The sequence below is a fragment of the Schistocerca cancellata genome, chromosome 1 (assembly GCF_023864275.1).
Source record: "Schistocerca cancellata isolate TAMUIC-IGC-003103 chromosome 1, iqSchCanc2.1, whole genome shotgun sequence".
NCBI classification, from domain to species: domain Eukaryota; kingdom Metazoa; phylum Arthropoda; class Insecta; order Orthoptera; family Acrididae; genus Schistocerca; species Schistocerca cancellata.
This window is the reverse complement of record NC_064626.1, coordinates 1,239,250,670-1,239,539,027: the sequence shown is the minus strand read 5'-3', so window position 1 is coordinate 1,239,539,027 and position 288,358 is coordinate 1,239,250,670. Positions and strand designations below refer to the sequence as shown.

Genomic DNA, 288,358 nt, shown 5'->3' with positions numbered 1-288,358 from the left:
AAAATATGGTGACAGTAAAGGTGAAACTGCAAAGAATGGCTCAGTATTGCAGCTAGCAAAGGAGAGACCTGACTCTTTTGCTGGAAAGAGAACATCTGATGCTAGTTGTAATATTGAGAGAGACTGCAGCTTTACAGAAGAAAAGCACAAGAAGAACAGTTATCAGGATAAAGCCAGATTTCCTGTCCACTCAGTAAATAACATACACACTTCCAAGGCTACTGTGCAGACGACAGAATATCCAAGCAGCAAGAACTGTCATGGTGTTGGACGTACAATGCTGAAACCAGATGTGTCTAAAGTTTTAAAGGAAACCAGTGTAAATGAACAAACCGTTGCAACTGCAGCATCCACACCAGAAATTATTAAAGGAATACTCTCAAGAGATGTAAGCATGGCACAGCAGTGTCATGAGAGTGAATTGTGTGATCTGACTAGTACATCAAGTATTGTGGCCAAAAAATCTGTGAATATGTGCAGTAGTGCAGAATTTTTAACAAGCACTAAAAAAAATAAATCCTCAGAACAAATGCTCTCTCTGCCTTTGGGAACTTTTCGTCCAGAGATTAGGACATCTCCAAACTTACATGAAGATTGGGACAGTTCATCTTCCCATGATAATATTAATGCAAGGAGATCAAATGACACAAAAATGGAGCAACCTGTTGCGCTTCCTGTATCTATTGATTTGAAAGTTATGGCAAATAAGGTTGAGTCTCTTACAGCTGTAACAGAGCAAAAAAATAGTGCCGTTGTAACTTCCACTATTGAATCAATGAAAGGAAATTCTTGCACACTTTCTAATAAACTGAGTACTGACTGTGATGATACAGATATATGCAAGTCTTCTTCAAAAACTTCCGTTAATGAACAAATATCATGTAGAGCTGTGCAAGAATTGAGTGAGAAAGAAGTGGAGGACCAAGAGAGAATTGAACGAAGTTTGAAACTAGAATCAGGGGTTGAGTGTGACAGAGATAATCCGCAAAATGTAGTATGTGTTCCCTTTATGTTTGAAAATAACAACTCTATTCAAACACAAGGTTCTCAGTTATGTGAACATCCAAACAACATTCATGGCAGTGCCAAGTTCAATCACAGTACTACTGAGGATCACAGTAAAATGTTAACCAAGGTAGAGTTGGCATCCTCGTCAACACTTGCTAAATGTGACACCTCAGCCAAAGACAATCTCTCTTTCCACCCAGCACCCCGCACCCAGCTTGTGAAACCATCATCAGCAAATGATAAAGATGTTGCTGTCTACAGGAATAACAAATGCAGGCTGTCACTTGAGAACAAAGTTAATGATTCTGCCACCAGTGAATTGAAAGACAATATTAAGAGTAGTGCGGAATCTGAAATAACATCTCCTGCATCCTCTACCACAAAAACTTTTGTTGGAAAACAGGATAAAATGTCTCAATCACTGTTCAGTGGAAGTACCAACAACCAGTCTGGACATGCTACAACAAAGAGAAACAATAATTCACCAGATGGTTTTGTGAATCCACAAATTAGTGATACTGTGCATGATATAAAAGTGCAGAATAAGGCTAGCTGTTTAACTGTTCAGAGAAATATAGCTAGAAGCCCAGAAACAAAAGAACAGTTGAGGTTGACACCTGTCTGCAGACAAATACCTCATGACAGTGGCAACTCTACGGGTAAGCAAGGTAGCAATGCTGAAAACGGCAACAAGAAAGAATGTACTATGCCGTTAGAACCATCTATTTCTATAGAGGCAGTAGATCAACACAGGAATAATGGAGAGAGTCGTGAGTGTGAATTCGTGTTAACTAAAGACCACAGTGTGAAGCACACATCAAGCAAAACAAAAACGGCTGGAAAAACTGAGGCAGAAACCTTGCTAAAACGTCCATATATACATGAAGAGTGTGAAACAGATAGCCAAGGAAAATGCTTCAAAGAACAATCAAGGGCTCCTGAGTCATTTAAAAGGAAATTGAAGTTGAGCCAGAAGTTTGAAGAGCTTTTTGGTGCTGATGAATGTGAGGCTGACAGTATCACTGGTGAACAGAAAAATGGCCAAAAAATGTGTAAAACAAAAAATATTTCAGAAGTTGGTAAAGAAATCCCTCAGATCGGAAACAAGTCGACTGCTTTACATACCACAAAGCAATTGCCTGGAGAAGCACAAAGAAAATTACTGCCTTCCAACAGAAGAATCATAGTTGCTAAAAAATCTCCATTGTTTCTTTGTAATAAAACTAGAACTATTTCTAAAGGTCAGCCTATAGGTTTTGTGTCAAAAGTTAAATTGAACCAGAGAAAGGAACAATCTTTGGTAAATGGAATTGCAAAAAGAGGCAGCAGTGAAGAAACTGTTGCTGAAAAGAGTCAAGATTCAGAGAGAAGTCAGTCTGCTAAAGAGAAAGTTATGCGGAACTGGTTTTCCAATGCCACCAATCCACCTGCATGTTCCAAGAGCAGACTTATGACAAAAGATACAGCACTTAATCCTCATAATATACCTTGGCTGTTGAAGGAAGTTGATTTATCTAATGTATCTATTAAATCAAGAAAACACTATTTCAGACAGAGCAGTGTAGAACCCCACAAGCCAGTAGTGGCTAAAGTGGGATTACATAAGAGAAATTCCTTTCCTCCCATGCCAAATAATAAGCATGCTGGTACGGATGAACAGACTTTTGTCAGGGAAGATATTTTTTCTTCACCAGTACAAGTACACCATCATTCAGACACTGAACTTACTGGAATGAATGTGAATGATAAGCCAGAAAGACGAATTGAATCTTGTGAGTCATTGTTGAGTTTAGAAACCAGTAACATGTGTGAGAAAATTGGAGCACTTAAAAATGCTGAAGGAGAAAGAGATATTTCTACATTCAGTGAAAAAGATGTGTTACCAGATTCACATAAAATTTCACCTAGCAATGAGAAAGTAGAAATTGAAAATGGGGAGGTGTTCCTTACTTCCATGTTTGTTAAGGATGAAGAAAAAGTTCTTGATCAAAATGAAGAACTTGTAGCTGAACCACTCTGTGCAGATATTTCAGACATAGATGAAAAAACATTCCAGTGCAATAATCTGGACACATCAGATGCACAATGTTGCATTAAAGCAGAGTTCAGTTCTGTAGAGTCTTTCCCTGAGTTGAACTCTGTGAGCCTTAAATTACCAAATTGTGGGCATTCAGATGCTGAAATACAGAATGGAAGTAGCCCAAATTTCTCTCTTCCAGAATTGGATCCTGTGAACACAAGCTTTGGAAGCAGAAATGACATGAAAAATATAGAATCTACTCCATTAGAAGGCTCTTGTGCTCTTGTAGTGGGGTGCAGTAACAACTTGGAGTCTCCTGAGAAAGGTAGTGCAGAGAGAGAGATTATGGAAACTAGGGAAGAAAGGGCTACAACTGAAAGGTTGTGCTCAGAAATTGTGCACACCAATGAAAGCGGAATGAGTGTCGGCACAAAGGAAATGGAACAGACATCACTTGCAGGAGCAGAAGTTAATTCAGTCATTCGCACTGGGAACAAAGAACAGGGACCAAAAGAATCAAGTGCTATAATTACAGAGGAAGAGTGGAGGGACATTGGTACTTCAAAAGGCAAAGTAAATAATTTTTCAAATGAAGCTAGTAGCAAAGCCAGAAAAGAAAACCTTAGAGTGATACATAATGCAACAGGAAATGAATCGGGCATAAATAAGAATAAACAAGAAAATCTTAGAAGCGAGTTGCAGCTAGGAGAAAACAGGCTGCAACATGATGATGCAGGAGCTATACCTAATATTACTGTGGCAGACTGTTCTCCCTCGCTTAAGATAAAAATTGGGTCAATCAGAGTGAAAGATCCACTGAGCTTAGGGATTGGTTGTAAACTTTCTGAATCTGATGCTGCTACACATCTAATAGAAAATTCTGTGAAATCGTTCCCTACACAAATTGAGAATGAATTCACTGATTTAGCTAGTCTGTTTGTTACTGGTTTTATGGATATTGACAGGTACAAGGCTCGGATGAACGATGCTGAAAAGCTGCCTGAAACATCAAGAGATATTGAGCTCACATGTGCCAGAACAGATTTTGTACATTCTGTGAGATCAAAATGCAGGGTTGTGGTAAATAAGGTAAAATTTTTGAAGTTTTTTTTTCCTGATAAATTTGAAGAAGTTTTGCATGCTTTTGTCAATAAAAGATGGCAGTGTACGATTCAAGAATTAGCTGAGTTGTACCAAAGATTCCTTAAAGAGCAATCAAAGAACCTCAGTGTGGGCACTGAAAAAAGTTCTTATACACAGAGTGAGAAAACAAAAGTTATTGTGAACATTGAAGGCGGAAGTGATGCACCTTTTGAATCACAGTCATTTGTGTGTGAAGTTCAGAATTCTCAGAAGCATTACAGCAAAACTGCCACAGCCGAAAATGTAGGTAGAGATGAAAAAACTACGGAAGTTTGTATTCAGTCTGGTAAAAACTCTTGGGAGAGAACTTCCTTCACAATTCCTAGTCTGAATAGGCATGGATACCGACATAGTGTTACAGAAATGTCACCAAATGTGACTGTTCTATCCCAGCAAAGCAATGTTGTTGGAGGTAGTTCAGACTACAATTTAACCATACACCAGAAAGTGTTAGAAACTGATAACTTGACTACAGATACTTCACAGGTTGGTTCACAGTCTATAAATAAACCAAGTGAAGAACTGAATGATGCAGTAAACGCTTACCACAGCTGTAACAGTGGACAGGGAAGCTCGAACAGTGTTAACAAAGGGATTAATTCAAGTTCCCAGCCAGCTATGATGACCAGTGATATAAGTGTGCATGCAAAAAATACAAATGCAAGTGACATTGTGTCTTCACAGACTGAAAGACAGTTTACCATGCTGACCACAAGATCAAAGCATAATTACTCTGTCAAAGAGACTTCGTCATGTACCTCAAGTTTAAATGACAAGGGGTTAATGAGAGCTCACAGATACCATACAACTCAACACCAGCCAGCATCTATACAGTCACTTCAGTCGCTAATTGAGCAGATGCCTGCAAGTCGAAGACAGATCAGACACAATGTTTCAGAACGTGCACAAGTTGGGATCCTTTCTCAAGATCAGAATCGGCTAAGTTTCCCACCTTTGAGCCAGCCGCAGCACGGGTGCGCCCCTCCGGGCCAGGCGCAGCACGGGTGCGCCCCTCCGGGCCAGGCGCAGCACGGGTGCGCCCCTCCGGGCCAGCCGCAGCACGGGTGCGCCCCTCCGGGCCAGGCGCAGCACGGGTGCGCCCCTCCGGGCCAGGCGCAGCACGGGTGCGCCCCTCCGGGCCAGGCGCAGCACGGGTGCGCCCCTCCGGGCCAGGCGCAGCACGGGTGCGCCCCTCCGGGCCAGGCGCAGCACGGGTGCGCCCCTCCGGGCCAGGCGCAGCACGGGTGCGCCCCTCCGGGCCAGGCGCAGCACGGGTGCGCCCCTCCGGGCCAGGCGCAGCACGGGTGCGCCCCTCCGGGCCAGGCGCAGCACGGGTGCGCCCCTCCGGGCCAGGCGCAGCACGGGTGCGCCCCTCCGGGCCAGGCGCAGCACGGGTGCGCCCCTCCGGGCCAGGCGCAGCACGGGTGCGCCCCTCCGGGCCAGGCGCAGCACGGGTGCGCCCCTCCGGGCCAGGCGCAGCACGGGTGCGCCCCTCCGGGCCAGGCGCAGCACGGGTGCGCCCCTCCGGGCCAGGCGCAGCACGGGGGCGCCCCTCCGGGCCAGGCGCAGCACGGGTGCCTACCTCAGCGCAGGGCCCCGCTGCCAGGCTACCTGCAGCATGGGTGCACCCCTACAAGCCAGCAGCAACACAGTAACGTGACTTCTGGACAACTTCAACGTGGACAAATTTCTTCAAAATCAAAATCAGTTCTGATCAGGTACCTGAGCCGCCCGAAAGGTGATGCCCTGCCTTTAAATCCAAGCCAGTTGCAAGAGGGGCGCATGCTTACATACACGAGCCAGCCGCAGGTGGGTTGCAGGCCTTCATACCCGAGCCAGGCGCAAGCAGGACTGCTCCCTTCATACCAGAACAGAGGGCAGATGGAACAGCTGCTTTTGAAACAGATCCCGCAGCAAGACAGCTACTTGCGTTCGAACCATTGTCAACTGCCTTCCTATCAAACACAACAGCAATATGGAAGTCTGCTTTCAAGTCAAAGTCATACAGTGGCTAACCACATCACTCGGGGCCAGGCTGTAAATGGACACCAATCTTCAAATCAGAGCTTGCGTTCAAGTCAGAATCTTTCCAAAACTGGAAACGTACCTGCAAATCAGAGTCAGACGCATTGGGCGCATGTGTCTTCGAATTCAAACTCGGCCCAAGCTGGATATATGCCTTTGAAACAGCCTCAGGTTGGGAGTATACCTTCAAATGTAAATCAGCCTCACTTTGAGTCTTCACATGTGAGGGATTTACAGGTCAAGCGAGCCTATCAAATACCTGCATATGTGAGTCAGTTGCAGACTGGACACCAAACTGCAGGTCAAGAAAATTTGAACCAACAACAACTAAACCGAACATTCCAGCAAGCTACACAAGCTAGTCAAGTGTCTCCTGTTCATACACAAGCCACTCAGATGATACACCAACGAAAGCTTCGCCAAATAGCTCCTAATTCCGAGCAAACTCGGAATATGGTAGCGACTGTGCCACAGGGTGTACAGTTACCACCCTACACAGTTCATGTGAGCCAAGTTCCTGCTAATCCCACAAATACAGCAGTTATGGGACACATGACTGCAAATTGTGGAATGACAGGTCTTGTTCTCTCACAACAGATTGCAGCTGTTCCCCCTTCTTCGAAAGTACTGGCTGGTTTATGTTTTTCTGGTGCACAGTCTGTCACTGTTCAGAGTGGAACAACCAGCACGACTCTTATTAGTACTCACCAGAATACATTTCAGAGTGCACCAAATGTTAATTCTATAAGGAGACAATGCAGTAGTAACTCGGAAGGAAGAATTGGGTATCAAGGAACAGAGACGTCATTACCTTCATATATGTCTTCAAGTGTTGAAGATCAAGGTAACCGTTTGTCATGCCTAGCTGTAGGACAGGATTGTGGAGTGAAAGAAACACAGTCAGCAGATGAAAATAGGAGCTTTGCAAATTTACCAGCACTTGATAGACAACCAGAAAACCAGCAAGATGTTAGACTACAGTGTATTGAGCAGCAGAGTAACAAAACCTCTTCTGTTTTCCAGAGCAATAGAGCCTCAAATAGCAGATCACAACAGAAAATTGCATCTACTTCTCATGTTCATGTAATAGGTGGAAGTCAACAGACAATACCTTCAGGAACCCAGGGAACTGGAAGCCGTGGAAGCACTGTATCATCTGCAAAAATCATGACTGCTGAACCTCAGAGTGCTGAAGTTATTTTTCCAAGAACTGCAGATAGTAATAGTGTGAATTCACAGGTACAGAAGTCATATAGAACAGCTGCTGTGTGTGAAATACCAAACAGCTCACGGCCAGTCATTTGTAACACGATGTCACAGAACAGTGTGGCAGGGTCTTCTGGAGAATGTTCACACCAACAGGTCCATATCTCGAGACAACACTCTAATGTTTTAAGTACGCAATCTACAAATCCAAAGGATCTGTCATCCCATGTTAGTACTTCTGCAAAACAAAGTGGTATGCTTTATGTAACAAGTTCTGAAAATAATGAAGTTCCTACTAATAGTTCTGTTCCTAGTCTACAGAAAGCTGCTACATCACAGTCACAGTTGGTATTTAGAACTCTGGGAATTTTGAGACATGTAAGTTCTGCTCCTGCAGTGTCAGTGTCAAGTACAGATTCATTGGAGAGAGACACTCAGGTTACTAGTGCAGATAAGGACCAGCATGCATCCCGTGTAAAGCTACCACAGACTGTTGTTGCTAATAATTCTAAGGATAGCTCTCCATCTGCGAGAGCAGAAGCAGATAAATTATCACAGCAGATTTATACTGACACGGTAGCTACATCTGCATCAACTCGAACAGATATAATTAAGAGTGGAAGTACTTCATGTCCGGCTGTTAGCCCTCGTGCTCCGGTTCCACATGATCGTGCACCTCATTCACATTCAGTACGTGTTAGTAGTAATGCAGATTCAGTAAATGAAGGCAACCTGTTACATTCTTTAGAACACCCTGATGTGCTTAATGTTTCACGTGCAACATGTGTAAAACCAAGTATACCTCCATTGACTCAGTGTGATAGACATACAGGACAGAGTCCTGTTACTGTGAAGGACACAAACACCTCTTCCACAAGTAATAACAGCAGTTGTTTACTGCAACCTGCAAGTGAGGAAAATACTGAAATATGCCACAATTTTCAGGCAAGTGCTGTGCAAATGAAAATTCCAGTATCATCTAGTGACATTTCATATTCTCCACAGCTATTTGGTGGCTGTAAAACACAATCTGATCATGAGAAGGCATCTGGCCCCAACAGTGTAACATACAGCGATGTCAGTCTCAGTTCTGGAGCTTCGTCCTCTGTTGGTCCACCAATAATGAACTGTAAGAACAATACATACTTGGAAAAATTGAGTGGTGCACATGCAATGACGAGCTGTACTGCCTCTGTAAATATTGTTTCAATTTCTGCTGATAAGAACGTGTCTTCTGGGAATGGTATGGACACAAACAATTCTTCTATAACTGAAAAACAAGGGAATGCATCTTCAGCTGTTATTAGTTCAAAAGAGGTGGAGAGCTGTAAGAATTTGTCACATCAGCCAGAGAGGACACAGAAGATACAGGGAAACGCCCCCTGTGAGTCAAAAACAGTCGATGGTGCCAGTGGAAACATGCCCACTGTGAGGGTAGAGACTATTTCTAACACTGGTGCCAATAAAAGTGTTGCTCCTAAGACAGATGAGGTAGTTCAGGAAAGCAATAAACAGATGAGTGAGATTTTTGAGAGTGACTATTTTCCAGCAGCAAATGCTGTGCAGCTTAAGCATATCTTAACCTCTGAAAGTATGTCTAATGTGACAGATGATATGGAAGAGATGGATGTCAAAGAATTTATAGAAAGTGATCTTTCAGTTAATTCAGAAATGTCCTTAAAACTAATGTCTCGAGTTTGTTTTGACAACAAGAAAAAGCTCACCTCAGATTCAGCATATTTAGAAATTATAGACGGGAGGAACCAGTGTGCTCAAACTGTTTCAGCTGATGTGAATATTGTCAACAAAAAAAATAATGTGCCTTTAGAGAAAAGAAGTGGAGTGAACATTGATACACCTGCAGTGAAAGGGTCTACTGTTTCTGAAGATACTGCTTTATATTGTGCCACCAAGGCAATGCCTCCTGGATATGATACAGATGGAGAGAATTCATTCTTAACTGAAAAAAGAGAGAACACGATGTCAAAATTAAGAAGTCCTTGTATTGTTAGCTCTAGACAGTCACAGAGTTCTGATTTGGATAATTCGGAGTCCGAAATAACTGTTGTAAACTGTTTGTCTGAAGATGATGATATTGAGATCATTGAAGATTGTAGTCCTGTACAGTTCCTAGGCTACAAATTTGCAAAAGTTGGAGTAGCCACAAAAACAACTTCACGGAGCCAACATATCAGTGGTGTAGCTCCTGCAGACTCATTTACCAAACATATCTCTTCAAAATCTGAAGACATCAGTTGTGTCAATGAGACACAAGAAGCAGTAAGTATCAACCAAGTACAGTAACCAATTTAAGATTGTAGCATATGTGTATAAATGTGTATAAAAATGTGAAAGTCAGCAATGAAACTAAAATGAATGACACCTACTAACGTGAAATGTATTGGTTGGTAAAACACAATGAAAAAACAGCAGAAAATGGTTTGTCATAGTTTCAAATGCAAAGGTATATATAATAGGACAGGAAAGTACATATTGACAGATCATGATTCATATATGTAGTGAATAGATTTCAAGCACCTCATCAATTGTTATAGTGGGAATCTTTTGTTGTAATTTCTTGTGGCTCTGGACGTTACCCTTAGACTTCCTTTTGACATGCTGCATGGCCTACTTCACTTTTGATGTGCTTCTTGGCAGGTGTCACTTGTGTATACCACATTCTAATTTGCTGTCCTGTTTCATACTGATGTTAAAGGTATCCGTTTGTTACACCTGATACTCAATGGTTCTCTCTCATTTAAGCCTTGTGCTCACAGCTCTTTTCTGCGAAATGAACAGTTCTAAATTGTGATTTTCAGCAGCTTTTATTCATATGAGGTTGGAATTTTAAGCTGTGACATTAATATCCCAGTGACTTGGGGGTTTACATTGATTCTGCATTTATTTATGTGAAAGATAGTGTTTCTGTGAATTATTCAGGAGTAATGTGCTTACACCCCTGTTTGGTGTGTGGTGGCTTCTGTAAATCATAACAATGTGATCTATGGTGTTTGTATGGGGTGGAGTGTGCAATGAAGAGGAAGGCATGCAATGTGTGCATTTAACTCTTAATGTCCATCTATTGTGTTCATGTATTTTGTATAGGGAACCAGACTTGCATGTTTGTAATCGGTGTAGAAAATTGCCTAAAATTTCACGCCTTCTGTAACCTTATTTCTCTCTCTCCCGTTATTTTTTATTCTTTTCTGTTTCAAAGTTACTCCTCCACATTGTCGTCAAATACATCTTTATATTATACTAAGTATTTGTAATGATATAGCATAAGTTTTACCATTTTCTCAAAAAACTTACTGATGGGTATTCTTGTACCTATTTCAGTATTAGATGTACTACTATCCATTTATTATTTTTATGCGTTTTCAAGTGTTCGTTTCTCATTGTGGTTAATTCACTGATATCCTGAGGTTTACGATGCTTAGGATACCCAACTTTCCACAACATACAAGTCGGGCAAAGTGAGACATTTTGCATAGGAGAGTATATTATAAAGTAATGATTTTCCTTTTGCTTCCTGAGATACATGCATCCTAGAAAGAAAATTGCAGCTACATACTATGTTTTGTGCTAGCAACTAATTCCTTTGTGTTCTCAAGACACACTTCCTGTTTACTGGAAGTTGGATTACATTTTCTAAGCTTAATGCACTACAATGTAAATGGGAATTCATACAATCATGTTGTATTGCTGTCATATAATCAACAGTATTATTAATCACAGTTATTGATTAAAATATTAATTTTTATCAAACAGCTCTTCATTTGACCTCATAGGTGCACAATGACTAACTCCTTAATTTTTTTTGTGTCACTTTCTGTACGTAACTTTTCATTTTTGTAGGAGTTGTTCCCATATTATGCAGTGAATTGTTTTCTGGCTCTTCTTTAAAGGTGCCTATAGCAATGTACAAAGAATCATGAGCAAAATAACTCATCACATCCATGTTTGCATGTAAAGAAACATTGCACATAAATAAACATTCTTTGTTGTTGTTTGTGCCATATTCGTATTTATGGCTTGCTAGTAAGTAGTTTGGCACTTCAGTGAAAAAATTAAAAATGCTCTCTTGGTGCAATAAAAAATAACACTTACGAAGTTAACATTATAGCTGGATAAATTATTAATGAAAACTACAGGTATTATGAGTTCCATCGATATGGCATGCTGTTGGTAGTGTTGTTAACCAGCATTCACATCCATTTTTTTCGGAGCGGAGGCTGTAAGTGTCATGGGTTTCATATGAGATAGCATCTTGTATGAACATCAGGGGAGCAAAACCTACTATCCTTGCAAGTCCTGCCATGGGAAGTAATGGGTGCATTGTGCATGTGACTTGACTAATAGTATCTATACAGCTTGTCTTAAAATTCTGATGTATTTGTAGAAATTTATTTTAAAGCTGCTTGTTTTAAATTTGATGCAGGTTGGTGACAATACTTCAGCAAAGACTGGAAGCAAAGATACGAATAATGAAACTTCAGAGTCACAATGTCTCAAAATAGTATCTGTTGTATCGCTGACATCAGAAGCTATGGAGGAAAGTGAAATCCAGGTATTTAAGACTTGTGACCTTCAAATAACATGTTGAGAGAGAGAGAGAGAGAGAGAGAGAGAGAGAGAGAGAGAGAGAGAGAGAGAGAGAGAGAAAGAAAGAAAACGGTTTCCCTGTATGTTACAGTTAGTGCTTGCCTGCTAGTAATTACTTGAAAAAATGTGTGTGTACCATCAGAAAAAAGGATCACACAGGGAAAGGAAAAAAGGCAGAGATCATGCAATTGTAGGTTCACGGACAAAACGTTGGTATCTTAAAGAAATCATTACAAGCATCATTTCTTCTTTTAGTGTTCAACCCTGAGGTTGGTTTGCAGCAGAGCGCCATTCCTCTCTTCTGTCTGCCTTCCTCTTCATTTCCATGTATGTGTTACATCCAGCATCATTCATGATCTGTTGCATGTGTTGATATCCTTGGTCGCCCCTGCCGATTCCTTCCCTCAATAGCTCCTTCTGCTATTGTTCCAATGGTGGTGTTGTGTCATAGGATGTGCCCTACAAGTTTGTCTCTTCTTGTTTGGATGTGCCTCTACAGAGATCTGGTTTCCTCTACTCTTCTAAGCACCTCTTCATTTGTTGGAATGGACCTCCATTTGCTGCCTCCAGCTGATCTTCATCCTTCTATAGAACCACATGCCCAGGGCATCATTTAATACTGTATAATTCTGCATCTGGACAAGATAAATGCCTCAATTCGGCTAGAAAGTGAGGTTAACCGCATGTTGAGGATTTGATCACGAAATTACATCGAATTTAGGATGCTGATATTTGTGTTTCACCTGCTGTTCCAATATGTCTCACAGATTTTCTGTGGGGATTCCAGTCAGGTGATTTTGCAGGCCCTGTGAGATGTAATAGGTTGGTGGAGAAAACCAGTCACACATTCTTCAGCCCGATGAAGTAGTTGCTTTTATGCTTGTGTGAGAAATGGACACTAGTGAAATAATCCAACTCCAAATGTTTATTGCATGCAGTTCCTATGACAGTGTTCTCTAGCTGAAAGGTTGGATTGGACCTCCATTTGCTGCCTCCAGCAATCGTGTCAGGTTTGGAAGCAAATTAGATTTACAGGTTGCCAAAAGCGTCTCTGGTTTCTCTGCTTGGTCTTTTTTGGCCACAGTTCTGATGTGTTCTGTACCCACATCTTCTACACTACTGCTTTTACATGCGTTTAACAGTGGACTGCAAAACACCAACTAATATAGCATCTACACAAGCTATTTGGCCAAGCACAACTGGCCCTTTTTTTGCCCTTCTATCATGCTCATACATTTACCCATGTGAACATACAGTGTCCCCTTAAAACAAAAATGTTGTCGTAATTACCATCTGCTTCACATCTGCTGTGCAGCAAGGTACGTAAATTTAAGTATTAACTGTGTTTTTCTTACTTGTCACTTCTTTTTACGTGTGTTTTTGCTTTTAGGAAGCTTTAATTTTAGAGTTCTAGTAATAGTGTTCCATAGATTTCGTGTTTGTTTTGAATACAGGCCAGAGACAGTTAGTGCTTACTTTCATCGTTTCTAATAAGAAGTGTCTAGTAACGACAGTTTAGTCAGCTGTCATTCGTCTTTAGTGAATTAGCAGTCTAGTTAAAAGTTGATTACTTAACACTCTACAGTAAATTGTTGATTTCTTAGGATGGATAGGATGTGTGACTGCTGTGTACGCACGCAGGAGGAGCTGGCCACTGTTCGCGAACAGCTGAACATGCTGATGGCCGCGGTCAGCCTTCTTCAGGCTGCTGCCTCGGAGTGTAGCGGCAGTGGGGAGTCTGGTGCGTCGCATGGTACACCCCAGGTGTTACATGCTTCACCCACAGTCCCTGCTGTCGAGACATCTTCGTGAGTACTGGGCGTGGTTGGGCCACCATCTCCCCAAGGGGAGTGGCGGGTTCAACAGTGTTCACGCTGCGTGAGGCGGAGGGTCAATGTGTAGGCTGGTCGTGTGGCATCATCCGCTCTGCCTGTGAGTGGACGTGTGGCCGCTCCTTCCGCAAGGTTGGAGCAGGCACACGGGGGAGGGGTTTACCAGTGATTGGGAGCACCAATGTTATGCGGGTGATGGAGCCCGTTAGGGAAATAGTGAAAAGGTCGGGGAAGAAGGCCAGTGTTCACTCTGTCTGCTTGCCGGGGGGTCTCATCCGAGATGTGGAGGAGGCCCTGCTGGCGGCGATAGAGAGCACTGGGTGCACTTGACTGCAAATTTTTGCTCATGTTGGCACCAATGACTCTTGCCGTCTGGGTTCAAAGGTCTTCCTCAGTTCATGCAGGCGGTTGGCGGAGTTGGTAAAGGAAGAAAGCCTCACTCGCGGGGTGGAATCTGAGCTAACTATTTGTAGTATCCTTCCCAGAACCGATCGCGGTCCTCTGGTTTGGAGCCAAGTGGAAGGCTTAAACCAGAGGCTCAGACGATTCTGCAGAGATCTTGGGTGCAAATTTCTCGACCTCCGCGATCGGGTGGAGAAATGTAGGGTCCCCTGAATAGGTCAGGCATGCACTACATGCAGGAAGTGGCTACAAGGGTATCGGAGTATGTGTGCAGTGCACATGTGGGTTTTTTAGGTTAGAGAATTCCCTCCCTAGGCCCAACAAGATGCCTCCTGAGACGTGACAAGGTAGCAGTAGGCAATACACAATAGGGAATGACATTATTAATGTGGTAGTAAACTGCAGGAGCGTCTATAGAAAGGTCCCAGAACTGCTCTCATTAATAAACGGTCACAATGCGCACATAGTACTAGGGACGGAAAGTTGGCTGAAACCAGATGTAAACCGTAATGAAATTCTAAACTCAGATTGGAATGTATATCCCAGAGACAGGCTGCACAGTCAAGGGGGAGGCGTTTTTATAGCAATAAAAAGTGCAATAGTATCAAAGGAAATTGACAGAGATACAAAATGTGAAATAATTTGGGTGAAGGTCATGGTTAAAGCAGGCTCAAACATGGTAATTGGATGTGTCTATAGGCCCCCTGGCTCGGCAGCTATTGTGGCAGAACACCGGAAGGAAAATTTGGAAAATATTTTGAGTAGATTTCCCAACCATGTTATAGTTCTGGGTGGAGATTTTAATTTACCAGATGTAGACTGGGAGACTTAACATTTATAACGGGTGGCAAGGACAAAGAATCCCGTGAAATATTTTTAAGTACATTATCTGAAAACTACCTTGAGCAGTTAAACAGAGAACCGACTTGAGGCGATAACATATTAGACCTTCTGGTGACAAACAGATCTGAACTATTTGAAACAGTTAACACAGAACAGGGAATCAGCGATTATAAAGCAGTTACAGCATCGATGATTTCAGCCATAAATAGAAATATTTAAAAAGGTAGGAAGATTTTTCTGTTTAGCAAAAGTGACAAAAAACAGATTTCAGAGTACTTCACGGCTCGAACACAAAAGGTTTATCGCAAGTACAGATAGTGTTGAGGATCAGTGGCCGAAGTTGAAAACCATCGCACTGTATGCATTAGATGAGTATGTGCCAACCGAGATCGTAAGAGATGGTGGTACAACAACCAAGTTAGAAAACTGCTATGGAAGCAAAGGGAACTTCACAGCAAACATAAACATAGCCAAAGCCTTGCAGACAAACAAAAATTAAATGAAGCGAAATGCAGTGTGAGGAGTGCTATGCGACAGGTGTTCAATGAATTCGAAAGTAAAGTTCTATGTACTGACTTGGCAGAAAATCCTAAGAAATTTTGGTCTTGTGTCAAAGCAGTCGGTGGATAAAAACAAAATGTCCAGACACTCTGTGACCAAAATGGTACTGAAACAGAGGATGACAGACTAAAAGCCAAAATACTAAATGTCTTTTTCCAAAGCTGTTTCACAGAGGAAGACTGCACTGTAGTTCCTTCTCTAGATTGCTGGATAGATGACAAAATGGTAAATATCGAAATAGATGACAGAGGGATAGAAAAACAATCAAAATAGCTCAAACGAGGAGAGGCTGCTGGACCTGATGGGATACCAGTTAGATTTTACACAGAGTACACAAAGGAACTTGCCCCCTTTCTTGCAGCAATGTACCGTAGGTCTCTAGAAGAGCGTAGTGTTCCAAAAGATCAGGAAAGGGCGCAGGTCATCCCCGTTAGAAGGGACGTCGAATAGATGTGCAGAACTATAGACCTATATCTCTAACGATCAGTTGTAGAATTTTGGAACATGTATTATGTTTGAGTATAATGACTTTCCTCTGGAGACTAGAAATGTACTCTGTAGGAATCAGCAGGGTTCCGAAAAAGACGATTATGTGAAACCCAGCTTGCGCTATTCATCCACGAGACTCGGAGGGCCATAGACATGGGTTGCCGGGTAGATGCCGTGTTTCTTGACTTCCGCAAGGTGTTTGATACAGTTCCCCACAGTCGTTTACTGAACGAAGTAAGAGCATATGGACTATCAGACCTATTGTGTGATTGGATTGAAGAGTTCCTACATAACAGAATGCAGCATGTCATTCTCAATGGAGAGAAGTCTTCCGAAACAAGAGTGATTTCACGTGTGCTGCAGGGGAGTGTCATAGGACCGTTGCTATTCACAATATATATAAATGACCTTGCGGAGAACATCGGAAGTTCACTGAGGCTTTTTGCGGATGATGCTGTAGTATATTGAGAGGTTGTAACAATGGAAAATTGTACTTAAATGCAGGAGGATCTGCAACGAATTGACACATGGTGCAGGGAATGGCAATTGAATCTCAATGTAGACAAGTGTAATGTGCTGCGAATACATAGAAAGAAAGAAATATCCTTTATCATTTAGCTACAATATAGCAGGTCAGTAGCTGGAAGCAGTTAATTCCGTAAATTATCTGGGAGTGGGCATTAGGAGTGATCTAAAACGGAATGACCATATAAAATTAATTGTTGGTAAAGCAGATGCCAGACTGAGATTCATTGGAGGATCCTAAGGAAATGCAGTCTGAAAACAAAGGAAGTAGGTTACAGTACACTTGTTCACCCACTGCTTGAATGCTGCTCACCAGTGTGGGATCTGTACCAGATAGGGTTTATAGAAGTGATAGAGAAGATCCAACGGAGAGCAGCGCGCTTCGTTACAGGATCATTTAGTAATTGTGAAAGCGTTACGGAGATGTTAGACTCCAGTGGAAGACTCTGCAAGAGAAACACTCAGTAACTCGGTACGGGCCTTTGTTGAAGTTTCGAGAACATACCTTCACCAAGGAGTCAAGCAGTATATTGCTCCCTCCTACGTATATCTCGTGAAGAGGCCATGAGGATAAAATCAGAGAGATTAGAGCCCACACAGGGGCATACGGACAATCTTCCTTTCCACGAACAATACGAAACTGGAATAGAAGGGAGAACCGATAGTCGTACTCAAGGTACCCTCTGCCACATGCCGTCAGTTGGCTTACGGAGTACCGGTATAGATGTAGATGTAGAAATGTCTCTGTTCTATAAAATTTTGGGCTTGTGGCCACATAAATTTCACTTCTTCTTCTAATATTTTTGCTGTATACCATCCAGCCACCTTCAGAGTAAGCCGAGGTGACTGACACTGCAGCACTTGCTCTATCCTTTCAAACCCATGGGCCGCACCAGTGTGCATGTGGCCAAACATACACAAGGCACCACAGATGTTGATAGGTGTCAAAGAGGTATAACGTATGCATGGAATTAGATCTGTGGCTACGCGTTCAATTCACACTGTTATATAGATGTATCACTGCGAATTGCACCATCCTATGTTTTTGTGAGTTTATTACAGAAGTGCTGGATTCCATGATTTGTCCAAGCTTAAGCCACTATCTCTATTAATTAAATTCATTGCCAATTGAATTTCAATTGCTTATTTCAGTGCTGAGTCCCAGAAAGATGAATTTGAAGCAAAAATTTCGATGTTGTCATACACTGTACGGTGCCCAGTATCAATACAGTACTCTGCCACTGCAGATTTATTTGCTTGTAATAACTGAGTGTACCTGTGGTGCTGTGTGCATCTCCCATAGACTGTATGTGTCATCTGTCTGGTGTAAGAATGGCCACACTCACAGGGGATCTTGTGAAACCCAGGCTTCTGAAGCACTAAATCATCTTTAATGGAACCCAGGAACACTGCTGTCTGTGGTGGAGGGCAAACAATCACGTTCACTTTATGTTTACCCATGATCTGTTGTATTTTTGACGATATACTTCCTATTTGTTGCAGAAAAGCCATGGATTTAAAATGTTCTGTTTTTTCTTCCGCATTCCCTATACCGACTGTTAGTTCCATTTGTAGTGCCATACGCGTCTGGAGAGTACCTGTTGGCTTCATAGACTCTTCTCAAATGTTGAAGCTCATCCTCCAGATTGCTCTTGTCAGCAGTGACCTGTGCTCTGTGTAACAGAGTTATAACTACATTCACCATCTGCAATGGATGGTGGCAGCTATTTGTATGTAAATGTAAATCCGTATGGTTCAGTTTTCGATGTACTGCATGTCCCAAAGTGCCATCTGTGCTTCATACCAAAACATTCAAAAATGGAAGGCACCCATCATTTTTTATTTCCACTGTGAACTGAATTTGTCTGTGGATGGGAGTCAGATGTTTTAAAAATTCTTTTAATTTGTCTTCACTAGGGGGCCACACTACAAATGTGCCAACAACATACCTCCAAAAAACTGAGGGCTTCAATTTAGAAGATTCCAGCGTCTTATCCAGAAAGTCCTCCATAAAAACGTTGGCCCTCAAGGGCGACAAAGGACTAACCATGGCGACACCTTCAGTCTGTTCGAAAATTTGTTATTGAAAAATAAAAATACGTTGAGGTCGAAACATGTTTAAGCAATGCTGAAATCCCTTTGTCGTTTTGAACGATGACACTACAGGGAAGCTGACCAACATATCAAAATTGTTCAGTTTGAGTGATTTTACTTTGCCAATGAAGTCCCCAGAGTTACTTATGTGATGAATGCATTTTCCCACCAGAGGCCTAAATGACGACACTAAGTGTTCGGCACAATCATAGGTTGGAGAGCCAATGTACTCACTATTGGATGCAGATGGATCTCTGGAAGCCTTGGAGGAACTACACCATTTGATTTCAATCTTCACACAACTTCAGGTGGAAAGGGGGAGGCATTCAGATGCGAAGCACTCTTCCTTACCTTCTGGTTGGTGGGGTCTTTACTGATCTTCCGGTATGTGCTGTCACTCTGTAAACTGTTCATTTTGTCATGATAGTTATGACAAAACAGTGGCGTTACCTTTATCAGGTGGAAGAACCATCATCTCGGTATCCTGGCGAGGCTTACATAGTGCAGCCCTCTCTGTCACAGATATGTTACTCCTTTGTGGATGAGTCTTCATAACTGCTAGAGAAGTTTTGTGTCTTATTTCTTCTGCTGATTCCGTAGAAAGAGGACGAACAGCTTCTTCAATATCACTGATGAATGCTGGTATCGGAAAAACCTTTGGCGTGGGTGCAAAGTTCAGTCCTCTACTTAAAACCATCATTGTAGCATCTTCCAGATGTACATCTGTCACATTAATGACTGAGCATCGAATAACAGTTTATTGCTGCGAAGAAGTCTCAAGCCAGCAAAACTTTGCCGTCTGTCTTGATGTGACTACCTAACGAACAAAGTCTGACTTGACTCTCGTTTCACCATCAATCCAGTTCCATGAATTGTAGGGTAATTCCGCAGATGTCTTCAGATGTAGGTGATAAAGTTGTTCAGAAACCAGGTCCAATTTTCGACAGGTAAAATGGAACGCCTCCTGAATAATAGCAACGCTAGCTTTTCTTAAAATGTAGTATATCAAAAACTGATCCATACGGATTTATATTTACGTGCAAATAGCTGCCACCATCCTTTGCAGACAATGAGTGTACCCAGAACTCTGGTAGACAGAGCATACATCATTGCTGACGAGATCTGTCTGGAGGACAAGCTTTAAGGCACTACAGATGAAACGAACAGTAGATATAAAGAATGCAGAAAAGGACACAAAATGTTTTAAATCCATGGCTTTTCTGCCTCGTGGGGAGCCTATTGTCCAAATAAGAACGGATCTTCAGTAAACATAAAGTGAAAGGGACTTTTCGCACTCCACCAAAGACAGCAGCATTCCTGGGTTCGATTAAAGATTATTGAGTGATTTGGAAGCCTGGAGTTTACTAGATCCCCTGTGATTGTGTCCATCAGATGGATGACATGTACAGTCCGTGAGAGATGCGCAGAGCACCACAGGTACAACCGGCTATTACAAACCAATAAATCTGCAGTTGCAGAGTACTGTATTGATACTGGGCACTCTACGGCGTATGATAACGTCAAAATTTTAGCCTCAACTTCATCTTCCTGGGACTCAGTAGTGAAAGAAGCAATTTAAATTCAGTAGTCGATGAATTTAATTAATAGAGATAAAGTCTTCAGCTTGGACAAATCATGGAATACAGCACTTTCTGTAATAAACCACAAAGACGTTGTGATGTGGAACTCGTAGTGATACATAGATACCACTGTGTGGATTGACTGTGCAGCCATAAATCTAATTCCATGCATATGTTATACCTCTTTACATCGATACCACTGTGTGGATTGACTGTGCAGCCATAAATCTAATTCCATGCATATGTTATACCTCTTTGCCACTGACCAACGTCTCTGGTGCCGTGTGTATCTATGGCCGCATGCCGCATGCGCAGTGATGCAGCCCTCAGGTGTAAAAGGATGAAGCAAGTGCTGCAGTGTTGGTAGCCTCGGCTCACTCTGAAGATGGCTTTATGGTATACAGCCGAAATTTTAGAAGAAGTAGTGAAATTTATGTGGCTGCATGCTTGAAATTTTATGCGCTGTGGTAATATGAATATGCACAAAAATGTCTGTGTCAGTCCTACTACCTTACGCTCAAGTAGAAGCAGTGAGTGTGTGGTTGAGCATGTGAGTTGTTTCCTGCAGCACATGTAAAGGCTTAATGAATCATCTGTGCGAGTGCACTACACTGACAACTTTTTGTCCGGTAAGCTTATTGAAGGTGAAGATAGTGTAGCTTAAACTATGTGTGTATGTATCTAGCTAGTACATACTCGGAACAGTTGTTAACACAGAGGTATAAAAATGTAGGCATATAAACTGTAGCTGTTAATAAATCAACCCTGACAATCTATTCTCACACATAACTAATAAAATCAGAAAGTGGTTGCTGGCAGTGTCTTCCACACAGTTCGTGAAGTATTCACTGACTGCCTCAAACCATTCGCTTCCAAAATTCAGTTATGTTCTCTCCATGCCCACACTCCTCCCTCCCCCTGGGCTCTGCCTTCTCCCCTCCCCTCTGGGACTCCTCCTCTTATTCCTCTGCTCCACGCTCCCAACTCCTCCCCCCCTCCCCCCCCCCCCCCCCGCTCCTTCTGCCTGCTGCCCGCCTCAACCCCCACCCACCTCTGCACCCTCCTCCCTGCCCCTACCCCACACCCATCCCACTCTGCTTCTCATCTGTGCCCTCTTCCGTCACAGCCCTCACTGACCCACTGCTCCCATTTCTGTCTCCCATCCCAGTCCGTGCTCCCATTGGTTTGCCCTTGGCCCTTTTTTTCCATTTTCCCTCATTCACTTCCTTCCTAGTCTCCCTTGTCTTTTTGCTATTTCCGTACATGCTGCTTGCTTGAGTTTTTTTATTGTGTGTACTTAATTACACCCTCAGTTCATTGTGTCAGATGTTGAAATATGTAACTGTGTACTTACACTATCCTGTTGTTGTTTTCTATATTTTTTTGCCTGAGTTATCCTGATACTTGCTTTACTAATAACAAGACTAATAAGTATTCAAGAATCTTTCAGTTTGTTTTCTATTTATGTTCATCTGTATTGCAGTGGCCATCATCCCCAGAGCCAAGAACAGTCTCTAGAGACAGTGGATATACGACACCATCAGAAGGAGCAGTTCATGATGCTCAGGTTAGACTTCAAAATAGTATTTTTATAGTTGATTAATGCTCTTTTCAAGGCTGTTATGTTTGATTAACCAATCAAAATACCTAGTTCGTTTCATTGGTGTCATAGTACAAATTTCCATTTTTTAAAAATAACTGACCATCCGCATCCTGACTCTGAATGCAATATTGAGCTGCACTAATGAAGTAATCGAAAACGCATCACTTGACAGTATGAAATTTCTTAGAAATATCATGGTTTGAACATTTTCAACAGTGATTAGCTGTGGGTCTTTATGTGGACAATGTTATAAAGGTATAAGAATGAAAATTCGTGGCTAGAATAATATGTACACACAAGTAAAGGCAACCACTCAGCTGATATATGGCACATAGAAACACCTAGGAAAAAACAGTATTTAGACTGGAGTTTGGTTTCTTGCTTTCTCTCCAGTAAAAGTACACACATTCTCCCACACAGACACACAGACACACACCTGCAGCGATAGCTCCTAGTGATCATTGATAGCAGTTACCTGAGCATATAGAGGCAGGAAGGGAGTAGGAAAGTTTGTATAAGGCAAGGAGGGGGTAGAAGGTTAGTGTCAGGTCTCTTGAGAGATGACTTTCTGGCTACACAACAAGACAAGAAGAGTTAAGAGTGTAGAGCATATAAGAGGAAGAGGGGGGTGACATTGAGGGGAAGAGAAGAGAGGAGAGGACAGGAAAATGGTGGTAAGGAGGGAGACTGACAGGGAAGACAGAAAGGGAGAGTGCATCTGCATTGATACACGTCTAAATGACAGTAAGGCACTTGTAGAAACAATGATTACCAAAGTGCAGGCATCCACTAATCCAAGTAGAAAGAGTTCTGTGTTCAGTACATTAGATAGAGAAGCAGTAGTGTCAGATCTCAGTGAAGAGCCTGAAACATTTATTTCAGGACAGGATGTAGGTTAAAGTTGGAAACAATAGCTGATCACGGACTTCATAGATATGTACCTAGTATAGAACAGCTCATTAAAGGAAGGGACTCTCCATGGTATAGTGTCGTTGTAAACAAACTTCTAAAGGATCAGGGACTGCAAATAACAAAAAAAACATAGGACTACAGATTTAGAGATGTTGAATGAATTGGCTGTGAAGAATGAAGTTCATGATGCCTCTTTTGACTAATGTAGTGGAATATTAGCGAAAGGTCTTTCACAAAGTGTAAAGAAATTCTGGTTGTGTGTGTCTAAAAGCTGGTACCTGTGATGAAGCCATCATACAACTGCCTTACAAATCAGTACTGAAATGTCGTGTACCAGTTGTCGAACGTGTCATATATTTACAATAAAACAAGAAATATCCACAGAAAAACATTCATGCTGTATTGTGAAATCACAACAAAGTGGTTGAAATTGAATTTAGGATGGATGACAAACTGTAGAAGAAGCTGGAAGCATAAAATCAGCTGAGGTGAGAAGTGGTGAGGAAAGTGGGCATGTATGAAGTAAAGTGTCTGGATTGTGAAATGAAGTATACAGGGCAAATCGGAAGAAATATCAAAATAAGGATTAAAGACCACAATAATAAAGAGTGTTACTCATCGGCAGTGGCTAAGCAGCTCAAGAATGAAAAGTAACAGGAATGTAATAAGATTTCAAGAAAAAGGGTTGTTGCTGTCAAACCGAGACAAAGTAGAGTTTTTTTGCACATACAGAGAGGAATGCATCTGCTTGTAAAAAGAGAAGACAGAAATGTCTGAAGGGGCATTTCTGGACCCGATGCCCATTTTGGAAGCAGCCACCAACTTATTCTACTTAGCAGCATTAAGTTCTGTGTTCCCTGTTGGTCATTCTATATGAATGCATGCATTGCATGTTTGTTTTCTGTAGATTCATCTTGATAAATATTCGCGAAGCAATGAATAACATGATCAGTGCTGTGGCCTTATTTACTTATTTATTTATTTATTTCCCAACAGTTTCTGTGGTCTACTCCACTACCATCTGGCACCAAGATGCAGCAAATATAACATTAGCGTCAGCTGTCCCAAAATACATCATCGTAATGTCAGTAATAACTGTTGTACATTGTATTATGTTTCCTAATATTATAATGAACTACACATTACATGTGTCATGTTATCAGCAAAATCGTAAAATCATGAAGGAAACATAATTGCAAATACCATTATATAGTAGATTTTAGATTTACTGTTGAAAATCACAATGGCTAAAGCAATAGGTGTATTGTTCAGTATGAGAGCCAATAATGTGTATCGAGTAAGGTGAAAATGTGTAATAAAACACGTACAGTTTGTTAATAAAATTGAAATGTGTACTAGAAAAATCCAGTTAGAGTATGAGTAATATGTTAACATAATGTTACATCTGAATGATGATATGCCCACTTTGTCCAGTGCAAATCTGTGACCCACCCCTTCAAAAAAAAGGGGGGGGGGTAACAGGGTCCCGTAAAATAACTTAAACCACTGCCCATGGCTCCCGACGACAACATAAGTAATTTCAGTGTGTACTGTGGTCATGCATAAGGCAAAATAATACGATTAAATAAGGTACCAGATGAGGTGGTGAATAAGATACGACAAAGGAACGTGCACTCAACATAAAATAGCCACACATGGTGCAAAACACCTAACCATATAAGATGTGTCTTTTGTCACAAGTGACCAATGCAAACCCCACGTTATGTCTAGCTGAGAAGAAAATTGCACTCAGAACCAGACCTGAATCAGTATGTTGCCATGCAAAAGTAGGACACAACTAGCACTCAGACAACATGCAGCTGTCTATATATGTGTCTATGGCCATCTATGTAACATGCAGTTCATTTAGTATAATAATATACCACATACAATAGCTTCCAACTTGGTTGGAAGAGGGGTACATACTGAAAACAGTGTAGGTAGCCAAGCACACATTCATGAGCAGATCAGTCCAACAATGCTGGGCACCACAGCGTGACAGTGACCTCAGTTTGTGGCAGAAACGAAACACTCCCATAGCATACTATGGCCAAACACAGAATAGTAGAAACCAGTAAGGCATTACATGGATTAGAAAGTGCAAGAAAGATAACATCTAATCTGTTTATCTGGCCCTCATAAATTCTGTTTCCAGTTTATCCGTTCGTAGTGTTTTTTTTTTTTCTCCCCCCTCACAGTTAGTTCAGATTTCTCATATGCCCCATTTCTACCTAGCGTTACTATGGTCAGAATTTGTACCAGTATTGTTCTTTTGATCTTGTGGCTTGAGTGTGCACGAGTGAAATGGCTTTGAAGCAACAGAAAGTGGTTACTTTTATGGACAAAAAGTTGGAAGCACTAAACAAAATAGGCAAAGGTGAGCTCCATAGAAGCCTTTATTCTCTTGTATTCGTGGGCCTTATGTGAAATGTATATTGACAACAGGAGAATTGTTCTGCTGCCAACTTTAAATGCCATCTATCTATTTTTTTTTTACCATAGTGTCCTACAAAAAGAACATTGTCTTCCCTCCAGGGGTTTCCAGTTGAGTTCATGAAGCATTTCCCTAACACTCATGTGTTGATGGATCCTAGCAGTGACAAATCTAGCAGGCAGCTTCTGAATTGCTTCGGTGTCTTCCTTTAAAATGACTTGGTGGGGATTCCAAACAATTGAGCAATACTCAAGAGTGGATTGCACTAATGTTCTACACATGACATGCTTTACAGATGGAAAAACACTTTCACAGCATCCTCCCAATAAACTGAAATCAACCGTTCGCCTCCCCTTCTCTCATCATTATTTGCTTGCAGCATTTCATATTGCTTTGAAATGTTATGCCCAGATATTCAGTCAACATGAGTGTGTCCAGCAGCATACTACTACTGTTGTATTAGAACATTATGGGATTGTTTTCCCCTAATCATCTGCAGTAATTTATATGTTTCTACGTTTAGAGCAAGCAATATTACATTACAATTCTGTCTTTTGGGAATGCATCTGGAAGACATAAATTTCCTCTGCTGTTGAAAGAAATACCTGAAAATTCAGGTGCATTGAAACATGTCGTTATTTCTGTTTGACAGTTGTCTTAAAATAGCAAAATAATGCTTGGATGAACAGTGGCAATTTAAAAAAAAATTGGTTTCATGATGTTGTTCCAATCGTCAGAAGACATTGGGAGTCAGAGGACCTTCAGCTGAAGGCCTATTGTGTATTGACAATGAACTGCCACACATCCTTGGTTGGGACAGCTTGTCACTGGTGATCTCAGAGTGATGTCCTTCCCTCCTAATGTAACAGCTTTTCTTCAACCACTACATCAAGGTATCCTGGTGAATATCAAATGTGTATGCAGAAGGCAGTTACTGGGTAAATTGATCGATGAACAGGAGATGTTTGTGTGGTTGAAATTGATAAATATCAAATATGTGGTTTTTATGGTTGCATCTTCCTTGGTATCAAGTTATTTAACAGTTTGTTCTGAAACCATGGAAAACAGTATGGCCTGCTATTTGTGATTCCACCACTGCAGCTTGTGAAGTTGTCAACACTTCTGAATTCCTTGGAATGTTAGCAAACATTCATGGTTGTCCAGATATAGATGATAATGATGTAAATGCGTGGTTGCAGAATGACAGTGATTCTGGTTATGGCGTGACGACCAGTGATGAAATTTATACTGCCACCTGTTATTGTACAGAGAATGACAATAATGGTGAAGTGGACAATGAAACTGGCATATCAGGAAAGAAATAATGCATTATGCGGAGGCAGTGACCCAGGTGGAAATCTTAAGTGTTCACCTGTTACATCAGTCAGAATCAACAACAACTGAGCTGACGTTAGGGAAACATTGATGTGATTGTACTGCTTTGTAACTCCACGCGGGTTTGAAACAGAAGAAACTTTCACTATTTCAGGATGTACACTATGTGATAAAAAGTATCAAGATACCTGGCTGAAAATGACTTAAAAGTTCACGGTGCCCTCCATTGGTAATGCTGGAATTCAATATGGTGTTGACCCACCCTTAGCCATGATAACAGCTTTGAATCTCACAGGCATATGTTCAGTCAGGTGCTGGAAGGTTTCTTGGGGAATGGTAGCCCATTCTTCACAGAGTGCTGCACTGAGGAGAAGTATCGATGTCGGCTGGTGAGGCTGGGCACCAAGTCGGCATTCCAAAACATCCCAAAGGTGTTCTATAGGTTTCAGGTCACGACTCTGCAGACCAGTCCATTGGTATTGTTGCGTAACCATTCCGCCACAAGCCATGCGTTACAAACAGGTACTTGATCGTGTCGAAAAATGCAGTTGCCATCCCTAAATTGTTCTTCAACAATGGTAAGCAAGGTGCTTAAAACATCATGTAGGCCTGTGCTATGATAGTGTCACGCAAAAGAACAAGGGAGGCAAGCCCCCTCCATGAAAAACATGACCACACCATAACACCACCACCTCCGAATTTTACTGTGGGCACTACACACGCTGGCAGATGACGTTCACCAGGCGTTCGCTATAGCCACACCCTTCCATCAGATCGCCACGTTGTGTACCGTGATTTGTCATGCCACACAATGTTTTTCCATTGTTCAGTAGCACAATGTTTACTCTCCTTATACCGAGCGAGGTGTCATTTGGCATTTACGGGCGTGATGATGTGTGGCTTATGAGCAGCTGCTCGACCATGAAATCCAAGTTTTCTCACGTCCCGCCTAACTGTCATAGTACTTGTGTTGGATGCTGAGGCAGTTTGGAATTCCTGTGTGGTGGTCTGGATAGATGTCTGCCTATTACACATTACGACCCTCTTCAACTGTCGGTGGTCTCGTCAGTCAACAGACGAGGTCGGCGTGTATGCTTTTGTGCTGTACTTGTCCCTTCACGTTTCCACTTCACTATCACATTGGAATGTTCAGGACTATACAGACACTTGACCCAAGTGACACCCAATCACCTGACCACATTTGAAGTCTGCGAGTTCTGCAGAGCACCCCATTCTGCTCTCTCGTGGTTCCTAAAGACTACGAAGGTTGCTGATACGGAGTACCTGGCAGTAGGTGGCAGCACAATGCCCCTAATATGAAAAATGTGTGTTTTTGGGGGTGTCCAGATACTTTTGATCACATTGTGTATATGTGAGTAAGCTGCAGTATCTACGGGATTTAACTGGCAAAAAGTGTTTCTTGTTACTCCCAAAATTAAAGGTTTGTGTTTTGTAGTATATCGTAGAGTTTTTGTGTTTCGTAGAATATTTCTGGAATTTCAGTATTCAGAATTACATCTATTCCCACCTATTGTGGCTACAGATCAATAAATGAAACCCACACATTGCACTAAAAAAGCAGAAAGATGTAGCACAAAGGCAATGCAATGTCAGTCGTGCATCTGTCTTGGGCTACACCTATTTCGGCTTGGTTAACGGGCTGCACCAAACACTCTGCACTGGAGCAGGTATGGGATAGTGATATGTATTGGCCATGATGAGTTGGCCTTCTTCCAGTTTTTGATTTACGTAACCGGCTATATCGAATGGAGAAGTGCAGGTGCAATTTTTTTCACTCCATTTTTGGTGTTGAGTACCATTAGTTTTTAGGAGAATCATCTGTCGCAGAGGTGAGATGATTTTTTTATACACACACACAGTGTGAGACACATGTACATTATAGTGATAGTAGTAAACTGTTGGTACTATTGTTTTGGTAGTGTGTCATTGGTATTATCATACCTTATGGTTGTAACAAGCATGGCGTGTTGTTGATATTGGACAGGTGTGTGGTTCCTGTAGACATGTTTTCAGGGCTTGTCCTTAGTTAGGTGCAGTTATGTTGTGCATCATAGTTCAATACTTTATAGTTTCAGGCTCTGTTTTTTACTCTGTGCAGGATGAGTTTTGGCAATTACTACTGCTGTTTGTGTTTAAACTTTCTATCAGTACATTTGGAAGCCATCTAATGTGTAGCAACAGACATTGTATGGCTACTTGTGTTGTATATTCTTCAGGTTTGTGTACAGTTCACTGCATTGTCTTGATACTCCAGTGTCCTATTTTTCTGATGTAACTTGCAGGTTTCATTCTTTGGTTGGGAATGTGGTTGTATTTCGATGCAAGCGTGGGTGGTTGGTGTTTGTCATATCGGACATATATGGCATTATAAATTTCCCATATGAATAGGCTTTCACCATTTATATATGTACTATACTTAAATGTTATCTTATTATACATTTGCACTTTGTTAATGCATTATTGTTTGACAGTGGTACACTATGGGGTGTTTTGTTTCTATTGTGAACCAAGGACAGATGTACTGTCATGCTGTGATTACCTGCTACTGTTAGCATGATGTGCTAATGATCACATTCTTGATTACCTGTGCTGTTTATGGATGTACCTTCTAATGATACAGTTGGAATCTGTTAGGGTAAACGGAGATATTTTCGTGGTATAAGTAATTTCGTGATAATTTTTTGCTTGTGTGCAGCGGACATCCAATTTGCAAGGAGAAGGTTGGCCCATGTTGTGGTAGTTCTGTGCTTCCCACCAGATGCCTGTTTCTATTCCACGACGCTTAAAGTCAACAATACAAAACTTTTTCTCATTCTTCGTGCCGTTTCGTGAAATACTGTGGTGGTTATTGCATCATCTGTGTATTTTTGATACTGCGTGGAAACTATTGAAGGTACGTGATTTATTTTACGGTATGTTATAGTCAGTGATACAGTGAACGTAAAAATGTATTGCAATTACTTGTGCGGCTTAAATTGCACGTGATAATGCTTAAGGGGAACAGTGAATTTCTTAGCAAATTCCACTCAACAGGATGATGTCTTTTGCATGCTCTGTTATTTTTCGCTATTGTATGAATTGTAAGCGAGATATCAGCTTAGTGTCCTATAGCAATGTTATTGCTAATAGTATGTTCTACACGTCTGTACTTCCAAATTTATGTTTTGACATATCACGAAATTACCTACCTACATTTATTGCAGGTCATGTACAGGATGCCAAGGGAGCATTCAAAATATACTATTCAGCAACTTCTAGCCACTGCTGAATTAGTGAAAGTTAATAATGGGTGTATATACCAAGCTTCAAAGCAAATGGATGTTCCATGGATCATATTAAGACTGTCTCAACAGAAATGTGAAAGACGTTCGAGATCTCCTAAATGAGGAAGACCATTTACTCTAACGCCAGATCTTGAGATACAACTATGCAACCACATTATAAAGAGTCAAGAACTGAGTTTTGGGTTGAAGGTTATGATGGTGAGAAAAATGGCATACGAATTAGGGAAACGAGCTGGTCGTGGAAATTTCTTAAACTCCAAAAAAGGAAGTGCCAGCAAATGATGGTGGTTGAGCTACAAGACAAGGTACAATCTTACCTTATGCACTCCTGAGAACCTTGCCGCTTACAAGGCTTCTATGGCAAATGAAGAGATGAATCGTGATTTCTTTTCCAAATTAAAGAAATTGGTGGAAGATTTAAAAATTCAGAACTTGCCTGATCGATTATGGAATTGCAACGAAATTGGTTTGTCATATGTCGTGAAGGCAAATAGTCATTACGTCAGTAGGAAAGCGATACATTTACAAGAGAACTTATGCAGGCCGTGGAGAGTTGCATACACTTCTAGGTTGTATCTGTGCAAATGGAACATGGATTCCACCTATAATTATATTTAAAAGGAGTTCGGTGGATTGATGTGCTAAAGCATGACAGTCTTCCAGATTCATTAGTAAAACTTTCTCCGAAAGGCTAATAACAGTGGTTTGTTTTTAGAATGGTTCAATTTTTTTGTGGATGCCATCCCTCCTTATCATCCTGTCAACCTCCTGATGGATTCCCACGCGTGACGTATTAACCATGCTGTCATAGCAGTGCCTAATGCCAGTCAAATTTTCTTGTTGACATTTCCTGCCCACACATCGCATCTGCTGCAGCCACTTGATGTAGGTGTGTATAAATCACTGAAGGTTCACTGGGCCAAAAGACTGGACCAATACATGAAAAAGAATCCGACTGATAAGCCAAACAGAGGCAACTTTCATACAATTTTAAATCCAGCATTTATTCAGAGTTTTTGGGTGAAGAATATACAAAATGCCTTCAGGAAAACTTGAATTTATCCCTTCAACAGAAATGCTATTTCTAGATAGGCTGTTGCTTCTTCACAGATAACAAATAAGCCTGTTCAATCCACTCAAAATAGGCTTATGGCATAAGACGTTGAAAACGATTTGTTGATACTGCCAACAGCAATGATAAAATCCAATAGGCCTTCTGTGAATCAGAAAAGAATAAAAAAAAAATTCAGGAGCGAAGTGTCTCAATGAAGATCTGCAACTAAAAGCCTCTGCATTGAAATCAGAGATCGCAAAAACTGCATGCAAAAAAGACAAGACAGAAGATCATTGGCTTTGTGGTACATGCCATAAATCGTACTCAAGTGAGCTTCGCAAAAAGAATGGAGCTAAAGGGATCCAATGCTCATTTTGCTTAACACCATACCTGGTGCTCTGCCAGCATTCTGGCACAGAGGAGGAAGTTTAAATGTGCGACAACTGTTCGAGAATTCAGACATCTTTAGCAACAATGCCTAGCAGTATGTTATAATAATGAAGACTATTTTCACCTGCATGACCATTTGTATTGTTAGTTTGTAAAAAAAAAGAAGTAATCCAATAAATTTGTTGTGAAATTATCGTAATTATGATTTATCACGAAGTTAGATTACTGTTCTCACAAAATTACCTACCTAGGTCACAAAATTACATACTTTTTATTGTTTGGAAGATTCCACTATATTTATTCAGTAGCACTATTTAAATAAGAAATACAGTCTAAAACCATCGTATTAAATCCGATCTCTAATGGGAAAGTATTCATAAAAGATTAATTTCATAATTTATCACGAATATGTCTCCCTTTACCCTACATGTTGTAAACTGTTATGTTAGATGTTATGCGCATGTCGCATGATTGGCTGCTTATTGCCTGGGTGCTATAGCTCGCATCATGTAGGACAGCGCTTCCATGCATAGAGATGGCGCAGTAAGGAGGCGCGGAGGGATGAGAACTGTGCATGCATAGCAGTAGAGAGTGGGCAAAAAAAGTCCACGTTGCTGAACTACGATGCTGCGGTGAACAGCCAGGCTCATTTGCCCACGTTCGATCAGTCGTCATGAGAGAAATATTAATTTACGTCTTGATGACATTGCATACAATGCTTCACAGGTTTACTCTGCATGACATCGGGAGGCGAGAACAGCTGTCTCAGCTTTGTGAAGATGTGAAGTACACATTTTCTCAAAATGACAATTGTCTAACGACAAGCTCAGTGAAACTGCTTGCAATAATTATTATTTATTGCAATTTGAACTATAATATAAGTAAAAATGTAATACACAACAAAATTAACTTCAGGTACAAAATGAAATCATTGTAATTGCTGACAACTGCTTCTACTCAATAGAATTTTTAAAAACATGTGTGAGGTGTGTCTGTGGATGTGTTTGATGGTAGTTACGTGTAATCACTGTGTGTAAAAAAGAATTAGTGATGGGAAAGATTAATATAGAAGACTATCGTATAAATAGTCTGTAAGTAGCCACATTTTTTGCTGTTAATGGGAATTATGAGTGTAAACTAACTCGTTGCACAATAACAGTGAGAGACTGCAATTATAATCCATTGAACAAGCAAACAGTTAACCATCATCTGCGAATAACTCTAAGGAGTGCTGACCGATAACATCGAAAACCACTGATATCTCGGCAAGTAGCAATTATTGTCATTTTAGGGCCTTATCCAGTTCGTGCATTGAAGGTGATGGGGGTTTACTTGTGGAAATATCAGACAGTTGATGAATGTATCCAGCTGCATTGTCGCATCTTTTTAGAGCATACAACATGGTGGGAGAAGCTTAACTTCTCCTTGGGCAGTATGTTGAACATCGTAGTCTGCATAATTGAAAGGATGCAAAGTCCTAATCAAACAGGCTATGAAGTTCTCATTATTACCTATGCAATTGATATGTTGACACACACATATTTTAAAACATGAGTCTTTAAAACTAAGAAATATTATTACTTTGTTCCAAAGCCTACAACGTAATACCATCATCACTTCTATGAGGGTTGTACTAAAAATTAGGTTCCCATATTATTTACAAGTAGAAAACATTGTTTACTGTTATTTATTTATACATCATTGAAAAGCTTACACTTTTGTCTATTTTTTCAACATAATCTCCATTTTTTTATATGCTTTCAAAGATGCAGTTACCATACTGCCAACTAAAGAAATATTTAATTGTGCATTTGGGTATGTCCTGCATATTGTTGACAATATGACTTACACTTTTTCAAGAAAAATTTTTCTTGCTTAACACTTTGCTGTCCACAAGTCTCGTACAAATTTATTCGCTTGACGCTGGCAGCGCTAATTTGGATTACTTGGCTTGTCGCCGGCCACTTGTTAGCTTTCCATTGATGACCAGCTTCAAACGCATTGACTTTTGCATGCTTTAATTTTTCCGGAAATCCTTTATTTTGTCGTATCACTCCACAAACTCAAATTTTCTTTTCAAGTAACTTCTCTGCAAATTCTACACTGTTATAATAATTATCCATGTAGAGGGGGTGCCACTTTCCATAGGAAGGTGTCAATAGTTCCATCACTGCTTTTGCTAAAGGTTGTTCAGTGCCGAAATATATCTTGAATGAGGAAGTGTGTACCATACTTGAATCACACGGCATCTGAATGAATATGCCATAATTTGTAATTTTCAACAGATTGTAAACTTAAAATTTAACTGTCCACGCCACGGTATCATTCCTTCATAAGTTGAGATGTTTTGACTTGGATTAAATGTTTCTTTAAACTTTTTGGAATAATAATCAATTAAGAATTGCACTTTAAAAAGCCGGTCGGCATTATCTGGTTTATTGTTGTTGTCGGAAAAATGTAAAAATGATAATATTTGTCTGAACCAGTTGCGGGATATCGTTTTGCGAAATATCGGTGTCTTCTCAACGGACTCATTGACCAGTAATCATTGATCCTTGCTTTTTTTACAGTTTGCGTAAGGATAGCAAGCCCAAACTATTTTCTAAGTTTGGGTCCCATAACATTGACTAATTTGGCTTCTTTTCTTTTATGCAGTTTCCTTGTATTGCAATTTTGACTGTAATACTTGTTGGTTTCATTGCTAATATATTCAAATAGATCGCTTCCAATACATAATTCTAAGATATCCACGGCGCTCTATGTATCTTTGGGAAATATGTGTGGACGGAGATCCTTTAAATTTGTTATTGGTCCTCAGTAAATCATAGTCTGTCTTCTTTGTCTGATTCATCCGAATCAGTTGGCAACTGTAGCATTCGCCAAATTCTTCTTGGACGCATTTCACTATCTTCCGATGATTCTGCTTCACTTTCATATTTTTGATATCCAATGTCTTCTTCCCAATCGGCCAAGTTGTCGGGAATGTCAGACAAGACCTTCACGCATTGATCGTAAATAATTGTATCATTTCTTTTGTCTGCCATGATGAAAATGCACAAGTACTTATAAAAACAAAAAACTTGTTGACGTGTGTAACTTATTGTTATCTAAACAAAACACCAACAGAATGAAAAAGATACTGAAGTGCTGTCACCGGCCACTGTGCAATACTGTGCTCACGACACCGCTGTGGTATCGCCGGCCCCTGAGCAATGCTATGCACACGACACCACTGTGGTGTCGCTGGCCGTTGACCGCTATTTCGTGCACATCATCACTGTGGTGTCACCAGATGGCAAAGTGTTAATTTTGCAGACCAAATACTATTTGTATGAAGGCCTCCTGATAGCAAATTATGGATATAAAATTTTTAAAAAAAATGTGGTTTCCCAGTAAATGAAACACGTGAGGCCTTTCGGAATCCTCTTTGACACGTTGGACCTCAGGCAATGGGAAAAGACCCTAATAGGTGATACAGTGGGACATACCCTTGCCATGCACTTCAGAGACTCGCAGAGTACAGATGTATATGTAGCGAGATTCTTTCTTGAAGTTTATCTGCCACTAGAAGCCAGCACTACAGTGTTGTCAGCAAAATATAGATGGTTCAGATATGTCCATCAACACATGTCCCTACTTAATTTTCGAAACATACTCTATGGCTGCTGAGATTAGAGTTTATTAAATGAAATTTTGCTGTGTGACTCATTCAGTTCTGAATTCCAGACTTCCCTGATGAATGCTGATGAAAGGTGTAAGGTTGATGTGTATATTTATCAATATACTGTAGTTTCATGAAATAAGAACACAGCTGTTTGATGCAATCTGCACAGCAAGAGGTGGTGAATACTTCACTGTGGTGCAGTATGCTTTCTGTCTCTGCTCCACATCACATGCTCCAGCTAGGATCTACCCTGGCATCTAGCAGTGCTAGGATAAGTGGACATTGGGCCACTGTTTTTTTTTCTGATTCTCGGTAGAACAATTTATAGGCTCGGAAAACTATCATTCACTTATGCACCCTGAAGTTTATGCAGCAGAATGACTCTACTGACTGGTGCGTCACGTAGTGCACTATACCTTGCCACTCTGCCTTGCTCCACCACTCTACTTCTTATGTGACATAACTAGAACATAGGTTAAATCAATGCCTTGTTTAAGGCTTGCTAGTACGAGGTGCATCCCTAAAGTTCAAGATTAAATGAAAGATGTACTGGAACAGATACAGGAAGTGTGGAGCTATTTATCAATGTATTCACTACTGGAATCCAGACACTTGTCATACTATGGGATCAGCTTCTATATCCCTGTGTCATAGATGTCTGGTGCTTGATATTGTAACCACTGTGTTACAACCATCTCTGTCTCTATGTTAGTCTGATAATGCTAACCCTGACCAGACTGGAATTTCTTGAGGTTCCGAACAGACGTAAATTACTGGGAGTGAGGTCCGGACTGTAGAGTGGATGATCAAACCACTTCTGAGCCAAATGTTTGCAGGAACTTAGTTGTCCATATATCCATGTGTGGCAGAGCATTATTGTGCAGCCGAACAACAACATTGCACATAACTTGTTCTGAACGGCCCATCACAATTTCCGCAGTGTTTCACAGTAATGCTTAATGCTCAATGTCTGGACTCTGGTCAGGTCAAGAATTTGGTAGGGAGAACTCGTCCTGTGTCCCAGAGCACTGGACACAGCTTTTCTGCTCTGAGACAGTCTGCTTGGGTTTTGTGCTGCAGGCAAAGTCACAGAGTTGCCAATTCATTGACTGCTGCTTGGTTTTTGGTGTTGTATGCAAACCACGTCTCATCCCGTGTGATGGTCTGATTCAGAATCTCATTGCAATTATTATGATACTGCTGCAGAAAAGTCAAAGGTGACCCCATGTGCTTTGTGTTCTGAAGTCAGTTGCTTTGGCACCTGCCTGGCCCACAAGTTTTAGGACAGGTGCTCTGTATCAGTTTTATGCAACAAGGAATAGCATATCTGTGGGAACCAGCTGCTAAGTTTGATGATTGTAAAGTGATGATTCTCCATGCTGCATTACCACACCAGCTCCACTGTAATCGTGGATGGCCTCCCAATTTGCCCATCATCATGAATAATTTGGTGACCTCCTGCGAAGTCTCTGCACCAGCAATACACCATCTGCTTGCTTATGATGTTTGGTCCATAGGGCTGGCACAACTGACAGTGAATTTCAATTTGAGCTCTCTGTTCAAAAACTTTACACACATGATGGGAGCTGGAATAGGAGCTTCTGTTTTCAGTCGCTTCTGTGAAGCTACTGTGAGACCTTGGGAAGTGTCGTAATCTTATGCATTGTGCCATGTCAGATTAGATTAATACTTGTTCCATAGCTCATAAATATGACACTTTGTAATGACGTGGTATGTGTCAGTTTAACAAAAGGTTTCTTTACATGCAATACTTCATTGTTGTTGTTTTTTTTTTAAGTTATAAGATTACTAATTTATATCTAAAAATTTATCTCTTTAGTAGGAGGAGTTGTCATTCGGAAATTCTTTGTTTGTTTCTAAATGTTGGTTATCTACCTGTCGGACTTTTGATGCTACTTGGTAAATGGCCAAAGATTTTGTAGCAGTGTAATTCACCCCTTTCTGTGCCCAAGTTAGATGTAACCCAAAGTAGTGAAGATCAGCCTTTCTCTCCTAGTGTTGAAGCTATGCACATTGCTATTGCTTTTGGATTATATTATGAAGCTACTGGAATATCCCTAGTTCATTAAATAAATGTCTGTGAGATGATCTTGGCTAGGCTCTAGCTATTATTCTGATTCTACACTTTTGCGCTATGAATAATTTTTTTCCTTAATGATGAATTACTCTCCATAATACATGCATGCAATTGCTTTGTGCAATATATGATTTGCTAGCTGTGGGACAAGTGGGAAACTTCCTTTATGAATGTGCCGTGTACAAATTTTGTTGAAGTAGTCAAAAGCTTTATGAAAAACCATGAATCCCAGACAAAGTGGTAATTTGTTCAAATGGCTCTGAGCACTATGGGACTCAACTGCTGTGGTCATAAGTCCCCTAGAACTTAGAACTACTTAAACCTAACTAACCTAAGGACAGCACACAACACCCAGCCATCACGAGGCAGAGAAAATCCCTGACCCCGCCGGGAATCGAACTCGGGAACCCGGGCGTGGGAAGCGAGAACGCTACCGCACGACCACGAGATGCGGGCTGGTATTTGTACTCGACACTCTCTTATTGCAAATGGCTTAGTGTGTTGTATCTGCTTCTATAGTTGGCTTGTGACTGTTGAAATAATACTGAATGTTCCTCACTGCAGTTGGTTTTAGTGAATAGATTATGGAGATGAAGCAGGTAGGTATAGATTTCTTTATATCTTGTATGACTCTTCTTGTGAAGTAGAATATTTGCAGAAATTGTTCAAATTTGGTGATTTATTTTTCTCTGCATTCATTTTGTGAGTAAGTTTGCAAGTTCCTTTTGTATTACTTTTGTCCCTAACTTTCAGCATTTTTAATTACACGCACCATCTCCAGGTACCTTCCACGTCTACATACCTTGAATGTGTTTATATACCTCATCTGGCATTACTTTCAAAATGTTATTATTTTCATTTGTGTTTCTGATTCATCTCTTGAAGTACAGAAGCGATGTGATGTATACCTGATGTAAGTATTTAAACAATGGAAAATCCAGGATGGAATGGAACAATATTATGAAAACGATAGTTCCTACTCACCATGTATCAGAGATGTTAAGTTGCAAATAGGCACAACAAAAAGGGTGTTGGAAAGTGAGCTTTCGGCCAACAAGGCCTTTGTCGGAAATAGAGAACATACGCACACTGGTCTGGCTTCAGCTGCCAGAGACTTTGTTCGTGTGTGTGTGTGTGTGTTTTTTTTTTGTCTATTTTCGGCAAATGCCTTGTTGTCCAAAAGCTCACTTCTCGATAGCACCGATCGAGGTGGCGCAGTGGTTAGCACACTGGACTCGCGTTTGGGAGGAGGACGGTTCAGTCCCATCTCCAGCCACCCTGATTTAGGTTTTCCGTGATTTCCCTAAATTGTTTCAGGCAAATGCCGGGATGGTTCCTTTGAAAGGGCACGGCCAGTTTCCTTCCCCATCCTTCCCTAACCCGAGCTTGTGCTCCGTCTCTAATGACCTCGTTGTCGACGGGACGTTAGAAAACACTAACCTAACCTCACCTCGATAGCAATAGTCTTCCCCCCCCCCCCCGGCCTCCATCCTGCCTGTGACTCAGCATCTCCACTACATGGTGAGTAGCAGCTATCCTTTTCATAATGTTGGGACAATTGTATTTGTCTTATTTTCCATATGCTTTAATTTTTTCCCCCTCCCCAGTTGTTTCCTTTCCCAAATTTTGCTTGTGCTTTCTCATATTTTCAGAAAGACAGTTCTGAATAGTTTTGTTTCGTTGAGTTTATGATGTCACATCTTCTACTATTAAATTTTTACCTTTGTTGTTTAGTTTCCCCCGTCATCTATAAGATTTGTTTTCAGATATGTACAACAAATCAGTTTATTTAATCTGGAATACTGCCCTATTCATAAATAATCATAATCTTCATTTTCAATGTACCTGCTGAATCTGTTGCTATCTGTTTTGTAATCTTTTTTACTCTTTTTCCCTTTTATTTTCTGGTGTCAAATCTGAAATCTCTCACTGAAAAATTATTCATTATCTTTAGTCCCACTTTTGTATTAAAATACTCTGTTACAATTTTTTATTGGGATTGACTGTTGTTTTATCAGTCTTTATATTCTGCTTTTTTTTTTTTTAAATATTTTTTTTTAACAGTAAATGGTACTCTAGATTTTAATTGCTGCTCTGTTCCATTGTTATAAAACACATGCCCTGATTTTAATTCTGTTTGTTTTTCAGTTTTTATTTGCACTGCTGCTAACTCACAAAATCCTGTTGTTCTTACTGTCTATTTGGGCAAGCTTTGCAGAAGTAGCTTCTTGTGTCTAGTGACCTGAATCTATTAACCTACTTTGCTCAGTTCACTACTCCCACATTCCCCACATTCTTATACTCAGGCCAAAATACAGACATATCAGGAACTAGCACATTTCCATAGGGCTCCTGACAACATTACCCTCTGTACTCTAGTTTTTGACAACCCAAATATGGCGAGACATGTGATCATTGCCAAACATCAGCAGGGTTATGGTCAATTTAGTCTGAGCCCAGATTTGTCGGTCCTGATTTCAGAGCTTGGGATCTACTTGACCAATTGACATGCTGATCATGTGCCAGCTGGACCCTAAAGTTTCCACTTAGTGTTGTCATTAGTCAGTCTCTTGGTTGAAATTTTTTTTAATCACTTACTTGTCAGCATTTGTAAGCCTTTAGCATTGTGTTCAATTCAGTCTGCTTTTTTTGCAGTAAAAATTTCTCCTAGTCCCATAGCAGGCAAACACTTGCGTAGGTAAATTCATTCACACCCACTTCCTGTCTCAGGGTTGCCAGCATTTATTATTTATATAGTGTGCTAATTTTCTTCAGTTCGAGAAGTTCAATGCATATATTAATTGAACTAAAAGTATCACATGCTAAAAGTGATCTCTTGAACAAATTATTATTATTTTTTTTTGATATCTTGATAGTTAATTTTTTTTCTTTGTTACAGGAGATTCACATTGATGGTGATGTTCATTGTGCCTTCTGTGACAACACAGCACAAATTTTATGTACTGGGTGTTACATTACGTGTTACTGCAGTGCTGATTGCCAGGTAATTTCTTGAAACTAATGATTAATTTGTTGATCTGTGTAGCTCGTTTTCCAGTTTACTCTTATGATGTACAATAATTACATTGGCAAGTTCTCCATTATCTTGGATTGTTCTGCTCTTCTATAACTTGACTAGATGATTTACAAGTAATAAAACATGGTTTTTAGCACCTAAAAAGTGAAACCAGTTGAGTCATCACTTGGGTTTGCTGTGATTGCACGAGAGAATTCTGAGCATCATATGACTAGACAGCACAATGGCAGAATGTGGAGAGGGCATTATAGACTCATAATGCAGCAATACCAACTCTTTAATGAAGTGAAAATTATAACTTCTCACAACAGGCAGTTACACTGGGTAGGCATGTGGCACATCAAATGTACTGTCACAGTGGCCCTCTGGAGTGTCCATTGGATATTAATGGGCTCCCATACCAGTTTTGACGCACCAGATTTGAGCAGGAAGAGGACTGCTTTCTTCTGCACTATCTGCCTTGCAAATATCCCCCACCTCCCAAACGCCTTTCTTCCATCTGTTTGTAACAGTTATACACTGAATGCTTTAAATCATCTCTGTCATCAGGCACATTTAACTGTGAATATGTCATGACACCAAGACCATGACATTCAAAGGCAGGTGATCCCAACTTAATGTCCAGTATCTTGACTTATGGAAGTCCTTTAGTGCAGTTCCACTTCATCTGTTAGTACACAAAATATTTAATGACAAAATATTGGGATGGGTATGGGATAAATAGATTACTTACTGACACAGAAAATTCTATATGTATTTGTTAGTGAAGATTGTCAGATATAGAAGTAATGTACAACATGTATTTCACGGGAGTGTAACAGCTGTGTTACTGTTCAAGATATGTACAAATGATTGGGCAGGTGACATTTTTAGCTCTGAGGTTGCTTTCAGATAACACAGGTGCTTATTGGGAGGTTGTTGTTGTTGTTGTTGTTGTTGTTGTTGTTGTGGCCTTCAGTCCAGAGACTGGTTTGATGCAGCTCTCCATGCTACTTATACCATACAGTAAAGCTGCATGCCCTCGGGAAAAATTACGGCTGTAGTTTCCCCTTGCTTTCAGCCATTTATTGGGAGGTATAAAACTAATGTTTTTTTGGCTACATTGGTCATTGGTATTGGTTGTCAGTCTTAGGGCTTATAAGGGAAACCTGCTTGGAGCAGTTAAAAGTGGAATGGTTTCTTTGGGTGTGAAAGGTAGATGGCAAACTAACATTTATCAGAAGAATCTTGATGAAGTTTTAACTTGTCCCCAAAGGAACCCATGTACTAAACCATTCTTTGACTAATACTGTGTATTGTTATTCTGTCTGGGCCCTAACAAGGAAGTAAAGAATATTGAAAGGAGGGCTGTTTGATTTGTCACAGGTTTGGGTAATTAACATCTGCCACAAAATATAGTGAAACATTAAGCAGGCAACCATTTTTGATGTATGTAAGAGATCTGTACAAACAACAGAAATCTTACATGAAGAATCATCAACAGAAATAGAAGTACCTTTGGGTGTGCCCAAAGAAGAGTATTTGGACCCTCGCTGTCGAATCATCGATGATCCAAGAGCCAGAGGCTGTGTGTGTGTGTGTGTGTGTGTGTGTGTGTGTGTGTGTGTGTGTGTGTGTGTGTGTGTGTGTGTGTCCGTCCATTGTGAAGGCTTTTATGGCTGAGAGCTTACTTGTTTGACAGTTGTGTTGTTGTGCCTATGAGCGACTCAGAATCTCCACTGTATTGTGAGTAGCAATCTATCTTTTTCATAATATTGTTAACAATAAACTTTCATCCCCACTAACATTACTTCCCAGATCTAAACCTAAGCTGTAATTGTTTTGTAAATATTCAATAACATGGATGTGTACCTTGATTGAAATTAGAATTAACCGAAAGGTGTCAGTATTTCACAATCAATCTGAATCTGTCTCTCAGTATGAAATCTTTGGGGGATAATCAGAACATCCATAGTTCCATCTGCAGACCAGTACCATTCTTGTTCAGGTGATAGTTGGAAATAAAAAGACACCTATGAAAACTGTTGTTTCATTTTCACTAACATCCCCCCTCTTCTTTGACTTGCAGTTTGTGTTTTTGGACAATTTGGAGTTTCTGGTATGCATGCGTACTGGTTTGTTACCAGAGTACAAATCATAATATCAGAAAACATTTAAAAATTCTCAGAATGATGCAGCATATGAATCTAAATTGGTTTTTATTTTTACTCCTTGGGTTGAAGTAAAAGAAAAGCTGGAGGAGGAGGAGGAGGAGGAGGAGAAAAATTACTTAGACCAATTTCATTCCAAACGTGACAACTTAAAAGTCCATTTTCGTCATCCAATTGTTCATAGCTCTTGCTGAAGGCTTCCTCAGGACTGCTCTTGTCACTTTCCAAACTCATGAAATCATCGCTTGTATTGCTGTATTCAGTGTTATCAGTCTCAGCACAAGAATATGATCATTTCAACACATTGAGAATTTAGGCTCATTCTCTACACTGCTCAGGCACAATTGAATTAAACTGTTACAATATTTTCCATTGTTGATATTGTGCAATTTTTGAATAATAATTGAAGAAATAATTTAGATACAACTATTATTTAATTGTCATTAGCAGTTCCAGGCGGTCATGTCCATTTTCAACTCACCTCTAGTTGATCACAAAATGAGATTAGTTGTACAGCAGCAATTGCAGTAGTACAATATATTATGATGTGATTTACAGTGTAAATATGCTTTTTCTAATGAGATGACTTATGGTACTAAAGTGAAAAATTATGTATATAGACTTCTATTGTTGCTTGGACATAAATTTCATAATATTAATACAAATTGTTAGCAACAGTTTGTTGCTTACGACTGTGTGGTACCTCGTGTATATTCTACAGTTCAATCGGACAGATCATAACATATGTTTCCTTCAGCTGTGGGACTTGAGAATGCATAAAATGTGACTCCCAGTGTTCCAGAGCAACAGAAAGATACTACTGGAAAATAGTGTCTTCCAATGTACGTATGGATCAGGAATTACGTCCGTCATGTTACGAGCTTGGCTCACAGAATTGTATGGAAAGAATGAGACGTGCACGTGTGCACCACCCACAGCTAGAGGGTTATTGACCATGTGGGCAATATTAACAACAACCTCATCTGGACAAAATGTATGCAGTGACTGGCTATTAACTCTAAAAATGGGTGAATGTAAAGCTGTGCACTTCACAAGGCGTAAAAGTGTAGTAGCTTCTGATAACAAGATAAATGGATTGCAACTGGATTCAGTCTTGTCATACCAATACTTGGGGGTAACAACATGTAAAGACAAAGTGGAACAATCGCTGTGGAGCAATTGTGGGAAAGGCAAATAGAAGACTCACATTCTTTGGTAGGTTACTCATATTAGGTTGGACGGACAGGGGACATCCAGCTTGTATAAGGGGCATTCAAAAAGAAATGAGCCAGAGCCATAATTACAGAAACCAATACCTGTATGTTAGAAGTATTGACCGTGGTTGTTGAGACACCTGGTCCACTGTGAATCAAGGCGGTGAATGACTGTCTCATAAAATTCCCAGGGCTGCTACCTTAACCAGTTCGCACATACAGCTGGACGTTGTCCCAGGTGAATCGTTTGCCCCTCGAGCCTTTTTAAGGGGACCAAAACATGGCATAATCACTTGGAGAGAGGTCCGGGCTTTATGCAGGGTGGCAGAGAACCTCCCATTTGAATTTATCCAGGAGTGCCATGACTGTGTTGGCCGTATGAGGCTTTATATAGTCGTGGAGCATAATGACCCCATGGGTGAGATTGCCTGGTCGTTTTGATTTGATCGCTTGGCGAAGGGTGGTCAAGGTTTGCAAGTAATGCTGGCCATTCACTGTTGTCCCCTGCTGCAGGAAGTGAATCAGAAGGGAGCCATCTTGGTCAAAGAAGAATGTCAGCATAGCCTTTCCTGCACTTGTGTGGACAGCGACATCCAACTGTATGCGCGAAATTGGTTAACACCACAGCCCCGGGAATTTTATGAGACAGCCATTCACCACCTTGTCACAGTGGGACACGTGTCTCAACAGCAAGGGTCAATACTTCTAACATACAGGTACTGGTTTCTGTAATTATGCATCTGGCTCGTTTCTTTTTGAATGCCCCTTATAAAAAGAAGGGCAGCATAAACGGTCACAGGTTTGTTTGACTGGGGACAGACTGTAATAGATATGCTGAGAAACTTGAACTGGCAACAAGAGAAGAAAGTTGGCACATATCCAGCCACTTACGTATCAATCCTGTGAATATCGCAGAGATAAAATTAGGAAAATAAGAGATCTTATAGTGACGTGTAAGCAGTTGTTCTTCCAACACTGCATTCATGAATGAAATAGGAGAAAACTGTAGTGTAAGATAAAATAAAAATACCTTCTGCCTCACACCTTATGTTGATTTGCAGAGTTTAGATGTAAAAGTACATGTAGAATTTGAGAAATGAACAAGTAAATTTGCTGTTGTACTTCATGAACATGTTGACACCCAAATTCAGGTAAACGTGTACCTTCTGTATTAATACTGTGCTGCTGTCAAAATCCCAGATAATTCATTTTTTGCTGTTGGTTATCATCAAAACAGGCAACTGGTGATACACAGTGTTTGATTTCTCTTCAGTCCTGTCTCACCTAATTCTGATCACAGCTTGTCAGTAGAACTCGTAAGGTTTTTTTCTGCTTGCAAGTAATGCCAACGTATGGTATGGAACAATAAGTGGATTGGTTTACAAGGAACCTGAGGATAAAAATGAGAAGTGGCTTCATTACTGCTTCCTTCAAGTTTACTTGAAATATAAATAAATAAGTGATGCATTTTGTGGGGTAATGTACATCATGTCAGAACATCCAAAAATCTCACTGTCAAAGTGCATCCAGAATGGACTTCAGTTGTAAGGAAGTACTAGATGTGGAATAAAAGAATTTTTAGAGTTAGAAATGAACAGCTGAACAAACAGTAAGAGCACTGAATATTGTCACATAGAAGAAGGTATAATTAGATGAATGATGAACACTAACTTCATTTACCGAAGGTTTATTCAGCACTTGCACATACAAGAGTGCGGAGCGAACTGCCTCTTGCCAAAACACATACCATATATATACAGCTACAGAACATTCCAGTAAAATGATTCTTGACATCATAACCACTACACCACAGAGCTACTCTGCTTCTTCTGTGGCATTGCTCCCTCCTTAAGAGAAGTGTTATGTCGTCCTAGTCCGGGAATGAGTCATCGGTCGTGCATACTCAGACTCCTGATGACTGATTCTTGCCCTGGCGGTGATCTTTGAACTTCTTTTGCCGCTACACTCTTAGTCACCTTTCTGCTTGTTGCCTGTCGCTGGAGCTTCTAATTTACCCTGGCTTGCAGGATCCTTATAGGGCTTCATTTAAAGGACATGGACCGTATCTCTGATCTTTCATCATCTTCTGTCAGGGTCGAAATTTTCAACTTCATAAGTAACAACCTTACAAGGTCCAAAGTAGCGCCTGAGGAGCTTCTCAGAGAGACCAACCTTCTGAACAGGAGTGAAGATCCAGATGAGGTCACCAGGCTGGTAGACAAGAGGGCGCTGGCTCGTGTCATACCTCCGGTGATTGTTTTCTTGAGCCTGCAGCATCCAGAGTCGAGCTAACTGCCGAGCTTCCTCAGCTCTGGTTAACACCTGGCCGATGTAGTCGTCGTCCACGTCATCAGGCTGTAACGGAAACACAGTGTCCATTGTCGTAGTCGCCTCACGCCCATGCATCAGGAAAAATGGCGCACGTCCTGTGGTGTATTGTTGGCGGTCAGCCAAGGTCTTATTAAGGCATTCAGTAAGCCTGTTAGTTTGCGGATGGTAAGCAGTCGTCATGTGATGATTAATGTTGCACCGATTGTTTATCTCTGTCACAAGATTTCATTGAAAAACTTTCCCTCGATCTGTAATTAACGACCTTGGGGCACTGTGTTTTAATACAATGTCTTCCACGATGAATTTCGCTACCTCAGATGTTGTGACTGTTTTCATGCTTTAGTAATGGCTTGCATGTCAGATAATCAGTGCAAACAATAATCCATCTATTGCCACTAGCAGATGTTGGAAATCGTCCGAGGAGGTCAATCCCAACGTGCTGGAAAGGCGTTTCAGCTAGTGGAGTAGGTATGAGTCGGCCACGTGGTTTCTGAGGAACTGCCTTTCTCCTCTGGCACACTAGACATTGCGACCCAGTGACAAACACTCCTAAATAAACCTGGCCAGAAAAATCTCTTTTGGATTCTATCGTATGTCATACTAAATCCTAAATGTCTGGCCTCAGGCATGTCATGGAATTTCTGTAGGACGTCTAAACGCATGTCTTTAGGAATCACTGGTAGCCACCTCTTTCCAAACGGATCAGAGTTTTTCTTGCAAAGTAATTCATTAACTACCTTAAATTGTCCTTTCACATCCTCAGACCGCAAGCATAATTTGAGATATCTTGGTGTCCTTTTTCTGCTCAGCAGAGAGATCCTGGAGTGCAGCAAGACAGTCACTATCTTTATCAAAGTCTTGGTGGTCTTGAACATGGTTCCTTAAGAGACAGTCGGAATCTTGGTGCATTCTTCCACTTTTGTACACTATGTTAATGTCATACTCTTGAAGACGTAGTGCCCAGCTGGCGAGTCATCCTGTTGGATCCTTAAGACCTGCAACCAACGAAGTGAATTATGGTCTGTAACAACTGTGAATGCCAACTAGCTCTGCAGATGAAGAAGAAATTGAAGAAATGTATGATGAAATAAAAGAAATTATTCAGGTAGTGAAGGGAGACGAAAATTTAATAGTCACGGGTGACTGGAATTAGAGTGTAGGAAAAGGGAGAGAAGGAAACATAGTAGGTGAATATGGATTGGGGCTAAGAAATGAAAGAGGAAGCCGCCTGGTAGAATTTTGCACAGAGCACAACTTAATCATACCTAACACTTGGTTTAAGAATCATGATAGAAGGTTGTATACATGGAAGAACTCTGGAGATACTAAAAGGTATCAGATAGATTATATAATGGTAAGACAGAGATTTAGGAACCAGGTATTAAATTGTAAGACATTTCCAGGGGCAGATGTGGACTCTGACCACAATCTATTGGTTATGACCTGTAGATTAAAACTGAAGAAACTGCAAAAAGGTGGGAATTTAAGGAGATGGGACCTGGATAAACTGAAAGAACCAGAGGTTGTACAGAGTTTCAGGGAGAGCATAAGGGAACAATTGACAGGAATGGGGGAAAGAAATACAGTAGAAGAAAAATGGGTAGCTTTGAGGGATGAAGTAGTGAAGGCAGCAGAGGACCAAGTAGGTAAAAAGATGAGGGCTAGTAGAAATTCTTGGGTAACAGAAGAAATATTGAATTTAATTGATGAAAGGAAAAAATATAAAAATGCAGTAAATGAAGCAGGCAAAAAGGAATACAAACGTCTCAAAAATGAGATCGACAGGAAGTGCAAAATGGCTAAGCACGGATGGCTAGAGGACAAATGTAAGGATGTAGAGGCTTATCTCACTAGGGGGAAGATAGATACTGCCTACAGGAAAATTAAAGAGACTTTTGGAGATAAGAGAACCACTTGTATAAACATCAAGAGCTCAGATGGAAACCCAGTTCTAAGCAAAGAAGGGAAAGCAGAAAGGTGGAAGGAGTATATAGAGGGTCTATACAAGGGCGATGTACTTGAGGACAATATTATGGAAATGGAAGAGGATGTAGATGAAAATGAAATGGGAGATACGATACTGCGTGAAGAGTTTGACAGAGCACTGAAAGACCTAAGTCGAAACAAGGCCCCGGAGTAGACAACATTCCATTGGAACTACTGACAGCCTTGGGAGAACCAGTCCTGACAAAACTCTACCATCTGGTGAGCAAGATGTATGAAACAGGCGAAATACCCTCAGACTTCAAGAAGAATATAATAATTCCAATATCAAAGGAAGCAGGTGTTGACAGATGTGAAAATTACCGAACAATCAGTTTAAAATACTAACACGAATTCTTTACAGGCGAATGGAAAAACTAGTAGAAGTCGATCTCGGGGGAAGATCAGTTCGGATTCCGTAGAAATACTGGAACATGTGAGGCAATACTGACCTTACGACTTATCTTAGAAGAAAGATTAAGGAAAGACAAACCTACGTTTCTAACATTTGTAGACTTAGAGAAAGCTTTTGACAACGTTGACTGGAATACTCTCTTTCAAATTCTAAAGGTGGCAGGGGTAAAATACAGGGAGCGAAAGGCTATTTACAATTTGTACAGAAACCAGATGGCAGTTACAAGAGTTGAGGGACATGAAAGGGAAGCAGTGGTTGGGAAGGGAGTGAGACAGGGTTGTAGCCTCTCCCCAATGTTATTCAATCTGTATATTGAGCAAGCAGTAAAGGAAACAAAAGAAAATTTCGGAGTAGGTATTAAAATCCATGGAGAAGAAATAAAAACTTTGAGGTTCGCCGATGACATTGTAATTGTGTCAGAGACAGCAAAGGACTTGGAAGAACAGTTGAATGGAATGGACAGTGTCTTGAAAGGAGGATATAAGATGAACATCAACAAAAGCAAAACGAGTATAATGGAATGTAGTCGAATTAAATCGGGTGATGCTGAGGGAATTAGATTAGGAAATGAGACACTTAAAGTAGTAAAGGAGTGTTGCTATTTGGGGAGCAAAATAACTGATGATGGTCGAAGTAGAGAGGATATAAAATGTAGACTGGCAATGGCAAGGAAAGTGTTTCTGAAGAAGAGAAATTTGTTAACATCGAGTATAGATTTAAGTGTCAGGAAGTCATTTCTGAAAGTATTTGTATGGAGTGTAGCCATGCATGGAAGTTAAACATGGACGGTAAATAGTTTGGACAAGAAGAGAATAGAAGCTTTTAAAATGTGTTGCTACAGAAGAATGCTGAAGATTAGATGGATAGATCACATAACTAATGAGGAAGTATTGAATAGGATTGGGGAGAAGAGAAGTTTGTGGCACAACTTGACCAGAAGAAGGGATCGGTTGGTAGGACATGTTCTGAGGCATCAAGGGATCACCAATTTAGTATTGGAGGGCAGAGTGGAGGGTAAAAATCGTAGGGGGAGACCAAGAGATGAATACACTAAGGAGATTCAGAAGGATGTAGGTTGCAGTAGGTACTGGGAGATGAAGAAGCTTGCACAGGATAGAGTAGCATGGAGAGCTGCATCAAACCTGTCTCAGGACTGAAGACCACAACAACAACAACAACAACAACAACAACAACAACTGTGAATGGCCTTCCATAGATATACTGTCGGAATTTGCACATGGCCGAGATCACAGCAAGACATTCTCTTTCTGTAGTTGAGTAGTTTCTCTCGGCTTTTGTAAGTGTCTCAGAAGCATAGGCTATAACCTTCTCTTTTCCATCCGAAATTTGCACCAGAACAGCACCGATCCTATATCCACTGACATCTGTGTGTAGTTCTGTAGGTGGTGTCTCATGGTACAGACCAAGTACAGGGTCAGTCGTCAGAGCTTTTTGCAGCACATCGAAAGAATCTTGTTGAACACCACCCTGGATAAATTTAGCATCAGCTTTTAACAACTCTTGGAGTGGCCTGGCTTTGATACAAAAGTCTTTGATAAAACAACGGTAATAAGAACATAATCCGAGGAAGCTTCTCACATCTCTAATACTTTTAGGAATAGGAAATTCCATTGTAGATCTCGCCTTTTTTGGGTCTGACCACACACTTTCGTTTGCGTGTTGCTGGAGACAGTTAAGAACAGCCCTCAGTCTTTTTATATGTTCATCAAATGTCTCTGAGAGCACTATAATGTCATCTAAATAACAAAGACACATTGTCCACTTCAGGTGCCTTAGAAGATTAACCATTATCCGTTCAAAAGTTGCTGGTGCATTACACAAACCAAACTGCATTGCCTTAAACTCATATAGGTCCTCAGGGATGATGAATTCAGTTTTATCATGATCAGCCTCATCTACTTCGATTTGCCAGTATCCCGAGTACGTGTCCACGGTTGAGAAAAACTTTGCTCCCCTCAGACAATCTAGTGGGGGTAAGGCGGGGTAAATCCGACCAGGTGGGTAAACCCGACTGCCCTCTATTTGTGAGAAACGGCAAAGCCCAGCAATTTCGCATTAGTGGTACCATATAGAGCATTCGAAATAACGAAAATGTGACCTTCACAGCTTTGCCGCAATACCTTTAACAATTTCACCTCACCACAAGAGTAACAAAGTGGCAAGAATCATTTGTGACCTCACAACTGGCTTTGACTCGATAAAATACACTTAAGCAAACCATAAACTAGGTACATCATGGATTAGGGCCAGTGCGCTACAGTGACTTACTTAATATCCATGTAACAGAAGACAAACACAGCAGTCCAGTCTTCGAAATGGAGAGTAGTAACACAAGGAGCCACCTAAGGCTTTATTTTTGGTCGTACTCTCTTTCTGTTGTGAGTTAATGATTTGCCTGTCAGTGTCAACTCTCCATCAGGTTTGTTTGAAGATAATACATGTTTTAATTGACCTTTTCGAACAGAGGAAAAAATCCATCGTTAATACACTTGACAGCTGAGAAACAGGGTTTCAGTTAAGAGTTCACTCTGACCATCTAATAAATGCATGATATTATTGCGAACTAGTAGCCAAAATGATAGTAAATGAAAATAAGATGCAGTGCAAATAAAATATGTCCAAATTTCTAGGACTAAATGGGGATAAAGATTTAAACTGCAATACACCTATTGAATTCACCTCAAGTTATTTGTAATGCAAATATTATCCAATGACACACAATAAAGCCCTGCAGGCGTTTCACTCATCAGAGTGATCCAAACGTGGCTGTGGTGTGGGAGAGTGTACACAAATACACTTAACATACTTTGGCAACAGTTGGTGGGAGTAACCATTGCTGCCTCATTTAATGGCATAACCCAGTGAGTGTGCATGGCCGAGTGAACTCTTGTCCACAGCCACATGGATGTAATGCACTCATATTCACTAGACCGCAGGCTGCACATTTGCAGTATGCTCATGTGCCATGCACTTTCCTCACGACGAAGTTGGACAAAATTTATTCAATTGACAGGTAATAAATATTGATAAAATTTGTTATTCTTTGTTTTTGAATAATAAATAAAAATGTTTATTCAGAACATTATTCACTTACAGGAATAAAAACACGAATCTGCCGTGTTACAAATGATATGAAATCCAATGAGACTTACTGCTCCAGTTCTTTGTAATTTATTAAACAAACGTACTTATTGTTGCTCTTGAGTAACCATTCTTTCTCTTTTTTTTTTAACATCTCATCAGAAAACTTTATTTTTGATTTACCATTGTGATGTGATGCACTTAAGAAAATACAGTCTGTACATGCAGAGAGAATAGTATCTCATTAAATTGTATTTATTTCAGGATAACATTATAAGACTTTCAAATGGCCGTCTTCTTTAGCAAAAATTAAGAAATCAACTCTGCTGTAATTTTTGACAAATACATTCATTGTGATTCCACATTAGCTTCACCTTCAAAATCACATTCAGGATAAATTTGCATTTTACCTTATAACATAATTTGAATCTCATGACCCTATTTCATTGATATTTCTTTGGCTATTATGTGTCCGTAGTTTGTTGTAAACCTCCCTTGGTAAAGGATAGCAAACCTCTACCATCTGGTGAGCAAGATGTATGAGACAGGTGAAATACCCTCAGCCTTCAAGAAGAATATAATTATTCCAATCCCAAAGAAAGCAGGTGTTGACAGATGTGAAAATTACCGAACTATCGGTTTAATAAGTCACAGCTGCAAAATACTAACGTGAATTCTTTATAGACGAATGGAAAAACTGGTAGAAGCTGACCTCGGGGAAAATCAGTTTGGATTCCGTAGAAATGTTGGAACACGCGAGGCAGTACTGACCCTACGACTTATCTTAGGAGAAAGATTAAGGAAAGGCAAACCTACGTTTCTAGCATTTGTAGACTTAGAGAAAGCTGTGGACAATGTTGACTGGAATACTCTCTTTCAAATTCTGAAGGTGGCAGGGGTAAAATACAGGGAGCAAAAGGCTATTTACAATTTATAGAGAAACCAGATGGCAGTTAAAAGAGTCGAGGGGCATGAAAGGGAAGCAGTGGTTGGGAAGGGAGTGAGACAGGGTTGTAGCTTCTCCCCGATGCTATTCAATCTGTATATTGAGCAAGCAGTTAAGGAAACTAAAGGAAAGTTCGGAGTAGGTATTAAAATCCATGGAGAAGAAATAAAAACTTTGAGGTTCTCCGATGACATTTTAATTCTGTCAGAGACAACAAAGGACTTGGAAGAGCAGTTGAACGGAATGGACAGTGTCTTGAAAGGAGGGTATAAGATGAACATCAACAAAAGCAAAACGAGGATAATGGAATGTAGTCGAATTAAGTCGGGTGATGTTGAGGGTATTAGATTAGGAAATGAGACACTTAAAGTAGTAAAGGAGTTTTGCTATTTGGGGAGCAAAATAACTGATGATGGTCGAAGTAGAGAGGATATAAAATGTGGACTGGCAATGGCAAGGAAAGAGTTTCTGAAGAAGAGAAATTTGTTAACATAGAGTATAGATTTAAGTGTCAGGAAGTCGTTTCTGAATGTATTTGTATGGAGTGTAGCCATGTATGGAAGTGAAACATGGACGATAAATAGTTTAGACAAGAAGAGAATAGAAGCTTTTGAAATGTGGTGCTACAGAAGAATGCTGAAGAGTAGATGGGTTGATCACATAACTAATGAGGAGGTATTGAATAGAATTGGGGAGGAGTTTGTGGCACAACTTGACTAGAAGAAGGGATCGGTTGGTAGGACATGTTCTGAGGCATCAAGGGATCACCAATTTAGTATTGTATGGCAGCGTGGAGGGTAAAAATCGTAGAGGGAGACCAAGAGATGAATACACTAAGGAGATTCAGAAGGATGTAGGCTGCATTAGGTACTGGGAGATGAAGAAGCTTGCACAGGATAGAGTAGCATGGAGAGCTGCATCAAACCAGTCTCAAGACTGAAGACCACAACAACAACAGCAATTCATGTGGGTAAGGCATTCCTGCAACAATTTCTTAGAAAGGCAAAAAAGTCTTCCAATCATCTGAACACATTCCCGATAAAAAGTTGCCAGTGTGCTGTGCATTATTATTAACCCCTTTGTGTACCCAGGCCTAGTGCGTCTTCTGCAATTTTTGAATCTCAAAGTTCTATGTAACTTCTTAGACGCATGTTGGATTGAAAAGAGATTTCACCTTTTAAAGGAAACCTGATTCAGACTTAGTCCTAAAACACTTTCAGATCACTTTGGACATCCAGCAACATTCCATAAATGTTTCAGGAGACTGTAAAGTCCCTTGATGTTAGTCACTAGCAACAAGAATAAATTGGTTAATCAACAAGGCACACACATCTGATGTTGTTACCCATCTTGTTACTGTGGCAGAAGGTGTTGTAGATTGTTTCTGTTGGCTGCGTTCTCCGCATTATTACATCCGCATGTTAGCAGGGGGAAGTGGCGAAGTACTGCAAAGTTCATGGACCGTGTCAGTAATGTTAACTGCTAAAACCATCCACCTAAGAAGCACTTCCATATTGCAATTGTTATGCTGTGAGAATCAAGTAAAGCTGTGTTGAATCAAAAATGTGGTTTGCACATAAGTGTTTCACTAGGCTTGAGGTGTGCTGTTGCCTTCCTACTATTTCTGAATTGAGTTACACAGCCTGTTAGAGGAGGACCTACATTTCAACATGTTTTCTGAAACATTGTGCAACTTTCCTTGGCATTTTTCTCATTGTTGCAAGTGAAACAAGCAATAAGCGACGGAAAATTGAAGGACTAATGGGGGATTGAATTTGAGATCTTCAGCTTTGTAATCTCGAACTAACCTGCTAAACTGTTGAGGCACATTTGAGGACAAACTATTAATAAATTTCTGGGCAAAAAGAAACAAACCTGAACCATGGGAACACATACTAGTTATAGAAGTCTGTACGCGAAATAAACAAATAAAATGTGGTGGCACTCTACATTACTCATTACTTAAGTTACAAATAATAAATATCAAATTATTACTCATATTCGCATAGAGTAATGATCCCTTTATCTGCGGATAATTTGTTTCAATGATATAATTACTGGAATATTTATCTAAATAGAAGTTTACTTGAATATTGCTGATATCTGCTTATTGCTCCACCTTGCACTTTCTTTCTCTTCTGGTTAGTGCAGTTAGTGTTACTAACTTGAGTTAGTCCTAGTAATTCAGTTGCTCGATTTACTCACGAGAGCATACAGTGTACATGCATTGAAGCTGTTTTTGTTAATTTTAAATGAAGTTGACAATTACAATTAGCTGTCATGCTCCTAAAAGTAAATGTTTTTCATTTGTTCTTTCAAAAGTATGTGTCAAGGTCCGCATGATTTTAGCTGCAGACTGAATGTAGGCTTTACCTTGTGGCAGTGATATTTTTCATGTCTGCAAAGTGAGATCAAAAGTTCGCGAGAGTTTTTTTTTTTTTTTTTTGGTCATGTGTTGTTTTTTATCTTTGCCGTAAGACTATAGGATCTCCTAGTTTTTGTTACTTCTCTGTTGTTTTTAGTTTCTTCTCATTGTGAGTTTTCACGAATAAATATTTTTTCGTTAATTCATTATACCGGACAGTTATGCAATTATTTGTTGTAGGCAAGTCGCCTACATAATTGGTGACCTCCGATTAAGAAACTTTAAATCTTTCGTTAGCTACGTCGAACATTAACTGCAAAAGCAATGAACGACGACGGCAAATGATACGGTTCGATAACGGAAGAAATTCATAGGCTTCAGAATGAGATAGAAACTTTACAGTTGCATATTTCGAAAGATATGAACTTAAAGCATATACCGGGCCAAAGGAATGACGTTGGTTCAACAACCATGGCAGCACAACCACAGCAAGTAACAGCAACGGAAGTACCCGCTGATTTCAACGCTTCACCAACTCAACGGTTGCAATTACGGGCGCCCCCATTCATGCCTTCTCAGCCACACACATGGTTGGCGGTAATGGAAAATATATTTCTACAACAAAGAATAGTCAGTGATCACGAGAAGTAATTTGGACCATCAGACCTCTGTTTTGATATCTGACATTATAGTGAACCCGCCTACTGAAGGAGCATACTGTAGACTGAAAGAAGAATTAATTTCTCGGTGTGTGAAGTCAGTCGACATCAGAGTCAAACAAGTACTGTACCAAGAGAAACGGGGAGATAGGACCTTGTCAGAATACTGGCGTCATTTACGCAGCCTGGTAGATAGATCGACAGTCTCTGATAGACTGTTACTCCACGTATGGCAACAACAGCTACCAATGCAAGTAAGAACTATACTAGCTATATACGACGAAAGATCAGTTGACAAATCGCTGCTCGCTGCAGACAGAATCTACGAGACGCACGAGCCTACTGCAACAGTCGCAATGACGTCGACAGATGCCACGTACGGTAACTACCATTACCAGCAAGACCAAACTGACGATATAACAGTAAACTGTGCCGCGGTCGCAACGCGACAAACAACAAAAAGTTCAAACGAAATTAGAGATTTTAAAACTGCAATAGAGGATTTGCGAGCGCAACTATGCACGCTACAACGACCACAAGTTATCTTTAAGCACAAGAGAGACCGGGCTGGGCGCGAAACACAAAGTCAACAAGAGGACGAGCGTAAGATGTGTTGGTACCATAAACGTTTTGGGAGAGATGCTACAAGATGTACATCACCATGCGCCTACTCAGACAACCAAGGTATGTACAGAAACAGTGTAGTGTTTTCATGTCAGCGACAACAGTCGTCAATACATATGCCTCCTGCTTCGAAAAGATTGTATGTATCAGACGTAGTTACGGGTACAAAGTTTTTGGTGGATACCGGGTCAGACATTAGTTCGCTTCCTGTCAGCCATGCGCCACACAACGAAAAAGACATACAGCCACGTTTGAAGGCAGTGAATAACTCGGTGATTAACACGTACGGATGTAAAGTGTGCAAGACTGACGTGGGTTTTTCCAAACAGTTTACCTGGTCTTTTTTGATAGCTGGTATATCAGAACCTATTTTGGGTGCTGATTTTCTGGCACATTTCAAGTTGGCGGTCGACTTACAAGGAAAACGTTTGTTAAATCTGACGGACAACAGTGCAATATCAAGCACTAAAGGGCATACAACTTGTGAGAAGCTACAGGCGATTGGCAACTCTGTAGCCGAAGAGCTACATGACGAAGAGAAGATTCGGAGATGTTCTGACGGACAGACAAAAGAAGTTAAACATAGTATGGTTCACTATATTCGTACCACGACAGGACAACCAGTTTCACAACGAGCACGTAGAATCGCACCAGAGAGATTGACAGAAACAAAGGCGATATTTGAGGAAATGTTACAGGCGGGAGTAATTCGCCGGTCAGACAGTCTGTGGTCTTCACCCCTACACTTAGTACGTAAGAAAGATGGATCATGGAGACCATGTGGGGATTACCGAGCATTAAACTCAAGAACCATTCCAGATAGATACCCAGTACCTAATATACAGGACTTCACATGTGCTTTGGCTGGCGCAAAAATTTTTAGCGTCCTCGATTGCAAGAAGGCATACAACCAGATACCGGTGGCTCCAAGAGATGTTCAGAAGACAGCAGTGATTACACCATTTGGATTATTCGAGTTTTTATTTATGCCTTTTGGCCTTAAGAACGCAGCACAGACTTGGCAGCGATTTATCGACGAGGTGATAAAGGGATTAACATTTTGCTTTGCTTATCGTGATGACATTTTGGTTTTCTCTCTGGATAGTCAAACACATGAACAGCATCTGTGTCAACTTCACAAGCGTCTATCTGACTACGGAGTCGTTTTAAATGAAAATAAATGTGTCATGCACAAGAACCAAGTCACTTTCTTCGGCCATACTGTGTCATCAGAAGGTATATTGCCTCTGCCAGAGAAGATCGCGGCGATACAGGCCCTTCCGAAACCGACAAACTACCAAGAGCTACGACGGTACATGGGATTAATAAATTTTTATAGACGTCACCTACCGGCAACGGCTGCGGTGCAAGCGCCACTCACTGATGCACTCAAGGGACACGACGCCAAAGGTCGACGAATAGTTAAGTGGACACAAGAAATGGACAAAGCATTTAATGATCTTCAAGCAAGCCTCAGCAAAGCAGTGTTGCTCGCTCACCCAGTTCACTACGCAGAGCTAGCTATTGTTGTAGACGTGAGCCAGTCAGCAATAGGGGCGGCGCTGCACCAGCGTGTAGAAGGGCAATGGCAACCACCACAGTTTTTCTCTAAAAAGTTACAGACTGCACAACAGAAGTGGAGCGCATATGACAGAGAATTGTTCGCGATCTACGAAGCAATTCGATACTTCCGCCCACAAATAGAGGCTAGACCAGTGACTGTGTTTACAGACCACAAACCCATAACATCGGCTTTTAAAAACACCAGTGATAAATGCTCACCAAGACAGTTCCGTTATATTGAGTTCATAAGTCAGTTCACGACAGATATACGCCATTTAAGAGGCGCAGTCAGAAATTATAGACTATGATAAACTTGCAGTGGAACAGACCAAGGATGCATAGCTACGACAGCTGTTAAACGACCCGTCTACAGGTCTGAAGTTCGAGCAAATTCTGGTGCCTAACTCCAAGCGGAAGCTGTGGTGCGACTTTTCTCAAGGCAGACCAAGACCATTCATTTCAGAAATATTGCGCAAGACGGCATTCGACAGTGTCCACACACTATCGCACCCAGGAGCCAACGCTACAATAAAGCTGCTGACAGACCGCTGTGTGTGGCCTTCTATGAAAAGAGGCGCGCGCCTTTGGGTACGTTCCTGCATTCCTTGTCAACAGAGTAAAGTAGGACGACATGTGCATGCTGATATTGGAGATTTTCAAGGTACCTCTGCTAGATTCGCACACGTTCACGCGGACCTGGTTGGACCTCTCCCACAGTCAGAGGGTTACAGATATTTGTTTACGGCCATAGATAGGTGCACAAGATGGGCAGAAGCAACTCCAATAGTCGATATTTCAGCCGAAACTACTGCTAAGACGTTTCTGTGTACGTGGGTTGCCCGTTTTGGATGCCCCCTTCATGTCACAACTGACCAAGGACGTCAGTTCGAATCTACGTTGTTCCTCGAGCTATCCAAAATGTGCGGTTTCCAACGCCACCACACGACTGCCTATCACCATGCCAGTAATGGTATGGTCGAACGATGCCACAGAAAACTCAAAGCAGCATTGATGTGTCATCAAGAGAGATGGACGGAAGCATTACCATTAGTGTTGTTAGGCCTGCGGACAGCTCACAAACCCGATATTGGTGCATCAGTTGCCGAGATGGTTCACGGCGAGCCGCTACGGATTCCTGCAGATTATTTAGTACCAACCTTACTACCTGGATCAGAGGGCCTCACAGACTGCGTGCAGCAGCTAAAACGTCACTGCACAAATATACTTTGCCCACCACCTTCTCGCCATGGTAACCGTAAGGTGTTAGTACACAAAGACTTGTACAATTGCTCTCACGTAATGTTACGAACAGACTCAGTCAAATCGCCTTTACAACCACCATATACGGGCCCATTTCAGGTGCTGAGTAGAAATAAGCATACCGTGGACATAATGTACAATGGTGTTCCGACAAAGGTATCGATTGAACGTGTCAAGCCAGCATGGGTTTTACCCTCTCCGACCTCTGACACCACGCCTGTGCATCAACACATGATGGACGCAGAGCATACCGAAACACCGCTCAGTACATTGTCCGAGACAGGTGAATCACCACCACAAACGACGACGTCACCACCCCCGAGACACCCGACGCACACCAGAGCTGGACGTCGAATAAAATTCAAGTATCAAGACATCCCTGGGGCTTCGCACTTTAAGGGGGGGGGGGGGGGCTGTGTGGCTCTGTGGCTGTGATACTTTTCATGTCCGGTGCAAAGTGAGATCAAAAGTTCACGAGAGTTTTTTTTGGTCATGTGTTGTTTTTTATCTTTGCCGTAAGACTATAGGATTAACTCATTATACCGGACAGCTATGCAATTATTTGTTGTAGGCAAGTCGCCTACAACCTCGTTAGCTATTCATTCACACAAATTTTCACTTCCGCAGGTAAGTTGGTGACCTTCAGTAACACACAATGTTAGAGTATCACTTTAATTTGTGTTGTACGTAACTGTACTTGGTCACTGTTGTTACATTTGGTGAATCTTAGCTATACAGCATACATGTTCTGCATAGAAAACATGAAAAATTGGCAGCTAAAAAGAAACACTAATTATAAATGCACTCTGTCATTTGTCTGGCCCATTAGTCCTGCTGCTCCTGCTGCTGCTGCTGCTGCTGCTGCTGCTGCTGCTAACATTTCGTATTGTTGAATAATATAATTCACTTTTGGTGTCTCCTGTGTTCTTCTCAGATGGTTAAGCAATGTGTTATGAGACCAGTAAGTCGCTACTCACTATAAAACATTTGACCTATTTTGCACAATAATTTGATCCCAGGTGCATGTTCAGATACACGTTACTCATCAGAAATGGACACTTGCTTAAAATTTCATTTTACTTTGTGGAATATGATCCATTCTGAATTTTCTCATACTTCCCTTGGTAAATATAGTGAGAGCCAAAATTTGCAGTCTGTGGTATTGACAGGATTAATGGTCTTAACATTTTAAATGTTGAATTACATAGATTCTCGGTGCTTTTCATGTTTATCTGTGAGGAGGGTTGACTATTACTCTTTGGTTGACAAAGTACATCTTGACACACACTTCTGTGGTTGCTTAGTATACTGCCCACCATTCTGTATATTTTAGAAACTCTGTGATAGTTATATGTATTTTAATTTGAGAATTCAGTTGAGTTTTAGCTGAATAATGTTTGTAGCACCCAGTTGCTCTTCACATAAACTCCGAAATGCTCTTTTTTTTTCACTTCCCTGCACCCCCAAAGACAATTTACACATCAACTGCTGTTTGGGTTACTTACAGTTGCATGCTTCTGCATCTATGTCTAGGTCTTCATTCATATGCTGCAAACCACTATGAAGAGGATACTTTCCACTGTATCACTTGTTACATTTTGTACCTTTTTCATTTACATATGGAGTACAGCAAAAGTGAGTACTTAAATGCATCTGTGTACACTGTAATTAGTCCAGACTTACCCACAGCCTCCCCCCCCCCCCTCCCTCCCAATCTCCTATGTTATCTATATGTAGGGGCCTGTACCTGTAGTATGAGAATATGTTTCTAATTTATAACAATAGTAGTACAAAATTCACAATGACACCTTTCACAACATAGTCACCTTTCACAACATAGTCACTCTACTTTTCAATCTACTTTGCCCGTAGTTGTTTAATGTTCTCAGTATCGTCCAGAGAAAAGTTCATTGTTTCAGCAGCAAGCCATGAACACACCGCTTATTTCACTCTTCATAAGTTGATGTGCTATTAAACCATCTTTAAGTGAACCAGATAAATGTAAATTGGATGAAGTGTGATCAGGGCTGTAGCCAGGATGCTCTGGAACCTTGATCCCTATTCTGAAGAGTCTGAATGATGTGGGCAGCAATAAGTGAATACTTGTTGCAAAAAAAAAAAAAAACCACTCTGTTTGACAACAAACATTGCAGGCTTTGGCTTGATCCAAGGCATATCATTGTGTTCAGAGTGATGACCAGGTTTCATCTACATCACTACTCTGCAATTCACAATTAATTACCTGCCAGAGCATTCATCTAACCAGCTTCAAGGTATTATTCTACCGTTCCACTCTTGATCAGCCTGTAGGAAAAACGAATGCAAATCTTTCCGTATGAGCTCAGATTACTCTTATTTTGTTAAGGTGATCATTTTGGCCTATGTAGGTGGGCACCAACAAAATATTTTCACATTAGGAGGAGAGAGCTGGTGATGGAAATTTCGTAGAAAGATCCTGCTGCAATGTGAAACGTCTTGTGTTTCAATGAGTACCATCCCATCTTGTTTATCATATTTGTAGCACTCCCTACCACTTCACGCCCTGACTGTCGAACTTTTTTGATGTCCTCCATCAATCCTATAGCAGACCATGTAGCAATGCTCCAGAAGTGGAGAGACAAGTGCAGTGTAAGCAGTCTCTTTGGTATACCTGTTGTACCGTCTTAAGTGTTCTGCTTTCCCTGTGGCACTGTCTATAACATTATCTGTGTGATCATTAGCATGATGGTTCAAAAGCAGCTGACAATTTTTCATGATTCCACTCGTGCTCTCTATCAAGTTGTTTTGGGACCCGTCTTGCACAGACTTAATAAAAGTTGAACCTGTTGTGGATGAAATGCAGAACTATGACCAATGTTCATGTTGTTTGCCACTTCATCAAGAGTAATTTGTTGGTTATTCAAATCGGGTCTCAGGCTTGCTCAGTGTTAGGATCGGTGGTGAGTGGGATGAGATGTACTCATCTTTCTTCATCCTTCACCCTTGTTCGAGCGGTAAATTGTCCAATTCACTGGTAACCTCTCAGCCATGGTAAAACACTGCTCCCGTGTTGTGCTGAATGTCTTGTATGGATTTGTGCTCCCAGTACATATTCAGACCACAAAAATGGATTGCAGGAAACTGTTCTTAACTGCTGCAGTTGGAAGGTGCACAGTCATGTTTACTCTTTTGCAATGGATCCCATACACGTGATCAGTATTGTAGGGTCTCTCTCAGAAATGTTTTATAGACATACTGCATTGTCTAAGTGTCACATAAAATACAGTGTATTGTTTGAAAATGCCTTATTTGTCATTGGTTGATTATCATAAAGCAACAATCTCTTATTTCTTAATATAAATAAACTTTGATGATTTTTTTGCTTTTTATTTGAACAGGCAAGGCACTGGCGAGAAGTCCATTATGAAGAATGCAAACAACAAAATTCTGTTGGAAACAATCAAGCTCATTGATGCAGAGTGAGGAAAATATTTTTGTGTACTAAATTATACTATGACAGCAGTGATCTCTCATTGCACTTCATAACTTACACTGCCATAATTTTTTTTTTAAGTCTGAGAAATGAAAACATTTTTTATTGTACTGATTTAGGATTATTTCATACAGATGTTGGAACTGATTGACTGTGTTGGCAGTTAAGGCTTGTAGCATAAAAAAAGGATTCTTTTAAAGGCCATTAATATGTGTTATGGTATTGTATCTGGGAAAATACCTATGACTCCCATAAAATGATTTTCTAGAGAACTAATATGTGAAAGTGTGTCCTGTTTCATATGCAAGAGAGAGAAAATGACACATCGTATTCAGGTGTTGAAGATATTTAATGTACAAAATTTTTATTTTACTAACATTATACTGTGTTTTTGTAAGTATTGTAAAAAATTGTTAGTAATTGCCAAAGATTAAAGTACATAAGTCTTTCAGTATTTGTTTTTATGGTACCACTAGTGCTTAACATGTTTGTGGTTATGTGTCTGATGGAGGAGGGGGTATGGGAACTGGAGAAAGGGAAAAGGGGGGAGGGGGTGTCACGTGTGGAGTCTTTGTTTTTCAGTTATCACTTAGTTTTTAGTGATCCGGATGAATAAAAATTGTGAGTGGTACAGAACAAATCTTACATTTTGGAACAGTTCAGATACTATATAGCAGTTTTGTAATTACAACCTGTGCCAAACACTGGCACACAGTTTTTAATCAGTAAGTAAGTTTGAGTAGTATTAGTCAAAATAATACTTGATTTGTTAATCAGGGCAGAAACAGAATGAAATGTCATATTTCTCTCTACTTTTGTAATATTGAATAATGGTGATCGAACAAGACAAGTCAAGGCTTAACTTAACTCATCACCTTTGATGTTCTGCTGTTTGCAATTGTTTGTAGCTAACTCCATGTGGTGTGTAAAATTTGGGTTTGGAGTGTGAACATCCCTCCCTTCCCCCTTCTCCAGTACTGAAAATTAGTTTTCTACTGTTTACCTTTGAAGCAATAATGACAGCCCAAAGAATATCAGTTTCTGACTTCCTTAATTGAAATTTTCTGCTGCTTCTGTGTTTAAAATTTATATACTCATGTTTTGCTCATATTATAGTGTTTATTTGTTCTATCTTTTGCACATTTATTACAAGACTGAATTATTTTAAATGTTTGCTGCATATGTGTGTGTGTGTGTGTGTGTGTGTGTGTGTGTGTGTGTGTGTGTGTGTTTCGTATCTGTTGCTCAATATTGAGAGTAGTTGGATAAGATTTACACTTAAATGTAAAGATGAAACTTGTGTAAATATAGTTAAATGATTTTGTGGACATTGGTGCAAACACTCTGATTTACTTTTGAATACAATTTTCTGAATCTTAGACAATGAAAAGGTATTAAAATGTTATGTACATGTACCAGAAATGTAAAGTTGCTTTAATATCCCTCTCCCATTTTCTTAGAACTAATTTAGAGTTTGTTTATATATTTAGTAGAGATTATTGATACTGTCAGTACAGAGCAAAAACAGATTGTGTTATTTGACAAAGTTTTAGTCCTCACCTTTCTTAAAGTTAAAAAAAATGAAGCTGATGTATGTTATTAAATACAGAGGGTGTGGGAAGTAATCTCTTTGTTACCCTTCCATTTGTTTCTGCTAATTTTTAATATGTTATTAAGCTTACAGTTTTCAAATTGCTTTAACTACTTGTACAAAATTGTTCACAGTATTTTACTTTTTTATTTAAAGCAACTGTTTTCATTCTGTGTTGAGCAAAAACAGTTTTCCTTGCCCAAGTAGTTGCTTGGATAAAATGCAGACGAATACATTTATTTTTGTGCAGTTTCATATATCTGCATTGTTATATCTGCAAATTGCATAGATTATTTGTTGTCATTTCAAAATGCTTTAATAACACACTGTTATTAGTGATACTTGAAATTGATAGCTCTGTATTTTTAATTTTTTAGGAAGTAACTATCCCAATTTTGTACTTAATATTTTCCACATGTAGATATAAAAGGCCTTCAGTGATGTAATTTCTGTTCCCTTTGTTGTTGGGATGTTAGGTTGTAATAAAGGTGGGAGCTGATGTATGATAGACATCTTCATCACATTTGCTGGTTTCAGAAATAAGTATTTGTGTTTCACGTACATTTAATATGACAACTTATTAATTTACCTTTCATTGTTACCTTTGTCAGACAAATGCCTGGAGTCTTCTCATTCTGTGCTATGCAGAATTCAGTTATTGGCAGAAATTACTTCTCTTAACTTCATAAAACTAATGCACCTTCTAGGCTTGTGTTGTTTAGCAGTTACTGCTTTCTATGCCTAAGGCACAGATCTACTGTCACTTTCCTGTTACATAACTCATTAACATTAAATTGTAACAGAAGGTTAAAGGAAGCATGAGTGAGTCACTCACTGGTGATACAGAGTGAATGTTGTGAAGTGGTCAGGCATATGTAAGTCCAATGATAAAAGTTCAGCTGTTGAAATTGCATTGGACATGGCTTATGGATGGACACACACACACACACACACACACACACACACACACACACACACACACACACACACACACACACACACACCTACCTTTTCCACTGTTTAATTGTATTTACCATAAAATTGGTTTTCATTACATCATTAGTGTCTGTGGGTGTCATACTGCCTCAAGCTTCTCTTCTTCACATCTATCGACACGAGGTTTTGACTGTAGTTAACTCTGAAATCACTCTTTTCTGTATGTTAATCTTTATTCCCCTAACTTAATGACTTCTTGAAGTGTCTGCACCATTTACTTCATAGACAGCATTTGTTGTGCCATTGGCCTGTATTTAGAAAGAGCAGTTTGGTGTTTCCCTGTTCCCAGTATTCATTACTATAGCAAAGTTGATGAGTGTAATGCTTCAATATTTCCCCAAGACCACCTTTTTGTTTGTGTATTGTTCTTCGTTAGTTGCCTGGGTGATTTTCAAATGAATATTTATTTTAGCTCTACTCTTAAAATTCTTCTTTTATGTATTTGTATGTAATGTATATCATTTTAGTTACCTTTAGAGAATGGATTGATACTGCATAGTACAAAAATGAAGAAAAGTCAGTTAAATTAGTGCCTTCTATGTATAATGTCCATTTGTCATCCACTGAGAACTCACTTTGTGACATTACAGTATTATTAATTCAGTGGTGAGTTGTTATTCCTAATTGTAGCAAGAAGGGACATTATGATAAATTTATTTTTTATTGTTCACAAGGTCTCACAGGTCCTGTATGTGAGATAAGTAGACAATATTTCAGTGGTGCCAAATGTTGAAACTAGATTTATCATTGATCCTTCCAGAAATAAATGGGAGACAGCATGTGAGAGACCAGATGTAAATAAGTATTGCATTGCTATGTGCTTGTGCAGGTGAAAGGACGCTTTCCAGTGTTTGTACAAAAATGTATCTGTGTGTACATATGATGATCGTGCTGCACTAGACTTTATATTTTGTGTTCCTATATAAATGGAAAGTATAGACCTGTTATTTATTTGAAATTATTATTTTTATATAAATATGAAATAAATTTTTTTACTTTATACATTTTCTTATTTCTGTGAAACATATTAACCACTCTACTCCTTAATATGGAACTAGTGAGTTAGACACTGGAGGAAGGGAGTGTGGTACTACTTCATTGTCTGAAAATAATTTCATTGGTCAGATTAAAATGATGTATCAGTAATGTAATTTTCTGTCACATCCGTATAGATATCAATATACATAGCAATGTGTTATAGAATGTAATAAAAAAAAGTTCGTATTACACTTAGGACCATAAATGATGTTTACCATATTTCCTAGAGTCTGAGGGGAGAGTACATTTAGCGTAAGTGTTTTTGAAGTGCAGATATGGTACCTTACAGTGTGTGATTGAGGGTAACATTTTTCCTCTTTCCTCTTCCTTCTTCCCTGTTCCCTGTTTCATTTTGTGAATTTAAATGATGAAAGAAGAAAATGTAAAAATGCAGCAATTGAATTGTTGAAAAGGTATTACAGGCATCAAAAAAATTGATTGACAGCAAGTGTGAAATCACAAATCAGAGAAATCGAGTTGGAGTAGGGCAGAGATAGGTAGTTAAAGGATAGAGACCACTGAAGGCTGAGACAAGAAAGGGTACAGAAACATTGGATATGTTGCTGGGAGAGTTTGCACCTGAACCTTTGCTAGTCCCTCTCCTTCACCTGTCTATCTCCTTCCATGCTCCTGCTCCAGCACTAAACATCATTTTGTTCCACCAGTGCACCCACTAATCTTTCCCCCCTCATCTACTTCTCTCCTTGTCCCTCCCCCTCCCACCATTCCCGACTGCAGCTAGCAGCCCTGCCATGTCCCCACAATGTCCCTGCATGCTGCCAAAAGCACAACAACCACCGCCTCCACCACCCCTCCCTGCTATCCCTCTTTCTCCCCATCTCACACAACTCCACTATTCTCCTTACCTCCACCACCCACTGATTGCGTTCCCATCAGATGCAGCTTCTGTACACAGCTTTAATGACCAGAGACAGTGTTTCTGCATGTGTGTGGGTGCGGGTGTAGATTTGACAGTGGTTATAAGAGAAAGTCTCAGTTTAATTTTGTGGGTTTATCAGGTGCGAGTGGTGGCTGGTGGTTTGCCAGAGGCCCAGTGCGGGGGAGTTCCCATTGTTACAAGTCAGGGTGTGGGTGCACGTGCGCGGTGCCACTGAGCAACCCAGGGACATTCTGTGACTATCCAGAGCAGCCCAATATGATCACATTATGAGGATCAAAACTTTCAAAATCAGCATAAGTTGAAGCTGTACTGCCTATTCTTAAAATAACAGTTGTCAATCAGCCGTTACCAGTACTAAAAGTATTATTATTACTAACACTAAAATTAAATACATGTCCTACAAAAGCACAAGGACCATCAACGATGTAGGTAGAGGCAATGCCTTTCAGTTTACTTTTTGTGGCACCAATCCCAGTGCCACTCTTGACTTCAGTGCTCTTGCCATCTGGTTTGGTTTGAGCTGCTGCACAGGGAGGTACATTGAACGGAGCTGAGGCGTGGCATGTATTGTCAAAGCACTAAGCACACTGTCTCGATAAAAGAAATATACGAGGTCTGTTAGACAAGTATACGACCTGTGAAAAGGGAAAAAACTAGCCTACCTGGAGTGTTGGTCATGTAATCACCCTCAAAGTATTAACCTCGAGACTCCACAAACTTCTCCAAGCATTGCAGCCATTGTTGGAAGCATGCCAAAAAAAAAAAAAAACTCTTTCGGAATGGAGTTTAGCTCAGCCATCAATGCTGCCAAAATGTCCCCTCTTGTTTGAAATTGCTCTTCCCCCCTTTTTTCCTTAAAAAAAAAAAAAAAAAAAAAAAACAATGGCCTCTTGAGTTTGGGTAACAATCAGAAATCACGGAGGCTATATCGGGAGAGTAAGAATGCTGTTGAAGACCAGGAATCTGGTTCTTCACCAAAAAAAATCCGTTGAGTAATATGCTGGAGCATTGTTATGATGGAGGCATCAATTTCCTGTTGACCACATATCCATTCTCTTGTGCTGCACAGCATCACACAGGTGATTGAGGACATTCCTCTAGTAGCCTTTGGTGATTGACTCTGTGGTGCGTATTTGTGGCGTACCACACTGCAGGAGTCAAAGAAAGCCATCGGCGGACATTGCTGCGCACTTGGCAGACCTTCTTCAGTATGGGTGACAAGGAATGTTTCCACTGTGATGATGACTGGGATTTGGTTCCTGGTTTGTACCTGTGCACCCAGGACTTATCACCAGTGATTATGGCATTCACAAAGTCAAGGTCAGTATTTGTGGAGTCCAGCAAGTCCTGTGAGACTTCATCAAGAAGTTGCTTATGCTCTGTTGTCATCAGCTTTGGCACAAATTTCTCCGACACTTTCTTTGTGGCCAAATGTTTGGTTACAATGGAATGTGCCAAAAAAGTACTGATGCCTGCCTCTTTTGCAATTTCTTGGATGGTTGATGGTAGTCCCATGACGATCCCCTATCACAATACGTTCCCATTGCCAATGACCTGGTCATTTTGGCATGTTGATTGCCGAACTGAGGATGGCTCACTCATCACCGATGTGCAGCTGTCTAAACTGATTGTACCAATCCTTAATCTGTGTGACACCCATAGCATCATCTCTAAAAAAACCATCTGAATCTTTCAAATGGTTTTCACCTGGCTGGCACCCAGTTTCTGGCAATATTTGATGAAGTAGCACTGCTCCAGTCATTCCGTCGTGTCATTTGCAATGAAAAACCAACGTGAGCATTACACACTACCTCACTCAACTGCAGCTTGCCAGAAACTGATGTTATCAACTGGCAGGAAAAAAACTGTGCATGCCTATGAAGGTTCAAGGTCAACTTGTGCAAGTGTGCTAGATTCAAATCCATCTGGCATTCACAAAAAAGAAAAAAGGGAGGGTTGGATATTTGTCTAACAAACATCGTACGATTTTATGCATTGAATCATTTAAGTTAGCTAGTTAAAAATGCACTTTGGTAAAGTAGTAAATATGATAAGTCAAACAGTGAAAACAGCTTGTAAATCAGGCTACTGATATAAGAGAAATTCATTCTCTCTCTCTCTCTCTCTCTCTCTCTCTCTCTGTGTGTGTGTGTGTGTGTGTGTGTGTGTGTGTGTGTGTGTGTGTGTGTGTGTGTCAGAATTATGGCAGCAATATCAGGTGCAAGGGGCAGCCGGTGGCAGGTGGTGACTGCAGGGCCCGTAGCTGGAAAACGGGCACACAGTGATACCTAAGGAGGCCTAAAGAAGCAAGTTACAATTTAGTTTCAGAGGGAGGACAACCCTTAACTTGGCTATGGACAGACGAGTCAATGAGGTGTCGCATTTTAAGGGAAAAGTACTCCCTTAAAAGGTTTGTTGTGTCAGACAGTGGGTGATAGGCCACCTTTATTAAAATTCAGTTTTATGTTCTGTTCTGTGTACTTTTATAATGGAGAATGTTGGAGCTGCAAGTATACTTCATATCCAGTAAATGACGGTGGCTGATGGAACTCTCAGTGCGCAGAGGTGGGGAGAGGGACACGTGGCCACATGGTGGAATGTTCGATTTTGACAGATGAGTGAAAGTGACTTTCTGTCAAAATAACTGAATTAGCTTTGTTAGTGTTCATCCCAAGTGAGTAATGTTGTGTGTTACATTCACATAGGAAGTGACGGAATGTGTGCAGTAAGAGTATTTTGTGGATGGTTAACTGAAGAGGATGGACGCAGTCAGTCAGTAAGCCAAATGAATGTTTGTTATGTCATACCTTGTCTGAGGATACAAGATAGATGGTTTGCGGTGTGTTTGGAGGCTGTGCATTACTGAAGTGTTGTGAAACATGTTTGAGTAGAATAGATTTTGCCTTTCCAGAGTTTGTGACAGTTACCAGATTATTCCATGGCCAATAAAACTGCCTTCGACATCTTTTTTCAATACAATGAGGCACTGTGATATACGCAGAATGTGTTATTAAACCTCCTAGTCATGGAATACAAGATGGTACAGCTGTGTTTCTCAGGGGGAAACATTTCCTATCTGTTTTGTAATACCATAGTACAATGGCATGCGAATTGATGTGTCACTGCCAAGCAATATAGCTTGATGAAGCTTGGTCCATACTCGAGAAACAACTGCTACAATATATTACACAAGGTAAGTGAAAGAAATATGCAATATGAAGAAAACAGTGGCTGAGTCTCATTGAATGCTCTCAAGTACGTATGGTAAGGATGCTATTAGTGAAAGAACGTGTCGTGAGTGGTTTCAATGTTTCAAGAATGGTGATTTTAATGTCATAGATTGGCATAGTGGTGGAAGAGAGAGTTTTCGAAGATGCAGAATTGGAGACATTGCTGAGCGAAGACCTGCGTCAAACTCCAGAGGAATTGGCACGATTAGTGGGAGTGACACAGCAAGCTACTTCAAAACGTCTCAAGGCTAAGGACATGATCCAGAAAGAACGAACTTGGGTCCCGTGTGAGCTGAAACCAAGATACGTTGAATGGCGTTTGTGTGTTTGTGAACAGTTGCTTCACAGGCAAAAACAAAAGGGATTTCTGCATTGCATTGTGACTGGGAATGAAAAATGGGTTCATTATGATGACCATAAATGCTAAAAATCATGGGGATATCCTGGGCATGCTTCTATGTCGACGGCCAAACCGAATATTCACTGCTCCAAGATTGTGCTCTGCATTTGGTGGGACCAACTCGGCATCGTGTACTATGAGGTGTTGAAAACCAAGTGAAACAATCACAGGTGCTCGTTATCGAACACAATTAATGTGTTTGAACAGAGCATTAAAAGACAAATTTCTGCAATACAGCGAGAGGCACAATAAAGTGATTTTGCAGCATGACAACACTCGATCCCAAGTTGCAAAAGATGTCAAAACGCACTTGGAAATGTTAAAATGGGAAGTCCTACCCCACCCGCCATATTCTCCAGACCTTGCTCCCTGTGACTTCACCTGTTTAGATCAATGGTGTGTGGCCTGGCTGACCAATACTTCCGAAGTCACAAATTGGATTGATTTGTGGATTGCTTTAAAAGATGAACAATTTTTTCGATGCGGGATTCATACACTGCCCAAAAGATGGGAGAAAGTAGTGGCCAGCGATGGAAAATACTTTGAATGATACATGTGTAACCAATTTGTATCGTTAAAGCCTCAAATGTTGGGGAAAAAATGCCGGAGGCAAAGTTATATACCTTGTAGCTACAAGGAAGTGCTGTACAGAGATCCTTCATTATGTGAAAAGTACTGTCAAGTTGAGCTGCAATGTGTTAAAGAGTGCACATTAAACTTGATGGGGACAAACTATAGATACCTGACTCTGGAGTGAGTATGTTCACAGTATGTAGTATATTTTGGCAATTCAACATCCAAAAATGACAGTGTTGTGGTATGCTGTTTCTTGCTAAAAATAGAAATTAAAATGAGTTACATATTAACAGAAATATTTGCTTTCCACACATTGTATCAGTGACAATGAGCCAGTTACAGCAACAAATGTTCAAAAATGTAAAATTGTGCACCTCACAAAATGAAAAAAAACCTAGTATCCTATGACAATAATATCAATGAGTCACTGCTGGAATCGGCTAACTCATACAAATACCTGGATGTAACACTTTGTGGGGATATGAAATGGAATGATCACATAGGCTCAGTTGTGGATAAAGCAAGTAGCAGACTTCGGTTTACTTGTAGAATACTAGGGAAATGCAGTCTGTCTAAAAAGGAGATTGCTTAGAAACTACTCATGCAGCCCATCCTAGAATGTTGCGTACATGTGGGGCACCCACATCAAAACGTATACAGAGGAGAACAGCACGAGTGGTCAAACGTTTATTTGACCTGTGGAAGTGTGTCAACAGAGATGTTGAATGAACTGAACTGGCAGACTTTCGAAAATAAACAGAAAGTATTCTGAGAAAGTCTACTAACAAAGTTTCAAGAACCATCTTAAATGTTGTCCCTAGGAACATACTAAAATGCTATGTCATTCCATTGGAATTGTGAGGACCAGTGGTCGACTAAGCCTGTCGTAGGCCCAGAGTGGCGAGACTAAATGAGGCCCGCAGTCTGCTTGGAAGTTGATGTGTTTGTAGCGCACATAATGTAAAAAATGAATAATATAGATGTAGTGGCTGACGAAAAAAAGTATTTGTAGTGTGTGCACCGTCCTCTATGCTCTAGTAATTCAAATACACACTCTTAGATACAGGTGAGAAACTTGGAATACAGAACAGTAATTAGCCCAGCAACCATCAGCCAGAATGCAAAGAAATAATAAAGATTAGAACAAGAAAATTACCACTGACCTACTATCGAAATAACTGTCCAAGCAACAGCAGCATCACCTCACGGAGAATGTCTGCTGGTCAGACAAATACATGACGCTTGTAGAATTAGTGAGCGTGCTGTTCATGTGTAGAATCTGGGTTTGATTGAGGGCAGATCGTGATAGCTCGGAGGCTGGGCATGAGCATTTCAGAAACTGCACAGCTTGTCGGAGTTCAAGGAGTGCTATGGCGAGTGTCTTCAGCAGGTGGTGAAACCACATCCAGATGTAATGGGGTTGGGCAGCCACCACTCATTACAGATGTTGGATGTTGTAGGCTGGGCAGACTGGTAAAACAGGGCAAAAGCTGAACTGTGGCGGAACTAACATCAGACTTTCAGGCTGGGAAGAGTGCAAGTGTGCCTAAAGACACAGTGCACTGTACACTTCTAATGATGGGCGTCTGCAACCGACGACCCCTGCATGTGCAAATGTTAACATCACATCAGCAGCTGTAACAGAAATGGGCAAGTGACCATTGACACTAAACGTTAGCACAGTGGCAGAACATTGCATTGCATAGTTTGATTAATCCTGATCCCCTTCTTCACCATGCCAGTGGGAGGGTGTGAATCCATTGTCGTCTAGGAACAGCTTCTTGACACCTGTACTGTGGGATGGAGACAAGCTGGTGGCAGCTCCATTATGCTCTGGGGAACATTCACATGAGGCATGGGCCCGTCGGAGGTTGTGCAAGGCACCATGATGGCCAAGGAGTGTCATACGCTGGTTGCAGGCCACATAAACCCCTTCATCACAATTAAGTTTCCCGATGGCAGTGGCATTTTTTAACACTTTCAACACTGCCCTCTTTACACTCGGCACTTGGCTGTGAACTGGCATATTTAATGGATGTTTGAAATTAGATTGCAAAGAACAGAAAAATGATAGGAATATGGTTCTTGCAGCATTTAAAAGTAAAAAGTAAGATCTTTACATGAATTCGAGTTTATTTTACAATATAAAATACAAACGGGTGTTATAATTAAAAAAGAAAACACAAAAATGTAGTGGGTAAAAAAGTTTTACATGATCTCTCTCTTGAGTAATGCCATTATTACTGTATCTAAATTTAAAACAAAATATCGCTGGACTGTCTAACTGCAGGTACCTTTAAACTAGAGTATTTTAATAGTTGAGGTGTAGTTAGCCTTTGTGTGAAAATTCTGGAAACACTGTGGGACGCAAAGGCCAACGCCGCAGTCCTTGCACCACCATCTACATTCCTTCCTGATGCGCTTACCTGTTTCTTTCTTCCCCCTGTCTGAACATACTTTGCCATACCTAGTAGTATTCACCTTGTTTGCAGTGGGTGGGGCCTTCTCTGGAAAGTGCCTTGCAAATGTCCTCTCCATTTGTGAGGATGAAGCGGCTTGTAGCTGAAAAATATTTCCGCCCTTCTCAGCCAATTTCTTCCCCACTTTGTGAACAAAGTCTACTAGGGATACATTCTTCGTAGTCTTCTCTTCATATAAAATAAAACTGTTGACAGTTGACACGATAAACAAATGAAAAAAAACAGCTTTTTCCACTACTTCAAAGTTTTTCGGGCAAACAGATAATAGCTGGAGAACTGATCTGCTCTGTCAACCCCAACTTTATTCTTATTGTAATCAGTAATAACGTCTGGCTTTACAATTTCTGCCATTTCACGTTTGGCCCTCACTTGAATACTAGTGCTGGTAGACTTATGCCTTGTGGAAAGCCAAAAAAAAAAACACGTTTTGACTTCCACTTCACTGCCAAGAGATGGTGTTTCCTTTCAAAAACTATCCTCTTTTTTTTTAGTTTTAATGTTTTGAATATTCGTCACAAACCTTTCCTTTTTTTCATGACAGTTACGAGGTGCATTCAAGTTCTAAGGCCTCCGATTTTTTTTCTCCGGACTGGAAAGAGATAGAAACATGCGCATTGTTTTAAAATGAGGCCGCATTCATTGTCAATATGTCCCAGAGATGGCAGCACCGTACGGCAGATGGAATTTTACCGCTAGCAGCGAGAATGAGAACTGTTTTAAATACTTAAAATGGCAACGTTTTCCTTACTTGAACAGCGTGCAATCATTTGTTTTCTGAATTTGCGTGGTGTGAAACCGATTGAAATTCATCGACAGTTGAAGGAGACATGTGGTGATGGAGTTATGGATGTGTCGAAAGTGCGTTTGTGGGTGTGACAGTTTAATGAAGGCAGAACATCGTGTGACAACAAACCGAAACAACCTCGGGCTCGCACAAGCGGTCTGACGACATGATCGAGAGAGAATTGTTTTGGGGGATCACCGAATGACTGTTGAACAAATCGCCTCCAGAGTTGGCATTTCTGTGGGTTCTGTGCACACAATCCTGCATGACGACCTGAAAATGCGAAAAGTGTCATCCAGGTGGGTGCCATGAATGCTGACGGACGACCACACGGCTGCTCGTGTGGCATGTTGCCAAGCAATGTTGACGCGCAACGACAGCATGAATGGGAATTTCTTTTCGTCGGTTGTGACAATGGATGAGACGTGGATGCCATTTTTCAATCCAGAAACAAAGCACCTGTCAGCTCAATGGAAGCACACAGATTCACCGCCACCAAAAAAATTTCGGGTAACTGCCAGTGCTGAAAAAATGATGGTGTCCATGCTCTGGGACAGCGAGGGCGTAATCCTTATCCATTGCATTCCAAAGGGCACTATGGTAACAGGTGCATCCTACGAAAATGTTTTGAAGAACAAATTCCTTCCTGCACTGCAACAAAAACGTTCGGGAAGGGCTGCACGTGTGCTGTTTCACCAAGACAACGCACCCACACATCGAGATAACGTTACGCAACAGTTTCTTCGTGATAACAACTTTGAAGTGATTCCTCATGCTCCCTACTCACCTGACCTGGCTCCTAGTGACATTTTGGCTTTTTCCAACAATGAAAGACACTCTACGTGGCCGCACATTCACCAGCCGTGCTGCTATTGCCCCAGCGATTTTCCAGTGGTCAAAACAGACTCCTAAAGAAGCCTTCGCCGCTGCCATGGAATCATGACGTCAGTGTTGTGAAAAATGTGTACGTCTGCAGGGCAATTACGTCGAGAAGTAACGCCAGTTTCATCGATTTCGGGTGAGTAGTTAATTAGAAAAAAAATCGGAGGCCTTAGAACTTGAATGCACCTTGTACCACACCAAGAACTTCATTTTCCCACAACATGTCCAAAAGAGATGGACTAGTGTAGTACCTATCTATATAAATGCAATGTCCTTTGCCAAAGTACTGTGAACACAACCTTTTTACAAGGCCCTGGATACTATTGTCAACACTGCCTGCAAACCTGTATATACATCACAGTTTAGCATATAACCAGTTGATGAATCGCAGAGAGCTTACAATTTTATTTAATATGTATGGAGTTTGTTTTTCGTATATACTCTGAAGCTTGTTCTACCACGAAAGGGACACATTGCCTCATCTAATGTCAGGTTCATGCCTGGACGAAAACTGATTTTGCTTTTATTCACAAAGAAATCAAACAAAGGCCTCTCTTTGTGAAGTGGGTCGTGCTTTTCTTCGCCTCCGCTAATGAACGTAGCATTGTAATTCAAGTGTAACATCGACAATGTAGCGCAAAATCGGTCGCGACTCAACAATTTACTCGCAAATCCTGTCTGCGAAAACGGGTCTGTTGACCAATAATCACTGATTTTCGGCAATTTGACGACGCACATGTGCAAAATAATACTGAGAGACCAGTAAATCTCTTGCAGTTTTACTGCAGACCACTTATGCCAAACAGAGTTTATTTTCAGGCTACCTTTGCATTGTCGTAATAACGTTGCCAGCGTACCGATTCGTTTCACTTTTGATGAGCCGAATAGGGTCGTCACCAAAGAAATAACTAAAATATTGAAGCTTTTCAGTGACATCTGAAAAATGTGATGCTATGCCGACTACTTCCTGGAAATCCGGCAGTACTGGCTGATCGTCTAGTTCCGACCAATCTTGCTCTTTGTGCTCAGTGAGGCTCACACGACCAGGTACCACAGATGGTGACTGATGGTCTGTACCACTGTCTGCATAGAAAAAAAGAATGCTAAGATTGGTACTAAGAGGCACTAAATTCAAGTGAAGTAATGAACACTACTCACAGTACAAAATGCGGTAATGAACTCTTCACTTTATAAACAATTGAGACATATACATACCTGAATCATCACTTGTACTTTCATTTGAAGAGTACGAATCCTCTTTGTCAGAATCATCAATTTCAGATCCTGCATCTCCATAAAGAATATCTAAGATCTCTGCCTCCGTCAACTCGCTGCACGATATTTTCACGATCGTAAACGTCTGTGAGTGAACTGCAGGTAACTTTGTCTTTGCAGTGCTCACAACCACTCCCAGGATGAGATAGCCGATAAGTGCTTGCCTCTTGCGGAAGAAGAATGAAATACCTCCACATTAGTTGACGAAACTGCTTCGGAGACCCGTTAAACGCGCTTACGGAGCCAAATAAAGGCTCGCCCGTACGGTATACGGGCGCTGTCGCCAACGTCAGGGCGGCCGCACCCGTATGGCGTACAGGCACCGTGCTACCTCCACCCCACCTCCCCTCCTCCTCCACCGGAATTTGTGTGTGTGTGTGTGTGTGTGTGTGTGTGTGTGTCATTATGTGTCGCTGCTGTTGTCTGTGCCCAAGGTGGATAGACCAGCTGACAGGTAGCCAGTCATAACGTTCTGGCTGATCAGTGTATATTAGTTTCGTAATCTTAGTAAGAGATTGTAGTTGTTATTATTGAAATTGTTAGAGTACATGTTTTTGTACCTTTATTTTAATGAAATTCTCAATAAAATCATTGGAAACTATTTCATTTGAATCTTTTCATTCAGTCAATAAAATGGACAATTTAGGTAGTCTTTTTTGATTCATCGTAGAGGGAGGATAATTTTCTATTATTTTCTGTTTAGAAAAACTTCTTTTGCATGATGGGGCTGAGACACAAGTAGTCAAGAAATATTGGATTATAAGTGATGTATGGAGTAATGACTTGCTGAAGTCCCATTTAATTATGTGGATGCCTAAAATACCTTTTTATTTCTTACAGCATCTGCCCTAATGAAGCTCATTGTTAATTTATACCAGAGTTTCCAATACCACAGCCAGTGTGTCACTGGAAGCTTCAAGTATAAATTTTGTTTCAAAAATTTGGAAAATTGAGTTGATTTCATTTGTGGCTTTGCAGCATTATGAGAATTCTTGTATAAATTGGTCTATGCATTCAAACATTGATCGACAAACTTGATCATGAATCAGTAATCCAGTATCCTGAGCTACTACACCTTATGTTCTTTTATTTAAGCTCCTTCTTCCTCGTTGATCGATGCTACTGGCCACAACATTGCATTTTTAGTGCCGAAGTATTGTCCTTAATTGTAGCTTATTTCATTACTAAAAACACATTCACGGTTTTTAATTTGGCTAGTCCATTATCAAAAGTCATTTTTGGAGACAGCAGATATTGTGTGACAAACTTTGCTTCCTCCAGTATTGTGAGTCAAAAGTTGATGTAGGTCAAAAAAGTAAAATCACATATAGCTGGAAGGAGCAAGCTTGCTACAGATAGTTCAGAGTTTGCTTTGATGGATCTTGTGTATCCTCGAAAGTGCTCAAAACTGTTTCCATGTTTTCTCTTATCACTTGAACTGCTGAATACTCTAATGTGTATCAGACAATCGTTTCAAACCTGTTCCTTTCTTTTTTTTTCTGCAAGTGATTCTCATCCATATGTAAAAGTTGAGAAGAATAAATATACACTGAAGTGAGAAAAGGGGAGTATTACGTACACAAGGTACAGAAGGGCAGTGCATTAGTAGAGCTGTCATTTGTACTCAGGTGATTCACGTGAAAAGGTTTCCAACATGATTATGGCTACATACAGGAATTAAGACACTGAAAACTGAATGATAGCTGGAGCTAGATGCACGGGACATTCCATTTTGGAAATTGTTAGGGAACAAAAATTCTGAGATGCCTGGTGTCACGGGTATGTTGAGAATATCAAATTTCAGGGGTTACCTCTCACCAGGGACCCCACAGTGGCCAACGACCTTCACTTAACAACTGAGAGCAATGATGTTTGCGAAGAGTTGTCACTGGTGACATACAAACAACACTATCAGGTAACTGCAGAAATCAATGTGCTACATTGACAAATGTATCCATTAGGACAGTGTGGCAAAATCCCATGTTAATGGAATACCGCAGCAGACAACCGACACAAGTGCCTTTACTGCAAGCGTGATGTCACTGTCAGCACCACTCCTGGGCTCGTGACGATATTGACAACCAGAAAACCCTGGCACGATCAGATGAGTCCCAATTTCAGTTCGTGAGAGCTGATGGTAGGGTTTGAGTGTGGCACAGACCGCACAAAGCCGTGGACCCGAGTTGTCAACAAGGCATGGTGCAAGCTGGTGGGCCATCTGTACTCGTGTAGACTGTGTTTACATAGAATGGACTGGATCCTCTGCTCCAGCTGAACCGATCATCGACTGGAAATAGTTATATGTGGCTGCTTGGAGACCATTTGCAGCCATTTGTTCCCAAACAATGGTGACATTTCTGTGGGTAACAATATGACGTGTCACTGGCCCGAAATTGTTTGCAATTGGTTTGATGAATGTTCTGTACAATTCAAGCAAATGACTTGGCCACCCAGATTGCCAAACGTGAATCCCATTGAACTTTTATGGGACATAATCGAGTGGTCAGCTCGTGCACAAAATCTTGCACCAGCAATACTTTCGCAATTAAGAACAGGTATGGAGGCAGCAAGGCTGGTCAGTAAATTCTTCCATCAATAATTGTAGATGCTTTGGTACATGGTGTGGTCTCCTATAGACTGGAGCATTGTTACCAGTAAATATGTAATGCTGTGCAACAGATGTCACTGGTAATGGGCCTTTTGTGTTAAACTAATGTAAAAGTTGTAGTAACGAAGCTCCACCACTTGCCAATTACATCTTTGCTAGTGATTAACTTTCTTATGTGAGGTTGGGAATTATCGTGGAAAAAAAACAACACCTTTTGACACTAATCCTCAGTACTTGTTCTGTACTGCATGACACAATTTCTTAATGGTCTCGCAGTGACCATGTGCACCGATTGTTTGGCCTTATGGTAAGAAATCAATCAGCAAAATGAATTTTCTGTCGCAAAAAATGGTGCACATGACTTTTTGAGGTGTCAAGATTTGCTTAGGCTTAACCTTAGTTGGGGATGAAGTGTGCCTCCATTCCATTGATTGCCGTTTTGTTTCAGGGGTGTCGTATGATACCCAAGGTTCATCCTCCGTGACTATCTGAGAAAGAAAACCATTGCCTTCTTCATCGTAGCATGTTAAAAACTGAAGTGCAATGCCCATTTTTTTTGTGCTGTTCAGTAAGAGTTTTGGGTACCCAATGTGAGCAAAGTTTTCGAAATTTCCGTTTTCCAGTAACAATTTCATGAATTAGTGATCGTGAGATTTGTACAACTTCCATAGCAAGGGCACTAAGTGTAAACTTACGGTTGTGCTTAATCTTTTCTTCAATTGTGTGAACCAGTTCATCAGTAACCACAGACGGGTGTCCACTTCATTCTTCATCATGCACTTGATCACGTCCTTCATTGAACAGTCTGACCCATCTTCTAACCATTGAACCACTCATAGCATTTTTCCATAAACCTCATAGGTTTTCTGATGAATTTCCTTTGGTATAACTTTCTTTGCATTTAGAAAACGAATCGCGCATGCTCGGAACTGTGATCATAGTGCTGCTGTGAATAGAAATAGAAACGGAACTTACTTTGTGGACGACCCTTGAATGTATCGTGTGGTACACAGGCATCTACTGGGATCCTAACCAGCTTTCCTGCACCTAATAATATGTTACCTTGGGAAACAATCATTGGCAATTGTGTTCACATTTCAGTTGACAGCACTTTCATAACTGGTGCATCTTGCGACATTGTCTCACTTGGAGTTGTTCCCACCAGGAATGCAGTTCCACTGAGTTCAGTTGTATACCACAAAAGATGGATTTTTGCATGATGTTTATCAAGGAAGTCTGGTCTGAGAATCACAGAACACTTCCACATACTCTTGAAAATTCTTGGCTCCAATGCTAAAGTCGAGTAGTGTTTTTCCTAGTTCCTTCACATCATTGTTACCTACTCCGTGAAACCTGTATTGTGGAGACCTAAATCTCTTCCAGGTTCAGGTTCAGACTAACAACTGACATGTGTGCACCTTGAGCCCCTCTAAGACTTACTGTGTGTCACTGAAGGTCAATTTTGGAATGATGTTTGGGCACAAAGCTTACTCTCAGATTTCACTCTTACCCTTACCTACATTATACATGTTGTTCACCTCAGACTGCACCTATGTTTAAATAGGTCATAGCAAACAGCAGCTTGCTCTGCAAGGTGCTCATGCTTGTGGCGCCTCTGGCCTAGAGCACCATATCTCAACGTGCTACATTTGTACTGCCATGCTGTATTCACTTACTTCTGTAAATTTGGTTAAAAGTGTACAATTACCTATGCCCAGCCATGCCAAGGCAACTTAACCTTAACCAGCACAACATGGCCACTGTCAAGTGTAGCTATGCAACAATGGCTGCTACATGGACAGTGCAAGTTGCTTAGTGACATTGCGAATGATAATCCAGTGAAGGACATTGTGGTTCACCCCTCAGCTATGCAGCCTCCTTCGGTTTGGTTTGACGTGCTGATGAAGTTGTTCAAGAATTCTAATTCGAAGATTCCAATGCATAGGGTCTAACATTCTTATACGTGTAACATCGCAACCCCCCCCCCCTACCCCTCCCTCGCACTCCATCTCAGCGACGCTGGTCGCCTTGACTGTGCTGGTTTCCACGATCATCACTCCATGGTCACACCATTATCGCCTTCCACCCGCTTTCATAACGGCACTGGCCGTTCTGCCCATGCCAGCACTGGATCAGCCCCCCTGTGGCTGCGCTGCAACCATGTTCCGCCCGCTGTTGCAACAGCACCGGGCATTACACCAGTGCCATACTTGCCATCGGCCCTGCAGTCGGGACACATCATGCCATCGGTTGCACCTGCTCACTCCACATCGTGTGCTGCTTGCGGCTATCTCTCCCCGTCCCCCCCCCCCCCCATGCAGACTTCAGGCAATTCATCATCCACTGCTACTGCCCCACTCATACAGATCTTCGCCTGCCAGTGCTGCATCAACATGTGTTACTCAGCATGTTTCCTAAGCTGCCTGCATTGCAAAAGGACAACCCTAAGACTTGGTTGACATTGGTGGATCACCTACCAGATATCCATGGGATTTCAGACGATGACGCACGTTTTGTCTGCCGGGTGAGCCACCTCCGAGCTCATCCGGACCTCATCAGTGATCTGCTCATCTCACCGATCGCCTCACCAAATATTTAAGGGCGAAAACTTTGCTCATCGAACACCTTTCTCACCCACCAGTGGAGGCTATCCACCACATTATTCATGACAAACACCTCAGCAACTGCACACCTTCACAGCTTTGGCAGCACCTGCAGGCATTAATTGATGATCAAGCACTACTGGACACTCCACTTTGGACTTCATGGATGGTCAAACTGCTGTCAGACCTACAACTTCACCTGCTGACCCTCTTGAGGATTGCCTATGCATGGCTGACCACGCCTATGCTATCATTTGTCACTGAAACCGCATGTCATGGGCAACGTCCCCGTCGCCATTAGCTGGCACGCCTGCACCTTTGGTTCTGCACTCTGCTGACAGGGGCCCGCTTGCTCGCCTCGGCACCTCAGCGACCTGCCAGGAGCTGCCACCTAGCGGCCTACTGGAGGTACTGCCTGCAGCCTCCTGACAGCAGCTGACCCGCCTGAGCAGCAGCCCGAGCAGTCTCAAGCAATGACGCAGTCAGCTGCATCCCCCTCCCACTCCACATCGCCTCGCCTCCAAGCATACCCACTATACTGGTACCATGCCAATTACGGGGACACTGCTCGCAACTGCCATGTGTCTTGTGTGTACCCAAACAATTCTGAAGGGCATGTTTAGGCACCACGCCCTGACATGATCCTTCACAGTGTCTACCATCCGACATCGCACCACTTGCTCCAATGGCACGATGCCTCTACATCATGGACACTCACTTTCTCCTTGACACCAGTGCTGTCATCAGCATTATCCAGACCAAGCATGCAGGCAACATGCTTTCTCCTGCTGACCTTGCTTTGATCGCTGCAAATCACTCTCCTATCATGGTCCTTGGCTCCATCAAGATGTTGCTTCACCTATCACCAGTTGCCACCTTCCCTTGGATTTTACATGTAAAGTGCCATATCTTTGGAGTCGATCATCTGTGATTTATCTTTGTCTATGCTTTCTCGGCACGCTACGTTTGTACCGTATTATATTCGCTTTCTTCCATGCTAAATAAATGTAGATTCAACGTCTGAAGTGGGTTATTACTGCCATACGACACATAATAGCCACATGCTACTATTGCGTTCTAAACCTCAGGCACGCAGTCTTCAAAAGATTCAGCGATGTCGGCCTGATCGCTAAATTTATGTGTATATCTCCTCTTCCTTTCACGCCTCCTTTCTTTTCCTGCTTCTGTGTAAATACTTGCATCTGTACCACTACATCTGCAACATATGCAACACGACATCATAAACAGCTTGCTGTGTATTATGGGTAGCATCTACAAGAAGTGCTGAAAAGTAACATCTCCAATTTCTTATGGGTAAACTATTAAAGTTTTTTAAGTAAAACAAACTGTATTAACATTCAAGATATTTTTTCTTGCTGTCTATATATTTATTTCTCAACATAGTCACCATGGCAATGAACACATTTCTCCCAATGAGAGACCAGTTTGTTGATACTATCACTGGAGAATGTTTTACTTTTATGACGGAGCCACAACCTCACCTCTGCTTGCACCGTTTCACCGCTATCAAAGTGGTGTCCTCGAAGGTGTTCTTTATGTTCTGGGAACAGATGAAAATTGGACTGAGCCAAGTCGATACTGTATGGAGCATGATCGATGACAGTGAACCCGAGGCACTGGATTGCTGAAGATGTTGCAGCACTTGTGTGTGGTCTGGCATTGGCATGTTGAGGAGGGAGTGCTCCACATGTGGACAAACTCTTCAAATTCATGCTTCATCTGCAGTTAGAACCTTGATTATACATCACTGTTTTTGATGTGCTGACATAGTTACATTAGCGAAGCCTGACATTGTCAGGAAGGAGACAGCGAACTTGAATTAATTTAGTGAATAAAAAATTTTTAATATAAAAACTTTTACTGCCCAGACCAGTTGTGGATTTTCATATTCAAAACTTTTTATTCAGTAAAATAGTTATGTTACACACCACCATGTTACACACTACAGTTTGGAGCGCTCTAGTGGCAACCTGCCTCAGCACAGTGGGTAAGTCACCCAATACCTCAACCAACAAGGAGAACAGAATAAAAAATTCAGAAGCATTACTACTCAGCACTACCTCATGCAACAACATCACACTCTGGATGACACAACAGTCAGTTGCACACTGTACTTCTCAGAACACCTGGTAAAGGCTCCAAGGCCTGTAAACAACACCAATTATCATCCAATGGGTTAAAAATGACCGCACTTGAATCTCCAATGTTGCTATCCACACTCTTATTCACTTTGTTACAGCCCACACTTATTCCATCTCGCACTACAGCTACCTCAGCCTGCACAATTCCACATGATATTCAAGCTGATACCTTTGTGTTAGTCCTTCTAACATCAACAACATTAGTACTCTGGTGCATTGAGCCAACTCTGCACAGTGTTATTGCCCTCTTCACCAATTATTTTAAATTTCCTATTCATAGTGTGTCCCACCAGATGTCATAGTCTGGTCTACTCTTCACAGGTTTGACAGGCTTAACTACATCAATGGCAGCTGAACATACTGCAGGAATAGCTAAACTTGACATAAGCCTGTTACTCTCCCTTTTGGCTTTCTCTTTCTCTTTCTCTGATAACTCCGTTTTCCTTCTTTCCATCCTCTCCAAAATCTTCCTACTTCTCACCTCCCAAAGCCTGTTTCCAGTCCACCAGTCACCCAGTCTTCTCTGTCTCTCCTCCACGTATTCTGCAGGGTTGTGAAAAGCTATTTTCTTCTCTCTAGCATGAAGTATGTCCAGTCTCTTAGATAGCTTTGCATTGTCCACTTGCATCTTACCTACTTTGACTGCTATAATTTTTAATAACTTCTCCATGGTAGCCCTTTGCATTACCAAAAACCTCATTCCTGATGGTACTGACCATGGCATTATTCTACTCTATCAATCACTAATTCTGTAGCTATTCCCGCCATTGTCAAAACTTATTCTCTGGTGAACTTCACTAACCCTACCAGAATCACTGGTTTAGTTATCCCACATTTATTCTTTGGATAGATATTAAATTTAATTTTCTTGGATACAGTGAGAAGATTAATATGTAATCTTTCTTACCTGTTATTCCTGTTCATTGTTTATTTCCGCTCTGGTAGTCTTAATCTATGGATTTTGCTAATAACTATAAGAATGCTGATCATTTGCACACCAGATTAACCATATAAATAAACAGCAATTGGCATTCATCCATTCGGGTTTATTTGGCTTGTATGATGTACTTTTTGCATTTATACTTTTATGTTTTCGTTTTCTTCAAAGGCAAAGTGAAAATGTGAAGTGGTAGCCCAGCATACAACTTGCACCACCATCATGTATTTTTTATTTTCAAATGTTAAAAAAAACAGACGTTTTTCCTGTAGGTAGATGCACATTATTTTAGAGTGTAATTGGCTGCAGCTATTTTTGTTGTGAGAATAAGTAAAAAGTCTGCATTTTTGATGTGCATCAAAGGGAGAATATAGTAATATTTTACCGGTGGAATGTTGTGTTAATCATTATTCCAAGTAGTACTACAATATATAGAAGATCAAGAAACCCACCTGTGTACTTCAGAGTTATCACAAAGATCCGATTACAACAATATGAAGGACATGGTCAAGATTTTGTAGGTGGATACGGTGATCAGACATAGTATTATTAAATGGTAAGCATAAATCTACAACAAGAGTAAGACTATTTCGTTTATGTGGAACTAATATGAAAAGATTTTTTACCCATTTACAGGGATAGCTCAGCTTATTGTGCTTGTCTGACACACCAGAAAATTTCATGAGAGACAGTAATCGAGAGATTCTTCTAGCAGTGACATCATGTGCACTATGTACACATTCAAAAGTCAGCTTAGGAGTTGTTCAGAAATCAACTTAGAATATGTTAAAAATATTCAAGAGGCCAACATAGATGCATTTCAAAATCATATGAATAATCGATAGACCAACGTGCGCTGAATGCTAGGCACTTTGTGAAACAAGATTTTTTTTTCTTCAAGAATGTGAATTTGGCACACTCTGACTGGGGCAGATTCCCCAGCTTGTCACCCCCTAGAACAGGGCCTGACTATTTCTAACATCAAAAAACACGCCAGTGCCAACTTATTTAGTGTGTCCTTTCTGAATGAAGTGAGGTTGAACCTATCTCTGGCTTTAGCCAGGCTTTAGTGCCTATAATGATTTGAGCAGCAGTGCTTTCTATCAGCGCTTGGACCTCTAGTACTTTCCCAACATAGTCACAACAGTTTACAACTACTAGACCAATGGTTCCTAGATCTGCATTCTTCCTGTGTTTGACCTGCACCCTTTGCGAGTGAAGCTCTTTTTGTCCTCCCTGAGACCCTATAATGCAAAAACCACCCAGTCCATGCCACACAGACCCTGTTATTCTTGTAGCTGTCTCCTACTTATTATGGGCTCCTGACCTATTTAGCAGAACTCAAAACCCCACCACCCTACAGTGCAAGTCAAGGAATCTGCAGCCTACAAGGTTGCAGAACTGTCTGAGCTTCTGATTCAGACCATGCACTTGGCTATGAACCAGATGTCTGCAATAAGTCCTCTTCCTGTCAACTATGCTGCAGAGGGTGAGCTCTGATTTCATCTAGCAAGCATGGCATTTCAGATAGCTGCTCAAAACCAGAGAAATTTTCTTCCAGTCCAAAGTGACACACTACATTGGTACCGACTTGAGCCACCAGCTGCATTTGGCTGTGTCCTGTGCTCTTCATGGTATCTGGAAGGACCCTTTCCTCTTCTAGAATGACTCCACCTGGTTTGCTGATGGAGTGGCTCCTTGGCAGCCATATCCCCAAGGGGCCCCATAACACACCTAACAGTGGAGCTCCCTACCACCAATAATCCCACTGTTTGTGACTTCCTGTGTTTTGCAGGCTGAGAGGTTTCCTCTGAAACAGGACAAGCAACTGCATCTGGCTGAGGGACATTGTCAGCCACAGATAGCACATGGAACCCGTTTGTCAGACTAACCAGGGAGGCCTTACATTCACTCCATACTAAAGATAGAGGAAAAGTACACTCCACAGACAAACAAAAAACAATCAACACATGCAGCGGAACTCTACTGTAGACACTAAAAAAAATTCATGGACAGTGTCTAGTAAATTAAATTGACATACAGAGATTCAAAAACTTAAAATATCAAAGCACACAGGTGAGACTAAATAATTCACTCCTGGTTAACAGCCTGTAAAATGTCACAAAATTGGTTACTTTATGACACAAACGAAAGCACTAGATCTTTGTCTAGTACGAGGGTATTTCGGAAAGTAAAGATACACTGTATGCCAGAGGAACAGAAGTGTTTTGGTGAGCAAGATCGCAACACTGGTGTTAATCTTGAACCGTTAGCTTTCTCCTCGCAGTCGTTCGGCAGTTGAATGTTGCCTCTGGTTGGAGTAGGTCATGTTTAAAATGGCTGCGCTGATTCAGAATCCCGCCAAATGCGAAGTGCACTCCATCATATGTTTTCTTCATGCAAAAGGTCAGCGACCAGCGGATATACACAACGAAATTGTTTCTGTTTATGGGAACATTATGAATCGACGAAATGAAATGGTGTCATCATTTCTCTGAAGGTAGGACCGATGTTCATGACGAACAAAGAACAGGTTGGCCATCTGTGATCTTTGATGCCCTTCTCCGGAGAATGGAGGAATCAATTAGTGTGAATAGGCATCTCACATCAAAATAATTCCATCAGATCATACTGGATGTGTCAATGACAACTCTTTATGACGTTGTGACTGTGAAGTTAGGGTACAGGAAATTGTGTGCGTGCTGGGTTCCAAAACTGTTAACAGAAGAACACGAAAAGAAAGGGATGGGCTTTGCACTCGACTTCCTCACACGCTACGCTGAAGCAGGTGATGAGTTCCTTGATCACATTGTGATAGGTGACGAGACGTGGGTTTATCACCATACACCTGAATCCAAGCAATAATCAATGCTATGGCACCATTCGAATTCACCAAAAGCCAAGAAATGCAAAACGTCGATTTCAGCACAGAAAATCATAGCTTGTGTTCTTTGGGACAGACAAGACATTCTTCTGTTGGAATTTATGCCTCCTGGAATGACAATTAATGCTGCTGCATATTGCCAGACTTTGAAACATCTTCGAAGGGCAACTCAAAACAAACGCAGGGGAATACTGGCAAGTGGAGTGCTCTTACTTCATGACAATGCTCAGCCTCACACAGCGCTCGTAACCAAAGCACTACTCAAACAATTCAAATGGGACGTATTGGACCACCTGCCATACAGGCCAGACATTGCGCCCACCAACTTCCATGTCTTCCGTTACCTGCAGTCACATCTTGGTGGAAAATCTTTCCATGATGATGAAGAGATCAAAGATGAAGTTGAAATGTGGTTCCGACAACAGGCGGCAACCTGCTGTGACTGTGGGATACAAAAGCTTGTGCACCGACTTAACAAATGTTTGGATAATGGGGGTGATTCTGTCGAAAAATAACAAATAATCCAGTTAATAAGATGTAACTGACGTTTTCAAAATAAATGTTCTATTTAAGGACTGCAAGCCATTGTATCTTTACTTTTTGAAATGCCCTCATAAATATTAAATTACCACGGAAAAATTCAAAAATGAAACTGCCAAAACATGCACATGAAACTATGTAATTTGATCCTGGATAGGAACTCATAAAATGTCACAAAATTGCTTACTTCCCTGTTGCTCAGTTGGCAGCTGCTGCCTGACTTATCAGTTGTATTTGTGGTACAGGATGGGTGGATGAGGAATGAATGAATCCCATATACTTCAATCATTCTGCAATCTCTCTCTTTCTTTGTTCTGTCACCCCCTTACAGTCTATCCCTCCACATCAATGAGTGCTACTATCAATTTCCCATACCAGTACTGAACTGAGCTGCCATGTTCATATCCCATCCTGTGTGCTTACTGCCTGCCCCTTCCAGCCATCAACCACCTTTTCCTCTTCCTCCCCACCTCCTTTCTCCCCCCTCCCAATCTACCTGATTCAGCCTTTCATCCCATGTGAACTTCAATGCTGGTACAAAGTAGTTGGCTGCTACAATCCAGTCGCAGGGAGATGTATGTGTAATGTGTATGTGTTTTCTGTACAGTTTAGCTCTGAAGAATAGTATTGTTCAAATATTTAGCAACTTGTTCGTGTGCCTTTCAACCACTGAATGCCACAACTATATGATGGGTGTTACCTTTACCTTTTAACTTTTCTTTTGTTCATGCTTTTATCATTTTATAATAAATTATATGTAAAAGATACTAGTCCAGTAAATAAAAAAAAATATTATCCACTTGTTATGCAGCCAGATGTGATTCTTTTGATCATCTGTGAAGTACATCCAAATGCTACTACATGTGGGACACAGGACAAGGATAAAAAGAAAATACAGTTCACAGTATTGAAGAATGGAGTTGAGTTTACAGTATTCACACATATATTTCATCTTTATGTACACAAACATAGATTTTCTTTTACATAGTAATGTGGTAACTGTGTAAAGGTAATTTAAAAACAATTATTACACATATACTCAAATTTTTTGGGGTGTTATGGCACTAAGTTGCAGTTACATGTGTTCTAAATCTGAACAATCTTGTTTATGGCTTATCCAGATACTGTATGTTTTTGTTCTCTTGTCTTGATATGTTGCTTTATATGCTTTTATGAGCACTAATAATTGCTAACAAACCAAACATGACCACATTATTTCCATTTACTTTTCATGTAAATTTAATGAGTTCTCAGAACAACTTAGTTGTTATAATTACTGTAATACTTCATTAGGAAGTCAGTATGCTACATTTATACTTAGTAGTTCAGTCTTTCAGAGTGTGTTCACTGCCAGTAACATGAATATTTTCATTTCAGGATGTAATAGTATTAGATAGCAAAATAAACTGTTTTCCTATTGTAAATATGGAAAATAAAAAAGAAACAAAGCAACAGCATTCTATACAAATTATATGTTATTAACAAAAACTATTACTATTGTCATTATTTATGATGTCAACAGCATCTTCCATTTTTTTTGTTTAAATTGGTTTTCATGTAGAGTACTGATTGATTTGAGCACCTTACTTTTCCTAACTGTTTTTCTAATTTGCAGCATAACAAAAACTGGCACATACATGGGTCTAATCATTTATTAGTGGCCAACAGGATATGGAATAAATTATATACTGATATTTATGGATAAATCATATGACCATAAGAATGCAAAATTTCAGGTTAAATAGATGTATGAGTAACTGAATTGTTCTACTCTGAATTCCCCATTTATGTCTTACATTTAACACAACAGCTGTGAAATGGATTCAACATTTAGTAGGATGTGTGACAGTTCTTGTAAGGGAAGTGTGTGTAATATAGAAAAAAGGACAACAAAACTGACACTTTCTTTTACTAATACTACGTTGTTGAACCATAGGCTAAATATGAGAGAAATTAACAAAAAATTGTTTCTCTTGCAACAGAACAGATTCTGACAGATTTATTGATTCTGTGACAGCCTTCATTGTTTGCTTGCATCGTTCTTTAATTTTTATGATCTTGAACTTGAAGAAATTCCTTTCATATTCTCATGAGCTAAATAGCAGGGGTTTGTTCCTGTAAAATATTCCTTTCGAGAATACTCATGACACAGACTCAAAACACAATATAATTCCTATTTCTATAGGACAGCATTTTATTTTTAGACAACAAATGTAATCAGTAACTATGTTATATTCTTAATTACAGCTCTGGGGGTCTGCACTAAGTACATATGTTTTCTGTTGTGACTTCTATTGGTGGCAAACAATAAAAAAAATGAAAGAAAAAAACATTAATAATAATGGAAGAGCATGCTAGTAAGTTAACTGCTACCTTGTTTATGGCTCTGTAACAGCACACAACAGGATTTTGAGGATAAAAAAATCAAATTAAAAAAAATAGAATAAATTCAAATCTTTCATAAAATTTTGGTTCACTTATGTTTGGCACACTGCTAGATGGTTATAAGCATATATACACCACTGTTGTGACAACCAAATAAAGAGTACTTATAGTAGTGTACAGTGTTAAATGGTGGGAAAGGATGTGAAAGTAGTGACTTTGATTGTGTTAAGAGCTGTATGTTGTTACTGTACTTGCACAACTAATCAGATCAGTTTTTGTCCAATTTTGACTTCAACTTGCTGACCACTGACTTACACAACTATACATGTATGGCAAATTATAAATACAAAGCTCTTTGTAAAATAATGATATGCAATTCTTATGATAGCTGCACTGACACCAAAAGTAAAAAGTCAGAGATTGGTATGACAGTCTGCTGCATGTATAGGTGTAATGTGAATTGTAGAAGAGTTGCAGTTTAACTTCAAGTATTTAAGTAACTCTGAATGGATGAAGCTGTACAAAATATTACAAGGAATTATGGAAATGAACAACTAGTGTTCTAGTAATATTGTATCAGGAAAGTTATGAGAATGCAGAGACAGTTCAAAAGAGACAACAGCAATGAATCTATTTGCCAAAAAATGCGATGCGTGAAATATTCATCTAAATCTATTGTTATGTTGTGATGCAAGTTGTTTCAGAAAAACAAAAAATGCCATTTGTATAATATGCAATAACAGTTTTACCTGAAATAGTGTACACAAAGCATTATGTAATCTGGATGTTTAGATGTTGTGTCATGTTGCATTATTGTTCAGAGCTATTCGTATGCTTCTCCTGTTATACTGCAAATAACTAAGAGCTTAGGCACCTATTTGATTTCTGCATATGTTTTGCTTTATAAATTATAGAGTGCAGCAGTCATTTGTCCCTTTTTTTGCAGGTTTTATTTGAAAAATCCAGATCTCAGCTAGTGCCTAGCCATTATCAATGCACTATTTTCTAGTCTTGATGAACGCCTGAACAAGTTATGGCCCTGTTGTTTGGGCGTCAGTACTGAGTATTCACAGAAATGTGACAGACGCCTGAACAACAGGGAACTGCCTTGCATCAAGAATAGAAAATAGTGCATTGATAAAGGCTAGACACTAGCCAAAATCTGGATTTGCCAAATAAAACCTGGAAAAAAAGTACGACTGATTGCTGCATTCTATAATTTATAAATCATATCACTGTCACTGGTTGCACTCACTTTCCTAATGGTAGGTAACGTGATTTGTTTTGCTGCTTTAGTCTGACCAAAAAGCTCAGAATCAGAGGTTTCTTTACCTAGATGAAGAGGAAAGGTTTGTAGGAAATAAGGGCTAGTACCCAGATGAAGGAACTTTTGGTTTCAAATTCTAGCATTTGAATAATTTTTTGTCTCTGTTAGCTGCACACAGTGTGCTAAAAATACCTTTACCTTAGTTCATTAAAGTTTCATTTGAGGATCCTTTCCTTCATGAAAACAACCGACAGGTAGAGGCAACATCAAAGAAACTTATTTCTATCATTTATGTTTTATTTTTCAAGTTTTTAGACCAATGTGTACACCTTTTACTGTGCTGTATCACTCTATCACATATTATGGATAATTAATTATAGGTGCTGTTTCTAATATCTGTTTTAACTGTGTTGCTGTGTACCTGATTTGTTCCACATTCCTTAAGGTTCTCCTTCGTGATGCAATCTATGGGACATGACAGTTGAATAAATAGCTTGCCCCAGAAGATAATTTGGAGATTTACTCAACACTAGTTATGGCAGAAGATAAAGATTTTCACAAGCAGCTGGAAGTAAGTGGTCACAGTTTAATTACATCTTTTGGTTTTCAAAACTTTTTCTGATCAGACATTGGTAATGTACAACTGACAGTCCATTTTTCTTAACTTACTGGGTAATTCTGTATAAGTCTCTAAAGCCAAATCCTTGAATATCACAATTGTAAACTCTTCATTTCTCAACAACTTGTGTGTGTGTGTGTGTGTGTGTGTTTGTATTATTCTTTCTTATTTTTTCTACAGGGATTTGTGATCTGAAGGATAATGTATGCTAGGGACATCATCTCAAATGAAATTTTCTAACTAAATATTATTTGCCACAAATAGGTCTGCTTGAAAATTGTACTAACACTGAGTTACTGATTATCATGCAACTCTGTCAAGAAACAACTCAGTATTCAGAAAGAAATGCAGTTATTAGATATATTCTCATTTGTCCTTTATTTATGCTGCCTGCCTGCCAGTCTTCACAATAACTTTTATAACACATAAGACCTCACTAAAGTCATGAATTCTGTCTTCATATTTTTACATACAAGGAAAAAAAAATGTTAGTGTGACCTTCAAGCTGAAAATGCATTAATTTATGATGTATACACTTATCTACATTCAAAAATTTTTGATCCTGATAGTGACATTGTCCATTTATTTATTACTGTTACCAATTCACAACATGTAAGCTGGAATAAGAAGCAATAAAGGAAATAAATCTCTTGTAGCATACATATAGTCCATGAGTATAAAAAGGGTAACAACAGCAATAATAACACATTTATCACAGTTAGACAATTGTAGAAGTGCTATGGCTGAAAGAATTTGATGTTGTTATGATATTTGACTTGAAACATAATGGAGGGGAACAGACATTAGGTTTAGTCAGTTCATAAAGAGAGCAGTATTAATATGTTCTTGCTTAGTTCAGTTCTCTAAAAGTTCAACAGATCATGACATTTACAGTACATATAGTTGTCTTAATACTTTCAATACCAGATACTGCTTGTTCTCTCTCAGCATCATCATAGTATTTTGAATTATACAATGGTAAGGATTCAATGGTAAAAATAAATTTATTAACTGGGAGTATGTACAGATCTCATAAAAAGTCAGGTTTCTTCTTATCAAATGACGTACACCTCATTTAAATGGAAAACTATACATTGTCCTTTTAAATGATTATCAGTCACTGAGCTGACATAGTTTGAACATGCTTTACAAAACAGATACAGTATGACATAGTAGTTTATGTGCCATGACTGTTGTGATTTCCAGGTTCACTTTGAGATGACTGGTGATACACTGATTGATACTGTCCATGCCTAGTGACTGGTGCATAGGCAGGATAAGGCACCGCAAAGCTGGACAGACTGTGAGCATTATAATTATTTGTTGCATGTGGCAAGTCTTTAATTATTTGTGACCCCTTGTATGGGTCTGTGTTGGGCACTGAAGTTAATAACAACATTGGCTTCACCCCACACGTTGTGTGTCCTTTCCATGATGGCTGCATCTGGTTGCTATTGTTTGTTTGTTGTGAAGGAGGTGTGATGACATCTGGAGGTGGTTCAGAAAAGCACTGACTTTCCCTTAGACCATTGCTCTGAGCTTGATTCGCATATTCTTGATGCTCAGGTCTTGGAATGGACTTCTAAAATTTAAAGAAATAAATTTACTGAATATATGAATAACTGGTGATACAAAAAACTGAATTTTCCTGAGTATTTGAAGCTATGCTGGTAATGTCACTGAATTACATATTGATACTCTGTCAAATACATTAGAAGTAGTTATGCATACAAATTAAGAAAAATTAAATGTTAATAAGAGTGCAATAGTATGGTACATATATACAAAATCATCATTATCATCATCAGCAACAATAACAACACTAATCATGACCACATAGTACCATATTAAAACAAACATAGAAATTTTTAAGGGCAAAATAAAACAAGTGCAAAGGGCTTCGTAAGACACTGTATGAACTGGAGAGGCATCCAAATTTGTGACTGCTCAAATACCAGCCACAACTCACAGAGACTGGTTGGAACTGCGACCAAGCCGCATATATTTCAGTCAGTAGTGTCCATGATGCACTCAATGTCTCACAAAAACAAATGCATAACACTTGGTATTAAAAAGTCCTTCCAAACCCTTAAGTATCTCAATTTAATGAAAAAGAGTCATAATGAGCCAGAGTTTTTAAATTTATAGCTGCAAAAAGATTTATAGGAAGGTTCTGACTGCTGCAAAAAAGTAATTTAATGACAAAATAATATACAATGTAGAGAATAAAAGCAAAACAGTCTGAATGTCATCAAAAAGGAAATGGTGAGAGAGACAAACAAAGGCCTAATAACATACTGATCAAGGAGGGGGAAGTAGTAATAAATGATCCACAGCACCTATCAAACTATATGAATGAGTATATAATAATGCTTATAATAAATGAATCCTCCACATCAGAAAATTTCTAGAGAATTTGTACCTCTGCTGTCACTATCTTCAAAAATAGTAGAATAAATTGTGAAAGACATCTTAATGAATTACTTGAATAAATACAACCTTTTAAGTGAAGTTGCAGTTTGGTTTCCAAAGTAGCAGAAATATGGAATCAGTCATAGTAGAATTCACAAAAGTGGTACTTAATGTTCTTGGTAAAGATGAATGTGTTAGAGGCATATTTCTATATCTCTCTAATGCCTTTGATACTGTTGGCCATAAGATTTTATTAAATAAGCTAGAAGCAGTAGGAACAAGAAGGGTACCTAACGACCGGTTCCGTTAATACCTAGCAGAGTAGAAATAACACATACCTCAAATAAGTCTAAACTTTCAGTAAACCACTTATCAGAACCAAAATACATTAATATAGGAGATTTTCAAGTAGCATTTTAGGACCAATAGTGTTAGTGATGAACATAAGTGAATTTCCCAATGTAGTTCGTCATGGGGTAAAATTCTTTCTGCTGATGTTAGTCACTGAGAAAATGTTGTTGTTGTGGTCTTCAGTCCTGAGACTGGTTTGATGCAGCTCTCCATGCTACTCTATCCTGTGCAAGCTTCTTCATCTCTGAGTAACTGCTACAACCTACATCCTTCTGAATCTGCTTAGTGTATTCATCTCTTGGTCTCCCTCTACGATTTTTACCCTCCACGCTGCCCTCCAATGCTAAATTTGTGATCCCTTGATGCCTCAGAACATGTCCTACCAACTTATCCCTTCTTCTTGTCAAGTTGTGCCACAAACTCCTCTTCTCCCCAATTCTATTCAATACCTCCTCATTAGTTATGTGATCTACCCATCTAATCTTCAGCATTCTTCTGTAGCATCACATTTCGAAAGCTTCTATTCTCTTCTTGTCCAAACTATTTATCAACCATGTTTCACTTCCATACATTGCTACACTCCATACAAATACTTTCAGAAACGACTTCCTGACACTTAAATCTATACTTGATGTTAACAAATTTCTCTTCTTCAGAAACGCTTTCCTTGCCATTGCCAGTCTACATTTTATATCCTCTCTATTTTTACCATCATCAGTTATATAAATAAATAAGAGAACTCATTGCAGAGAAAACAGGTGAAACTCTCAATGACGTTTGCAATCAGTCAATAAGCAATAAAGTGTCATTGAACATAAAGAAGACAAATGCAATGAATTTAAGTTTGAAGAGGGAAAATGACACTGTTAAATTAAACAATGGAAACTCCAGGTAGGGATCCTCAGTACTTCAAACAGATCTACATAGTGAGCTCAGCTACTATTTTTGGTTATAATTCTTTGGTCCTTTTCTGCAGTTTGAAAACTATGTTCACATTTTGTGTATTTGTTCCCCAGAAATAATGGCATAGTCAAAAACAGAGTGTACATATGAACAGCACATAGCAAACTGTTAAATTAAATGTATATGCCACCTCAATAGATTGTGTAACAAATGCAAAATTTCTAGGCATGAATACTGATTCTCATCTGAGTGATGTGAACACACAGAGACATGGTACTTGCAAACAAAATATCATCAGCATATTATGTCCTTAGAGTCTCACCATCATTGTATAATAGCCAATGTCTTTTTGTTACAAAATAGTCATACGTGCACTCAATTTTTAACTATGGCATTATTTTTGGGAAACAAATGCACAAAATATGAACACAATTTTCAAACTGCAGAAAAGGGCCATTAGAACAATAACAAAAAATAATGGCCAAGCTCACTATAAAGATCTGTTCAAAACACTGGGGATTCTGATAGCACCATGTAAATACATTTACCAATCAGTTGATCACAAAAAATAACATTGATGATTACTGCACAAAGAACTCTGACCATGACCATGGAACAAAATCTAGAATGAACTTACATTTACCAAGAAAGAATAAACATAAAACTAAAAACAGCATTTTCTACCAAGAAATAAAACAGTACAACACATTATCAAAAGAGATTGAAGAAACTGTTAAAACAAATTTATTTAGAAAGGCAGTTAAAATGTACCTGTTAAACAATACAGTCTATATATTGAAGGATTAGATAACACAGAGTAGGGGTTTGGTAAAAAATGTGACACAAATAAATAATAATAATGATAACGAAACACTTAACATTCCGCATAAAACTTCCACACTATATTTTTTTCTCCTTTTCTCCAACTTACTCACAAACCTATGCAATGCCCTCCATATCCTCTTTCTGAGCTCAACATCTGTCTTGTTGTAGAGACATGCCGACTCAGTTTTCCAGATTAGCAAATGGGAAGTTGCAGTGCACAAAATGGTCCTGACATCAGCTGATAGTGTGTGTAGTCTCAAGAAACAATATATGTGTGTGTATAATCTGTGTAGGGTGTCCAGTGACTGGGAGTGAGAAATGAATGAACAATGTAACATTAGCTGTTTCCATTGTTAAATAACTTATTTGCAAAACAGTATCATACACTAGAGGTAAACTGAATGAAGTAGCACTGTTTTAAACAGAATTGCCTTTTATTCAGGAGGGTGGAGGCTCCAGTTTTCCTCCAATTGTCCTGATTTAGGTTTTCCGTGGTGACCCTACATTATTTCAGGTAAATGACGGGATGGTTCTTACTATAAGGCCACACTCAACTACGTAGCCTTTCCTTGTCATACTAGATCTGTAACTCTGTAAATGTCCATATATGTGAAATACTTTAATTTTGTTGTTCTTAGATTGTAATACCAAGACATGACTAATATCTTTGTAAAAGAGATTGACAGAGGAATAAAACTACTACTACTGCTGCTACTACTACTATTACTACTAAGTGCAGGTGATTTGGCAGTAGGTTTCTGCATCATTCACTGATGATAGATAATGACAGATGTATCATGTACTTCATTTCATCCACTGTAAACATCCTCCACATTTTAATACCTCCGCCACCTGTGCAAACAGTGCCTAGCTGGTCAGTGGCACACACTGCCTCATGAGTTTTTCAGTATACTGTACTTTTATTCTGTCATCAACTAGTAACAACATGTAACATCACTAATAAGTGCAGTTCATTTATTCACACATCATAATGGTCTTTTTTTCAGATTTTGAGCATCTGTGGGGTGGTCCCATGTAAAAAAAAAATATTCTGTGCCCTGTGGCGTGGTGAGTGGAAGAACGCATTGGGGTTACACCTTCTGTATCCTTTATGGAGGGAGATGGTTGTAGACTGCAGCACTGTTCAATGGTGACTGGTGACGACATTGGATTTTTAAGTGATTTACAACATTTTGTGCTGCATATCTGTGGCTACGACCCATAACAGTCAGTGGTGACCTCAGGCCTCATCATGTTGTTATCCCTGGCAGCTGACTCTGAAGGTGTCAGTCATACACACATTGTGAGGTAGCATATGTGGAACCCGGTGTTTGCATGGTCACAAAGATACAATCTCCTATATGTTGGGCAGCCAAGTTCTGGTAACAATGACATGCACTTACAAAGTACATCTTTTCCAATCTGTACTTCCAGTCAGTCTGACTGCCAGTGTAAGGTCTGGTGATATCCCAGTCATTGAGTACACTGAACTATTCCATTTGTTGTGGCAATACGAGCATTTTCTGTCCACGACAATTCAGCTGCTTATGGAGTGTGTTATTGGCATTTGCATATTTTATCCAGTAAAATTTATGTATTTTGCATAAGGGAAAATGATCACTGATGCTAAGTATGTGAATAAGAGGCAGGGAAGAAATTAATAGATTTTTCATAAAAACCATTCCTGCAGTTGGCTGTGGAAGGGTCACATTAAAATACATTTAATTATTCAGCAAATATAGTCTGTGGTGACTACAATATTGGCTAATCAATTAACTCCAGTGAAATGGCTGTGTACAAACTTCTTCAGGGTGAGTTGAGTGTATAGGTATCTGTGCTCCTCATAAGTGTTTTGATGCTTAATAAATTATTTGCTGTGCTCTATGACAGAGTTGTTCATTCATAGTTGACATAACTCAAAAATTACTTTCATTATCTCTAATATTGGTGACCCTGACTTGAACATGGATAGACTGATGTCAATTGAGTCAGATCCATCACTGTTGCATCTTACTTCAGAGCCATTTCCAACATCAATCGAGCAGGAACAGACACCAGTTTCTACACCAATGGCTTCTACTTTGGCCACAGCTGAGCAAATAAGTAATTATGCCAATCTGGACCTGCATATGCTTCATCTCCACCAAACATTGGTAATGCAAAACTGCCGTCATTTTAGTCAACAAACAGTTGTTGATTGGTTGGTTGATTTGATGGAGGGGACCAAACAGCAAGATCATTGGTCCCATCAGATTAGGGAAGGATGGGGAAGGAAACCAGCTGTGCCCTTTCAAAGGAATTATCTCAGCATTTTCCTGAAGTGATTTAGGGAATTCATGGGAAACAATCAGGATGGCGCATTTGAACTGTCAGCCTCCCGAATGTGAGTCCAGTGTGCTAACCACTGCACCACCTCGATCAATCAACAAGCAGTTAATTGTGGTTTATTCAAGTGGAAGAAATATTTTACAAACACGGAGTGCACCATGACTTTGACCAACATGAATTAGTGTAGACTCTGATCACATCAAAAATGTGGCGCATGTGCTACGTGAACAATCATATGCCAACCTGCCACAGGCTCTAATTGAACATTATTCTCTACCACTCTTTGAAAGTTTTAAAAACTTGTGCTCATCCCAAACCTGTGTGCATTTGAAGCCTTCAGAACTGCTGTGTAAATTACGTTCATTTGCATACAAAGACCTGTTAATTGAGACTGCTTTACACCGTATATGGCTCAACAAGCTTCCGGCAAAGTTACAATCTGTGTTAGCTGCTCAAACTAATCTGCCACTCACAAATTTAGCTGATAAGGTGGACACTATGGCTACTTATTTTGAAGACTGTGTTTGTTGTGATCAGTTATCATGTGCATCTGAGAGACACCCTCGACTGCGCTTATCCTACAATGTGATGACTAGTGGCCCTATAACATGCACGACTATAACAGACAAAGCTAGCTCTGACGCATGCTGCACCACAACATGTATACAAGAAGAAAGTCATATCTGTGCTGAAATTCAATGTCAGTTCACAACCCCCAACAAATTTCTATATGCGTAAAGCCAAATTTCACCAGTAACACAAGTGACTCTTCCACTTGATGTTGGTTCCACGAAAAGTTTGGTGCTAATGCAAAAAAAGTTCTACACCCTGTGCATACCCAAATGTGAGTGATGAGCATTAGTGGGCATTCCTGCTTGTCATCCAAATGAAACATGCCCAACCACAATCAGTGCCCTACACTGCAGCAACATGACAACTGCAGCACTACAAGACTCCAACAGGCTGTTAAACAAGAACAGGAACACTGGTTACAAATTTCCAGCTGACTCTGGCATGGAAATTAATGTTTTGCCGTAGCATCTGTGCTCTGAACCATCTTCAGCCACACCCCCAGACATTGACTGCAGCAAACGATATCCACATCAACATGTATAGTGAACACAAAATTACATTAAATTTCTGCCCTTCCTTCTGCCCATTGTGGGAGTTCATTATTGCTAAGGTTAGTGGTCCAATCATTCGAACTGATTTCCTATTTTTTCAAGGTGATGCCGGACTTAGTCAGTAGGTGTTTAGTGATAGTGCACACTGATAATCTCCCACCACTCACATTGCCCACACCAGTTCATGATGAGTGTGCTGAGCTCACTTTGGTTCGCATGAAGATCTCCACACCATACTGCAATAAATGCGGATTGCACACATGTGCGGAACATGAGAAGCAACCTGTTCCTTCCTGTACTGTATCAATGACAGGCAATTACCGTATTTACTCGAATCTAAGCCGCACTTTTTTTCCGGTTTTTGTAATCCAAAAAACCGCCTGCGGCTTAGAATCGAGTGCAAAGCAAGCGGAAGTCCGAAAAATGTTGATAGGTGCCGCCACAACTAACTTCTGCCATCGAATATATGTAGCGCTACACAGGCATCCTTTGTAGGCACAAAGACAAATACTGGCGCCAAAATCTCTGCGTCTGTAAATAAAATTTTTAAAAAAAATTCGAAGACGAGCTTTTTTTCTCCGCCCGAGTTTTGACCACTGCTTTTTCATACATAATACAACGAAGTAAATACAAATTCCGTATTGTTCATCTTCGAATTTCAATGTACTACAAAAATCCGACTAGTAATACTGGGATTTTTGTCAATATGGCCAACTCTACGTTCTGAATTTTTTCCTACCTGTGAGAAGAGATGTTTGCTAATAGGAAACTGATGAAATGTGAATCACATGCAGTATTCTCTTCACCATAAGAATAATACGAATATAAACATTTTGCCACGTATTCTTTCATGTTTGCTTCTATCTCATTTAAATCCTGTCTGCCAAATAAACTACTAAACTAGAGTGAGACAACAGCAAACACGGAAGAATATACATATCGTGTCATGTTTATATTCGTATTACTCTTATGCCTAATAGTGATACAGTCAGAAATGAAGCACGGCAACTGACTAGATTTTTAAATCTAAGATGACTAATTTCTGTGCAGAATTTGATGTACTAAAGAAGCGGCCGCAAAGATTTTCAAACGGAGAAAAATTTTCGCCAAACTCTCGTTCAGAACATGTTCTATCATACGCAGTCTATTATTTGGTTCTTGTTGATCATTATCAAAGAAAGCAGCAGTGTAAGTAACAACAAATAGCAGTCTCTTGCCATTGTTTCGCTAATGAGACGATTCCTCTCTTTTTTAAATTGTAGGCGGCGGTAGCGCGCACAAAAGCAAGCCATGCCGCAAGCAGCGACAGGCCGTAAACACGCACTATCAGAATGCGACAAACAATGCATGACACAGTATAGTAATGCATTTTCAGCTTCGAGTGACTGACGTAAACACCTATAACATAGAAAATGGCACTTATCAGATCAAAGCAAAATAAGCAATCGATTCAAACCAGACGAAGCACATGAAAAAGGAAGGGTATCCGTATAAATACGGACGGAGTGCCTGACGCATAGCAATGGCTACCTGGTAAAGCTTAACTTCTAAGCTTTCGATTCGAACCAAACTACTGTAGCTGTATCGTCATTCATTCGACCTAAATTGTGTCTCATATTACAATGGACCAACTTTGTTTTGATTTGGAGGTGCGGCCTAAAACTTTTATCTCCCCTCGAATTTCGAGTCTCAAATTTCAGGTGCGGCTTAGATTTGGGATTTTTTTTCCCTTTATTTCGAGTCTCATTTTTCAGGTGCGGCTTAGATTCGAGTGAGGCTTAGATTCGAGTAAATACGGTAACTCTAAGCCACCTTCAGTGAAACTATTGGTGCTCAATTATTGCATGAATTTCCCACTCTGACAGACCCCACCACAACATGTAAAAAATGTTTACACACCACACAGCATCACTTCAAAACAACTCCTGGACAGCCCATCTTCTCCCATGCATGTCACGTACCTCCAGATAAATTCAAAGCAGCACAACTGCTAATGAACAAAATGTTAACAGAGGGCATTTTGACTGGGTCAGACAGTGACTGGCTGTCACCACTCCAGATGACAAAAAAGAAAGATGGTGAATGGAGGCTATGTGGCTACTACCACATTCTAATAACTCATACCTTACCGGACTATTACCCAGTCCCCAATACTGCCGACTTCAGCTGCACATTTTGTGATGCATGTGTATCCAGTGTCATTGATTCTGTTAAGGCATTGTCCTAAATTCCTATGGCCAAAGAGGATATCAAAAAATGGCTCAAATGGCTCAAGCACCATGGGACTTAACATCTGAGGTCATCAGCCCCCTAGACTTAGAACTTCTTAAACCTAACCAACCTAAGGACGGCACACACATCCATGCCCGAGGCAGGATTCGAACCTGCGACCATAGCAGCAGTGCGGTTTCCTACTGAAGCACCTAGATCCGCTCGGCCACAGTGGCTGGCTATCAAAAAATGGCCATCATAACACTGTTTGGACTATACCAGCACAGCTTTATGCCCTATAGATTATGTAACACCACAAAAACATGCAGTGATTTATACATGGTGTTTTGCATGATCCCTCATTTGTCTTCTGCTATGTTGATGACATTTTGATCTTCTCCAAATCCCTGAAAGATTATTTTCAACATCTTTGTCAGCTCTTTCAGTGTTTTGAGGATTGTGGTATTGCCATCAATCCTGAGAAGTGTGTGTTCACCAAACCTTAAGTTTCCTTTTTGGGCTATGAAGTTTCCCATCCTGGCTTAGCTCCACTGCAGGAAAAGGTTTCTGTCATTCAAGATACGCCACACCACACAACATACAGTGAACTCTGACGATTCATTGGAATGATAAATTATTATCATTGTTATCTACAGAATGTACCAGTGACACAACACCCTCTTGATTGACTCCTCTTGGGCAAAAATATCTCCAACAACAGGAAGGTCCCATGAAATGCAGAAGCAGCGACAGCATTCAAAAATCAAAAACAGCACTATCTGAGGCTACAATGCTCGCACATCCAAAGCCTGAGGCACCAATTGAGCTGTTTATTGAAATTATTCAGGTAGAGGTGGTGTACCCTTACGACAAGTACATGGTTCGTGGCAACCTGGAGCATTCTTCTGCAGGCATCTGAAAGAAGCACAAACAAAATTGGGTGACATCAAATGAGAACTGCTGGCCATGTACCTTGCCATCAAACATTTCCAGCCTATACTAGAAGATAAAACTTTGCAGTGTTTACTGATTAAATGCCTCTCACATCCATTCTCAAGTGGCTAATGGAACATGCCTCACCACGTCAAGCCAGATATGCAGACTTCGGGGCTCAATTTACAACCATCATTCACCATATCAAGGGCAAAGATGACACTGTTGCTGATTGCCTCTAATGATCGGTGACAAGTGTTACTATGATGTGCTGGACAAAGATTGCAGATAGCCAGTGCACAGACACCTTCATTCAACAGTATGTCCACCATGCAAACTCTGCTTCAGTTTGCCTGGCGTGTGTACTGCTTGATGGCTCTTCAAATGAAATATGGTGTGAAAGTGATGGCAACCGATTACATTTGCTCATCCCACAAAAACTCAACACAATCCACAACATGTCACATCCCAGTATTGAGGCAATGGTCAAATTGGTGATGAGCAAGGTCATCTAGTCTGGGGTCAGAATGAACAGTCACACATTGACCCGTTTCTGCCTTGCATGTCAGGCGAAAGAAAATCTCATGGCATGTGCATGCCACTACTCAGGACTTCCCTCTACCAATGGCATGCTGTGTCCACATCCATTTCAATCTGGTTGGCCCACTACCATGCATTGATGGACAACTGTAGCTCCTAACAATTTTTGTTTGTTACACCAGGTGGCCTGAGGCCACACCTCTCACTATCATCACCGCTAAATCTGTTGCCACTTTTCTCACCATGGCATTCCTCTCACCCTCACAATCGACTGCAGCCATCAGTTTGATTCAACACTTTTCAACTACCTACTCAACTTGTATGGTATCCATCACCTTCATACCATGAGCTGTCACCTTGGTAGCAATGGTGTGGTTGAATGCATGCATCAGTTACTCAAATCTATCACCATGTGCCACAAAGAGTCATGGACTGATACGCTGCTCTGGGTGTTGTTTGGCCCCTAGACAGCACTAAAAGAGGATTTGTTCTGCTCTTCAGCACAACCAGTCTTCAGTGAACAACTGCAGGTACTGGGTGACCCCATCATGCCTTCACCAGCACGGACACCTGGAGACCAGCTGAACTTCCTTAAAAAATTGGAACAATGCATCAGTTGTCTACACCCATGCAACTAACAATGCTATGGTCAATGTGATCAGTTCATCTTCAAAGAACTACTCACATCAACACGTGTATGGCTGCATGATGGTCAGCCACCTCTCACTTCCCCATACTCTGGTCCATACAGAGTGCTCTTGAGGGGACCTAACACTCATCATCCACAAGGGAAGAGCCACTGAGACAGTATCAATAGAAAGTCACAAACTTGCCTTCGTTATTCCTCCCCAAAATGAACTACTGTGCCACTAACCTCTGTCGCAATGCCCCTCTGAACTTTGTCTCAAGTGACACCCTTATTGGGGGATGCAGACACCCCTGTCCCACCACCTGCTACACCACTATTCACTTGCACTGGCAGACAAATAAAATGCAAATTCCCAGAGATTCCTGGTGCACCAGGCTATCATGTGCACAGTAAAGGAGGGGTGAGGTGGCTTCACTCTCTGAAACTCCAACACACTCCCTCCCAGTGTGCCAACTTATGCCCAGGTGTTCACTACAGCTCCTGCTGTTTCCACCTCTGTTGAGAAACGGCCCGGCCACAGGCATGGGTAGGTCACCTCCCCCAAAGTCCTTGGGGAGGATATAAGTCAGATGAGGCACAATATGCCATCAATTCAAGCTGTGTAGTATCTAAAGCTTTTTAAGTGAGGGGAGTCCCTTTGGTGACCACAATATTGACTAATCAATTAACTCCAGTGAAATGACTGAGTATGAACTTTTTCGAGATGTATTGATGGCTTCTTCAACGTGTATTAAGTGTATATGTATCTGTGCTCCTCAAAAGTGTTTTGTTGCTTAATAAATTATTTGCTATGCTCTATGACAGAATTGTTTGTTCATAGTTGAGATAACTCAGGAATTCCTTTCATTATCTCCGACAAGTTTTTTATTCACATTATACTGAATGTAAAAGGTTTATTATTATTATTATTATTATTATTATTATTATTATTATTATTATTATTTGCGGGATGGAAGTACAAGGTCTGCCAGAAGAAGGTATTCAAATTACTAGGGAGCTATTTGTCATACTGTCTTTACACCTTGAACTATTGCCTTACAATGTGTCAAGTTACAGCTTATTATTTATTTTGAACTAGATCCTTATACAAGCCATGTAAATAATAATGTCTGGGAGCATTTTTGCTACTATTTTAGTCTTGCTAGAAGGCTATAACTAGATTCTGTTACACTAAAGGTGAAATTTGGTTACGTTCTTTCTGAGGCAGTTCAGATTCAATCTTTCATCATGCCACTGCAGCAGATCCAATCGTTTTTCTTTGAACTGTAATACAATAACATTTACATTGTGAATGGAGTTAGTAATGAATATTATATGCTGCTACTCTGCATAACAAGCTACAGTTTATGATAATAACAGCTGTAATTTTAACAATAGTGACTATGTTAAAGTAACTGATGCAGCATGACAACAAGAAGTATAAGCCAGCATGCTGGCAGTTAGAAAATGCTTGATGATGTGTGTAAACATTCTGGCTTCCTATGTGTTGATGACACTGCCATCATCAGTAAAAATAAGGAAGAATTGTACAGTGCCTGTTGAATGACATGAACAATCTTATGAGCACTAAATATGGCTTGATAGTAAACCAAAGGAAGACAAATGTACAGTAATGAGGAGCAGCAGAAATGAGAGTAACAATGAATTTAAAATCAAAATTTGGGACAATGTAGCAGTTCAAGTTAAGGAATTCTGCTATCTTGGAAGCAAAATAACACATTTGAAAAAAGATGAAAATGTGTGTGTGTGTGTGTGTGTGTGTGTGTGTGTGTGGGCGTGTGTGGGCGCACGCATGCACGCGCTCACTTGTGTGTGTGTTTCAAATATATTTTGCTTTAAGTATTATTCCACTTTAATTGTAAATAATAAATAAAAATGCTATCAGCAATTTTATCCAACCAGAGGTGACCTCTGATGATGCAGAAAAAGTATGCATCCATGCTTCCAAAATGTGGTAAGCACGGAACAGAATGTGGCAGCACACTCAAGAACTGTGATGGTATTATCTCATAAAAATTTGGCTATTAATGAAATTAACTACTTTCAAACAGACTGGGATCATGTTCTAATGATCCATGCTTACCTGTGATCTCCGATGTATCCTTCGAAGTGTACTTGTTGGCGTAGGTGATGGAGTGGGACCATTACTTGGACCCATTTCTGACATTGCCTTTCTTCCTGTAACGTTGTTGTGTGTGCTCGGCAGTCCTGCTCAATAAAAGAGCACTAATTTGAAAAAAGATGAAAATTCAAAAGAGCAAGTAAATGACCTGAAGTTCTTTCTAGTGCAAGAACAGGTACCACATTTTTCAATAAGCATGAAATAATAGAATTTTTAAAATAATGATTGAGAGGACAGACCTCTACCCACTTTAAATATGAAATTATGATTAGAGGACAGGTACATAAAAAAGAAATGTGAATTTTACAGTTTCCTCTCTGCTCAGAAGAATAAATGTTTGGTTGCTCAACATTAATTGCTTCTTTTTTTATGTACATTTTCACTCTTCATCGGTCACCACATCATCTTTAATACAAGTTACTGTTTTTACTTGATTGTAAGCACTTTTTTGTCTCCCCCCCCCCCCCCCCCCCCAGCAAATTCATCATTCAAAAAATTCAAGGTCGTTTTATATTTGCAGATTAAACTATTGCTTAGAGATCAATATTTTTACATTGTTTAATTGATTAATATAGGGGTCACCTTCCATTTACAGATGAAACTTTGGCTATTGTCATCACTTACAAATTTATTTTGAAGATGTCAGAAGGGTAAGGATGGGCAAGTAATACTCACATTTGAACGGGCTCAAGATTTCCCCGTACACCAAAGCATTCGATACAATATCAACTTTGCCCAATCAATCACATAACATTTGACTTGTGAGGCGCTAGTGCAAGGGATAAGTGAAAAACTGTAAACAAGCCACTACAATAGTCTATTGCTCTGTTTAAAATTTGAAAATTCTATCATATTAAAAACTCTTGTTGTATTTAAGCAGGTTTGGAATAAATGTTGTCATAATGTATGGATACCAAGTATAAATATTTATGCTACTTTTTAAATAAAGGTAACATTCAAATGTAATAATGTTGTCCTTCAAAAAAGACTTGATTCTGGGCCCAAGTCAATATTTTATTTGGTTATGAGAGACTATAATGTTTTACCAGATGGGCTGTAAATGACAAATTTGGTTGCTGTTTTCTAGAGTACCGGGTAAAAGCTTTACCAGCTTTTAATCAGCTTTAGAAAAAGATGGTGACATTCAGATGAAACAAGAAAGAGAATTAATTCAGAGTTAAATGTCTAAAAAATGATCTAAAAAATGAAATAAACCATATTTACTGGCTATAATTGGTATCAGGAGATTAAATTACAGCAGCAAGACCCATTATGGATAAAATACGAACAGGCGTCACTAGATTGTGGAACAAGTGAAAGTACTAGAATAGGACTGAATTGTGATTGCAATCTTTTATTTATGTATTAATTGCTTTTTTTACATACAACCTGCACTATAGAAGATATTGCAGTCCATGTTTCACATGTATTCGAGCACAGCACCTTGGAACGGTTGGAGGGGGAACAGTGACACCAGCTTGGCTGAAAACTAAGATTAATGTAGGGAATGGAACAGTGAGTGGACAGCAAATTTTGCCATGCTGCCAGCAGTGGGAATATACAGAGGATACATTGAATTTTTATGAACATTTAAACTGCAGTTTGTAGTTGGAATCAAATTGACTTTAAAACTTGGCAAATACTCAGTTCTGCAGGAGATGGTAAATGTCTAGATAGGTGCCAGTAGCGTACTTAGACATTACTTGCAGCAATGTTGTCGATGCTCACTGTGAGGTATGCTGGGAATAAAAAGGGGTGTGTCAGTTGCCAGTTCAATGCAGCTAATGAGAGACTGGTGGGCAGATGATATGTTTGACAGCAAGACAGACTGCAACATTCTCCCATCAGTATAGAAGCAAAATCCGCTGTGCATTTGGAAAAAACACCTGTTTTCTCAGTCGCACCATAACAACCACTTTAGAAATTAGAACATATTTGGAAGAAAAAACCAAATATTTGTGACAATGGAGATATACAGTTCACAGCTGTGCTGTTAGAATGATCATGACAATGATGATTATAGTGTAATGATTAAAAATACTGATAACACAGGTGACAGTTGTAGTAGGCCTAAACAAAAATTGTTGTGAAGATAAAAATTAACGCATACGATCAGTAAACAGCATAAGCTCTGGATAGTTATAACGCTAACTTCTCAGGCAGATAATTTATGCCAATACAACTGTTTGTAATTATGATTAGTCAGAATACATGTAAAACAAATTTTTCTCAAGAAGCCTTTTTAAAGGAGAGGGTAATCTTACATTCAGGATCATCTTGTACTTGAGTAAATATGGTATGTTAGGTCCTCTCGGTTATTGTTTGCATTCAGTCAGAATTTTTACTATGAATTTCATATATGTTATCAGACACCATATTTCATAATACAGAGTGAACTAGGTATTATAAACATGACACTAAATCTCGTTTCCTGCTATATAATTTGTATAAGTTTTCATATGACAGCTTTTTCAACATATACTTGCCCATACGCTACTTTTTCTCTCCATCTTCACATCTTCTAACTCTGTGCACTGTTTGAGAACAGCTTATCTTATAAGAATGCACATACACCTATCTTTTGTTTCCTGGCACTGTACTTCATTTCTAAGGACCTCACTGTTGATGGCTGTTAAACTCTGTTACATAGTTTCTTCGTTACTTCATCTTACTGCTTTTCTTTCTCATTTTATCAACTCCATTGCATCTCTGGAAGGCTCAAAGTACAACAAGTGTTTGTTCTCTCTTGTATGCCTTAACATTCTGTCGTAAATCTTAATTCTTTTAAACTGAAATGCTTTTATGTAATTTTGATTGCTGTGGGAAGGTTGTGGCAAATGAAATCTATTTCTTCTAGGTTTTGCTGTCTGCATATCCATGGTTTAGCACTAACATTGGAAATGTAGATTTTGTTTTCTTCTGTCTCTTCTCTCAGTTATTGAATGAATAATTTCTCACTGCAAAAGTTTGCAGACATTGTTACTGTTATTTCAGTTGTTTTGTCATTAGCTAGTATGTCTCTAAGGGCACTGTAGAAAAGATAAAAAGTTTTGGTCATTTCTACCAAGAAATTGCACTCAGGGGGAGGGATTTCAAAATCCCAGACAGACTGAATTTTTATGGTTGCCCTAAATCAATTATGGCAAGCTCTGGGGTGGTTCTTTTCAAAATTAACTGTCCAATCCTAGAGAAATCTGACCTTGTGATCTGTTTTTAATTATCTTGGAGGAGTAAACTCTACCATTCCTTTTCCTGGGACAAAATAAGCAGACATCAACCATGTCAGGTTATTTCTAACAAAACTTACATAAATAAGTGCTCTATAATTTCATGATGTACACCCCTTGAAAATCGTTTTTTTTTTCCCACAAGTACAATTTTTTCACAAGTAGCAGAACAATATAGTCAGCTGGTACAACATATAATTGAAGGTAATATGTGTGTGTATTTGCACGCTATAGCTCTGTAATAGGATTTGTCCAAAAGCTTGCAATATCCTCAGTTTTGTTTATGTGCCTATCAACAATTCAGCATCTCTAATATTCAGTGAGTACTGCTTCCATTATTTACTTTTCTGTGTCATATTTTCTGTTATAGGATCGGCAAAGTATTTATTTAGTGTATCAGGAGGAACTGGAATGCTGCAATCTTTCTTTTGACAATTTATTTCAGTTCTGGTAACTTCCCTTGCTGCTTTACCTTCATTTGAAGAGCCAAGAATGTAGCCATCATTGGCCTTGCATTTTGCTGTTTTGATTGCAGTTCTGTAGTGCTTTTTTAAAATCTTGGATTTATCTCTATCTGCTTTATTGTGTTGTGATCTGTCGTAATACAGGAGCATCGAGATTTTTAAGTTATTTAATTGTGGTGTATACCAGTGTTTTAAACTTCCTGGCTTAGAATGCTTGTTATGCTTATAATCTTTCTTATAACATCTAGGGCATACCTTCTTCATAGATATCAGTTACCACTTCTAAACCTTTTGACTGACTCAATAACATCCATATCATGAGTAAGTATTTCATTCCAGTATATTAATGTTAATCTATATTTTAGAGTGTTTAGCTTCTGTTCATTAATAGGTCTGAATATTATTTCCTGGCACCTATCTTTTTCATGATCTAGGGGAATTCTTAGCCACAATCCTTCATTGTCAGAAATACCTAATTTGATTGTATTGAATTGACATTCACTTGTGTGAAAATTACAGATAATATTATCGTATTGTATTGTATTGTATTTATTGGTCCAGTAAATCTTACATGTACAGTACATCAGATATTGGACAGGTCAAAGTATATCTTACAATTAAAACACTTTAGAAACTAGAAAATTATGTTCACAAAATTTTACAGCACTTCATATACTGGGCAAGTCAATGTGTAAGTGGTAATTAAACCACATTAGAAACTTGAAGTTTACAACTGAATATGAATTGACATGTACACTAGAGAATTACATTCACAGAATTTTACTTCATATATGGGCAAGTCGGTGTACAACTTATACTTGAACCCCATTAGAAACTTGAGAATTACATCTGAATGTATTTATAGGCCAATATTAATGGTTACAGTATTTGCATAATCATCACTTAGGCTTTCGAGGATTTTGGAGGAACTCTTCCACACTATAAAAGCAATGTGTCAACAGATATTCTTCTAATCTACATCTACATCTACATTTATACTCCGCAAGCCACCCAACGGTGTGTGGCGGAGGGCACTTTACGTGCCACTGTCATTACCTCCCTTTCCTGTTCCACTCGCGTATGGTTCGCGGGAAGAACGACTGTCTGAAAGCCTCTGTGCGCTAAAATTTTTTACATCAGTCTTTACTTTAATTTCTCTTGGCAATTTATTGTAAATAATTTTTCCATGGTGTAATGTTCCTTTTTGGCACAAACTGGTTTTTGTATGGAGTACATGAAAGTCAGTTTTCTGTCTTTTATTATGGTGATGAACATTTTCATTTCTGGGGAGGATACTAGGATTTGTTATTGTATATTTCTTTATAAACATTGCACTTTCAAATAGGAAAATACATGGAAGGGGAAGAATCCCCATCCTTTTAAATAATGGTCTACATGGTTTGTTCCTTTTTATTCCAACCATGATTCTCACTATTTTTTTTTGCATCCTGAAGAGTTTTAGGCAGGATGGTGAGTTACTCCAAAAAGTGATCCCAAATTTTAGGACAGAATGTATATTAGAATAGTAAACTGTCATTAGACAGTCCTTATGACAGCAGTTTTCTAGCACTCTCATTAAATAACACATGGTACTTAGCTTCTTTAATATGTTGTCAATGTGAGTTTCCCATCTAAGATTATCCTGTAGCCAGACCCCCAGAAATTTTGTATTAGGCACACTTGCAATATCCGTGTCTGACATCTGAATTCTTATATCCTCTTCAATGTTTCTCTTGACGTTATGAAAATTTAATGCTACTGTTTTACTTTTATTTATTATTAGTTTGTTTTGGTTGAACCAGTTTACAACATTTGTTAATGCCTCAGACAGTCTTGTCTGTAGTATCTCTGCAGTCTTCCTGCTGACTAATATGCTTGTGTCATCTGCAAACTGGATAGTGCTATGGTACTGGTTGGTTGATGTTAGGTCATTTATATATATAAAAAATAGGATGGGGCCCAGTACCGAGTCCTGCGGTACTCCATATTTTACTGCTTTATAATCAGAATAGTGTCTTGTTGATTTATTTTCTTTGTGAAAATGTATTTCTACTACTTGCTTGCGGTCAGTAAGATATGATCTAAGCCAGCTGTTAGGCATACCTCTGATACCAATTCTTTCAAGCTTCTGCAGCAATAGAGTGTGGTCTATGATGTCAAAAGCCTTAGACAGATCAAGGCATATGCCAGTTACTTTTTGTCCACTATCAATTTTTTCGAGTACTTCACCCAGAAATTCATATATTGCTGTTTATGTTGATCGGCCTTTCCGGAAGCCATGTTGGGTTGTGGATAATATTTTGCACTTTTCTAGAAAATCTAGCAACCTCTTATGAAAATTTTTTTCTAGTATTTTCGAAAATGTAGATAGCAAGGCAATAGGTCTATAATTGGCTAAGTCTTCTTTCTTACCCTTTTTGAACAGTGGTTTCAATTTCACTGTCTTTAAGCAGGAAGGAAAGACTCCATTTGTTAATGAACTGTTGAAAATGTGGGCTAATGGTATTGCAATGACGTCCCCCACATTTTTAATGACATAATCTGGAATCTCATCCACACCTGTTGAAAATTTTGTTTTTAACTCTCTAATTGATAGTATAATTTCCTTAGGGTTGGTTGGAGTAAGAAATAGGGAGTTGCAGTTTCTATTTTGATTTGATGGTGTTGTAGCAGGATTTTTATTTGAAGATTTTATGTCAGATAGTAATTTTTCACTAATATTTGCAAAGTATGTATTAAAAGCATTGGCTACTTCTTCTGGATTTGTAATTTTTTTGCCATTTTGGATTACCTGGAGATTTACATTTTGGGAGGTCTCATTTCCTACTTGTTCTCTGACTATCTTCCACATGGCTTTCATTTTGTTCCTGGCCATTTTTATATGGTGATCATTTGTTGTTTTTTTAGATTCTTTTATGATTTTGTGAAGCACTCTCTTATAATTCTTGAAATGCACCAGAAATTCTTCTGTAACATTTTGTGTTTTTGAGATTTCATAAAGTCTCCTCTTTTCAGCACATGATATTTTAATGCCTTTCGTCAGCCATGTAACATTTCTTTTTTTAGTTTTTAATGTTTGGTTTTTAACTGGAAAGGAAATATTGAAATAATGGGAGAATATTTCCATGAACATGTCAAACTTTTTACATGTGTCCTCATAGTTGTCTATATCATTCCATGTTTCTTTTTTCAGTAAGTGCCTGAAGTGTTCTAGGTTGTGCTTGCTAAAATTTCTACCTTTTCTTGTCATTTGTTGTTCAGTATTTCTTGCAGTCTCTACTGGGAATTCAATAAACTGTGCATAATGATCACTGAAACCTGTATTCATATTTCCAGATTTGTATAAATATTTATCTGTATTTATTAGTATCTGATCTATAGCACTGCTTGACGATTTGGTGACTCTGGTGGGGGATTTGATAGTTGTATGTATATTGTAGGTTTTTAATAAGGCCTCAAGGTTTAATCTGTCTTTTGAGTTCTTGTTGAAATCTATATTAGTCACCACATATGATGGTTGTTTTACTAACTATTTTTATACTGTTAAGTGCCTTCTCAAGATTTTCAATGAAAGTAGTTACGTTTCCATCTGGGCTTCTATACATGCAAATAACAATTACATTTAAATTTGTCAGTTGTGTAGCAGAAATTTCGAAGTTTTGCTCTTCCCCTAGCTGGTTAGTGAACTTTAAATTCCAAACGTGCATTCAGTCTAGTGGGCTTGTCATTTATACAGCAAAAATTTAGTGACCTTAGTATTTTGAGTAATTACTTACAGTTCTACTATAATCCTAGTGTCTATGTAAATGCCACCAGATATTAAAACTCTGCAAATTTTATTCTTAAGAAACATGATTATAAGTTTCTGAAGACTTTCTAGAAACAAATCATCATTGTGATTGAGAGGGTGATATACAGACATTGCTGTAGTTTCCAATTTTGGAAATAGTACTACTGCAACTCCAAAGTTAGATTCTACACAATGTACACGTACATCTATAATTTCATAGTGTAGTTTTAGAGTTTTATTAATATAGATATACACACCACAAAGTTTCATATTTGTCCTGTTGTAGCCTGTAACCAATTCATGGCCAATTGATATACTTAACACTAGTTCTCTACATGATAACCAGTGTTCATTTATCATGAACATGCTACAGATTAAATTTTCCAACCAGTATTGGTGTTCCAGAAATTTGTTTTTTAGGGTCTGTACATTTACATCAAAGAACATTAGGCTTCTTTCATTGCAAGCTGTTAATAAGTCTACTCCAGAATTATCCAGTGCATTTACTATACTTGTCAGTTCTAGTTATTCTACATTATTTTCTTTTAACACAGATGGATACCTATTTGTAGATGTCATCTTATTTTTTATTGTAGTTTTTGTTTCTGAAACACTGCTGTAGTATTTCTCTTCTCTAAAAAAGCATCATGACTGTAATGTAGGGCGACTGGTTCTTTCTTCTTGCAAATCAGGGTACAGAGACTTTTTATTTCGTTCACTAATCTTAATTTATCTTTCATGTTCATGTGAAATCCATACTGTGAGTGTTCATCCCCGTTCAGTTTGCTGACATCTAACAAGTGTACATAGCTGAATTTTTTACATGATGTCTGTAGCTCTGTATTGTGAGCCTCTATTTCCCAATTTACACAAGACAACTCTGGAAGATTGTACTGTACCGGTAGGTTAGTTATCAAAACATTGGAGTGGTGCAATTTGGCAATAACTTCCTGTAATTTTGCAGTGTGGATTTGCTTTCATTTTTGTATGTGTCGTTGGTGCCCCATTTGATCACAATACATCTTTGTTCAGTTTCTTTGTTTCAATGGTTAAGTTTTTACTTTGTTTCAATGGTTAAGTTTTCTACAACAGACTTAAACAGAGCACCAGGTTTGACCTTAGCAAACACAGAATAATCAGAGTTTACTTTTTCACTAAGTGAAACCAAGAATCCTTTTCCATGGGTATCAGCATAAATTATGAGGTTTTCTGTTTTTCTCAACATTTTCACATTTCAGTTTGGAACTTCGTTGGATGCCTCATTATGTACTATTTTGTCTGTTCTGGCAGATTTTTCACCACCTAAATCTTGGAGTGAAGAATTGGGTAACACTGGTGAAGGAGCAAGACTTCCTTATTCTGCTAGCTTGTGCATTTTCTTTGGAAAACTGTATTTATGCTGTGATGACTGAACACCTTTGGCTACACTGTCTTGAGAATAACTGATGAGTAAATTTCTTACGCGTCTGCTGTTATCCTTCTTGCTGTCTAAAAGTGACCCAGCTTTCTCTGCAGGCAATCTGTGGCACTCATTAGCTGTTTCTCCACTGCTACTGATCAGAGATGGCAAAAATTTAGGTTTGCACTCACTACATTTCCAGTCCAGAGCCAGTTTTTTGTCATCCCTCACTAAAGGATCTACTTTGCTGCATCGAAAATGAAACTTTTTATTGCATTGGTTAAAAGTAACACCAGTTTTCACTGTTTTGATACACTTCTTACACAGTCCATCTTCTACATTACATTAGTCTTCCATTGATCTATGATCACAATCAGTGTTTCCACTTCTGCTTGGCTGTGTAGTATATAGTTTGTCTTATATGTGTCTGCACTTCTTATATTCTTGATTTTAATATTTTATTGTGTAATTAATAAAAATATTACACTACACTATAAATTCTGAAGTGAAATAGTCTGTTAGCAAGCACATAAAAAAACTGAGGCAAATTTTGAGGCTAATACAGAAAATCATCTCTTTTTGGTGCATCCACATTGCATTTGAACATTGAGTATAAGGTAAACAACAAAAACTTTTTATTTTCACTACAGAAAGAAGTAAAGTTGATTTAACATTAATTTTTCACCTGTGTGAAGTGCATATCCATTTGCACACTGTGCACTAAAAAAATATGAATCAGAATATACATTTCTTCCAAAGAAGCCATTGGAATTCTGTGGATAGGCCGTTTCATCCGTATCTACTGGGTGACAAGTTGGATGCCAGCCCTGAAATTACATAGGAAAAAAACATTGTGAAGCATAGAAAGGAAACATACTATGTTAAAAGTGTATAAAGATGTGTATAATTTGTTAGTATTCATTACTGTGTTAAAAAATTTGTGTCTTAGGCTTAAGCACCAGACTTCAGTCAGCTAAAGGTGATTAGTTGCTGTTACTCAACATTGTTTATAGTTTCTCTTGTAGCCTTGCTGGGATTTTTCAAAGGAAGACCTAGAACTATTGACAAATGTCATTATGTCTGTACCCAGTGAAAGTACTGCCAGAAAGCAAAACATAGCATCTCTAGCCAACTGGTCAAACAAAACCATCTAGCTGGTTGATTTAAGTCTGAGTGGCCATGAGCTTGGAATGATTTTTTCACTTTTAAATGTGTCTATTGGTAGTTATGACATTTCAACTCTGGAATGTACATGCTAGCAGGCCATTCTGTCTTATGGATCTTTTAACAAATTTTAGTTGGGATTATGTCTTTCTTTCGAAATGTCATGACAACTGATATGGGAAACAAAGAAGGCTTACCACATTTCCAATATTGTGCCGTGAGCTGCCAACCAAGGTGGTTGTTGCGTAAGGAGCTGGACTTTCATCACCATTTCTGTAACCTTGGAAAGTGCTTAATGTGGTATGTGCAGCATCTACCTCAGCATAAGCTGGCATGTGCTCATTTTCAGCTTGTGTGTCTCCTGCTTCATAAGACGGTGTTGACCGAATCCCAGTTTCTGCATATGCTGGAGTCGGTTCAAGCATTCCATTATCTATACATTCTTTCATTGTTGGTGTTACAGAGCCACCAGTAGTTATGGTGCGTGTTTCTGATGATCTCCAACAGCTAGGAGTTGGGCGATTTTCTATCCAGAGCGAAGAGTCATGGGAACTGGGTGTCAAACCGACTGCTGCCTTTAGATTTAAAGGAGCAGGAAGCACATTGGTATTTGGCCGTGAATCTGAAACATATTGAAACAAGACTCATTATGTAATACACTTCAATCCAAAACAAAATTAAGATAGTGGAAACAACCTGCCAACTTAGATGAAAACTCAGTTTGTACATTAATATAATATTGCAAGATAAGATTATTTTCTAATAATTATATTACTCACTGATTAAACAGGGGATGATATGTGTGGATGACTTTATAATACAAAAGCAACATGTAATAAAATTCTTATTTACAGGAAGATGAAGCACAAATGTTTACCACCTGCCTCAAGCAAAAGGACTGGCACGATTGCTATAGCTACATTAAATAGTTGACAACAAATAACAGCTCAGACTTTTGTGGCTATGAGTTTCTTTCTCAAGTATAAGATGTAGCAAGAAAAATAAGAATTCACTGGAAGTAGGATTTAGAGATGACTTTTAAACCCACGTCAATAGATACATTTGCTAAGCATCAGGCAAGCATCAAAATTAACAATGGTAAAAATAAATTCTTTGTCAGGAGAAAGAGAGAAAACAAATTTTTGTTTGACTTTCCAGCAGAGCTTCTGATTGATCTAAAATCTGCTCTGGTATAAATATATTTATGCTTATTACTTTCGTTCTACAGTTGGGACATTTGGTTCCAAAAATCTGCTGAGAAGTTGGTGTTGAGTATTTTAGTTTTAGTACTTGTCAGTCTAGCTGCAGTGTTTGCTTTTTGTCATTGCAAACTTTTTGTTCTGAAACATTTTTATGTTTTTGGACTGAAATATCCCATCTACAAATAATAGACAGCACAATGAAAGTGATGAAAACAGCACTGCAAAAAAATAATAGGCACTAATTTCATTTGTGGGACTTGGAAAAAAAGGAAAATTTGAAATGACATGATGAAAAGCAGAAGAAGTAAACTCAGAGTGTGGTTACAAGATAATCAGCTACATTTTAATTTTCGTTTTTATTCCAAAATTATTCCAACCTTCAGATATTTCCTATTCCTTATTTTTCTTGCCTCTTGTTTTCTCTTTACCTCCAATACAGAATGATTTTTTCCACCACATACAAACTCTAGGGATGATCGATGAGAGGATACAGAACAAAGAAGGTCTAATGAACTTGTGTCCAGAAATGTACAGTTTTCACGCTAGAGACCACTTATTCAATCACACATAGTCACAGAGACTGTGATCTAATACATGCTGTAACATGCAGCCACAGTTACAGTATGTGATGAAAATGGTTTCCATGTGCCTATAATCTTGCGATGGCCCCATTACCATAAATTTCATGTGTTAGGATCCGGTGAACAAGCAGGCCATGCAACTGGACCCCCTCATGTGATCCATCAATCAGTAAGACACGATTGAGATGTGTCCAGATTTTAATGGCAAAGTGGGCTGGATCACCATCATGTTGCAGCTACATAAATCATTGAATCATCAGTGGCACTTCTTCCAGCAGGGGAGGCAAAGTCACCTACAAGAAATGCCAATAATTCCATCCTGTTAGTTGATGTGGAAGGAAGATATGTCCCAAAATATGGTCACCAATTATCCTGGCCCACACGTTCCAACTGCAACGATGCTGATGATTCGCAGTCACCACACCATAGGACTCTGCTAACTATCCCACAGATGACTGTCATGAAAGTTGAAGATACCACTCCACATAAAGGTGACCTCATTTGTGCATAGGGTGGATGATACAAATTCCAGAATTGTGGTTGCCTGGCAAAGAAACCAGTGACAAAACTGCTCCTGATATGGGAAGTCTGTCTCTAGTTAAGCCCTTCACATGCTGTAAGTGATAAGGGAAGTAACAAATGTCATGGAGAATGTTCTACATGGTTGTCTGGTTTAGCCTGTACTGGCAGGCCAACTACTTGGTACTGACACAGCAGTCACCTTCCACAGTGTTAATCACAGTTTCCTGCAAGTCTGGTGTCCGAACATTCCAGGTACATCCTTCATGATTTCCTGCATCCTGAAATGACCATGTCTCATACAAATGGTGAAACACATTCGCAAACATTGAATGTTGTGGTGGTGGTTGTTGGTGGGGATAGGTCTCCCGCTGCCTGTTGCCATTTGTCTTTCCATAGGTAAACACCATCTCGGGAATCTCACGATTTGAATAAGGAGCCATTGTGTATAATGCTGTATCCCATTCACTGCAAGGTAAGTCAGCAAGAGAAGTGAATCGGGCACAACATTACCAATTACTATGGCAGGAGAGGGTGCTAGGGCATGACATATGAGGAACAGTACCACCCTCTATAAGGAAACCATACATACTGTAACTGTGGCTGCATGGACTGGGCATATTAGACCGCAGTCTCTGTAACAAAGAATGATTGAATAAATGTTCTCTAGCAAGGAAACCATGCACTTCTGGGCATAAGTTCATTATACCTTTCTTGTTCCATATCCTCTCATTGATTGATCCCTAGAGTTTGTATACGGTAGAAAAATCACTCTGTATTTGTAGGAGAGCAGGTAATCTAATGGTCAACTAGCACTCAAGATTTATTGCTAAGCTAGAAAAAAAAAAGATGTTGTATGGAAAGTAAGTTGTAATGAAATGTAAAAATATCAAGATTTGTCTCTATTTATGAGACATTTATCACAGTGTGGGACCAGCTTTTGTTTATCCTAATTGTAAAAATGTGCCTCCTGTGATGAAAGACAGTTGATGACTCTGTGAAGACATCTGCTGTGATACACATCACTGATATACTATATCTGGAATATCTGTGACTTTATCAAAGACTGCAGTGTGTTCTGAGATATGTTTGGCTTAAGATATGTCTTTGTCTATCATGATTTAATAAAGTATATTTAGCTATAACACCTCACATATGTTACTGGTGCACCCACTGTTATCAACATAGTGACATTGTCTACAACAGTTTATTTCTGTTCTCTGTAACTGCTGTATCATATATGTCTACAGCAGTTTATTTCATTTTTATGACTAACATGGAAACTTGTCATCATTATGAGATGTTTGTTCTTTGTAACAGCTGTATCAAATACTTCTACTAATTCTTCCATTTATCATGGTGGTCATTTGCATTGGTATCACATCTACATCTATGTCTATGTGATTAATCTGCTATTCACAATTAAGTGTCTGGCAGAGGGTTTAATGAACCACCTTCAAGTGGTCTCTACCGTTCCACTCTCAAACAACGAGTGGGAAAAACGAGCACTTAAATTTTTCTGTGCGAGCCCTGATTTCTTTTATTTTATCATGATGACCATTTCTCCCTGTGTGGGTGTGTGCCAACAGAATGTATTTGCAATTGGAGGAGAAAACTGTTAATTGAAATATCATGAGAAGATCCTGTCACAATGAAAAACACCTTTGTTTTAATGATTGCCACCCCAATTCACCAATCATGTCTGTGGCGCTATCTCCCCTATTTCACGAAAATACAAAACGAGTCGCTCTTCTTCCATCAATCCCACCTGATGCGGATCCCACACCACACAGCAGTACTCCAGAATAGGGCGGACAAATGTGGTGTAAGCAGTCTCTTTAGTAGATCTGTTGCACCTTCTAAGTGTTCTGCCAATGAATCACAGTCTTTGATTTGCTCTACCCACAACATTATCTATGTGATCATTCCAATTTAGGTTACTTGTAATTGTAATCCCTAAGTATTTTGTTGAATTTACAGCCTTCAGATTTGTGTGACTTAACACGTAATTGAAATTTAGCGGATTTCTTTTAGTACTCATGTGAATAACTTCACACTTTTCTTCATTCAAGGTCAAATGCCAATTTTTGCACCACACAGATATCTTATCTAAATTATTCTGCATTTCGTTTTGGTCATCTGATGACTTTGCAAGGTGGTAAATGACAGCATCATCTACAAATAATCTAAGAGGGCTACTCAGATTGTCTCCTATGTCGTTAACATAGATCAGGAACAATAGAGGGCCTAAAACACTTGAATAGAGTATACATTCCAAAACCCTACTGCAAATCAAAGTTAGTGATATGGGCCTGTAATTTAGCGGATTACTCCTATTTCCATTTTTGGGTATTGGTGTGACTTGAGCAATTTTCCAGTATTTAGGTATGGAACTTTCTGTGAGCGAGTGGTTGTATATAATTGCTAAATATGGAGCTATTGCATCAGTGTACTTCTTAAGGAACCTGACTGTTATACAATCTGGACCAGAGGCCTTGCCTTTATTAAGTGATTGAAGCTGCTTTGTTACATCGAGGATATCTACTTCTATGTTTCTCATCTTGGCGGTTGTTCATGATTGGAATTCAGAAATATTTACTTTATCTTCTTTGGTGAAGGAGTTTCAGAAAATTGCTTCATAACTCTGCTTTAGTGGCATTGTCACAGTGACTTCACCATCGTTATTGCGCAGTGAAGGTATTGATTGTGTCTTGCCACTGGTGTGCTTTATGTATGACCAGAATCTCTTTGGGTTTTCTGCCAGGTTCTGAGACAGAGTTTTGTTGTGGAAATTATTAAAAGCATCTCACATTGATGTGCATGCTATATTTCAAACTTCTGAAAAACTTTGCCAATCTTGGGGACTTTGCATTCTTTTAAATTTGGCATGCTTTTTTCGTTGCTTCTGCAACAGCAATCTGACCCATTTTGCATACCATGGGGGTCAGTACCATCACTTATTAATTTATGTGGTATATATCTCTCAATTGCCATCGATACTATCTCTTTGAAATTATTCCACATCTTTTCTATGCTTACATGATCAGATCAGAAGGAGTGGAGTCTGTCTCTTAAAAAGGGCACTGAGAGCATTTTTATCATCTCTTTTTAAATAGGTGTACTTTTTGTTTCTTTTTGATGGTTGTGGGTGTTAACGGTATTCAGTGTAGCAGCAACTGCCTTGTGGTCACTAATCCCTGTGTTAATCGTGATACTCCCTATCTGTTCAGGATTATTTGCTGCTAGGAGATCAATTATGCTTTTGCAACCATTTATGCTTCAAGTAGGCTCATGAGCTAACTGTTCAAAATAATTTTCTGAGAAAGCATTCAGTACAATTTCGGATGATGTTTTATACTGGCTTTAAACGTATAATATCTACATATCGATGGTAGATTGAAGTTGCCACTGACTATAAATCTATGAGTGGAGTACCTATTTGAAATGAGACTTAAGTTTTCTTTGAAATGTTCAGCTACTATATCTTCTGAGTCAGAGGGTTGGTAAAATGACCCGTCTTACACACACACACACACACACACACACACACACACACACACACACACACACACACACACAAATGCAACTCACACATACATACTATCTCTTTGAAATTATTCCACATCTTTTCTATGCTTACATGATCAGATCAGAAGGAGTGGAGTCTGTATCTTAAAAAAGGCACTGAGAGCATTTTTATCAGCTCTTTTTAAATAGGTGTGTGTGTGTGTGTGTGTTTTGTCAGCCTTGTTGGCTGAAAGTTTATATTGGGACAGTCTTTTTGTTGTGTCTATCTGCGACTCAGTGTCTCCGCTATATGATGAGTAGCAACTTTCCTTTTCTTAATATTGTTACTTTCCATCCTGGATTTTCCACTGTTTGAAAACTGACATTTTCATTCAGTGCCTAACAGAAGGTGTATAGTAAGTGCATAGCTTGTTCAAACAATAATTAAGCTGTTTGATATCCTTCACAGTTTACTGTCTGTTACTTTAGCAATGATATTTAAGCACCTGCAGAGATTATACACATAAAGATATGAAATATTTCATTCACAAATGGGTGTTACCGTGCAGAGTGGTTTTCTTTGCCATGAGTTGTCTGCGTCTCACAAGGAACATGGAAGCAAAAAGCAATGCCATTACTGCAACCATGCTTCCCAGCAAAGCAATGAACCAGGTCTCTGTGAGGAAGTCATTTCCACTAATTCCAGGGCTTAGGCTTGGATCATTTCCTACAGGTTGCCTGAAAAATAAAATTATGGTATGCGAATCACAAATGGACACAAAAGACTTACAATGAGATACAAATAACTGGGTACAGAAATATGGGAATTAGTGCTGGTGTCTTGAGATTTCTATAATTTAGCTAGGGGGTTCTATAATTTAGCTAGGGAAAATGTTTGTGAGTCAGACATATAAATGAAAAGTCACAACAAAAAAAAGAAATATTACATTCAGTGTTAAATTATTACAGGTATAAAAGGAGAAACCAAGAGGATATTTTTTTCCTCACTGAGCTTGCACTATATTGATGAATGAAAATAATCAATTTTTAAAAATATAATGTAGATAAAAAATCCACTCATTAAGCAGTGGCAGGAGAACACCCTTATGAAGGTATTTAAAGCTTTTGGAGTCAGTGGCTCCTTTTCCTTCAACCATTCTGCCAGAAAAAGGAGCCATAGCTATATATACTTTCACTAATGAAATATTAAATGCTCAGAGTGACCGGAAGTCACCTGTTGGGATTTTTTTGTGATCTATCAAAGGCTTTTGATTGTGTAAATCATGGAATACTTCTAGATAAGCTCAAGTACTGTGGTATGAATGGGGCAGTGCTCAAATGGTTTAAATCATACCTAACTGGAAGAGTGCAGAAAGTTGAAATAAACAGTTCACATAATATGCAAAAAACTGGTGATTTCTCAAACTGGGGAGCAATCAAGAATGGGGTGCTGCACGGCTCGGTCTTGCGTCCTCTGCTGTTCTTAATATATATTAATGACTTGCCAGTCTATATTCACGAAGATGCAAAGCTGGTACTTTTTGCCGATGATACAAGTATAGCTATCACACCCAACAGACATGAACTAACTGGTGAAATTGTAAATCATGTTTTTCAGAAAATCATTAAGTGGTTCTCTGCAAATGGGCTCTCATTAAACTTTGACAAAACACAGTATATACAGTTCCACACAGTACATGGAATGACACCATTAATAAATATAGACTTCAATCAGAAATCGGTAGCTAAGGTAGAATATTTGAAATTTCTAGGTGTATGCATTGACGAGGGGTTGAACTGGAAAAAACACACTGAGGATCTGCTGAAACATTTGAGTTCAGCTACTTATGCTATTAGGGTCATTGCAAATGTTGGAGATATACATCTGAGTAAATTAGCTTACCACGCCTATTTTCATTCCTGCTTTTGTATGGCATCATATTCTGGGGTAATTCATCATTGAGTAAAAGAGTATTAATTGCACAAAAGCATGTAATCAGAATAATTTCTGTAGCCTTACAATGTATATATTCACTTATGAAATTTGTTATTAACAATCCGAACGAATTCAAAAGTAATAGCAGTGTACATGGCTACAACACTAGGAGAAAGGATGGTCTTCACTACTCAAGGTTAAATCTAGCTTTGGCACAGAAGGGGTTAAATTATGCTGCCACAAATGTCTTTGGTCACTTACCTAATAGCATCAAAAGTTTGGCAGATAGCCATATAGCATTTAAAAGGAAATTAAAAGAACTTCTTAATGGCGACTCCTTCTACTCATTAGATGAATTTTTGGATATAGTAAGTGGGTAATTTCCCCAACACCCACAAAATAAATAAATAAATACTGAGTGTCATGTAATATTTTGTGTAATGTAATATCTTGTATAGACACCTTTTATTAACCTGACACGTTCCACATCATTACGAAGTGTCGTATTCATGATCCATGGAACAAGTACTAATCTAATCATTGGCTCTGAGAGCTTCCAAATGTAAATACCTTTATATACCCCCCACCCCCACCCATCATCCATGGCTGGCAAAATTACTGGTACTTTTTTGGATCACTTCTTCTACCCTTTCTGCAGATGGATATGACCTGTGTATTTTTCCCTGAACTGGGCATGGGTTTTTGTTTGGGGAATCTGTGATATATTACAGTTAGAAGAGGGGTTAACTCAGCCGCAACTTTCAGCCTCTTCACCAGCAAGACAACAACAAAATTTACTTTGCTTACCCTAATTGCATTATTATTAAAAAATCAAATTCAAAAACATAAGATTTGGTCATTGCAGTACTGAATACAATAACTATTAACATGGAATGTAAATGTGAGTGAAGTATGACTACCTCCACTTTATGTTTGAAAAAAGAAATTGTATAAAAGAAAGATATTATATAGAAAGTAACCTGTTATGGTGGTCTCTGAGCAGTAGCCGTGAGGCAGGATCAAGTCTGAGAGTGGCTGGAGCACTGGCAGGCCCTGGACCAGCTCGGGTGACAGCGGATGCCTGGACAATGTACGTCACACCGGCAGTTAGGTTGGTCAGCAGCAGGGTGGGACTCGTTGCACTCACTGTCACATTGCTGAGTACCCTTGAAGTATTGCTTTCAGCAGTTCCTCCTGTGCGTACCACAACCTGGAAGCAATTTTAAGTGATTACTAGCAATAGAAAGGAAAATTCATTTGCATCAAATTGTATTTGTAGTTCTGAAGTAACAACACACACAAATAGAATCAAAAAGACTGTCTTCATCACACTAAGAAACATATTTTTTTGCACATTATCATCTTCCATGAGACAGCCTGAAGATGATTAAGAAATGTGCCACCACAAATGCAGCGCAAGAAAGCTGAGGGCTTGGAAAAAAAAACCAAGAGATTTATCAATTTCATTATTTTCATCATGGCAGTGACAACAGCAACCATTACGAAAGGTTCAAAATAAACATAATTTAGTGCAACTGTGGGCTGTTTTTCATTCGAGACAATTTATCAATTTGTTTGCATGTGAGATCTACATTATTATTTCCAATGAGTCATGTTTTTAAGTGAATTATTTATCTGTAAATTTTAATTTGCATTCAGTTGCCTGATATACTATCCGTAAAATTCTTTTACATTATGTACTGAACTGATATGTGACTTACCTGATAGCTTCTCAGAACACCATTGTGTGAGCTTGCAGGTGGTGGTTTCCACTTCAGATACACTGCAGTGGCATTTAGCAAAGTAGCTTCTATTTGTGTTGGTGGTTCAGATGGAACTGTAAAGAGATTTTTTCATTTAGCATGTGATTTTGATTAACAGGCCAGCAATAAATAACATCGTAATCTGTGCAATAATTACAAGGCAAAATTTGTGCTATTTGGGTTTGCCAGGATACCTAGTTAAGCAGCAAGTTGATACTTTACTTGTGTTTGTTAGCAATTCCACTCCAAATTAAAGTTTCCTGAGCATCTCTATTACTCTTTTGTTTCTTTTCATACCCTCCCATTATGATCAAAGCAGTGAATCTCTGAATTCTTTGATATTCCTTCGAGCTTATTTGATAAGAACCCAAAACACTGCAGCACATTACACCAGACTCAAGTATGTGGCTCTCTTTATATAGGCAAAGATAATCTGATTTTATAGCATTCTTTCTCCTTTCTGCATGTTTATACATGTGTTCCTAGTAGTATAAAAATCAAAGTCATTCTGTCTATTTCTACAATTGTTCAGTTGTGATATTTCCTTTGTAGTTAGATGCCATAGATGAGATCGGTTCAAAAAATTCCAGCACATTCGTAATTTTGCGCCAGTGGTGTGTGGGAGGGAAATATGGTTGGCAGCTTCCAAAAGTTTCATTGTTGTTTGCTGGTTAGTTATTGTTCAGTGCAGTTTTGAGTAGAACATTGTGTCACACAGTTTGCAATTTCGAGATGGCAGAGTTAGAGGAGCAATACGTATGCATTCAATTTTGCACAAAACTCAAGAAAACCTTTACAGAGACAACACCAAATGAGCAGGAAGCCTATGGTGATGACTGCTTAAGCTCTACTCATTTCTCCAAGACCAAAAAAAGCTCATCAGGTCAGGTCAAATGCCAAAGCCATGCTGATAGTTTTCTTTGACTTTGAATTATTAGTTCAACACGAATTTTTGCTACAGGGATGAACTGTTAATCAATGGTATTTTCAAGATGTATTGCAAAATATATGAGAAAGTGTGAGAAGGAGACGGTCTGAAATGTGGCAAGACCATTAATGGCTCTTGCATCATGATAATGCCCTCGCACATTCATCCCTGTTGGTGTATGACTATTGCACAAAAAAGGAAATCACTGCGCCGCCTCATCATCCATACTCTCCAAACCTGGCCCCTGCGGACTTGCTTTATTTCCAAAATTGAAAACCCCATTTAAAGGATGAAGGTCTGCAATGCTACATGAGATGAAAGAAAATTCGCAAATGGTGCTTGGCGTGATCCAAGAAGAGATGTACCAAGACTGCTTCTGAAAGTGGAAGCAGCATTGGGAGCATTGTATCAACTATAGAGAAGAGTATTTCAAAAGAGACCATGCACAATAAGTAAAAGGTAAGTGTAGAAAAGTTTTGTGGACAAAATTATGGAATTTTTTGAACAGACTTCATATAGATTCCTTGTTTATTAATGGTTAATTTTCCGTTGCAGTATAAGATTTTATTGATGCACTATCATGACATCAAACTAACTGTTACCAAACCACAAAAGGTTGCTGATCTCTGCATGACATGTGGTCCATAATTAAACTCTGTCTTCACTTTTACTTATTCATCACACTTTACTTCCATAACATAAAATTCTTAAAATTTTTCATGGAAATGTACACAGCAAGAACTAGATTGCATTCCTTATGTGCACTGTCCATATGAATCCAAATGATCATGGTGATGAGTACATGTTTTGTTTTGTTTCAATCTGTTGGTCTATGTTACAGAATTTTGAATTTCTTTTTCTTATCTGTTGATTTATTTATGGTATTTTCTGTGGCACAATTTTTGTGGCTCTGTTCCTTTCCTCTTTGGCTCTTATTCTATAGGTCACATGATTTCACCAGTATGATCAAAATGTGGGTTATGTGAGCTGTTTAGAATAGGAATCAGTAATTTCAGACCACTTAACAATATGATTGGATGAAAAACTTCCAAGATGAACATGGAGTATGTAAAAGGTGTATCAGATCCAATGGTTGGCATTTACTTTTTGACATAGATAAATATCACAAGCCATGTAGTGACACTCTACCATTTTTCCAAGTCAACAGAGTATGGATGTGAAATAGGAAAGCAAATGATTAGGTGGATTCACCTACTTGGTACATACACTGAGAGCAAAGATTGTACAGCACAGTAATATAGTGTAAAAATATTTTTTCACTTCCATGGAAGTTGAGCTGTGTAATTTTTTATTACTAATAATGCCTGCCGTCGGTAGCTGAGTGGTCAGCGTGACAGACTGTCAATCCTAAGGGCCCGGGTTCAATTCCCGGCTGGGTCGGAATTTTCTCTGCTCAGGGATTGGGTGTTGTGTTGTCCTAATCATCATCATTTTCATCCCCATTGATGCGCAAGTCACCAAAGTGGCATCAAATCGAAAGACTTGCACCAGGTGAGAGGTCTACCCAATGGGAGGCCCTCGTCACACGACATTTCATTTCATTTCATTACTGATAATAGGCAGTATGTTTTTAAGAGGATTCACATGGAAATGTGGTAATCAACTAAGAAACCTGCCTCAACTGGCTATAAATGTCACACAGGTAGAAGTAAAATGCAAGGATAAAGAAGAAAAATTAAAAAGGAGATTTACTTTTTTCTTGTGATTTACACCAAATGATGAATTCCAGACAAAACCATTCATTGGAAACACAGTGATCTGATACGTCCATGAAAGTGAACCACTGAACAATTTCATCCTATGTATATGAAGTAGATTCAAATGATTTATCAGACTGAAAGAAACTACTGTTTTGCAATAAAGCTCATTCACTCATTAACAATAAAATCCAGAAGCATTACATAAAAATGTGGCTCTTTTTTGTCTATGCACAGTATGCAGAATCAATGTTTCACTCTGCAAAGTAGTGTGTGTTGATATGAAATTTCCTGGAACATTAGAGCTGTGTCTCAGTTTCAGAATGAAACACATGACCTTTGCCATTTGTTGGCAAGTTCTCTACCGACAAAGCTACCCAAACTTGGCTAAAAACCTCAACACACAGCTTCATTTCTACCAGTACCTCATCTTGTACCTTTCAAACTTACAGAAGTTATCCTGCAAAACATGCAGAACTAGCTCTATGGGAGAAAGGATATTGTGGAGACATGGCTTAGCCACAGCCTTGCAGACTGTTTCCAGAATGAATTTTTATCTCTGCAGCAGAGTGGGCACTGATATGAAACTTCCTGGTGTGAACACGGGACCTATGGCTGTATGCCTTTTATGAGCAATTGCTCTACACACTGAGCCATCCAAGCATCATTTTACTTCCACCAACACCTCATCTCCTACCTTCTAAGTGTCATAGAAGTTCTGTGAAACTTGGAGGGTAAGCATACCTGGAAGAAAGGATATTGTGAGACATAGCTTATCCACAGCTTAAGGGAATGTTTCCAGAATGAATTTTTCATTCTACAGCAAAGTGTGTGCTGATATGAAGCAACCTGGCAGATTAAAACTGTGTGCTGGGCTGGGACTCAAACCCCGAGACCTTTGCCTTTTGTGGTAAACTCTACTGACAGCTGCCCAAGCACGATGTTCTCACTTTTGTCACCGTCTCATGTCCTACCTTCCAAACTTCACAGAAGTTCTCCTGTGAGATTTACAGGACTAGCACCCCTGGAAGAAAGGATATTGCCATACATAGCTTAGCCACAGTCTGAGGAACTGTTTCCATGACAAGGGTTAAGTAGGAGATAAGGTACCAGCAGAAATAAAGCTGTGATGACAGTTTATATGTTGTGTTTGTGTAGCTCTGTGGGTAGAGCAGTTGCCTATGAAGGGCGACGTTTCTGTTTTCAAGTCACAGTAGGTAAATAGTTTCAATCTGATAGAAGTTTTGCATCAGCATGCCTCAACGATACAGATAGCCGAACCGTAGGTGCAACCACAACGGAGGGGTATCTGTTGAGAGGCCAGACAAACATGTGGTTCCTGAAGAGGGGCAGCAGCCTTTTCAGTAGTTGCAGGGGCAACAGTCTGGATGATTGATTGATCTGGCCTCGTAACATTAACCAAAATGGCCTTGCTGTTGTGGCACTGCTAACAGCTGAAAGCAAGGGGAAACTACAGCCGTAATTTTTCCTGAGGGCGTGCAGCTTTACTGTATGGTTAAATGATGATGGCGTCCTCTTGGGTAAAATATTCAGGAGGTAAAATACTCCCCCATTCGGATCTATGGGCGGGGACTACTCAGGAGGATGTCGTTATCAGGAGAAAGAAAACTGGCATCCTATGGATCGGAGCGTGGAATGTCAGATCCCTTAATCGGGCAGGTAGATTAGAAAATTTAAAAAGGGAAATGGATAGGTTAAAGTTAGATATAGTGAGAATTAGTGAAGTTCAGTGGCAGGAGGAACAAGATTTCTGGTCAGCTGAATACAGGGTTATAAATACAAAACCAAATAGGGGTAATGCAGGAGTAGGTTTAATAATGAATAAAATAATAGGAGTGCGGGTAAGCTGCTACAAACAGCATAGTGAACACATTATTGTGGCCAAGATAGACACAAAGCCCACACCTACTACAGTAGTACAAGTTTATATGCCAACTAGCTCTGCAGATGATGAAGAAATTGATGAAATGTACGATGAGATAAAGGAAATTATTCAGGCAGTGAAGGGAGACAAAAATTTAATAGTCATGGTGACTGGAATTGGAGAATAGGAAAAGGAAGAGAAGGAAACATAGTAGGTGAATATGGATTGGGGGAAAGAAATGAAAGAGGAAGCCGTCTGGTAGAATTTTGCACAGAGCATAACTTAATCATAGCTAACACTTGGTTCAAGAATCATAAAAGGAGGTTGTACACATGGAAGAACCCTGGAGGTACTAAAAGGTATCAGATAGATTATATAATGGTAAGACAGAGATTTAGGGATTTAGGAACCAGGTATTAAATTGTAAGACATTTCCAGGGGCAGATGTGGACTCTGACCACAATCTGTTGGTTATGAACTGTAGATTAAAACTGAAGAAACTGCAGAAAGATGGGAATTAAGGAGATGGGACCTGGACAAACTGATTAAACCAGAGGTTGTACAGAGTTTCAGGGAGAGCATAAGGGAACAATTGTCACAAATGAGGGAAAGAAATACAGTAGAAGAAGAATGGGTAGCTCTGAGGGATGAAATAGTGAAGGCAGCAGAGGATCAAGTAGGTAAAAAGATGAGGACTAGTAGAAATCCTTGGATAACAGAAGAGATATTGAATTTAACTGATGAAAGGAGAAAATATAAAAATGCAGTAAATGAAGCACACAAAAAGGAATACAAACGTCTCAAAAATGAGATCGACAGGAAGTGCAAAATGGCTAAGCAGGGATGGCTAGAGGACAAATGTAAGGATGTAGAGGCTTATCTCACTAGGGGTAAGATAGATACTGCCTACAGGAAAATTAAAGAGACCTTTGGAGAAAAGAGAACCACTTGTATGAATATCAAGAGCTCAGATGGAAACCCAGTTATAAGCAAAGAAGGGAAAGCAGAAAGGTGGAAGGAGTATATAGAGGGTCTATACAAGGGCAATGTACTTGAGGACAATATTCTGGAAATGGAAGAGGATGCAGATGAAGATGAAAAGGGGGATACGATACTGCAGGAAGAGTTTGACAGAGCACTGAAAGACCTGAGTCGAAACAAGGCCCCGGGAGTAGACAACATTCCATTAGAACTACTGATGGTCTTGGGAGAGCCAGTCCTGACAAAACTCTACCATCTGGTGAGCAAGATGTACAAGACAGGTGAAATACCCTCAGACATCAAGAAGAATATAATAATTCCAATCCCAAAGAAAGCAGGAGTTGACAGATGTGAAAATTACTGAACTATCAGTTTAATAAGTCACAGCTGCAAAATACTAATGCGAATTCTTTACAGACGAATGGAAAAACTGGTAAAAGCCAACCTCGGGGAGATCAGTTTGGATCACTAGGAAAATGAAACTGGAGGCCATCAAAATGCACTTTATATCTGGGCATATGTGAATGAAATGCCCACCTGGTACAGGGCATGGTAAATACCTCTTAATTTAGAAGAATGTAAAATTGCTGAAAGGCAGCCAACAAAACATCTGAAATATCAACAGATAGCTGAAAGCATTAAAGTTAACGACTTCTTACAGAATATCACAACATTTTAACACTAGAATTCAGAATGTAGATGGCAATCAATTTTTGTGACTGCAAATTTATTTGAAAACTTACATGCCTGTATGTGATTTTTTTAAAAATGGAGCTTATTTTCACTCACTAATGAGTTATGGGTTAATGCAGGTTGTCAATGAAAGGGGCTGCTTACAAAACACTTATATGGCTCATAACAGATAGTGTGTGGAAAATGTATTAGGATAAACTAACAGAAGATATCAAGTATATACAAATGATGGCAGTGATCATGGCAGACTTTCTCAGTTGAGTGTAATGGGAATGCTAACAATTTTGATCAACTGACATTCAAACAATTATGTTAAATATTACACAAAAATTTCCAGTAAATGCTTCCAGTAAGAAGTCTACACATGTTCTTCAACCTTTACATATCTCCCCTGCAGAGTGCTCGAAGATACAATTAGCCTATCAACAGCACACGCAAAAGAATATAAGCAATCTGTGACTGGAGCTGGAAGAAACTGCAGTAACAAAAAATGCCATCTCTCGTGCACACTACAGTATTTTTTAGGGTAGTGATGCAGATCTTTCACTCTGCTGACTTTTATTTTGCAATATTTGTACAGAACAATTTTTTTACACATTTTATATAAGGGGCGATCTAAATGTTTCTGTTTGAGGGCATTGTTGCAATGTATGTACATCATAGCATGACCCTGATGTGGGTATGTAAGCACTGACATGTACGCAAGGGACTAGTGTGGCATTCGTGTCTTTCCAGTGTGCGTGCGGTAAATGTGAAATGTGAATTATGGTGGCATTATTACCAAATGCGTCCATACAGGACCAATGTGCTTTTTTTTCTTTTCTTGGCTACTTAAGGACAAATTCTGGGAGTGGAAAGACTTACCTTAGGGGGAAAAAAGGACGGGTATACACTCGCACACACACACATATCCATCCACACATATACAGACACAAGCAGACATATTTAAAGACAAATTCTGGTAGACATCCATCAGAGAATGAAAAATGTGTGTGGGGCAGCATGTCTGTCAAATGGTGCACCGAGTTTCATGCTAGTCGTGATTTGACACAAGACGCTGGTCGACCTGGGAGGCCAACTCAAGTGGGAGACACTTGAGCTCCCACCCTATAGTCCTGATCTCTTCCCCAAGCAATTTTCAAGCCTTCAGTTACCGAAAAAAAATGAAATGATAATTAAATGGACACCCTAGCTGCAAACAGGCGTTGATGTACATCATTGGGGACATGTCGAAAATGTGTGCCCCGACCGGGCTTGAACCCGGAATCTCCTGCTTACATGGCAGACACTCTATCCATCTGAGCCACCGAGGGCACAGATGATAGTGCGCCTGCAGGGACTTATCCCTTGTACGTTCCCCGTGAGACCCACATTCCCAACATGTCCACACTACTACATTCATAGTGCGCCTAATAGATGTTTGCCCATCATACTCATTACTCAGGGCAGATTAATCTACCAAGTCCCGTACGAGTTCGGGCATATTTTGTGCGTTCACACAAGAAGGTCAGTAGCTGGGAAGCCATATTTTAACTATATATATGATGGTAGTACCTGTTCCAGAAAGAACAGTTACCGTAGATGACCATGCAGCTTTGATATAAATGAAATGATGATTAAATGGACACCCTAGCTGCAAACATGTCCCCAATGAAGTACATCAATGCATGTTTACAGCTAGTGTGCCCATTTAATTATCATTTCATTTCTAGCAAATCTGCATGGTCATCTACAGTAACTGTTCTTTTGGGAACAGATACTACCATCATATATATATAGTTAAAATATGGGTTCCCGGCCATTGGCCTTCTTGTGTGAATGCACACGCTATGCCTGAACTCGTACGGGACTTGGTAGATTAATCTGCCAAAAGTAATGAGTATGATGGGCAAACATCTATTAGGTGCACTATGAATGTAGTAGTGTGGACATGTTGCGAATGTGGGTCTCATGGGGAGTGTGCAAGGGATAAGTCCCTGCAGGCGAACTACCATCTGTGCCCTTGATGGCTCAGATGGATAGAGCATCTGCCATGTAAGTAGGAGATCCCGGGTTTGAGTCCCGGTCGGGGCACACATTTTCAACATGTCCCTAATGAAGTACATCAACGCCTGTTTGCAGCTAGTGTGTCCATTTAATTATCATTTCATTTCTAGCAAAGCTGCATGGTCATCTACGATAACTGTTCTTTCGGAAACAGATACTACCGTAAATATATATACTTAAAAAAAAGGCCTTGAAGGGTCAATGACTCCTACTGGACGAGAACATGCAACATGCGGTCACATACTTCTTCATGCAGCAGGACACAGTGTTTTGCCAAATGAGTACCTTCAGCCTAGTATCTCAGTGGGATGATTGCTCACGGTGATTTTGCCTGGCGTACTGATTTTGGGCTGTATGGCTTTTGAATGGAAACTTTTTGATTGTTCCATATATTTAAAGCCAAAATTGTGCTTCCACATTCTAAAAATACATAGCCATCATCATTGTTCACTGCATCACAATAGTTATGCCATAGTTCTTTAGATATCAGTATTCAATCATAATTCTTTTGAATGGAAGAAAATTGGCATTTTTTACTTCTTGGCAATTTCAAGCTTTTGCAACCCAAGGTTGCTTGATCAAGAAAGAGGGAAGGAGAGGGAAAGACGAAAGGATGTGGGTTTTAAGGGAGAGGGTAAGGAGTCATTCCAATCCCGGGAGTGGAAAGACTTACCTTAGGGGGAAAAAGGACAGGTGTACACTCATACACACACACACACACATATGTGTGGATTGATACGTGTGTGTGTGCGAGTGTATACCTGTCCTTTTTCCCCCTAAGGTAAGTCTTTCCACTCCTGGGATTGGAATGACTCCTTACCCTCTCCCTTAAAACCCACATCCTTTCATCTTTCCCTCTCTTTCCCTCTTTCTTGATGAAGCAACCTTGGGTTGTGTAAGCTTGAAATTTGTATGTGTGTTTGTGTGTGTGTGTGTGTGTGTGTGTGTGTTTCTTTTTATTGTCTCCTATCAACATACCAACGCTTTCGTTTGGTAAGTTACAGAATCTTTGTTTTTAGATATAAAATATATATTTTTTTCTGCCAAACATCTGATTGATAATGGATGAGTTTTATGTGACTGAAAACACAAATTTTACATTTGAATAAGGCTGGTTTTCCTTTATAATGCAAGACTGTGGTTGAGAAAAACGGAATCTTGGATTAAATTCCTGGAAATTGCTTAACACTAACCAAAATTCATTATGTTATCTCTTATAACAAAGCAAATGAAAATATTGGAATGTATGTATGCATGCATACATGGTTGTCTAACATATCTAAAACAGTTATCTTACCATCTTCCAGAGTGCGTACAGTTCTTGAGTTAGAAGGACGGCCATCAACAGTCTTGTAGAAGGGCACAAGGAAGAACTCGTAGCGTGTGTACTTTGCTAGGCCAGACACTTGGAAACCTGATGCTTCTCCAGCATGCAGCACTGTCAGCACATTGTAGGCTCCTGGCACGCGAACTCCATCCAGTGGTCTTGAGTATATGTAGAAGCCCTCGACAAACTCTGCACTCAAGATCTATGGGCAAAGAATTTAAGCAATACCCATTAAATGCATATAATGGTTTAACTACACAATAGGATGATTAAAAAGGAAAAACATGGATTAATGGATTAGCAATAAAACTGCACAAATTATCAGAATGAATAATATTATCTGGCCCAGATACTAGAAAATCTAAATGTTGGAAAAGAGACCCACAATCATTACAGAATGCTGAAGTGCTTCATTTGTATCATTGTACAGTAGCAACACTCTCTCTCTATGCTGAAACTGCACATAGTCTACCAGGATTTGTACATTTTCTGAAACTTGCATTTCATTCCATTCCTTTTTGTGATTCAGTACCCCTATAAATGGATTATTACACAAAGGAGTCACAAATCAGCAGCTTTAGCCAGTTTGTATCATACTAGACACACACACACTTTGGCAAACATGAAGGAGCTACATACTAACTGATGATGTAATCTTGTAGAATGAACATGGCACTCAGCTGAAATAGGAAGCTGTTAATTTTCTGGGCTATGACAAACTGGATGGCAATATTTGTAATCCGAACCAAACAATGAACAGCATATCAGAGTGAAACATTCTTTATCTTGTCCTTGAAACTGCTGTGTTGTCACGCAAAGTCTCAGTCATGCCTGCAGCCAGAATCCATGCACTCTTTGCTCATGGAACACACTATGCTAGTCATTTCACCAAATATTATTGTTGCACCACTGTTGTTAATAAAGTCTTAATGTGGGCTGCAAACCTTGGTTTGACCTGAGAAACTGAGTCCAACTTGTCAGTGCTCAAGAACCAATGAGTGTCATTCTCTAGCTGTTTGTTCTGCATTCAGAATGATTTTGAGATTTAACAATGAGACTGGAAAAGTATGCCTCTAACAGTCAGTACATTCCATACAGCCTGTTACAGGGGGACCTACTGTTTAAAGTGGAATCTGAACCATGGTGGTACTCAGCATGTTTCACAATAACAAACACTCCCAGTGCAAAAGAAGCTGTAAGAAACAGATAAAAATTCTCAGACTGAATGACTATTATACACTACACCCTTGGATTGGTATTATGGCAGTAAACCTGTGTCACTGAACCATGGAGTCATTTACCATAACACATGTAGGTGTGATGTAATTCTATGCACCTTGCCGCACATGTCATGAATCTGAGATTGGCTGCAGCCAATTGACCTATTCCAAATCAACCGCCTCATTGTAATCTAAATTCTCTGTACTAAAAGTTGGTCACTACATAAAATTACTAGAAATTTACTATCAATTTCCTTATCAATCATTTAACTTACTTGCTCTCTTTGTGTTCCAAGGTTTTGTTTTGGTTTGGTTTATAGAAATTATGCCCAGTTTTACCCAGACTTACTGGAAGTCACACTCACCTCTTGTTTACAGGATCTTCCATCAACTAAACATCCAAAGCCTGATATGACACTTTTTTGGAATGCCTATTGAATCAATTTATATCTTTCAATTGAAACAGGAGGTCAAAATACCTTGCTTCTAACAACTAAATCATTTAAAAGGAAATATTTTAATTACAGTTAATTAATTGTAACATTGATAAAGGGATATAAGGAACTTTCAGAATACAGGGTGATTCAAAAAGAATACCACAACTTTAGGAATTTAAAACTCTGCAACGACAAAAGGCAGAGCTAAGCACTATCTGTCGGCGAATTAAGGGAGCTATAAAGTTTCATTTAGTTGTACATTTGTTTGCTTGAGGTGCTGTTGACTAGGCGTCAGCGTCAGTTGATGCTAAGATGGCGACCACTCAACAGAAAGCTTTTTGTGTTATTGAGTACGGCAGAAGTGAATCGACGACAGTTGTTCAGCGTGCATTTCGAATGAAGTATGGTGTTAAACCTCCTGATAGGTGGTGTATTAAACGTTGGTATAAACAGTTTACAGAGAATGGGTGTTTGTGCAAAGGGAAAAGTTGTGGACGGCCGAGAACGAGTGATGAAAATGTAGCACGCATCCAGCAAGCGTTTGTTCGCAGCCTCAGCTCGAACAAGAAGCACAACAATTCATATTTCAGCAGGATGGAGCGTCACCACATTGGCACTTATCTGTCCGTAACTACCTGAACGTCAACTACCCGAGGCGATGGATCGGCCGCCAGGCAGCCCGGGACAGAGCACTTCATCACTGGCCTCCAAGAAGCCCTGATCTTACCCCCTGCGATTTTTTCTTATGGGGGTATGTTAAGGATATGGTGTTTCGGCCACCTCTCCCAGCCACCATTGATGATTTGAAACGAGAAATAACAGCAGCTATCCAAACTGTTACGCCTGATATGCTACAGAGAGTGTGGAACGAGTTGGAGTATCGGGTTGATATTGCTCGAGTGTCTGGAGGGGGCCATATTGAACATCTCTGAACTTGTTTTTGAGTGAAAAAAATCTTTTTAAATACTCTTTGTAATGATGTATAACAGAAGGTTATATTATGTTTCTTTCATTAAATACACATTTTTAAAGTTGTGGTATTCTTTTTGAATCACCCTGTATTTAGCCTGCATGAAATCCAATTGAAGTTTTGTAATCCTCTGATTGAATGGAATTGTTTGATGTGCATCATGACAATATTATCTTTGATCTTTATTTTGGTTTTTTTCTAGCAATTTTTGTTTTTGTGTGTTTTTAACCTTTCAATCCCTTTCAGACCTTCCGCCAGATTGCCACATGGTATTGCATGATTTATCGCTCCAAATCACTCATTTCCATTCATTCACTGTCCAGTAGCATCGTTCTTTACACCAACTCGAGCACTGCTTAGCGTTGACAGCAGAAATGTGTGGCTTATGAGGAGCTGCTCAACCACTGCATCAAATTCTTTTCAACAGCCTACACACAGTCATTGCATTACCAGACTGCTCGTAGCACTTTTAAACTCATGGCTGATTCCTTCCCTTGATTTCATGTGATGTTTTATGACCACCCTTTACAATGCTTGATGCTCTCTTTTTATCAGTGCTTGAGGAATGCCTTCATGTTTCTATTGCACAATTAAATCACCAACAGTCAATTTGGGAAGCTTTGGAAGGACTGAAATGTCCACAATGGATCTGTTACTCAGGTGACGTCCAATGACTAGTACACATTTGAAGTAACTGAACTGTATTGATCAACCCATTCTGCTGTTACTGCTCTGTGCTGACAACATAGTATTGCCTGCCTTTATCTCTCATGACATCTAGTGGTCAATTCCACATTGCATGGGGATGTCTGGGCACTTTTGATCAGATAGTCTGTCTTTGTGGGAGTACACAGACAGACTGATGTAAGACAAGTGAAGAGGCACTGCTTAAACGGGGGGAGGATTTGGGGTAGATTGCAGGGAGGCTCTGTAGAGGGCAGGGAAGGCGAATTGGGGGAAGCGAATAACAATGACACGAATACAATGCTTTAAAAGTGAAATAAGGATAGACACATAAATTCATGTCATGTAGGTCACTTTCTTAAAATGTGGATGAGTTTCTGTACTTCCACTGTAACTTCTTCTTCAGTACTGTTCACATAACCACTGGAAAATGGACCTCGTGGCTGAAACTGATTTTTGTAACCAGAAATAAAAATAAAAGTGCAACTGGTGCTACTCCTGGGTGTGGAACATGTCAGATAAACACATTACAAAAATGTAATTAGAAAAACTTGAGTCTCATTAATTTTAATGATTCCCAGTCAATAAACAGTAAAATTATGTACATGAATTAAATTTAAACTTCTAATATTTACAAGTTTAATACTTACATTTGCTTTCATTAAATTCATCATTCAGACATTTGCTAGTTTCTTGGCTATTACAATCAAGTATTGTCAAAAATTAAAGTAAATTATTCATTTCAGTGATCCTCAGTTAAGAACAGTCAGATTATGTACAAGATTTAAAATTAAACTTCCACTATTTACAGACTTAAGATGTACATCTGCTTTCCATACATCCATCGTTCACACAGTAGGTAGTTACTTGGCTGTTACAACCAAGTATTGTCAAAAATTAAAGTGTAATAAATTTTCATTAAAATGGTCTACTGCACTTGTTGAGAAACTCATGGATGGAATAGAAGGAGTTGGCCACCAAAAATTCTTTTAAATTATGTTTAAATTGTGCCTTGTCTGAAACTAAACTCTTGATGGTTGCTGGTAACTTATTGAAAATATGCGTTGCTGAATACTGGACTCCTTTCTGGGCAAGAGGAAGTGATTTTAAATCTTTATGTACATTGTTCTTATTCCTAGTACTGATACTGTGTACTAAGCAGTTAGTTCGAAAAAGAGATGTATTATTTACAACGAACTTCATTAAGGAATGAATATACTGAGAAGCTGTGGTTAATATCCCCAATTCTTTGAATAGGTTTCGACATGATGTTCTTGGATGTACACTACTCATTACTCTTATTATACGCTTCTGTACTCTAAACATTTTTTCTCTGTTTGTGGAGTTACCCCATAATATGATACCATATGACGTAATGGAGTGAAAATAAGCAGAATATGCCAGTTTTTTTTATATTTATATCCCCTATGTCTGACATCATTCGCATTGCAAACACAGGCTTGTTTAGGCGCTTTAGGTGTTCGTTAGTATGTTGCTCCCAACTGAATTTATTATCAAGTTGTAATCCCAAGAATTTTACACTCTCAACTTCTCATATTTCCATGTCATCATATTTTATACACACACCAGAAGGAAATCACTTAAAAGTTCTGAACTGCATATAGTGGGTCTTTTCAAAGTTTAATGACAGTGAATTGGCTATGAATCACATATTAATGTCAGTAAAAATTTGATTAGCTGCCCTTTCTAAATTTATATTTGATTTACTATTTATTGCAATGTTTGTATCATCTGTAAATAAGACAAACTTGGCGTCTGGTAATGTAACAGATGACAGGTCATTAATATACACAAGAAACAGTAGCGGACCTAGTATGGAACCTTGGGGAACACCACATGTAATTTCTTCCCAGTCAGATGATATCTGATTCCTACTGCTGAACTGTTACGTAATGACACCTTTGTTTTCTATTAGAAAGATATGACTGAAATCACTTTGCAGCACTACCAGTGACGCCATAATATTTTAATTCACTTAAAAGACTGCTGTGATTCACACAGTCAAATGCCTTGGACAGGTCACAGAATATGCCAATTGCCTCTAATTTGTTGTCCAATGAATTAAGTGTAAATAGCTTTCTCAATATCAGAACCCTTAAGAAACCCAAACTGTGACTTTGACAGTATGTTATTTTCACTAAGGTTTTTAAGTAGACGCTTGAACATAACCTTTTCAAAGATTTTTGAAAAAGCTGGCAAAAGTGAGATTGGTCGGTAATTTGATGGCATTTCTTTGTTCCCTTTCTGGTGGAGAGGTATAACTTCAGCATATTTAAGCCAGTCTGGGAATGTTCCTCTGACAAGTGATTGATTACACAAATAACTTAAAATATGACTAGCTCACAGGAACACACTTTTATTAACTTTGTTGATATGTTGTTATAACCACTAGTATGCTTTGATTTCAAGGACTTTATGATGGATTCTATTTCTTTGGGTGAAGTAAGTGTCAATTCCATTTTACTGAGATTGCTTGTGTGCACTGGTCTCAGATATTCCATTGCATTATTTACTGAACCTGACAACCCCATGCTATCAGTAACAGAGACAAAATACTCGTTTAAATGATTTGCAACACAACATGCGTTTGTTACCAGGGTTTCATTTATTTTTAGAGCTATTTGTTCCTCCTCATTTCTGGTCTACCTATCTCTGACTTAACTATATCCCATACTGTTTTTATTTTATTGCTGGATGTATTTATCTTCTTCTCATAATGCAGGTGTTTAGATTTCTGGATAACCTCCTTCAATATTTTGCAGTAATTTTTGTAATGAGCAATAAAACTAGTATCAAAGGTGTCCCTACGTATCAGGTAGAGTTTCCTTTTTGTCTCACATGATATCTTTATCCCTTGTGTGATCCATGGTTTCCTATTAGACTTCTGCTTAATTTGAGTTACCTTCAGGGGAAAACAATTTTCAAATAGGGTGCTAACTTTATTAATGAATGTTTTGTATTTTCCATTTGTGTCTTGGATGCTGTAAACATCCATCCTATTAATTTTTTTGAGTACTCTCCTAAATTTCTCAGTTTTTGGCTGTTTTATTGGCCTTCTGTACTCGGTTCTGATAGATGTTTTATCCTGACACTTTTTAAAAGTGTTTTGCGTTACTTGTTGAATGCCCCTCTTACAGTCTTTTGGAAGTGTGAGAGTGTGTTTGAGGCTAGGGGATTTGCTCAGGCTACATTTTGTGATCTGAGCAGAGCGTTTGACTGTGTGGACCACGATACTTTACTGAATAAGCTATCCTATTATGGTTTTGCTAATAGCAGCATAAATATGATTAAATCCTTCCTTGAGAACCGCCAACAAGTTGCATGCATTAACAGGGCGAAGTCAGATGTTAGGTCTGGCGTGCCACAGGGCTCAGAACTTGGACCTCTATTGTTTTTACTTATGATTCATGACCTGCCGTCTTATGTAAACTCTCACACAATAATGTAAGCTGATGACACCACTTTTTTAATAAAAGCTCAGATTTAAACACTCTAAAAATATATAGTTAAAGATACCCTTGCTCAGAGTTCATTATGGTTTAGAGCGAACAGTTTTCTACTAAATGAAAGTAAGACCCAGGCACTTTCCTTTAGCTTAAGAGAGTATCATGACTTAGGAAGTATAAAATTTTTAGGTGTTATAGTAGACAACAAATTGACATGGGAACCACATGTCAAACATTTATCTGCCAGACTCTCGAAAGTTATCTACACTCCTGGAAATGGAAAAAAGAACACATTGACACCGGTGTGTCAGACCCACCATACTTGCTCCGGACACTGCGAGAGGGCTGTACAAGCAATGATCACACGCACGGCACAGCGGACACACCAGGAACCGCGGTGTTGGCCGTCGAATGGCGCTAGCTGCGCAGCATTTGTGCACCGCCGCCGTCAGTGTCAGCCAGTTTGCCGTGGCATACGGAGCTCCATCGCAGTCTTTAACACTGGTAGCATGCCGCGACAGCGTGGACGTGAACCGTATGTGCAGTTGACGGACTTTGAGCAAGGGCGTATAGTGGGCATGTGGGAGGCCGGGTGGACGTACCGCCGAATTGCTCAACACGTGGGGCGTGAGGTCTCCACAGTACATCGATGTTGTCGCCAGTGGTCGGCGGAAGGTGCACGTGCCCGTCGCCCTGGGACCGGACCGCAGCGACGCACGGATGCACGCCAAGACCATAGGATCCTACGCAGTGCCGTAGGGGACCGCACCGCCACTTCCCAGCAAATTAGGGACACTGTTGCTCCTGGGGTATCGGCGAGGACCATTCGCAACCGTCTCCATGAAGCTGGGCTACGGTCCCGCACACCGTTAGGCCGTCTTCCGCTCACGCCCCAACATCGTGCAGCCCGCCTCCAGTGGTGTCGCGACAGGCGTGAATGGAGGGACGAATGGAGACGTGTCGTCTTCAGCGATGAGAGTCGCTTCTGCCTGGGTGCCAATGATGGTCGTATGCGTGTTTGGCGCCGTGCAGGTGAGCGCCACAATCAGGACTGCATACGACCGAGGCACACAGGGCCAACACCCGGCATCATGGTGTGGGGAGCGATCTCCTACACTGGCCGTACACCACTGGTGATCGTCGAGGGGACACTGAATAGTGCACGGTACATCCAAACCGTCATCGAACCCATCGTTCTACCATTCCTAGACCGGCAAGGGAACTTGCTGTTCCAACAGGACAATGCACGTCCGCATGTATCCCGTGCCACCCAACGTGCTCTAGAAGGTGTAAGTCAACTACCCTGGCCAGCAAGATCTCTGGATCTGTCCCCCATTGAGCATGTTTGGGACTGGATGAAGCGTCGTCTCACGCGGTCTGCACGTCCAGCACGAACGCCGGTCCAACTGAGGCGCCAGGTGGAAATGGCATGGCAAGCCGTTCCACAGGACTACATCCAGCATCTCTACGTTCGTCTCCATGGGAGAACAGCAGCCTGCATTGCTGCGAAAGGTGGATATACACTGTACTAGTGCCGACATTGTGCATGCTCTGTTGCCTGTGTCTATGTGCCTGTGGTTCTGTCAGTGTGATCATGTGATGTATCTGACCCCAGGAATGTGTCAATAAAGTTTCCCCTTCCTGGGACAATGAATTCACGGTGTTCTTATTTCAATTTCCAGGAGTGTATTTAATTAGAAACTTAAAAAAGACATGTCGCTAATAGTTATATAAGATCAGCATATTTTGCTTTCTTTCAAAGTATCATATCACATGGAATCTTATTGTGGGGCAATGGCAGTCACGTAAAGGGCATTCTACTTTTACAAAAAAAATTAGTAAGAATAATAACCGACTCGCATAAGTTAGAACACTGTAAACCCTTGTTTGTTAAATTGAAATGACTGATGGTAATAAACTTGTATATCTATAATGTTCCATTGTATGTCAGAAACAATACTACAAATGTATCATTAAGAAGGGATGTACATAGCCATAAGACCAGGAACAAATCGTCTTTAGATGTACCATATCAAAGACTATCCAAGTCACAGAATTCATATTTAGTTCTTGGACTTAAGCTGTACAATAAGTTAAGTATAGATTTAAAAGAGTTACGTGTCAATATCTTCAAAGCTAAGTTGTACAGAATACTAGTAAGTAATCCTTTCTACACAGTAGACGAATTTTTTGAAACTGAAAATACTGATTTTCAACACTGTATCTAGCGGATGGCCTTATGTAATCCAAACTAAGTTGTATTTAGTAAGATAGTTAAAAATGTAAGTTATCTTGACGTTTTCATCAGTTAAAACTTCCGGGCTGACAGGCCGGGTCGATTTATAAAATTTCCGCCTGACGTTTCGTCTCCATCGGCGGGAGACATCTTCTGAGGTCGTCCGCCTACTGCCACTGAGGCTCCAGGTACTCTCGCATTTATAGAGCGCATAGAGGGCACCACCATTCGTCACGTGATGCCGACGGTATGCCTATCTTTGGAAGGCGTCATCATTGTAGATTAAGAGTAATCGATTGTCATTCTGCTGGCGCAACGTAGACATCCATATTTTGTCCAACTTTAAAACTTCCTCTTTTCTATTGAAATTGTTGTGGTGCTTGTGAATTTCTATTGCTTCTCTATACATGCGCGTTTGATAATGGGGTGTTCGTGCTAGGACGCTTCTTTCATTAAATTTAATTTCATGATTGCCATCTCGATTCACAAGCACCACAACAATTTCAATAGAAAAGAGGAAGTTTTAAATTTTCACTCTGCAGCGGAGTTTGCGCTGATATGAAACTTCCTGGCAGATTAAAACTGTGTGCCCAACCGAGACTCGAACTCGGGACCTTTGCATTTCGCGGGCAAGTGCTCTACCTTGCACTTGCCCGCGAAAGGCAAAGGTCCCGAGTTCAAGTCTCGGTCGGGCACACAGTTTTAATCTGCCAGGAAGTTTCGGGAAGTTTTAAAGTTGGACAAAATATGGATGTCGACGTTGCGCCAGCAGAATGACAATCGATTACTCTTAATCGAGAATGATGACGCCTTCTAAAGATAGGCATACCGTCGGCATCACGTGACGAATGGTGGTGCCCTCTATGCGCTCTATGAATGCGAGAGTAGCAGCAGCCACAATCCCCTCCTCTGCGTACCCCACTCCCTGTCGCGTCTGCCCCCCACTCCTCTTATGGGTCCTCATCCTCCATCAGCTCCTTTCCCGGTTCCCCCCTTCGCTTTTACTCTCCTTTCCCCCCTTTTTTTGTTTTCCCATCTTCTGTCCAGTTTCCCCCCACCTGCTCTCGACTGTGGTATGTCACATTTGCCAACTTTTTAGTGCAGTGTTCCAGTGACTATTCAGTGTTGTTCGTCTTTCTCGTGTTGCGAACGGAAACCATGCTGTCGCTAGGTGAGAATTTTATGTTACTCTTTAAGTCTCCGATTTTATCGCCTGTTTTTCATTATTTATTCTCTTGAACTTTCTCGCAAAATCTGTAGGCTGAAGAGCGGCATACTAAGCTGCTGCCAGCCCGCCCCCTTCGGGGGGAATTGAAATTCAATAAAGAAAAAAAAAAAAAAAAAAAGCCTCAGTGGCAGTAGCCGTACGACCTCAGAAGATGTCTCCCGCAGATGGAGACAAAACGTCAGGTGGAAATTTTATACGTCGACCACGGCCTCTCAGCCCGGAAGTTTTAACTGAAGACAACACCGGCCGTAAAAGCCTACATTGTATATCTTGACGTTGTCTATTGCTCTATGAGCTGAGCGACAATAAAATTTGATCGGTTGATTGGTTTCGGCCGTTGGGCGCGGTGGGCGAAGCGGCGCGCTCACCTCCCAGACGAGCTTGACGGCGGTGGAGGCGACGGGCTGCGCGTCGGCCAGCTCGACGATGTGGCCGGCGAGCAGGCTGGCGGTCGCCCGGGCCAGCAGCCGCTCCTCGTCGGCCCTGCCGGCCGCGGCCGCGGCGCCCGCGGGCACCGTCACCGGCTCGGACAGCGGGCTGGGCGGCGACAGCCCGTGCGAGTTCTCGGCGCGCACCAGGAAGGTGTAGGTGACGCCGGCCGCCAGGTGGTGCTGCGTGTAGCCGGGGCCGGGCACGCGGCGCGCCGCCACCACCCAGCCGCCGCCGCCGCCGCCGCCCGCGGACTCGTCGCGCCCGAACAGCTCCACCTGGCCGCACGAGAGCACGCGCCGATGTCACCGGGCGAGTAGAGGTGGGCATAACTGTTCTTTTCAGAGATCGGATCAGAACTGGTCACTCCCTGAAATGAATTAGCTCTTTTTCATGACTCACCACTCATTTACAATAGAAAATAAATGGAAGGCACATTGCCCTTTAAACTTGGTTTATTCCAGTACTATACCTGTATTTTGATCTTATTTGATCCTATTTTGAAGTAACACAGATAATGAGTAAGAATTTTGTATTGTTTATTGAAATTTCTACGATATGACAAAGTTTTTGATTATTGATTTATTTTGCACTATCGTGGTTTTTTGGGTGATCGGAAAATGTTGTAACTTGAGATTTACATTAACAATATATTTGGCTATAATGTATTAAAATTTCATTAACCTCGTACAAATACATCGCAAGCCATGTATTTTTAAAGTGAACGTTTCCTTCCGAAGACGCCTAAAATCGCAAAATCCGTACCAGAATAAGAAAAAAAAATATAAATTTGACTGTAAGACGAAAGTGCTGCATATAGCCTTACGCAGAATAAAACAAGGAAAATATTGGTGTATCACATTTTGCGATACGCTTAACGGTTCACTCATAATTAAAGCGTAAATTCGAGTGTCCATAATAAAAATCCTATAGTAAGAGGAGTCGTCAGGAACCTAATCTGATCAGTTTAAACAAATAAATATAAAATAAAAACAAATGATGTATACATAACATAAGAATGTAATATACATAGCGGTATTACTACGAAGAACAATATCCAATAGAGACGAACTCCGATGCAGAAACACTGAGTCGAGCAGGTCGAGCCGCGAGCTGTATTACTGCGTGAGCTGAGACCGCAGAGACCAGAGTGACACCTGAGTTGCTTTGCTCAACGCTCTGGCTAAAGTCGAGAACGGTGGGGTGAACGTTGAGCGGGCGAGTTCCGAGGGTGGGGGGAGCGGTGAACGGCCACCACTCACCCGCTCCGAGACAAATCGTCCGTTCCCTTGCGAGCAGGTTGTTGCAAGTAGTTCCTATGTTATCCGCTAGGTGGCTCTCTGTCCTGTTGCTCGCATCAACTGCCCAGAGCGCAGGACGTGCGACTGAAACGATCGCCGACAGAGTGCGATGCGAAGTTAAGCTGAGCCAGACACTGCACGTGGGAGACGACACACAGAGACGGCACCGCATACGTGAAACACAAAATCCAATGGGGCACTGCACAATGCAGACAGCCAAGGTAGAAGCAGGGCAGAGGCCGGCGCTCGCTGTGTTGTGTGGCGTGCACTGTGCTCTGACCAGCAGAGGCGCCGCTGATATGCTCCATCTCTCTCTCTCTCTCTCTCTCTCTCTCTCTCTCTCTCTCTGCCATGGGAAACGTTTGGAGCTACCGTTCTTTTTTTCTGAATCACTCATTGTTCACTCCTTTGAAAGATTCAACTCTATGAATCAGTTCAGGAGCGGATCCCCCATCTCTACGGGCGAGGTGGCGTGGCGGTTATAGTCTGTCTCTAACCTCAAGAGCGAGCGGCGCTTCTGGTGGGGGAAGTGGCCTTTCCCGAAAAAACGCTGCCACCGGCCTACGGGGGCACCCAAAATCTGTTTGCCCCTTATCTGCCTAGCAGTGTACATAGCCAGTTAGTGATATACGTCGTTTCTGTCCGTGGGATCTAAGTTGCCAGCGTCAGTCATTTAACTTTGTATACTTACTGATGTACTGCATAATCGTCTAGCATTGCAAGAAAATGTGCAGAATATGAAGAAGAGGAGGTATTTGGGGAGTAACGAGCGTTGATCGTCTCTGATGTTATTACAGCGTGCATTAAAGAGACGACCTAAAAAGAACTGTTGGCTAATATTACCAGTCCCAGTCAAAGCGGTGCAATTTATGCAAACGTCCGCATCACCTAATAGGACGCATAAGTAAGGAATGGAAAAAAAAGCCGCATTGTTTACTAGAATCGCCACGAAGGAAAACTAATAATTTTGGGAGCAAACCCATCGTTATAGACAGTTTCAAAATCACGTATAACCTTTGATGCTTATGGAACACTAAATCTCTATCTCCGTCAGTATTCACCTGATTCTAAGACGTATTGCTTAAAACATGTCCGCAATAGCTATTCTAAACACTGCTGAAATTTCCTTGGAAACATGTACATCGTTACTGGACTTCTAAGCAAAAAGCTTGACATACGAGGTGCGTTGACATATTAATTTTTATTTTTTGGTAAGAACTTTATTTGTTAATCTACAGCAATGTTATCCTCTTCAAAATATTCCACATTACATACTATACACTTATGCCAGTGCTTTTTCCAGTTCCCGAAACACTTTAGGAACTGTTTCTTCAGGATAGTTGATAGGTCTCTGTGCATTTTTAATCTCATCCATGCTTCTAAAACCGCTGTCCTTTAAGGCCTGCTTTGAAATGTTTATACCACTTGTCTGCCCTTGGTTTAGTCATAACAGGCTCACCAAAAGCAATATTTACCACTTCTAAAAGTTTCATACACTTTATTCCATTCTTATAACAAAATTTAATACGGATTGTCTAATTTATTTTTATACAAACAAATAATCGCTGATGCCACAAAAAGACATGTAACCTTTCTGACAGCTGACAACAGAGTAAATACCCAATATGCATAACATTGAACACGTACTTTTGAGGCTTGTTTACGAAGACAGTGACAAAAAAGTAGTGCAAATCGGACTAATACAACACACAAAATTATAAATTTCTGCTTACTTTTGAAACACTCTTTGTGTTGCAAGAATTGTTAAGTTTCAATGCAGTCCTTCAAAGAAAACTTCTACCTCTTAGTAGAAACACAAAATAAGAGGTAGCCTTAAATTCTAGATACTGATTGCATGATATGGGATTCGTTTTACGAATAACAATAGAGGAACACACATTCACATGAACAGGCATTCGGTTTTATGTTTGTGGTAGAATCCTGACTTCCGTTCTTATGTTAATATTTTTACTCTATAGTGTTGTGTTTCGGAAGAAGCTATCATTTTTTGTATTCCTTATCGTCTTCATGCATTTGTCTAAAAAAAAAAAAAACGCAGCCGAGACGTATCTGTGCACGGCTTCGCTACGTACACTCCTGGAAATGGAAAAAAGAACACATTGACACCGGTGTGTCAGACCCACCATACTTGCTCCGGACACTGCGAGAGGGCTGTACAAGCAATGATCACACGCACGGCACAGCGGACACACCAGGAACCGCGGTGTTGGCCGTCGAATGGCGCTAGCTGCGCAGCATTTGTGCACCGCCGCCGTCAGTGTCAGCCAGTTTGCCGTGGCATACGGAGCTCCATCGCAGTCTTTAACACTGGTAGCATGCCGCGACAGCGTGGACGTGAACCGTACGTGCAGTTGACGGACTTTGAGCGAGGGCGTATAGTGGGCATGCGGGAGGCCGGGTGGACGTACCGCCGAATTGCTCAACACGTGCGGCGTGAGGTCTCCACAGTACATCGATGTTGTCGCCAGTGGTCGGTGGAAGGTGCACGTGCCCGTCGACCTGGGACCGGACCGCAGCGACGCACGGATGCACGCCAAGACCGTAGGATCCTACGCAGTGCCGTAGGGGACCGCACCGCCACTTCCCAGCAAATTAGGGACACTGTTGCTCCTGGGGTATCGGCGAGGACCATTCGCAACCGTCTCCATGAAGCGGTTAGGCCGTCTTCCGCTCACGCCCCAACATCGTGCAGCCCGCCTCCAGTGGTGTCGCGACAGGCGTGAATGGAGGGACGAATGGAGACGTGTCGTCTTCAGCGATGAGAGTCGCTTCTGCCTTGGTGCCAATGATGGTCGTATGCGTGTTTGGCGCCGTGCAGGTGAGCGCCACAATCAGGACTGCATACGACCGAGGCACACAGGGCCAACACCCGGCATCATGGTGTGGGGAGCGATCTCCTACAATGGCCGTACACCACTGGTGATCGTCGAGGGGACACTGAATAGTGCACGGTACATCCAAACCGTCATCGAACCCATCGTTCTACCATTCCTAGACCGGCAAGGGAACTTGCTGTTCCAACAGGACAATGCACGTCCGCATGTATCCCGTGCCACCCAACGTGCTCTAGAAGGTGTAAGTCAACTACCCTGGCCAGCAAGATCTCCGGATCTGTCCCCCATTGAGCATGTTTGGGACTGGATGAAGCGTCGTCTCACGCGGTCTGCACGTCCAGCACGAACGCTGGTCCAGCTGAGGCGCCAGGTGGAAATGGCATGGCAAGCCGTTCCACAGGACTACATCCAGCATCTCTACGATCGTCTCCATGGGAGAATAGCAGCCTGCATTGCTGCGAAAGGTGGATATACACTGTACTAGTGCCGACATTGTGCATGCTCTGTTGCCTGTGTCTATGTGCCTGTGGTTCTGTCAGTGTGATCATGTGATGTATCTGACCCAAGGAATGTGTCAATAAAGTTTCCCCTTCCTGGGACAATGAATTCACGGTGTTATTTCAATTTCCAGGAGTGTATTTGAAGTGCGCGCCGCTGCAGGGCTGGTACTATGTTGTGAAACTACGTGTAGAAGCGCCTTGTGACGTAGCTGGGTTGGCAGAGTGGGGACTCACTAGCTCGCTATTCAGTTTACCGACAGACTACAGCACACTGGACTCGCATTCGTGAGGGCGACGGTTCAAACCCGCGTCCAGCCGTCCTGATTTAGGTTTTCCGTGATTTCCCTAAATCGCTTCAGGTAAATGCCAACATCGTTTCTTTGACATTTCAAGGCCGATTTCTTTCCCCATCCTTCCATAAACCGATGGAAGCAGTGACTTCGCTGTTTGGTTCAAAGTGGTTCAAATGGCTCTGAGCGCTATGGGACGTAACTTCTGGGGTCATCAGCCCCCTAGAACTTAGAGCTACTTAAACCTAACAAACCTAAGGCAGTCACATACATCGATGCCCGAGGCAGGATTCGAACCTGCGACTGTAGCACTCGCGCTGTTCCGGACTGTAGCTGTTTGGTCCCCTCCCTCATATCAACCAATCAACAATTTCAGGGCGAGGTGTGACTTGCGGGCGAAGGCACCGAGATTGGGCCGCTCTGCAAAGCAGAGCAAAACACACCTCTCGGTTATTCAACTAACTTGAGCCCTACCTCGACTCTCTCATCTCAATTGACTACTAGAGACAAATGACTCTCTTACAGCCTCCCTGGTGTCTTACACGAACAGCCCCAATGCACTCTGGGGGCCATTCTATTTATTATACATACTGATGGAGTGTATGTGCATGAAGTTACACTGACGTCCAACTACGGCTTTTGGGTGGTTCAGCTTTTTGTCAGGCAGTGTATATGCACAGTACTAGTAATATCAGATATTGAATCGGTCGTCAGCTGCCAAAAAGGTTATATGTTTGTTCGTAGCATCGCTGATAATTTATCTTGTATAAAATTGATCAGAGAATTTCTATTGAATTTTCCAGTAGGAACGCAATTAAGGGGCTGCGGAAAGGCTCAAAATCATGAAAAGTTCAATTTTTACTTTTTTGCGTTTTCTGAATCTGCAGACTATTACCTTTTAACAGATATATAATTTATTCAATTCCGAAGACTACAACTATTTTTAAATTTTTTTTGAAATGTGTTCTACATGGGCGTGACCCACTGTGGCGCTGTTAAACTGCTGTCAAATGGTGTTATTATTAACGTCCGTGTTGATCAGGTACATTTTAGTGATGTGAGATAGAGTATGTGTTGTGGCTAACCTGTGATGGTTCAATATATATCTGCTACGGTCGCAGGTTCGAATCCTGCCTGGGGCATGGGTGTGTGTGATGTCCTTAGGTTAGTTAGGTATAAGTAGTTCTAAGTTCTAGGGGACTTATGACCTAAGATGTTGAGTCCCATAGTGCTCAGAGCCATTTGAAGCATTTTCAATATATAGCGCTGGTGTGATTGTCGATTGTTTCATGTTTATTTACTCTGTCGTTATCTCGAAAATATTCGTAATTAATTCTGTTTCTTGAGTCTCTGTTTTGTTGAAGTATAATAATGAGTAAAAGTAAAGTTGCTGTTGCGACTTTCAATGATGGCAACATTGTAAGGTGCAAGGTATTTAGAAATATGGGAATGAAGATAGGTTCTAACATGGTACGAGCGATGCTTGCTTTAGACAAGGAACGCCTTCGGGCTGCAGACAGGGCTGTAAAGAGTCTAGAAATACAAGCAAGAGTAAACAGGAGGAGGAACAAGAGGAAGCTGCAGGAGGAGTTTGCAGAGGATGAAGATAATCCATCCTATGGACCTGGAATGCACTAAAAAGTTAATCCAATCTTTGTCGCTCGATTCCCAAAACTTTTATTTTCTCATACTAATTACATGTTTTCTAAGGATCTTCCAAACATATTTGTTTCAGACTTTCAGTAAATGTTACACAGTACCTTCTGCATAATTTAACACAGTCTTTTTCCAAAAAACTGTATATTTTTGAATATATAAATAAAAAATTGCAGAAAAATGTTGTGAATTTTCATTAGAATTGAAAAAAAATCATCTTTAATAACTGAACTAAAATTTTGTAAAATCCCTGTGTTAAGTTGTAGCCCATATTCCAATAAATAATCTGTAAAAAGTTCAACTTCCTACCTCAAATACTTTGTGAGGAAAGATGTAATTTATAAGCGTTATTTTAACATTGCAAGTATAGGGCGTTCCGGAGCCCCTTAAGTTCTGCAGTGATGGACGCTGGTAATGATGCAAGTGTAGGACATACCTGGTAGCCGAGTAGGGACGAGGAGCCGATCTTGTTGTTGCGCGTCCACTGGATGGTGACGCTGGAGGCGGTGACGTTGACGACGTGCGGCCGGCTCGGCGGACCGGGGAACGTGGACGGCTCCGGCGCGCGAAAGAAGTGGATGTTGGGGTTGGTGGGCAGCTCGAGACGCAGGCTGGCGCTCCACGTGGCCTTCCCGCTGCGCGAAGACGCCACGCACGTGTACAGGCCGCTGTCTCGCTTCTCCAGGTCTGCAGAGGAAACAGCCGCTCAAACCGCGTCGCAAGCTGCTTAAGGAGTGATGTGCAGGCGATGCTAAAAAACGCGGAAACAATCAAAAAACACAATACATTACCACGCCCAGTAGGGGGTAGAAAACCATTTGGCATTCAAAACAGCTTCCCGTCTCAGAATGGTTTAACACAGGTGCCGTGTGGTTTTCAACGCAAATGCAGGAGGATCTGCAGCGAACTGACGCATGGTGCAGGGAATGGCAATTGAATCTCAATGTAGACAAGTGTAATGTGCTGAGAATACATAGAAAGGAAGATCCGTTATCATTTAGCTACAATATAGCAGGTTAGCAACTGGAAGCAGTTAATTCCATAAATTATCTGAGAGTACGCATTAGGAGTGATTTAAAATGGAATGACCATATAAGGTTGATCGTCGGTAAAGCAGATGCCAAGACTGAGATTCATTGCGAGAATCCTAAGGAAATGCAATCCGAAAACTAAGGAAGCAGGTTACAAATTCAAATGGCTCTGAGCACTATGGGACTCAACTGCTGTGGTCATCAGTCCCCTAGAACTTAGAACTACTTAAACCTAACTAACCCAAGGACAGCACACAACACCCAGCCATCACGAGGCAGAGAAAATCCCTGACCCCGCCGCGAATCGAACCCGGGAACCCGGGCGTGGGAAGCGAGAACGCTACCGCACGACCACGAGATGCGGGTAGCAGGTTACAGTACGCTTGTTTGCCCACTGCTTGAATACTGCTCGGCAGTGTGGGATCCGTACCAGATAGTGTTGATAGAAGAGATAGAGAAAATCCAACGGAGAGCAGCGCGCTTCGTTACAGGATCATTTAGTAATCGCGAAAGCGCTACGGAGATGATAGATAAACTCCAGTGGAAGACTGCAGGAGAGACGCTCAGTAGCTCGGTACGGGCTTTTGTTGAAGTTTCGAGAACATACCTTGAACGAGGAGTCAAGCAGTCTATTACTCCCTCGTACGTATAGCTCGCGAAGAGACCACGAGGATAAAATCAGAGAGATTAGAGCCCACACAGAGGCATACCGACAATCTTTCTTTCCACGAACAATACGAGACTGGAATAGGAGGGAGAACCGATAGAGGTACTCAAAGTACCCTCCGCCACAGACCGTCAGATGGCTTGCGGAGTATGGATGTAGATGTAGAATCTTATACCGTTCTTCTTGCAAAATATGCCAAGTTCAGGTAACGATGACGGAGTTGGATAATGATCATACACACTTCTCCCAAAGTAGACATTAAAGGCTCAACAATATCGAGATCTGAAGATGGGGTATGGAATTGCCGAAACTGGTTGTGAAAACAAAATAAAATCTCAATTAGCACGGTTTATTTGGTGACTTTCCTTGTTAAATGTTTGACCAGCAGCTGTCCGGCGTCCACATTGGATCAACAGAGATACTAAGATCTGGTAAGGGTAGATGTGAAAGTTCATTCTCGTGCTCCCAAAACCAGTCCTGGACTATGCGATCTGTGGTGGTGGTAAGTTCCTGTGGGACCAACCTGCTAGTTAATCTCACTTAAGCTAACTTACGCTAAGGACAATACACACACGTCCGACATGGGGGAGCAAGGGGAGCCGTGGCAAGGCGCCCCAGACCACGCGGCTACCCCGCGCGGCTATGTGACCAGTCTGAAGGGGGACCCTGACGTCTTGGAACACAACACTGGTGAACAACCACTGTACCATGGGCTGGTTCTGATGTGCCAGTAGGGTCACACTGTCCATGGCAGTAATCCGATCTTGCAGAGTAACCAACGAAACCATGGAATACCACAAAATGGCTGCCCAAATCATCAGCGAATTAGTGCCACATTTCTCTATCTGAACATAAACTCGGCCAGTGGTTGCAAATAGTGTGAAACAAGACTCATCTGACAAAACGATATTCTTCCATAGTCCACGTTTTATGGCATCACGTTTTCCAGTTACGGGCATTTGCTTCATTGATGAGTGGTTTTGGGTTCCAGCACGCCTTGCAATTCCATGTCCGCAGCTCGTGGTCGTGCGGTAGCGTTCTCGCTTCCCGCGCCCGGGTTCCCGGGTTCGATTCCCGGCGGGGTCAGGGATTTTCTCTGCCTCGTGATGACTGGGTGTTGTGTGATGTCCTTAGGTTAGTTAGGTTTAAGTAGTTCTAAGTTCTAGGGGACTGATGACCATAGATGTTAAGTCCCATAGTGCTCAGAGCCATTTTTTTGCCATTCCATGCATAAGGAGCTCCCTCTGCTTTTTTATGGTCTTGACAGGGCCCGCGAGTGCGGCATTCAGGTCTGCAGTGACTGTTGCAGATGTCGTCCGCCGGCCGCTGTGGCCGAGCGGTTCTACGCACTTCAGTCCGGAACCGCGCTGCTGCTACGGTCTTAGGTTCGAATCCTGCCTCGGGCGTGGATGTGTGTGATGTCCTTAGGTTAGTTAGTTTGAAGTAGTTCTAAGTCTAGGGGACTGTGGACCTGAGCTGTCAAGTCCCATAGTGCTCAGAGTCAACTGAACCATCAGATGTCGTCACAATCTTCTTCAATGACCACATGTCACGATCACTCAACATACACAGTCGTCCACTCTGTGACTTGGAGGTTGATGATTTAGTTCACTAAGTAGGGTAGAAAGTACTCTCACGGATGTACGAGGATCACTCCAAAAGTAATGCATAATTTTTTTAAAATCCAACCTTTGTTGCACATATTTGTTATTTACGCAGGTCAAAGAAACATTCTTCCCACGAGCATTCAAATTTAATTCAACCTGTTCCCGCACTTGGCGCTGTCGCTGCATTCCGTCAAAATGGCTGCTGCACTTGACGTTCATCTGAAGCAAAGTGCCGTTGTATGGTTCCTGTGTTGTGAGATCGAGACAGTGACAGACATTGACACAAGTCTGAAGAAGGGGTTTGGAGAGGATGCTGTTCATCGTAGTACAGTTAACCGCAGGACAAGCAGGTTATCTGATGAAAGTGGACACGCAAATACTCGGGACCTCCCGCAGAGCGAACAATGCACAGACTTCTGTCAACGTGCACATTTATAATCTGATTTTAATTGCCAAACGCATAACTGTGAACGAACTTTCAATACGATTGAGAGTAGGAGGTGCGAATGACTTACAAGTTCGTGGCGCCCTCCATCGGTAATGCTGGAATTCAAAACGGTGTTGACCCACCCTTAGCCTGGGTGACAGCTTCCACTCTCGCAAGCATACGTTCAGTCAGGTCCTGGAAGGTTTCTTGGCGAACGGCAGCCCGTTTTTCACGGAGTGCTGCACCTCAACTCCCTCCGCTGCCTTAGCCATACGTCTTGGGGTGCAGATCGCTGCACGCTGCTGCGATTGTACAGAGCCCTTGTGCAGTCCCGGCTTGATTATGGGAGCCCGGCCTATGGGTCTGCATCACCCTCAGTGTTGAAGTTGTTAGACCCCATACACCACTGTGGGGTTCGGCTTGCAACTGGCGCTTTTCGTACCAGCCCCGTGGATAGTCTACTGGTGGAGGCCGGGGTTCCCCCGCTGCGGATTCACCGCCATCGACTGCTCGCCGACTATGCTGTCCACGTGCATTGCTCGCCAGGCCATCCCAATCGTCGCCTGCTTTTCCCTGCCATGGTCCTCCATCTGCCCGAACGGCGACCTAGGTCTGGGCTTTCCGTAGCTGTCCGTGTCCAGTCCCTGCTGTCGGAACTGGGGTCGTTCCCTCTTCTGCCTCCCTTCCGGGTCCGTACACCTACGCCTCCCTGGTGTTTGTCCCGGCCGTCTGTCCGTCTGGATTTGGCACAGGGACCTAAGGACTCGGTTCCGCCTGTGGCCCTCCGTCGCCGTTTTCTTGCGCTCCTCGAATCATTTCCGGGCTGTGAGCCTGTCTACACTGATGGTTCCCTGGTTGATGGTCGCACTGCCTACGCTTTTGCTCACGCTGCCCATGTTGAGCAACGCTCCTTGCCGGCTGGCTGCAGTATTTTTACTGCAGAGCTGGTGGCCATCTTGCGCGCTCTTGAGCATATGCGTTTCTGCTCAGGTAGGTCCGTCGTCATCTGCAGTGACTCCCTGAGCAGCCTTCAGGCCATCGACCGCTGCTATCCCTCTTCTCCTCTGGTGTCCTCTATTCAGGAGTCTGTTTCCGCCATTGCCCGCTCTGGTCGTTCGGTGGTCTTGGTTTGGACGCCAGGTCACGTTGGCATCCCGGGGAACGAACGTGTTGACAGGCTGGCCAAAGGGGCGATCGACGCCCCAGCTTTGGAGATCGGCCTCACAGCTCGCGACCTGCAGCTGGTGTTGCGCCGTAAGGTGCTTGGGGTGTGGTCTGTTGAGTGGCATGGCATGACAGCCCAGAATAAACTGCGGGCTGTCAAGGAGACGACCGATGTGTGGCGCTCCTCCCGGCGGTCTTCTCGCAGGGACTCTGTCATCATGTGTCGGCTCCGCATCGGCCATACATACCTGACCCACGGCCATCTTTTGCGTCAGGAGGATCCCCCTCCTGTGTCGGTGTGGGTCCCGGCTGACGGTCGCCCACGTTTTATTGGAGTGTCCCCGTCTGCGCACCCTTCGGCAGTCTTTTAATTTCCCAGGCACCTTGCCTTTGATTTTATGCGACGATGCCTCCATGGCTGACAATGTTTTACATTTTATCCGTGCTAGTCCTTTTTATGGATCCATTTAGGGGGGTCCTGCACTTTTCCGTTTCTGTGTCTTTTGTCCTCGCGTCTCTCCATATTTGTTGCTGTTTTGGTGTCTCATCGGATGGTTGACTCTTTCCCTTTTTTGTTGTCGTGGTCAGTCAACCAGTCTCCGGCCATCTTCTTTTCTTCTATTTCTTTCTGCCTGGTGTTCGTCTGTACTCTTCTTTTCTGTAGTGTTCGTTGCCTAATTTGTGTTCTTTAGCACCTGGGGGGGGGGGGGGCAGTCTCCTTCCCCTTGGGGTTTTATCTGCTCTGCGACTTTGTCTCGCTTGTTTTTGGAATGGGGGACTGATGACCTTAGCTGTTTAGTCCCCCTTAAACATCCCAACAACCACCACCACCGCCTGACACGAAGTCGGCGTTCCAAATCATCCCAAAGGTGTTCTATAGGATTCAGGTCAGGACTCTGTGCAGGTCAGTCCATTACAGGGACGTTATTGTCGTGTGACCAGTCTGCCACAGGCTGTGCATTATGAACAGGTGCTCGATCGTGTTGAAAGATTCAGTTGTCATCCCTGAATTGCTCTTCAACAGTGGGAAGCAAGAAGGTGCTTAAAACATCAATGTAGGCCTGTGCTGTGATAGTGCCACGCAAAACAACAAGGGATCAAGCCCCCTCCATGGGAAACACGATCGCACCATAACATCACCGCCTCCGAATTTTACTATTGTCACTACACATGCTGGCAGATGTCGTTCACCGGGCATTCGCCATACCCACCCCCCTGCCATCGGATGTCAACATTGTGTACCGTCATTCATTACTCCACAGAACGTTTTTCCACTGTTTAATCGTCCAATGTTTACGGTCATTACACCAAGCGAGGCATCGTTTGGCATTTACCGGTGTGATGTGTGGTTCATGAGCAGCCGGTCGACCATGAAATCCAAATTTTCTCACCTCCTGCCTTACTGCCATAGTACTTGCAGTGGCTCTTAATGCAGTTTGGAATTCCTGTGTGATGGTCTGGATAGATGTCTGCCTATTACGCATTACGACCTTCTTCAAGTGTCGGCGGTCTCTGTCAGTCAACAGACGACGTGGACCTGTACGCCTATGTGCTGCACGTATCCCTTCACGTTTCCACTTCACTGTCACATCGGAAACAGTGGATCTAGGGATGTTTAAGAGTGTGGGAAACTCACGTACAGACAGTGATACCCAATCACCTGACCACGTTGGAAGTCCGTGAGTTCAGCGGAGCGCCCCATTCTGCTCTCTCGCGATGTGTAATGACTACTCAGGTCGCTGATATGGAGTACCTGGCCGTAGGTGGCAGCACAATGCACCTAATACGAAAAACGTATGTTTTTCGAGCTGTCCGGATACTTTTGATCACATAGTGTAACTTGTTGAGAGTCAGACATCTAGATTACAACCCAGTGCTGGGCCATCATACTCTAATGCGTCGCATTGGATGAGAGGCCTAATGGAAACATTAGACATGAAACGGATGTTTTCGCAATAACTTAAGGGGCTCCGGAAAGGCTCAAAATCATGAAAAGTTCAATTTTTACTTTTTTGCGTTTTCTGAATCTGCAGACTATTACCTTTTAATAGATATATAATTTATTCAATTCCGAAGACTACAACTATTTTTAAATTTTTTTTGAAATGTGTTCTACATGGGCGTGACCCACTGTGGCGCTGTTAAACTGCTGTCAAATGGTGTTATTATTAACGTCCGTGTTCATCAGGTACATTTTAGTGATGTGAGATAAAGTATGTGTTGTGGCTAAACCTATTTTCAGAGACTTACCAGCACCTGAACTGTTGAAAAAGTGTATTCACGGAAAAACTCAAAACCCCATTGAAAGTGTAAATAGTGTTATACGGTCGAGAATCCCCAAGACTGTATTTGTTGGAATAGAAACACTTCAGTTTGGTGTGTATGATGCTGTTGCGACTTTCAATGATGGCAACATTGTAAGATGCAAGGTATTTAGAAATATTGGAATGAAGATAGGTTCTAACACGGTACGAGCGATGCTTGCTTTAGACAAGGAACGCCTTCGGGCTGCAGACAGGGCTGTAAAGAGTCTAGAAATACAAGCAAGAGTAAACAGGAGGAGAAACAAGAGGAAGCTGGAGGAGGAGTTTGCAGAGGATGAAGATAATCCATCCTATGGACCTGGAATGCACTAAAAAGTTAATCCAATCTTTGTCGCTCGATTCCCAAAACTTTTATTTTCCATACTAATTACATGTTTTCTAAGGATCTTCCAAACATATTTGTTTCAAAGTTTCAGTAAATGTTACACAGTACCTTCTGCATAATTTAACACAGCCCTTTTCCAAAAAACTGTATATTTTTGAATATATAAATAAAAAATTGCAAAAAAATGTTGTGAATTTTCATTACAATTGAAAAAAAATCATCTTTAATAACTGAACTAAAATTTTGTAAAATCCCTGTGTTAAGTTGTAGCCCATATTCCAATAAATAATCTGTAAAAAGTTCAACTTCCTACCTCAAATACGAGGGCAGTTCAATAAGTAATGTAACACATTTTTTTTTCTGAAACAGGGGTTGTTTTATTCAGCATTGAAATACACCAGGTTATCCCCCAAATTTTTAGCTACACAACACTATTTTTCAACGTAATCTCCATTCAATGCTACGGCCTTACGCCACCTTGAAATGAGGGCCTGTATGCCTGCACGGTACCATTCCACTGGTCGATGTCGGAGCGAACGTCGTACTGCACCAATAACTTCTTCACCATCCACGTAGTGCCTCCCACGGATTGCGTCCTTCATTGGGCCAAACATATGGAAATCCGACGGTGCGAGATCGGGGCTGTAGGGTGCATGAGGAAGAACAGTCCACTGAAGTTATGTGAGCTCCTCTCGGGTGCGAAGACTTGTGTGAGGTCTTGTGTTGTCATGAAGAAGGAGAAGTTCGTTCAGATTTTTGTGCCTACGAACATGCTGAAGTCGATTCTTCAATTTCTGAAGAGTAGCACAATACACTTCAGAGTTGATCGTTTGACCATGGGGAAGGACATCGAACAGAATAACCCCTTCAGCGTCCTAGAAGACTGTAACCATGACTTTACCGGCTGAGGGTACGGCTTTAAACTTTTTCTTGGTAGGGGAGTGGGTGTGGCGCCACTCCATTGATTGCCGTTTTGTTTCAGGTTCGAAGTGATGAACCCATGTTTCATCGCCTGTAACAATCTTTGACAAGAAATTGTCACCCTCAGCCACATGACGGGCAAGCAATTCCGCACAGATGATTCTCCTTTGCTATTTATGGTGTTCGGTTAGACAATGAGGGACCCAGCGGGAACAAACCTTTGAATATCCCAACTGGTGAACAATTGTGACAGCACTACCAACAGAGATGTCAAGTTGAGCACTGAGTTGTTTGATGGTGATCCGTCGATCATCTCGAACGAGTGTGTTCTCACGCTCCGCCATTGCAGGAGTCACAGCTGTGCACGGCCGGCCCACACGCGGGAGATCAGACAGTCGATCATCTCGAACGAGTGTGTTCTCACGCTCCGCCATTGCAGGAGTCACAGCTGTGCACGGCCGGCCCGCACGCGGGAGATCAGACAGTCTTGCTTGACCTTGCGTCGATGATGACACACGCTTTGCCCAACGACTCACCGTGCTTTTGTCCACTGCCAGATCACCGTAGACATTCTGTAAGCGCCTATGAATAATTGAGATGCCCTGGTTTTCTGCCAAAAGAAACTCGATCACTGCCCGTTGTTTGCAACGCACATCCGTTACAGACGCCATTTTAACAGCTCCGTACAGCGCTGCCACCTGTCGGAAGTCAATGAAACTATACGAGACGAAATATTCCACAAGAAATTTCCGGTTTTTTCAACCAAAATTGGCCGAGAAAAAAAATGTGTTGCATTACTTATTGAACTGCCCTCGTACTTTGTGAGGAAAGATGTAATTTATAAGCGTTATTTTAACATTGCAAGTATAGGGCGTTCCGGAGCCCCTTAAAAAAATGGTAAATGAAAGTACAGGGCACATCTGGAAAGAAGAGAAGAAAAAAGGAATTCGAGAAATGGCTTTACAGTACAAATCCAAAGGAAAGAGGGACTAAGGACGGCTAGTTAAAAGATGTAACAGGTCGATAGGCCTCATCCGTGAAGGGAGAAGAAGTAGCATGAGCCAGGAAGCAAAAAATTGAGAAGTCGAGGGGCAGGTTACAATGTGCGTTAGTAATGATGTGGGAAAGGAAAGTGTATCGACGTGACAAGCACGGAGCGCAGGGGCGAGGCTTACGCACCGTTGATCTGCAGCGTGCCGGAGGCGGAGACGTTGACGCGCGGGCCGGGCAGCACGGGCGCGCCGTCGCGGTACCACGTGATCACGGGCGGCGGGCTGCCCGCGGCGCGGCACGGCAGCAGCGCCACCGACTGCACGGGCAGCGTCTGGTTGGCGGGCCCCAGGGCGATCACCGGCGGCGGCAGGTCCTCCGGCGCCACGACGCGCAGCCGCGCGCGCGCCACCGCCGACCCGGCCGCGTTCACCGCCGAGCACGTCACCCAGCTGCGCGAGTCGTTGCGGGTCGCGCCCTGCCGGCAGCGCGCCGCGCCACACGTACACTCGGCGCTGCGGTACACTCGGCGAGCGGTAACTTATAGCTGGGACACATTACCTGCTGCGGCCGAAGGAAGCTACCCGTCGCGACCCCCTCACAAGGGAACATCCCCATCGCACCCCCCTCAGATTTAGTTATAAGTTGGCACAGTGGATAGGCCTTGAAAAACTGAACACAGATCGATCGAGAAAACAGGAAGAAGTTGTGTGGAACTATGAAAAAATAAGGAAAATATACAAACTGGGTCGTCCATGCGTAAGATAGGCAATATTAAGGGGAATGTCAGTTGAGGAGCTCTGTGGTCCTGTGGTTAGCGTGAACACCTGCGGAACGAAAGGTCCTTGGTTCAAATCTGCCCTCGACCGAAAATTTCAACTTTTTATTTTCAGTTTATGTGAAAAACTCTTATCTTTTCATCACTTTTTTTGGAGTGATTATTACATCCACAAGAAAACCTAAATCGGGCAAGCTAGAAGAAACTTTTCACCCATTCGCCAAGTGTACTAGTTAGGTGGGTCGACAACATATTCCTGTCATGTGACGCACATGCTGTCACCAGTGTCGTATACAAAATATCAGACGTGTTTTCCTGTGAAGGAATCGGTTGACCTATGACCTTGCAATCAAATGTTTTCGGTTCCCATTGGAGAGGCACGTCCTTTCGTCAACTAATCACACGGTTTTGCGGTGCGGTCGCAAAACACAGACACTAAACTTATTACAGTGAACAGAGACTTCAATGAACGAACGGACAGATCGTAACTTTGCGAAAATAAAGAAAGCAAAATTTTCAGTGGTGAGCAGATTTGAACCAAGGACCTCTCGTTCCGCAGGTGTTCACGCTAACCACAGGACCACCGATCTCCTCGCCTCACATACATTCCCCTTAATATTGCCTATCTTACGCATGGACTACTCATGTTTGTATATTTTGCTTATTTTTTCATAGTGCCACACAACTTCTTCCTGTTTTCTCAATCGATCTGTGTTCAGTTTTTCAAGGCCTATCCACTGTGCCAACTTATTACTAAATTTGAGGGGGGTGCGATGGGGATGTTCCCTTGTCAGAATTAATGGTAAAACGGCCCAGTGGATAACCCGTCAAAAACTGAACACAGATCGAGCACGAAAATACACTACTGGCCATTAAAACTGCTACACCGAGAAGAAATGCAAGTAATAAAGGGGTATACATTGGACAAATATACAGGCTGATTCAAAAAGAATACCACAACTATAAAAATGTGTATTTAATGAAAGAAACATAATGTAACCTTCTGTTATACATCATTACAAAGAGTATTTAAAAACGTTTTTTTTCACTCAAAAACAAGTTCAGAGATGTTCAATATGGCCCCCTCCAGACACTCGAGCAATATCAACCCGATACTCCAACTCGTTCCACACTCTCTGTAGCATATCAGGCGTAACAGTTTGGATAGCTGCTGTTATTTCTCGTTTCAAATCATCAATGGTGGCTGGGAGAGGTGGCCGAAACACCATATCCTTAACATACCCACATAAGAAAAAATCGCAGGGGGTAAGATCAGGGCTTCTTGGAGGCCAGTGATGAAGTGCTCTGTCACGGGCTGCCTGGCGGCCGATCCATCGCCTCGGGTAGTTGACGTTCAGGTAGTTACGGACAGATAAGTGCCAATGTGGTGGCGCTCCATCCTGCTGAAATATCAATTGTTGTGCTTCTTGTTCGAGCTGAGGGAACAGCCAATTCTCTAACATCTCCAGATACTGTAGTCCAGTTACAGTAGCACCTTCGAAGAAAAAGGGACCAAAAACTTTATTGGCTGAAATGGCACAGAAAACGTTCACCTTAGGCGAGTCACGTTCATACTGAGTTGTTCCCCGCGGATTCTCAGTGCCCCATATACAGACATCGTGACGGTTGACTTTCCCGTTAGTGTGGAAAGTTGCTTCATCAGTAAACGCAATCTTTGAAACGAAACAATTGCTGACGCCTAGTCAACAGCGCCTCAAGCGAACAAATGTACAACTAAATGAAACTTTATTGCTCCCTTAATTCGCCGACAGATAGTGCTTAGCTCTGCCTTTTGTCGTTGCAGAGTTTTAAATTCCTAAAGTTGTGGTATTCTTTTTGAATCACCCTGTATTATACTAGAACTGACATGTGATTACATTTTCATTCAATTTGGGAGCACAGATCCTGAGAAATCAGCACCCAGAACAATCACCTCTAGCCGTAATAACGGCCTTGATTCGCCTGGGCATTGAGTCAAACAGAGCTTGGATGGCGTGTACAGGTACAGCTGCCCGTGCAGCTTCAAAACGATACCACAGTTCATCGAGATTAGTGACTGGCGTATTGTGACGAGCCAGTTGCTCAGCCACCATTCACCAGACGTTTTCAATTGGTGAGAGATCTGGAGAATGTGATGTATTTCTGTATCCAGAAAGGCCCGTACAGGACCTGCAACATGCGGACGTGCATTATCCTGCTGAAATATAGGGTTTCGCAGGGATCGAATGAAGGGTAGAGCCACGGGTCGTAACACATCTGAAATGTAACGTCCACTGTTCAAAGTGCCGTCAGTGCGAACAAGAGGTGACCGAGACGTGTAACCAATGGCACCCCACACCGTCACGCCGGGTGATACGCCAGTATGGCGATGGCAAATACACGCTTCCAATGTGCGTTCACCGCGATGTCACCAAACACGGATGCGACCATTTTGATGCTGTAAACAGAACCTGGATTCATCCGAAAAAATGACGTTTTGCCATTCGTGCATCCAGGTTCGTTGTCGAGTACACCATCGCAGGCGCTCCTGTCTGTAATGCAGCGTCAACGGTAACCGCAGCCATGGCCTCCGAGATGATAGTCCATGCTGCTGCTGACGTCGTCGACCTGTTCGTGCAGATGGTTGTTGTCTTGCAAACGTCCCCGTCTGTTGACTCAGGGATCGAGATCTGGCTGCACGATCCGTTACAGCCATGCGGATAAGATGCCTCTCATCTCGATTGCTAGTGATACGCGGCCGTTGGGATCCTGAACCCACCGATTCCATATTCTGCTAACAGTCATCGGATGAACAGCAATGTCGCGATTCGATAAAACTGCAATCGCTATAGGCTAGAATACGACCTTTATAAAAGTCGGAAACGTGATGGTACGCATTTCTCCTCCTTACACGAGGCATCACAACAACTTTCACCAGGCAACGCTGGTCAACTGCTGTTTGTGTATGAGAAATCGGTTGGAAACTTGCCTCGTGTCAGCACGTTGTAGGTGTCGCCACCGGCGCCAACCTTGTGTGAATGCTCTGAAAAGCTAATCATTTGCATATCACAGCATCATCTTCCTGTCGGTTAAATTTCGCGTCTGTAGCACGTCATCTTCGTCGTGTAGCAATTTTAATGGCCAGTAGTGTATTTATCTGTGTTTTACTGTCAAATTGATAAGCTCTGGGAAAAAGCCATAGAGTAATTATCTCTGGATTGAGCATTGCGTTCTGCGCATGTTATCAACATTAAACCAGGATTGTCACGTGTTTTCGGGACTTCGCTGTGCGTGTGTGCTTTCTGCAGCGTATGAATTTTATAATATCATGAGTTTTGTTGTGTTTCACCCTTTCTTGATAGTGTAATAGCGATGGTGAATTACTGTTGTTGCTACGGATGCAAAGAGAAATATGTGAAAGGAGGGATAGTAACTTTTCATGGATACATACCATGTAGCTCTAATTATAGTTATAAAATTATTAAGAGACACTGTATATGTTTAAAAATTTCAAGACCCATTATAGTTAACGCTTGATTCTGTAGACCTATTTTTCTACGATTTTATGACTATGTAATAGATATTACGGCTCGTACAAAAGCTTACAAACAGTCGCTTCCTCTCGTAAATTTGCTAGTGGAACAGGAAAGGGAATGGTTAGTTGTTTCAACAAATACTATCCTCCATGCATTTATCAGTAACTTGTCGATTATGTATATAGATTACGCAGTCTACTATTTATTTAATAAACTGGGAGAAAGTATGTAAAATGTGTTAAATAATTACTTCAAAGTGACACCAGCAAGAAAAATTGTGCTTTAGGTCGCAAAAGAGAGAAAATAAATACGCAGAAATAGCAGAAAAAAAGGACGAGTTAGCAGGGGTATAATCGCTAATGTGTGGCAAATTCGGTGTTTTTCAGACACTTGCAAAAGTACTAGCGTACTGTCAAGTCGTTTTGCAAGACTATCAATGCAAAAATGTACGTCAGGCTCTGTAATTCTATAAAGTGCCGTATCATACCGAAAACTACCAAAAATCGAGTGCATCTGAACTGTGACACCTATCGCAAAGAAGCAGGATGTAATATCACTTGCCCTTAAAAGTTACGTAGCTGGTTTATTCCCGGTATCAAATGGATACTGTTAAAATGTCTGCGCAACATATATAAATAATCCACGACATAGAGATAGACATGAGGAAGAGGCGTCTAAAATTCTATGGCCACATAATGAGACTTCCCGATCACAGACTTACAAAAAGAATAGTAAGATACGTAGCATCCCTTGTTAATGGAGGAGAATGGATCAAAAATGTAAAGAAAGATCTGGAATTAGCCAACATTACTACTGAAGACATGAATAAAAGAAACAATTTCAAACTTAAAGTTGACAAATGGGAGGTCAAACCAGAGACAAAAGCGCCGAGAACTGGAACAAAATGGAGCGAAGAAAGAAAAGCTGAATTCTCGCAAAGAATGAAGACCTGGTGGGCAAACAAGAAGAATAAGAAGTCCCAGAAGTGAACCATCTTTACTTAGCGTCTTCCATGTTGGGAGCTTTACGACTAATAATAATAATAATAATCCACGACACGTTCGAAAAGAATCCGTCTGTACTAGGGATGTAGTGGCATTCTAAATATGCAGAGCGCTATATGGATAAACACACGACGTCCCGAGAACACGTGACCAGGCCGGCAATGTATGTTGACAACACAAAAGCTGTTCTGCGCATGGAGGTATAAGGAGGGGAGATGCCATGACGTCACAAACTTGAAGCCGACAGAAACCGAGCTCCGCCATTGCAGTTTGGTCAGAAGACTTGTTTCCGATTGTGCTACTGTGTAGAGCTGCTGAAGGTTTTTTCATTTGAAAATGCCGGTTTGCGTTGTTTACGGGTGTACTAACCGTTGGAATAGTGCTACCAAGTTAAAAGGAATCACGTTCCATGCGTAAGTGGCCCCGTTCGTAAAATATTGTCGTTTATATTCGTGAGATGTGCGGCCTTTTTTACGTTTTGTGAAACTGTTTTCTTCTTATTTTATTTCAGATTTCCGATCAATGAAGCTCGTAGGGCTCTGTGGGTTCATATGGTAAGAAGGAAAGACTGGATACCTAACAAATGGAGCAAAATATGTTCCCAGCATTTTCGAGAAGAAGATATTGACCGAACTTCAGTTTCGAGTGTTCGGATCAGGGAAAATGCTGTACCATCAATTTTTCCTGCCTTTCCACCTCACTTACAAAAGGTAATCTACGTGAAATCAGCACATTGATTCTGAATTCCTGTAAAACTAGGAAATAAACGTACAATGCCAGAAAGTATGAATGTTTTAATTAGGCCTCTAATTTTAGTTGTGTTTTTGTCTATAACCAACAACATGTGCGGATTACAGTGGGATTAATCCATGTAACAATATTTTCATAGTTTTATCACATTTTCGGGCGTAAATTTCTATTTTTATCAAGAGAGTTTGTGTGTTTTGTGTAATTTTATTTCTCTGTCATAAGACTTTAGGCATTAAGTCAAGTTATAACTGTCTTAATCTGCTCTTCCTCTTTGTCATATTTAATTTTACTTTTTTCGGTCGCTAATTACTTAATCATCCATTTTGGAAAATTCAACAAGTCGAATCAGTATTCTTTGATAATAGTTTCACACCAGTAAGCATTGGTGTCTGTAGTGAAAGAACACTAGATAAATGCCACAGTAACAGCATTGCATTTACTCTTGTTATGGGCAGTGACAAATTATCAATTAGAAAAAAGTGCTTAATTGTGTAAGATAGTTTGTCTAATGTATCATATGTTCACGTATATATTGCTACTATTTCAAAACATACCATTGAAAGTACATCGCCCCCCCCCCCCCTATGCAGCTTTTCATAAAGGCAGGTTTCTTACCCTCTCACATCCACAGGTGTTTCTGTACTGTCATTGTAGTGCAAATAAATAGTAACAAGTCCAATCAGAAACTACAAACATTGTAAATGCATTATGAAATGCAAATAATTGTAAGTAGGCTGTAAGGTGTAATTGAAGAGTTTTTATTTGTTTTCAATCTTTGTTTTCTGTAGGAACAGAAGAAGAGACGACCACCAACACAAAGACAGCAGACATCAAAATGTACAGTTAATTTAACTGCTACATGCAGAACTCAAGATGAAGCCACTACCAGTGGCTTTCAGGCTGAAGCTTCTCATCCTGCTATTCCCACCACACCATTGAATGTAAATCCTGAAGAAACACCAATTGTGAGGAACCTTAAGAGGGATGTGTCTGTGCTGCTGACAAAAAATGAAAATTACAGGAAGAAAGTCAAAGTTCTTCAGCAATCCAAACGCCGTTTAAAAAAAAAAAGTGGCATGTTTGAGTACAGTGATGGAAGAACTGAGAAAAAAACGTTTTGTGGATGAAGACAGTTTAAGTGTTATTGCAAGCATACCTGGAATGCACAAGCAGCTATTGCAACGACAGGCAGCAAAGGCAAACTGTAAGAGTGTACCTAGAACTTACAGCCCTGAGCTATGTTCGTTTGCTCTTACTTTAAACTTTTATTCCCCACAAGCGTATAAATATGATAGACGCTGCTACGACACGTGTCTGCCACATCCAAGAACATTAGCAAGGTGGTACCAGGGTGTGGATGGTGCTCCTGGCTTTACCACGGAGGCATTTGCCATTATAAAATCAAAAGCTTCTCATCAGGACCAGACTAATAAAATTCTATGCAGTTTGTTAATGGATGAAATTGCAATCAGGCAACACATAGAATTTGATGGAACACAGTATTATGGATACATAGATATGGGGTCCTCTGTTGGTATAGATAGTTTACCTGTAGCTAAAGAGGCCTTTGTATTAATGTTAGTTGCAATTAATGGGTCATGGAAGCTACCAGTAGGGTATTTTTTGACATGTGGATTGACAGGGGAGCAGAAAGCTCATTTGGTTAAACAATGCATTAGCCTTGCCAGTGCCAGTGGCATTCAAGTAGTGTCTCTCTCGTGTGACGGTTGTGCCTCCAGTATGTCTATGGCCAAATGCTTGGGGTGCAATACTGACGTTGATGGATTAAAGATCACCTTTTTTGTTCAGGGTAACAATTTTGAAGTTGCATTTCTGTTAGATCCACTCCATATGCTAAAATTTGTAAGAAATGCATTAGGGGAGAGAAAACATTTTTGGGATGGGCAAGGTAATGTAATTTCATGGTACCTATTTGAACTACTGCATAAGTTACAAGTGAAAGAAGGTCTCCACTTAGGCAACAGCATTACGAGTAGCCACATCAATTTTGTGAATAAAAATGAAAGTTAGGTTAGCAGCGCAGCTGCTCAGCACTTCCGTGGCAGACGCAATGCAGTACTGCTGCGATATGAAGATACCAGGCTTTGAAGATGCTTCTGCTACAATAAAATTTATAAGGATATTCAACTGCCTGTTTGATATATTAAATTCCAGAAGCCTTCTGCAGAATAAGTGGAAGCGGCCTCTGAATGTTCACAATTTCAAGGTTGTTAAAGGATTTTTAATGGAAGCTCAGGCATACATCAAAACACTTACTGTGTGTCAGGGACAAAGAGTTGTGGACAGTAACAGGAAAACAGGTTTCATTGGCTTCCTAGTGTGTATTTCTAGTGTCTTGCACCTATATACAAAGCTTGGACCACAATCCTCTGCAACTTTGTTGAAGTTCCTCCCCATTTATATGTGTTCCCAAGATCATTTGGAGATGTTTTTTAGTGCAATCCGTAGTCGTGGTGGATGGAATAACAATCCAACAGCTCGACAGTTCATATCTGCCTATAAGAAACTCCTGATTCACAATGAAATTCGTGAATCAGACCGAGGCAATTGTATAGCCCTGGAAGAGATCCCTATTTTGACGTACAGTGGTCAGACTATAGAACAACAAATTAATTTCACCACTGAACGTAGGCAATTATTAGATATGGAAACCCATTTGGTGAGCCATGATCATGATTACGTTGAAGCTGAAATGATTCTCTCTGAAGTGGCAACCCATATTGTTGTTTATATTTCAGGATTTGTGGTTCGTCACCTAGAGAGAACTTTACAGTGTGAAACATGCTTGTCAGTGTTGCGAGGGGAAGGGAGTCATACTGCCTATTCTCTTATACACAGAAAGAGTAGAGGTGGTTTGATTTCACCATCTGACGATGTTGTGGACATTTGTATGTGTTCTGAAAAAGCATTTAGAAAATACAGTGCTGGAAATAGGAGGATTCCTGTGAAAGATCTTAATACTAAATGTGTGTCAGAGGTACTTGGTACTTTTCTGTTCAAGCCTGTGTTTGAAGAATTGGGAGAGCACATGAAGGATCAGCACCCATTAGATAATCACTTGGTACTGCTGATCAAAGCTATTGCGAAAAGGTACCTGCTGACACGTCAGAAACATGCTGCAAAATGTGTAACAGATTCACTCCATGAAAAAAAAATTGAGAACAGCATACACCAAATTGGTTCTTTTTAAAGGTCAATAAATTTGTGAACTTTGCTTTCCACACTTCTTTCCTCTATGTTATTTAATTTTCCCTTTTAAAGCTGTGTTTGAGGGTACATATGAAAGCTTTACCCCCTTTTGGAGAACATTTCTGAAGTATTTTAATGAGGTAGTGTGTGCTTCTGGTGGTAGTGCATTAAACAGTTTCTTCGCCAGGGTATATATAGCCATTGTGAATTTTGTAAAGGGCTGGTCAATTATTATTTGTGACGTGTATTTTGATGATGAAATGATTACCTTAATGTGTAGCTATATGTAGTTTAAAGAGTACTGCATTTAGTAATGGAGTTCATTATAATGAGAGTATCGTGGTTTCAGAAGGAAAATTGTGTTTCTTGACTCACACCACTAAGGCTTTCAAGGGCTCATTTGTAAATTGATCCAGGAAATTGGACCACTCCTATGATACACAGCTGTGATCTGAAAGTGTGTGTGTGTTTTTTTTCCCTTCACATTGTTCCTTGGGATTTTTTATCACAAGTTCTAGCCATACTACTTAATGTTCTGATAGATACATAATATTAAAAAGCCCATTTCATACTTATTTTTACATTTGTTATAACACTGTCCTGATATAATTGTCTTGTTATTGGCACAAAACATATTATGTAACCTGAGGACATTAAACATATGTATGTAAGTGCTTTGTTGTAACCCAAATGTCAATATTAATATTGTACCATATCCCAAGAGATTAAAATGTTTCTCAAAACTACATTATTTATAACTTTTCCAAAAATTGTTAGCCCCACACTTCACATATAAGATTATACGGAATGTTAGTGGATAAGCTATGAGATTGAAACACTGACGATTTGATAATGCAAGAACACAGCTTGATAATTTGTACTTTAAAATGTGTTGTAGTGAGTTGAAAAGTACAAAACATCATAGTATGCCATTTATTGTTTCTCTCCTATTTTATCCTTTACTTTTGCAACTTTATCCCCTGGAAGTCTGCAGTGTGTTACAGTAATTGTAAAAGGTGAGTGATAAAAAAATATTGTGTAAATGTAATACTAGTTAAATGCTATGTGCAAGAAATGGTTCAAAGTGTACCACTGGTTTAAGATATTTTGCTTTATCCAACATTGAAGCAAATAAAAAACAGAGGTAGGTTAAAACAGTCAAGGTGCCTTGCTCTTTTCCATTATGTTTTATACATTGCAGTGAAATTTAAGACTATTGCACATATGTACTTATCATCAGCAAGTGTTTAGCTTGACTTGCAGGTTGAAATTTGAGCGTGCATGTTTGCAGGGCATCCTAATTTAACTATTGGTGATTTTAATAACAGTGTTGTCCTTTACACAAATTTGTGTAATTGAGATTTCTTTAACAGTTCATGATTAGTATCAAAACTGCTACTTAATGACATGTATTGACTTATACACTAAAGGAAGGTTTCCTAATTATCATCTGACATGTAGGCCTATTGTGCTATTAATAATCACACACAGAGCAACAGTTGTGATTTCATAGTGTTCAGATGTTTAAACTACAATGGTACTGAAAATCCCATTGTGTGTACTTGTACAAGTTTGCTGTGGTGACATTCACCAAAGCACTATCATATGCTTATTTTTCTCGACACATGCGGTATGTAAACTAGCATAGCTTTCGGGTTTTGCTTTCAGTTTACATCGACATAAATACAGTAAAAGGTGATTTGAGTTTGAAAAGAGCTTTGTACGCTGCTATTTTTCATCATTCGAAGTTCGTATCCAAAAGAAACACTTAAGTTAACGAGACCAAATCAGTTGTATTGCTGGGGCAAAAACGCATTAAAAACAAAACGAAAACACCTGAAAAAGCTATTCTGACGTTGTGTTATGCATGTAAACATTGTAACACTCATCATCTGAAATTATTTCGCAGACATAACGTTAAATATGAAGAACACGCAATTCTAACAAGAGCTCTGTCACTGTTTTGACCAATCAAACATGGCGGCCGACCACGCCCACCGGCTTCAAACAGACGTACAGCAGACGGCCATAGTGCCATCTCCCCTCCTTATACCTCCATGGTTCTGCGCATGTGAATGCTCACTCCAGAGATATTTACTCTATGGAAAAAGCCGAAGGAATTGTTATTTGCATCGACTAGCAACGATAATAGCAATGGTTGTGCGTTGTAAAATCTTTGGGTTTGGGGTTGTTGCGTAGAGCGCGCGGAGAGAGCGGGAGACGGGTTCCAGCGCTTGTAGTGTGTGGAACGGTGGTGTCGGTAACGGTTTAATTACCGCGATCGACGGTTTAACATCTGCGTGTGCTTGTAGGCTGAGTAAGAGAAGTAAGCTGTCTCAGCTTGATGGAATAATTTATTAACGAAATCCTGCGGTCGGAACAGACAGTAATACACTGCAACCGATAACTCGTGCGAAGGCGTGAGAAAAGTTCAGTACGGTAAATTATTCCGTATCTAACACACTTGGATTCACGATTTCGCCACGGGGTAGAACGTGGAACAGAAAACCAACAACACAGAACAAATGTTGCTCTTCGACCATAAATATAATAGACTGGCCCTGACGTCATTTTCGTGGCTCCAACACATCTGGGCTGAAGTCACGTGAATGTTGGCAAAAAATGGTTGTTTCGTGTTGCGCTTATGGCTGTACTCAGCGTTTTGTCGGGGAAATGGCATTACATTTCACGTGTAAGTGTTTCTATGATAGTGCAGATGCGTTTATTGAAATTTGCTGAATTGACTTTTATACGTTTTTTACACTTGAAATAGAGTATCACGTAAATTAAAGTGTTGAAAGTGATGCCTGTAAAGTCAGACTCACATTACATTTTGGAAAGTATCTGTGATAATTCGGTTACTGAAGTAAGTATAATCGTTTCTCGTTCCTACTCATAGGTTCACTAAGGATGAAAACCAAAGGCAGCTTTGGATACAGGCCCTGAAACGGAAAAACTTTAAGCCATCTGCACATACGCGCCTTTGCTCGAAGCACTTCGTGGAGAAGTGTTTTGATAGCATTGTTATTAATTACAGTGTATATCTATAATTTGTATTTACAGTGTCTGTCATTTTTAAACCTAGACTCCAAAATTACTTTCTGAAACTGCAAAGTCCCATCTTTCATCTAAAATAACATTTTTTTTTAAACTGATAGTTTAAACTCTTGTAAAAATAGTGGGAACTGAACCTTTGAAGTGCACCTAAAATTGATACTCTAAAATGGACCTGCTCCTAAAGTAAACAATTTTGACACCTATAGTTGACATAATTCCCATAGCCAATTTCTTTTATAAGTGACTAGAGCTCGAAATGTGGCGAATACAATGTTTAAAGTTTTGACACGAGCCCACTTTTACTGTTGAAAAGAATTTTAACGACGTTTATAGTAATTTCGTCCCGCTGCCCACCGATGTATTTGTTGGATTTTATAAATAGTACTTTGAACAAATCCAGGTCAAATGTAGTTCTGGCATAATTTTTCACAAATAAAAAAGTAGTTTTGATTGGAAGCGTTTGGCAGTCAATTAAGAAAAGTGGGTAAAATTCGAACAAACATAGGATGGCAGACCGCTGATTTGAAATCCCGCCACGTTTTGCCAACAGTCATGTGATTTAAGTTGGAGCCACACCAGCCCCACAGCTTCTGCACAGCAAGGCCAGTCTACTAGTATCTATGGTCGAAGATGTTGCTTGTGTACAGCGTCTCTGGCGTCCAGCGGGAAAGTTTCGCAGCACTGTACTTCCAAGCAACCGAGCATGTCACGCGCTGGACGATGACAGAAGACGCCACAGGTGGTGTTAACGCCCTCGCAGTAGAGAGTACCATTTCGGCGGCATCATGTACGCGCTCCGGCCAGGTGACTAGTAGCAGGAGGAAGGACAGTGGACGGGCGGAAGAGGCTGTATTAATTACGATTGCCCGTTCCTGTAATTAGCCGTGGCCCCACAAGATGCTACCGTCTTCAACAACAGCAGCAGTTCCAGCAACACAGATTCGTCGTCGGTTCCGAGTTTCGTCGCACGCACTGCACTGAAGTAAGACTGTTCATTGGTACAAAGTATTAACAGCTAACCCAGCAGCACAACTGAACGTGATCTGATTAATGAACTTTATTTAAATAATAATCAGTTAAATTCAGGGCGATTGTGTCCTCATTGCCCCGACATTGTTACCAAGCAGCGTCCTTGTTCCCTTTTTTTCCTTATCTGCTAACCGAAGTTTGAGAATCTATCACTGGAAAAAAATCTAAAGAAAATGCACAATTTAAGAGTGCGGAAGTTTTATTTAATTTACATATAGCTCGGAGCATATGGCTGTTTGGTCTGGTACGTATTCTAGTATTTAATTCTGTTCAAGTCAGTAAAAAAAAAAAAAGGCTCAGTGGTTCAGACAATAATATGAAATCCAGTTTGAAAATTAAGTAAATGCAAAGTAAAAAGTGCTTGCCTTTCTCTAAATTTCTTTGATGACGTTATGTTAATGTCTCTGAAAGTCATTGTTCACGTAACGAAGTTCAATAGTAACATACAGTTTAAGTGAATATTTTCAAATCATTACTCGATTGCCTTTTTTAAAATTTAGTGACAAACTTAACGTAAAAGTGACTTCTCAGTTTTCTTTATCATTACATACTCACTTAAAATTAGTGTCAAAAAACGTGACAACCTTCAGTTGGCACGTCAGTGTTTAATAATAAATGATGTTCTTACCCATCATCTTGTACAGGATTTTGGATGCAAATCGCCCTAATGGGCCATTGCGGGAAAGCCTATATTGAACAATCGATTCGTACGGTGCAGGATCGATGCATGCAGCACCATCGCCACACGCGTTTATTTCAGCCACAAAAATCTGCAGTTGCGGGACATTGTCTTACTAAAGGACATTAAATGTACGATGAGACACAAGTGGTCGCGCCTGCTTCGTGGTACTGGGACCGCCATTGAAGTCCGGCTGTCGGACAATATTATAAACAGAGGTAAGGGGGCATCCTTTAAGTAAGAGTTGGGACTCTGTTTTGTTCAAATGGCTCTGAGCACTGTGGGACTTAACATCTGAGGTCATCAGTCCCCTAGAACTTAGAACTACTTAAACCTAACTAACCTAAGGACATGACACACATCCATGCCCGAGGCAGGATTCGAACCTGCGACCGTAGCAGTCGCGCGGTTCCGTACTGAAGCGCCTAGAACCGCTCGGCCACCGCTGCCGGCTGTTTTGTTTGACATTAAAAAACAACGGTCTTTGTTCCGGCCATCAAAAGCTGTCACTAGTGTTTGATATCGATTTATCGTCTCCGCGAGCTTTCACCTACGATGCGCTGTTATGCCTTGCGTTAGAGGGCAGTTATGTTCGCGCACTCGCCGTGGACCTACGGTCGGTATGTAAAGGAGCCGCCGCGGCATGTTTGATTTCGGTTCGGGCGAGTTAGTGCGACGGTTTTCTCAACCGAAGATTGCGGCCAGATGGAACGCCGAAATATTGTGTCAAGATGACGGTGTGTTCCGGCTGGAGACCCGACATGAATATCAACCATTATTACGCCGGGAAAGTGTACGGAGCCACTGCCCGGCGCCCAGTCTGACGCTCCACAGTGGGGCAAAGACTGCATTGGGGTGGTCTCTTTGCCCGACGAGCAGTACGTAGTGTTCTGTTGACACCGCACATCGGCGAAACGTTTTGCGAAGGTGCCCAGAGCTTAGGGAAAGGACCAGTGGGTAGTAGAGTCGCGCGTTGTTCTTGAGGGAGAACAGGCTCAGTGTGAGTAGTGATTCTCTATGTATTATCATGTGGAGAGAAATCAGAAAACGTGGTGCCCCATGGGAACATTGTCGAATGTGATCGTTATGTTGGTCCAGGTGATAGGGGGGGGGGGCGGCCTATTGTTTCGTGGGCAATGTTGACTGGAATACTCTGTTTCAAATTCTAAAGGTGACAGGGGTAAAATACAGGGAGCGAAAGGCTATATACAATTTGTACAGAAGCCAGATGGCAGTTATAAGAGTCGAGGGGTATGAAAGGGAAGGAGTAGTTGGGAAGGGAGTGAGACAGGTTTGTAGCCTCTCCCCGATGTTATTCAATCTGTATATTGAGCAAGCAGTAAAGGAAACAAAAGAAAAAAATTGGAGTAGGTATTAAAATCCAGGGAGAAGAAATAAAAACTTTGAGGTTCGCCGATGACATTGTAATTCTGACACAGACAGCAAAGGACTTGGAAGAGCAGTTGAACGGAATGGACGGTGTCTTGAAAGGAGGATATAAGATGAACATCAACAAAAGCAAAACGAGGATAATGGAATATAGTCGAATTAAGTCGGGTGATGCTGAGGGAATTAGATTAGGAAATGAGACACCTAAAGTAGTAAAGGAGTTTTGTTATTTGGGGAGCAAAATAACTGATGATGGTCGAAGTAGAGAGGATATAAAATGTAGACTGGCAATGGCAAGGAAAGCGTTTCTCAAGAAGAGAAATTTGTTAACATCGAGTATAGATTTAAGTGTCAGGAAGTCATTTCTGAAAGTATTTGTATGGAGTGTAGCCATGTATGGAGGTGACACATGGACGATAAATAGTTTGGACAAGAAGAGAATAGAAGCTTTCGAAATGGGGTGCTACAGAAGAATGCTGAAGATTAGATGGGTAGATCACATAACTAATGAGGAAGTATTGAATAGGATTGGGGAGAAGAGAAGTTTGTGGCACAACTTGACTAGAAGAAGGGATCGGTTGGTAGGACATGTTCTGAGGCATCAAGGGATCACCAATTTAGTATTGGAGGGCAGCGTGGAGGGTAAAAATCTTAGAGGGAGACCAAGAGATGAATACACTAAGCAGATTCAGAAGGATGTAGGGTGCAGTAGGTACTGGGAGATGATGAAGCTTGCTGTTTTTAAACACTATTAATATGTTAGATTAATAAATGGTTATCAAAAATTTTTTTCATATTGTATTCCTAAAAAGTGTAGCAGTATTTATTTTCATGTGAAGGCCTCAAGGTAGATAAACAATTCACTTACGGATTTTTAAGGTGTAACGCAGACAACCACGTATGATTTCAACGTGTAACGTGAATGGACAATGTTATTTTATATCTACACACAATACGTATGAAAAACTGTGTTTAAGTATTAAATTGTATTGTGTAACATCTAATTGTGGCTTTGTATTACTTAAACGTTCGGACAATATTTGATGTTGTTCGAAACTTTGAAAACTGTATGTATGCGTTCTTTCAGTGTGATTTATGGAAGATATCAACAAACTTTGCTCCCCGCGCAGCGTGAGGCGCCTTGTCAGGATCCAGGCGGCTCCCCCCGTCGTAGTCCTCTCTCTGGCATGGGTGTGTGTCTCGTCCTTAGCGTAAGTTTGTTTAAGTTAGAATAAGTAGTGTGTAAGCCTAGGGACCTATGACCTCAGTAGTTTGGTCTCATAAGACCTTACCACAAAATTATTTTTCCATAATTCCTTATACACACTAAAGCAAAAAAAAAAAAAAAAAAAAAAAATAGACGCACCATGAAGGAATTATCGGAAGGGGACTGAAGTCGGTAGATGTATTGTTCAGGTACAGACAAATAAATAATTAAAATCTCAGAAAATTTGGATGATATATTCAACAGACACATCTCCGGTCATCAGGGCTCAGTTCGTAGTGGGATCTATCACTGAGGACAACGCTACCCCATTCTAAGATATTGCAAGCTGAAGGTGTGTCTGGAGATGCCCCAGGCAGTTCTTGGATACTAACCTGATTGTCGCCCGCCATAGGGCCCAATAGCCAAGAGTGATGGCCTGCCGGGGTGGCCAAGCGGTTCTAGGCGCTACAGTCTGGAACCGCGCGACCGCTGTGGTCGCAGGTTCGAATCCTGCCTCAAGCATGGATGTGTGTGACGTCCTTAGGTTAGTTAGCTTTAAGTATTTCTAAGTTCTAGGGGACTGATGACCTCAGAAGTTAAGTCACATAGTGCTCAGAGCCATTTGAACCAGGAGTGATAGTCTGGGCTGCCATTTCATTTCGTACCAAGACCTGTTTGGTTATCATCTGCTGTAAACGTACAGCAGAGAGGTAGTCGACCATTTTTTTCGCCCCGTTTTGTTGCTCTTCATGACAAGCAATCCTGGGCTTACATTTCAGCTTGATAATGTCCTCCCACGCACAGTGAGAGCTTCTACTGCTTATCTTCATGGTTGACAAACGCTACCTTCATCCACAATGTCGCCAAATCTCTCTCCAATTAACAACCTTTGGAGCATTATGGTCCTCCAACTGGTTTGGAATTTCGAGAGTCTGAGAGCCAGTCTGGCAGAATTTGGCTGAAGACCACAACAACAACAACATTGACCTTCAGATCTTCGAACACAGCACACTCAACGGTTAACGTTCTGACCCAATACTCCTTCCCCATATGAGTCTTTTCAGGGGTACAATTGGCTCTGTTCTAATTTTTATGGATGACAATGAGCTACCGCACTGAACAATGTAGTGGAGGAGCTCTTGAACTAGAGGGTTTTCGACGAATTTATTGGCCTCCTCCTTCACCCGAATAAAACACCGTCGAGGACGTTTGGGAAGCGCTGGAGAGATGCATCGTAGCATGTCCACAAGGACCAATATCTATCCAGCAGTGGAGAAATACATCGCTGTACCACAAGAACTCCTTACCTATCAGGTAGCCGGCGTGGGAGCACGTTGGAGCGCAAGCATGGCCGTTCGTTGTGATCACACACCCTATTAAGAAACATGTCCCTCCTTTTGTAGTGTCCAGGGGGTCATACTAAATCGCGGCGGCTTCCGTGTAATTACCAGACCGTCGCCATAGCGAGTTTTCTTCCGCTCACATTGGTTGGCTGCGCTAGCTCACAACCAGACCGTAACACTTCTACCTAACCTAGACCTCGGGCAGCGCTACAGGTCAATCCACCCCACATCTACTTTTGTTACCGTATATAGATCAATGGTTTCTACTTCACACATTTTTCGAAAGAGGCGCTACTTCTGTAGGTTTGTGAACTAGTTCGTACATAGTCCGCTAGGGGTGACACTAGCTGCCCCCAGTTATCACTGCTAACTTCCCTTCGGTCCAAGCTGCAGCAGGGGGCGTGGCATACACAGCAGCCGTGGATTTTCGTAGTGTAATGGTGGACTCACCTGGAGGGTGAGGACCGCGCTGCCCTCGGGAGAGGTGGAGGCGGCCCAGCGGCCGTTGGAGGCTCCGGAGAAGAGCAGCGCCTTGGCCCCCGACACGGACCAGAAGACGGACGGCCGGGGATTCCCCGACGCCGAGCACTCGAACACGGCGTCGCGGCGCTGCTCGACCGTCAGCTCGGCTGGCCGCAGCGTCAGAGACGGCGGCGCTGGGGGCACAACGACACACGCTTCCAGTGCTCGGGAAGCCACATCGGAAAAGGAAGATAGAGAATGGCGAGAAATCTGGGACAGGGAGGTTCCCCTTCCTAACATGAAAGAAAGATCAAGAATGGTGAACTTCTCCACGACCAAGAGAACAGGACGAAGTCCATATCTCAGGTCGTTAGGGGTTACTGATGTATGTTTTCAGACTTCCGCCACTAGCCAGCCTTGTATTCCATTTTTGAATGTTTGCATTGACTTTTTATCTGTTGCAGTCTTCTTCTGAACTTATAAAAAATATTGTGGAAAATTAAGGCTTTTCCGAATGTGAATAGCATTTTCCAAGGTGCAACAAGGTCATGTACCTAGGAAGAAATATTCCATACACGTTTAAAAGTGTTACAATCTGGAAAATTTTGACAGTATCGTATTTCGTAGTATGTCTGTTGCATTACGACTCTGCTACACGCCAGTAATCAGTCAGTGAAATCAAGTGAAGCATTATCCAATAGTATTAGCATTAACTATTAACAAAAATAAATTACAAATTAAATTCATTTTGAAATATGAGAAGAAGCCACTGGAAACTAACACAATTTTCCATTTTCAAGACAGGTAAAATATATTCCTTGATTTGTAAAATAAGATGTTCGCTACTGTGACCTTCTGTGTGTGGGGAGGTCTGTTTGTCACCAGAAGGTTGTAACAATGGAAATTTGTACCGAAATGCAGGAGGATCTGCAAAGAATTGACGCATGGTGCAGGCAATGGCAATTGAATCTCATTGTAGACAAGTGTAATCTGCTGCAAATACATAGAAAGATAGTTCCCTTATCATTTAGCTACAAAATAGCAGGTCAGCAACTGGAAGCAGTTAATTCCATAAATTATCTGGGAGTACGCATTAGGAGTAATTTAAAATGGAATGATCATATAAAGTTGATCTTGGTAAAGCAGATGTCAGACTGAGATTCATTGGAAGAATGCTAAGAAAATGCAATCCGAAAACGAAGGAAGTAGGTTACAGTACGCTTGTTCGCCCACTACTTGAATACTGCTCGGCAGTGTGGGATCCATACCAGATAGTGTTGATAGAAGAGATAGAGAAGATCCAACGGAGAGCAGCGCGCTTCGTTACAGGATCATTTAGTAATCGTGAAAGCGTTACGGAGAGGAGAGACGCTCAATAGCTCGGTACGGGCTTTTGTCAAAGTTTCGAGAACATACCTTCACCGAAGAGTGAAGCAGTATATTGCTGCCTCCTACGTATATCTCGCGAAGAGACCATGAGGTTAAAATCAGAGAGATTAGAGCCGACACAGAGGCATACCGACAATCCTTCTTTCCACGAACAATACGAGACTGGAGTAGAAGGGAGAACCGATAGAGGTACTCAAGGTACCCTCAGCCACACACCGTCAGGTGGCTTGCGGAGTATGGTTGTACAGGGCTATTACAAATGATTGAAGCGATTTCATAAATTCACTGTAGCTTCATTCATTGACATATGGTCACGACACACTACAGATACGTAGAAAAACTCATAAAGTTTTGTTCGGCTGAAGCCGCACTTCAGGTTTCTGCCGCCAGAGCGCTCGAGAGCGCAGTGAGACAAAATGGCGACAGGAGCCGAGAATGCGTATGTCGTGCTTGAAATGCACTCACATCAGTCAGTCATAACAGTGCAACGAGACTTCAGGACCAAGTTCAACAAAGATCCACCAACTGCTAACTCCATTCGGCGACGGTATGCGCAGTTTAAAGCTTCTGGATGCCTCTGTAAGCGGAAATCAACGGGTCGGCCTGCAGTGAGCGAAGAAACGGTTGAACGCGTGCGGGCAAGTTTCACGCGTAGCCCGCGGAAAATTGGCTCATGCCAGAACTGGAGACCGACAGCGCCGACTTCATCTTTCAACAGGATTGTGCTCCACCGCACTTCCATCACGGTGTTCGGCATTTCTTAAACAGGAGATTGGAAAACCGATGGATCGGTCGTGGTGGAGATGATGATCAGCAATTCATGTCATGGCCTCGACGCTCTCCCGAATTAACCCCATGCGATTTCTTTGCGTGGGGTTATGTGAAAGATTCAGTGTTTAAACCTCCTCTACCAAGACACGTGCCAGAACTGCGAGCTCGCATCAACGATGCTTTCGAACTCATTGATGGGGACATGCTGCGCCGAGTGTGGGAGGAACTTGATTATCGGCTTGATGTCTGCCGAATCACTAAAGGGGCACATATCGAACATTTGTGAATGCCTAAAAATACTTTTTGAGTTTTTGTATGTGTGTGCAAAGCATTGTGAAAATATCTCAAGTAATAAAGTTATTGTAGAGCTGTGAAATCGCTTCACTCATTTGTAATAACCCTGTAGATGTAGATCACCAGAAGGTCTTATCATCGATAAGGTTATAGTCTGTCTGTAAACTCAAGAGCGAGCAGTGCTTTTGGGTGGGGGAAGCGGCCTTTCCCAGAAGAACCCTGCCACTGGCCTACAGGGGCACCCAAAATCAGTTGCCCGTTACCTGCCTAGCGGTGTAGATCAGCGAGCAGTGATACACGTCGTTCTGTTCGTGGGATCTGAATTGCCAGTGTCAGACAGTTAATTTTGTATGCTTACTGATATACTTCGGTATCCGGAAGTGATGGATAATCGCCCTGCATTGCAAGAAAATGTGCAGAATACGGAGAAGAGGAGGTATTTATGGAGTAACGAGCGTTCGATTGTCTGTAATGTTACATCATCATGTGTTAAAGAGGTGGCACAAAAGAACTGTGGGCTAATATTACCAGTCCCAATCAGAGGGGTGCAATTTATGCAAACGTCAGCCTCGCCACAATAGGACACATAAGGAAGAAACGCGAAAATAAACCGCGTGGTTTACTGGAACCGCCACGAAGGAAAACTGATAATTTTGGGAGGAAACTCTTCGTTATAGGCAGTTTCACAAAATCGGTCATTCGACAAACGATGGAGGACTTTCACATAAACAAAAAAATAATGACGGCATTATGGACATTGCTTACTGCTGTCAAAAAAAGAAATTATTTTCTTTGGCAGAAAGATGTTTTACGTAAGACACAGCGTAAAATGGGATTTACCTGGAAATTTCTAGCTTTTAATAGAAACATAAAGTAAGAACAAGGCTTAAATTCTACAGATTGATTGCACCATACGGGATTCGTTTTGCGAATAGCAGTAGAGGGTACATACATTCACATGAACAGGCATTCGGTTCTGTATTTGTAGCAGAATCCTGACTTCCGTTCCTACGTTAATATTACTTACTCTATAATGTTGTGTTTCGGAAGAAGCTATCGTCTTTTGGATTCATTATGATCTTAACGCATTTGTCTAAAAATAAACGCTGCCAGGACGTATCTGTATACGGCGTCGACAAAGATTTAAAACGCGCGCCGCGGCAGGACGGGTACTAAGTTGTGAAACAGCCTGTAGAAGCGCCTCGTGACGTAGCTGGGTAGGCAGAGTGGGGACTCGCTCGCTCGCTCGCTCTTCAGTTTACCGACAGACTATACGACGTGTAGCTTACACCTACATAGAGAAATAGCTCCCACTGTAGACCGGCGAACTGGCGGTTTACACGAGTGGCTCACACGAGTACTCACAGTGCACGGTGAGGGTGGCGGAGGCGGTGACGGAGCCGACGGCGTTGTCGGCCTCGCAGCTGTACTCGCCCTCGTCCTCGGGCGTGATGTCCTGCACGCGCAGGCTGCGGTCCTCCAGGATGTGGACGCGGCCCAGCGGCATGGAGCCGCCGCCCGCCGTCCGCCGCCACAGCACCTCCGGGGGCGGGTCGCCGCCCACGCGGCACGTGAACTGCACCGCGCCCCCCGCCAGCGACACCGCGTCCTCCGGCCCGCGCACCAGGAACGGCCGCACTGCGCACGCGCAGACGCTACTTTTGTAAGATGGTAAGAACTATGCCTCTTACACGAAGTCATTAAAGATCACCTAACTCACGTTGAGCGAACAGTAGGGCTGAACAAAAATGACTGACAAGGCACAATGCATCTTGTAGAGGGTGTAACGGAACTGAAATGATGGTGGGCTGACAGTAATTTGGAGCCCGCGCGTCGGAAACGGGCGCGCTTGTGTGAGACTGCCAGGGAGTGCACCCTGATGCCATCTATTGGCGAAACTGGGAATTAGCGCTACCTGTCAGACAATGCAGTAAGCTCTCAGAGTCAAATGTATTCTTTTTCTTGTTAATTATAAGTTATTACTGTATAATTTACTGTTGTAAAGCGCTAGTAGTAAATTATTATGACTGCTATGAACTCCAGGGTAGTAAATATAAATATTCTTAAATACTAAACGATTTCGGTAAAAAGGTGGTAGGGGAACGCCCCCACTCTTGGTGATACGAGCGTAGCTAGGGGTAGCTGGAGACACGGGGACTGAACAATGGAATGGCCTGGGGAGTGTTGACGTGATCGGACATGCGTAACTGTGCTCACGCAAAAGTGGTTGTGCAACAGAGAAGAGGCGAATATCGTCGCCGTTTATGGAGTAAAACGCGACGAATGGTTGTTGAAGCCGCCTCTATGCCACTGGGGCTCATTGTAAGTTCCTGCGCCCAGATTTTATGGTGGACGTGCAGTAGCTTATACGAGTGCTACAGCTCGTAGTTCCAGCCGCCATTAAGGGCATGAGGCGTGAAGAGCTGCGTTAGCCACATGCATCTCACCACCAGCACCGACACGTCTACCCAAGGCAAGACTGCTTGCAATTGTTAAGTCGAACTTTGTATACATGTAAAAGGAGAGTACCGGTTTTCTTTTATGCAAGTGCAGAGGACAGAATATAGTAATGAGTAAAATTACGATGCATGTTGTTCATTGTAAAGTGTAGTAACCTCAAACATAGTATAGTGAAATCAGACTGAGGCCACCATCGCCTCTTTCATTTACAATTCTTTTGGTTGTAGAATACTTTAGCGTATAAGAATGTTGAAAAGAGGAATGGTCACACCAGAATGAATCGCCTATTTATAGTTACTTAAATTTTTCTGAGTAACGTTTCAAGTAAAGTCACTTAACTAATTCTGTATCAATTGTCCAAAGAGTAAGAGCCAAAATCATTAAATAAGTTGAAGGATAGAATTTTGTTAACCCAAGTTGCATAAACTGTCTTGGTAGTAATTACCAAGCCAACTCGCAGAAATTGAGAGAGTATTTGCTTTGTAGAATCATCTAGAATGATCAGAAATAGTAATATTCAGAATTAAGTTTAAATTCAACTCAAGCCATTTCACTTTGAAACGAGCCAAAAATTGATTTATTCTTTTGCTCCTTCAGAGCTGGCGACCGTAGTTACAAGTATTTTCAGGAGGATTCGACGGTAAGTCTGCTGCTCTCGTCGTGCTGATAGGATTATCCACTGCTGCTACCAGTGATGATTGGATACTAAGCTCACTACCAAGTTAAGTGGGTCAGGTAGGTAGTGTTACCGTGTGAACTGTAGGGCACTGTAGGCCGTGGATCGAACCCGTTCAATCATCACAGCTCTTAGGGAAATAGTCCGGTTAGGAGTGTACTATTCATTAGGTAAATACTGGCGAGTAACGGTCAAAAATGTATACGCAAGTGAATTTAGCAAGGTCCACGTAGCACCTAGTTAATGTGGCGCAATGGCGAGGGTAGGAGTGGAGTAAAAGTGAGCTGAGCTTGTGGCAGCTGTGCTGGATTCAAATATTAACTACGTGAATTCACTACTGCCTCTTACCATTGGGACTGAGCTATTTACAGTTAAAATACGTAGCAGTAAGCGCAAAGGCGTGACAGCTACAAGTCCGTATTGGTTTTATACATACGGAATTGGGAAGTGGGTCATTCCGTCAGTGGAGGGGGTTAAAACAACCGAGTCAGTTGAGAACATACCCATTTACTGATGGAAAGATTTGGCGGTTCGGTCGCAAGGGTATAGTACAGACGTAGTGGAATAATTAATGTCGGGTGATGGTTTTAAAGTAATTCACACAACATGAAAACTTTGTGGAAACGAGTCGATTAACTGGACGCTAGTTTACCCCAGGGAAGTACAATTGACTGTGGCCGGATGGGTAACGTCGAAGGGAAGCGACAATAGGCAGCTTAGGGTGGCTCGAGCTCTGAGAAAGCGGTAACGCGGCGCGGCCTCCAGCTGCCTTAAGATGAGTGACAGCATGGGTGGTTGACCCCGACCCCATGCTGATGTACCGGGAAACAGCCGGAGAACTTGATACCTGTCGATAGATGTCCGTCGTCCCGTTTTCTGTGAAACATGAGAGAAAGCCGCGCAAAGCTACAGTGGAGCGGTCAACAGAGGTCAAAATGTGCGTGTCTGTGACTATAGCAACCTCACACTGAATTCACGGTCCACAGAGTCTGAAGTAAATCAGGTGAACAGCGACAGCATGAAATACGCCGGCCTCCGATGGGAACGTAGGACCGAGGAATTTGAAGTACTCTCCTGGGAGTCAGAATTCCGGAAAACTTGGTGTTTGTGCAGGCGCTAACCTTGATGGGTGGCATGGGAGGAGATAAATAGCAGAAGTTCAGAGGAAGGGAAATTTTGTGGGAATTTGTTCACTTCCCAGAGCAGGCATTGGTCGGCACTGGGAAGCGACGCATTATTAACGTGACTTGCGCTGCAATTGGCGTAAGTGATTTTGCTGGAGGGGAAACCGAGGCGAAGAGCAGATTGGGGGAAGTCTCCGTAGTGGTCTTCCGTTCCCAGCTTGCCTAGAGTGCGGACGTGGCGTTCTTTACTCAGCTTGCCTGAGAAAGAGTGAGCATCTCTGCAGTTTAGGACTTAGCAAATGGAACGATTGAGCTTGGAGATAGAAAGTTTTCGTTTAGCTATGTACTGAGCAAGATAGCTAGGAGTGAATAGACGAGCGCAGCCTTGCAGCACCACGAGGTCGGCCGACGTCTGCACAACGACGCCGCTCCGCCACGCTGTATTCGGTGATATTGCGCCCGCTCCAGCCACTGATTAACTTGTTGGATCAGTTCGCCAAAGTTTCCACGAGGCTTTCATGGCCCGCGTACTGTAGAATTCTTCTCGCACTTCGCATTACGCCTGGGTCAGTCCATAGGAATTACTTTTGAGTTATCGAGCTTTACTCAACGCAAACGCAATTTATTACCACTGCCTGGTAGGAGAGTCATGTAATGTGATGATTGAAGGTCGTGAGTTAAAATAAATTTGTGATAATCGACTGCATCTGTTTTCAATCAAGTAGTTGAAATCCCAAGTCACTTTCTTAATTAATTTTATGTTCAACATTTGCATCTGGTGTTCAATAGCTGCATACAACATCAATGTAGAAGTGAAGCGTGGACGATAAATAGTTTAGACAAGAAGAGAATAGAAGCTTTCGAAATGTGGTGCTACAGAAGAATGCTGAAGATTAGATGGGTAGATCACGTAACTAATGAAGAGGTATTGAATAGAATAGGGGAGAAGAGGAGTTTGTTGCACAACCTGACAAGAAGAAGGGACCGGCAGGTAGAGCATGTTCTGAGGCATCAAGGGATCACAAATTTAGCATTGGAGGGCAACGTGGAGGGTAAAAATCGTATATGGAGACCAAGAGATGGATACATTAAGCAGATTCAGAAGGATGTAGGTTGCAGTAAGTACTGGGAGATGAAAAAGCTTGCACAAGATAGAGTAGCATGGAGAGCTGCATCAAACCAGTCTCAGGACTGAAGACCACAACAACAAAACAACAAAACACGGAACGCAAAAATAAACAATAATTTCGTAATGTAATGTAATGTCGTGTGACTGGGGCCTCCCGTCGGGTAGACCATTCGCCGGGTGCAAGTCTGTCGATGTCGCGTCTTCGGCGACTTCCGCGTCGATGGGGATGAAATTGTGATGATGACTACCACAACACAACACGCAGTCCCTGAGCGGAGAAAATCTCCTACCCAGCCGGGAATCGAACCCGGGCGCTTAGGATTGACATTCTCTCGCGCTGAGCACTTTTTTTTTATTAGAACCGCTTTTTTCCGTTTTTTTTTTAACTTTTTAGGGCCTCCCATCTAGCCTTCTAGCCCTTCAATTGACCCTCCTTCATGCGCCTTCTTCGGCGATCTTCAATGTCCCGCTCTTTTTTTTTTTTTGATGGGTTATGAAACTGAATTGCATCTTGAAGACAATGTTAGAAAATTGTAATCCGAATAGATTACCGTGAAAATAATTCTCTCTATAATACTGTTGACTGCATTAACGGAACGCAAAATATTCTTCCATTACAATTTAAACAAAAATGAGAGAGAAGCAAAAGTAAAAGTTAAGAGAGGAAATAAAACTACTTCAGTGATGCACGTCTTATGCATTAGAATAGTTTTTCCCTACTATTCTTGTGCTGTCGCATGACTCCTGTTACTTTTTGGGAAAACATGCTTTTTCGGGGTTCTGTTGAGGCCTTCACGGCTACCGTATCGGCCCCAGGGCACACGAAGTCCCCACCGTACTTCACCCTCAACAGCAATCCCCTACTTTGGCAGTCGACCTTGTTCCGTCGATTTCATATTATTTAGGTATTAACCGATGCCTTGTTCATGACCACTCAGCTACCAGGGGCGGACAATGATTTTGTTAATTAAGTAGTTAAAAAGAAGCATTATCGTTACGAATCATTTCAATGCCTGTTTCCACCGCTTGGGGCGCTAGTGTCGCTCCGTCTGTCAAATGGTAACAGATTTCGCACCGGAGAGTATCGCGGCTGTATGTATTGAGACTGTGGTCTCTCTCTCTCTCTCTCTCTCTCTCTCTCTCTCTGTCACACACACACACATACACACACACACTGTACGATAGTAGGCGTAGATGTATCTGTTACATCTTCTGTGGCTCGTGCCTCGCAATGCAGTCACTCGTGAGAGACGAAGCGACGTGACGTGCCTTCGGCCGGCACACAGCGGTACCGGCTGCGGCCCTTGTCCCTGCTAATCCGCGCCCTCTGAGGGACAAAGCTTGTCGGCCGGTGGGCCGGCATAATCGCGTCACGCTGCCGGCTTTTAAAAGCGCCGCCGCCCCCCCCCCCCCTAATTACCTGCAGAGCCGTCATTTACACGCGCTGGCGCTCCCCTCCACTCGTGATCCTCGACCGCCGGGCTGGAAAGCCTGTGGTGACGGCGCCACCGGATTTGCGGCTTGCTGGAGCCACGACGTATGACGGTAGGGCTTTTGCGTTGGCACGTCCAGACGCGGACAGTCCCACTCAGCGCGACGCTTGTTCACCCTTTCTCCTAAATCAGGCTTCTGACGCTACCGGCCTACACTGTAGGCGTGTATTACCTTTCGTTCTACGTACACTACTGGCCATTAAAACTGCTACACCAAGAACAAATTCAGATGACAAACGGGTATTCATTGGACAAATATTTTATACTAGAACTGACATGTGATTACATTTTCACGCAGTTTGGGTGCATAGATCCCGAGAAATCGGTACCCAGAACAACCACCTCTGGCCGTAATAGCGGCCTCGATACGCCTGGGCATTGAGTCAAACAGAGCTTGGATGGCGTATACAGGTGCAGCAGCCCATGCAGCTTCAACACGAACCACAGTTCATCCACAGTAGTGACTGGCGTATTGTGACGAGCCAGTTGCTCGGCCACCATTCACCACAAGTTTTCAATTGGTGAGGGATCTGGAGAATGTGCTGGCCAGGGCAGCAGTCGAACATTTTCTGTATCCAGAAAGGCCCGTACAAGACCTGCAACATGCGGTCGTGCCTTATTCTGCTGAAATGTAGGGTTTCGCAGGGATAGAATGAAGCGTAGAGCCCCGGGTCGTAACAAATCTGAAATGTAGCGTCCACTGTTCAAAGTGCCGTCAGTGCGAACAAGAGGTGACCGAGACGTGTAACCAATGGCACCCCATACCATCACGCCGGGTGATACGCCAGTATGGCGATGACGAATACACGCTTCCAATGTGCGTTCACCGCGATGTCGCCAAACACGGATGCGACCATCATGATGCTGTAAACAGAACCTGGATTCATCCGAAAAAATGACGGTTTGCCATTCGTGCACCCAGGTTCGTCGTTGAGTACACCATCGCAGGCGCTCCTGTCTGTGATGCAGCGTCAAGGGTAACCGCAGCCATGGTCTCCGAACTGATAGTCCATGCTGCTGCAAACGTCGTCGAACTGTTCGTGCAGATGGTTGTTGTCTTGCAAACGTCCCCATCTATTGACTCAGTGATCGAGACGTCGCTGCACGATCCGTTACAACCATGCGCATAAGATGCCTGTCGTCTCGACTGCTAGTGATACGAGACCGTTGGGATCCATATTCTGCTAACAGTCATTGGATCTCGATCAACGCGAGTAGCAATGTCGCGATACGAAAAAACCGCAATCGCGATAGGCTACAATCCGACCTTTATCAAAGTAGGAAACGTGATGGTACGCATTTCTCCTCCTTACACGAGGCATCCCATCAACGTTTCACCAGGCAACGCCGGTCAACTGCTGTTTGTGTATGAGAAATCGGTTGGAAACTTTCCTCATGTCAGCACGTTCTAGGTGTCGCCACCGGCGCCAACCTTGTGTGAATGCTCTGAAAAGCTAATCATTTGCATATCACAGCATCTTCTTCCTGTCGGTTAAATTTCGCGTCTGTAGCACATCTTCGTGGTGCAGCAATTTTAATTTCCAGTAGTGTATAATAATTATTTCTTATGGCTCAGGGACCGAGTGCAAGTCTTTCAATTTGAGGCCACTTGGGCGATTTGGTGTCCCTAAGCTACCAGTCTACACAAAAAACGTCATAATCTAACACTATAACACTCCAGTTCTTAAAAACAAATAACATACGCAAATAAAATAAAATGCAGAATGAAATTTTCACTCTGCAGCGGAGTGTACGGTGATACGAAACTTTCCGGCGGACCGTGAGTTGAAAGGTAGGAGACGAGGTATGACAGAATTACGGCTGTGAGGAGAGATCGTCAATCTTGCTAGGGTAGCTAACTCGGTAGAACATTTAACCGCGAAAGGCAAAGTTCCCGAGTTCGAGTCTCTGTCCGGCACACATTTTTAATCTGCCAGGAAGTTAAGAAATAAAATGCACTGTAAAGTAATTCCCAAGAGAAGCAACAACGCCAGACATTTCATTAAACAGGTTCAAGATGTCGAAGCAATGTTTCGTACAAGGAGTAGTTCTCAAAGGGCGTTTATTTTGCTGTATAATGTAAAGTATCAGATCGAGACAAGCTAACTAACGTATGTGATACACATATTTAATTTACTGCCACATCCAGCTGTTACTATGTACGAAAATATGCAATATTTAAGCCTTTATTTTCACTTATCTTAGTGACTGTTCATTATATTATTTGCAATCGTAAGAGGTGTCACAATTATGTGAAAGTTTTGTTTGTTTGGTACGTAAATACGAAGGTAATCCCAAAAGTAAGGTCTCCTATTTTTTTTTTATAAGTACAGAACTCTGTTTGCTCCCCCCCCCCCCTCCCCCCATGAATTATGGATCTTGCCGTTGGTGGGGAGACTTGCGTGCCTCAATGATACAGACAGCCGTACCGTAGGTGCAACCACAACGGAGGGGTATCTGTTGAGAGGCCAGACAAACGTGTGGTTCCTGAAGAGGGGCAGCAGCCTTTTCAGTAGTTGCAGGGGCAACAGTCTGGATGATTGACTGATGTGGCCTTGTAACATTAACCAAAACGGCCTTGCTGTTGTGGTACTGCTAACGGCTGAAAGCAAGGGGAAACTACAGCCGTAATTTTTCCCGAGGGCATGCAGCTGTACTGTATGGTTAAATGATGATTGCGTCCTCTTGGGTAAAATATTCCGGAGGTAAAATAGTCCCCCATTCGGATCTCCAGGCGGGGAATACTCAAGAGGACGTTGTTATCAGGAGAAAGAAAACTGGCGTTCTACGGATCGGAGCGTGGAATGTCAGATCCCTTAATCGGGCAGGTAGGTTAGAAAATTTAAAATGGGAAATGGATAGGTTAAAGTTAGATATAGTGGGAATTAGTGAAGTTCGGTGGCAGGAGGAAGAAGACTTCTGAACAGGTGAATACAGGATTATAAATACAAAATCAAATAGGGGTAATGCAGGAGTAGGTTTAATAATGAATAAAAAAATAGGAGTGCTGGTAAGCTACTACAAACAGCATAGTGAACGTATTATAGTGGCCAAGATAGATACGAAGCCCATGCCTACTACAGTAGTAAAAGTTTATATGCCAACTAGCTCTGCAGATGAAGAAGAAATTTAAGAAATGTGTGATGAAATAAAAAAAAATGATTCAGGTAGTGAAGGGAGACGAAAATTTAATAGTCATGGGTGACTGGAATTCGACTGTAGGAAAAGGGAGAGAAGGAAACATAGTAGGTGAATATGGATTGGGGCAAAGAAATGAAAGAGAAAGCCGTCTGTTAGAATTTTGCACAGAGCATAACTTAATCATAGCTAACACTTGGTTCAAGAACCATAAAAGAAGGTTGTATACATGGAAGAACCCTGGAGATACTAAAAGGTATCAGATAGATTATATAATGGTAAGACAGAGATTTAGGAATCAGGTTTTAAATTGTAGGCATTTCCAGGGGCAGATATGGACTCTGACCACAAACTATTGGTTATGAACTGTAGATTAAAACTGAAGAAATTGCAAAAAGGTGGGAATTTAAGGAGATGGGACCTGGATAAACTGACTAACCAGAGGTTGTACAGAGTTTCAGTGAGAGCATAAGGGAACAATTGACAGGAATGGGGGAAACAAATACAGTAGAAGAAGAATGGGTAGCTCTGAGGGATGTAGTAGTGAAGGCAGCAGAGGATCAAGTAGGTAAAAAGACGAGGGCTAGTAGAAATCCTTGGGTAACAGAAGAAATATTGAATTTAATTGATGAAAGGAGAAAATATAAAAATGCAGTAAATGAAGCAGGCAAAAAGGAATACAAACGTCTCAAAAATGAGATCGACAGGTAGTGCAAAATGGCTAAGCAGGCATGGCTAGTGGACAAATGTAAGGATGTGGAGGCTTATCTCACTAGGGGTAAGACAGATACAGCCTACAGGAAAATTAAAGAGACCTTTGGAGGAAAGAGAGCCACTTGGATGAATATCAAGAGCTCAGATGGAAACCAAGCTATAAGAAAAGAGGGGTAAGCAGAAAGGTGGAAGGAGTATATAGAGGGTCTATACAAGGGCGATGTACTTGATGAGAATATTATGGAAATGGAAGAGGATGTAGATGAAAATGAAATGGGAGATACGATACTGCGTGAAGAGTTTGACAGAGCACTGAAAGACCTGATTCGAAACAAGGCCCCCGGAGTAGACAACATTCCGTTAGAACTTCTGACGGCCTTGGGAGAGCAGTTCTGACAAAACTCTACCATCTGGTGAGCAAGATGTACGAGACAGGCGAAATACCCTCAGACTTCAAGAAGAATATAATATTTCCAATCCCAAAGAAAGCAGGTATTGACAGATATGAAAATTACCGAACTATCAGTTTAATAAGTCATAGCTGCAAAATACTAACACGAATTATTATAGACGAATGGAAAAACTGGTAGAAGCCGACCTCGGGGAAGATCAGTTTCGATTCCGTAGAAATATTGGAACACGTGAGGCAATACTGACCTTACGACTTATCTTAGAAGAAAGATTAAGGAAAGGCAAACCTACGTTTCTAGCATTTGTAGACTTAGAGAAAGCTTTTGACAATGTTGACTGGAATAGTCTCTTTCAAATTCTAAAGGTGGCAGGGGTAAAATACAGGGAGCGAAAGGCTATTTACAATTTGTACAGAAGCCAGATGGCAGTTATAAGAGTTGAGGGACATGAAAGGGAAGCAGTGGTGGGAAGGGAGTGACACAGGGTTGTAGCCTCTCCCCGATGTTATTCAATCTGTGTATTGAGCAAGCAGTAAAGGAAACAAAACAAAAATTTGGAGTAGGTATTAAAATCCAGGGAGAAGAAATAAAAACTTTGAGGTTCGCCGATGACATTGTAAAAAATGGTTCAAATGGCTCTGAGCACTATGGGACTCAACTGCTGAGGTCATTAGTCCCCTAGAACTTAGAACTAGTTAAACCTAACTAACCTAAGGACATCACAAACATCCATGCCAGAGGCAGGATTCGAACCTGCGACCGTAGCGGTCTTGCGGTTCCAGACTGCAGCGCCTTTAACCGCACGGCCACTTCGGCCTGGCGATGACATTGTAATTCTGTCAGAGACAGCAAATGACTTAGAAGAGCAGTTGAATGGAATGGACAGTGTCTTGAAAGGAGGATATAAGATGAACATCAACAAAAGCAAAACGAGGATAATGGAATGTAGTCGAATTAAGTCGTTTGATGCTGAGGGAATTAGATTAGGAAATGAGACACTTAAAGTAGTAAAGGAGTTTTGCTATTTCTGGAGCAAAATAACTGATGATGGTCGAAGTAGAGAGAATATAAAATGTAGACTGGCAATGGCAAGGAAAGCGTTTCTGAAGAAGAGAAATTTGTTAACATCGAGTATAGATTTAAGTGTCAGGAAGTCATTTCTGAAAGTATTTGTATGGAGTGTAGCCATGTATGGAAGTGACACATGGACGATAAATAGTTTGGAAAAGAAGAGAATAGAAGCTTTAGAAATGTGGTGCTACAGAAGAATGTTGAAGATTAGCTGGGTAGATCTCGTAACTAATGAGGAGGTATTGAATAGGATTGGGGAGAAGAGAAGTTTGTGGCACAACTTGACTAGAAGAAGGGATCGGTTGGTAGGACATGTTCTGAGGCGTCAAGGGAACACAAATTTAGCATTGGTGGGCAGCGTGGAGGGTAAAAATCGTAGAGGGAGACCAAGAGATGAATACACTAAGCAGATTCAGAAGGATGTAGGTTGCAGTAGGTACTGGGAGATGAAGGAGCTTGCAGAGGATAGATTAGCATGGAGAGCTGCATCAAACCAGTCTCAGGACTGAAGACCACAACAACGACAACTCTGTTTGTGTGGCAGTTGGTCACAATGTTATGAAGAGTGCTTCCCGCGCTGTTTGTAAACATGTGCACGCCGCGCTGAGGCGCTCAGTCTTGGCTTGGCAGCCGTTGAGAATGGAGCTCCAGTTGGATGTTAACGCCAAGTGCGAATTGTGGGCAGTAATTCGGTTTTTGAACGCAAAGGGCACTGCGCCGATTGAGATCCATCGCCAATTGACGGAAGTGTATGGTGAGTCGTGATTGGATCACAAAAATGTTCGTAAGTGGTGTAGAGAGTTTGTAGCTGGTACCGAAGTATGCGATACCCTCCAAATTCAACCAGTTTAACGAGTATTTATGATTATAGAATCGTTATTGTGTATGTTAACAATGATTGCATAACATGTCTGCATAAACAGTCAACCCATTAAATTATACTGAATAACTGACCCACACTAAAGTTTATATCACTTGATCACTGATACAGCAAATGTCATCATGTAGAAACACTAAGTTCATCTTAAATAGTTAATATGAAGTACGAAAAATAGTGGCCAACTTAGGTATTTTGGATCGCCCTAAATAAAAATCACCCAGTGAAACCTATTTGTTCACTAGGAGCTTTTTCACTCAGTATTCACGTAATCAATCCTATTTTAGACGAAAACCAATGTAGTTCTTAATAATTCATGTTATTTACTTATTTATGCAAATTAGAGAAGTCAATGGACAAACTTCTAAAAAACGGCCTTTTTGTAACAAAGAATTATTCTGTCAAGTCAACAAATCTGTCTGTCATTTTAATAACATGTTAAATTATGTCACTCGATGCAAATTAATAACTTTTCTGCACAAATTATGATAACAGATGTACATGTGACTTATAAGCTATATCTCTTTTTAGTAGTTCTTTGACAATGTTATAAATACAAGCAGCAAGAACGGTCGGGGGGCAGTCGGAATGTCACTTTGGTAAAGTGTGTTTGTGTGTTATTGTTTGAGGTGGATAAACAATGCAAAGAACATGTAACAGAAGTACTACTTTGTGTTGAGTCATGGTCTTTGGTGGACAGTGGAATTAAGATGGCCACCAGAGTAATAAATATTTGAAGTTTACATATTTGTTGGTTTCGCTCGTTCTTTATCATCAAAAGCACATAAAAAACACGGGACCTCATGTTTTTAACCCTAGACAACCAGATGTAGAGCCAGCATCAGCATCGAGAGACAGCAGCGATCCAGCAAGTGGCAGCGATTTCCACAACACAATGCATTTTAATGGCGCCAACCTAACATCAAGTGCTAACAAGCTCCGTAAATGGGAGTGAAATAGTGCGATTATAGAAATTAGCTATATCTACGACCAGGCGACCATTACAAAATTAAAATGTGTTTCTTTCAGTGCTTCAATCTTTATTTATTTTCCGCATGTTCTCAGTCATGCTAAAGGCCTTGCCACAGTGGTATCATCCGTTCCCTTCAGATCACCGAAGTTAAGCGCTGTGGGGGTGGGCTAGCACTTGGATGGGTGACCATCCGGCCTGCCGAGCGCTGTTGGCAAGCGGGGTGCACTCGGCCCTTGTGAGGCAAACTGAGGAGCTACTTGATTGAGAAGTAGCGGCTCCGGTCTCGTAAACTGGCGTACGGCCGGGAGAGCGGTGTGCTGACCACATGCCCATCCATATCTTCATCCAGTGACGCCTATGGGCTGAGCATGACACGGCGGCCGGTCGGTACCGTTGGGCCTCCATGGTCTGTTCGGTAGAAGTTTAGTTTAGTTTAGGTTACGTCCTTAGAAATGTTTCCACAAAGTTTCATTGTCATTCATTTTCCATTGGGGTCCTCCAAAGCAGCGAAAGTTTGTGTATAACCAGTTTGTAATTTACTAATAACAACTGACCTGATGCATTTAGTTTGCAGTTGTTTGTGTAAAACATGTCTTTTTTATGTCTAGCATTAGTATTCAAAAGGGTCGTTTAACAGTATTGTGATATTGCACCATAACGCCTCTCCTTCCACTTGACACAATTTTGGGATTAGCCAACGGACTAGGTGTCCCATGAATCCTATCATCTTAATAGGGTCTTTTGTCGTTATAGACACTAAATTCACGGTAGCAAAATATGGGGTGCTGAATTTAAGTGGTAAAAACATTCGAAATGTGGACTTCTTACTTGAAGTTGAAAACACATTTGTGGCATCAGCAGGTGATTAACAATTTAGTGTTGTTGCTATAATTTCGAAAGTTTGTCCGCCTGAAAATGTACTGTTGTCCCAAGCATATTGCAACAAACGGTGTATTTCTATCGCTGCTCGTTTAGTTTTTATTGCCGTTTCAAATATACCGGTCATTTTTGGAAACACCCTATAGCCCCAGTTGGGAACCGCTGCCTCGAACGATATCGGGGCAGAAGCAGAGAAGGAGCGGTAGAGGAGAGTGGAGAGCTTACCGTGCACCCGCAGCTGCGCTACGGCCGACTCGCGGACGCCGGCCGAGTTCCTGGCGACGCACTGGTAGCGCCCGTCGTCGCTCTGACGCACGTCCGTGATGGCCAGGTTGCCGCCGTCCACCAGCCGCAGCCTGCAACACGGCACCGCCGCCTCGCTACACCTCACTGCAACAGAAGCTCTTTCATTCATCCACAAGTGATCACTTTGTGGCGAGTTTGAAAACGCCTGCCAGACCAGAACGCGGACCCACACACCCGCACTAGCGCTCTTCTGGCTCAGCCTTCCGCACGTTCCACCAATTGGCATCGAGCTTCAACCTGATTCCTGCCCACCGATCAAGCATCTATTTGATTCAAAAATGGCTCTGAGCACTATGGGACTTAACATCTATGGTCATCAGTCCCCTAGAACTTAGAACTACTTAAACCTAACTAACCTAAGGACAGCACACAACACCCAGCCATCACGAGGCAGAGAAAATCCCTGACCCCGCCGGGAATCGAACCCGGGAACCCGGAAGTGGGAAGCGAGAACGCTACCGCACGACCACGAGATGCGGGCTATTTGATTCCTTCGAAGCGAAGGGTATTGTATGAGCTGATCAGTTGTTACTGAAGTAAACACAGTACCCACTCACGGCTAATTACCTCACTAAAAATTGGGCTATCATTGGTTTGGAATCAACATACACTACTGGCCATTAAAATTCTATACCAAGAAGAAATGAAGATGATAAACGGGTATTCATTGTACAAATATACTAGAACTGACAGTACATTTTCACGCAATTTGGGTGCATAGATCCTGAGAAATCAGTACCCAGAACAACCACCTCTGGCCGTAATAACGGCCTCGATATGCATGGGCAATGAGTCAAACAGAGCTTGGATGGCGTGTACTCGTACAGCTGCCCATGCAGCTTCAACACGATACCACAGTTCATCGAGAGTAGTGACTGGCGTATTGTGACGAGCCAGTTGCTCGGCCACCATTGACCAGATGTTTTCAGTTGGTGAGAGATCTGGAGAATGTGCTGGCCAGGGCAGCAGCCGAACATTTTCTGTATCCAGAAAGGCCCGTACAGGACCTGCAACATGCGGTCGTGGATTATAATGCTAAAATGTAGTGTTTCGCAGGGATCTAATGAAGGGTAGAGCCACGGCTCGTAACATATCTGAAATATAACTTTAACTGTTCAAAGTGTCGTCAATGAGAACAAGAGGTGATCGAGACTTGTAACCAGTGGCACCCCATGCCATCACGCCGGGTGATACGCCAGTATGGCGATGACGAATACACGCTTCCAATGTGAGTTCACCCCAATGTCTCCAAACACGGATGCGACCATCATGATGCTGTAAACAGAACCTGGATTCATCCGAAAAGAATGACGTTTTGCCATTCGTGCACCCAGGTTCGTCGTTGAGTACACCATCGCAGGCGCTCCTGTCTGTGATGCACCGTCAAGGGTAACCGCAGCCATGGTCTCCGAGCTGATAGTCCATGCTGCTGCAAACGTCGTCGAACTGTTCGTGCAGATGGTTGTTGTCTTGCAAACGTCCCCATCTGTTGACTCAGGCATCGAGACGTGGCTGCACGATCCGTTACAGCCATGCGGATAAGATGCCTGTCATCTCGACTGCTAGTGATACGAGGCCGTTGGGATCCAGCACGGCGTTCCGTGTTACCCTCCTGAACCCACAGATTCCATATTCTGCTAACAGTCAATGGATGTCGACCGACGCGAGCAGCAATGTCGCGATACGATAAACCGCAATCGCGATAGCCTACAATTCGACCTTTATCAAATTCGGAAACGTGATGGTACGCATTTCTCCTCCTTACACGAGGCATCACAATAACGTTGCACCAGGCAACGCCGCTCAACTGCTGTTTGTGTATGAGAAATCGGTTGTAAACTTTCCTCATGTCATATGTCGTAGGTGTGTGAATGATCTGAAAAGCTAATCATTTACATATCACAGCATCTTCTTCCTGTCGGTTAAATTTCGCGTGTGTAGCACGTCATCTTCGTGGTGTAGCAATTTTAATGGCCAGTAGTGTATTTGTCTCCAGACATCTGAATACTTCCATTTTATGTCTTTACAAAGATCTGAAATGGTATGCCAGCACTTCCTAGCTGTGCTGTAGGTTTCTTAGCGTTGATGTCGTCGAACAACCTAGGTTGTTTCTGAAGAAACAAGTCCGGTGTCTAAATAATAAGGTATACATATAGTATAACCTCCCGCCCTATGAACCATGGACCTTGCCGTTGGTGGGGAGGCTTGCGTGGCTCAATGATACAGATAGCCGTATCGTAGGTGCAACCACAACGGAGTGGTATCTGTTGAGAGGCCAGAAAAACGTGTGGTTCCTGAAGAGGGGCAGCAGCCTTTTCAGTAGTTGCAGGGGCAACAGTCTGGATGATAGACTGATCTGGCCACGTCACGCTAACCGAAACGGCCTTGCTGTTGTGGTACTGCGAACGGCTGAAATTAAGAGGAAACTACAGCTGTAATTTTTCCCGAGGGCATCCAGTTTTACATCATCATCATTTAAGACTGATTATGCCTTTCAGCGTTCAGTCTGGAGCATAGCCCCCCTTATACAATTCCTCCATGAGCCCCTATTCAGTGCTAACATTGGTGCCTCTTCTGATGTTAAACCTATTACTTCAAAATCATTCTTAACCGAATCGAAGTACCTTCTCCTCGGTTTGCCCCGACTCCTCCTACCCTCTACTGCTGAATCCATGAGTCTCTTGGGTAACCATACTTCTCTCATGCGTGTAACATGACCCCACCATCTAAGCCTGTTTGCCCTGACTGCTACATCTATAGAGTTCATTCCCAGTGTTTATTTGATTTCCTCATTGTAGACACCCTCCTGCCATTGTTCCCGTCTACTAGTACCCGCAATCATCCTAGCTACTTTCATCCTGAATCCACCCAGCTTTCGCTCCCATACAACAAAGTTGGTCGAAAGATTGAACGGTGCACAGATAACTTAGTCTTGGTACTGACTTCCTTCTTGCAGAAGAGAGTAGATCGTAGCTGAGCGCTCACTGCATTAGCTTTGCTACACCTCGCTTCCAGTTCTTTCACTATGTTGCCATCCTGTGAGAATATGCATCCTAACTACTTGAAACCGTCCACCTGTTCTAACTTTGTTCCTCCTATTTGGCACTCAATCCGTTTATATTTCTTTCCCACTGACATTACTTTCGTTTTGGAGATGCTAATCTTCATACCATAGTCCTTACATTTCTGATCTAGCTCTGAAATATTACTTTGCAAACTTTCAATCGAATCTGCCATCACAACTAAGTCATCCGCATATGCAAGACTGCTTATTTTGTGTTCACATATCTTAATCTCACCCAGCCAGTCTATTGTTTTCAACATATGATCCATAAATAATATGAACAACAGTGGAGACAGGTTGCAGCCTTGTCTTACCCCTGAAACTACTCTGAACCATGAACTCAATTTACCGTCAACTCTAACTGCTGCCTGACTATCCATGTAAAGACCTTTAATTGCTTGGAAAAGTTTGCCTCCTATTCCATAATCTTGTAGAACAGACAATAATTTCCTCCTAGGAACCCGGTCATATGCCTTTTCTAGATCTATAAAGCATAGATACAATTCCCTGTTCCACTCATAACACTTCTCCATTATTTGCCGTAAGCTAAAGATCTGGTCCTGACAACCTCTAAGAGGCCTAAACCCACACTGATTTTCATCCAATTGGTCCTCGCACTTTCCTTTTAACAATACCTGAGAAGATTTTACCCACAACGCTGATTAAAGAGATAACTGTGTAGTTGTTACAATCTTTTCTGTTTCCATGTTTAAAGATTGGTGTGATTACTGCTTTTGTCCAGTCTGATGGAACCTGTCCCGACTCCCAGGCCATTTCAATTATCCTGTGTAGCCATTTAAGACCTGACATTCCACTGTATTTGATGAGTTCCGACTTAATTTCATCCACCCCAGCCACTTTATTGCACTGCAATCTATTGACCATTTTCTCCACTTCCTCAAATGTGATCCTATTTCCATCATCACTCCTATCCCATTCTGCCTCGAAATCTGAAACATTACTGATCGCATTTTCACCTACATTGAGCAACTCTTCAAAATATTCCCTCCATCTGCGCAAGGCATCCACAGGATTCACCAGCAGTTTTCCTGACCTGTCCAAAATACTTGTCATTTCCACCTTACCTCCCTTTCGAAGACTGCTAATTACACTCCAGAATGGTTTTCCAGCAGCTTGACCCATAGTCTCCAACCTGTTTCCAAAGTCTTCCCAAGATTTCTTCTTGGATGCTGCAATTATCTGTTTGGCTTTGTTTCTTTCTTCAACATAACTTTCTCTGTCTACCTGGGTTCTAGTATGTAGCCATTTTTGATACGCTTTCTTTTTGCTTTTACAGGCTGCCTTGACTGTATCATTCCACCAAGCTGTTTGCTTCATCCTACTTTTACACACTACTGTTCCAAGACATTCTTTAGCCACTTCTAGTACTGTGTCCCTGTACCTTGTCCATTCCTTTTACAATGACTGTAATTGACTACATTCAACTAACTGGTACCTTTCTGAGATCGCTGTTATGTACTTGTGCCTGATTTCCTTATCCTGAAGTTTCTCCACTCTTATCCTCCTACATATGGACCTGACTTCCTGCACTTTCGGCCTCACAATCCCAATTTCACTGCAGATTAAATAATGATCAGTGTCATCAAAGAATCCCCTGAATACACGTGTGTCCCTCACAGCCTTCCTGAATTCCTGATCTGTTATTATATAGTCAATGACAGATCTGGTTCCCCTGCCTTCCCAAGTATACCGGTGAATGTTCTTTCTTCCAGTTTTACTGTATGATTAAATGATGATGGCGTCCTCTTGGGTAAAATATTCCGGAGGTAAAATAGTCCCCCATTCAGATCTCCAGGCGGGGACTACTCAAGAGGACGTCGTTATCAGGAGAAAGAAAACTGGCGTTCTACGGATCGGAGCGTGGAAGGCCAGATCCCTTAATCGGGTAGGTAGGTTAGAAAATCTAAAAAGGGAAATGGATAGGGTAAAGTTAGATATAGTGGGAATTACCGAAGTTCGGTGGCAGGAGGAACAAGACTTCTGGTCAGGTGAATACAGGTTTATAAATACAAAATCAAATAGGGGTAATGCAGGAGTAGGTTTAATAATGAATAAGAAAATAAGATTGCGGGTAAGCTACTACAAACAGCATAGCGAACGCATTATTGTGGCCAAGATAGACACGAAGCCCACGCCTACTACAATAATACAAGGTTATATGCCTACTAGCTCTGCAGATGATGAAGAAATTGATTAAATGTATGATGAGATAAAAGAAATTACTCAGGTAGTGAAGGGAGACGAAGATTTAATAGTCATGGGTGACTGGAATTCGACAGTAGGAAAAGGAAGAGAAGGAAACGTAGTAGGTGAATATGGATTAGGGCTAAGAAATGGAAGAGGAAGCCGCCTGGTAGAATTTTGCACAGAGCATAACTTAATCGTAGCTAACACTTGATTCAAGAATCATGAAAGAAGGTTGTATACATGGAAGAACCCTGGAGATACTAAAAGGTATCAGATAGATTATATAATGGTAAGACAGAGATTTAGGAACCAGGTTTTAAATTGTAAAACATTTCCAGGGGTAGATGTGTTTCTGACCGCAATCTATTGGTTATGAACTGTAGATTAAAACTGAAGAAACTGCAAAAAGGTGGGAATTTAAGGAGATGGGACCTGGATAAACTGAAAGAACCAGAGGTTGTACAGAGTTTCAGGGAGAGCATAAGGGAACAATTGACAGGAATGGGGGAAAGAAATACAGTAGAAGAAGAATGGGTAGCTTTGAGGGATGAAATAGTGAAGTTAGCAGAGGATCAAGTAGGTAAAAAGACGAGGGTTAGTAGAAATCCTTGGGTAACATAAGAGATACTGAATATAATTGATGAAAGGAGAAAATATAAAAATGCAGTAAATGAAGCAGGCAAAAAGGAGTAAAAACGTCTCAAAAATGAGATCGACAGGAAGTGCAAAATGGCTAAGCAGGGATGGCTAGGGGACAAATGTAAGGATGTTGAGGCTTATCTCACGAGGGGTAAGATAGATACTGCCTACATGAAAATTAAAGAGACCTTTGGAGAAAAAACGACCACTTGGATGAATATCAAGAGCTCAGATGGAAACCCAGTTTTAAGCAAAGAGGGGAAAACAGAAAGGTAGAAGGAGTATATAGAGGGTCTATACAAGGGCGATGTACTTGAGGACAATATAATGGAAAGGGAAGAGGATGTAGATGAAGATGAAATGGGAGATATGATACTACGTGAAGAGTTTGACAGAGCACTGAAAGACCTGAGTCGAAAGAAGGCCCCGGGAATAGACAACATTGCATTAGAACTACTGACACCCTTGGGAGAGTCATTCCTGACAAAACTCTACCATCTGGTGAGCAAGATGTATGAGACAGGCGAAATTGCCTCAGACTTCAAGAAGAGTATAATAATTTTAATCCCAAAGAAAGCAGGTGTTGACAGATGTGAAAATTACCAAACTACCAGTTTAATAAGTCACAGCTGCAAATTTACTAACGCGAATTCTTTACAGACGAATGGAAAAACTGGTAGAAGCCGACCTCGGGGAAGATCAGTTTGGATTCCGTAGAAACGTTGGAACACGTGAGGCAATACTGTCCATACGACTTATCTTAGAAGAAAGATTAAGGAAAGGCAAACCTACGTTTCTAGCATCTGCAGACTTAGAGAAAGCATTTGACATATGTTGACTGGAATACTCTCTTTCAAATTCTAAAGGTGGCAGAGGTAAAATACAGGGAGCGAAAAGCTATTTACAATTTGTATACAAAGCAGATGGCAGTTATAAGAGTCGAGGGACATGAAAGGGAAGCAGTGGTTGGGAAGGGAGTGAGACAGGGTTGTAGCCTATCCCCGATGCTATTCAATCTGTGTATTGAGCAAGCAGTAAAGGAAACAAAAGAAAAGTTCGGAGTAGGCATTAAAATCCATGGAGAAGAAATAAAAACTTTGAGGTTCGCCGATGACATTGTAATTTTGTCAGAGGCAGCAAAGGACTTGGAAGAGCTGTTGAACGGAATGGACAGTGTTTTGAAAGGAGGGTATAAGATGAACATCAACAAAAGCAAAACGAGGATAGTGGAATGTAGTCGAATTAAGTCGGGTGACGCTGAGGGAATTAGATTAGGAAAAGAGAGGCTTAAAGTAGTAAATGAGGTTTGCTATTTGGGAAGCAAAATAGCTGATGATGGTCGAACTAGAGAGGATATAAAATGTAGACTGGCAATGGCAAGGAAAGCGTTTCTGAAGAAGAGAAATTTGTTAACATCGAGTATTGATTTAAGTTCAAAAAATGGTTCAAATGGCTCTGAGCACTATGGGACTTAACTACTGAGGTCATCAGTCCCCTAGAACCTAGAACTACTTAAACCTAACTAACCTAAGGACATCACACACATCCATGCCCGAGGCAGGACTCGAACCTGCGACCGTAGCGGTCACGCGGTTCCAAACTGACGCGCTTAGAACCGCACGGCCACACCGGCCGGCTATTGATTTAAGTGTCAGGAAGTCGTTTCTGAAAGGATTTGTATGGAGTGTAGCCATGTATGGAAGTGAAACATGGACGATAAATAGTTTAGACAAGAAGAGAATAGAAGCTTTCGAAATGTGGTGCTACAGAAGAATGCTGAAGATTAGATGGGTATACCACATAACTAATGAGGAGGTATTGAATAGAATTGGGGAGAAGAGGAGTTGTGGCACAACTTGACTAGAAGAAGGGATCGGTTTGTAGGACATGTTCTGAGGCATCAAGAGATCACCAGTTTAGTACTGGAGGGCAGCGTGGAGGGTAAAAATCGTAGAGGGAGACAAAGAGATGAATACACTAAGCAGATTCAGAAGGATGTAGGCTGCAGTACGTACTGGGAGATGAAGAAGCTTGCACAGGATAGAGTAGCACGGAGAGCTGCATCAAACCAGTTTGAGGGCTGAGGACCACAACAACAACAACAACAACATTGTATAACCTTGTGTAGATTTTTGTAAACTCTTTATTCAGAAAAACGATTCAAAATTTCTGCGTTTTAAAGCGGGTTTACTTACGCTTTTAATTCTTTGTTTTGTATCTTTCCACTCTCGACCTGAGGGAGTGGAGTGGACTGTCCCGCATCCGTCCCATTGTACAGTCCCTTTTCTATTCAGCCAATTATCAGACTGGCTGATATGGGGCGAATGGGGGATCCCTGTTGGGAATATATGAGACGGAGTTTACCAATTCCGGCCGACACCATGCAACTATGGACAACTCCTCACAAAAACTTTTGTCGGAACCGGAGTACTGAAATCAAACCACTTTTATTGAGAAAAATCAGCCTATTTTGAAGATGTCTCAGCCGAATATGCTTATTCACCTCAAAGAATAAAGAGAAATCAAACCACTTTTATTGAGAAAAATCAGCCTATTTTGAAGATGTCTCAGCCGAATATGCTTATTCACCTCAAAGAATAAAGAGTTAAACACAAACATATTCATGCAATTACTGACTGTGTAAAATGTACCGCCAAAATTTTTTATTGACTGCGAGAGCGCCTGAGACTAGCGCTTCTCATTAGAGACTGAACCTGGGTAAAACTCGTTTCTCAACAGTTCCCGCAAACGTGACATTATTTCGACGTCAAGTGCAATATCGACGACCGCATGATCGGCTATCGAATTTGTGACGAGAAAGAACATGAATATAATTGTTCTTTGATTTACTCGTAGCAATTTAAGCTGTCCTCTTAGGTTCCTGTCTAGCCACACAGTCGGAATATTTGTGAGAAGAAAAAAAAAATACAAATTTTATTGCAGCTCGTCTTAGTCGCTGCATTTAAAGCTGTACTCCTAAGTTTCAAACAATCCGCACATATCGGAGATCGCCACGCATTCGGAAATGAAGAGCCAAGTATTAGTGAAAAGGCAGAATATGAATTTTATTGTTGCTCGCTTCTGACGCAGCAATCAAAGCTGTCACATAGGTTCCTGCCTAAGCATATCCTCGGAAAATTCCGCACATTCGTAAATAAACAGCGAAATATTTTTGACAAGGGAGAATATGAATGTTAATGCTCCTCGTTCCACTCCCAGCAATTCAAGTTGTCCTCTTAGGTTCCTGTCTAAATATGCACTCGAAAGGCGGCACAAATTCGGAAATAAAAAGCCAAATATCCATGAGAAGGAAGAATATGAATTTTATCACTGCTCGCTTCAGCAGCAGCAAATTAAGCGGTCCTCTTAGGTTCCTGCCTAGCCACGTACTCGGAAATCCCAATATATTTATTTCATCCTTCGTTCTTAGATCAGACTGAGTGTAAATAACATCCAGTATTGCAGAACACACTTGTATTACATTCACAAGAAAGCAATAGGACACGTTAACAACACTAACATGTAAAAAAGAAATTAGCATGTAATGGGAAGCGATCCAACAACTTTCGATTCCAGAAATGACGACGTTATTCATTACGCTAGCATGTACCTATGCGATGTTTAAGTCCACTCTCGGTTATCATATTTCATCTTGAAGGCCTTATCGTTGATGTGTTATTAAGTAACATTTAATGGCAATGATGGTGTGTCTGTGATCGGTTTTCAGTGCTCTGTTACCTTGAAAGGACACAGGGCTAATGCAGATTATAACACAAGTGTGTTTCATTCTTAATTTGCAAACTGCTCACGATAATAAGTCACTCCTTAGAGAGAACTCTTCCACGAAGCATTAACTGTCAATAAATCATTACGTGATACTTTATTACAGCAATAATTATGATATACCATTCCAGTGATGTGTTTTTGTCTACCTCCGTCCGCCTGATTAGCTTGGTCGTTACGTGCTTCCCTCCCATGCAGCGGGCCCGAGTTCGATTCCCGGTCGGGCTGGGTATTTTCTCCACTCGTGGACTGGGTGTTGTGTTGTCCTCATCATCATTTCACCCTCATCACCGACACGCAAATCAGAGAATGTGGCGTCGACTGAAATAAGACTTGCACTCGGCGCCCGAAGTTACCCGCATGAGGCCTGCCGGCCAACAATGCCATACGCTCATTTAATTTGATTTGTATATCTCCGGTATGTGCGGATGAAATATTGTGAAAGGCCCATATCGAATGCTAACAAAAGTCGATAGCCGATCATGGGGTCGTCGATATTGTGTGAGTCCAGGAATTGTGAAACGAGCGTTACCCACCGAATCTCGTTAACAAGGGAGGCTCATTTAGTACGGACGCGTATAGGGATCTGTATCAATTTTGTTAAATACGTGTATTATTGTTGGCCGCCATCACGGTTTATAATAATTTAAAGTCATTTGTACGACAAAATGGAGTGCGATCAATGTCGTTTCGATTTCTTCTGAGCGTACTATTTTCGAGAGAACAGAATTTCTGAATTTCAAGGTATATAGCATTTTTATTTATCCAAAAGTGACTAATATGAGTCTGTGCCTAATGAGCATTGCCATAGGCTTTTCGGAAATTGATTTCTCAATGTTTCTCGGCGAATCTGCTACCACGGTCAATTCATCGGGAGAATTGTTAATCCGTTGTGATCTTTGTGAAGATCTACGAGTAGAGCAAGGACATCCATGAGTCAGCTGAGAATTATAGTCGCACTAGTACAGTCACCGAGGCTTGTATATGTGAAAGTAAACCAAAGATACGGTTTTCAGACCACCGAATGTTATTTAACGGAGTTCAGCGGACCGACGAAATCTTCGGAGACCAGCGCAGGGGACTTCTAAGAGTTCTCTGGAATTTTGTGAACTCTTCAAAAACATTTCGAACTCAGGACATAACTGAATAATTAACTGGCCATAAAAATAATAAAGAGGCCTAATTAATAATACAAAACTAATAACATAAACATTTAAGTAAAAAGACAGCTTTCTGAATTTTAAATAAAATTCTACAATCGTCCCTAAAAATAAAAATAAATAATAATTTTCAGCCTTTTGATATTTTATGGATTTTAGAGCCCATGTGTATGGGACTTTTCTTCCTTGTTTTGGTCCACCGCTGAAAGTGCCTATCCTACAATCGCAGCAACAATAGTACCGGTACTATATAGATGTAGATGTCAGAGGTATCAGAACGATGTTTGTTCACAACTTTCGACTCTGTTGTTTCCGGGCCAGGGTCCCTTACCTTAAATACGTTTACCCTTGTAGAGTAAACGTCGACAAGTGCGAAGCCGTTCTGTTCACTAGAAGACCGAAACTACTGCGCAAACGTCAGCACTGTAACTCAATAACACTACATGCACGCCCAATACGTTTCCGCGAGAGGGTCAAATAACTCGGCGTCTGGCTGGACCGGAAACTACTCTAGGGGGACCACATTCAACACGTGACCAACAAAGCAAACACGAGGCTCAAACAACTCTACCCTATGCTTAAGAGGCGTAGCACACTGAATAGGAGGGTGTCTAGGTCCATGTACATGACACTTATTCGACCCCCGATGACGTACGCAGCCCCTATCTGGGGCTGCGCCCACACGCCTGCGTCGTCTGCAGCTCATACAGAACAAAGTACTCAGAATCATTAGCAACGCTCCGCGCTACACACGCACCACGGACCTTCACCGGGAATATCGGCTAGATACAATCTTGCAGGTATTCCAAAAACTCTCCACATGACTGTACAATAACACGAGGCACTCGCGCAATCCTTTTATCCTTTCTTTGGGTAACTACGAGCACAACCATAGATGGAAACACAATAGACCAAAAACACTATTGGCAAGGAACTAAACATCTATGGTCCATAGCACGCTAACACGATAGTACTGGCGAGCCCCTACAACACAGCTACTACTGGCAACCCCAGATGCTCGACCGGCCGACAAACAGGCAACCGCCGGTCGGTGTGGCCAAGCGGTTCTAGGCGCGTCAGTTTGGAACCGTGAGACCGCTACGGTCGCAGGTTCGAATCCTGCCTCGGGCATGGATGTGTGTGATGTACTTAGGTTTAAGTAGTTCTAAGTTCTAGGGGACTGATGACCTCAGATGTTAAGTCCCATAGTGCTCAGAGCCATTTGAACGAAACAGGCAACCGCAGGGAAACAGTACAGTAGACAGCACGCAAACCAGCCACCCCCCCCCCCCCCTCCCCTACACTGTGAGCCGACCTATGACCGATCGCCCACTAATGTATGACGACCTTGATCTGTTACAGGGACGCAGCAACTGCAGCAAGCCCCGCAACGACAAAGGTAACGATGCACGATAACTCGCAGTAACATAACCACATCTTGCATGCACTGTCGCAGCTAGCAAGCCGCTACTGCCCTTACTACTCGTCCTACTGTCGCAGAAGTTCCTTTGCCTTGGCGCTTGCCTTGGCACTTTTTTCCCTCTGCCCTTACAACCGCTACCCTTCGATCGCTTTCGTCCACTTTCTATCTCCTGATGGACCATGTTTGAGCCGTGGCGCGCCAGTCTCTTGGATGTCCATTATCGATCCTTCGATGTTTCTTATCTTTGCTTGCCTTGTTGTTTTCCGCATTTGCGGGGCGAGTGGCAGTTGACGTTTACTCGGACTACCTGCTGAGACGCCGCGAGGTACGAGTCAGGAAGCAACAACGTATATGTGGAGTTGGTTGTACGCGGTCTGCCGGTTCAGCATAGAGGATATGTGTTGGCTGCCTGCCTGTCTGCTCTCCTGATTTTGCGACCGCCTAGCTTGGGTTGCTGCCTGGTGTATCCTACACGAGCCACACCGGACGTCCAGCAGACGTTAAGCAGCCTTGTGTTTCTTTAAAGAAAAGGAGCAAATGTATAAGACCTTTTGTAACCAATTTTGGTGGCCTCTTAAGTGTGGCCTTCGCGTTTACACTGCCTTTGGGGAGTGCTAACTCTTTAAAATTTAAATAGTTGGGGTTCCCTGTCCTTTATAATCTTTTGGGGGTTTTGTTTGAATTTTCTCTTTGCGGTTCCTTCCTTTTGCTTGGTTAAATGTTTACTTGTATAGCGGGAAGTGACTCCTGGTTAAAACTAGGAGAAGGTGTTTTGATGATACTGTCGCTTCCGGCATTTGTCTCTTGAATTAAGTGTTGTCATCCCTTCGAGCGACCTGGTGTCACTCCTCGTTAATTAATGGCCATTTGAATTAATATTTTGGAGCACAGTACAGCACTAAGGCAACCTCATCGTATACCACCTTGTGCCCCGGTCTAGTACCTTAATTTTCAGTGGCACGAGTTAGCTATACTACCGGTTTTACTGATGTGCTCCCTTCAAAATCTTGTCTTGTATAAGTTTGCCCCATGTGTGTCTGGAAACACAGAGATGAACTTTAGTGTGACTTCAGTGCTAGCCAGTTAATGGAATCTTCATTTTGACTTGGCTTCCACTCAAGAGTTTGAGTGGAGCGTAGTGTGTCTGATTTGTTATACAGTTAATTAGTGTAAGTTTGTTTATTTAATGGGGAGCAAGACATTTCAAGACTGTTGGTATTAACTTCCCTAGTTGTGGGGTGTTGCCAATTCGTTCCAAATGGCCTACTACTTATTCAGTGGCAAAGCTGTTGATTAGTTGGTGACTGTGAGTACAAATTCACTCTATTCATTTGTCACCGAAATTGTTGAAGTGTCTGTGTCGTGATTCAATCACTAGCTACGTGTTTGAGCTGAATTGATATAAACCTTACATTGCCTCCTTAAAATTTGTTGCCAGCTGAAACCCTTAAGACAACTAAGTTTTGTCACTGCTTATGTTAACCTTAACTGGGAGCAATATTTCATGTAGTTAAATTTTGTCTTAAAATGTGTATTTCTCTGATGTAATAAACGAGTGATAAAAGGAAAACGCAAAGGGGCCTGGCCCTTCCCATTGTGTCCGGTTTGTAACACGTATCAATGTTAATGAGTGATCTTACCCATACGCATGGATGACACCACAGCCCACATCCTGTGACTCCTGATTCAAAAACTAACATGTTATACGGAGCTGACAGTAGAACTTTTGGTTTGGTCACCACGTTGGTGTGGGCATGGAGGAGCCCCATCCTTTGAATACCCTTGAGAGGTGGCATGAGCCCCCTCTCATATTTCTATCTTACGACTCTCCTCTCTAATTGCATGCGGTGGAAAGTTGCTATTCCTTCACACGCGGACTTCCCACGCAGCGTCTCTCGTCACCCGGGTGGTCCGGTGACAGGTGGGCTCTGCTGACTTTGAAAGGGTAAGCCGACGGGTGTGAGAGAGTGGAGTGAATGCTTTCCAGACGCTGACATTGTCAAGAGGCACGCCCGCAAGGGCCTGAAGTAGCGGCTGGGCTAGAGGTTCCGTTACTTCGCAGAAACTTAGCGAAAACACTCTCTGACAGGCTACCAGCGAGGCGTGGGAATGACTTGTGTACCCAGGCAGTTGTGGCGGGCAAATTCCCGCGCTTTCTGCAAAATCGTAACTGTGATTGGCTTACTCAGGGCATAGCTCCGTGACGTAGCAAAATCGGCGCAGAAATTGGCGCCAAGAATCTCCATTGGTGGAATGGTAGTGTTCCGGCAATGGAGTGGAATTTTTCGCCGGTTTTCGAGTTGCTGATTGGAACGGTTAACCACGGCCACTGTCGTGGGGGCGGGAATGTTCTGTGTTCGGTTTTGTACGGGTGCTCTTGTGGGTAGTCGGCTCTCGCCTTTCGGTCGAGGACGTCGAAGCAACCAGCCATCGCCTCCGGTGCGCCAGATCGTGTTCTGGCAGTTAAGGAGACAGTTTGGTAAGGTATGTCCGCAGCACCGGCAGACAGGGATTTTCCTAGGTGATAATCAGAGCTCAGCAGAGCGCGCCTGTTCGTCTTTTTCTAACTTTGTTCTGTCTTGGGTAGCAGCAATTAATGTTGGGTTGGCTATGTGTTTTCTCTAAGATTTGAGTTGCAAGGAATTGGCTGCACATACCACTTCGTCATAATCCTCACAATCTAGTTTAGGGACAACTTCACATTCACAGCGTTTGTTTGAGTATCCAATTTGATGTATTGTAAATGTTTCATGTGTTTTTGTTTATTATTTTGTGTTTAGTCTTAATAAATCATATTGTTATTTTGGACAGAACTTTCATTCTGTTAATCGGTAGAGCAACCCTATCGTTCCTCACTATGTTAATGAAACCTTCGTTTATTTAACTTATTTATCAAATTAAATTATTGCAAGTGCCAAACTCTCTTCTACTCCACTGGCAGGGTTGATTAGAGTCAATCCGCGTTTTTTTTTTTTTTATCCTTGTGCAACAGCAAAAGTCGGAGTTAGAATAGGGGGGGCTTAGAGCATCATTTACATATGTAGATTCTAGAAGAATTTAGTGTTAAATACACTGCTTGCCCCGGCACCTCGCACCCTTGCCCATCATACCTGAAAGTTTGTAACATCACCACGGAATTTCTCTGTCTAAGAGTTGTACAAGTTTATTTTTTTTAGGTCATAAGGGAAGAGCTTTTTGTATAAGTAACTAACAGTTCATCGTGAAGTTGGGGCCGCTGCTAAAGGAGTGATCACAAGAAGACGTGGATGGGTTTGAGTACCAGCAAGTAGCGCCTCGCCAGTGGGTGGGGCTCACCTCTTGTTGGAGTCGAGGTCCAGCGGGTGTCCGTTCTTGCGCCACGTGACCGAGGGCTCGGGATGTCCCCGTGGGGGGCCACACTCTAGCAGCGCCGTGTCGCCCTGCGCCACGCGTGTGTTCTTCGGCTCCGCACGGAATTCGTCGCGCAGCACTGCAACACACAAACACGTCCTCATCAGCGACGAGAGTCGTGCCAAAGTGCCATTTCTGATGCTAAAATTCTATAGCCTCAAAATGAAAATTAACTTCACAATTCACCTTTGTACACCACACACACACACACACACACACACACACACACACACACACACTGGTCACATTGCTTCTGTCAGTTCTTATACACCACTAAACTCTGATTCTTTAAAAAATCGAACTCACATATATGACACAACTCCAAACGTCTGATTTCTTGACAAATGAGTTACACTGTTAAATACACTACTGGCCATTACAATTGCTACACCAAGAAGAAAAACAGATGATAAACAGGTATTCATTGGACAAATATTTACGAGGTGCGGCTAGAAAAAAACCGGACTGATGCTGGAAAAAACATTTATTTACAATTATTTACAATTTCATGTTATCTCCTTCAATGTACTCTCCTCCTCGGTCTCTACACCGCTCCATACGAATTTTCCAGTGTTCATAGCAATACTGCAGATCATTTTCGGTAAGTCCATACATTACTTCCGTCGCTTTTTCTTTTACTGCTTCAACAGTCTCAAATCTAGTTCCTTTCAAAGCTGACTTGACTTTAGGGAAAAGAAAAAAGTCACAGGGGGCCAAATCAGGTGAGTAGGGTGGATGATCTAAGATGGGAATGTTGTGTTTTGCCAAAAACGTCTTCACTGACAACGCACTGTGAGCTGGGGCATTGTCTTGGTGAAGGATCCATGACTTTTTTCTCCACAAATCGTTCCGTTTTCTCCGTACTCGCTCACGTAGGGTAGCCAGGACGCTAATGTAGTAATGCTGATTCACTGTTTGTCCCTCTGGTACCCAATCAATATGCACAATCCCTTTGATGTCAAAAAAACAATCATCATTGCCTTGAATTTCGATTTTGACATTCGTGCTTTTTTTTGTCGTGGAGAACCAGGAGTTTTCCAATGCATCGATTGGCGTTTAGTTTCGGGATCGTAAGTAAAAAACCACGATTCATCGCAAGTAATAACATTTTGTAAGAAGGTGGGATCACTTTCAATGTTTTCCAGGATGTCAGAACAAATCATTCTTCGGCGTTCCTTCTGTTCAATTGTGAGACACTTTGGAACCATTTTTGAACACACTTTGTTCATGTTTGCATCAGTTTTTGCTGAAAATGGTCTGCCAGTGCGAGTGTCATCGCGGCCATCTTTAAATCGTTTAAACCACTCAAACACTTGTGTTCGCGATAAACAATCATCGCCGTACACTTGTTGTAACTTTACAAACGTTTCACTTGCAGATTTTCCTAGTTTGAAACAAAATTTGATGTTAACACGCTGTTCTTTCTGTACACTCAACATTTTCCGACGCACAGACAAAACGTCAACTACTTAAAACAGACGCAACGGGCAGACTGAGTGCGGGAGGCAGATGAAACTCGAGCAGTAGGCGGAGCGAGAGTCACGTGACAGGCCACGCGACTTTCAGCCTTATTGCATTCGTTTTATTGTTTCACCAGTGCTAGTCCGGTTTTTTTTCTAGCCACACCTCGTATACTAGAACTGATATGTGATTACATTTTCACGCAGTTTGGGTGCATAGATCCTGAGAAATCGGTACCCAGAACAACCACCTCTGACCGTAATAACGACTTTGATACGTCTGGGTATTGAGCCAAACAGAGCTTGGATGGCGTGTACATGTACAGCTGCCCATGCAGCTTCAACACGATACCACAGTTCATCAAGAGTAGTGACTGGCGTATGTGACGAGCCAGTTGCTCGGCCGGCATTCACCACACGTTTTCAGTTGGAGAGAGATTTGCACAATGTGCTGGCCATGGCAGCAGTCGAACATTTTCTGTATCCACAAAGGCCCGTACATGACCTGCAACATGCGGTCGTGCATTATCCTGTTGAAATGTAGGGTTTTGCAGGGACAGAATGGAAGGGTAGAGCCACAGGTCATAACACATCTGAAATGTAACTTTCACTGTTCGAAGTGCCGTCAATGTGTACAAGAGGTGACCGAGACGTGTAACCAATGGCACCCCATACCATCACGCCGGGTATTACGCCGGTATGGCGATGACGAATACACGCTTCCAATGTGAGTTAACCGCAATGTCGCCAAACACGGATGCGACCATCATGATGCTGTAAACAGAACCTGGATTCATCCGAAAAAATGACGTTTTGCCATTCGTGCACCCAGGTTCGTCGTTGAGTACACCATCGCAGGCGCTCCTGTCTGTGATGAAGCGCCAAGGGTAACCGCAGCCATGGTCTCCGAGCTGATAGTCCATGCTGCTGCAAACGTCGTCGAACTGTTCGTGCAGATGGTTGTTGTCTTGCAAACGTCCCCATCTGTTGACTCAGGCATCGAGACGTGGCTGCCCGATCCGTTACAGCCATGCGGATAAGATGGCTGTCATCTCGACTGCTAGTGATACGAGGCCGTTGGGATCCAGCACGGCGTTTCGTGTTACCCTCCTGAACCCTCCGATTCCACATTCTGCTAACAGTCATTGAATCTCGACCAACGCGAGCAGCAATGTCGCGATGGGATAAACTGCAATCGCGATAGGCTACAATCCGAACGTTATCAAAGTGGGAAACGTGACGGTACGCATTTCTCCTCCTTACACGAGGCAACACAACAACGTTTCACCAGGCAACGCCGGTCAACTGCTGTTTGTGTATGAGAAATCGGTTGGAAACTTTCCTCATGTCAGTACGTTGTAGGTGTCACCACCGGCGCCAACTTTGCTTGAATGGTTTGAAAAGCTAATCATTTGCATATCACAGCATCTTCTTCCTGTCGGTTGAATTTCGCGTGTGTAGCACGTCATCTTCGTGGTGTAGCAATTTTAATGGCCATTAGTGTGATTGTCTTTATGCAAGTAAGCGAGAAAAAGTTTACGAAATGTTTGAGCTTAAAGTTTCCTTAAAGTCGCTAAGTGCTCTCACTATTAAGCATTAGATGAGTATAAACTTGCTAATTTACGCTCCATTTTAAACAAATGCTAGTTTTTCACGCATCTTAATGTACATGGTGTCACCCCCAGAATTATGTGCCGTGCAATGATATAATTTGGCCGGAATATTCAGGGGTATATATGGATGCTGACTGCAAAATGTGTTGCGAATGCAGTCGGTAGCAAAGAGGTAATAAATTAACACGTCCTGCCTCGCGCTATAATTTATTTCGTTTCTTTAACTGATCAAGTCATTTAATTTGTTGACAAAGGTTTTCTCAGATCTATGAACTTCTAAATCATGTATCATTAATACTACAGACGTTGACGCCATTCTGAAGCTCCTGGACCCTGGAGGGTGGCTTCCTCAGAAGCTCAAATATCGTGGTATGAATGGGACAGCACTCAAATGGTTTAAATCATACCTAACCGGAAGAGTGCAGAAAGTTGAAATAAGCAGTTCACATAATACGCAAAAAACTGGTGATTTCTCAAACTGGAAAACAATCAAGAATGGGGTGCCGCAAGGTTCGGTCTTTGGTCCTCTGCTGTTCTTAATATATATTAATGACTTGCCATTCTATATTCACGAAAATGCAAAGCTGGTACTTTTTGCCGATGATACAAGGTATAGCTACCATACCCAACAGACAAGAATTAACTGGTGAAATTGTAAACGATGTTTTTCAGAAAATCGTTAAGTGGTTCTCTGCAAATGGGCCCTCATTAAGTTTTGACAAAACACAGTACATACAGTTCCACAATGTAAATAGAATGACATCATTAATAAATATAGACTTCGATCAGAAATCGGTACCTAAGGTAGAATATTCAAAATTTCTAGGTGTATGCGTTGATGAGGGGTTGAACTGGAAAAAACACACTGAAGATCTGCTGAAACGTTTGAGTTCAGCTACTTATGCTATTAGGATCACTGCAAATTTTGGCGACACACATCTCAGTAAGTTAGCTTACCACGCCTATTTTCATTCTCTACTTTCATATGGCATCATATTCTGGGGTAACTCATCACAGAGTAACAGAATGTTCATTGCACAAAAGCGTGTAATCAGAATAATTGCTGGAGCTCATCCAAGATTATCCTGCAGACACTTATTTAAAGAGCTAGAGATCTTCACTGTAGCCTCACAGTATATATATTTACTTATGAAATTTGTTATTAACAATCCGAACGAATTCAAAAGTAATAGCAGTGTACATGGCTACAACACTAGGAGAAAGGATAATCTTCACTACTCAAGGTTAAATCTAACTTTGGCTCAGAAGGGGATAAATTACGCTGCCACAAAAGTCTTTGGTCACTTACCTAATAGCATCAAAAGTCTGGCAGATAGCCATATAGCATTTAAAAGAAAATTAAAAAAATAATTAATAGCAGCTCCTCCTACTCATTAGATGAATTTTTGGATATAGTAAGTGGGTAATTTCCCCAACTCCCACAAAAAAATTAAAAATATTAAGTGTCATGTAATATTTTGTGTAATGTAATATCTTGTATAGAGACCTATTATTAACCTGACACGTTCCACATCGTTACGAAGTGTCGTATTCATGATCTATGGAACAAGTACTAATCTAATCTAATCTAATCTAATCGAACCATAAGGCAAGAGGTTTGGGTAACAGACACAGTTAGCAGAGAGTCACGTTTTATTGATGATTTAATTACCTAATTAGAAACAAACGGTCTGTAGTAGGATATAGACTGTAGATTATTCTAAGCGTGATAGTAGGCAATAGACAGAACCTATCAAAACAAGAAAAAGCATGTCAAATAAACGTCAGTCCGCAAAACACATAGTTTCTGAGATTGAAAACTGATTGCATTGGCGCTCCTGTCAACATGATCAACAGAATTTTTTCATGTATTTCTCCATCCTAGTACTCTAGGTACACACCAGTCTAGGCATTGGTTAACCTACAGTCAGCTGTGTTATTCAAGTTGTGAAATACCGTAGTTTCAGCTGTGTTAGAAAGTGTGTTTATTTCCAAAAAATTCTTGCAGCTTTGGGTATTTACAGTGCTGTCTTACCTGCTTGCACAATATTTATCTTTACTGTTGTACTATTTGTGTCTATTAATAGTTCAGCGCATTCTCTTTTCTCATTTCAACAACAACAACAACTACTACTACTACTCGATAAGCGATATGGAAGTGGTTTCTGGTATAGAAGTATCCGGCAAATCCGTGCCCCCTATGTAGAAAATTATCCTAGTTGCTGAGAAACACTCGTTGAGCAGTTCGGCAGACTTTCCCAGGCTCCTAGTCATAACTGCTAACAAAGTAGAGGGGCAGAAACTCAGTTCCTTGATATTTTAGGGAGTTTCGCCAAAAATTTCACGCCCTTTAAACGTCAGTTCCCTAGACTGTTTCTAACTTTGTATGCGTAGATTCATTTATTAACAAAACTTGTCACTGTAATGCTTTGCCAACATTCTCAACATTTTATTGTTCCACTTTCCACGGCGAGATAGCTGCAGAATACTCTCGTGGACTTTAATTTACTTCAGGAAGAGTGCCAGATTTGCTGCGAAAGCCGCAATATGGCGCTGATGCACTGCACTGGCGCCCCGTGACAAATGATGCTTCCCTGGGGAAACAAATGCCTGCGAAGAGCACTGCAGCAATAAAGAAGGCAGAGGCGGCTGCAGGAACGGACTCCCTTGGCGATAAGGGCGGCGGTGGACGGAAATGGCAAGTGCTGTCTGTTTGCCCAGGCACCATCTGAAGCGGCTCTTGGTGCAACGGCTTCATCGCATATCGCAGTATTGATTTCTGATACTACTAATACCGACGAACAGCGCATGGGGTGTACTCATACTTTAGCTTTATACTTAATGTTAAATGTCTAGTAAGAGCAATACTTACAAAACTAATTCAAAACTAGGAACAGCCAGTCCCTTCTTAATCGGTGAGATTTGTAGATTATGTGATCGAAGCAACTGTATATTTCTTTTGCCGAATATACTGGAATGTTTGTTTTGTTTCTTTTCCCTTACACAGCTAAGCTGTCGAAAACAGACAAACCTTCGCTTTTTCATTGCCGATATTTCCGTATAATTTGTTAAATTTACTCGTTATATCTCATTTCGTCCGTATTTCACCAAACATTTTTCCTGTATTTATTTAACTGCTGTAGAACAATGTACGGGATTTGAATTTAAAGCTTTTTATTAGCATCTGAAACAACTAATTAAATAATATATTAAAAGAGGGTTAACAGGCCATTTAACATGTATAAACCTAGATACTGTAATATAAATAATTTCTGACTGCGATTAGGAACAATGGTGTAGTAATACTACAGCTTGCGTCATATACTGTGAGTGAACCTGTTCAGTGAAAATGGATAACGTGTAATCGCATGAGTTACAGATCAACAGAAGGCTTCAAGAGAGTTTTCCACTGGCACCCCTGTTTAAAATGTATATGAAAGAAGTGTTAAAGATATCCGGAAGTAAATATCTCTCCTACTTGCTGATGACCATTGCCAAAGATAGTGGCGGCTCTAGTTATATACTGCGAAATCTGTTGAACAACATGACAAATGGAGTTTGAAAATAAACACAAATGAAACTTAGAATAAGACAGTAACCAGTAAAAACAGCATGATAAAAAAATGAGGGAAATTTTAATATTAAATGTTGTTCTTCTGATTATATGTCTAGGTATAACTACGAATGGCAAGAGTGTGGAAGATATTAAAGACAAGATTGGACAAGGCAAAAACATTACTGGGCAATATTAAACTCACTATACATATGCTGTGTTATCAACGACTTGGTCGTGTCTGCACGACTATAAGCATTGTGACGAATATCCGTGAGCCCAGCACGTTAAACAAGTATCTTATAACAAGCATGCGTTTTAGGAGCACTGTCACAGGAAACAATGAAAGCGTTTTTATAAATCACTTTGTATTGTCCAGTGGTTATATTTTCGATTCCCCATCCCCCTCTGGTATTCTGAAGAGGATGAAACAGTACACAATCGAAAATAGCTTTGCCTTTGTTCTGTGATTAATTTCAATATTTCGCGTGGTCGCTAAATTTTAAATCCATCTTCTTGTGTTTACAGTTGCGGATGTTACAGATGAAATGTTTGCAGATTGACAGAAGGCAATGTACCAGCGATATCGCATTTGTGTAGCAATTCGTGTACGTATCAACAACAGAACGTGACGTGAAATCAATATCTGTATGTGATTGTTTTCTGTGTCTGAACGCCGACGTGAAACTAGTAATATAGGAGTATATATATGGGATCCCGGATATCAACGAGGAGAAGATTACACATTAAAGGATCGTGATTACATTTCGCTGTTTCGTTAATCCTCAGACTAACGAGCTTGTAATTTCCGCGAAATATTTTCGAGTGACGATCTTCGCTCTTCAGTCGTAATCTTGCAACTTTATTAATAACAGGGAAACAGTAAATACTTTGTAGCAGTAGATTATCAAACGGCGACGAGAAACAAAAGTTTCGTTAAAAGTAATTTCATGAAATTCAGTAGATAGATAAGTACGCATTTTCTTTAATTAACAAAGAAGCTGTCTTTGTTACGAATGTCAATGTATGTAGATGCTGACTGATTCAGAGTCCTAAATGGTTTGAGATATCGATATTAACCACATTCAGTAAACGAATAGCTTGAATCAAGCTCTGAACATCTCATTGATCGCGAAATGTGTCAGTACTCTCCATCATCGTGGTATATTAGTCTTTCATAAGAGTTCTTATGGAAATGGAAATGTCGTGTGGCTAGGGCCTCCCGTCGGGTAGACCGTTCGCCTGGTGCAGGTCTTTCGATTTGACGCCACTTCGGCGACCTGCGCGTCGATGGGGATGAAATGATCATGATTAGGACAACACAACACCCAGTCCCTGAGCGGAGAAAATCTCCGACCCAGCCGGGAATCGAACCCGGGCCCTTAGGATTGACAGTCTGTCACGCTGACCTCTCAGCTACTGGGGCGGACATAAGAGTTCTTATGAAACGATAACGTTCAAAACAGTATTGCAATTACGACCGTTTGTTGTCTCTGTCCGATTACATTTGTAAACCAACGAGTAATCACTGATGATCCTTAGCGATCAAACTGTTCAGTTCAGCAAAGTAAACGTGCAGTCCATTTCCGTTATAGTTTGAAGGTAGTGTTCACAAGAGGGGGGATCCAATATAGAATCACAATTTAAAAGCGCTTTGAAGGACTTAAGATCAAAGAAGACAGAAGGAATGGATAAGATTCCATCGGAATTTCTAAAATCACTAGGGGAAAGGTCTATTCATGTTGGTGTGCAGAATGGATGAGTCTGGCAATATGCCGTCTGACTTTCGGAAAAATAACATGCACATAATTCCGAAGGCTGCAGACGCTGACAAATGCGAGAATTATCGCACAATGAGCTTAACGCCTCATGCATCTAAGTTGCTGACAAGAATAATATACAGAAGAATGGAAAAGAAAATTGAGGATGTGTTAAAGTGCGCGTCATTTATGACGGCGGCCGAGTTTAGGTTCGTTCTGCGCATCTGACGTCACCAAACTCAGTCAGCCAATGAACAGAGAACGACGTTGCCAGAGCTCGACTGCAGTGCAGAGCATGGACGAGTGTCTTCAGTTTTAGAAACGTTCAGTCATAAATAAAGTAATTGAACAAAAGCAATGTCTTGATAGCAGACTTTCTTTTATAGAAAGTTTGGAAGAAGCGTTCTTTATACCAATTGCTTCATATTCTATTAATTAATTAAACCAAACAAGCAATAAGCCTCCTAATTCAGGTGAAAGCAAGGAAAGGTGTTTGTATCATTCTCACTGACCGCTTTTTCGCAATAAAGAACAGTGGTAATTGTTTATTTCCTATTGTACTTCGACGAAACTTGAGTAATTCATAACCATACCAACAGTGTTTGTCGGTATTTTGCGTGATATTTTAAAGTCCTCCAGTAGATATGTTGAATGATGAGCTGCGTTAGCGTAATGGTTAAAGTGTATGGCTGCTAACCAAAAGGTACTGAGTTCAAACCTTGATCAGTGCTTATTATTTTCTTTATTTAAAAACAATATCGAAGTGTCTTATTTCATGAATTTTATTCTTTTGAATATGATTTTTTGAAATTTCTAGTGGCAACTAAAATCGACCATACAGAAAGTATACGCTATGGACTTTTACCTCTGCAAACTCTTCAAAATTTCGTGCAATGGTTTACTACATCTAATGCTGCACAATAACTGCGTTGAAACAAAATTAAGTCGTTTATGGGGAGAAGGTATCAGTCAAGAACATGTGTAAAAATCAAATTTTTGGGCCAAATAGTTTTTGTGAAATCGAATGACAAAGTGTGTCAAAGCAGTCGAAACACCATGTGTCTGCACAGGCGACCAGTGCAACGATGACAAAATCGCGCACATCGCGGAATGCGGGGAGCACGTCTCTGTAGCAGCGAAAGGGTTAATGCGGCCGTGATAGCTTTACTTCATAATCTTCGCACTCCCCCCTAAACGTAAGTTTGCGAACTATACTATGGCGCTGCTTCTCTTGGTGCGTACAACTGGCAACGCAGGAACCTCCCGCGTCTGGGCGGGCATGCGCGAACCGCCAAGATAAAAGAATTGAAGTATAGATGACGATCAGTTTGGCTTTAGGAAGGGTAAAGGTACCAGAGAGGCAGTTCTGATGTGCGGTTAATAATGGAGGCAAGACTAAAGGAAAGTCAAGACATCGTCATAGGCGTTCAGTAATGTCAAATGGTACAAGATGTTCGAAATTATGAGAGAAATAGGATACACTGTAGAGAGAGACGGGTAATATACAATATGTACAAGAGCCAAGAGGGAATGATAAGAGCGGACGACCAAGAACGAAGTGCTATGATTGAAAAGGGTGTAAAACAATGATTCTTCCCTACTCTTCAATCTGTACATCGAAGAAGCAATGATGGAAATAAAAGAAAGGCTTAGGAGTGGGATTAAAATTCAAGGTGAAAGGATATCAATGATACGATTCGCTCAAGACATTGCTGTCTTGAGCGAGTGTTAAGAAGTCTGAAGAGTCTAAGGAATACAGAATGTGGATTGAGAGTAAATCGAAGAAAGACGAAAATAATGAGAAGCAGCAGAAATAGGAACAGCGAGAAACTTAACATAGTGATTGTCGGTCAAGAAGTAGATGAAATTAAGGAATTCTACTACCTTGGCAGCAAAATAACCAATGGCAGACGGAGCGAGGAGGACATCAAAAGCAGACTAGCACTGACAAAAAAGGCATTCCTAGTATGAAACGTAAGCCTTAATTTGAGGAAGAAATTTCTGAGCACGTACGTTAAGAGCACAGCGTTGTATGGTAGTGAAACATGGACTGTGGGAAACCGGAACAGAAGAAAATTGAAACATTTTTGATGTGGGGCTTCAGACGAATGTTGAAAATTAGGTGGACTGATAAGGTAAGGAATGAGGAGGTTCTGCACGGAGTCGTAAAGGAAAGATATATGTAGAAAACACTGACAGAAGGGACAGGATGATGACTTCGATGGTACTAGAGCGAGCTGTAGAGGGTAAAAACTGTAGAGGAAGGCAGAGATTGGAATGCATCCAGCAAATAACTGAGGAAGCAGGTTGCAAGTGCTACTCTGAGATGAAGAGGTTGGCACAGGAGATGAATTCGTGGAAGGCCACATCAACCCAGTCAGAAGATTGATGACTCAAAAAAAAAAAAAAATAAAATAAAATAAAATAAAATAAAAAAAAATTAACAACGGTCCTCCACGTGATTACCTCACGAGCTTTCCGTGAGTGATTTGTTTTGTTTTTTATTTTTCTGTATGTAAAATGTTTCTTTTTTACCCCATACATTATTTAGTGTATATTCTGCTTATTTTTATTTTTATTTTTTTAATCTTGAAAATATGCAGCTCTTAAAAGACCTATGGTGACAGATACATAATTTTCTTAGAAGGTTTGCATGTTGGTGACAGTGACTTACGAATAAGAAAAGAGCTCTTACGTTTACTTACGGACTAAAATTTGGATCAATCCGAAAGCATAGCCGTTTTCCATATTTAAATATGGTCCCAAGATTATGTTGACCGCCCTTACATAAAGCAAGGTGATATGACATAATGTCTGGAATGGATGATAAACAGAAAAATGGAAAACAGTTTTTTGTTTGCTGGTATATATATGTCGTGTGACTAGGGACAACCGTCGGGGAGACCGTTCGCCGGTTGCAAGTCTTTCGATTTGACACCACTTCGGCGACTCGTGCGTCGATGGGGATGAAATGAAGATGATTAGGACAACACAACACCCAGCCCCTGAGCGGAGAAAAATCTTCGACCCAGCCGGGAATTGAATGCGGGCCCTTAGGACTGACATTCCGTCACGCTGACCATCTTTTTTTTTTTAATCGCATTTTGTTCGCTTCATCTGCTTAAGGCGGACGTCGTAGGACATCCGTTTAAGTTCGTTGTTGATCGATTAACTCAGTTTTTTTTTATTACAGAGGGCAGCTAACCCTCTGACCGAACACTCTGAGCTACCGTGCCGGCACACCACTCAGGTCGGGGGCGGACTGTTTGCTGGTGACAAGCTGTTAAGGTATAGTAGACAAAGAAACCTGCCTATCCAAATTAACAAGTATCGTCATAAGAGATTTGTGAGCAACTCAATAAACTGTCTTGTTTTCCAAATTAGTATTCTAGGCCTTATTTGTAGCATAGCATAAACGTACGTTTCATGGCTCAACTGTGTAACATGTCTCTTTAGTTACATCTGTGAACCAACATCAAGTTTAAGGCCTAATCGGCAATACTGTACTTTGTATATGTAAACAGCTTCTAAGCCAGAATTCAAGTAACCTACAAGAGATGTTATCAGGTATTACAATTTTTGATATAATACACATAAAACCACTAAAGACAGCACTGAAAGTGGTGAAACATATTTGCGTAAGGCAAAAAGAAAACAAACTGCGTCTTCCATAAGGTGGAATTTCTCTCCAAGATAGATGGTAGGTATGCCTACTTGCTACTGTGTCGGTACCAAGATAATCTGCTTCATCGCAGTTCTTCCAAAATGGAGATGACTCTCCAATTTCGTAACTTTCGTCTGTTATTTGAGCAGGCGGAAGAAGGGGACGGAAGGAATGGAGGGGAAAGAGAGGGGTGAGGACAAATAGAGGGAGAAGCAGCAGACGAGGAAGAACTGTTATCTGTTCGAATGCGGAGGCAGGGGAGCGATCAATATAGGAAAACGCAGTCCAATTAAATTTGTTCTCAACTCTCATTAATCACGAACGGTTATTGAACGGGCGACGCTATAAAAACCAACCACCGGATTCGGTGATAAATGGAATTTTAGACAAAGGCATAACGCTTATTCGGGACGAATTCGCTAGGCCCCGCCCGCGGAACTTTGCTGATTGCAGCGGCGGGCCGTTATTTCCGGGACGTTTTTAGCGTTATGTGCGCGCAGCGCCGCCTTGCCAATTTTGTTGGTGACGTCATATTCGCTCCCGGACTGGCACTGAGACGTTCGTAGCAAGAAAGCGCGTGAACTTGAGAACCGCACGAGGTGATATCTCGCAAGTGAATTTGAATCGTTCTTTACTAATGTGATCCACATGCTTCAGCACAGTTCAGCGTGGTTTTTAGTTACGGCATGTGGCAAAGGGTACTTCGTGTACCACTGTCGATTGCCCCTTCTCCTGTTCCAGTCACGAACTGTGTACGGAGGGAACAACTGTTTGCACGCCTCCGCGTGAGTGCTAATTTCTCTTCTTTTGCCTTCGTCGTCTTTCCGTTAGGTATTCGTTGCAGGAAGCAATATGTTGGTTGACTCCTCTAGGAATGTACGCTCTAGGAGTTTTAAAAGTGACCTACACCGTGATCTGCAACGCGTCCCTTGTAGCATCCGTCGCTGGAACTGGATGAGCGTGGTGCTCTTGCGCATACTCAACGAACCTGTGGCGAAACGCGCTGCTCTTCTTTGGATCTCAATTTCGTGTACCAGTCCCACCTGTAAAGGGGCACACACTGACGAACAATACTGATGTATTGGTAGGACGACGGTTTTGTAAGACTGGATTAGATACTTCGCTCGTTTCGTCGACCCACAGCGGGAAATCCTTGAGGATTTAGAAATATATCAGGAAAACAAACAAAAAAAAAACATTACATGTATTCACAAAACAACTGACATATTAGTATAACGTTAAGAAAAATTTTAATAAAATATCTTAATAGCGATTATCGCAAGCAAGTAATATGAAGCAGTGACTAGTTTCAGCTGACTATACAGCCATCTTCAGATCGATTATCAAAATGTGTGTAGTGATAGCCCCTAAAATGAGGCTAACACGCAACGTCTGCATCACAACGGACGCTTATGTAGGAGATGTGTCTCAATAAAATAGTGGAATATACCACTGAGAAAAAAAAAATTACGTATTCAAAATGTCTCTGAGCACTATGGGACTTAACATCTATGGTCATCAGTCCCCTAGAACTTAGAACTACTTAAACCTAACTAACCTAAGGACAGCACACAACACCCAGCCATCACGAGGCAGAGAAAATCCCTGACCCCGCCGGGAATCGAACCCGGGAACCCGGGCGTGGGAAGCGAGAACGCTACCGCACGACCACGAGATGCGGGCGTTACGTATTCACGAACCGTCTTACAAGTTCGCATTGATATATAATATCTTGCCTAAAGTATCGCTACACCAGTAACTTGTCAACAAAAACGTGATACGTACAGGAATGCTAGTAATATGTGGCCCATTAAGAGTTGTAATAAGACTCGGATGGGCCACATACTACTAGCGCTCCTGTACATATCATGGTTTGGTTGACAAGTCACTGGTGTAACAATACTGTATGTAAAATACTATATATCAATGCAGACTTGTAAGACGTGTCTTGAATACCTATTATTTTATACCAGTAGTATATGCCATTACTTTGTTGAGAGCCGTGTCTTACATGACTGTCCCCTGTGAAGTAGATGTGTTCTGCAGTCATTTTCCGAGCAGACACCACAGGTTTTTTTAATAATCGATCTGAAATAGCAGGATAACCATCTGAAACTAGTCATCAGTGTTATTTACTTCGGATCTCGACTCTTCAGAGGTGTTATTAAATTTTTTTTAACTTTATGTAAAACTTTCAGATTCCCTGACTCCGTCCCGGCTATGTCAGGAATTAACAGTGATATATTAATGTTCATAAAGAACGCGTAAAAAGCAAAAACCAGTTACACTAATCTGCATGATATCAGATGGTTGCAAATAAATGCGTTCTTAACTATCTTCTTTATGCTGTTTACGAAGCTGTTCTTAGTTTTTTTATAACACTTACAGATTTTTCATAACGGAATAAAGTTCATTATAGTTATAGCAGTTTTATTAGGACAACAAGCTGCGTTCACAGAAGTTTTTGCTTTTTGTGTGGGTAGGGTAGGTGGACAAATGAAAATCATTGGTGTATAAAGGTTTCGCGAAATCATTTTCTGGCTAGGCTTATATGAACAATTACATGGCTGCATGGTAACAATAAAAAAATAATTTCTCTTTCTTCATTTGGTTTCTATGATTTTTTTTTGGCTGTCTGTTCTTCTTCTTCTTCTTATTGTTTTTATTTCTACTGAGTCTAATGATTTGTACATTGTTACACTTCACTCTATTTTCCAACAGACAGGTAAATGATTTTATTTACTCTAATTATTTCATTTTCAAAAGGCATCTGCGTAAAAAATTCTGATGTTTGTGGTTCTGATATTTCTCTTTCTAATGTAGCAAAAATTGTGGAAATGGTTTCTTCTTCGTAGGAAAACAGTTTTATGGGATTTGAATTTTCATTATCACTGCTGTGTGCCAGTTTCCCATCGGCGACAATTGTGGGGGCTTGTTCGGTACTTTAACTAACGTATATACTCCATTCCGTACCAATCGTGCGCGTTCATAAACTGGTTTGGCTCAAAGGCAGACGCCAACAGTTTCGAAAATGGCAAAGAATTATAGAACTGAGAATCTACTTTCCACAACACGAAATACTTTCCAGTTGCTTGTACGAGTGACAAGCAAGCGGACAAATTCGCGGGCTGACCTGTAAAGGCGCACAAGCTGCTTCAAAAAATGTTCAAATGTGTGTGAAATCTCATGGGACTTAACTACTAAGGTCATCAGTCCCTAAGCTTACACACTACTTAACCTAAATTATCCTGAGGGCAAACACACACACCCATGCCCGAGGGAGGACTCGAACCTCCGCCGGGACCAGCCGCACAGTCCATGACTGCAGCGCCTCAGACCGCTCGGCTAATCCCGCGCGGCTGCACAAGCTGCCGTCAACAACAAATCCCACAGGCGGAACAAGTAGACCACAGGAAGTTAAGAAAGGAAAGACAGGTAAAAACCGTCCGTCCACTAAATGGAAAAAAAAGTCCAGAAAAACTGACTTCCTGAATGGAGGCGGAAACGACTGACAGAAAAAGCGTTCCCCTCATTTACACTCCCGTACGCCAATAGTTTGCAGAATTGTATTCACGGTCGCAGTGCTTAGTGAAATACTGATATTCACCTGTGAGTACACACTTCGATTTGATATTGTGTAAATTACGACGATAACAGGTTTCTAGAGTTAGTTGATATTATAATTCTAAAATTAATTATGTACTTCTAAAATTTGCAGACGTACGCCTTTCAAAGGCCTCCCTGAACTGTTTCTTGGACGTTAATTGTAGTATTAAGATAAGTGTGGTGTCACAGCCAGACACCACACTTGCTAGGTGGTAGCTTTAAATCGGCCGCGGTCCATTAGTACATGTCGGACCCGCGTCTCGCCACTGTCAGTAATTGCAGACCGAGCGCCACCACACGGCAGGTCTAGAGAGACGTACTAGCACTCGGTTCAGTTGTCCGACGACTTTGCTAGCGACTACACTGACGAAGCCTTTCTCTCATTAGCCGAGAAATAGTTAGAATAGCCTTCAGCTAAGTCCATGGCTACGACCTAGCAAGGCGCCATTAACCATTTCTAGAGAGAGTCTCACTTGTATCATCCAGAATGCTGTATACAAATGATGGATTAAAGTTAAGTATTCCAGCAGTTACCTACTTTTCTTTATAGCATTCATTACGTATCCTGTTTCAGACCTAACGCCAGCCGGCGTGTGTAAACGCGTGCCTTTCGGTTACCCGTCACTGTGTACTGGCTGTCTTGTCAGTCCACTACAATAAGTCCACAAATTATAGACATTACAAAAAATATTTTATACACCGATGGAAGGAAATCGCAATTCCAAAAAAAATAATGTGGATTAATGAAATTTCGGCAGTACATTTGTCTAGGTAACATATTTTAGTGTGCAACCGCCAGAATGATGAATGCAAACGTGCAAACGTGCATGCATTGCGTTGTACAGATGCCAGATGTCAGTTTGCAGGATGAAGTTCCATTCCTGCTGCACTTGGTCAGTCAGTACAGTGGCGGTTAATTCTGTTCGTGGAGGACGCCGGAGCTGTTGTTCGATGATGTCCCATTTGTGCTCGACTGGACACAGATGTGATGGTCGAGCGGGCCAAGGCAGCATGCCGATGCTCAGTAGAGGATGTTGGGTTACAACAGTGGTACATCTACATCTACATCTACATCTACATTTATACTCCGCAAGCCACCCAACGGTGTGTGGCGGAGGGCACTTTACGTGCCACTGTCATTACCTCCCTTTCCTGTTCCAGTCGCGTACGGTTCGCGGGAAGAACGACTGTCTGAAAGCCTCCGTGCGCGCTCTAATCTCTCTAATTTTACATTCGTGATCTCCTCGGGAGGTATAAGTAGGGGGAAGCAATATATTCGACACCTCATCCAGAAACGCACCCTCTCGAAACCTGGCGAGCAAGCTACACCGCGATGCAGAGCGCCTCTGTTGCAGAGTCTGCCACTTGAGTTTGTTAAACATTTCCGTAACGCTATCACGGTTACCAAATAACCCTTCGACGAAACGTGCCGCTCTTCTTTGGATCTTCTGTATCTCCTCCGTCAACCCGATCTGGTGCGGATCCCACACTGATGACCAATACTCAAGTATAGGTCGAACGAGTGTTTTGTAAGCCACCTCCTTTGTTGATGGACTACATTTTCTAAGGACTCTCCCAATGAATATCAACCTGGTACCCGCCTTACCAACAATTAATTTTATATGGTCATTCTACTTCAAATCGTTCCGTACGCATACTCCCAGATATTTTACAGAAGTAACTGCTACCAGTGTTTGTTCTGCTATCATATAATCATACAATAAAGGATCCTTCTTTCTATGTATTCTCAATACATTACATTTGTCTATGTTAAGGGTCAGTTGCCACTCCCTGCACCAAGTGCCTATCCGCTGCAGATCTTCCTGCATTTCGCTACAATTTTCTAATGCTGCTACTTCTCTATATACTACAGCATCATCCGCGAAAAGCCGCATGGAACTTCCGACACTATCTACTAGGTAATTTATATATATTGTGAAAAGCAATGGTCCCATAACACTCCCCTGTGGCACGCCAGAGGTTACTTTAACGTCTGTAGACGTCTCTCCGTTGATAACAACATGCTGTGTTTTGTTTGCTAAAAACTCTTCAATCCAGCCACACAGCTGGTCTGATATTCCGTAGGCTCTTACTTTGTTTATCAGGCGACAGTGCGACAGTACAGTATGTGGGCGAGCTGTTATCCTGTCGAAAAACACCCCCTGGAATGCTGTTCATTAATGGCAGCACAGCAGGTCGAATCACCAGACTGACGTACAGTTTTACAGTCAGGGTGCCTGGGATAACAACGAGGGTGCTCCTACTGAGCCGTGTTGAGCTCATGTTATGCGTCGGTTTAAACCTTGGTTCCTATTCTGTGTTTGGTTTCCCACAGTTATCGTGATTACGCTGTTGTTCGCTCTCTCCGTGAGAGGCAGCAGCGGTGTGTATCGATATTCGCACCTTGTACTATCTTTGGTGTGGTGCTTATAGTTTCTGGCTGTGCTGTGTGCGAGCAGTCGGTCGGTTGGCGTGGAGCAGCGAGGAAATCTCTGTGGGGAGTAGTTTGGCCAGGCCCGCTGATGGTCCCAACGCAGTGTTGGAGTTTGCGGGGCTGTCCCCAATGCTACGAGGTTCGTGGCTCACCGACCCAGGACATGAAAGTTGAGTTTGGATTTAATTTATCAGTGAAGACTGTTCACATTTTGCCGTTTGGTTCTCGTTATTGGCTGTTGGGACACTCCCGCGAGCAACAACGTGTGTGTTCGAGTTGGTCAAGGTTCAGCCTCCGTCCGGTGGAGTCTAACTGTATTTGGTTATTTGCAATTGAAGAGCGCCAGCGGAATTTTCTCCCTAGTCGCCGTTAACGTTCCGGTTACCTGCCCTGGGCGTTGACGTAAATTTAGGCTATGTCGTTTACTCACCGTGTTGTCGCTGTCCAGCACAGTGTGTAGTTCGACAGCTTAATGTGTGCTTGGTTGTGGGCGTCGATGCCTTTTACGTTTGCATTGAACTCCCAGTTGTGTGCTGGTCGAGTGGATCGCAAGTTACCTTGTCGGTGTGTCCGTTGACTGTCTGTTGGTTGGGTTGTCGTCGGATCGAGAATGGTTGGGTCGACTGCCTGTCTGACCTTAGTGAACGTTAGTATTTCAAGTGCTGGCCGACCCCCGAAACTTCTGAGCGCCGTTGGCTGCACTGCCTTTCCTTACTTTCTGTTGTGTGTATTTATATGGCTCATAGCCGATGGTTTTGAATTAAAGTTGAATTGTTTTTAGTGGTGTTTTAAGTCACTAGCCTTCAGCCACATTAAAATTAAAGTTCCTTGCTTTTCAAGAGTTAGACTGTTTGGGCCTTCACTCTGATTTAAGATAAGGCTTTGTTGAAACTTACTGGCAAATTAAAACTGTGTGCCCGACCGAGACTCGAACTCGGGACCTTTGCCTTTTCGGGCAAGTGCTCTGCCAACTGACCTACCCACACACGACTCACGCCCGGTACTCACAGCTGTTATTCTGCCAGTACCTCGTCTCCTACCTTTCAAACTTTACAGAAGCTCTCCTGCGAACCTTGCAGTACTAGCACTCCTGAAAGAAAGGATATTGCGGAGATATGGCTTAGCCACAGCCTGGTAGATGTTTCCAGAATGAGATTTTCACTCTGCAGCGGTGTGTGCGCTGCATATGAAACTTACTGGCAGATTAAAACTGTGTGCCCGACCGAGACTCGAACTCGAGACCTATGCCTTTCACGGGCAAGTGCTCTACCAACTGAGCTACCCAAGCACGACTCACGCCCGGTACTCACAGCTTTACTTCTGCCAGTACCTCGTCTCCTACCTTCCAAACTTTACAGAAGCTCTCCTGCGAACCTTGCAGAACTAGCACTCCTGAAAGAAAGAATATTGCGGAGACATGGCTTAGCGACAGCCTGGTAGATGTTTCCAGAATGAGATTTTCACTCTGCAGCGGTGTGTGCGCTGATATGAAACTTACTGGCAGATTAAAACTGTGTGCCCGACCGAGACTCGAACTCCGGACCTTTGCCTTTCATGAGCAAGTGCTCTACCAACTGAGCTACCGAAGCACGACTCACGCCCGGTACTCACAGCTTTACTTCTGCCAGTACCTCGTCTCCTACCTTCCAAACTTTACAGGAGCTCTCCTGCGAACCTTGCAGAACTAGCACTCCTGAAAGAAAGAATATTGCGGAGACATGGCTTAGCCACAGCCAGGTAGATGTTTCCAGAATGAGATTTTCACTCTGCAGCGGAGTGTGCGCTGCATATGAAACTTACTAGCAGATTAAAACTGTGTGCCCGACCGAGACTCGAACTCGGGACCTTTGCCTTTCACGGGCAAGTGCTCTACCAACTGAGCTATCCAAGCACGACTCACGCCCGGTACTCACAGCTTTACTTCTGCCAGTACCTCGTCTCCTATCTTGCAAACTTTACAGGAGCTCTCCTGCGAACCTTGCAGAACTAGCACTCCTGAAGGCTTTGTTGTTTAAATTTATTTTACCTCGAGTTTTAAGTCATGGGGCCTTCAGCTGTTTTTAAATTAAGGATCTTTGTCTTTCGAACATCAGACTGTTTAGGGCCTCTAGCCTAACTGAAGATAAGGCCTTTTGCCTTGTGTTTTTTTATTTAATTTTACCTTCAGTCTTAAATCATCGGCCTTCAGCAATCTTTAAATTAAAGTTGTTGCTTTTCAAGTGTTAGGTTCTTGGGCCTTCAGACAAATTGTAGAACTTACTTAACGTGAGGCCTTCTGCCTTCTAGATATTGTTTTTGGCGTCTGAATTTTGATTTAACGGCTATTAGCCGTTTTTTTAAAATTAAAGTGGTTGTCCCCTAAAGGCATAAGATAGTGTGGCGTATTCAGCCGATAACTAAGGTCAAGGATTTGTACTGTAATGTTTGGCCAAATAAATGAAGTTATATGTGTTCGAGTGTAGCTGACAGCCGCTCATTTTGGCCCCTTTCCACAATTCCAACTACCTGTCCTGTCCTGCGGGTTTAGCAGGGTGTCTCACCTATTGTTGTTGTTGTGGTCTTCAGTCCTGAGACTGGTTTGATGCAGCTCTCCATGCTACTCTATCCTGTGCAAGCTTCTTCATCTCCCAGTACCTACTGCAACCTACATCTTTCTGAATCTGCTTAGTGTATTCATCTCTTGGTCTCCCCCTACGATTTTTACCCTCCACGCTGGCCTCCAATACTAAATTGGTGATCCCTTGATGCCTCAGAACATGTCCTATCAACCGATCCCTTCTTCTGGTCAAGTTGTGCCACAAACTTCTCTTCTCCCCAATCCTATTCAATACTTCCTCATTAGTCATGTAATCTACCCATCTAATCTTCAGCATCCTTCTGTAGCACCACATTTCGAAAGCTTCTATTCTCTTCTTGTCCAAACTATTTACCGTCCATGTTTCACTTCCATACATGGCTACACTCCATACAAATACTTTCAGAAATGACTTCTTGACACTTAAATCTATACTCGATGTTAACAAATTCCTCTTCTTGAGAAACGCTTTCCTTGCCATTGCCAGTCTACATTTTATATCCTCTCTACTTCGACCATCATAAGTTATTTTGCTCCCCAAATAGCAAAACTCTTTTACTACTTTAAGTGTCTCATTTCCTAATCTAATACCCTCAACATCACCTGACTTAATTCGACTACATTCCATTATCCTCGTTTTGCTTTTGTTGATGTTCATCTTATATCCTCCCTTCAAGACACCATCCATTCCGTTCAACTGCTCTTCCAAGTCCTTTGCTGTCTCTGACAGAATTACAATGTCATCGGCGAACATCAAAGTTTTTATTTCTTCTCCATGGATTTTAAGACCTACTCCGAATTTTTCTTTTGTTTCCTTTACTGCTTGCACAATGTACAGATTGAATAACATCGGGGAGAGGCTACAACCCTGTCTTACTCCCTTCCCAACCACTGCTTCCCTTTCATGTCCCTCGACTCTTATAACTGCCATCTGGTTTCTGTACAAATTGTAAATAGCCTTTCGCTCCCTGTATTTTACCCCTGCCACCTTTAGAATTTGAAAGAGAGTATTCCAGTCAACGTTGTCAAAAGCTTTCTCTAAGTCTACAAATGCTAGAAACGTAGGTTTGCCTTTCCTTAATCTTTCTTCTAAGATACGTCGTAAGGTCAGTATTGCCTCACGTGTTCCAGTATTTGTACGGAATCCAAACTGATCTTCACCGAGATCGGTTTCTACTAGTTTTTCCATTCGTCTGTGAAGAATTAGTGCTAGTATTTTGCAGCTGTGGCTTATTAAACTGATTGTTCGATAATTTTCACATCTGTCAACACCTACTGTAGTCCTAAACTGCACGCCAGAGTATAACTCCAGGTGTAGGACCAGTGTGCCTCGCAAGCAGACAGGTTGTTTGCACGCCATCAGCTGGCCTCTTTCTAGCCTACACTGGCACCGAGGAAGAACCAGCTTCCATCAGGGAACACTGCAGACCTCCACTCCCCCCTCGAATGAGTTCTCGCTCGACACCACTGATGTTTCGAATGCCGGTGATTTAGGGCCAGTGAAATACACGCAACAGGGCGTCTGGTTTGGAGCTGTCCTCTAAGTTAAAGTAACCTCTGGCGTGCCACAGGGGAGTGTTATGGGACCATTGCTTTTCACAATATATATAAATGACCTAGTAGATAGTGTCGGAAGTTCCATGCGGCTTTTCGCGGATGATGCTGTAGTATACAGAGAAGTTGCAGCACTAGAAAATTGTAGCGAAATGCAGGAAGATCTGCAGCGGATAGGCACTTGGTGCAGGGAGTGGCAACTGACCCTTAACATAGACAAATGTAATGTATTGCGAATACATAGAAAGAAGGATCCTTTATTGTATGATTATATGATAGCAGAACAAACACTGGTAGCAGTTACTTCTGTAAAATATCTGGGAGTATGCGTACGGAACGATTTGAAGTAGAATGACCATATAAAATTAATTGTTGGTAAGGCGGGTACCAGGTTGATATTCATTGGGAGAGTCCTTAGAAAATGTAGTCCATCAACAAAGGAGGTGGCTTACAAAACACTCGTTCGACCTATACTTGAGTATTGCGCATCAGTGTGGGATCCGTACCAGATCGCGTTGACGGAGGAGATAGAGAAGATGCAAAGAAGAGCGGCGCGTTTCGTCACAGGGTTATTTGGTAACCGTGATAGCGTTACGGAGATGTTTAACAAACTCAAGTGGCAGATTCTGCAACAGAGGCGCTCTACATCGCGGTGTAGCCTGCTCGCCAGGTTTCGAGAGGGTGCGTTTCTGGATGAGGTATCGAATATATTGCTTCCCCCTACTTATACCTCCCGAGGAGATCACGAATGTAAAATTAGAGAGATTAGAGCGCGCACGGAGGCTTTCAGACAGTCGTTCTTCCCGCGAACCATACGCGACTGGAACAGGAAAGGGAGGTAATGACAATGGCACGTAAAGTGGCCTCCGCCACACACCATTGGGTGGCTTGCGGAGTATAAATGTAGATGTAGATGTGTAACAGTTCGCTGTGTCACTGTGGTACGAACTGCTACTCGAACTGCTGCTGCAAATGCAGCAGAGCGATACGCCGAACACGATGGTCTTTCCTCTCGGTAGTGCCACACGGTCGTCCGATACCCGGTCTTCTTGAGCCCCTAGACCAGGGGCGGGCAGGAATCCTGCACATGTGCGGTGCACTTGCACGCGTGCAGTTAACAGGTGTTCCGCGTGCACACAGGGGCAAGCTGGCCACCCGCTTATCTCCCATCCCCACCATACCTTCTGTCTGCTCCTTCCTCTGCAATGCGTTTTGTTTTTCTAGCTTGCTTTATTGAATGATGGAATAAGGTTAGCAGGAGTGCTTGAAATAAATCATGGTTTGAAAGAGTACCTATTAACTACGATAAGTTTTATTTAATTATCGCCGGTGGAGTTTACAATACGTTTAATATCTGGAACAAAATTTCTGCAGACAGACAAACGCAAACAGCTACGTAAATTTTGATCACTTATGTTTGCTCTTAACCGAGGCTTATTAATTCAGCAAATGGTTTTCCAGCTCTCACTATATTAAGCGCAATTTTATAGCTTGCACGTACCGCTGGGCTATTATTGTTGTCGTCCTGAAAAATTGAAAACAGTCCTCCATAAAATATTACATGAGTTACATGGGAGACATGACGAGAGAAAGTCGCAGACCTCTCGTGACAACGGCAACTAGGACAGATGCATCTAATATCGTCAGGTCGCTCTTCTTAAGCCCAGTCAATTTCCCCATCCGCTCAGAATCCGACAATAAATTGTACTCGTCCTTGTGAAATGTATTATAATGGCCTTCAATACTAAACTTCCGCTGACCAGCGAGAATACTGGCACATATTAAACATTTCGAATTTTCACGTCTTTGCACAAAGAAAAAATGATTCCCCCATTACTTTTTAAAAGATAGCAAATCTCCACGTCTCCGTTTTCTGAAATACAACGTTCACTACGTAGTGGTCGCTTCGCATCAACGTCCGCGGCTTGGCCTTGTACTACACTGCCGCAACCTGCCGGCTGTCGCCACTGCCCCATTCGACGCCTGCACGCGAGCAGCACACGTGCAGCGCTGTGCGCTCACGAGCCGCGTGCAACGTTTGCCCGCCCCTGCCCTAGACTCTCGCGACCACCGCCGCCAGCGGACGTGGACAATGGCTGCATTGCTGCCACATGTTTTTGCAGTATCGCAGAACGAACGTCGAGCTTCTTGTGGCCCTACTACACGACCCCTTCAAATTCGGTGAGGTCGTGATAATGGCGTTCTAGGCTAACATCAAATCACCACGTCTAATCTCGAAGATTACCAACGCTCAGGACCGTTACAGCGTGTATTTCATCTACATCTACATCTACATTCATACTCCGCAAGTCGGTGGATACCTTGGGGACCTATATCGGTTCTCCCTTCTATTCCAGTCTCGTATTGTTCGTGGAAAGAAAGATTGTCGGTGTGCCTCTGTGTGGGCTCTCATCTCTCTGATTTTATCCTGAGGAGGGAATAATATACTGCTTGACTCAGTTGAGGTCTGTTATCGAAACTTCAACGAAAGCCCGTACCGAGCTACTGAGCGTCTCTCTTGCAGAGTCTTCTACTAGAGTTTATCTGTCATCTCCGTAACGCTTTCGCGATTACTAAATGATCCTGTAACGAAGCGCGCTGCTCTACGTTGGATCTTCTCTATCTCTTCTATCAACCCTATCTGGTACAGATCCCACAATGCTGAGCAGTATTCAAGCACAGGGCGAACAAGTGTACTGTAACCTACTTCCTTTGTTTTCGGACTGCATTTCCCTAAGATTCTTCCAATGAATCTCACCCTCGCATCTGCTTTACCGACGATTAATTTTATACGGTCATTCCATATTAAATCACTCCTAATGCCTACTCCCAGATAATTTATGGAATTAACTGCTTCCAGTTGTTGACCAGCTATATTGTAGCTAAATGAAAAAGGGACTATCTTTCTGTGTATTCGCAGCACATTACACTTGTCTACATTGAGATTCAATTGCCATTCCCTGCACCATGCGTCAATTCGCTGCAGATCCTCCTGCATTTCACTACAATTTTCCATTGTTATAATCTCTCGATATACTACAGCATCATCCGCGAAAAGCCTCAGTTAACTTCCGATGTTAACCTGAAATCACTCTTACTTCGGAAGACTTCTCTCCATTGAGAATGACATGCGGCGTTCTGTTATCTAGGAACTCATCAACCCAGTCACACAATTGGTCTGATAGTCATATGCTCTTCCTTTGTTCATTAAACGTCTATGGGGAAATGTATCAAGCGCCTTGCGGAAGTCGAGAAACACGGCATGTACCCGGGAACCCGTGTCTATGGCCCTCTGAGTGTTCTGGACGAATAGCGCGAGCTGGGTTTCACACGATCGTCTTTTTCGAAACCCATGCTTATTCCTACAGAGTAGATTTCTAGTCTCCAGAAAAGTCATTACACTCGAACATAATGCGTGTACCAAAATTCTACAACTGATCGACGTTAGAGATATAGGTCTATAGTTCTGCACATCTGTTCGATGTCGCTTTTTGAAAACGGGGATGATTGTGCCCTTTTCCAATCCTTTGGAACGCTACGCTCTTCTAGAGCCCTACGGTACACCGCTGCAAGAAGGGAGGCAAGTTCCTTCGCGTACTCTGTGTAAAATCGAACTGGTATCCCATCAGGTCCAACGTCCTTTCCTCTTTTGAGCGATTTTAATTGTTTTTCTATCCCTCTGTCATCTATTTCGATATCTACCATTTTGTCCTCTGTGCGACAATCTGGACAAGGAACTACAGTGCAGTCTTTCTCTGTGAGACAGCTTTGAAAAAAGAGATTTAGTATTTCGACCTTTAGTCTGTCATCCTGTTTCAGTACCATTTTTGGTCACAGAGTATCTGGACATTTTGTTTTGATTCACCTACCGCTTTGACATAAGACCAAAATTTCTTAGGATTTTCTGCCAAGTCAGTATGCAGACTTTACTTTCGAATTCGTTGAACGCCTCTCGCATAGCGCTCCTGACACTGCATTTCGGTTCGTGTAATTTTTGTTTGTCTGCAAGGCTTTGGCTATGTTTATGTTTGCTGTGAAGTTCGCTTTGCTTCCGTAGCAGTTTCCTAACTCGGTTGTACCCCGGTGGCTCTTTTCCATCTCTTACGATCTTGCTTGGCACATGCTCATCTAATGCGTATTGTACGATGGTTTTGAACTGATCCTCAACACTATCTGTACTGGAGATAAAACTTTTGTGTTGAGCCGTCAAGTGCTCTGAAGTCTGCTTTTTGTCACTTTTGCTAAACAGAAAAATCTTCCTGTCTTTTTTAATATTTCTATTTACTGCTGAAATCACCGATGTAACAGCTTAATGATCGCTGATTCCCTGTTCTGCGTTGACTGTTTCAAATAGTTCGGGTCTGTTTGTCACCAGAAGGTCTAATATTTTATCGCCACGAGTCGGTTCTCTGTTTAACTGCTCAAGGTAGTTTTCAGATAATGCACTTAAAAAAAATTTCGCTGGAGTCTTTGTCCCTGCCACACGTTGTAAACGTTTGGGTATCCCAGTCTATAGCTGGTACATTAAAATGTCCACCCAAAACTATAACATGGTCGGCAAAACCTGGTTTGCATACTCATAGTGGCGTTACTAGCGCCGTTGGTATGCGACTGGCGCGAGATTCCAGACATCGTCTGTCAGAAGCAGTACGTCTACCAACTATCGTTTATGTCGCACAAGTCCTTCTTGGTATTGCGATTTTTTTTCCGTCAGTGCGTATCGTATATAATTAAATAGTTTATTATTATCATATTAAAACATTTTATTATGTTTTGTTGTCATTAAAATCATACACATCTGTGGCCTGTGGCATGTTAAATGTGAGGGTGACGGCAAGTTATATCTCTAAGAAGGGGTTATGGGTGGGGGGGGGAGGGGTGAAAACAAGAGAGATAGTGTCAGTAGCATCGCCACATACCAGAAACGAACCCTGGTCTGCGCCTGCCTCAACTGTTGTGAACAAAACTGCACATCATCTTATAGGTATGTGAGCCTTCCGGAAAAGGGTCATGTACTTTACTATTTACTATCCATTTTGTGCTTTTAAAAGGAAACGGTGATTTTCGTTGAATATGTACGGTCAACTACAAAGTCTTAACGAAAAACTTTTGTAATGTGATGTTTCAAACCCCTTGGATCCTTAGGAAATGAATGAACGTAAATGTTATGACTTCTTTTTGGAATACCTGAAGTTTATTCCGCTACATACGCTTCATAGTCCCTTAAAAATATTGGTATGAACAGTACCGTTCGCATTCATCCAATACAGTATTCAACGATGCAGTAAGTGGGCGCTAGGCGTCTTGCTGGCACAGTCAATAAAAGTTGGGCACTGTGTAGTGTGTACGATAGCACCGACTGACAAAAGATTGCAGGCGACGGAGGCTGGCACACACAGTGACAACAGCTTGCGGGGGAATCCCCCCGCGGCGCTGAGGGCAGGTGACGGGCAGCCCGCGGCAGCCGGCGGCCTCGGGGATCCCCCGGACGACGGCAGCGCACCTGGCGGCGGGACGCTCAGGTGACGTGCAGCTAATCCCGGCAGCGCGCCGTCGCCGCTAACGACCAACCGCGCCGCCCTGCACCGTGGTCGGCGCCCACGACGGGGCAGGGCTCGTTACCCGCCCTGCTTGTTAACAGCCTTGTCCTCCTGTGGCGTCCTTGTGGCGCACCTGTGCAGCCGACTCTGCGCCATCTCGCCAGTTTCTGTTACCTTCCTCGTGTAACACCTCTACTATGCAAGCCGTGTTACGGTGACTCGCGAGATGTTGACAGGCGTAGTTGAGGCCTACAAGAGGGGGAGCGAGAGGTGGGATAAGGCGGAGGCGTGGGTTGCCGTCCCGTCTGGGATCAGGATTTTTATTCATTACAGAGTTCTCGTAAGCATATCTACAGGGTGAAAAGTATTTAAACTGACAAACTCTGGGAGGTTGTAGGGGACATCTAAACAAATATTTTTCCCTAATTTCATTTTTCCCTATGAGGAGTATTTAAACCGGTGGAGGCCGGAAAACGATCGTCAGTTATTAGAGGGTGTATTACGCTCTTCAGTTGTAGGCAACTGCTGTCCACCAGTGTAGTAGTGCATTGTCTCTGTTTACTAATGGAGCGATACACCTGGAGTGAGTATACTGATATGGTTAGTGCATACTACGTAGCGCACCACAACGGACGAGCTGCACAGCGGGTTTATCAACAACAACATCCTAATCGCCGTATCCCGCATCATACGACCTTTGCTGCTGTGTACCAACGTCTGCGTGAGACTGGGTCATTTAGCAGATTACCTGGACAGGGACGCCGTCGCACGGTAAGAACGTTGTAATCTGAGGAAGTTGTCTTGCAGCATGTGGAGCGGGATCCTTCAATCAGCACTCGTACAACTGCACGGAACATGGGGACGAATCAGACGAATATAAGAACAGTCCTTCGAGAGCAATTGTTACGTCCATTTCATTTACAGCGTGTCCAGAACCTGGAACCAGTTGACTATCCACCCAGAACACAGTTTTCGCAGTGGTACCTGGAACAGCACGAAATGCATCCTACATTTCCATCCTCTGTGTTGTTTACCGATGAAGCAAGGTTCGGGCGTGATGGAGTCTTCAACATAAACAATTCGCATGTTTGGAGTGAGGATAACCCACATGTCACAGCTACTAGCGCTCATCAAGTGCCGTTCTTCGTTAATGTGTGGGTCGGTGTTGTTGGGGACTGTTTAACTGGGCCGTGTCTGCTACCTAGTCCATTAAATGGCAGGCACTATTACAATTTTCTCGCCAGAGCATTGCCAGAATTGCTGGAAGACGTCCCGCTCCCTACAAGACAACGCATGTGGTTCCAACATGAAGGGGTGCCGGCACATTTCAGTCGTAGTGTGCGTCGACTCCTGGATCGACAGTTCCCAGAAACGTGGATTGGCAGAGGTAGTTCTGTACCATGGCCTGCTCGTTCCACAGATATGTCCCCTCTGGACTTTTTTGTGTGGGGAGAGATGCGCAACCTTGCTTACACAACTCCTGTTGCATCAGAAGAGGATCTTGTTCATACTCCGCAAGCCACCTGACGGTGTGTGGCGGTTGCCCGGATAGTAGCAGCAGCAGCAGCAGAAACAATTCAGGATACTCTTGGGGTTTTTGCCCGTGTCAGACAGAACATGATCCGACGGTGTAACCTTTGTTTACGTGTCGATGGAGACATTTTTGAAAATATACTGTAATTGAAATTGGGTTGTGTTAATGTGTTGTCTCTTGGTCATAAAAATGGAAAAGCGGTTGTTGGTTTAATTAATTTGCCGCCAGCGAAATCTTCCTCTACCGGTTTAAATATTCCTCATAGGAAAAAATGACATTAGGAAAAAATATTTGTTTTGATGTCCCCTACAATCTCCCAGAGTTTGTCAGTTTAAATACTTTTCACCCTGTATATTTACCGTTCTGCAGATCCTCTCGTTTAACTCACTTAGCTTATACGAGGTCTGTTCTATAAAGAATGATCATAACTTTTTTATGGTCAATTTTTCTCACACTAGAATTTAATATTGTGATGTTCTGTTACGAGGCGTGTTTTTTAAGTAAGTACCCCTTTGAAACTAAAAAAAGACTTGCTAAGGTATCTCAATACTTTTATTTTTACATGAAAGTCTATACCTTAGTCTACTTTTCTACTTAATTTCCGTCAATATTGACGCACTTGTCATAATGTTGTACCAGTTTTTGAATACCCTCCTCATAGAAGTCTGCCTCCTGACTTGTTAACCACTGCATCACCACTGTTTTGACTTCGTCATCGTCTTGAAGACGCTGACCGCCCAGGTGTTTCTTCAAGTGCAGGAACCGATGGTAGTCACTGGGCGCAAGATCGGGGCTGTACGGAGGATGATCTAGAGTTTCCCATCGAAAAGATGTGATGAGATCTTTTGTCTGATTCGCCACATGCGGACGGGCATTGTCTTGCAGCAAAACGATGCCCTTGCTCAACTTCGACGGACTATTGCTTTGATTCTGGTGTGACGCAGGTCACCCATGTTTCATCTCCCGTAACAATTCGGCTTAAGAAATCATCACCGTCGTTGTGGTACCGCTCAAGGAAAGTGAATGCACTGTCTAAACGTTTGGTTTTGTGCACATCCGTCAACATTTCGGTACCCAACGTGCGCACAATTTTCGGTAATTCAAGTGCTCGGTCACAACACCATACAAAACAGTACGAGAAACATTAGGAAAGTCATGCTGCAAGGAGGAAATCGTAAAGCGTCTGTTTTTTCTCACCTTATTGTCCACTTCCTGCACCAAACTTTCATCAATCACCGATGGACGCCCACTCCGTTGTTCATCATGGACATTTGTGCGGCCATCTTTAAATGCTCTCACCCACTTTCTTACCATTCCATCACTCATAATGTTTTCTTCGTAAACTGCTCAGATCTCACGATGAATATCGATCGCTTTTAGGTCTTTAGCACTAAGAAGTCTAATAACAGCCCGTACTTCACAGTCGGTGGGACTCACGATTATCGGAGGCATGTTAAACACTCGGTACACAACGTAAACAGGGAAGAATCAGACTGTAATGGCGTCGGTGCGTAGATTAAGGTACAGGCTTTCAAGTAAATATAAAATTATTGAGATATCTTAGCACGTTTTTTTTAAATTTCAAAACGGTACTTACTTAAAAAACACGCCTCGTAGTTTAACGTGTAAAAAATTGTTAGCACTGGTTCCCTCTTGTGAGTGGCGGGCAAGCTGAGACTTGTTCTGCAGCGCCTACCACAAAAATGGAGGCAATGCGTGGCGAACAATATTTGGCTTTGAAATTATACTTTTGTTGCAACAAATCCTTAGCGGACGACCATACCATGTTGCAGTCTAAGGAGAGTCTATTCTTCCCTACAGCACAGCTCGAAGATGGATTAAATTGTTTAAAGACGAGACACAATCAGTTTCAAAGAACGGTGGATTCGGCGCTCCAGTTACCGCCCTTACCGAAGAAAACAGGAATACTGCTGCTGTAATTGTGAAGAGGGTCGACGAACATCCCTGTGAAAATTTTTTGCACTACTGAAACTTTCCTTGGGTCTCACCTACAAGTTGATAGCAGAAAATTTACTCATGAGACGTGTGTGTACACGCTGGCTTCCAAGACAGCTGATTCCCGATCAAAAAGACATTAGCGCGCAGGTCTGCATGCAGTTGAAGTCGATGTTAGAGCAAGATCCAGAGATTCTTTCGAAGGTAATCTCTATTGATGGAACTTGGCTACATCATTTCGATCCTGAGAACAAATCACAGTGTGAGAATCAGCTTTATCATCAAGCCCCAAAAAAGCAAAAGTAGTTGTTTTAATTAAGAAAGTTATCGTTCTCCCATTTTTTTAAAAATCCATGTACAGTAGTTCCAACATTTTTCTGGGAAAAGACCAGCAACGTAGATTTGCCAATTCATGATTTAAAATTTCTGTCACAGTTGCATGTATTTTATACTAGTGACTGGTATCGAACGAAGCTGTTTATTTTCACAGACCTATCTGAAGTGCTTGTTGTTGTTGTTGTTGTGGTTTTCAGTCCTGAGACTGGTTTGATGCAGCTTTCCATGCTACTCTATCCTGTGCAAGCTTCTTCATCTCCCAGTACCTACTGCGACCTACATCCTTCTGAATCTGTTTAGTGTATTCATCTCTTGGTGTCCCTCTACGGGCCGGCCGGTGTGGCCGAGCGGTTCTAGGCACTTCAGTTCGGAACCGCGCGACCGCTACGGTCGCAGGTTCGAATCCTGCCTTAGGCATGGGTGTGTGTGATGTCCTTAGGTTAGTTAGGTTTAAGTAGTTCTAAGTCTAGGGTACTGATGACCTCAAATGTTAAGTCCCATAGTGCTTAGAGCCATTTTAACCCTTTGAACCCTCTACGATTTTTACCCTCCACGCTGCCCTCCAATACTAAATTGGTGATCCCTTGATGCCTCAGAACATGTCCTACCAATGTGATCTACCCATATGAAGTGCTTATCGAAGCAAAACCTCACTGACATACTCCGGCAACATAACATAACCTTACGACAAATAATGTGGAAATCATATTACAGCGTGATACTTTCAACAGGTGAAACGGTACTGACTGCTTGTACTACAAACAAGTTCACATCACGTCTAGAGGTGTCGCTAGTTTTCTGTCGTTTATAGCTTAGCCCGAGACTTCGGAGGTGCGAAATTTATTTTTAAATTATAGAGCTTCAATGTATACAACGTCTGAAATAGTATGGTTGGGGACATGGACTAGGAGCTTGTTTGGTTTACTGACACGAGGGCAGACACGTAGAGCTGACCTTGCAAGAAGCAACTGACACCATGGTCCATGCCCATAACACGCAGTGTACGACCTTATGCTTTGTTTATCGTCATGGCATAACAAAGCTCACCGGGAATGAAATATGTTTATACCGAAACGGTAAATTGTTAGGAATGAGCATGATTCACGGTACAAAAACTTACTCGCTTGTGCCACCTTCAGTCTAAATTTCCGCAGCTATGAAGTTTCGTTGAAGACAAGTTATGGTTCAATGGGACTTAACTTCTGAGGTCATCAGTCCCCCAGAACTTAGAACTGCTTAAACCTAACTAACCTAAGGACATCACACACATCCATGCCCGAGGCAGGATTCGAACCTGCGACCGTAGCGGTCGCGCGGTTCCAGACTGTAGCGCCTAGAACCGCTCGGCCACTCCGGCCGGCGAAGATAAGTTACTTTAAGCCCTTGTGAGTGAAGAATTCTGAGGAGCGAGATGACGTATGACGCTCTCGATCACTATTATTGCGCACCTCGCTTTTGGAAGGAGTTTCCACAAAGCTGCAGCAAGTCTCATCTGACAATCTCCATTGGATTCTTGAGACGACAATTCCTCAGTGTTCTAGGTGCTGTGGTGTATTCAGAAAGACTTGACCATTTTCTAGGCATTTTTATTGGTTAACTAAACGAAATCGAAATGTAATGAGTAGGCACACAAATCACAAAAGCAAACTTAATAAATTTTTTTCTAGCGAAGAATATAAACAAAACCTGTCGAAAGAAGGAAATCCAAGTCTTTTTATTACACAAAGTGAAATAAGTAAATTCGTATATCCTATTCAAGGAAATTCGCTGTTAATTTGTATTCGTATAGATAGGACAGCGACGCTTAATTGTGTCACTGATGTAAACTTCTAAAAATTCTGAGTTAAATAAACTACCAGTGACATATATTGGTTCTTCAGTAAACGAGAAACTAACAGCGCCTTCTATTGGTTCCTTGGTGTACTACACTGTGAGTAGATGATTTGAGATAAAACTTTAAATTACAATATCTTTTTTCCCATGATCCAGTACTGAAGAAATAAAGCTTACATGTTGCCCCAAGCTACGCTCAAGTTACCATTGAAAACCCCATGAGAATTCGTCAAGAAGATTTTGGAAACTAGTTTTTTCAAATAGATTGAAGCGGTTTTAAATAAAACTTTAAATTACGTTATCTTTTTTGGCGTGAACAGATTTTGATAAAGTAACGCTTAAATGTTGCCCCAAGCCATGCTAAAGTTGCCTGTGAAAGTCCCATGAAAATTCGCCCATTAGAGTGCAAAAGGCGAACAGACAAACAAGACAGTTCTACAGATTTCTCATTATTGTAGATGTATAAGATGTAGATGTGGAAAGTTTTCTTTAAGCAACAATCAGAAATCAAGGATTACTTTATCCGAAGATGAACACGTAATTATTTATATCTGATCCCGAAAAATAAATCGGAAATTGTTAGTATTTTTTAAAAAGTACAGTGGTTAATCGAGTACAGCTTGTTGTAAGTTTGGGAGTGGCTAATAAGAAAAGGAATCGCGCTTTTCCTTTCCTTGCGAAAAAAAGGAAAGTTTTCCTTCCGTTACACAGCGAAATACAATGTCAACACAAGGAGGCTAGCAAACTGTGGAAGTATGCCGGCGACTCTGTAACCCAGTGCTGACGCGACCGCTCAGTCATAAAACCGCTTCTCATTAGCCAGCCGGGCAACACAATTACAGGCCGAATCAACGCTCCGTTTGTTTCTACAACTAGAACTATCTAATTAAAAGGGCGTATTTGTCGAGCGGCAATCTAAACGCGGGATCTGCTGAAAGCGGTGTTTCATTCCGCCCATAAAGCAAGACGCGTTATCGCCCGTGGGGTTGGCACGGCTGCACGGCACCTGAGCCAGTGGGTGGGGGATTTGGTGGGGGGGGGGGTGAAGAGAGGGGAGGAGTTGGGGAAGGTAGCGGGACTGGCATATCGTGTCTGCTCGCTGCACGCACTCCTGCTACCAAGGCTAGCTAGGGCGTTCTGCTGCAGGTGCGCATGCGCAGACGAGTCAGCAGCAACAGTGCTGCCAGCTGTAACTTCGGAAGCGTTTGATTAACCTGTAGCATCGTTCACTTCACTCGTAAACGGGCGACTTGCTTTGTAAGATTAATACCAATTTCACGTGTTTGAGGCTACAGGCATCACGATGCTTTCCGACAGCACGCCAACTGTCCACGGTTATGGAGCATGTGTTACAAGCCTACATTTCTCACACTACAGTAGCTAAATTTGTCAGGAAAAGTTGTAAATATTGTTAAGGGTCATGGCTGTTCGTAAGCTTTGTTCTAGTAAGGAGGGCAGTTTAAACTTCGAACAGCTCCAATATGAGAAGTCGTGAGTTTACTAGAAATTGATGAACGCGTCTCCCAGGCGGTTTCGCAAGCTCCAGACGCGGAATGAGATTTCTTCTAAACGTATCTATGGATGTTAAATGGGATATGGGAGTGTGAATGCTACAGCAGGAATTTGGAATGCTTTGAATAATTTTAACCAAACTTGTCACACAATGGACTGATGAGCAGTGGGGATGGGAACGGGAAAGGGGAAGTGATGACACAAATAATCTGGTGTGCGTGAAGGAATTCCCACTAATCATCGTACATATTTGACTTACTATCCGAAAAAAAGGCGATGATGGGACAGTTGTCTCGAAAGGTAAAGAAATATAATTTTTAGTCTCTCCTAGGTGTTATTATGAAATTCATGTGTTTTCCTGTCTGTGCCTGGAACGTCTCATTCACTTTGGCACAGCTGTTTTATGATATCTTGTACCTTTATCGCTTTGGGCTCAGTTCCTAGTACCCTTCAAACGTCCGTTTGGCTGCCTTTTCTTAATCAATTCAGGGCTTTTATTTTTCTGATTTCGAAGTCCAGTGGGCATATTTCTAGAATCTAGCACCATATTACACTACTGGCTATTGATTAAAATTGCTACACCAAGATGAAATGCAGATGATAAACGGTTATTCATTGGACAAATATATTATACTAGAACTGACAAGTGATTACATTTTCACGGAACTTGGGTGCATAGATCCTGATAAATCAGTACCCAGAACAACCACCTCTGGCCGTAATAACGGCCTTGATACACCTGGGCATTGAGTCAAACAGAGCTTGGATGGCGTGTACAGGTACAGCTGCCCATGCAGCTTCAACACGATACCACAGTTCATCAAGAGTAGTGACTGGCGTATTGTGACGAGCCACTTGCTCGGCCACCATTGACCAGACGTTTTCAGTTGGTGAGGGTGTAACTAACCGGTTACTACGGGTTATTACGTTATTATTGGGAATGTAAATGCTTATTGTTTGTGAAGTTAACTTGAGAAGATTAGGGTCGCCACCGACTCTAACCATACAACTAATCGAAGGTTTGGTCGAGTCGGAAAATAAATTAATTTGATCACAGACCAAAAACTCACAAAAATGCATACGTTGTGAGGTCGCTCATAGCAGATACGATGTAATTAATAGTATTGCCCGTGCACTGTTCACGACAATCAAACATTTAAAATAAAATAGAAAATGCATGAACACTGCATAAGATCAGCTCCCAGCAACACGCCTGAAAATAAGACTTAATCTAAAGAATTTGTTATGAAATACAAGGGGAGACTAATCACTGGACTTGTGCATAAGGAAACGCATTGGATGTGCTAACGGGAAAGCTACGAGGTGAGTGGCTTAGGTGCAAAAACGTAATCTCGGAACACAAGAGAAAATTGTAGATAAAATCATTTATTCTTAAGATAAGGGTGTGAGGCATGTACACGATTCCTGATAACACGTGGTTTGTGGAGACACAATTTCTAGGTATAGTGCCAAATTCCAACAATATCACATCACACAATCATGTTAACATTATCTAAAACAAACAAGCGATCGGACAGTTAGTGATGCCGGTAGCCCAACAACTATAATGTTCTACCACGTGGTTGGCTCCCCACGGACGAAAGACACATAAAGCAAGGAAAATTTACGAGAAGGCAAGGCTCTAAATATTTAGAAAGGTGAAAGCTTATGCAGGCGCAGCTGAAGGCAAACAGCCTACTTACATAGCCTACTTACATAGCCCCCATGCTACCCACAAAAAAGCTAGGTCATCACAGAGTAGACCCACTGTAGTCCTGTTAGAAATTACGGTATTGGTGGGCCACCAGGTAAGTAGGCTACGTAAGTAGGCTGTTTAGGTTCTTATATTGGTAACGCCGCCGCCACGTAGCGCTCTCTGTATGAAAATCACTGGCTGTGCTGTGTGCAGTCTGTGGCTGGGTGGCATTGTTGTCTGCCATTGTAGTGTTGGGCAGCTGGATGTGAACAGTGCGTAGCGTTGGGCAGTTGGAGGTGAGCCGCCAGCAGTGGTGGATGTGGGGAGAGAAATGGCGGAGACTTGAAATTTGTAAGACTGGATGGTATATATATTATGACTATTAAGGTAAATACATTGTTTGTTCTCTATCAAAAATCTTTCATTTGCTAACTATGCCTATCAGTAGTTAGTGCCTTCCGTAGTTTGAATCTTTTATTTAGCTGGCAGTAGTGGCGCTCGCTGTATTGCAGTAGTTCGAGTAACGTAGATTTTTGTGAGGTGAGTGATTTGTGAAAGGTTTAGGTTAATGTTAATCAGGGCCATTCTTTTGTAGGGATTTTTGAAAGTCAGATTGCGTTGCGCTAAAAATATTGTGTGTCAGTTTAAGCACAGTCTTGTTTAATTGTTCAAAGGGGACGTTTCATAGTATATCACGATACCCGAAAGTAAAAACACGTAGCCAACGACTTCTGGAAGAATTTCGGTCGGCATCGCTTGCAGCACGTAGAGAGGGGCCGGCTTGCTGCCGCGCAGGTGTGTCCCTTCAGCGGCACTCATCTGTTTCGTTAAAACCCCGCCACAAATTAGGCGCGTCATCGGCGAGGCCACCTGCCCGTAGACAAAGCGCTGGACATTCCTCGCGGGACGCGGCGGTAATTCAGCGGGTTTTACGCGGACTCTTGCCGAGCGCGGCCTTCCCCGGAGGGCTGGTGTGTCGCGCCCAATAAGCGGCCAGATTAATCAGAGGATTATCAATTATCCTGCGCGTCGCCGGCTACAGCACCCGCCGTTCAGCCGTCCCGTGAGTAACTGGCCGGAGGGCTTAGCGCGCCCGCGTGAATTCGCGAATAGTCCGCGGCAGACAGAAAGGCCGTACCATCTCCCTGGCATCGTCTATAGAGAAGGCGCAGGAAGACACACACACACACTCCTCCCTTTTTCGCTACAGAACAGCTCAGGCATATTACTGGATGTGACCAGAGTGTACTAGCGGAACATGAAAATGATCTGAACTATACGATATTTCGTTTAGTTTTTGAACCATTTGCCTTTTGACTGGTTTGACGCGGCCCGCCACGAATTACTCTCCTGTGCTAAACTCTTCATCTCAGAGTACCACTTGCAACCTACGTCCTCAATTATTTGCTGAGTGTATTCCAATCTCTGTCGTCCTGTACAGTTTTTGCCCTCTACGGCTCTCTGTAGTACCATGGAAGTTGACCGGCGTTGCCTGGTGAAACGTCGTTGTGATGCCTCGTGTAAGGAGAAGAAATGCGTACCATCACGTTTCTGACTTTGGTAAAGTTCGGATTGTAGCCTATCACGATTGCGGTTTATCGTATAGCGACATTGCTGCTCGCGTTGGTCGAGATCCAATGACTGTTAGCAGAATATGGATTCGGTGGGTTCAGGAGGGTAATACGGAATGCCGTGCTGTATCCCAACGGCCTCGTATCACTAGCAGTCGAGATGACAGGCATCTTATCCGCATGGCTGTAACGGATCGTGCAGCCACGTCTCGATCCCTGAGTCAACAGATGGGGACGTTTGCAAGACAACAATCATCTGCACGGACAGTTCGACGACGTTTGCAGCAGCACGGACTATCAGCTCGGAGACCAGCCGTGTTTGGCGACATCGCGGTGAACGCACATTGGAAGCGTGTATTCGTCATCACCATACTGGCGTATCACCCAGCGTGATGTTATATGGTGCCATAGGTTATACATCTCGGGCACATCTTGTTCGCATTGACGGCACTTTGAACAGTGGACGTTACATTTCAGATGTATTACGGCCCGTGGCTCTACCCTTCATTCGATCCCTGCGAAACAGTACATTTCAGCAGGATAGTGCACGGCCGCATGTTGCAGGTCCTGTACGGGCCATTCTGGATACAGAAAATGTTCGACTGCTGCCCTGGCCAGCACATTCTCCAGATCTCTCACCAATTAAAAAACGTCTGGTTCAAAATGTTCAAATGTGTGTGAAATCTTATGGGACTTAACTGCTAAGGTCACCAGTCCCTAAGCTTACACACTACTTAACCTAAATTAACGTAAGGACAAACACACACACCCATGCCCGAGGGAGGACTCGAACCTCCGCCGGGTCCAGCCGCACAGTCCATGACTGCAGCGCCTTTGACCGCTCTGCTAATCCCGCGCGGCTAAAAACGTGTGGTCAATGGTGGCCGAGCAACTGGCTCGTCACAATACGCCAGTCACTAATCTTGATGAACTGTAGTATCGTGTTGAAGCTGCATGGGCAGCTGTACCTGTACACGCCACGCAAGCTCTGTTTGACTCAATGCCCAGGCGTATCAAGGCCGTTATTACGACCAGAGGTGGTTGTTCTGAGTACTGATTTCTCAGGATCTATGCACCCACATTGCGTGAAAATGTAATCACATGTCAGTTCTAGTATGATATATTTGTGCGATGAAAACCCGTTCATCATCTGCATTTCTTCTTGGTGTAGCAATTTTAATGGCGAGCAGTGTATATATTTAGACTGAAGCAAGAATGGAAATTTGGATCACAGTCAGGATTCGAACCCGGGACTCCTGCTCATTAGGCAGATGTGCCACTACGTCACCCTGCCACAGTGGCTCTGCACGGATTACTCTAGCACACCTCCCTCCACAATCATAATTTTCATTCACATCTCAGCCCACTTTCACCATTTCAGTACATTTCGAATGCCTCCCCAGTGCTGTTCAAGTTTAGAGGCAATACCAAGTAGGCTAAGGCGTGAATGGAATTCAGATTGAGGAGGAGGAGTGCTAGGCTAGCTCGTGCAGTTGTGGCTTAATGGTTAGAGCCGGGTTCGAATCCTGCCTTGGAAAAAATTTTCATTCGCCACTTCAGTCTTAATATGTAGATCTTTCACTTACTATCTAGGACGTAATGGAGAAAAAGACTTATGTGGAACAACTTGTATGTACAACAAACACTATTGACGTAGCTATCTTTTATACAATAAGTTTTATTATTCGACAGTCCGCCCCCGGTAGCTGAATGGTCAGCGGGGCAGATGTCAATCCACAGGGCCTGGGTTCGATTCCCGACTGAGCCGGAGATTTTCTCTTCTCAGGGACTGGGAGTTGTGTTGTCCTAATCATCATCGTTTCATCCCCATCGACGGGCAAGTCGCCGAAGTGGCGTCAGATCGAAAGACGTGCACCCGGCGAGCGGTCTACCCGATGGGAGGCCCTAGGCACACGACATTTTTTTATTATTCGACAGATCTTTCCGAGTTTCATTAAGCTACACAGCTACCTTTCGCATACCTGTTTGCCTCCTATTTTTTGGTACTTTTTATGTTTTTGAGGGAAATCGATATACTAAAGAGCTGCAAGCCCATTTTTTTTTTCCAAACCGATGAGATTCTGCGCGTCTGTACCAGTCGCCGCCGGGCTGGGCCGTATCTGGAGCTAAAAGCGCGCCCGATGCATCTGCATTAACCGGAATACTGTCATTTCGGGGGACGCTGCTGGGAAATCCGAGCGAAACAATTTCCGCCGGGACAATGCCGTGCGACGTAAAATAAATAGCGCGGAATCGCGAAATTGCTGCGCGAGTGGCGACCGAATGCGATCGAAGTAATCGGATATCAGCGCCGCGCGGCGAAACCGCCGCGCGTGCGGTCTGGCGGTGCGTAACGCAGTCGGCCGGTCGGACTCGCGGCGTCCATTGCGGCCCGTCAATACGGGCACGCAGCCGCACGCACTGCACGCACATTTGGGAGCCGGCCGCAGCGCAGATGCCGTCGCCGTGCGTCCGAATTCCCAGCCTTCGCTCTCCCCGAGAACAAAACTTCCGGACATCAGGTACAACTGCATAGGTAGACCGGGGGACTCTGCGAAGACGGTTTAAGGGTATCGATCAGTTCACTTCGCAATTTTCGCGATGTATGGTATGGCTCAAATGGCTCTGAGCACTATGGGACTTAACAGCTGAGGTCATCAGACCCCTAGAACTTAGAACTACTTACACCTAACTAACCTAAGGACATCACACACATCCATGCCCGAGGCTGGATTCGAACCTGCGACCGTAGCGGTCGCGCGGTTCCAGACTGAAGCGCCTACAACCGCTCGGCCACTACGACCGGCGATGTGTGGTATCAGCTTGTTCATTTTTGTTTTACAGACAAACAACTTTTACAAGACTTACAAATGTGTGTGATTCTGTCACATCCAAGTCAGATTAAGGACACTCTGTATACAGGCTGTTTCAAAGTCTAAACGTCTAGATCAAGTGACGGGCAACAACTTTTGTTACAGACGCTTAATGACGACGGTAGGCGTCTTTTCATCTGCATCTACATGGATACTCTGCAAATCAAATTTAAGTGCCTGGCAGAGGGTTCATTGAACCACCTTCAAAATTCTCTATTATTCCAATCTCGTATAAAGGGTGAAAAGTATTTAAACTGACAAACTCTGGGAGGTTGTAGCAGACATCAAAACAAATATTTTTCCCTAAAGTCATTTTTTCCTATGAGGAGTATTTGAACCGGCAGAGGAAGATTTCGATGGCGGCAAATTAATTAAACCAACAAACACTTTTCAATTTTTTTATGACCAAGAGACAACAACTAGGTAACAGATACGGCCCAATTAAACAGTCCCCAACAACACCGACCCACACATTAACGAAGAACTGCACTTGATGAGCGCTAGTAGCTGTGGCATGTTGGTTATCCTCACTCCAAACATGCGAGTTGTGCATGTTGACGACTCCATCACGCCCGAACGTTGCTTCACCGGTAAATAACACAGAGGATGGAAATGTAGGATGCATTTCATACTGTTCCAGGTACCACTGCGAAAACTGTGCTCTGGGTGGATAGTCAACTGGTTCCAGGTTGTGGACATGCTGTAAGTGAAATGAACGTAACAATTGCTCTCGAAGGACTGTTCTTACATTCGTCTGATTCGTCCCCATGTTACGTGCAATTGCACGAGTGCTGATTGAAGGATCCCGCTCCACATGCTGCAAGACAGGTTCCTCAACTTGCAGCGTTCTTACCGTGCGACGGCGTCCCTGTCCAGGTAATCTGCAAAATAACCCGCTCTCATGTTACACAGTAGCAAAGGTCGTGTGATGCGGGATACGGCGATTAGGATATCGTTGTCGATAAACCAGCTGTGCAGCTCGTCCGTTGTGGTGCGCTACGTAGTACGCACCAACCATACCAGTGTACTCACTCCAGGTGTATCGCTCCATTAGTAAACAGAGACAATGCACTACTACACTGGTGGACAGCAGTTGCCTACAACTGAAGAGCGTAATACGGCCTCCACCGGTTTAAATAATCCTCATAGGAAAAAATGACATTAGGGAAAAATATTTGTTTTGATGTCCCCTACAACTTCCCAGAGTTTGTCGGTTTAAGTATTTTTCACCCTGTAGAGCGTGGAAAGAACGAAAACGTATATCTTTCCGTACGAGCACTGATTTCCCTTATTTTATCGTGGTGATTGTTCCGCCCTATGTAGGTCGGTGTCAACAAAATATTTTCGCATTCGGAGGAGAAAGTTGGTGATTTCGTCGCAACGAAAAACGCCTTTCTTTGAACGATTTCCAGCCCAAATCCTGTATCATTTCTGTGATCCTCTCTCCCATATTTCGCGATAATACAAAACGTGCTGCCTTTCTTTGAACCTTTTCGATGTACTCCGTCAGTCCTATCTGGTAAGGATCCCACACCGCGCAGCAGTATTCTAAAAGAGGACGGACAAGCATAGTGTAGGCAGTGTCCTTAGTAGGTCTGTAACATCTTCTAAGCGTCCTGCCAAGAAAACGCAGCCTTTGGTTAGCCTTCACCACAACATTTTCTGTGTGTTCTTTCCAATTTAAGTTGTTCGTAATTGTAATACCTAGGTGTTTAGTTGGATTTACGCCTTTTAGATTAGACTGATTTATCGTGTAACCGAAGTTTAACGCGTTTCTTTTAGCACTCATGTCGATGACATGGTTCAAATGGCTCTGAGCACTATGGGACTTAACATCTATGGTCATCAGTCCCCTAGAACTTAGAACTACGTCTGACTCAAATGGCTCTGAGCACTATGGGACTTGACTTCTGAGGTCATCAGTCCCCTAGAACTTAGAACTACTTAAACCTAACTAACCTAAGGACATCACACACATCCATGCCCGAGGCAGGAGTCGAACCTGCGACCGTAGCAGCTGCGCGGTTCCAGACTGAAGAGCCTAGAACCGCTCGGCCACAACGGCCGGCTGATTCTCTTCTGTTCCAGTTTTCCCACAGTCCATGTTTCACTGCCATACAATGCTGTACTCCAGACGTACATTGTCAGAAATTTCTTCCTCAAATTAAGGCTTATGTTTGATACTTCTCCTGGCCAGAAATGCCCTTTTTGCCCGTGCTAGTCTGCTTTTGATGACTTCCTTGCTCCGTCCATCATTGGTTATTTTACTGCCTTGGAAGAAGAATTCCTTAACTTCATCTGCATCGTGACCATTAATTCAGATGTTAAGTTTCTCGCTGTTCTCATTTCTGCTACCTCTCATTACTGTCGTCTTTCTTCCATTTGCTCTCGAACTATATTCTGTACTCATCAGATTGTTCATTCCATTCAGCAGGTCATGTAATTCTTCTTCACTTTCACTCGGGATAGCAATGCCATTCGCGAATCGTATCATTGATGTCCTTTCACCTTACATTTTAATCACACTCCTGAACCTTTCTTCTATTTCCGTCATTGCTTTTTCGACGTACAGATTGGACAGTAGGGGTGGAAGACTGCATCCCTCTCTTACATCGTTTTTAGTCCGAGCACTTCGTTCTTGATCGTCCACTCTTATCATTCCCTCTTATTATCTTACTGTCCGTAAAATACGATATCTACATCTACATACATACTCCGTAATCCACCATACGCTGCGTGGCGGAGGGTACCTCGTACCACAACTAGCATCTTCTCTCCCTGTTCCACTCCGAAACAGAACGAGGGAAAAATGACTGCCTATATACCACTGCACGAGCCCTAATCTCTCTTATCTTATCTTTGTGGTCTTTCTGCGAAATGTAAGTTGGCGGTAGTAAAATTGTACTGCAGTCAGCCTCAAATGCTGGTTCTCTAAATTTCCTGAGTAGCGATTCACGAAGAGAACGCCTCCTTTCCTCTAAAGACTCCCACCCGAGTTCCTGAAGCATTTCCGTAACACTCGCGTGATGATCAAACCTACCACTAACAAATCTAGCAGCCCGCCTCTGAATTGCTTCTATGTCCTCCCTCAATCCGACCTGATAGGGATCCCAAACGCTCGAGCAGTACTCAAGAATAGGTCGTATAGGTGTTTCATAAGCGGTCTCCTTTACAGATGAACCACATCTTCCCAAAATTCTACCAATGAACAGAAGACGACTATTCGCCTTCCCCACAAATGCCATTACATGCTTGTCCCACTTCATATCGCTCTGCAATGTTACGCCCAAATATTTAATCGATGTGGCTGTGTCAAGCGCTACACTACTACTGGAGTATTCAAACATTACAGAATTCTTTTTCCTATTCATCTGCATTAATTTACATTTATCTATATTTAGAGTTAGCTGCCATTCCTTACACCAATCACAAATCCTGTCCAAGTCATCCTGTATCCTCCGACAGTCACTCAACGACGACACCTTCCCGTACACCACAGCATCATCAGCAAACAGCCGCACATTGCTGTCCACCCTATCCAAAAGCTCATTTATGTAGATAGAAAACAACAGCGGAGCTACCACACTTTCCTGGGGCACTCCAGATGATACCCTTACCTCCGATGAACACTCACCATCGAGGACAACGTACTGGGTTCTATTACTTAAGAAGTCTTCGAGCCACTCACATATTTGGGAACCAATCCCGTATGCTCGTACCTTACTTAGGAGTCTGCAGTGGGGAACCGAGTCAAACGCTTTCCGGCAGTCAAGGAATATGGCATCCGTCTGATACCCTTCATCCATGGTTTGCAAGATATCATGTGAAAAAAGGGCGAGTTGCGTTTCGCAGGAGCGATGCTTTCTAAAGCCGTGCTGATGCATGGACAGCAATTTCTCTGTCCCAAAGAAATTGATTATATTCGAAGTGAGATTATGTTCGAGAATCCTGCAACAAACCGATATTAAGGATATTGGTCTGTAATTTTGAGGATCCGTCCTTCTACGCTTCTTATATACAGGCGTCATCTGCGCTTTTTTCAGTCGCTCGGGACTTTACGTTGGGCAAGAGATTCGCGATAAATGCAAGCTAAGTAAGGAGCCAATGCAGTAGAGTACTCTCTGTAAAACCGAATTGGAATCCCATCAGGACCTGGCGATTTATTTATTTTCAACCCATACAGCTGCTTCGAAACCCCACGGATGTCTATCACTATGTCCTCCATACGGGAATCTGTACGAGACTAAAACGGCGGTAAGTTTGTACGATCCTCTAGTTGAATGGAACACAGGTTCTTTTGTACGTGCGAAGAATGTGAAGGGGCGCGCTGTGAGGTTTACGTAAGGAACTGGACAAATGATGCGCCTGCAGACGTCCACGTGAGCAACCATCCACCTCGCCTGGAACGGCGGGAGTTATTTCCGCGAGGGCGCGGCAGAGGCGGACTCGCTCATCTGCGGAAAGCGCGCACCGTACGTCGCCCGGGTCTGCGACTTCCCCGCCGCAGACGTCAATCCCAGAGAGGGCGCCGAATGCTCTGAAAGCAACAAAGGAGGCGGGCCGCCTCTTTCATCTCGCCTCGCAGACGCCGGAGCAACCCAATGTCAACGCGCGACAGCCGCCACGTGTGTATTCACCAACTGGAGACGGAGCAACAAGCCGAGCGCCAGCCGCCGGCTAGCGGATGAGACCCTCATTTGCGACGAAGCGGGCCTCTGACCGCCTCAAAGCGCCGTGAAGCTCCTACAAAGGATCTCGCAGGCATCTGGGCGGGGCGACCATTCAGCTGGACCAGAAACAACTCCTTGGCACTCAAACAGTAAATGGAGTTACACATACAGTGTTTGTGTGTTTGTGTCATAATGAAAAGCGAAAACAGACACAGGTGAAAATATACGCTAACAGAAGCAAGAAAACTCCAGTGATCATGGATCCGAAAAGGAGCCATTTGTGAGGTAACTACGCATTTGGGTTACCAGAAGACGCTGACCTCAGTATGAAGTACTCTACTACAGGGTTATTACAAATGATTGAAGCGATTTCACAGCTCTACAATAACTTTATTATTTGAGATATTTTCCCAATGTTTTGCACACACATACAAAAACTCAAAAAGTTCTTTTAGGCATTCACAAATGTTCGATATGTGCCCCTTTAGTGATTCGGCAGACATCAAGCCGATAATCAAGTTCCTCCCACACTCGGCGCAGCATGTCCCCATCAATGAGTTCGAAAGCATCGTTGATGCGAGCTCGCAGTTCTGGCACGTTTCTTGGTAGAGGAGGTTTAAACACTGAATCTTTCACATAACCCCACAGAAAGAAATCGCACGGGGTTAAGTCGGGAGAGCGTGGAGGCCATGACATGAATTGCTGATCATGATCTCCACCACGACCGATGCATCGGTTTTCCAATCTCCTGTTTAAGAAATGCCGAACATCATGATGGAAGTGCGGTGGAGCACCATCCTGTTGAAAGATGAAGTCGGCGCTGTCGGTCTCCAGTTGTGGCATGAGCCACGCGTGAAACTTACCCGCACGCGTTCAACCTTTTCTTCGCTCACTGCAGGCTGACCCGCTGATTTCCCCTTACAGAGGCATCTAAAAGCTTTAAACTGCGCATACCATCGCCGAATGGAGTTAGCAGTTGGTGGATCTTTGTTGAACTTCGTCCTGAAGTGTCGTTGCACTGTTATGACTGTCTGATGTGAGTGCATTTCAAGCACGACATACGCTTTCTCGGCTCCTGTCGCCATTTTGTCTCACTGCGCTCTCGAGCACTCTGGCGGCAGAAACCTGAAGTGCGGCTTCAGCAGAACAAAACTTTATGAGTTTTTCTACGTATCTGTAGTGTGTCGTGACCATATGTCAATCAATGGAGCTACAGTGAATTTATGAAATCGCTTCAATCATTTTTAATAGCCCTGTAGTTAACTGCTATTGATTATGATGTACCCTGTGTACGCAGGTATGTTTTCTGATATTTTCTTAACACTAATGTACAGGGTGTACCAAAAAGAATCATCCGATTTAAAAAAAAATCATATCAATTATGTTATTTGAGATATGAGCGTGAACAGCATACTGTCGGCAAGAGCAAACTCTCGAGATGCCAATATTATTGCTTGGAAGACTCGGAGTATTGCTGAGACTACAGGACTGTTGGCTAAACAGCCTTGGTTCCCAGCATGCCATTCATTTTGTCTACGAGGAAGAAGAAGAAATTAAATGCTGATGAGTATTTGTTTATATGGGCCAAAGTCGGAAATGGCAATTGTAAAATAAAGATCAGTGGTGACTGTACGTTGTATTATAGACAATAAAGTTCCGTACCTCTTTTCCTTATCTCCTTTTAAAAAAAATTATTAACAATCACATATAACTAGTGTGGACTTGGTTTCGTGCTAGGCAGCGCGTGACCTTGAACTGCACGTAATATCTCCGACTTGGAGTATTTTATCTGTGGTGTTTAAGCTCTTTGGCCAACATGGCTGCGCCCTGGGCGCACCGGCCTTAGTTTTTACTAGGCCCGTGACGCTGAATAATTACGTCCGGTCTGGGCCGCGCCCAAGGTCATGACCGGAAGTTGCACACTGGGATCTGGAAGTGCGGGAATTTTTGAATCAAAGTATTACTGAACGATCGATCAGTCGCACTAGATCAAATGATTCAGCCTTACATTACTGGCTTCCAAGGACATCGAACCTCAATGCATGTGATTATTTCTTGTGCGGGCTTATAAAAGACTCTGTTTACGTGCCTCCGTTGCCAACAACAATGAATGAACTGAGACATCGAATAACAGTAGCTGTGGAAGCTGTAACTCGAGACTAGCTCGCTGCAGTGTGGGAACAATTTGAACACCGCATTGACATATGTCGTGCATCTTAAGGGAGCCATATTGAACACCTATGAAAAGGTATGACAAAAAAAAACAAAATTCACTGTATATGTTTATTAGTTTCAGAAATATAGACACGCAAAATCGGATGATTCCTTTCAATTCACCCTGTAGTTCTCCGGCGTAAAGAAATTTAAGGTGTAACATATCGTGGGATTGTTCTCATAGCTGTTGGAGATGCCTGAGTCAGTTCCTGGCATCTGGTGGATTGGGCTTTGTGCACCATGAAGAGTGGTTGGTCTCAACAGAATCCACCTAAGAAAAGCCTACTAAGTCTGCTTAAAGATTAGTACTATTGCCATGACAGCAATTGTTTTCTAACACCTAGCGGAAGTCAATTTGGAAGGTGTCCTGGGAGGAAGCAACATTTTGCAGAGGAGCGTTATTAGTGGAAACAATTGGTTTCGGAAAACAGTTTCCTGACTGAAGAGCATGCATGCTCTGACACAGCTCACTGAAAAATTTAAACTACAACGGGTAGGTTGAATAAACGTCTTTAGGTACACAAAAGTTTTGGATGGCTAGGGAATGTAGAAAAATCAGCTGTAGTTCTTCAGTCAGGATATCATGACGTTAATTTCCCGATGACATATACACTTCTGGCACCCTACTTTCTCACAGTATTTTTACCTTCCTCGGATGGCCCACCCGTCATCGGCAACACTTAGCAGAACCAGGAGCACCTCTGAAGATGTCCAATGCAAATCTGGACGAAACGTCAGGGACAAAAAAGAAATCTTATACCCTGATCACACTGCACGGAAGATCAGCCAGCAAATAAAAGGTAGGAATATATGCAACAAATAATTAAGGTCCCACAAATCCGGTAAATTACGGGCCGGTGGTTTGTGGGTACGGAGTCGGCGCCCAATAACGTCTCAGGGTTGGTCCTTTCGGTTCAGATCAGGCGAACCTGGTAATCGGCGTCAGTACAGCGGGATGCTCCTCAAACCACCGTACTCGATTCTGGCCTTGTGCGCTGGCCACTCACGCTCACCGTCGGGGAACACATGAAGAATGACTGTATGCAAATGGTTGGCAGTAATGTTCACGCACTCCACATCTATCAATGCGCTTCCACTGTATAACGTATAAATTCGCGACATCAACTACTGTGAAAATTGATAACGTTTGGCAGTCGCATTAATGCCCTTAACGGCAAGAAAACTATTCATTTGTCGACATATGTGTCATAAAATTAGTGTTTATTTTCAACTCTTTTTCTCTTAATTTACAAAATAGTCGAAACTTCCTGGCAGATTAAAACTGTGTGCCGAACCGAGACTCGAACTCGGGACCTTTGCCTTTCGCGGGCAAGTGCTCTACCATCTGAGATACCCAAGCACGACTCACGTCCCGTCCTCAAAGCTTTACTTCCGCCAGTATCTCGTGTCCTACTTTCCAAACTCCACAAAAGCTCTCCTGTGAACCTTGCAGAACTAGCGCACCTAGAAGTGCTGTATACAAAATAGTTGTTATATTTTTTGTGTCCCAAGTGCAACCAAAATATCAAGAGATCTGAATAATCGTAAAATAAATGCAAACAGAACCAAAAATCATGAAGAAATACTCTCGAAACTGAAAAAATTGCAACTTGCCCTAGTGGAAACAAGAGGATATAAACAGTATTTCTTCAGTAAAATGTATATATTATTGTTTATGACTGACACTTTATTTATCGCACAACAGTTTTGCACGAAGACTAAAGAGTTACTGACAAACTGCCTATTGGCTTCTGTCTCGGGTTCTTCGGCCGACGTTCATCTAATGATTTTTCTGACGTTTCGCCAGCACGAGTGGCTGGCATTGTCAAAGCTTCACCCTCCATTGCCGGTGGTGAACTGGAGCCGAGCTCGCGGCCGCAGACTATATGTACCTGGCGCGCCAACGTCCGAGGGCTTCTCCGCGGTCATTTCCGGTGCGGTTCTCCTCTTGCTATCTGCGACGGTCGTTAGCTGCAGTACGGGAAGCCAGGATCCGTTTACCTTAAGGCTTTCTTCTTTCTTGTTCAAACTGTTCGCATGTTTTTGTATTTCTACAGCTTCTCTGAACAAGCGCGTGTGATAGTGGTTTTCTACAGCCAGAACTTCCGTGTCGGCGAATTTTATTACGTGGTCGGCCTCATTCAGTGCGTTTTCTGCCACGGCCGATTTCTCCACCTGCCCAACCTGCAATGTCGCTTATGCTCCTTGATCCTGGTGTTAATGGATCGTCCAGTCATTCCGACAAAAACTTCTCCGCATGTGCATGGTATGCGGTATATTCCCGACATTGCAAGTGGGTCTCTTTTCTCCTTCGCCGATCTAAGACACTCTTTGATCTTCCTTGTCGGTTTGAAAATCGTCTTTACGCCATGTTTGCGCAATATACGGCCGATTCTGTCCGTCACTCTGGGAATGTATGGCAGAAAGGCCGTACCCGACATTTCTTTTTCTGGTTCCTTACTTCGCCGAGTGTTTGGCTCAGTTACACTTCTAATATAATTTGTGGAGTACCCATTGCTCCTCAGGACAGTTTCCAGGTGTTGCATTTCTCGTTTGAGGTGTTACGAGCGTACTAATCATGCCTCTTTTCTGGCTCGGGTGGTGGTTTGACAGTTTGTGCAGGTATCGGTCCGTGTGAGTCGGTTTTCGATACACGCTGTGTCCCAGGTTTTCGCCGTCCCTTGTGACCAGCACATCTAGAAATGGCAGTTTCTTGTCCTTTTCTACTTCCACGGTAAATGTTACGTTGGCTTGGAGGCTGTTCAAGTGTCTTAGGAAGTCACCGAGCTGTTCTTCACCATGGCTCCACACCACGAAAGTATCATCGACGTACCTGTACGTGGTACATATAGTCTGCGCCCGCGAGCTCGGCTCCAGTTCACCACCGGCAATGGAGGGTGAAGCTTTGACAATGCCAGCCACTCGTGCTGGCGAAACGTCAGAAAAATCATTAGATGAACGTCGGCCGAAGAACCCGAGACAGAAGCCAATAGGCAGTTTGTCAACAAGTGGCCACGAAAGCCTCAATAATTTTGTAAAGAGTTACTCATTCGTGCATTTCATTCGATCTTGTAATTTACGCGTATTGTTTAGCATACCTATATTATCTTCAAAAGACGATTGTGCTGACTTATTCTGGTGTAGCTACAATTGCGTAATTAATTGCTGTTGAATTTGTCGTTTTATTACCAAGCCTGTGTGGTAATTTTTTCTTCAGCTACAGTTATGGTGGCTCGTCTGGTACGTTAAACAATGGAGGTATTGCATTCCACCCTGGATTCCTACTTTAAGCAGTGATAAACTCTTGCGGTCCTTAGGAAACCTTTAGAATAACAAATGCGATGGCATTGTTGTTACTGCTATTTATTCCATTAAATACGCTACCTTTGGTAAAAATCGCGCTGTAAATCAATCTGAATTATACTGTTCGCATTCGTCGGATGTTGTGCTCAACAGCGTAGCTTACGGTCCGCACGATGTCGCAGTGCATAAAATAAGGGCAGGAGTGTCGCGACAGTGTATTCAAAAATGGTTCAAATGGCTCTAAGCACTATAGGACTTAACATCTGAGGACATCAGTCCCCTAGACTTAGAACTACTTCTACCTAACTAACCTGAGGACATCAGACACATCCATGCCCGAGGCAGGATTCGAACCTGTGACCGTAGCAGCCGCGTGGTTCCAGACTGAAGCGTAATGCATTTAAGTTCGAAACATATTGTAAACCTGAAACCAGTGCTGATATTGGTAAAGTAAAGTCTTGGGTAGATTTAGAAAATCAATGTAAGTGTAAAAACAAACTGTTCCAAGGAGTAAATCCATTTTATATAGGTGTAGAAATTGCAGGTGACGAACCAGCTAAAAGCGATGTAGTACAAAGTGAAGTTAAATATGTTACTTTTATTGTAAGAAATAGAGTGTATATGACGTTTTGTAAAAGAAAGGGAACTGTCACATTCTAAATAAAGATTATTGTTACAGCTCATGTCTGCGTTGGAATTTTTTTATGCCAATTGGGATCACATAAGAAATTATCCTGATGACCTACGCCTCGCCTTCCTCGTCCCTACAACGCAGCAACGTATCGACGATCTTGCATTAACGTTTTATGGGAATAAGATAAATTATGCTGCTGCTGTTATTGTTCTAGAGGAATTGTGGTTCTACAAGCCTAATTTGCAGCAACTAATACTTCAATTTAGGGACGCCTACAGGGAATTTGTATTTATGCCTAACGGTATGACCTACGCCTCGCCTTCCTCGTCCCTACAACGCATCAACTTTGAAACGAATTGTCGAAGGACGACCTGTTACCGTCAATGTCAAAAATAAGCCTGGTATGGTTATCAAGCACAGAGGAATTGTCGTATTTGTGTCCAATGATTTTATTATTGGTGACGAAGCTCTCATTACACGCTTGAACGTTGTGCAAGCCGACTGTCATATAATTCATTGTTTAAATTTGAAGGAGGAGATGGCGTCGGACACGTCGGACGTGGATGCCGAAGCGGATACTACACTCCTGGAAATTGAAATAAGAACACCGTGAATTCATTGTCCCAGGAAGGGGAAACTTTATTGACACATTCCTGGGGTCAGATACATCACATGATCACACTGACAGAACCACAGGCACATAGACACAGGTAACAGAGCATGCACAATGTCGGCACTAGTACAGTGTATATCCACCTTTCGCAGCAATGCAGGCTGCTATTCTCCCATGGAGACGATCGTAGAGATGCTGGATGTAGTCCTGTGGAACGGCTTGCCATGCCATTTCCACCTGGCGCCTCAGTTGGACCAGCGTTCGTGCTGGACGTGCAGACCGCGTGAGACGACGCTTCATCCAGTCCCAAACATGCTCAATGGGGGACAGATCCGGAGATCTTGCTGGCCAGGGTAGTTGACTTACACCTTCTAGAGCACGTTGGGTGGCACGGGATACATGCGGACGTGCATTGTCCTGTTGGAACAGCAAGTTCCCTTGCCGGTCTAGGAATGGTAGAACGATGGGTTCGATGACGGTTTGGATGTACCGTGCGCTATTCAGTGTCCCCTCGACGATCACCAGTGGTGTACGGCCAGTGTAGGAGATCGCTCCCCACACCATGATCCCGGGTGTTGGCCCTGTGTGCCTCGGTCGTATGCAGTCCTGATTGTGGCGCTCACCTGCACGGCGCCAAACACGCATACGACCATCATTGGCACCAAGGCAGAAGCGACTCTCATCGCTGAAGACGACACGTCTCCATTCGTCCCTCCATTCACGCCTGTCGCGACACCACTGGAGGCGGGCTGCACGATGTTGGGGCGTGAGCGGAAGACGGCCTAACGGTGTGCGGGACCGTAGCCCAGCTTCATGGAGACGGTTGCGAATGGTCCTCGCCGATACCCCAGGAGCAACAGCGTCCCTAATTTGCTGGGAAGTGGCGGTGCGGTCCCCTACGGCACTGCGTAGGATCCTACGGTCTTGGCGTGCATCCGTGCGTCGCAGCGGTCCGGTCCCAGGTCGACGGGCACGTGCACCTTCCGCCGACCACTGGCGACAACATCGATGTACTGTGGAGACCTCACGCCCCACGTGTTGAGCAATTCGGCGGTACGTCCACCCGGCCTCCCGCATGCCCACTATACGCCCTCGCTCAAAGTCCGTCAACTGCACATACGGTTCACGTCCACGCTGTCGCGGCATGCTACCAGTGTTAAAGACTGCGATGGAGCTCCGTATGCCACGGCAAACTGGCTGACACTGACGGCGGCGGTGCACAAATGCTGCGCAGCTAGCGCCATTCGACGGCCAACACCGCGGTTCCTGGTGTGTCCGGTGTGCCGTGCGTGTGATCATTGCTTGTACAGCCCTCTCGCAGTGTCCGGAGCAAGTATGGTGGGTCTGACACACCGGTGTCAATGTGTTCTTTTTTCCATCTCCAGGAGTGTATTTGCATATCGTCGGATGAAGACGATGAGCCGGTATCGCCGTGCACGTCCGAGGCGTTGGATACGCCGCCGTGTACTTCTGACTAGGCCGTATTTCGGTCGAATGTGCAAGTGGCGGACGGAATATACCCAAGCGGAATTCCAAATCCGAATTCAGAACAGAATGGCATATATACGTGTTGCTTCCGTGATATGACTTTTTCAATTAGAGTGGATTTGCCAATATTTGTGTCCCCGTATAGGTACAACTGTTTTTTACGCACCGCTTTGGACCGAAAGGCCTCACTGTACCAGCGGACCACGCGGCCCGCCCAGCCATTATACGTAAGATGGCACTCCGTTAATGAACCTGCTACACACTTCTTACCCTGAAATGATTCAAAGTATTTTTCAATAAAACGAACACGCGACCAATTATTGACAAGAAAAGGATCTGTATAGTCTATAAACTCCGTACGTTCAGCCCAACGACGCAATCGTACATTAAATGACAATGACGATTCATTACAATTACAAATAGGTTATGCATCTGCTTTCGTTATATAATTCAAAGCATTCTTCCTACTTCGAAATTTCTGAAGTTTCCAGACTGAAGCGCCTAAAACCGTCCGGCCACAGCGGCCGGCCGACAATATGTGTTAGACCGTGGTGCTCTCCTGACATGGTGAAGGGGAGAGAGAGTGGGGGGTGGGGGGGTGGGGGAGGGAGAGAGTACATTTGTAGCACCGATCCTCATCACATAAAGATTAATATCCGACTGCCTGTAATAAAATATGAAAATATCTTGTGCACTCCGCCGTTGAAGAAGACTTTGCTTGCAGCGCCATCGACACGGGAGGTCTCCACATTTCGCAGGGGCCGACGTTACCCCTGGGCTACATCTGCGTCCGTCCACCCTAGAGTTTGCAATGGGCGGAAATTTCCAATTAGACCCAAATCGGAGTCGCCACGCCCCTCTAAAACTGCCGCTGGCTGGAGATGGCCAATCGACGCACATTCATCTCCATTTCCTGATTACAATTCGTTAGCTCGCCGCCCGCTCCACGCCCTGACCACGTACCGCCCTTTACAAAGCCTGGTGACGTCACATCGGTGAGGCTGTACGGTGGCGTTTACTCGGGGAATGCAGGTATGCCTAAAATCTGTCACTTGGTACCAAGCGGACAGCTGAGTTTATGATACCAGTCGGAAATCACAGATAATGGTGGAAAATTTAAGGACAGTTTAGCGTGAGTCTCTTACAAACCAGTTATCACATAAAAAATAACCATGAAAATGCTGCACAAAGAATCTGTTCGTGACTAAGGAACAAGATTGATAATGATTACATTTACCAATAAAGAATAAACCCAAATGCCGGCCTGTGTGGCCGAGCGGTTCTAGGCGCTACAGTCTGGAACCGCGTGACCGCTACGGTCACAGGTTCGAATCCTGCCTCGGGCATGGATGCGTGTGATGTCCTTAGGTTAGTTAGGTTTAAGTAGTTCTAAGTTCTAGGGGACTGATGACCTTAGAAGTTGAGTCCCATAGTGCTCAGAGCCATTTTTTGAACAAACCCAAATCTCAGAACACAGTTTTGTACCAAGGAATAAAATAATACAATCAGTTGCCTGAGGAGTTTAAAGATGTTAATAAACGTATTTATTCAAAAAGACTGTTAAAAAGTACCTGCTGAAGAACACAAGCTGTACAGTGAAAGATAGATAACATCGAGTAGGGCTTTGGTAAATGTGTAGCACAAGTAGATAATAATAAAACATCTCTGTCATTTGACAACTTACTTTGACAGCATTATATATATTCATTTGTGGAAAATTCTACACCATAGCCCAGTATCTTATCCTCTCCGTGAGCTCTTCATTACGCCCTTTATAGAGTGATACTGGGTCACTAGTTTTAGACAGGGAAGTGGGAAGTTGCGCTACAGAAAAAGGAAACCAAATACCGTCTGCATGGTCCTGATGCCAACTGATGACGTGTATAGCGAAGCATTGTCAAGTGATGTGCCTATGCTGTGTGTAGTGACAAACGAGTGAACAGTGAGGCACTAGTTTCTTATATCATGAAGCAATTTCTTTGCAAGAACAGAACAAAACATTATTATACACTAGGGATTAACGAAATGACATTGCGGTTTGTTAAACAGCCTGCACGGTTCGAGAGGAAACAGACTCCAGAGTGCATCTCGACATCCTCTACATCTTCATCTACATCTACATCTACGTCCATAGTCCGCAAGCCACCTTGCGGTGTGTGGCGGAGGGTACCATGAGCACCTCTATCGTTCTCCCTTCTATTCCAGTCTCGTATTGTTCGTGGAAAGAAAGATTGTCGGTATGCCTCTGTGTGGGCTCTAATCTCTCTGATTTTATCCTCGTGGCCTCTTCGCGAGATATACGTAGGAGGGAGCAATATACTGCTTGACTCCTCGGTGAAGGTATGTTCTCGAAACTTCAACGAAAGCCCGGACCGAGCTACTGAGCGTCTCTCTTGCAGAGTCTTCCACTGGAGTTTTTCTACCATCTCCGTAAAGCTTTCGCGATTACTAAATGATCCTGTAACTAAGCGCGCTGCTCTCCGTGGATCTTCTCTATCTCTTCTATCAACCCTATCTGGTACGGATCCCACACCGGTGAGCAGTATTCTAGCAGTGGGCGAACAAGTGTACTGTAACCTACTTCCTTTGTTTCCGGATTGCGTTTCCTTAGGATTCTTCCAATGAATCTCAGCCTGGCATCTGCTTTACCGACGATTAATTTTGTATGGTCATTCCATTTTAAATCACTCCTAATGCTTACTCCCAGATAATTTATGGAATTAACTTCTTCCAGTTGATGACCTGCTATATTGTAGCTAAATGATCTGTCTTTCAATGTATCCATAGCACATTACACGTGTCTACATTGAGATTCAATTGTCATTCCCTGTACCATGCGTCACTTCGTTTTCAGATCCTCCTGCATTTCAGTACAATTTTTCATTGTTACAACCTCTCGATATACTACAGCATCACCCGCAAAATGCCTCAGTGAACTTCCGATGTTATCCACAAGGTCATATATATGTAATGCGACTAGCAACGGTCCTACGACACTCCCCTTGCGGCACACCTGAATTCACTCTTACTTCGGAAGACTTCTCTTCATTGACAATGACATGCTGCGTTCTGTTATCTAGTAATTCTTCAATCCAATCACACAATTGGTCTGATAGTCCATATGCTCTTACTTTGTTCATTAAACGACTGGGGGCAACTGTATCAAATGCCTTGCGGAAGTCAAGAAAATGACATCTACCTGGGAACCCGTGTCTATGGCCCTCTGGGTCTCGTGGACGAATAGCGCGAGCTGGGTTTCACACGATCGTCTTTTTCGAAACCCATGCTGATTCCTACAGAGTAGATTTCTAGTCTCCAGAAAAGTCATTATACTCAAACTTAATACGTGTTCCAAAATTCTACATCTGATCGATGTTAGAGATATAGGTCGAGTGTAATTCTGCACATCTGTTCGACGTCCAAATCTTTTGGAACGCTACGCTCTTCTAGAGACGTACGGTACACCGCTGCAAGAAGGGGGCAAGTTCCTTCGCGTACTCTGTGTAAAAGCGAACTGGTATCCCATCAGGTCCAGCGGCCTTTCCTCTTTTGAGCGTTTTCAATTGTTTTTCTATTCCTCTGTCATCTATTTCGATATCTACCATTTTGTCATCTGTGCGACAATCTAGAGAAAGTACTACAGTGCAGTTTTCCTCTGTGAAACAGCTTTGGAAAAAGACATTTAGTATTTCGGCCACTAGTCTGTCATCCTCTGTTTCAGTACCATTTTGGTCAAAGAGTGTCTGGACATTTTGCGAAGCGAAGTGATTCGGACTCTCAAGTCAGTCGGAAACGAGGGGCTGAACGGTACGGTTCGCCTTACAGGGCGCACAATTAATATCTCGGATGCGCGCCACTTAATATTGTACTCAAATAACGCGACTCTGCTTGCAAAGCGAAAAAGAACAGTCTAACAGCGTACACAAATGTAGTGGTTGGTTGGTTGGTTGGGGAAGGAGACCAGACAGCGTGGTCATCGGTCTCATCGGATTAGGGAAGGAAGTCGGCCGTGCCCTTTCAGAGGAACCATCCCGGCATTTGCCTGGAATGATTTAGGGAAATCACGGAAAACCTAAATCAGGATGGCCGGACGCGGGATTGAACCGTCGTCCTCCCGAATGCGAGTCCAGTGTCTAACCACTGCGCCACCTCACTCGGTAAATGTAGTGAACATGTGTTCTACAGTACTTAGAGTGATGGGTTTGGGATTGATTCCAAAATGAATTATAAAACACGTGGCAATGTTCAAGAATATACGCAAAATGTAGCTTTATCTGCTTCATGTGTTATGAATAAAAGAAAAGCTGTTGGCATCTAGAATGTAGAACTTATCAGTATTCTACGGCAACGGCCCCTTACCTAGTCTGCATTTATCGTGAAATATCCCTAACTTCGGTTTGCTGCAGAATCCGTGAACATATTCTCAGTTCGAGTATAGAAAACTTTCTAGAGACTGAGAAGCATATGCCCACGAATCACCATGCTTTTAGAAAGCATCGCTCGTGCGAAGCTCAACTTGCCCTTTTTCCACACGATAAACTGCGAACTAAGGATGAAGGGCAACACGCAGACTTCATATTTCTAGATTTCCGGAAACCATTTGACACACTGCCCCAGGCTGTTAACGAAGGAGGAGGAGGAGGAGGAGGAGGAGATAAGTGTTTAACGTCCCGTCGACAACGAGGTCATTAGAGACGGAGCACAAGCTCGTATTAGGGAAGGATGGGGAAGGGAATCGGCAGTGCCCTTTCAAAGGAACTGTCCCGGCATTTGCCCGAAACGATTTAGGGAAATCTCGGAAAACCTAAATCAGAATGGACGGAGTCGGGTCTGAACCGTCGTCCTCCCGAATGCGAGTCCAGTGTGCTAACCACTGCGCCACCTCGCTCGGAGCTGTTAACAAAGCTACGAGCGTATGGAATAAGTTCACAGATATATGAGTACCCCGAAAACTTCTTAATTAATGGAGCCCAGTTTGTTGTCCTCGACGGCGAGTGTTCATCAGAGACAAGGGTAGCGTCAGAAGTGCACCAGGAAGTGTAATAGGACCCCTGTTGTTCTCTATAAATACACTCCTGGAAATTGAAATAAGAACACCGTGAATTCAGTGTCCCAGGAAGGGGAAACTTTATTGACACATTCCTGGGGTCAGATACATCACATGATCACACTGACAGAACCACAGGCACGTAGACACAGGCAAGAGCATGCACAATGTCGGCACTAGTACAGTGTATATCCACCTTTCGCAGCAATGCAGGCTGCTATTCTCCCATGGAGACGATCGTAGAGATGCTGGATGTAGTCCTGTGGAACGGCTTGCCATGCCATTTCCACCTGGCGCCTCAGTTGGACCAGCGTTCGTGCTGGACGTGCAGACCGCGTGAGACGACGCTTTATCCAGTCCCAAACATGCTCAATGGGGGACAGATCCGGAGATCTTGCTGGCCAGGGTAGTTGACTTACACCTTCTAGAGCACGTTGGGTGGCACGGGATACATGCGGACGTGCATTGTCCTGTTGGAACAGCAAGTTCCCTTGCCGGTCTAGGAATGGTAGAACGATGGGTTCGATGACGGTTTGGATGTACCGTGCACTATTGAGTGTCCCCTCGACGATCACCAGTGGTGTACGGCCAGTGTAGGAGATCGCTCCCCACACCATGATGCCGGGTGTTGGCCCTGTGTGCCTCGGTCGTATGCAGTCCTGATTGTGGCGCTCACCTGCACGGCGCCAAACACGCATACGACCATCATTGGCACCAAGGCAGAAGCGACTCTCATCGCTGAAGACGACACGTCTCCATTCGTCCCTCCATTCACGCCTGTCGCGACACCACTGGAGGCGGGCTGCACGATGTTGGGGCGTGAGCGGAAGACGGCCTAACGGTGTGCGGGACCGTAGCCCAGCTTCATGGAGACGGTTGCGAATGGTCCTCGCCGATACCCCAGGAGCAACAGTGTCCCTAATTTGCTGGGAAGTGGCGGTGCGGTCCCCTACGGCACTGCGTAGGATCCTACGGTCTTGGCGTGCATCCGTGCGTCGCTGCGGTCCGGTCCCAGGTCGACGGGCACGTGCACCTTCCGCCGACCACTGGCGACAACATCGATGTACTGTGGAGACCTCACGCCCCACGTGTTGAGCAATTCGGCGGTACGTCCACCCGGCTTCCCGCATGCCCACTATACGCCCTCGCTCAAAGTCCGTCAACTGCACATACGGTTCACGTCCATGCTGTCGCGGCATGCTACCAGTGTTAAAGACTTCTATGGAGCTCCGTATGCCACGGCAAACTGGATGACACTGACGGCGGCGGTGCACAAATGCTGCGCAGTTAGCGCCATTTGACGGCCAACACCGCGGTTCCTGGTGTGTCCGCTGTGCCGTGCGTGTGATCATTGCTTGTACAGCCCTCTCGCAGTGTCTGGAGCAAGTATGGTGGGTCTGACACACCGGTGTCAATGTGTTCTTTTTTCCATTTCCAGGAGTGTAGATAAATGATTTGACGGATGGGGTGGGCAGCAGTCTGCGGTTGTTTACAGCCCTGCTGTACGGTAAGATGTCGAAGTTGAGTGACTGTAGGAAGGTACAGGGCGACTTAGACCAAGTTTCCATTTGGTATGGTGAATGGCAGGCAGATCTAAATGTTAGTTAATGCGGATGAGTAGGAAGAACAAACCTGTAACGTTCGGATACAGTATTAATACCGTCCTGCTTGATACAGTGAAGTCGTTTAAATATCTGGGGCCCGCATCTCGTGGTCGTGCGGTAGCGTTCTCGCTTCCCACGCCCGGGTTCCCGGGTTCGATTCCCGGCGGGGTCAGGGATTTTCTCTGCCTCGTGATGGCTGGGTGTTGTGTGCTGTCCTTAGGTTGTTTAAGTTTAAGTCGTTCTAAGTTCTAGGGGACTTATGACAACAGCAGTTGAGTCCCATAGTGCTCAGAGCCATTTGCACCATTTTTTAAATATCTGGGCGTAAAGTTGAAAAGGGATGCGAAATGGAACGAGCTTGGGAGAACTGTGATAGGGAAGGCGAATGATCGACTTTGCTTTATTGGTAGAATTTTAGGAAAGAGTGGTTCACCTGTAAAAGAGACCGCATATAGGACACTGGTGCGACGTACTCGCTAGCACTGCTCAAGTGTTTGGCATCGATACCAGGTCGGTCGGAAGGAAGATATCGAAGCAATTCACAGACGGGCTGCTAGATTTGTTACTGGTAGGTTCGAAAAACACGTAAGTGTGACGGAGGTGCTTCGGGAACCCAAATGGGAATCCCTGGAGGGAAGACGACGGTGCTTTCGAGAAACACTATTGAGAATATTTACAGAACCGGCGTCTGAAGCTGACTGCCAAACGATTGTACTGTCGCCAACATACATTGCGCGTAGGGGCCGCAGAGGCAAGACACGAGAAATTAGGGCTCATGCGGAGGCATATAGACAGTCGTTCTTCCCTCGCTCTACTTGCGAGTGGAAAAGGAAAGGAAATATGAGGCTTATTCGGAAAGTAAGGAACGATCGGTCGCGAAATGGAAAATACAGTGAAAATCTCATGATGCTTTGCACAGATGCGTTGGCCTGTAGATCGGATCATGTCGCTCTTTTCAGTTCTGAGCTCACACTGAGAATTTTAAGATGGCTAGAAGTTAGCGTCTCCCGCCAAGTATGAGGGCCTGGCGAAAGATTTCGCCTGAAGCTATGCAATCCACATAACATAACTGCCACGCGGTTCGTTCTACACGACAACTCTCGGCCGCACTCTTCAGGGGCGATGAAGATGCTCCTGCAGCGTTTTCGATGGGAAGTGTTTGATCACCCGCAATACAGTCCGTAATTGGTTATCCCTGAGGTTCATCTCTGCTCAAATGAACCGCTGGCTGTGAAGACAATATTTTGACACAGACAACGAGCTGCAGTCCAGAGTAGAAAATTGTCGAAAAGCACTGGCGGCTGTCTTCTATGACGTGGGAATTGAACAGTTGGTACAGCGCTACGACAGATGTCGAAGTCTGAGCGGCGACTGTGTAGATAAGTAGGTAGAAGGTGTAGCTAACCGTTGCATATAAAACAGTTTTTATTTTCACTGTGGTTTCCATTTCGCGAGCTAGTGTTCCTCACTTTCCGAATACCCCTCGTAATTAGTAGTAGTACGGCGTACCCTCCGCCACGCACTGTACGGTGGCTTGCGTAGTGTCTATGTAGAAGAAGATATAGATGTAGTTGTGGATGTAGATGTAGATCATTAAGCAGAACTGAGAGCTTTACCCATTCGCCAGAAATACAAGATTTCACGAAAAACTAAAGAAAATGAACAGGCGAACGCACACAGTGATATGAATTCGGCTTTCTCTTATTTGATAAAGTCACCGTTAAATTAGACGCACCAGGTTAGTTTGAAATGAGCAGAAGTGTCCATTAGCAAACGAAGTCAGAACTGCCGAATTTACGTGAAAAATTAGTAAAAAAAAGGTGGTTCGCAACATTATCGTACTCGAAACAGATCTGGAAAGAAGCAGACTGGTAATCTTAACGACACCACTTGTACTTCCGATACTTCACCACGCAGCATGACTGAGATAGGAAGGAATGTGTGAAATCTTACGGGACTTAACTGCTAAGGTCATCAGTCCCTAATCTTACACACTACTTAACCTAAATTACCCTAAGGACAAACACACACACCCATGCCCGAGGGAGGACTCGAATCTCCGCCGGGACCAGCCGATGACTGAGATGATTGCAGAGTCTGCTTGTTGCCTTACCAAGCGGGAACCCGAGTGAAGAAAATGGCAGGTAACCGCCTAATGGTCTCATTGAGCTACCCAGAGGGGGTGGGAAGCAGACCCTAGAGACCCTGCGGGTCAACCCAGACTCTACAGCCTCCACTACAGATGCATCTCTGATTTGAATTTCCTCTTTGCAAAAACAATCGCCCCCAGCTATGAAGCTGGCAGCAGAACTCAAGAACACACATGCATCTTCGAACTATCACCGCTCTAGTCACAAAACCACACAGGGAAATCATTCACACATTACACAACTAATAGCAACAGGTTAGAAAAAGATAAAAGAAAAATGGATGTGCATCAGCAAATCAAGGATCGCAGCTGTGTCCGTTGCTTCTCCAACGACTCTCGGTGTTTGTACAGATTATAAACACAACCAATGTATCATTGGTACTAAAAGCACAGTGTACCGCGAGTGAAGCTAATGGGACGGAAATAACTACCGTCTCAAGGTACCCTCTGCCACACACTGTAAGTATAGATGCAGATCTCTTATACAGGACTCAAGCCTGCAGACGAAAGACGATGGGATTGTCTGAGTTGCTACATGTACATCCATACTCCGCAAGCCACCTGGCGGTGTGTGTTTGTGCGAGGGTTCATGCTAATTCCAAGACGGTAGGTTCCTCGCAATGCGCTGCCGCATTCGTCGGCTACTAGAGATGGGCAAAACTGTTCTTTTCAGAGATTAGATCAGAACTGTTCACTCCCTGAAATGAATTAGCTCTTTTTCATGACTCACCACTCATTTACAATAGAAAATAAATGGAAGGCACATTGCCCTTTAAACTTGGTTTATTCCAGTACTATAGCTGTATTTTGATCATATTTGATCCTATTTTGAAGTAACACAGATAATGAGTAAGAATTTTGTATTGTTTTTGAAATTTCCACGATATGACAAAGTTTTTGATTATTGATTTATTTTGCACTATCGTGGTTTTTTGGGTGATCGGAAAATGTTGTAACTTAAGATTTACATTAACAATATATTTGGCTATAATGTATTAAAATTTCATTAACCTCATACAAATACATTGCAAGCCATATATTTTAAAGTGAACGTTTCCTTCCGAAGACGCCTAAAATCGCAAAATCCGTACCAAAATAAGAAAAAAAATATATATTTGACTGTAAAACGAAAGTGCTGCATATAGCCTTACGCAGAATAAAACAAGGAAAATATTGGTGTATCACATTTTGCGATACGTTTATCGGTTCGCTCGTAATTAAAGGGTAAATTCGAGTGTCCATAATAAAAATCCTATAGTGAGAGGAGTCATCAGGAACCTAATCTAATCAGTTTAAACAAATAAAAATAAAATAAAAACAATTGATGTATACATAACATAATAATGTAATATACATAGCGGTATTACTACGAAGAACAATATCCAGTAGGGACGAACTCCGATGCAGAGGCGCTGAGTCGAGCAGGTCGAGCCGCGAGCTGTATTACTGCGTGAGCTGAGACCGCAGAGACCAGAGTGACACCTGAGTCGCTTTGCTCAACGCTCTGGCTAGAGTCGAGACGGTGGGGTGAGCGTTGAGCGGGCGAGTTCTGAGGGTGGGGGGAGGGGTGAACGGCCACCAGTCACCCGCTCCGAGACAAATCGTCCGTTCTCTTGCGAGCAGGTTGTTGCAAGTAGTTCCTATGTTCTCCGCTAGGAGGCTCTCTGTCCTGTTGCTCGCATCAACTGCCCAGAGGGCAGGACGTGCGACTGAAATGATCGCCGACAGAGTGTGATGCTAAGTTAAGCTGCGCCAGACACTGCACGCGGCAGACGACGCACAGAGACGGCACGGCATATGTGAAACACAAAATCCAATGGGGCACTGCACAATGCAGGCAGCCAAGGTAGAAGCAGGGCAGAGGCCGGCGCTGGCTGTGTTGTGTGGCGTGCACTGTGCTCTGACCAGTAGAGGCGCTGCTGATATGCTCCGTCTCTCTCTCTCTCTCTCTCTCTCTCTCTCTCTCTCTCTGCCGTGGGAAACGTTTGGAGCTACCGTTCTTTTTTTCTGAATCACTGATTGTTCACTCCTTTAAAAGATTCAACTCTATGAATTAGTTCAAGAGCGGATCCCCCATATCTATCGGCTACATCTCCTTTAGCCAGGCTGCGTGAACGACGTCGGTGTGAAGCGCCAGACGCCCACCCCCACCGGCGGACACTTGCTGGCAGCTCCTGCTGTCCACAATTCCATTAGGGAGCGATAGAGACCTCTGACGCCAGGGTCGGCTGCTAATCGCGTTAATCCGCACGTTATTCTGGCACACTGCCGCGCCGGCGCCGCATTAAAAAATGCCTCCCGCGTCCCTTTTCTCTCCAGACCGCCGCCGCCACCTCTCCGGCTGTCAGCGGCGCGCCGCCCCCGCGCCGTGTTGACAAATGGGATGACACGCGGGGCCGCAGGCGCCAGCCTCCGCCGGCCCCACTCGCGGGGCGCCTAAGAGGCCCACCACCCTGCCTCCGATCGAGGGTGAAAAAGTTTTACTCCAACTTAGCTGCGAAGGAACAGGTCGTTGGGAGTTCCGGAATTGGATTTGGTTTAGCTGGGGAGGACGTGTGCTCGCGCGGTGGCCCCCACTCACCCCCACCCCCTGTCGTCATACTGCCCCTCCCCCGTTCTCACCTCCATCCCCCCCCCATTCCCCTCCACCTGCATCACTCACACTCTTTCACTCGTCAGCCGCAGTGCCTCGAGGGTCGACCGTGCAGACGGCAGCGGTCGAAGGAGATTTTCCTTTTAGCCGCCCCTGTCCGCCCACAGCTGCCCAAGTTCGACACATACATACGGTCGCTCCCTCCTCGGTCCCCTTTCCATCATCATCCGTCTTCATTTCGCCGGGTCTAATCCAGTAATCTCGTAAATAGAAGCGATAAGCCAATGGCTGAAGCTCCTGCGCTTTCCCGCCCGTTCTCTCTCGGCGGCCTGGAGGTGTCTCCGTACGCACCAGCCGTGATAGGATCTTATTTGAATAATGCCGCCTTTCGGATTTCTGCTGCGCTTCTCGTCTATCTAAGTACACTGCTAACCATTGAAAGTGCAACACCTGGATGGGTAGCAAATAACAAAACGTTGAAACTTCCTGGTAGATTAAAACTGTGTGCCGGACCGCGACTCGAACTCGGGACCTTTGCCTTTCGCGAACAAGTGCTCTACCAACTGAGCTACCGAAGCATGACTCACGCCCCGTCCTCACAGCTTTACTTCTGCCAGTACCTCGTCTCCTACCTTCGCGAGCAAGTGCTGTGCCAACAGGAGTGTTAGTTCTGCAAGGTTCGCAGGAGAGCTTCTGTAAAGTTTGGAAGGTAGGAGACGAGGTACTGTCAGAAGTAAAGCTGTGAGGACGGGGCGTGAGTCGTGCTTGGGTAGATCAGTTGGTAGAGCATTTGCCCTCGAAAGGCAAAGGTCCCGAGTTCGAGTCTCGTTCCGGCACACACTTTTAATCTGCCACGAAGTTTCATATCAGCGCACACTCTGCTGCAGAGTGAAAATCTCATTCTGGAAACAAAACGTCGCTCGTCGTCCTTATTCAACACAACTTACCTCTTCCCAACTTGAGGGGGATGATGTACGTTGGGCTGCCTATCTTAAGATCCATGAAATATTTTCCAGGCCAGTTTTATTTTAGCCACCCATCTCTGTATCCGAGATCGCTAACACACACCTCTGCAGTGCCGCTCAACTCGGTTGTAAGCCGGTTCAAATACTCACATATTTAGCTGGTAGGAGACGGAGAAGTAGTGGCGTCAAATTCCTGATCACCACTGTTTACGGCAATGGTCTGAATTAAATTCTGAAACCACTCCTCAGTGTCTCTGGAAGTGAGGACATGTGATACAATTTATGGTGATCCGTACGTTGGATGTGAACGTTTAGCTCGGCGGCTCCCTTGGAACTATTCGACAGAAGAGGAGTAGGTTATATGCCAGCACCACGTTTCGCCCTTCCCCTTCTCGCAGCGCCCTCATCAAAGAACACTAACATAACACTACAACAAGGGCTCCCAGAGCCGGCGGCAAGGGAGGGCCCCAGAGCCAATCCCCTCCTAGTTCTCCGGGAAAGGAAGAAATGTAGTATAATCAGGAGCTTTTTCTTTCAAGGTATTTTAACAGGGTCGGAACTGTAAATTTCTTATAGCTACTTACAAGTCACCATTGGTCCTTCAAAATATCATAAATACTCCATATCCCTACGTCTGGCCCTTCCTCCTAGCCACAAAGTATGAGCACCCTTGCACTGCAATATACACGCACAAATTATACCTTTCCTTGTTCAAGGGACATCATGTGGCAATAGGATCCTGCAAGGCCGAAAGAAAACAAAATTGTATGTCCTCTCGGGCGCTATTCCCGTGTGACGGACGAGATCTTGTAAGAACCCACTGTACCCATCGATTTCATATTTGCGCGACTACCGCAGGATCCGAACCAATGCAAACGACAAAGCGCAGCGTCGGTAAGCACCAGTGCTGCCGCTGTTGAATTCCAACAATCAGTGGTACAGTGGTAGAGTGGTAGAATTCCAACAATATTTTTAAATGCTTTATCTGAAAACTACCTTGAGCAGTTAAACAGAGAACCGACTCGTGGCGATAACATATTAGACCTTCTGGTGACAAACAGACCCGAAGTTCTTTACAGGATCATTTAGTAATCGCGAAAGCGTTACGGAGATGATAGATAAACTCCAGTGGAAGACTCTGCAGGAGAGACGCTCAGTAGCTCGGTACGGGCTTTTGTCAAAGTTTCGAGAACATACCTTCACCGAAGAGTCAAGCAGTATATTGCTCCCTCCTACGTACATCTCGCGTAGAGACCATGAGGATAAAATCTGAGAGATTAGAACCCACACAAAGGCATACCGACAATCCTTCTTTCCACGAACAATACGAGACTGGAATAGAAGGGAGAACCGATAGAGGTACTCAAGGTACCCTCCGCCACACACCGTCAGGTGGCTTGCGGAGTATGGATGTAGATGTAGATGTAGAATCCTGGTAGACATTTTTCTTCTTACACGAGACATAACACAATATTGATACAAATAAGCAACATTCAAATCCAACTTCCGAATTGTTTCTTATACAAGGTAACTTTGCTATGTGAGTACAAATATCAGAAAGCGATCCCCGCGAGAATAAGGAGCAAAAATAATCCTGTGACGCATGATCAGATATGCAGCTTGAAGTTCTTTGACAGGGTAGTTTTCAATGACTGGGAGCGCACATGAGAAGACGTCAGGCGAGTGACAATGCTCTGTCTGCACTCGTGTTTTAGCAGCGTGCTGGAGCAGCCACTCACCCCTCGTACCACCAAAGGCACATCTTCCTGCAGGGAAGGCCCGCAGGAAGTGCAGATACGCCTCGCCTATGGCGCGTTGTGGAAGGATAACTGGTTCCACAAATCAGTCGCCAATAATCGCCGCCCACGCAATGTGGCTGAACCAGTGCCGATGGTACGCTGTGACCACACCATGACGATACGCCACAGCTCACAGCTTGGTACAATGTGCATAGAAGCACTGCGAGACAAAGCGGCCATTGGATGCCCTTAAACACTTGGAGACGTGTTATTATTAAAATTTGCCTTATTCTTTTCGACTTACGTCATTATCAACCGCTAAAAAAATACAAAGGCAAAACCGATGTCAACAGAAATGCAAGATATGTTTCGTTTTCACCGTTAAGTGGAATCATTATATGGGACGCAAAATATAGGTTAGCGGGGTGACAATTATTGAACTATACGAAATTAAATCGTCGTAACTTTTGAACCGTTTCCGTTAGGACGTTCAAACTGCACGGTTCGCCGCAGGGCATGGTGGGAATTAGTATGCGCATGAGTGGTTTCTTTTTTTAAATTCTTTATTCAATCCATTACATTATACATAATAACCCACTACCTGACTACATTAGTGGGTCCTAATAATGATACAGAGAAGATGCAGCTATCTATTCAACACTACAGGTAATTTTATTATTATTATTTACTCTAATCTTACCGCTATGAGGCTCTAAGCTATTTAATCTACGAGGAAACTACATGCTACCTGCAGCGTTACAAGTGTGCCAGTGCTACTATAAACCTGCTAGTTGCTGGCCAGGCCCACTGAGCTAATCCCAGTGGGCATGCCCCTGGCACTGGGCTGGCCCTTAACTTGGTGTCGCTGCAGTCTATTCTAAGGTATTATCCTATCTTCTACATCTACTCTAATTACATAAGTCATAATCGGTGTGCGTTTTAGTCCGGTATTTGTGTACCCCCCTCCCTCCTAGTCCAGGGCAAGGCGGATTCCAGCCGTGAAACGGCTGGCCAGTCCTTACCCGGCGGTACAGGAAGGGTGCACGAAGTCGAAGTCGGTGAAAGTTATTTGTCTTTAATGATGATTGTCCCTTAAAAAGTTCTTAAGTATCTTTTTTGATATCTCATCTGTGAGATTGTTTAGGGTGTCAAAGGTGTTGTGATGCCTTAATAAGTGGTACGTGTCATTGTTTGGTAGCTGTTGTCTTAGCTCATGGGCTACATCATCGAAGAGGTGGCACTCATACACCTCATGTTCTGGGGTGCCTTGCACTGCACCACAGTCACACGCTGGTGTAGCCTGCTTCCCAAACCTACATAGGTATGTTGGATATGGTCCATGTCCAGTAAGAAAGTGCAGCATTCCTCTCGTAGGCGTGAAAAATGTAAGTTTTATTCTTTCCTCTATATCCGGTAGCAGCTCATAGGTTCTGCGACCTGTATCCTCGTTGTTCCATTGTTCTTGCCACAGTTCTACCCCTCTCTTTTTGATGGCATACTTGTCCCCTGCGTAAACCCCAAGTATCTCCCTAATTTTGTCCCTGTTCTCCTTTTTTGCCCAGTACCAGGCAGCCTGTTCACGAATTTTTATGTCTAATGGACAGATTCCCATTAGCACTAACAGCGCTCCCCCAGGTGTTGTCCTATAGGCCCCTGCTGAACGTAGAAGCATATTCCGCTGCACTCTTCTTACGGCCATGGCAGGCATGACCCTCGTGAGTCTGTGTGCCCAGACTCCTGATCCGTATCCTACTATTGAGGTCAGGATGCTATTGTGGTATAACTTGATTGAATTGGGTGGAAGGTGAAACCGCTTGTGACCAATTCCAATGAGATTGTTTAATAGAACCAAGGATTTCTGAGATACGGTATCAATATGTGATGCATGTGTGGTTTTGTTTAGCGACGAAGCCCACTTTCATTCGTCAATAAGCAAAATAGGCGCATTTGGAAGACAGAGAATCCGCATTTCGCGATCGAGAAGTCTCTTCGCCCACAAATGGTGACTGTGTGGTGTGCAATGCCCCGGAAGTGAGGCGTGCTATGTCCCAAAACAGTCGGTGCGATATTGCTTGATGGCACGGTGACCACAGAACGGTACGTGAAGTTTTTGGGAGACGATTTCATCCTCATTACCCAAAGTGACCCTGTTTTCGACAAGATGGGGTTCATGCAAGACGGAGCTCGACCCCATCGAAGCAGGAGAGTGTTTGATGTCCTGGAGGAGGTCTTTGGAGACCGCATTCTGGCTGTGGGGTACCCAGTGGCCACTGGCATGGCCTCGATTGGCCGCCATATTCTCCGGATCTGAACATATGTGACTTCTGTTTGTGGGTCTATATTAACGACTAGGTGCACAGCAATAACCCGAAAACCACTGCTGAGCTGAGAACAGCCATCCAGGAGGTCATCGACAGCATCGATATTCCGACACTTCAGCGGGTCATGCAGAATTTCGCTATTCGTCTGCGCCACACCATCGCCAATGATGGCAGGCATATCGGACACGTCATAACCTAAATCTGAATATCTGTAGTGACGTTTACATGTTGAATAAAGTATGTGCACGGCTTAGTTTGTAACTAATTAACGTCTTTTTCATGTAATTCAATAATTGTCAATATTATCATTATTATGTGTCAGTAGAGACTTCTTCAAATGGATATGTGGTAGCTAGTCAACATTCGTTAACAAAAGGCAAGAGTAAACTGCCTTCAAAGAACACGAATGGTACTAGTGGAATAAACCGCTACACGGCGTTAGGGTAGTGATTTAGTAAGCAATGGACAGTTTGCATTTGCCTGTTGTTATGGAATGTTGACTAGGTACCATGTATCAATCCGGACAAGTTGCTTTAAACGATATTTTACGTTCCATATCATGGTTCCACATAACGGTGAAAATCATAACATGGCTTGTACTCGTATTATTTCTGTTGATGCCAGTTTTGTCTTCGTATTTTTATAGCCTTTGATAATGATAAAAATCGAAACGCGAAAGGCATATTGGAGTAATAAAACTGTGGTCAAGATATCTCAAAGTGTTTAAGATACAGGTGGGTGTTGTGAAGGTTTACGAAACCGTCCCTCGTAAAAGTAGCCTCATCTGTGTATATAATGACTGCCAGCATAGCGATGACCTGTGCCACGACCCACCAACAAAACGCTCGCCGCAGAGCCCAGTCCGTAGGTAATAAGGTCTGCACGCGTTGGTAGTGATACGGGTGAGTGACTGCTGTCGCGGAGGATGTTCCACACGGCCGTCTAGCTTACCCCATGCTGGCGGGCTGATACCGGAGTCACTGCCAAACATCTTTTATCTCCAGCTTCAGGTGGGTACACCTTCGTTGGAACTCATTTCCGACCACATTTATATATGAACTGTTTTCCTCTTTCTTCTTTCAAGGATTGTTTGCTGCAGTTTGTATCCATGTAGCAAAATCATCCTTTGTATGGAACGTAGATGGCGTTCCTCCTATCTCTTTGTGGGGCTGCGGTGAGGTTTGCAACTCGCATTCATGGTGTGATTTTGATGGCCAGCAGTACATTTTCTCGTCCGCCTCTGTCACAGAGTGGTCAGTGATGATGATGTTTGGTTTGTGGGGCGCTCAACTGCGTGGTTATCAGCGCCCGTACAATTACCCAATCTTTTGCTCAGTCCAATTTTGCCACTTTCCTGGATGATAATGAAATGATGAGGACAACACAAACACCCAGTCATCTCGAGGCAGGTGAAAATCCCTGACCCCGCCGGGAATCGAACCCGGGACCCCGCGCTCGGGAAGCGAGAACGCTACCGCGAGACCACGAGCGGCGGACGGAGTGGTCAGTGCAGATAGCTGCCATACGGAGGCCCCCGGTTCGATTCCTGGTACTGCCAACGCAATTCCTTGCTGGACGAAGTGGTATAGGGTGCGACTCAGCCTCGTGATACCAGTTGGGAAGCTACTTGACCGAGCAGTAGTCTGGGAAGTCTGCAAAATGCCCGGGAGAGCGGTGTGCTAACCACGTGGCCCTCCACGCCGCTTGCGCGAGGCACCACAAGGCAGAAGATGACACGGCGGCCGGTAGATATCCCTCGGGGCTCCACGACATGGACAAGGAACTTGTTAGTATGCAGGGTATACGTGCAAATGTTTTTAAGATGACCGAGGACAGTGTACGAAACAACATTGCATCGGTATTCACTTCATCTGCAGTCTATTTGGAGTAATAAGTTTTTAGGTTTGTAAGTACCTCCAAGTGGATGTGGCGAGAGTAAGCGACACTCTTGGAAATTGAAATAAGAACACCGTGAATTCATTGTCCCAGGAAGGGGAAACTTTATTGACACATTCCTGGGGTCAGATACATCACATGATCACACTGACAGAACCACAGGCACATAGACACAGGCAACAGAGCATGCACAATGTCGGCACTAGTACAGTGTATATCCACCTTTCGGAGCAATGCAGGCTGCTATTCTCCCATGGAGACGATCGTAGAGACGCTGGATGTAGTCCTGTGGAACGGCTTGCCATGCCATTTCCACCTGGCGCCTCAGTCGGACCAGCGTTCGTGCTAGACGTGCAGACTGCGTGAGACGACGCTTCATCCAGTCCCAAACATGCTCAATGGGGGACAGATCCGGAGATCTTGCTGGCCAGGGTAGTTGACTTACACCTTCTAGAGCACGTTGGGTGGCACGGGATACATGCGGACGTGCATTGTCCTGTTGGAACAGCAAGTTCCCTTGCCGGTCTAGGAATGGTAGAACGATGGGTTCGATGACGGTTTGGATGTACCGTGCACTATTCAGTGTCCCCTCGACGATCACCAGTGGTGTACGGCCAGTGTAGGAGATCGCTCCCCACACCATGATGCCGGGTGTTGGCCCTGTGTGCCTCGGTCGTATGCAGTCCTGATTGTGGCGCTCACCTGCACGGCGCCAAACACGCATACGACCATCATTGGCACCAAGGCAGAAGCGACTCTCATCGCTGAAGACGACACGTCTCCATTCGTCCCTCCATTCACGCCTGTCGCGACACCACTGGAGGCGGGCTGCACGATGTTGGGGCGTGAGCGGAAGACGGCCTAACGGTGTGCGGGACCGTAGCCCAGCTTCATGGAGACGGTTGCGAATGGTCCTCGCCGATACCCCAGGAGCAACAGTGTCCCTAATTTGCTGGGAAGTGGCGGTGCGGTCCCCTACGGCACTGCGTAGGATCCTACGGTCTTGGCGTGCATCCGTGCGTCGCTGCGGTCCGGTCCCAGGTCGACGGGCACGTGCACCTTCCGCCGACCACTGGCGACAACATCGATGTAGTGTGGAGACCTCACGCCCCACGTGTTGAGCAATTCGGCGGTACGTCCCACCCGGCCTCCCGCATGCCCACTATACGCCCTCGCTCAAAGTCCGTCAACTGCACATACGGTTCACGTCCACGCTGTCGCGGCATGCTACCAGTGTTAAAGACTGCGATGGAGCTCCGTATGCCACGGCAAACTGGCTGACACTGACGGCGGCGGTGCACAAATGCTGCGCAGCTAGCGCCATTCGACGGCCAACACCGCGGTTCCTGGTGTGTCCGCTGTGCCGTGCGTGTGATCATTGCTTGTACAGCCCTCTCGCAGTGTCCGGAGCAAGTATGGTGGGTCTGACACACCGGTGTCAATGTGTTCTTTTTTCCATTTCCAGGAGTGTATTAATGTGTATTTTCCCCTGAGCAGCAGGTCAGGTGTTGAAGCGTAGACATGTGGACGCGAGAGGGTTAGTTTATACTGACAGTTGCGGTCGACTTAGTGGTGCAGTTACAACCATGAAGAA

General features: G+C 42.3%; 1 protein-coding gene, 1 long non-coding RNA gene and 1 other non-coding gene across 3 annotated transcripts; 1 reads left to right on the top strand and 2 right to left on the bottom strand.

The window, feature by feature from the left end:
* Positions 1 to 92,532: 92,532 nt before the first annotated feature.
* Positions 92,533 to 242,373, bottom strand: LOC126143035 (protein sax-3-like). Its single transcript, XM_049915297.1, has 17 exons — positions 242,300 to 242,373; positions 242,038 to 242,236; positions 214,384 to 214,607; positions 198,711 to 198,841; positions 184,907 to 185,179; positions 181,076 to 181,281; positions 162,854 to 163,142; positions 153,645 to 153,895; positions 146,546 to 146,884; positions 135,906 to 136,137; positions 126,316 to 126,431; positions 125,575 to 125,804; positions 123,221 to 123,396; positions 117,047 to 117,471; positions 116,371 to 116,512; positions 106,767 to 106,891; positions 92,533 to 93,989 (listed from the first exon to the last, which is right to left on the bottom strand). Exons 1-17 carry the CDS (start codon positions 242,371 to 242,373, stop codon positions 93,585 to 93,587), a joined length of 3,837 nt encoding a protein of 1,278 aa, XP_049771254.1. The 3' UTR covers positions 92,533 to 93,584.
* On the top strand, positions 168,244 to 169,531 carry LOC126094760 (uncharacterized). The gene is made up of 3 exons (XR_007521874.1): positions 168,244 to 168,374; positions 168,473 to 168,671; positions 169,500 to 169,531. It is a non-coding gene; the product is annotated as an uncharacterized LOC126094760 (long non-coding RNA).
* On the bottom strand, positions 234,367 to 234,439 carry Trnas-uga (transfer RNA serine (anticodon UGA)). Its single transcript has one exon. It is a non-coding gene; the product is annotated as a tRNA-Ser (tRNA).
* Positions 242,374 to 288,358: the final 45,985 nt, after the last annotated feature.

Excerpts from the sequence above, each read along its gene's own strand:
- LOC126143035 (XM_049915297.1), bottom strand. The coding sequence starts at position 242,373 with ATGGCGCAGAGTCGGCTGCACAGGTGCGCCACAAGGACGCCACAGGAG. Across the intron at positions 153,896-162,853 it reads CGGCACGCTGCAGATCAACG|ACCTGGAGAAGCGAGACAGC; the intron begins GTGCGTAAGCCT and ends TTTCCTCTGCAG. Across the intron at positions 106,892-116,370 it reads TGGATATGCACTTCACACAG|GACTGCCGAGCACACACAAC; the intron begins GTGAAAAATTAA and ends TTTATTGAGCAG.